General features: G+C 40.8%; 1 protein-coding gene across 3 annotated transcripts; it reads left to right on the top strand.

Moving 5' to 3' along the window:
• The first annotated feature begins 58,687 nt into the window (after positions 1–58,687).
• rbm33a (RNA binding motif protein 33a) lies at positions 58,688–214,279 on the top strand. 3 transcript variants are annotated; one of them, XM_060825133.1, is made up of 19 exons: positions 58,688–58,891; positions 62,506–62,584; positions 88,243–88,291; positions 89,311–89,381; positions 104,995–105,340; positions 109,137–109,277; positions 117,995–118,163; positions 123,724–123,908; positions 125,963–126,233; positions 129,991–130,049; positions 135,827–135,950; positions 136,190–136,509; positions 138,048–138,218; positions 147,164–147,490; positions 162,276–162,905; positions 172,355–172,564; positions 181,933–182,121; positions 205,291–205,379; positions 209,635–214,279. In XM_060825133.1, exons 1-19 carry the CDS (start codon positions 58,873–58,875, stop codon positions 209,684–209,686), a joined length of 3,501 nt encoding a protein of 1,166 aa, XP_060681116.1. In that variant the 5' UTR covers positions 58,688–58,872; the 3' UTR covers positions 209,687–214,279. The 3 variants fall into 3 exon arrangements, with proteins under 3 accessions (XP_060681116.1, XP_060681115.1, XP_060681117.1); XM_060825132.1 differs by having other exon boundaries at positions 109,113–109,277; XM_060825134.1 differs by lacking the exon at positions 172,355–172,564 and having other exon boundaries at positions 109,113–109,277.
• The last annotated feature ends 45,764 nt before the right edge of the window (positions 214,280–260,043 follow it).

The following is a 260,043-nucleotide window of genomic DNA, read 5'->3' as shown; positions in this document are numbered from 1 at the left end:
CCAAGACTGTTTGTGACATCTTACTTTCCCCGAAAGAAACAGTAAATTTGATGCGTTTATTTCAGGGCAGTGGGGAACATCAGGCATGGCTTTCTCTTCCAAGAGTCAACATTGGGACCACGTTTCCCCCAATTACATTTATTAATGGGGGCGGCACGGTAATACAGTAGTTAGTGCTGCTGCCTTAGCGCCATGGTTAAGGATTAGCTATGGTAACTGCGGAGTTAGGGTGATGGTTGGGTCTGGGTGGGATACTTTTTGGAGGATCGGTGCAGACTCGATGGACCGAATGGCATGTATCTGCATTGATTTGTGAGTAATCATCAGATCCTGGTAGGCAGGACACCATTCCATAATGATACCAGACCTGAACTATCAGAAAGATTTTAGATGATAAGAAATTGGAATAGGAGAGCCTAGTGCATCATTTTATAGGTTCATGGCTGATCTGATATTCTTAACGCCCACTTCCCTGCATTTCTCACACCCTCCTATATCCCATGATTCCTCTAATGCTCAACAATCTATCTATCTCAGCTTTAAATATCCATAAGGACTCAGCCTGCCCAGTACTTGCAACCCCCGAGAAAAGAAATTCCTCTTTACCTCAGTCTTAGATTGGCATCCCTTTATTCTGTATAGTTTCAAAGGGATATAGACAAGTTGGCAGGCTGAGTGAAAGGGTAGAAGATGAATTTCAATGCAGAAAAATGTAAAGTGATTTTCAAAAGAAGAACATAGATGGTATGAAATAAAGGATACAATTCTGAACTCAATTGCTTCTCATATGAAAAGCTCTTCAACATTGGGATCATTCTTCTACCATTCTCTTGAACCCCTCCAATGTCAGCATATCTTCCTTTTGAAACAAGCCCTAAAACTGCTCTCAATATTCCAAATGCGGACTGACTTATACAGCCTCAGCAGTACATCTTTGTTCTTATGTTTTATCTGTCTTGAAATTATTACTAACATTGCATTTGTCTTTCTAACTGCCAAGTGAACCCTGCATGTTCATCTTAAAAGAATCATAAGAGGTGCAGCATGGTGACTTCGTGCTTAGCATTGCTGCCTCACAGCATCAGGGACCCAGGTTCAGATCCTCAGGTGAAGCTTGTGTGGAGTTTGCACATTCTCCCTGTGTCTGCGTGGGCTTCCTTTGGGTGCTCCGGTTTCCTCTCACAATCCGAAGATGTGCAGGTGGATTGACCATGTGAAATCGCCCATAGTAACCTGGGATGTGCAGGCTAGGTGGATTAGCGGTGGTAGTTGTAGGATAGGGGGGTCGGTCTGGGTGGGATGCTCTTTAGTAGTCGGTATGGACTTGATAGGCTGAATAGATTGCTTCCACATTGTGAGGCTTTGATGATTTAGAATCTTGAATTAGGATTCCCAAGTCCCCTTGTGCTTCAAATTTCCAAAGTCTTGCCCCATTTAGAAAATAGTCGTTGCATCTATTCTCTCTACTAAAATGTTTAACCTCACATTTTGCCATTGTATTCCATCTGCCACTTCTGAGCTCACCTCCCTGTTCCAAACCTGATATAGGTGGACTTTCCAGGATGTGCACGTTCCTAGATTCTGGCCTATGAGTTCTCTTACTCAGTTTAGGTCTAGTGGGACCCTTTTGCTATCTAAAGTCTGCATATTGGCAGCAACTACAATGGCTTGCCGGCCTGGATCATGAAAAATATTTTAACCATTTGGCCAAGGCTTGACTTTGATTTCGGGTTTTGCAGTAAGCTGGTGTTCCTCTGTTCATGATATTGTCATGAGTGCTCCAGATCATCAAGCTCACTCGACCTAGTGAGGGTCCCACTTCCATTGGGATACTCTGTAACTTAAACACTCCAAATCCTGCATTTTCTGATGATAAAGCCAGTTGCAGTGCCTGTTTGCCATCCAGTTTGACTTCAATCAATAGGTGCTTTTGTATGGTTCCATCATTAATCCACATACCAAACAGTTTCTCAGCATCTCTTTGAAGATGAAACCAAAGTCACATGCCTGTGTCAGTCGTCTTAACCTTGCCAAAAATCCTAAAACAGATTCCTCTGGTTCTCAAATTGCCAGATAAAACCAAAAGCATCTCAAAATTAGAGTCATAATATTCCTTAATTAAATTTGTCAACTCTCGAAAGGTTTTAGTATCTGGTGCCACAGGTAAAGTTAGCCTCCTAATAACCGAAAATGTTCTAGGTCTACAGGCTGTCAGGAGAATTACTCAGTGCTTTTCATCCACTTTAATGTCATTTGTTAAGGAAAAATAATGCATTCTCTCCACATGCAGACCAAGCCTTCGACAGCAGGATTGAACAAGTCATTCTTCACAAATAGTGGCATGATTTAGGGTGTAGGTTTGCTTGCTGAGCTGTAGGTTTGAATCCAGACTTTTCATTACCTGGCTAGGTAACATCATCAGTGGCGACCTCCAAGTGAAACGAAACTGTTGTCTCCTTTGGTTTGTGGTGATGTCATTTCCTGTTCGTTTTCTGAGGGGTTAATAGATGGCATCTAGATCTATGTGTTTGTTTATGGCGTTGTGATTGGAGTGCCTCTAGGAATTCTCTGGCATGTCTTTGCTTAGCCTGTCCCAGCATAGATGTGTTGTCCCAGTCGAAATGGTGTTTTTTTTTCATCCGAGTGTAGGGCTACGAGGGAGAGAGGGTCGTGTCTTTTTGTGGCTAGCTGGTGTTCATGTATCCTGGTGGCTAAATTTCTTCATGTTTGTCCTACGTAGTGTTTGTGGCACTCCAACCACAATGCCATAAATAAACACATAGATCTCGATGCCATCTATCAACCCCTCAGAAAATGAACAGGAAATGACATCACCACAAACCCCAGGAACCCCATCCAGGAGAAAGATATAAATAGAAAGCAGGAGACAACAGCTTCGCTTCACTTGAAGGTCGCCACTGATGATGTTACCGAGCCAGGTAATGAAACGTCTGGATATCAAACCTACAGCTGAAAATGTGTTGCTGGTCAAAGCACAGCAGGCCAGGCAGCATCTCAGGAATAGAGAATTCAACGTTTCGAGCATAAGCCCTTCATCAGGAATGAGAGAGAGTAGCCAGGCAGGCTAAGATAAAAGGTAGGGAGGAGGGACTTGGGGGAGGGGCGATGGAGGTGGGATAGGTGGAAGGAGGTCAAGGTGAGGGTGATAGGCCGGAGTGGGGTGGGGGCGGAGAGGTCAGGAAGAAGATTGCAGGTTAGGAGGGCGGTGCTGAGTTGAGGGAACCGACTGAGACAAGGTGGGGGGAGGGGAAATGAGGAAACTGGAGAAATCTGAATTCATACCTTGTGGTTGGAGGGTTCCCAGGCGGAAGATGAGGCGCTCCTCCTCCAGCCGTCGTGTTGTTATGTTCTGCCGGTGGAGGAGTCCAAGGACCTGCATGTCCTCGGTGGAGTGGGAGGGAGAGTTAAAGTGTTGAGCCACGGGGTGGTTGGGTTGGTTGGTCCAGGCGTCCCTGAGGTGTTCTCTGAAGCGTTCCGCAAGTAAGCGGCATGTCTCACCAATATAGAGGAGGCCACATCGGGTGCAGCGGATGCAATAGATGATGTGTGTGGAGGTACAGGTGAACTTGTGGCGGATATGGAAGGATCCCTTGGGGCCTTGGAGGGAAGTGAGTGTGGAGGTGTGGGCGCAAGTTTTACATTTCCTGCGGTTGCAGGGGAAGGTGCCGGGGGTGGAGGTTGGGTTGGTGGGGGGTGTGGATCTGACGAGGGAGTCACGAAGGGAGTGGTCCTTGCGGAACGCTGATAGGGGAGGGGAGGGAAATATATCCTTGGTGGTGGGGCCAAACCTACAGCTCAGCGAGCAAACCTACACACTAAACCTCAACCCAAGCTACAAACCTTCACAAACCTTGCAAAAATGGCATGATGCCAGAAATTATCTCAACTCAACAATGACTGTTGCAAGGAAATTTCTTCAGGAGCATACTTTTCTCTTATTGCCACTGAGATAACTCCCCAGAGCCCAGTATCCCATCACCAAGTCACCTTTTATTTAAACATGGAGAGTCCTTAACACTGATCCAGCTCCCTCAAAGCCAGCTCTCAGAATGAACAGAATCTTTGACACTCTGTTTTTGTCTGTTAGCCAGGGCTCCCTGATTAGATCAGATGAACAGCTTCAACCAAGGAATTCATATTCTATTAAGTCCACCTGGCTCGCTACAATCACTACAGATACCAAATTGATGTTCTACTGAATTACATGAAAACAATGTTCTAATTTCTATTTGTAGTTGCGTTTTTTTCTGTCTCTATGTTCTCATCTAATTTTACATATCCCACTAGTTACCATCCTACTTCATTCCTGAGCCCCAGAGAAATGTTATTGTCTGATTAAATTTTCTCGTAACATCTTTTTGAAAAAATCAAACATCGTTGATTTACATCTATTTATCTGAAAATATTAAAAATATATGTGATCTCAGGCAAGAACACATTTTGTTCTTAAGAAGGATCACTGGACCTAAAACATTAAGGTTAGATTAGATTACTTACAGTGTGGAAACAGTTCACACCGACTCTCCGAAGAGCAAGCCGCCCAGACCCATCCCCCTACATTTACCCCTTCACCTAACACTATGGGCAATTTAGCATGGCCAATTCACCTAACCTGTACATTTTTGGACTGTGGGAGAAAACCGGAACACCCAAAGGAAACCCACGCAGACACAGGAGAATGTGCAAATTCCACACAGACAGTTGCCTGAGGCAGGAATTGAACCCGGGTCTCTGGCGCAGTGAGGCAGCAGAGCTAACCCTGATTTCTCTCCACAGATGCTGCAGGACCTGCTGAGTTTGCCAGTAATTTCTGTTTTTATTCAACACATTTTGTTTATTCTTTATCTGAGATGACATTCTTTTCTCAGAAGTAATTTAATAACTTGGAATTTTTCCTCACATCATAAAATGTTCCCAATTTTAAGGGATCACTTAAGGATCAAGGGACAAATAATCAAAATAAGGAACAGTCCTTTTAAAATAAAGGACAGTTGGTAACACTGACATTAACTCTGCCTCACCCTCATGAATACTGCAGCACCTGAGTATTTACAGAATTTTTTTTTATTTATTATTATTCATAAGGTTAAGTGTTATTTTTGAATAAGACATAACCACAGTGCAGGAAGTGATCCACCTATCATATCCGTAATTCAAATAGGGCCATTTCTTTGCCTTCTCCAATAAAGCTGCACATTCTTTGTTTTCAGGTAACTGTCGTTTGAAAGCCTCAGCTGAACCTCTGCCACCAGTCTCTCAAGCAGTGTATTCCAGATCCAAACCACTTTCTGCATTGGTGTTTCTTTTCTGAACTAATTGAAATCCACATTCTTTCACTTTTAATGCTTTCACAAATAGGAATGCTTTCCCAGATCATCTCTGCCCAGTGCCCTCGTTGTTTTGAATACTTTAATTAAATTCCCTCTCAGTCTTCTTTCTTTCAGGAAAATAGTCCTAACTTTGCCAATCTGTCTTCATACCTGGAGTTCCTGATCTCTGGAACCATTCTCATTAATCTTTTCTGTCTCTTCTCTCATGCCTTCATTCCACCCCTTAGGTTTTGCCAAGATCTTGACGAGACTAACCTATACCAGGGAATCTTTACAGATGAAGAACACAACTTTGGTTCTGGTCTTTTATAAGAAGCAATTGGTTCAGTTACCAATGATTGCAGTAAAAGGCTCAGGCCCAAGCTTGATGGGATGAAATAGATTGAGATTCATCGAGAATGGTTCAACATTTTTAGATCAGAAAATGGCTGCCTGAGTGAAGTCCTAATTGAGTACCCTGATGTTTTTCAGGAAGGTCGAGGGCATATCAAAGGAACCTAGTCCACCCTGTATGTTGACCAGGAAGCGATTCCACACTTCTGCAAAGCCCACGCAGTCCCATCTATCTTACGGGCAAAAGTACAAGCAGAAACCAGAAGGCTGGAAAGTGAAGGAATCACCTTAGGGAATGTCGCTGAACAAAGAGACCTTGGAGTGCAGGTTCATTGTTCCTTGAAAGTTGAGTTACAGGTAGATAAGATTGTGAAGAAAGCATTTAGTATGCTTTCCTTTATTGGTCAGAGCATTGAGGAAAAGAGTTGGGAGGTCATATTGTGGCTGTACAGGATATTGGTTAGGCCACTTTTGGAATATTGTGTGCGGTTCTGGTCTCCTTCCTATCGGAAACATGTTGTGAAACTTGAAAGGGTTCAGAAAAGATTTACAAGGATATTGCCAGGGTTGAAGGACGTGAGCTATAGGGAGAGATTGAATAGACTGGGGCTGTTTTCCCTGGAGTGTCAGAGGCTGAGGGGTGACCTTATAGAGGTTTATAAAATCATGAGGGGCATGGATAGGATAAACAGACAAGGTCTTTTCCCAAGGGTGGGAGAGTCCAAAATTGGAGGGCATAGGTTTAAAGTGAGAGGGGAAAGATATGAAAGGGACCCAAGGGGCAACCTTTTCACACAGAGGATGGTGCTTGAATGGAATGAGCTGCCAGAGGAAGTGGTGGAGGCTGGTACAATTACAGCATTTAAAAGGCATCTGGATGGGTGTATGAATAGGAAGAGTTTAGAAGGATATGGACCAAATGTTGGCAAATGGGACTAGGTTAGGTTAGCATAACTGGTCGGCATGGATGAGTTGAACTTAAGAGTCTGTTTCGTGCTATACATCTCTGTGACTCTATGACTCATACCAGTCAATTTGCAGAATGGGCAGCACCAGTTGTACCAATTGTGAAGCCTGATGGTTGGGTTCACCTTTCTGGGGATTTTCAACAAACGATACGCCAGTTTTCATTACTGGGTAAATACCCAATCCCTTGCATAAAAGACACATATGCAAAGCTGGCAGGGATCTGTCCTTCACGAAGCTGGACATGAGCCATGCAAATTTGCAGTTGTGGTTAGATCAGGATTCCCAAGGGCTTGTACCAATGTACAAGCATGCCATTTGGGGCTATTGTCAGCATTCCAACCAGAACTATCAACAAACACATTGTACGGTTTTTCAGCGGACGTTGGGGAGAACGTTATATAAGGTTTCAAAAATTAAGATGTTGGCAAGAAGATATGTCTAGTGGCTAGAATTGGACGCAGACAAAACCGTGTTCATGAGGCAGTGCCCAGAGTGCCAACAAGGACAAAACATTAATACCAGCAGATTCTCTGCATTTGTAGGGATGTCCAGGTGAACGCTGGACCCGGTCATACATGGACCATGAATGTTCTTTCATAGACTCAATGTTCTTAGTCATTGTGGATGCCCATTCAAAGCAGCTGAATGTGCATAGAGGTCATTTGTCAAATATGAGGATAACAATTGCACAGAAAAACTGTGCACATCTTTAGCAATACAAGGATTCCCAGAAGTGTTGGTCACAGATAATAGACCATCGCTTACCAGCAGAAAATTTGAGTATTTCCTAAAGTCAAATGGTATTCGACATGTAAGGATAACTCTACATTGCTGAGCTGGAAGGTTCATTTTCAGACATTTCGTCATCATGCCAGGTAACATCTTCAATGAGCCTCCGGCTGAAGCACTGCTTGTGTTTCTTGCTTCCTATTTATATATTTGGGTTTGCATGGGTTGGTGATGCCATTTCTTGTGGTGATGCCATTTCCTGTGGTGATGCCATTTCCTATGGTGATGTCATTTCCTGTTCTTTTTCTCAAGGAGTGGTATATGCTGTCCAAGTCAATGTGTTTGTTGATAGTTCTGGTTGGAATGCTATGCTTCTTGGAATTCTCGTGCATGTCTCTGTTTCAGATATCTCGTGTATGACATCACTCACCCAAGGAAACCCAAACATATAAATGGAAAGCAGGAAACATAAGCACTACTTCGTCCAGAAGCTCACTGAAGATGTTGCCTAATTTAGTGACGAAACATCTGAAAATGAACCTTCCAGCTCAGCAAGCCTCAATCTGGGCTACAAATCTTCTCAAAACTTGCTCACAACTCTAGATCTTCCATCATCCAATGGCCTATCAGAAGGAACAGCACAAACTTTGAAGGTTGGTGTAAAGAAACAGCCTACAGCTTCACTAGATACCAAACTGTCCAAGTTCCTATTTGATTGCAGGACTACCCCTCATGCTACTACAGTGATAGCTCCAGCAGAGTTGTTAATGGAGATTAAATCTGATCTTTCCATACATTAGGGGGAGGGTGAAACGGCATCAAGAATGCCAACGCTAGACACAAGACTCCACTAAGCGAGAGAGACTGTTTACTTAAGGGGATGAGATTTGGTGTAAGAACCATGGGAATGGCCCTGCATGGGTAAGAAGCATGGTCAATGCAAGGTCAGGTCCAGTGACATGTAAAGCTCGAGTAGGTGCAATGGTCCTGAACAAATCTGGAACAATGTGCCCAGCCCTTCAACAAGCTTTCTGATTGTTCTGACTGTGGGTTCTCCCTCTCGATCAAACATTGGAGATACATCGGAATCTGACATTGACACGGCAGTTCAGGTACATAATTCATTGACGTTTGCATCATGTATGGATAAGGTGGTTGAGAAGGCATACAGCATGCTTGCCTTCATTGCTCAGACCTTTGAGTATAGGAGTTGGGATGATATGTTGAGGTTGTTGTGAGGACATTGGTGAGACCTCTTCTGGAGTATTGTGTCCAGTTCTGGTCTCCTTATTAGAGGAAGGATATTATTAATATGATTAGGGTTTGGAAGAAATTTATCGGGATATTGCTGGGAAAGGAGGGCCTGAGTTGCAAGGAGAAGCTGAATAGGTGGCATGTTTTTCATTGGAGTATAGGAGGTTAAGATGTTCATAAAATAATGAGGAGTATAGATAAGGTGAAAGGCAGGTACCTTTTCCCTAGGTTGGTGGTTTTCAAGACTGGGGGCATACTTTTAAGGTAAGAGGAGAAAGATTTAAAAAATACATGAAGGGCAACTTTTTTACACAGAGAGTGGTTTGTTTAGGAATGAACTTCCAGAGGAAGCGATGAATGTGGGTACAGTTACAATATTTAAAAGACATTCAAAGTTTGGGAGAAGATTTGAAGCTCGGGTGCTCATTGTTGTGGTTCTGTTCGCTGAGCTGGGAATTTGTGTTGCAGACATTTCGTCTCCTGTCTAGGTGACATCCTCAGTGCTTGGGAGCCTCCTGTGAAGCACTTCTGTGATGTTTCCTCTGGCATTTATAGTGATTTGTACCTGCCACTTCCCGTTGTCAGTTCCAGCTGTCTGCTGCAGTGGCACACCAACTAGCCACCAAACGACATGACCAGCTAGCCTTAGTAGCCACACACTCAGATGGCAGGCAACATGAGTTCGACTGGGACAACACTATTATTATAGGATGTGCCAAACAGAGAACAGCCAGGGAATTCCTTGCACATCGACCTGGACCCAATATACCGGTCACTACAGAGGACAGCTGGAACTGACAACCGGAAGGAGCAGGTACAAATCATTATAAATGCCGGAGGAAACATCACAGAGGCGCTTCACAGGAGGTTCCCAAGCACTGAGGATGTCACCAAGACAGGGGACGAAACATCTGCAACACAAATTCCCAGCTTGGCGAACAGAAACACAACATTTAAAAGACATTCTGATAACTACATGAATAAGAAATGTGTGGAAGGATATTGGTGAAGCGCAGGCAGGTGGGACTTGTTTAGTTTGGGATTATGATTGGCATGGACCGATTGAACAGAAGGCCCTTTTTCCATGCTGCATGACTGTATAAACATGTGAACCACACGAAAGCTGCAAACTGGCAAACAGTGCAGGACCAAAATATGTCTGGCTCCTTGACAGCCATTCAGACTGTTCCAAAACTAATGGGTTATCCCATTCTGTCAAACATTGAAGATACTTCAGAATCTGAGATGGGCACATCATCTGTCACTGCCTTGACACCTTTGCCACTTGAAGAAGAGAAGGAATTTCTCCCGAGATATGTTGGGCGGTAGAGACAAGCTTCTGTGCGTTACATGCCCCCCAGTGTCAGAGGCAGAGTTGGAGGAACTTGACCTGATGCTAAAATGCCCCACGAGGAGCTACAAAGAAAAGAATGGGCTTATGTCCTGAGACACAGAGTGGGAGGGATGTAGTAGTCATAACAAGGTTTGCCAGGTGGACCTTATAAAATGTGAATTCCCTGATTGGAGCTGCTAATCTGGTCCAAACAAGAAGCCCTGGCTGTCAGGTATCCAGTTAACTGAGATTGTTGACTTGTTTACTGACCTGGTAAGTTTGTTCACAGACTTTTCATCACCATTCTAGGAAACATAATCAGTGCACCTCCAGTGAAGCAATGGTGTTCTGTCCTGCTTGCTATTTGTGTCTAGATCTGCTGGAGTTGGTTTTGTCACAGACGCAAAGAAAAAAATGAGTGGTGTTGCATTACTGGTTAAAGAGGATATAAATACTGTATTGAGGAAAGATATTAGCTCAGACAATGTTGAATCTGTGCGGGTAGAATTGAAAAATACTGAAGGGAAAAAATAATAATAGGGTGGTGTGTACACTACGAGACTGTAGTGGTGATGTTGAGAAAGACATGAAACAGGAAATCAAAGATTCATGCACTAAAGGAACATCTATATTTATTGGTAACTTTAATTTGCAAATAGATTGGGAACATCAAATTAGTCGCAATAACATTGAGAAGGAATTCCTAGACAGTATATAGGGATGGTTTTCTGGACCAATATATTGAGGAACCAACTCGAGAACAGATTGTCTTATACTGGGTCTGGTGATTTGGAGATGCCGATGTTGGACTGGGGTGTACAATGTTTAAAAATCACACAACACCAGGTTATTGTTCAACAGGTTTAATTGGAAGCACTAGCTTTCAGAATGCAGCTCCTTCGTCAGGTGGTTGTGGTGTACACAATTGTAAGAGACAGAATTTCTAGCAAAAGTTTACAGTGTGATGTAACTGAAATTATACATTGAAAAATACCTTGATTGTTTGTTGAGTCTCTCATCTGTTTGAATACCATGATAGTTTCACTTCTTTCATATGAAAATCACAAAACTTTTCTTTAAAAGTTACATTCTCAGGTTAACTGTAACAATTGATGTTAGTCAGATAATGTTGGAGTGTTGGCCCCCTGTGTTGTCTGTCTGTGTCATAATGTTTAGACTGATTCTAATCTAAAAAGTGAGTTAACGGAATTTTACGTGAATTCATGCAGTTTTTGAGCAAAGTACAATGTAACTCTGCAAGTACAAATTCACCCCACAAATGTATATGTATATGTATGCAGGATTCGGTTTAGTGATTAGTGTTCCTGTTTCTTGCATTGAGGATCCTGGAGACTTGCCCACTTGCTACCCCACTATAGGTGTAAATCATGGCCATTAAAAATTAATACCTTAAGCTCATATTGAATTAAACAGAAATCCTTCAATCAGTAGATATTTAGTCATAGAGATGTATAGCATGGAAACAGACTGTTCAGTCCAACTTGTCCATGCCGATCAAATAACCCAAATTAATGTAGTCCCATTTGCCAGCACTTGGCCCATAGCCCTCTAAACTCTTCTTATTCATTTTCCCATTCAGATGCTTTTTAAATGTTGCAGTTGTACAAGCTTCCACCACTTCCTCTGGCAACTCATTCCATACTTGCACCACCCTTTGCGTGAAAATGTTGCTGTTAGGTCCCTTTTACATCTTCCCCCTCTCACCTTAAATCTATGCCCTCTAGTTCTGGACTCCCCTAACCCAGGGAAAAGACTTTGTCTATTTATCCTATCCATCCCCCACATGATTTTATAACCTCTATAACGTCACCCCTCACCCTCCAACGCTCCAGGAAGAACAGCCCTAGGCTATTCAGCCTCTCCCTTTTGCTCAAATCCTCCAACTCTGGCAACATCCTTGTAAATCATTTCTGAACCCTTTCAAGTTTCACAACATCCAACGATAGGAGGGAGACCAGAATTGCACCCAACATTCCAGCAGTGGCCTAACCAATGTTCTGTACAACTGCAACATGACCTCCCAACTCTTGTACTCAACACTCTGGCCAATAAAGGAAAGCATATTAAATGCATTAGTAATTGTAATACCTAATGTGCATCAGCTCAGTAGGTGGAAAAATTGAAATGTATGAAAGTTAGAAGTTGAAGCTCTAACGAAACAGAAGAGACAATTGTTATTGTAAAAGGAATTGTGTGAATTAAGTAGTTAGAGTTTTAAAAAATTAATTAGGTAAACTTTATAATACATAACATGGATGTAACACATCCAATGGGGGTCGATGGTGATCCCATAAGTGGTTAGTAGAATGAAAGGAAAATGACGATCCTAAGATAGATATCTTTGTATCAAGAGTGGGGAGAATTTGGCCAGGGGCTGCTCACACATAAAAACAGCAGCTTGTAAACTGAAGTTACCCAAGCCCCAGTCATTGGCTTGAGCTGGCTTCAGCTATGAGGACTGACATAAGGTGTAAATCCTTACTTGGTGTAAGAGCAATGAGGAAATGTTACCAGTATCCTTGGGCTGGAGCTAATAATGAAAAGACACAGACTCAGCAGATGAACCAGCACCAAAGAAGAATAAGACACTCTAGTTCAGGTAGTTAAGGAAAAAGGATAAAATGAAGGATTTTGGGTATGCCAGCAATGAAAACTGTGGAGATCAACATTTGCATGGAGATAACACCAAGGACTTAAGGAATCACCTGGCCAGCGTGAGCTCCTGTTCTCGGGTATTAGCTTTTAAATTCTTTGACTGTTCAGGGAAGGCCAAAAACATAATGAGTGTGCACACATATTTTAGCCTTGTATGAGTGGCATCCCTCCTGTTAACTTTTTCTTAACCAGTGTGAATTGTATGTCTGTTTTAATTAAACTAGTAAAGTTGGTGGTTAGTTGATACAGATTTGACTCTTTTCCTCTTTATGCCAAGCCAATCGTTGTTGTCATAAAATCATCGAGATGCACAGCACGGAAACAGACCATTCAGTCCAACTCATCCATGCCGACCAGATATCCCAACCCAATCTAGTTCCACCTGCCAGCACCTAGCCCATATTCCTCCAATCCCTTCCTGTTCATATACCCATCCAGATGTCTTTTAAATGTTGCAATTGTACTAGCCTCCACCACTCCCTCTGGAAGCTCATTCCATACACATACAACCCTCTACATGAAAATGGGACTTTGTCTATTTATCCTATCCATGCCCCTCATGATTTGTAAACCTCCAATCACTTCCTTAGCTTCCCACAGAGTTCTCGGGTACACCTGATCAGGTCTTGGGGATTTATCCACTTTTATGCACTTCAAGACATCCAGCACTTCCTCCTCTGTAATGTGGACATTTTTTAAGATGTCATCTATTTCCCTACATTCTATAGCTTACATGTCCTTTTCCACAGTAAGTATTGATGCAAAATACTTATTTAGTATCTGCCCCATCTCCTGCGGCTCCACGCAAAGGCTTCCTTGCTGATCTTGAGGGGTCCTATTCTCTCCCTAGTTTCCCTTTTGTCCTTAATATATTTGTAAAAACCGTTTGAATTCTCCTTGACTCTTTTTCCAAAGCTGTCTCATGTCCCCTTTTTGCCCTCCTGATTTCCCTCTTAAGTATGTTCCTATTGCCTTTATACTCTTCAAAGGATTCACTCGACCTATCTTGTCTATACCTGACATACGCTTCCTTCTTTTTCTTAATTGTTGAGAGCTGTTACCTTGCAACATTTTGCTTCTGTCTTCACAAAGGAGGGTACGAATAATGTACCAGAAATGATGGGGGTATACAGAGTTTAGTGAGGGGGAGGGACTGAAACAAATCTGTGTTTGTAGAGAAATGGTGTTGGAGGAATTGATGGGATTGTAGGCCAAGAAATGCCTAAGCCCTGATAATCTACATCCCACAGTAGTGAAGGAAATGGTCCTAGAAATAGTGGATGCACTGATGGTCAAGTTCCAAGATTCTTTAGACTCTGAAACAGTTCCCACAGATTGGCGGGTAGTTAATGGAACTCCACTATTTGAAAAAGAAGGTAGACAGAAAACAGGGCATCATACTTCATCAGTAAGACTGATGTCAGTAATGTGGAAGTTGCAAGAGTCTATTATCAAGGATTTTATAACACAGCACTTAGAAAATAGTGGGAGAATCAGAAACAGCTAGTACGGTATTAGAAAGGAGAAATCAGGCTTGACAAAATCTCAAGGAGTTCTTTGAAAATGTAACTAATGGAGTTGATTGGGGGAGCCAATAAATGTGGTTTATTTGGATGTTCAGTCTCAAATTAATGTGAAAAATGAAAGCACATGGGATTGGAGGTAGTGTATTAAGATGGATAGAAAATTGGTTAGGAGACAGGAAATGTAGATGAAGAATAAATGGGTTTTTATTTTGAATGACAGGCATAGACTAACAGGGCATCACAATGATTGTTACTGGTGTTAACTCTTAATTCAGGACATCACATGTTTCAGATCAAAGATACACACTTTATTTCGGAACAGCAGGTGAGAGGTCCTGGGTGACACCAAAGGAATCTTGGAATCTTCTTGTGGTGGCACCCCTCGACAGACCTCAACATTACATGCAAGCAGTACATCTTATATCCCGTTTAGCAGTGACTAATACAAAGTTCTTAACGTCACATGGCTGATTGCTATTATATTGTTAAAACAGGTATTTCTGAATCTTACAATGACTAGTGATTGCTACCCTCCTGTGACCAATACCGAATTGTTCACATGAGTCTGTTACTCTATTACTCAGAATCTTGTGTTAATAGGTAAGGAGGTAGATGATAGGATCCAGCATTGTACTCATTATTGGTCTTCATTTGGCCTTGTTAATAGGTAAGATATGATAATAGACCTTTGTAATCATTATAAACACAGAAAAAGGAAACACACACCGGATCATCAACGCCATACTCACAGGAATCAGATTCACTAGAGAGGAAGATAAGGACAACCAACTCCCATTCCTAGACGTGATGGTACAGAGAACAGCAAATGGAGAATTCACCACAAAGCTATACAGGAAAGTCACACAGACAGACCAAGTCCTGAACTACGAAAGCAACCACCCCAACACACACAAAAGAAGTTGCATCAAGACACTGTTCAAAAGGGCCACATTCATTGCAGCACACCAGAACTGCAAAAAGAGGAAGAACACCTCTACAATGTATTCGCCAAAAATGGATACCCGCACAATTTCATCAACAGATAATGGAATGAGGACATGCCACAACCCAAAGGACTAGCCACGTTACCATACATCAAGAACATTTCTGAACTGACATCCAGACTACTACGACCACTAGGACTCATAACAGCACACAAACCAACAGCCACTCTCAGACAACAACTCACCAGGACAAAGGACCCAATACCCAGCATGAGCAAAACCAACGTAGTGTACAAAATCCCATGCAAGGATTGCACAAAATACCACATAGGACAAACAGGAAGACAGCTAACAATCCGTATCCATGAACACCAATTAGCCACGAAACGACACGACCAGCTATCCTGAGTAGCCACACACGCAGATGACAAGCAACATGAGTTCAACTGGGACAACACTACTATTATAGGACAAGCCAAACAGAGAAGCATTCCTAGAGGCATGGCACTCATCCACAGATTCTATCAATAAACGCATCGACCTGACCCAGTATACCGGCCACTGCAGCGGACAGCTAGAACGGACAACCGGAAGCAGCAGAGACAAACCACTATAAATGCCAAAGGAAACATCACAGAAACGCTTCACAGGAGGCTCCCAAGCACTGAGGATGTCACCTAGACAGGGGATGAAACATCTGCAACACAAATTCCCAGCTCGGCAAACAGGACCACAACACTGAGATATTGACAATTTGAGCAGAGAAAGTCTATTTAAGCTCCTGGAGCAAACTTGCTGTATGCAATCTCCCTCTGTGACAATATGATGGGAATGATCAACTACGCCAAGGGAAAATGACAACTCTTTGAGATCAGTAATGATATCAGGCAAAGTTGTGTTCTGCGACCAACAAGTCTTTTGCACATTCTTCTCTTTGGTACTATCACAGTGGATGTCAACCAAATTACCAGAACTGATGAAAACTGTTCATTGATGCCCTTTCAAGATTGAGGGGTGAAGAATGGGCAGCTCATGGGTCCACCCCCTTTCCTGGTGTAATGTTCCCAAAGAGAAGCTGCATATGCTGCTGCTCTTTCAGGTTAAACTGCTTGCCATATAATTACAATTCAAACATGTCCAAAGCCAGCTGGTTTCAATGAGCTTGTATATAGTCTCTTGTATTCAACCTGCACAGTTCCATCATACTGCCTTGGATGCCCTTCCTAGTCAATATTATAATCCTCTTCCTCAGCATTAGAAGATTGCTTTGATTCTCCATTTCTCTGCAACCAGTTCATCCCCTGTTTTACAGCTGCAGTTGTGAAGAGCACAGCCTGCCTCAGTAAGTTGGTAAATCCTTTCTGAGCTACACTTCAAAGCTCTGGAGGAGTGGTCCAGACATGAAAGCCTCAACTTCAGGAGACCTATGGTCTATGGCCTCAATGGAAGCGTGGGCAGCTCCTTCATTTGGCGCCAGCCTTGAGTATTTCGTAAATGATACGGGGAACATGTTTGAAGAGGTAACCCTTGTCTCCCAGCTACCATCTCTATGGCCAGAGGACTTTAGAAAAAGCGGGAAACTGTGAGTTCTCTCCAATGTATGCATTTTGGTAGATCTTAGGATATTTGGGCACAGATCTCCATATTGATTGTCACAGATACGTTGCATGACACCAGGTGTTAGTCCAACAAGTTTGTTTGAAATCAAAAGCTTTTGGAACGTTGCTCCTTTGTCAGGTGAAGTCAAGTCCCACAATGCCAGATTATAGTTCAACATAGTTATTTTAACCTGTTATATTTCACCTGATGAAGGAGCAGTGTTCCAAAAGCTTGTGACTTCAAATAAACCTGTTGGATGATAAGCTGGTTTCATGTGACTTTGTTCACCCCAGTCACTGGCACCTTCACATCACAGGTAAATTTAACATAGATGCAGGAGAAGCTTATGCTGTTTATATGCTCTGCAGCTTGGTGCAATATGGGTTCAGTCTATAGCACCCTGCTATCATTGGTGAAGCCATTGATATTGGAGAATACCAGTGCCTGGGCTGCTTGACACTCCTCACAACAGGAAGGGGTTATAAGTAGTGTACTTTGGAGAAAATGATATCAATTACATCCCAGGTACTTTTGTGATCTGAGGTTTGGGAAATTCCACTCAAGTCCTTCGTTAGAGACTCATAGAGTTATGCAGCAGGGAAACAGATCCTCCGGTCCAACTTGTTCATGCTGACCAGGTTTCCCAAACGAAATTAGTCTCATTTGTCTGAATTTGGCCCATATCCCTCTAAGTATTTCCTATTCATGGACCTGTCTTAATGTCTTTCAAATGTTGTAACTATACCTGTATCTACCACTTCCTCTGGCAGTTCATTCTGCAAACAAACCACTTTGTGTGTGAAAAAGTTGTCCCTCAGATCCCTTTTAAACTTTCTCCTCTCACTTTAAAATTATACCCTTGAGTTTTAACCTCTCTGAACCTAGGGAAAAGACCTTTGCTGGATTAGTGGTGCTGGAAGAGCACAGCAGTTCAGGCAGCATTCGAGGAGCAGTAAAATCCCTCTGCTCCAATCCCGACCTCACCATCAAGCCAGCAGATAAAGGGAGCGTAGTGGTAGCCTGGCGCACTGACCTCTACACTGCTGAAGCCAAACGCCAACTCGAGGACACCTCTTCCTACCGTCCCCTCGACCATGACCCCACCCCCCATCACCAAACCATCATCTCCCAGACCATACAGAACATCATCACCTCAGGAGATCACCCATCCACAGCTTCCAACCTCATAGTCCAGGAACCCCGCACTGCCCGGTACTAGCTCTTCCCAGGATCCATTAGCCTGACCACCCTGGCCGACCCATTGTCTCAGCATGCTCTTGCCCCACTGAACTCATTTCTACCCACCCCGACACTGTCCTATACCCCCTAGTCCAGGAACTCCCAACATACGTTCGAGACACCACCCACGCCCTCCACCTCCTACAAGACTTCCGTTTCCCCGGTCCCCAACGCCTCATCTTCACCATGGATATCCAATCCTTCTACACCTCCATCCGCCATGATCAGGGCCTCCAAGCCTTCCATTTCTTCCTCTCCCAACGTCCCCAACAGTACCCTTCCACCGACACTCTCATTCGTTTGGCCGAACTGGTTCTCACCCTTAATAGTTTCTCCTTCAAATCCTCCCACTTCTTCCAGACCAAAGGGGTAGCCATGGGCACCCGTATGGGCCCCAGCTATGCCTGTCTCTTTGTTGGCTGCGTAGAACAGCTGATCTTCCGTAATTATACCAGCACCACTCCCCACCTCTTCCTCCACTACATTGATGACTGCATTGGCGCCACCTCGTGCTCCTGCGAGGAAGTTGAGCAATTCATCAACTTCACCAACACATTCCACCCTGACCTTAAAATTACTTGGACCATCTCCGACACCTCCCTCCCCTTCCTGGACCTCTCCATCTCCATTAATGACGGCCGACTTGACACTGCCATTTTTTACAAACTCACCGACTCCCACAGCTACCTGGATTACACCTCTTCCCACCCTACCTCCTGCAAAAATGCCATCCTGTATTCCCAATTCCTCCACCTCCGCCGTATCTGCTCCCAGGAGGACCAGTTCCATCACAGAACACACCAGATGGCCTCCTTCTTTAGAGACCACAATTTCCCTTCCCACATGGTTAAAGATGCCCTCCAATGCATCTCGTCCACATCCCGCACCCACGCCCTCAGACTCCACCCCTCCAACCGTAACAAGGACAGAACACTCTTGGTGCTCACCTTCCACCCTACCAACCTTCGTATAAACCAAATCATCTGCTGACATTTCCGCCACCTCTAAACAGACCCCACCACCAGGGATATATTTCCCTCCCCACCCCTTTTCCCCTTCCGCAAAGACCGTTCCCTCCGTGACTACCTGGTCAGGTCCACGCCCCACTACAACCCACCCTCCCATCCTGGCCGCTTCCCCTGCCACCGCAGGAATTGCAAAACCTGCGCCCACACCTCCTCCCTCACCTCTATCCAAGGCCCTAAAGGAGCCTTCCACATCCATCAAAGTTTAACCTGCACATCCACCAATATTATTTATTGTATTAATTGCTTCCGATGCGGTCTCCTCTACATTGGGGAGACTGGACGCCTCCTAGCAGAACACTTTGGGGAACATCTCCAGGACACCCGCAGCAATCAACCACACGCCCTGTGGCCCAACATTTTAACTCCACCTCCCACTCAGCTGAGGACATGGAAGTCCTGGGCCTCCTTCACTGCCGCTCCCTCACCACCGGACGCCTGGAGGAAGAATGCCTCATCTTCCGCCTCGGAGCACTTCAACCCCAGGGCATCAATGTGGACTTCAACGGTTTCGTCATTTCTCCTTTGCCCACCTCACCCCAGATCCAAACTTCCAGCTCAGCACTATCCCCATGACTTGTCCTACCTGCCTATCTTCTTTTCTACCTATCCACTCCACCCTCCCCCACCGACCTATCACCTTCATCCCCTCCCCCCACTCACCTATTGTACTCTATGTTACTTTCTCCCCACTCCCACCCTCCTCTCACTTATCTCTCTACTCTTCAGGCTCTCTGTCTGTAACGTCGATTTTACTGCTCCTCGGATGCTGCCTGAATTGCTGTGCTCTTCCAGCATCACTATTCCAGAATCTGGTTTTCAGCATCTGCAGTCATTGTTTTCACCTAAAAGACCTTTGCTATTCACCTTATCTGTACCCCTCATGATTTTATAACCCTCAAGCGCCTATGCTCCAGTGAAAGCAAACCAAGCCTATCCAACATTTCCTTCCAGCTGAAATCCTCCAGTCCTGGTAACATCCTGGTAAATTTCTTCTGCACCTTTCCAATTTAATAATATCTGCCCTATAGCAGGGTGAGCAAGACTTACATAGTATGCCAAAAATGGCCTCACCAATGTCCTGTACAACTGCAAAATGATGTCTCAACTCCTACACTTTCTGGTCTGAACAATGAAGGCAAGTGTGCCAAATGCATTCTTAATCACTCTGTCAATCTGTGATGCAACTTTCAATGAACCATATATCCCGACTCCTTGTGTTTCTCCGTTTGATAACACTGCCCAGGGCCCTAACATTAACTGTATAAGTCCTGCCCTTGTTCATCTTACCAAAATGCAACACCTCACAAATGAGCAGCTCACATAAAGATTCAAAACTCATGTAACCTTGATTGCCACCAGGATGGCATGGCCAGCCTGTACTTTTGAGTACAAGTCCTACTTCAGCACATGAAGTGCTGATGGCCTGGGGCATTCTTATTCTGCACTGCCCCAGTGTTTCTAACAGCATTAGAAAGTGACAATTACGTGTTTTTTGTTGTTTTCCTCTACTTCCTTGAGGGACCTTCACCTGCTGCTTCTCCATTGTGAAGACTGAGCAGCAGCCACTGGAAGTCACTGCTTTTGCTTGACAAGCTGACCAGTTTGTAATTGCTGTTGAAAATGTGTTGCTGGTTAAAGCACAGCAGGTTAGACAGCATCCAAAGAATAGGAAATTCGACGTTTCGGGCATAAGCCCTTCATCTGGAATGAGGAGAGTGTGCCAAGCAGGCTAAGATAAAAGGTAGGGAGGAGGGACTTGGGGGAGGGGCGATGGAGATGTGATAGGTGGAAGGAGGTCAAGGTGAGGGTGATAGGCCGGAGTGGGGTGGGGGCGAAGAGGTCAGGAAGAAGATTGCAGGTTAGGAGGGCGGTGCTGAGTTGAGGGAACCGACTGAGACAAGGTGGGGGGAGGGGAAATGAGGAAACTGGAGAAATCTGAGTTCATCCCTTGTGGTTGGGTTCCCAGGCGGAAGATGAGGCGCTCCTCCTCCAGCCGTCGTGTTGTTATGTTCTGCCGGTGGAGGAGTCCAAGGACCTGCATGTCCTCGGTGGAGTGGGAGGGAGAGTTAAAGTGTTGAGCCACAGGGTGGTTGGGTTGGTTGGTCCGGGCGTCCCTGAGGTGTTCTCTGAAGCGTTCCGCAAGTAAGCGGCCCGTCTCCCCAATGTAGAGGAGGCCACATCGGGTGCAGTGGATGCAATAGATGATGTGTGTGGAGGTACAGGTGAACTTGTGGCGGATATGGAAGGATCCCTTGGGGCCTTGGAGGGAAGTGAGGGAGGAGGTGTGGGCGCAAGTTTTACATTTTCTGCGGTTGCAGGGGAAGGTGCCGGGAGTGGAGGTTGGGTTGGTGGGGGGTGTGGACCTGATGAGGGAGTCACGAAGGGAGTGGTCTTTGCGGAACGCTGATAAGGGAGGGGAGGGAAATATATCCCTGGTGGTGGGGTCCGTTTGGAGGTGGCGGAAATGACGGCGGATGATACGTTGTATACGGAGGTTGGTGGGGTGGTGGGTGAGAGCGAGTGGGGTTCTGTCTTGGTGGTGGTTGGAGGAGTAGGGCTCAAGGGCGGAGGAGCGGGAAGTGGAGGAGATGCGGTGGAGGGCATCGTCGATCACGTTTGGGGGGAATCTGCGGTCCTTGAAGAAGGAGGCCATCTGGGCTGTGCGGTGTTGGAACTGGTCCTCCTGGGAGCAGATGCGGCAGAGACGAAGGAATTGGGAATATGGGATGGAGTTTTTACAGGGGGCAGGGTGGGAGGAGGTGTAGTCCAGATAGCTGTGGGAGTCAGTCGGTTTATAGTAGATGTCTGTGTTGAGTCGGTCGCCTGAGATAGAAATGGAAAGGTCTAGGAAGGGGAGGGAGGAGTCTGAGACAGTCTACTATAAACCGACTGACTCCCACAGCTATCTGGACTACACCTCCTCCCACCCTGCCCCCTGTAAAAACTCCATCCCATATTCCCAATTCCTTCGTCTCCGCCGCATCTGCTCCCAGGAGGACCAGTTCCAAAACCACACAGCCCAGATGGCCTCCTTCTTCAAGGACCGCAGATTCCCCCTAAATGTGATCGACGATGCCCTCCACCGCATCTCCTCCACTTCCCGCTCCTCCGCCCTTGAGCCCCACTCCTCCAACCACCACCAAGACAGAACCCCACTGGTTCTCACCTACCACCCCACCAACCTCCGTATACAACGTATCATCCGCCGTCATTTCCGCCACCTCCAAACGGACCCCACCACCAGGGATATATTTCCCTCCCCTCCCCTATCAGCGTTCCGCAAAGACCACTCCCTTCGTGACTCCCTCGTCAGGTCCACACCCCCCACCAACCCAACCTCCACTCCCGGCACCTTCCCCTGCAACCGCAGGAAATGTAAAACTTGCGCCCACACCTCCTCCCTCACTTCCCTCCAAGGCCCCAAGGGATCCTTCCTTATCCGCCACAAGTTCACCTGTACCTCCACACACATCATCTATTGCATCCACTGCACCCGATGTGGCCTCCTCTACATTGGGGAGACGGGCCGCTTACTTGCGGAACGCTTCAGAGAACACCTCAGGGACGCCCGGACCAACCAACCCAACCACCCCGTGGCTCAACACTTTAACTCTCCCTCCCACTCCACCGAGGACATGCAGGTCCTTGGACTCCTCCACCGGCAGAACATAACAACATGACGGCTGGAGGAGGAGCGCCTCATCTTCCGCCTGGGAACCCTCCAACCACAAGGGATGAACTCAGATTTCTCCACTTTCCTCATTTCCCCTCCCCCCACCTTGTCTCAGTCGGTTCCCTCAACTCAGCACCGCCCTCCTAACCTGCAATCTTCTTCCTGACCTCTTCGCCCCCACCCCACTCTGGCCTATCACCCTCACCTTGACCTCCTTCCACCTATCACACCTCCATCGCCCCTCCCCAAAGTCCCTCCTCCCTACCTTTTATCTTAGCCTGCTTGGCACACTCTCCTCATTCCTGATGAAGGGCTTATGCCCGAAACGTCGAATTTCCTATTCCTTGGATGCTGCCTAACCTGCTGTGCTTTAACCAGCAACACATTTTCAACTGTGATCTCCAGCATCTGCAGACCTCATTTTTTACCCGACAGTTTGTAATTGCTGTCTCCTATGCTGTCTTTGGTTTGAAACAAGGCAACAAAGACTCTAACAACAACGATATTCTTTGTAGATGAATGAGAGAGTCAAAAAGAGAACAGAATTTCAATAACAGTATTTCTGGGCACTCATATCAATCATATTGAAGCATCACATTTTGCCCTCATATAGTGTGCCATGGATGCCAGTATCATTTCTCAATAAGAAGCTCTGAGGTATGTGACCTTTTTTTTCTAATTGACTTGTGATATGTAGGCATTCCTGGCCAGGCCAGCATTCATTGCCTAGCTCTAGTTTCCCTTGAGAAGGTGATGGTGAGCTGTATTTTTATACTGCTGCAGTCCATGTGCAGCATTTGGGAGGGAATTCCAGGACTTTGAACCAGAGACACTGAAGGAGCAGTGATATATTTCCAAGTCAGGATAGTGAGTGGCTTGGAAGAAGACTTGCAAGTGGCAGTGTTCCAATGTGTCTGCTCCCCTTGTCCTTCCAGGTGATAGTGGTCATGGATTTGGAAGGTGCTGTCTCAGGACCTTTGGCAAATTTCTGCAGTGCATCTTGGATAGTACATGTTGCTACTTACGTGCACTAGTGTTGGACTGAATGAGTATTTGTGGATGTGATGCAAATCCATCAGCCTGCTTTGGCCTGTATGGTGTCAAGCCTCTTGAGTGTTGTTGAACTGTATCTATCCAGGCAAATGCTGAGTATTCCATTACATTCCTGACTTGTGCCTTGTAGATGGTGGTCAGGCTCTGGGGAGTCAAGACCCCTTGCTTTTGATCTGTGCTTATGGCCACTGTATTTGTATGGCAAGTCCAGTTCAGTTTCTGGTCATGGTAAACTGTTCCCACTCCCCCCCAGCATGTTGCAAGTTAGGGATTCAGTGATAGTCGTGCCATTAAATGTCAAGGGGCGTTGGGTAGATTGTCTGCTATTGGAGTTGATCATTGCCTGGCATTTGTATGGTGCAGCTGTTAATTGCCACATTTTAGCTCAAGCCCAGATATTGTTCAGGATTTGTTGCAGTTGGACAGGACTGCTTCAGAACCTGAGGAGCTGTGAATGGCACTGAACATTGTGCAGTCATCAATAAACATCCCCACTTCTGACCTTATCATGGAAGGAAGGTCATTGATGAATCAGCTGAAGATGCTTGGGCCCAGGACACCACCCTGAGAAACACCTGTAGAAATGTCTTAGAGCTGAGATGACACCAGTTTTATTCAGGTCTTTGAAGCCATACTCAGTCAAATGCATCCTTGATATCAAGGATTGTCACTCTCATAGACATGTGTTGCAGAACCAACAGGAGAAATGAAATTCTGGCATCAAGCCATCTTGATAGTGTAAACCCCTTCAAAAAGAAACCCACAACTGATCATACAGTTCAGTGTACTGATGGGCTAGCTCAAAATGTTGTCTTCCAGTTTCAGGTAATGCTGAAACGTAAATGCTGAATGTTGGTGATACTTTTAAGTTGGTGTCCAAACAGAATTGCTTATCTGACATGACAAGGACATAATGAGTGCAAACAATTAAATGGCCATGATTGCTTGAGGCCATAATTTGTAATGTTCATTCTTTGAAAAATGATGATCTACCAACGAAGTGCAACACGATGCCAGAAGAGCTGCATTATTGATCAGTAAATGTGTGATTCATGTAATTGCCCATGATAGGGACTTTGAAGTGAAACTTTCTAAGATTTGATCACAGAATGCAACTGTCATTGACTAGGCCAGCATTTATTGCCCATCCCTAATGCTGTAGATAAAGTGGTGTTGAGCTGCCTTTTTGAACCACTTAAACTGCTGCTACCAAGTAACTACTCTGACTTTCATATTGGGAACTGGCACTATCCAGTTTTGAGTTGCAGCATCATATAACACAGAAACAGTTCCTTCAGTTCTTTGCTCAACTAAGAAGATGAAATTTGAGACCTGTGCAGAAATTAGACAAATTGGGCTAACAACAAGATGCAAAAATGATGGAAATAATGTAGTCGTCGCTCATTATCAAGATTCCCACTTCATCACTTAAATCTCAAGAAGAAATCAGATGCCCTTTTCTCACCATTGATGGGAGACAGTAGCCTTGAGATAATGTCACTAAACTAGTCAATGCAAGCTAATGTTTTGGGGATGTACATTTGAATCTCTCCAAGGCAAGCAGTACACTTTGAATTCAATATGTCTGAAATTACAAATTAGCCTAATGGTGACCTCTGTTAACTATTGTAAAAATCCATCTGGTTCACTGATATCCTTAGGAAGGAAACTGCTCTGGAGCTGAGATGACACCAGTTTTACTCAGGTCTTTGAAGCCATACTCAGTCAAATGCATCCTTGTGACTCCAGACCCATAGCAATGTGGTCGACTTTTGATTGCCTTTTGAAATAGTCTAGCAAGACACTAAATTCAAGGGTAATTATGACAATTGTGGGCTGACATTATCAGAGATACCCGCATTCCAAGAGTAAATGAAAGAAATCTGAATGTCTCATTTTCGCTATATTTTCCAACTTTCTTGTCATTGGCCGCATCACTCAAGGGAGTAGAAATTTGTACCATTTATCATCATTGCATCACTGCTGCTTGGTCAAAGCAAACTCCCTCTGATAAAAAAGCATACATTAAATTACCTGCTACATTGGGTCCTAAGCAGATGCGCTGCAAAAATACAGGAAACTGCAACCTACCTGCTCCACAGGGTCCAAGGAAGGATCACTTAACTGGTCAAACGTAAGAAACTGCGAGGAAGTGAGGTATGCGTGCCAGCCTGCTAGTAAGACTGAGACTATGTGGTTTCAAGACCCCCCTTCCTAGCTTACTCCCAGCAAACCTACAACCTCTGGAGAACAAGATGGATGAACTCAGATCATGACTCAGCTTCTAGCGTGAACTGCAGGACTACTGCGCACTCTGCTTCACAGAAACCTGGCTCAACCCATTCAGTCCAGACTACGCATTTAAAGCTGTGGTTTCTCTATCCATCATATGGACCACGCAGAGCCCTCGGGTACGACAAAGGATGGAGGGGTTTGCATTTTAATCAACAACTTGTGGTGCATGGACATTGCAACCCTGGGCAGCCATTGCTCCCCAAGCCTCAAATTCCTCACCATCAAATGCTGTCCCTTCTATCTATCGTGGGAATTTACCGCTGCTATACTAATGGTGTGTACATACTGCCATTCGTATAGCAGCGGTATGTACAAGCAAAGGTTGAGGAAGCTCTGGATGTGTTGTACTCCACCACTAACACCCTGGAGACGGAACACCCCAAGACTCTGTTTATTGTAACTGGCAACTTCAATCAACCAAATCTAAGAGAGGTTTTGCCCAAGTACCCCCAGAACATTACCTGCCTCACCTGGGGCCTGAACATTTCAGATCACTGCTACACCACTGTGAAAGCTGCCGACTGCTCCATCCCCCGCCCTCATTTCAGGAACTCTGACCACAATGCCGTGTTTCTGCTCCAGCTTACAGGCAAAAGCTCAAGCAGGAGACCCCCTCGTGGATACAGGTCCAGTGCTGGTCAGAGAAGGCAGAGGATCAATTCCAGTGCTGCTTGGAATCGGCTGATAGGGCCGTGTTCAAACAGTCCACAGGTACCTTGGACAAGTATGCCACCACCGTCACAGACTTTATCAGCAAGTGTGTGGAGGACTGCATACCGAGGAAGTCAATCCGGGTGTTCCCCAAAAGGAAACCCTGGATGAATCAGGACATACAGAACCTGCTAAAAACCAGGCATGAGGCCTTCAGATGAGGAGACACACTCAAATATAAGGAATCCAAGTATGACCTTTGCTTTGGTATGACCTTTGGTATGCTTTCTTTCATTGGTCAGAGTATTGAGTACAGGAGTTGGGAGGTCATGTTGTGGCTGTATTGGTTAGGCCACTGTTGGAATATTGCATGCAATTCTGGTCTCCTTCCTATCAGAAAGATGTTGTGAAACTTGAAAGGATTCAGAAAAGTTTTACAAGGATGTTGCCAGGGTTGGGGGAGTTGAGCTATAGGGAGAGGCTGAACAGGCTGTTTTCCCTGGAGCGTCGGAGGCTGAGGCATGACCTTATAGAGGTTTACAAAATATGAGGAGCATGGATAGGCTAAACAGGCAAAGTCTTTTCCCTGGGGTCGGGGAATCCAGAACTGGAGGGCATAGGTTTAGGGTTAGAGGGGAAAGATATAAAAGAGGCCAAAGGGACAACTTTTTTCATACAGAGGGTGGTATGGGTATGGACTGGGCTGCCAGAGGAAGTGGTGGAGGCTGGTACAATTGCAATATTTAAGAGGCATTTGGATGGGTATATGATTAGGAAGGGTTTGGAGGGATATGGGCAGGTGTGACTCGATTGTGTTGGGATATCTGGTTGGTATGGACAGGTTGGACTAGATTGGGTTGGGATATCTGGTTGGTATGGACAGGTTGGACCGAAGGGTCTGTTTCTATGCTGTACGTCTCTATGACTCTATGACTCAGAGCCATTAAGATAGCCAAGGAGCAATACCGATCCAAACTTGAGACCCAGACAGACACCCGGCGACTATGGCAAGGACTGAATGACGTCACAGGCTCTAAAAAGAGACAGTGCAAGATAACAGAAAATGACACATCCTCCCAGATTGTCTCAATGACTAATATGCTCACTTTTGGCAGAGAGGTTCCACCTATTCTGACAAACTGATCCCAACAGTCACTGCATCAGAGGTCAGGTCAGTTTTCCTTCATGTGAATATAAGGAAGGTGAAGGGACCAGACGGTGTACCAGACCGTGCACTCAAAGCATGCGCAGAACAACTGGCAGAGGTCTTCTTGGACATCTTCAACCTCTCCCTGCAGCAGACTACTGTCCCTGCCTGTTTCAAGAGGGCCAACATCATCCCTGTGCCTAACAAGGCTCATGCAGCATGTCTAAATGACTACCGCCCAGTGGCCCTAACTTCGGTGGTCATGAAGTGCTTTGAAAGGCTGGTCATGGCATTAATCAACTCCAGCCTCCCTACTACTCTTCACCCACACCAATTTGCCTGTCAGACCAACAAATCCACATCAGATGCCATATCACTTGTCCTTCACTCCTCCCTAAAGCATCTTAATACCAAGAACTTCTATGTAAAAATCCTACTCATTGACTACAGTTCAACCTTCAACACTATTATCCCCTCGAGACTGATTACTAAACTTAATGATCTCAGACTAAGCCCCACTCTCTGCAACTGGACCCTTAGGTTCCTGAGCCACGGACTACAATCAGTGAAGATTGGGGACATATTTCATCCTCACTAACACTGGAGCCACCCCAGAGGTGCATACTCAGCTCCCTACTGTACTCATTGTATACCCATGTCTGCACCGTCAAATACTAGACTAATGTCATTTACAAGTTCACTGATGACACCACCATAGTTGGTTGAATCTCAGATATCGATGAAACAGACTATAGACAGGAGGTGGAAGACCTGGAAAAATGGTGCACTGAGAACAACCCAGCTCTCAATGCCAGCAAAACCAAGGAACTCATTACTGACTTTCAGCGGGATGTTACTCATGCCCCCCTACACATTAACAGTACAGAGATGGAACGAGTGGAGAGTATCGAGTTTCTGGGAGTGGTCATCCACAACCAGCTTTTTTGGGCTGTTCATGTGGATGCACTGCTTACAAAGGCCCAACAACATCTCTTCTTCCTCAGACAGCTGAGGAAATTGGCATGATGGTGAATACCCTTGTCAACTTTTATAGGTGCGCCATTGAGAGCATTCTGTCTGAATGTATCACTACTTGGTTTGGCAACTGTACTATTCAAGATCGGAGAATGGTGAATGCAGCCCGGACAATCACAAAGACCAACCTCCCATCTATAGAATCCACCTCCCAGGCCCGCTGTCAAGGAAAGGCCATTAGCATTGTCAAAGATCCATCCCACACTGGCAATGTTTTTCTACCATCGAGGAGAAGGTACAGAAGTCTGAAAATGCGCACCAGCCGACTTCGAAACAGTTTCTACCCTACTGTTGTTAGAATACTGAATGGACTCACAAATTCTTAACATTCACCAGTACCTGTGTTTTTGTGTTTGCTGCTGTTTACCTATTATTTACTGATCAATGCTACTTAACTCTGTAATCTTCCTGTGTTGCTCGCAAGACAAAGCTTTTCACTGTGCCTTGATACAGTGACAATAAATTTGATTCAATTCAATTCATTCAAAATTGTGGAACTCCCTTCCAAGTTGTGGTTGTACTTTTACCACATGGACTAGCTGTTCAAGAAGGCAGCTTACCACCTCATTCTCAAGGACAATGAGTGAAGGACAGTAAATTGTTGCCAAGGATGGCCATATCCCATTAAAAAACAAAAGAAAATTACAACTCAGTCTCATCACAGGGCTAAATGTCCCCTTTTTTGCAGCTAGACCAATTTGGCTCCACTCATCCAAGGGACAAGAAGGCCAATCATTTCATTGCCACAGAATCATAATGACATCAAAAAAGATCATTCAGTCAATCAAGTCCATGCTGGCACTCTAAAGAACACTCTATTCTGTCCCAGTTCCCCATTGCATCCATTTGGCCTTGCAAGTTTATTTCTCACAGATATCCATCCAATTTCCTTTTGAGATTTCCAGGTTGTTACCATTCCATGCCTAACAAACATTCTTCCTCACATCTTGCTCTGCATTTCTTGCATAAAACCCCGAATGTCTTCCTGAAAAGTCAGTGGAAGCAGAGTCTTGGAATATTTTTAAGGCAGAGATAGATAGATTATTGATATGCAAATTATGAAAGATTATTGTGGGAAGATCCTATCCCATTGAAGATTATTGTGGGAAGATGGGAAATCCCATCCCATTGAATTTACAGTTCTTGTAATTTATAAATTCTGCTTTGGATTGTTCCCCACTCTTCTCCATCACTATTAGAAACCTTATGATACAATGATTTCTTTTATCCAAGTGTAGTCCAACAGTGCTCCATCAAAACCAGCTGAATGAGCGAGCATCCTGGATCCTATTAAGCTATATGACTTACTACTGTACTCAACAGTGTATTTATGCCCACTGAAGAAATTTGGTAAATAAATGCATCAATGTTTTCTAAATCATAGCAATCTATTGTTGCTTTCAGTGTTTCATTGAAAAATACATAAAAGTTAATTTGTTTCTGGCTAAAGTAATGTAAAATTTGATAATGTGCATGCTAGATTATACATGCAACTGAAAAAATATTATTTGACACTTAGCGGATTATAGTCCTTGATAAACATTTTTAAGTGGATTATCACTCCTGCTTGTGCCCAGTCACCCATAATAATTCATGATATTTTTGTTGAAGTCATTCATAAACAGTTCATCTGTTCAAACACACAACAAGGATAGTGACTGAACTATTAAGAGCTGTTCATGAACTTTTCTAAGCAAATATCAAAGTTAATTAAATCATGAATATTAGTTCAGCAAGCTGTAACTGGAACATTGCAAGATAATTATAAAACTTACATTAAGCTATTGCAAATTTTAACTTTGCTATCAGTGCTTAGTGTCACCGTATAATTTTTGTAAGATGGTACTCTTATAGCGTCATAGAGATATACAGCATGGAAACAGACCCTTTGGTGCAACTCGACCATGTTGACCGGATATTCTACATGAATCTAGTCCCATTTAACAGCATTTGGCCTACATCCCTCTAAATCCTTCCTATTCATATACCAATCTAGATACCTTTTAAATGTTGTAATTATACCAGTCTCTACCACTTCTTCTGACAGCTCATTCCATACAAGCACCTCTCGCTGTGTGAAAAAAGTTACCCCTTAGGTCCCTTTTAAATCTTTCCTCTCTCACCCTAAACCTATGCCCTCCAGTTTTGGATTGCCTGAACCCAGGGGAAAAAAAACTTGTTTATTTACTCTATCCATTCTCCTCATGATTTTATAAACCTCTCTAATGTCACCTCTCAGCCTCCAATGCTTCAGGGAAAATAGCCCCAGTCTACTCAGCCTCTCCTACAGCTCAAACCCTCCAACTATGACAACATCCTTGTAAATCTTTTCTGAACCCTTTCAAATTTCACAACATCCTTCCGATATGAGAGAGATCAGAATTGTTCACAATATTCCCAAAATGGTCTAACTAATGTCCTGCAACATGACCTCACAGCTGCTCTCCTCAATACTCTGACCAATAAAGGAAAGCATACCAAATGCCTGTTTCACTAACCTATCTACAACTCCACTTTCAAGGAACTATGAACCTGCACTCCAAAGTCTCTTTGTTCAGCAACACTCCCCAGGACCTTATCATTAAATGTATAAATCCTACCCTGATTTGCCTTTCCAAAATGCAGCACCTCACATTTATGTAAATTAAACTCCATCTGCCACTCCTCAGGCCATTGGGTGATCTGATCAAGATTCTGTTGTATTTTGAGGTAACCTTTTTCAATGTCCACAACACCTCCAATTTTGGTGTCATCTGCAAACTTACTAACCATACTTCCTATGTTCACATCCAAATAATTTACATAAACGACACAAAAAAATGGACCCAGCACCAATCCTATGGCACACCACTGTGATTCACTCTTGCTTTGGCTGCATGCATTTTAAAAAACTAAGTGTTTTGCATCAAGGCATCTTAGACAGCACTTTCACCTGAATGTTCCCCTCCAAGTCACTGACCACTCTGACTCACTGACTGGAAATATATTGTTGATCTTTCAGTGTTGCTGTCAAAATCCTGAAATTTACCTCTGCCTCAATGGCATTGTAGGGCTAACTATGGCAAATGGACTGCAGCAGTTCAAGAATCTTCTCAAAAGAAGAGGTTTAAGCAATACGTGCTGGCCCAGCCAGTGATGTCTATATTCCATGAATGAATGATAGAGAAAAGCAGCAAGTGTGCAGGACTACAATAGCTGAAAGAATATTTGATACTCACCTGAAGCTTGTAACAGAAAACAAAATCAAAATTCACTCAATTGAAGAATATAACTGAGTCTCTTTGCAGGTTCAAGAGAGGGCTTTCATCTTTCCAAAAAGAAACTTTCACAGGATTCTGAGGCAAAAGAACAAGAAAAGAATTGGTTCTATCTGTGAAGACATGCCTGTGAAGTACATAACACTTTAATTGCAAGAAGGTATTAAAGATTTGAGGTCAGCAATGGACCTTTTCTTGAGTTCAATATCAACTGACCTTTGCCATAGTAAGCCACTATGATTTCCATGAATAGGAGTTTGCCTGTATTGTTCAATATGCAACCATATCACAACTCAATAATCAAATTGTAACTTGCAAACTTAAATGTATTATATATTTTCCATACTTATTTTTGAGTTTCTTCTTTTATCTTGAATGTGAACAGCTCAATGTTCCTGTGACAAGACCAATTACAAACCAACAAATTTGTTTATTTTAGGGGTAAATATGAATGATCAGAATGCAGTTTTCAATTAATCTCATTTTACTGCATGATGTTCTTCACCATGTCAAAAATAACAAAGCACAACACTAACTCCAGCAGTCGATTAATTCACTTTGCAGATGAGAAAATCACTGAGACTATCTTTTACTATAAAAAAGAGTGCTTTATCCCTCTCTAACTGTTGATGCAATTACATTTCTGAAACAATGGTGATTTCAGCTAACCGTAAAGTCAAAGAATTGACTGACAATTCTCTCTGGTCTTAAGCAGTATAACAGAGTTGCATTCCTAAAGGGTATTTTACGACATCAGACTTTCCAAGGTGCTTTTGCAAGCAATGAATTACTTTTGAAGTATAGTCACTGATTTAATGTTGAAAATGTTAATTGCTAATCAAACCTGCTACTGCTGTCCTTAGCAGGAGTGCTCTGGCAGATACCCAAGCCCTCTGGGCTTCTATAAATGAAACCACAGAGGTCGTAACCATGCTCACTGGTTGTGCTCTCCTCTGAGAGAGTTCTGGTTTCAAGACTCACTCTAGTGACTTGATTACAAAATCTGGTTTGACAGGCCAATGTACTTCTAAGGGAGGTGGATGTCTTTCAAATTGAATATTTAACCAAAGCCTCATCTTTCCTCTCAGGTTGGCTTAAAAAGCTTCACGGCACGAGTTAACAATGGAGAGCTAGAGAGTACTCCTCTGTCCAAATATTTACCATCAACTAAAATAGATTATGTGGATTATTAATATATTGCAGTGTATAGGACTTTACATGTGCACAAATCAACTTCTGAGTTTGCTGTTTTCTCCATTACACTTCAAAAATACTTAAAAAGCATTTACTGAGAAGTATTTTGTGATATTCTGAAGTCAGGAAACATGCTATATAAATGCCAGTCTGTGTTTCTGTACTGCACAGAAGGAGAACGATTCAACCATTATGTTTGCCCTGCATTTTTGCTGCAGCAATCCTAAACTACAACAGAAATAAATCGAGGTAATCATTTGTAATGTGGCTTGAAAGTACTGCAGCAATTTAAAATAGCTTAACTGAGACAAGCCAGAATGTCTTGCAAATTCTGACCAACCTGACCATTCATACTCATAAAAGCAAGAAGTCTGAGGGTTCAGTGCTGTAGCGTTGACAGGTGTCCTAAGGAAGAATGTGCATGGTTATGAGATAAAAAGAGGAGAGTGACACTATGCAAATTGGGCCTATAGAGAGCAGACACAGATACAATGGGCCAACAGGTCTCCCTCTGTGCTTCACTCTCTCTTCATCATACTCTACTTTTCCCTATTGGATATATTTGTTAATTTTTCCTTTAAAAGATGCATGCTTTCCAATGCAAACTCCGTGCAGCAAAGTACTTTATTCCCCAATGACCCTCTGTGGGCAAAATATTTCTCCGAACCACACCTTCTTTGTATCGCTCATTCATGAACCCAATATCAAAGACCAAACAGTTTACCCTATTTATTCTATCAAATCCATCATAATTTAGAAAATAGAAATTCTATTATAGTTCCTCAGGTGTTCTGCTGTTACTTATTCTTATAACCGCCATCAGCCTGATGAATTTATACAGTGCATGCTTTACCTCCTATATTCTTTCCATAGTAAGGCATAAAAATGACAATATGCTAACTCTGGCCTGATTGAATGATAGTTGAAATAGATCGTGAATACTTTACTTTTATATTTGAATGATAAATGCAAACCTTCCAGATTCAAGGAAAAATTGCACTGATTTTGCTTGCTTAATAGAAACTATTTCCAGTATGTTATTTACATGTTGTATGCACATTGAATTGTTTTATAGCAAGGTAACCATTTGCTTCACTATTTTTAGAAATTATTTATTCAAAAGATAAGGGTAACACTGGATAAGCCAGCATATATTGCATATCCCTAACCGCCACAACCAAACTGCTTATGTAGGCCAAACCAGGTAAGGAGGGCAGTTTCCTTCCCTAAAGAGCTTTAGTGAACCAGATGGGTTTTTCCCAACAGTCATCACCTATTTTAATTCCCTGTCCCACTCCCTTTCCAACACAACCATCCTCAGCCTCCTCCATTGCCACAGTGAATCAGACCGCAAATTGGAGGAACAACACTGTGGGCGACACGGTGGCACAGTGGTTAGCACTGCTGCCTCACAGCGCCAGAGACCCGGATTCAATTCCCCGCCTCAGGCAACTCTCTGTGTGGAGTTTGCACATTCTTCCCGTGTCTGCGTGGGTTTCCTCCGGGTGCTCCGGTTTCCTCCCGCAATCCAAAAATGTGCAGGTTAGGTGAATTGGCCATGCTAAAATTGCCCATAGTGTTAGGTGTGGGGGAATGGGTCTGGGTAGGTTGCAGGTCGGTGTGGACTTGTTGGGCTGAAGGGTCTGTTTCCACACTGTAAGTGATCTAAAAAAAAAGCCTCATCTTCTGCCTGGGCAGCCTACAGCCCAGGCGACTCAACAGTGAATTGTCTAATTTCAAATACCCTCCCTTTCCAGCCCCTCCCCCTTCCCTCCATTCCTTCCTTCTAACTACCAACCAGATTCATTCTTCCCATTGACTGACCAGGTCATACCCACTACCTGTGTTCACCTATCACTACTCATCACTCCACCCTCCTCCCCACTCCTTTATCTGCAGCTCCCCTTACCCCCATCCCCAGTCCTGAAGAAGGGTTACATCTGAAACGTTGACTTCTTCACCTCCTGATGCTGTCTGGCTTGCTGTACTTTTCCAGCCTCCTGCTTGTTTACTTTGGATTCCAGCATCTGCAGTTTTTTTTGTCTCTAATTAAGTTAGCAAAATTAAAGCAGAGGAGTTAAATAGACAATGGTAGCATGGGTCCTAAAAGTCAGAAAGCAAAGCTGCTGATGAATGGCTGTTTTTTAAAACTGGAGAGAATTATTAATTGGTGTTCTCCAGCAGTCACTATTTATTTACAATGTAGACCAGTACAGAAACAAGGACACTATTATTTTTGATATATACCAATGACCCAACGAAAAACATGATACAAGGTAAAATATTAAATTTGAAACTGATACAAAACTTGGAAATGTGATGAATAACCAGGAGGAACGGAACAGATTTCAGAATGGCATTAACTACTGAAATGGGTAGATACATAGAATCACAAGATGGATGCCATTCAGCCCACCATGTCAGTTCTAGCTCTCCAAAGGAGCTTAGACTTGGATTTAACCCCTCCATTAATCAATATATTTTGAATTGCTGATCAAGTTTCGCTTTGTAGGACATTGTGCTCTGAAGTGGGAAAAGAGGCAATATGATTTTAATGGTACAATTCAGCCCCCTACTGTACTCCCTGTACACCTCCAACCATGTAGTCAAATTTCAAATGAATGCCATCTACAAGTTTGCTAACGACACCTCTGTGGTAGGTCGGATATCTAATCAGGGCTGAAAATATATTGCTGGAAAAGCGCAGCAGGTCAGGCAGCATCCAAGGAGCAGGAGTATCGATATTTTGGGCATGAGCCCTTCTTCAGGAATGAGGAAATGTGCCAAGCATGCTAAGATAACAGGTAGGGAGGAGGGACTTGGGGGAGGGGCGTTGGAAATGCGATAGGTGGAAGGAGGTTAAGGTGAAGGTGATAGGCTGGAGTGGGGGTGGGGTCAAAGAGGTCAGGAAAAAGATTGCAGGTTAGGAAGGTGGTGCTGAGTTTGAGGGTTGGGACTGAGACAAGGTGGGGGGGTGAGGGGAAATGAGGAAATGGAGAAGTCTGAGTTCATCCCTTGTGGTTGGAGGGTTCCTAATCACAACAGAAAGGAGATAGAGGGCTTGGTGTCATGGTTCAATGAGAACAACTTCTCTCTTAACGTAGGCAAAACTGAAAAAATGATCATTGACTTCAGAAAGAAAGGAGGAGAATGTGCCTCCAAATACATCAATGAAGCTGAGGTTGAAAGGGTGGAGAATGTCAAGTTCCTGGGAGTGATGATAACCGACAACATGTCCCGGACTTCCCATGTAGATGCATCAGTCAAGAAGGCACAATAATGCCTCTTCTTTCTCAGAAGGCTCAGGAAATTTTCATAAGTAGGTGAATTTTCCATGAGAATATATTTACTGATAAAAATCTGGACCCAGTGTTTGTTAGTTTCGAATTTACCATAATCAAGTTCTGAGTGAATAGACTCCTTGGAGCTGAGGAGTCTGAGGGGAGACACGACTGAGCTGTATAAAATTATTGAGGGGCATAGGTAGGACAGATAGGAAGAAACTTTTCCTATTGATAGAGGTATCAATGACTGGGGGCCTGGATTTAAGGTAAGGGACAGGGGGTTTGGAGGAGATGCGAGGAGAATGTGATGGGAATCTGGAACTCACGAGCTCTAAGGGTAATAGAGACAAAACTCCTCTTAACATTTAAGAAATATTTGGATTACAGTTGTGGTGATAAGGCATACAAGGCAATTGGCCAAATGCTAGGAAATGGGACTAGCATAGTTTGGTGCTTTTTTTCCCCTGGGCTCGATGGGACAAAAAGCCTTTTTCTGGGCTGCAGACCCCTATGACTATGGTTATACTGTCCTACTAAAATTCCTTTTAAGATTGCTGAAAAGAGTTAAAAACAACAACAACAAGCATTTAAACAGCTGTTTTAATACAGTAAAATATCTTAATATACCTGATATAAAGAGGATAGTTGCACGGTGAAAAGGTTAGTCATCTGGTAATCCAGTAATTAGTAAACCTGGAATAAGAGGTAAGATGATCATGCAATCCCATTTGGTTCATTAATATTCATGGTGGCATGGGGAAAATCTACCATTCTTACCTGGTCAGAACAGCCCCAAATTGGTAGGCCACAGCAGTGAGGAGAAACTTGATTTGATTGGTTTCAAGATGGCTGCTATGCAGGCCGCTCCACAATATAATCCCTTTGAAATCCTCACTTCTGCTCAGTAAATTCCCATGATTCAAATAGTGGGTAAATATTAATCTAAACTTCACTTTATGTCAGTTTAAACTGCTTTATCAGATGGTTTTGGTAAACATCTTGAAATGACTTAGCAATGAATTTATTCTCCCATCGGACTTCAAATTTCTCAATTTCATTGGACATCTGGGCCATGTTTCTGTACTGGACTACATTGTAAATAAATCAGGAATGAAGGAGGAAATGCTTAAGTCATTTTAGACCAGTGACATTACTCAATGTAAGGTTATTTGGTTACCAACTGGAATACTCTTCATTAGAATCTTACGTTCTCTGAGGAAACTTGGAAGTCTAACCGTGTTCTGATGAAGGGTCACAGGACCCAAAACAATGACTCTGCTTTTTCTCTTTACAGATGCTGTTGGACCTGCTGAGTTTCTCCAGTAATTTTTGTTTTTGTTTCAGATTTCAAGCATCTGCAGTTCTTTGTTTAATCTTAGGATTTTTTGGGGGGCTGGGGGTTGTTTTGGAGTGGAGTCATTTCCCAGAGGTCAGTGTTAGGACCTTTCCTTTTCCCGCTGTATATTACTTATATAAACCTTGGTAGAGAGGCCATAGTTTCAAAATTTGCCAATGATGCAAAACTTGGAAGTATTGAGAACTGTGGGGAGGACAGTGTACAACTTTAAAGCTGTAAGACAGGCTAGATAGATAGCAATGAATTTCAATTCAGATATATACAAAAGTGTTTCATTTTGGTAGTCAGAATATGGAGAGACAAGGTAAAGTAAGGGGAGTTCAGGAATTAAGTGACTTGTGTAAAATGCTTAAGTCATTGAAGGTGGCAGGATAGCTTGAGAACATGGTTAACAAAGCATACAGTATCCGAGGCCAGAGGGCTCTTATGATGAGTAATATTATGCTTACCTCTGAACTAGAAGGTCTAGATGCAAGTCCCACCTTTCCAGAGTGTCTGAAGTTAATTAAAAATATTGATTGTATCCTGGGCTTTAACAATGGAACCAAGTGTAAGGAATATATATCGGACATTTCAACAGAAGTTGTTGGAATAGCTCAGCAGTCTGGCAGCATCTGTGAAGAGAAATCAGAGTTAACGTTTCGGGTCTACTGACCCTTCCTCATAGACAGGATGAATAGACAGGTCTTTTTCCCAGGGCAGTGGAGTCCAGAACTAGAGGGCATAAGTTTAAGATGAGAGGGAAATATTTAAAAGGGACCTAAGGAGTAACCTTTTCACACAGACGTTGGTGCATGTTTGGAATGAGCTGCCAAAGGAAGTGGTGGAGGCTGGTCCAATTGCAACACTTAAAAGGCATCTGGATGGGTATATGAACAGGAAGGGTTTGGAGGGTATGTGGACCAGCTGCTGGCAAATGGGATTAGTTTAATTTAGGATATCTAGAAAGCATAGTTGAGTTGGACCGACGGGTCTGTTTCCATGCTGGGTACAGTTGTAGGATTCTACGACTCCGCAACAGTACTGTGCCCACTCTGGACACATACTTTAGGAAGGAAATGAAGGCATTAGAAAGGGTGCAGGAAAGATTCACAAAACAATGGATCCAGGATGATGTGATGACCAAGGGACATTGCTCTCATCCCACTACTCCATGAGTCACAACATAAAATAAAAATATCTTTTCCAGTTACCCTGATGACTTGAAAAATATCTTATATATGTCAAGTCGTCAACTAATTTCTTAGTAAACACAATTTTGTGTTAAATATTAAGACAAAATGCTATCAATAAAAATGTGACAATGAATTGACAAATACAGTGAGTGTTATAGTAATATAACCAATTTTCCCTCTAAATGTCAAAATACACACACACAAACACATTTGGATGAAAGAAAGAAAATGATTTCCCTGCAGAAATGTTCTGTCTGAGAGGTAAAAAAACTCTTTCCCTGATGGGTTGACTTGTGAGTGCCAAATGTATAATGGATAAAAGGACAATCTATTGCTCTGATATTTTGGCACTTGTGGTCATCATGGTTTTTTTTATACATTAACAATGTAGATGAAGGAACTGAGGACATTCTGGCTAAGTTTGCAGTTGATACAAAGATATGTAGAGGGACAGTAAAAATGAGAGCTGCAGATGCTGGAGATCAGAGTCGAAAAGTGTGGCAATGGAAAAACACAGCAGGTCAGGCAGCATCCGAGGAACAGGAGAGTTGACATTTTGGGCATTAGTCCTTCATCAGGAACATGGGGTGGGTGGAGGGGTGGGAAGAAGGCTGAGACATAAATTGGAGGATGGAGGTGTGGCTGGGGGGAAGGTAGCTGGGAAGGAGATAAACAGAAGAAGGTGGGGGGTGATTTTGATAGGTTAGTGGAGAGGATGGAGCAGATATACTCACCCTCCCCACCAACCTATCACAATAGCCCTCACCATCATCTGCCTATCGCCTTCCCAGCTACTTTCCCAGCAGCCCCACCCCACCCCCTGTTTATCTCTCAGCCCCATCTCCCTTCACATTCTTGATGAAGGGCTTATGCCAGAAACATCAACTTCCCTGCTCCTCGGGATGCTGCCTGATCTGCTGTGTTTTTTCTAGCACCACATGTTTCAATTAGGTAGAGGGACAGGTAGCGATGAGGAGGCTGGGAGGCTGCAGAAGGATTTGGAGAGACTAGGAGATTGGGCAATGTAGTGGCAGAGGGAGTACAATGTGGGAAAGTGCGAGGTCATGCACTTTGATAGGAAGAATAGAGGGATGGACCATTTTCTAAATGGGAGAAAATTTAAAAGTCTGAAATGTAAAGAGACTTGGGAGTTCTAGTTCAGGATTATCCCATGGTAAGCTTGCAGGTTGAGTTATTTTGAGAGGATTTGAATATATAAGCAGGGGTGTACTTCTGAGGCTCTATAAGGCTCTGGTCAAACCACATGTGGGGTATTGTGAGCAGTTTTGGACCCCATATCACAGGAAGGATGTACTGGCCTGGGAGCATGTTCAGTGGAGGTTTACGAGAACGTTGGAGGACTTTGGGTCTATACTTGATGGAGTTTAGAAGAATGAGAGGGGTATCCAATTGAAAATACAGAATACTAACTGACCTGGACAGAGTAGATTTTGGGATGATGTTTCCATTGGTAGGAGAGACTAAGACCTGAGGGCACAAACTTAGAGTAAAACGAAGACCTTTTAGAATGGAGATAGGGAGAATCTTTAGCCAGAGAGTGGTGAATCTGTGAAATTCATTGCCACAGAAACCTGTGGAGGGTAAGTTGTTGAATATATTTAAGACTGAAATAGATAGTTTCTTGGGTATCAAGGGGATCAAGGGTTATGGGGAGAAAGCAGAAGAATGGGGTTGAGGAACTTATCGGCCATGATTGAATGGTATACAAGACTCGATGGGCTGAATGGCCTAATTTCTGCTGGTGTGTCTTATGGTCTTTGAAGTCTTGCAGACACGGCCTGCACAAGAATTACAGGAGTGGTTCTTTCAATCACTCTTTCAAAATAATCATTTCACATTAAACTGATGGAGAGGGCTTTCTTTTCAGAAAGAAAGACTAATTGGCAAGTTATTCAGAGCCAGCTTTTCTCTAATTCAGCTTGTTCTTAGCAGGCTTTCCTCCAACTCATTCAAATAATTCTCCAAATATCTCTCCAAGTCATTCCTCCAACTCAGCAACATAAGACAAGAGCTTTACCAAGCTAATCACTCTTCTAGACATCTCCAGCATTGTCTACAGTAAAGCAAATAGTTATGACTGGTCATGTGATTTCTAGGGCACCCAACTTTTTAAAACAATCCAACAACATCTTTGAAAGATGAGAAACTGTTCCGACTCTTAAAAGCATCAAGCCATGAGGGTATAGATTTCATGTAGCAAGTCATTCAGAAATGGAATGCACTGTCTGCAAGCCTTGTTGATGTAGGATGAAGGAACAACAATATATTCCCAAGTCAGGATGGTGATTGGCCTGTAGAGGAACTTGCAGATGTATCTAATGGCTTTGTCCTTACAGACTGAAGTGGATGTGTGCTTGGAAAATAGCAGGACTAGACACAATAAATGTAGAAAAGATGTTCCTGATCACTGGGGAGTCCAAAACAGGGGGTCACAGTTTAAGGACACAGGGTAGGCTATTTACTACTGAGATGAGGAGAAATTTCTTCACCCAGAAAGAAATGAGCCTATGTATTTCTCTGCCACAGAAAGTGGTTGAGACAAAAATTATCAATGCTTTCAAGAAAGAGTTAGATATAGTTCTTATGGCTAAAGGGTCCAAAGGTATGGGGAGAAAGTGGGAACAAGATATCGATTTAGATGATCAGCCATCATCATATTAAATGGTGGAGTAGGCTTCAAGAGCTGAAGGCTTACTCCTGCTCTTAGTTTCTATGGTCCTATGTTTATTGAAAGTGTCCTCTAAAGAGCCTTGGTGAATTTCTGCAGTGCATCTTATAGATGACACATACTGCTTTTCCTGTGCATGAATAATGGTGGGAGTGAATATTTATGATGTGGTGCCAGTCAAGTGGGATACTTTGTCCTGGATAGTGTCAAGCTTCTTGAGTGAGGTTGGAGCTGTACTCCTCCAGCTAATTGGGAGGCATTCTATCACTCAAGATCACACAAGATGCGCACTAATAACTCATCAAGGCTCCCCCAACACCACTTTGCAAACCCATGATCCCTAATACTTAGACACACAAGGGCAACAGGTACATAATAATGGCACCTCTTGCAAGTCCCCCTCCAATCTACATGCCACCCTGACTTAGAATAATATCACTGTTTCTTCAGTCACGGTACAAATCCTAACAAGACGTGGCCTTCAGCAGTTCAAGAAGGCAACGAGGGCAATTTGAGATGGACAAGAAATACTGGCCTAACTTTGTTGCCTATAACCTAACCCGTGAATGAATTTTTAGAAATCACCTTGAGATCTTTTTGTGTTCTCTGTATTTACAAACTGGAATGTTAAGATAATTCTCAATAGTTGAAACACCAAAATATTAACATAATTAAGCACTATTTGTAATTTCACATAATCCTTTTGTATGTTTACACAAATAGTACAATTGAACACCAAGCTCAATTCCCTGACAATGTCCCACCTTGAGGGTGAAATATACTTAGAGATCTCTAATGGTTCACCACATTTTGTTATTAAAGTGGCTCAACCCGTATTAGAGATTCATCTCTGCAGTTGTCAGGTCAGGCTTTTCTGATGACACGATAGGATTATTACACAGCTAATATCAATATAAACAGTGAAGACAATATTCTGAGCTAAGTGTGCTTTCTCATACTAAAAAGTTTCCCACCACTTTGTTCACCTAAATCTTCAATTACCTTCATTCTGAATCGGTTATTTTGCATCATTTTAATCAACTGAGTTGGATATTCATTTTATTATCAGATTAAAGCTCAACACCAAAAATATTTTATAATATTCAAATTGTGTGACAGCTTTAAGGGCTTAGTTGATGCAAAAATAGATCCTTAATTGTATAATGTTATAGCCCTTATGACCTTGCTCTAACATTCAAACAACAGATCATGGATGAAATTAAATGATTCACCAGCTCTCTCTTTAACCAGTATCCTTCTTATAGATTGACTTGCTCTGCACTATTTCTCCTTCATCATCATTTATCCTAATCTCAATTCTATATCCTGCTGACTGTTTACAGTACTTAATCTCTACATTCTTTTTCAAGGTTGGTTTCGTTATGGAGTCTATGTCCATGCCCTATGATTTAAAATAGTGTCTTACTCTCCTGCCTATGTTGCCTATTTGATGTTGTGTCGATATCAAGTGACAGAACATTCAGTGCAAATTTACCATGCATTCAATATTCATGTTATTTATTTCACACAGAACAAACCTCATTTGCACACACACACTGGTTTCTCAATATCATGCCAAATATGTAGTCCAATGCAAGCCAGTCATTAATGATCAGATGATTTTATCGGTTAGCTGTGAGGACAGTGTTTCTTTGGCTAGGGTGATGTTTATTGATGTGAATAGGGCCATCACGTTAAAGAAAACCATGACCTCGTTGTCCTCTACCTTGGTGTCTTTGACGATGTTAAAGAATTCCTGGGTGGAGTGGATGGAGTAGCTTGAGTCTTCTACTGGGTGTTCCCTGGCCAAAGAAACACTGGCCTCACTGCTAGATGAACCAGTGACACAAACACCTGACAGCACCAACTCCATCAGCAAAGACAGCTTCCTCAACTAGTGGACCTGTGCCTCACAACCCACTTCACCTTCAACGACAAGACCTACAAACAAATCAATGGGACGCCTATGGGATCACCAATATCAGGACTCTTAGCGGGAGCAGTCATGCAAAGGTTAGAACAAACAGCCCTTCCCATGGTCCAGCCCAAGCTTTGGGTCTGCTATGTGGATGACACCTTTGTCATCATGAAACGCAACAAATTAGAAGAAACTCACAAACACATAAACAACATCCTTAGCAGTACAAAGTTCACCAAAAAGGAAAACTCCCCTTTTCAGACAACACAGTAGAATGCAAGGCCAATGGAGAGCTGCAGACCAGTGTTTACAGGAAAGCCACATGCACTGACCAGATACTCAAGTACAGGAGCAATCATCCCAACACCCACAAATAGAGCTGCATCACATCATTATATAAATGAGTCACAACACACTGTAGAACCCAGGAACTAAGAAACATCAAGAAAAACACCTGTACAATGTATTCAGGAACAACAGGTACCCAATAAGTGCGGTCAGCCGATTCCTAATCAACAGACCAAAGCAAGAAGACACAACACGCCTAGAAACTGTAGCCACCCTGCCATACATTAAAACATCTCAGAGATGACGACCAGGCTACTCTGGCCCCAAGGCATCATGGTAGCCCACAGACCTAACACCACACTGAAACAGCTCCTGATGAATTTAAAGGACCCTGTACCAACAACCAGCAGAACGAAATATCCTGCAAGGACTGCAACAAACATTACATTAGACAGATGGGCAAGAAACTAGCCAACAGGATACATGAGCACCAATTACCCACCAAAAGACATGACAAACTATCACCAGTATCTGCACAGACGAAGAGGGACATCAGTTCGACTGGGAAGATACATCCATCCTGTGACAGGCTCAACAAAGACATGCACGGGAATTCCTAGAGGCCTGGCATTCAAACCGTAACTCCATCAGCAAACATATCGACTTGGACCCCATTTACCAACCTCTCAGAAAAAGAACCAGAAGTGATATCACCCATCACAGCAGACCAAGACAAATAAATAGTAACCAGGACAGAACTCCAGCGCTTCATCAGAGGCTCACCAATGATGTTGCCGAGCATGGCGATGAAATGTTTGAGAAGAAATCTTCCAGCTCAGCCAGCAATATGAAGTTTGATAATATTATGATCATTCTTTTCCAAAGGATCCTTGACTATAAGTTAGCTTATTAACCCTGCTTCATTATATAATACAAGATCTTAAACAATGTGTTCCTCAGTTGATTGTCAACAACATATTGCCTCATAAGACTGGCCATTTTCGTTTGTCTAGTCTACATGTAGCTTGACATTTCCTATGATTATTTGATTATCCTTGCTATATGCACATCAAATCATACACATTCTTTTCTTTGATTACTGTTTGGCAAGGGGTTAGTTAGTTCATCTGGCTGGACTGGCTAGTGATGTCAACAGTATGGGCTCAGTTCTCACACTGGCTCAGGTTGTCTTTTCAACCTTTCCCTTCATCTGAGAGTAAACCTCCACTGGCTGTCCTTGTCTGATGAGGAAGAAGTATCACAGAGATGTATAGCACGGAAACTGACCTTTGGTCCATGCCGTGCAGATATCCTAAATTAATTAGTCTCATTTGCCAGCATTTGGCCCATATTCCTCCAAACCCTTCCCATTCATATAACTATCCAGATGCCTTTTAAATGTTGTAATTGTATCAGCCTGTCACTTCCTCTGGCAGCTCATTCCATGCACACACCAGTCTCTGCATGAAAAAAAATTGCCTCTTAGGTCCCTTTTACATCTTTCCCTTCTTGCCTTAAACTTATTTTTGGTCTCTAATTTTGGACTCCCCTACCCTGGGAAAAAGACAATGGCTATTCATCCTATCCATGCCTCTCATGATTTTGTAAACCTCTATAATGTCACTCCTCAGCCTCTGATGTTCCAGGGAAAATAGCTCCAGCCTGTGCAGCCTCTCCCTATAGCTCAAACCCTCCAACTCCAGCAATATCTTTGTAAATCTTTTCTGAAACCTTTCAAGTTTCTCAACATCATTCCTCTGTAAGGCAGACCAGAATTGAACACAGTATTCCAAATGTAGACTAACCAATGTCCTGTACAGCTGCAAGATGACATCCCAACTCCTATACTCAATGCACTGACTAATAAAGGCAGGTTGTGTAAATGAACAGAGAGATCTCAGTGTCCTGGTGCATAAATCCCTGGAAGTTGCCACCCAGGTTGATAGGGTTGTTAAGAAGGCATATGGTGTATTGACATTTATTGGGAGGGGGATTGAGTTTAGGAGGCATGAGGTCATGCTTCAGCTGTACAAGACACTGGTAAGGCTACACCTGGAGAATTGCATGCAGTTCTGGTCACCACATTATACGAAGAATGTGGAAGCTTTAGAAAGGGCTCAGAGGAGATTTACTCGGATGTTGCCTGGTATGGAAGGAAGGTCTTAACGGGGAAAGGCTGAGGAACTGAGGCTGTTTGCTTTGGAGAGAAGAAGGCTGAGAGGTGACTTAATGGAGATGTATAAAATAACCAGAGGGTTAGATAGGGTGGACAGTGAGAGCCTTTTTCCTCAGATGGTGAAGGCTAACATGAGAGGACATAGCATTAAAATTGAGGGGTGATAGACTTAGGACAGATATTAGGGATAGTTTCTTCACTCAGAGAGTAGTAAGGGCATGGAACAGCCTGCCTGCAACAGTAATAGACTCGCCAATGTTAAGGGCATTTAAATGGGCATTGGACATACATATGGATAATAATGGAACAATATAGGTTAGATGGGCATCAGATTATTTTCACAGGTCGACACAACATCGAGTGCTGAAGGGCCTGTAAGTTTCTATGTTCCAAATGCCTTATTTACCACCCTGTCTACCTGTGACTCCGCTTTCAAGGAACTGTGAACCTGCAAGGTCTCAGTGCAGTCACACTTCCCAGGACCTTATCATTAAGTGTGCAAGTCCTGCTCTGATTTGCCTTATCAAAATGTAACACTTCACATTTATCCAATCTGGCAGAACTGTGGCGACTTTACCTTTTTACACTTTGGGAGCCACTTCAATTACATACTCACCAAAACCATCCTTACTTCCCTTCAGCGGCCAGGTACCTGACATGTCAGAAACCTGGTGGGCCACAGTTAAACATGTAAAATAGGTCAGTTCAGAGATTTCTAGCTTCTTTAAAATACTCATATTATCAACCTGTCTCTTGGGCATGGGTTGACTGACACTTCCAAACCCAGGAAGCGAGTGAAGTGGTGTTTGGGTTCGGCTTTGAGATTTAAAAAAAACTTTAAACTCTGACCTGATCCAAGTCCAATAGTTTTTGGATGATAAATCCAGTTCAACATGTAATACCTATACAAATGCAAAATAGTGTCATATGTATTGATGAATTAAATACCATTCATATTCCAGTGAAGCTGAACCAAATGAGGTGAATTACTGACAACTGGTGTAGTCATCCATGACATGAGGATCATACTGAAAATATCAAAATTGATAGGTTCAGAGGGAGTCAGTTGATGTTGCTTAGAAACTATTCCTCAAGATGCATCAATAGGATCATATTTCAGCAGCCATTTGGGATTGGGGAAATGAAGTCTGATCTGGATTGAAGAGGCCTCAGATCCTGATGGAAAAATTGCCTTGCTTCTCCTGTCTGTTGCTCATGAATGAATTATTTTTCGCTATTATATTAATAAAACAAACATGTTATTTGCTATCATCATTTGAACACAAGGCATCCACAGTAGATTATTGTAGTTAAAGAACAAAGAAAATTACAGCACCGGAACAGGCCCTTTGGCCCTCCAAGCCTGCACTGATCTAGATACTCTATCTAAAATGCTGCCTATTTTTTAAGGATCTGTATCCCTCTGCTTCCTGCACATTCATGTATCTGTCCAGATACATCTTAAAAGACACTATTGTTTCTGCCTCTACCACCTCTGCTGGCAGCGTGTTCCAGGCTGTTACCACCCTCTGCGTAAAGAACTTTCCATGCATATCTCCCCTAAACCTTTCCCCTCTCACTTTGAACTCATGACCTCTAATAGTTCTGAGTTCTGCACTCTGGGAAAAAGTTTCTTGTTATTCATTCTGCCTATACCTCTCATGATTTTGTAGACCTCAATCAGGTGCCCCTCAACCTCCATCTTTCTAATGAAAATAATCCTAATCTATACAACCTCTCTTCGTAGCTAGTGCCCTCCATACCAGGCAGCATCCTGGTGAACCTCTTCTGCACCCTCTCCAAAGCATCCACATTCTTTTGGTAATGTGGCGATCAGAGCTGTACGCAGTATTCCAAATTAAGACAGCTGTGGAGGAAAACTGATGCCACCAACTCCCTGACTGCTGCTCAATGAGAAAAAGTAAATTACATTTTATAATGAAGGCTTCATATTTAATTATTTGAGAACTTGAGTTTGGAAGAATTGGAAGAATACTTATTTCAAGTTCTGTGGAGACCTGATTTTTTTTTTAAAGATGTCAATGAAAGGACATTAAAACTTCCTTTTAGCAAGGCATCATTTTGTAGTCACAAATCTTATAATCATTGCTTCCTCTGTGAAGACAGATGCAAAGTCCTTAATTTAACTTTTCTGCCATTTCGCCACTTCCTATTATGTGTTCCCATTCCTGCCATTGCCTATTGTTTCCTTTTTACATATCTATGGAAACTTTTCCATCCGTTTTTATGTTTCTTACATTCATATTCCTTCTTCTATATAAGTATTTTAGTCCTCCTTTGCTGAATTCTAAAGTTATCCCAAACTTCAGGTATAATGATTGTAAGGACATCAGCCAGGTCGATCTCATAGAAAATGGGTTCTCTGGTTAGGGCTGTTAACCAATCAGGGAGCCCTGGCTGACAGATAAGAACAGGAGTGTTGTGGGCCAGTGGCACAATGGATAACGCGTCTGACTACGGATCAGAAGATTCTAGGGGATTTGAGGTTTGTCCTCATCTCCCTGTAAACTGTTTGAACGGTAGGGTTTGGAGCCTAGCTTTGCTGCTCCTCTCCCTTGTAAAATTGCTGTCTCTTGTATGCAGCTGTAAATGTAACTGTTTGTTGTAAACTGTTTTTGTAATTTGTTTAATAAAATAAAAAAAAAGAACAGGAGTGTTGATTTAGTCCCTGCCCTCCCCTTCACTGTTTGATCACACAGCATTGCCCTTTGATGTGAAGGGCACTGCTTGTCACTGGCCACCCGGGTGTTTTCCTATCTTCCTGGTGGTGGAAATTGAATAAAGATTTGTGCACTTTGTGTGTCTCACTGTGTCTCACACCTACACACACACACCATGGGTGCTAGGGAAAAGTAAGCACTACCGCAGTTAGGTGGTAGTGTGGGGGTTTTTATATATATAAAAAAGAACAAGAGTGTTCTTATCTGTCAATATGAGAGCCAGCTCTGAGGGAGGTAGGATCAGTGTCAAAGACTTTCCACAGGTAAATAAAGGGTGACTTGGTGATGGGATAATGGCCTCTGTGGAATTATTTCATCAGGCTTTTGGCAACTTTATTAGCCTTCTCCTTATAACTAGTGGATTGGATAAATGGGAACCAGTGAATGTGGTGTATTTTGATTTTAAGAAGAATTTTGATAAGGTGAGAAGTAAAAGATTGGTTGGTAGAATTAAAGGAATGCAGGTGATAAATTGGCAGGGTTTGAAAATTGATTGACAAACAGGAAACAGAGTGAGAATAAATGGATCTCGTTACCATTAGCAAGTTGTGACATGAGGTACTGCAATGATTGGTGCTTCTACCCTCACTACTAATAGTGTATTTAAGTGATCTGGATGACCAAATGCAATATTTGAAAGTTTGCAAATTGGACTCAGTTGTGGGAAGGATGCAAGGAGGCTTCAGGTTAATTTAGACAAGTTGTGTTAGTGGGCAAACATGCCAAAAGCAGTACAATTAGACTAAATGTTAGTTTACACACTCTGATGTGAAAAACAGAAAGGCAGAGTGTTATTTAAATGGATATATATTGGGAAATGTGGATGTACAAAAAGAATCTGGGTGCCTTCTGTACCAGTCAATGAAAGTAAACAGAACAGCACAGCGAACAATTAGAAAGGCAAATTGTACATTGACCTACATTGCAAGAGGATTTGAATTCAAAAGTAGGGATATCTTACTAAAGTTATATTGGGTCTTGGTGAGATTATACCTAGAATACTGTGTGCAGTTTTGGGTTTTCTGCATAAAAAAGGATACACCTACCATAAAGTGAATGAATGAAGGTTTACTAGGCTGATACTGAGAGTGGAAGGACTGTCCTTTGAAGAAAGATTTGTTCAAGTGGGCCTATATTCACTGGAGTTTAGAAGAATAAGAGGGGATCTGATTGCAACATATAAAATTCTGGAAGATTCATGGCCATTTGAGGAAATTAATAATAGCATCAAACAGAGAAAAAGCATATAATTCAGCAAAGATAAGTGGTAGAATTGTTATGGTGCAAAGGAGGCTGTTTGCCTCATCGTACCTGTACTGGCTTTCTGAGCATTTTAACTTATTGCCAATCTCTGCCTTTTCCCCATAACCTTGCACATTACTTCTATATAAATAATCATCTAATGCCCTAATGAGTATCTCTACTGAGTCTTCTTCCACTACCCTAGATCCAAAGATTGTGACTAGATTAGCTGAAGATACAAAGAAAGGCAGGAAAATAAGTTCTCCAGATGACACAAGGAGTCTGCTTAGGGATATGGACAGATTAAATGAGTGGAATAAGGGATTCAAACTCCACCATGTCAATTGGTGAAATTAAAATTCAGTTCATAAAATTCTGGAATTTGAAACTAGGTAATGGTGACCATTATTGTCAATTGTTACAAACAAAAATCTATCTGGTTCACCAATACCTTTATGGAATGAAATCTGCCCCCCTTAGCTGGTCCATCCTACTTGTGACTTGGAATGCTCAGCAATGCGGTTAACTCCTAACTGCCCTCTGAATTAGCCTAGCAAGCCACTCAGATCAAAAGCAATTTAGGGATGTGCAATGAATTCTGCACTTGCTAGCAATGTCCACATCCCAAAAACTGAATAAAGAAAATACAGTATGCTTGTCTCTTAAAGCACAAAATGCCTGAAACTAATTCCTGAGTTGGCCAGACACCAGTTTCATCTCTGTGCCAAAGTTCTTCACATAAAGACTTAATGAGCCTGGAAAGCAGCTTTTGGAGTCAAGAATAGCAATGTTACTGGCAGATTTCACACCATTCTGCATACATTTTACACTTTTAGGTTGGCAAGAATTGAAGGTTTGGTTCCAATAAATACAAGAATATTGTTGAAATTTAAAACATAGTAGATCAGCAGTGATCAGTGCACTTGTAAACTTTCTGCTGATTTGGACAATGAGATAGAGCAATGTCTCTGGATTATATCAAACTGAGTGAAAAGAATCAGGGGTTTCTGCATGCCTGCCCCATGGACTTCATTAATATGCTGAAATGCTTGTTCATTTAGCAGCGGTGCCCTGGAGTACTGAGAACGTGCTTACCAAAATCTCCTACAAAATGGTTATGACTCCAATCTTCCATTGTCAGGCATTTCACCCTGGTGGCACTTGACCCTTCATGTCAATCCTTCAGTGTGAAGTAGTCTTAACCAAACATGCACCAAAGAGATCTGTTCTTTTAGTCTGTGAAGCTTTACCTGGTTAAACACACATGAAACTGATCTTTATGGTCACAAAGCCTTACTGATTCTTCAGACTTAGTTCTGCTTAGTAACACCTTCGCTTACTGGATTAGGCAAGAGGTGTCCCTAGTGAAAGAATCCATGTTGCAACTTAGAAATGGATACGTATTCCAAAATTATTTGACTTGAAGATTCATGGTGATGTTCAGCAGGTTCTGCATGTCCAAGTTGCCCCCCATCCCAAAAAGAAGCTAATGACCTGCAGGAGAAATCATCACAATTGGTCATTTGAATAACTAAAATGAGGAATGAATTCATTGCTTGGTTAGCAGTTAATATTAGTAGCTCCCCATCATCTATAAGATAAGCAGTATAACTCATCATACACTTTGTGGAGTTATCACTATGCCAGTGCATAGATACACACTATTATGCAAGCCCATTTCATACTATCAGTATTTTGGAACCCTGATCACAGGTCATCATTTGCTGACAATAGATGCAAATCTAATCCTTAGACCTCATTACTGGTGCTCAGCTTTTTGTATTGTACTCATGTTCATTGTTAATTAAAACAGCACCATTCTCTTCAGTGTTATTATTAGCAGGAACCTAGCCAATGGAAAATATTCACAATATCGGGCATATTAGCTCTTAAGATTAGCTGGAGTGGCTTTCATATGAAATCTCATTGTCAAGGTTTTTACTTTCTCCCAAAATACGTTTATTCATTAAATGAGTACATGCACATTACAAAATTTAAATTTGTGCATTTGGCGTGATGAACTGGAACTCACTATCTGAAATGCAACCTCACATAAACTATAACTTGTATGAACAAGAGTGGAAAAGTTGGATCTGGCTGGATGACTACTTGTCAGGGTATGCACAAACTTGAAGTTTCTATGATTTCTTTATTTAAAGTTACATTTACATTTCATGTCAATCATTTTCAGACACATACAGCTCAAGTTCTTGCCACTTGTGGAATAAATGCTATGGAGTGAGAGGAGCCTGTCAGTTAACATTGACGATAGTTTGGCTGATTAGCCAGAAGGAATCATAAATGTTTAAAAAATGCAAATGTCTTAGGACCCCTTACAGATCATGTGGCCATCCATGTGTGGATCCACCATACATGGGTGATATATTAACCTAAACTTTTGTGTCAGTATGCACTATGAAGGAAGACAGGGAAGCTCAGGAACTTGGGAAACAGTGATGTCTTGAAAAGAGTTCATACTACAGAAGAAGGTGTTGGATGTTTTAAAACACATACAAGTAGATAAAATTATGGGACCTGATCAGATGTTTCCAGGAAATTTGTGGAAACCTAGGGAAGAGATTGCTCGGCCCCTTGCTGAAATATTTGTATTATCGATGGCCCTGGGTGAAGTGCCGTAAAACTGGAGGTTGGCTAATGTGGTACCATTGTTTAAGAAACGCTGGAAGGAAAAGCCAGGAACAATAGACTGGTGAGCCTTACATCAGTGATGGGTAAATTGTTGGAGAGGATTCAGAGTTGACAGGATTCACACGTACTTGGAAAGGCAAGGACTGATTAGGGACAATCAGAATGGCTTTGTCCATGGGAAATCATGTCTCATTAATTTGATTGAGTTTTTTGAAGAGGTGGCAAAGAACATTGATCAAGGCAGAGTGGTGGATGTTGTCTCTGTGGTCTTCAGCAAAGTGTTCAATAAGGTTCCACATGATAGGCTGGTTAGTAAGATGAGATCACATGGGATCCAGGTGAAGCTAGCCAATTGGATACAAAATTGACTTGAAGGTAGGACACAGAGGATGGTGGTGGACGGTTGCCACAAGGATCCATGCTGGGTCCACTGTTCATCAATTGTACAAATGATCTGGATATGAATATAGGAGGTATGGGTAGTAAGTTTGCAGATGACATTAAAATAGGTGGTGTAGTGGGTAGTGGAAGATTATCTCAGAGTACAACTGGCCCTTGATCAGATGGGCCAATGGGCCGAGGAGTAGCAGATGGAGTTTAATTTAGATAAATGTGAGGTGTTGCATTTTGGTAAGACAAACCAGGCAGGATTTATACACTTAATAGTAGGTTTCTAGGAAGGGTTGCCGAACAAGGAGATAGAGGGGTGTGGCTGCATAGTTCCTTGTAGGCAGAGTGGTGAGGAAAGCATTTGGCACGCTTGCCTTCATTGGTCATAGCACAGAGTATAGGAGTTGGCATGTCACGTTGCAGTTTACAAGACATTGGTGAGGCCACCTTTGGAATACTCATACCATTCTGATTTCCCTTCTATAGGAAGGGTGTTGTTAAACTTGAGACAGTGTAATAAAAAATTACAAGGGTGCTGCTGGGATTGGAGGGTTATAGCTATAAGGAGAGGGTGAATAGGCTGAGGTTTTTTTTCCTGGAACAGCAGAGGCTGAGGCTGACATGACAGTGGTTTATAAAAACTTGAGGGGCATGATGGGGTGAATAGGCCAGGTCGTTTTTGTAGAGTGGGGGGAGTCCAAAACTGGAGGATGTAGGTTTAAGGTGAGAGGAAAAAGATTTGAAAAGGATCTGAAGGGTTACTGAGAGATATGGGTCAAATTCTGGCAAATGAGGCTAAAAGATCAGTTTAGGACATCTAGTCAGCACTGAAGAGTTGAACTGAAGGGTCTCTTTCTGTGCTGTATGACTATATGTTATGTGTATGTTATAAAAATTAAACTTCAACTGCACACCTCTTAACTGCTGGGAATAACTTTGATATAGTACAAGCTTGAACTTTTAGGCTGTATTCATTTGCAAAATGAAGTGAATGGCATTGTAGGGTGGAATACTACAAGAAGGGAAAAAAAGGACGGAAATTGAGAGGACATTGAAAAGATGCAATGAACAAAGAATGCTTAATAGGTAACAAATTTCCCCTTGTAATCTTGTAATTAATCAACTCCTTCATTCTGACACAGTTATATTTTATTTGAAATGTGAGTGCTGTGTTAAAAAGAAATTATTAAAAATTTGCTATGACCAATGAGAGAGGGTTACAAAGGGAAGAACCAGCCACCCTACTTTACTTGGTCATTTCAAAATATTTAGCTTCTGTTTCCCTTATATTGGTGTCAATCATTTAAAAAGGGATCAACTGTACATCTGCGATACGGACATCAGTTTGCCTGTTGAATGTTTTTTTACTGGGGGTGGACCTCCTGCGTTTTAAGGTCAAACTGCACCCATTTACCCCAATGAACTTTCTGTCCCACTTTCTTACTTGTTTGCCTTAACAAGTTCTAGCTCTTGTTTTTTTCTTTATTTTCTCTTGTGTTATTTTTCATTCATAAGATGTGGGCATCACTGGTTAGTTGTGGTTCTGTTCGCCGAGCTGGGAATTTGTGTTGCAGATGTTTTGTCTCCTTTCTAAGTGACATCCTCAAGAGTTTCACAGGAGGCTCCCAAGCACTGAGGATGTCACCTAGACAGGGGATGGTATGTCTGCAACACAAATTCCCAGCTCGGCGAACAGAACCACAACAACGAGCACCCGAGCTACAAATCTTCTCACAAACTTTGATCACTGGTTAGGCCACCATTTATTACCCATTCCTAATTGTCCAGACAGCTATTTTAGATTCAACTATATTGTTGTGGGTTTGGAGCCACCATGTATGCCAGACCAGGTAAGGACAGCAGTTTCCTTTCCAAAAGGGTCCTGATGAGTTTGCCCCACAATTGGCAGCAGTTCCACAGTCATCAGTAAAATGTTAATTCAAATTTCTGTTGTTTTCAAATTCCACAGTAGGATTTGAACTTGGGACCCCAGAACATTACCTGGTTTCTTGAATTAATAGTCAAGCAAGGATACCACTACAGTGTCCTGACCTATTAAAACTCTTTTGCCTCCCATATCGCCAACAGTTTTAATAGTAATCAGCCAAAGTTTTCAAAAAAGAATGCATAATGTTGGTGAGAGTGATGGAATGGAGCATAAAGGCATTCCATTATGACTTGAAAAAGTTGAGGGAGAATGAAAATTTGCGTAAGGATCAGAATCACATTTCTGTGAATTGGATCTGATGAGATAGAATCCTGTGTGGAATGAGATAGGTTGTAGATGGAGAAGCATTCAGTTTTGGTCCGTTTCTTGTGTTGTAACTTGAGGAAATGATAGTTTGGGATAGTCTTAAAATCAACTTTATTTTCCAAAAATGGATCAATTGGAAAACATTATATTTGCTTGGAATGAATGAAAATGCATCATTTAATATAAAAAAACTTTTGTTCTCAGGTATCATATCACCAGACTACCCTAGAACTGTACCAATAATTAATACTCTTTCCTCTTTCAGCTTTTCATATAGACAATAGACAATGGGTGCAGGAGTAGGCCATTCTGCCCTTTGAATCTACACCACCATTCAATATGATCATTGCTGATCATCCTTAATTAGTATCCTGTTCCTGCCTTATCTCCATAACCCTTGATTCCACAATCCTTGAGAGCTCTATCCAACTCTTTCTTAAATGAATCCAGAGACTGGGCCTCCACTGCCCTCTGGGGCAGAGCATTCCATACAGCCACCACTCCCTGGGTGAAAAAGTTTCTCCTCATCTCTGTCCTAAATGGTCTACCCCGTATTTTTAAGCTGTGTCCTCTGGTTCGACACTCACCCATCAGCGGAAACATGTTTCCTGTCTCCAGGGTGTCCAATGCTTTAATAATCTTATATGTCTCAATCATATCCCCTCTCAGTCTTCTAAACTCAAGGGTATACAAGCCCAGTCGCTCCAGTCTTTCAGTGTAAGGTAATCCCGCCATTCCAGGAATTGACCTCATGAACCTATGCTGCACTCCCTCAATAGCCAGAATGTCTTTCCTCAAATTTGGAGCCCAGAACTGCACACAGTGCTCCAGGTGTGGTCTCACCAGGGCCCTGTACAGCTGCAGAAGAACCTCTTTGCTTCTATACTCAATCCCTCTTGTTATGAAGGCCAGCATGCCATTAGCCTTCTTCACTACCTGCTGTACCTGCATGCTTATCTTCATTGACTACAAGAATACCCAGATCTCTCTGTATTGCCCCTTTACCTAAATTTAGGTAGTAATCTGCCTTCCTGTTCTTGCCACCAAAGTGGATAACCATACATTTATCTACATTAAACTGCATCTGACCACTCACCTAACTTGTCCAGGTCACCCTGTAATCTCCTAACATCCTCATCACATTTCACCCTGCCACCCACCTTAGTATCATCAGCAAATTTGCTAATGTTATTACTAATACCATCTTCTATATCATTAAAGGCACGGTGGCACAGTGGTTAGCACTACTGTCTCACGGCACCTGAGACCCGGGTTCAATTCCCGACTCAGGCGACTGACTGTGTGGAGTTTGCACGTTCTCCCCGTGTCTGCGTGGGTTTCCTCTGGGTGCTCTGGTTTCCTCCCACAGTCCAAAGATGTGTGGGTCAGGTGAATTGGCTATGCTAAATTGCCCGTAGTGTTAGGTAAGGGGTAAATGTAGGCGTATGGGTGGGTTGTGCTTCAGTGGGTTGGTATGGACTTGTTGGGCCAAAGGGCCTGTTTCCACACTGTAAGTAATCTAATCTAACATATATTGTAAAAAGCTGCAGTCCCAGTACTGATCCCTGCGGTACCCTATTGGTCACTGCCTGCCACTCCGAAATGGAGCTGTTTATCACTACTCTTTGTTCCCTATCAGCCAACCAGCTTTCAATCCAAGTTAGTACTTTGCCTCCAATACCATGCACCCTAATTTTGCTCACTAACCTCCTATGTGGGACTTTATCAAAAGCTTTCTGAAAGTCCAGAATAATAATCCTTTTCCCCCTTGAAATGAAGAAATAATTATAATACACACAGCCTGTTTAGAGTTCATATAGCCTAGATTCACCAACACAGTTCAGACATTTTCCTGAAGGTCTCATCCTTGTCTCTAGTTTCTTAACCTGTCAACAATCTGTTACCTCCCCTACCTGCAATAATTTTGTAACTTGCAAAAGTTTTCAAAGAAAATGTAAAAGCACAGGTTTTTAAGTGTTTCTTTGATTTTTCCTAAGGGAGGATTACACAGCAGTTTTAATTTTTGGATATACCAGTATAATCCTGGAGGGTATTAAACTGAGATTTTGCTGTTATTCCGTGGTGAAATTCCATGGAGCCCTTTGCCTCCATTCTGGTTTGGAGGACTCTGAGGATGGCTGATAAAGTCCAATGTGCAATCTAATAGTGGAGTGAAATAAGACACACTTATTGGTATAATATTTCTACCAATTATAAAAGCATAGCTTCAGCATCTGTTGCCTACCCCATTGGAGCCCATTCTTAGGAAGCACTAAGTGCCAAATATATTCTCAAAATCAGATTTCTAACAGAAGGGCAGATGGTTGTGCCTCAAAACTGTAAATGTGTTGAAAAATCTGTGCTGACGAACATGGGGGTGGCACAGTGGTTTGCTCTGCTACCTCATAATGCTAGGGTCTTGGGTTTGATCCCAGCCTTGCATGTTTATGTGGAGTTTGTATATTCTCCTCTTGTCTGTGTGGGTTTATGCCAGATACTCCAGTTTCCTCTCACAGTTCAAAATTGTGTGGTTAGGTGGATTGGCCATGGTAAATTCCCCCTTAGTGTCAGGGATGTGCAAACCTGGTGGATGAGCCATTCTAAATATGCAGATAGGGCGGGGGCTGGGTCTGGGTGAGATGGTCGATGGACCGAATGGCTTATCACCGCACTGTGGGGATTCGATGATGAAGGTACGTGAAAGTTATCCCGTGAGTTTATATACTTACGCATTTTTAACAGTGAAACCAAATATATTTATGCTATTTTTCAAAATGTTCTCGGGTGTTGTGTAATCCGATAGACTTTACAGGGTGAACAAAAGAAAAACGAGTGTGCATTCTGGAGGCCTGGCATAATAAAAGGAGTTAGGGAAAAAAAACTGCAAGAACTCGACGGCTACCTCTATGGCTTTAACTCTGGCAGCATCTGTGAACATCAACCTGTTGGGACTATAACCTGGTGTTGTGTAATTTTTAACAGCATCTGTACAGAAAGGTGTCGATTCAACATTTCGGGTCGAGTACCACTTTTTCTAGAAACTCTTCACGCTGTAACATTGTTTAAGCGGGCGTCTTCACGAGACCTCAACCACTAAGCAAATCCCCTGTCCATTTCTGCTGCTGTCCATGAATTTATTTCGACTTTCCATTGCGCGGTGGTGGGTGCCTGACAGTACGCATGCGTTGTTGCGGAGGAGTCCTCCAGCAGACCGTGATGCTTCACGGGGATGGTGTTGTTCCGCCATGTTGTGAGCGATCCACTTACTCTCTCGAGACGAAGGGAGAGGGAGAGAAAAAACGGAACATTTCACTTGGGTTTCTATGTTTTTGTTGCCCTCCCCCCTTTCATCTCGTCTCTCGGACAAGTGAAGCGAAGTGAATCCACATTAATGCAACTCTGACTTAGTAGAACCGCTACACCATGGCCTGCAACGCGCAAGGTAATTTCCCAATGACGGGTTCCGGCACTGAAAACAAGGCGCTGAATTATAAACAGTTGCGTTGGGCTGTTCGTGCTGCCGAGGCCCCAACCCCAGCTAGGGAGAATGGAGAGGGACCTGACCTGGGTCCGTCATTGTCCTGGTGCAGAGTAAGCCCAGGATGGTTTGTCTGGTTCGGTGTAGTTCAGGTGTGAATACGATATATCCCCACCAGCCGCTCACACAAGAAGGGTGGCCTGTGGTTTGGCCTCAATGGCCCAAACCTCCATTGCTGGACCGATGCTTTTCTTCTCCTCCCCAATGTATAACCATGACCAAATATTTGTGTTGGGGTGGGGATTGGCGTGTTAGAAGAGGATAAACCCATTGATTATTTTTAAAAAACTAGGTATTTTTGATTAATCGTTTTTTTAAAAAAAAAATCGGCCTTACTGTATTCTCGCATTGAGAGACAGATGCTGCCTAACCTGCTGTGCTTTGACCAGCAACACATTTGCAGTTGAGAGACAGGTAGAAAAGACTTGATCAATATACACAATTGAAAATCATTATGCTAACCGTTCTGTATCAAAAGCATGGGCATTTTGCTTGATATTCTATTTATTGCTGCTACTTGATTAACCTGACTCTTTTCTCGAACTTTTATTTTCTCAGTGATGGTATTGGCTGGTCCAGTTTTTATAATACTAGATGTTTATAAGACACAGCAGATTGTTTATTTCCAATATCTACTGTCTTTATTTCATTTTTTTTGTGCTGCTGACTGGTCATCTGGAGCACAACTTTAATATTTAGGCCCAAAATTGATGTGTCTGTGGCCACAGCTTGACACAGACAAATATAGATAATTATAGAATGATTTAGTCTTCAAATTTCAGTAGTGTGTGTGTATTATGTTAGTACTATAGATAGTCTTTACATTTTTAACAATTAAGTTCTTATTATTGGATCCAAGTTCCTCCATTTTGTTAATTTTAGTCTGTTTGAAGCAATGAGCCATGGTGTAAAATTTTATATTTCATGGTGAGCAGCACGAATAAATGATAAGGTGAAGAAATGTTCTGTGGAATGCGTGAGTTGAATATTCTTTGATCTAAGTTGTCAGTAAATACTAACAGATCCATACATATGTTATGAACACTTTATGGTAAATCATAAAATGTTTTAACAAGATAATTGTTTAATTAAAAATTTTGGTTTAATCTGTTGCAAACCCTCCTTCCAATCCATCCCAATGAGGAATTGGTGTAGGAAAATTTGAATGAAAGTAAACCGTTAGTCCTACATTTCTGTGAGAGTTTGAAAAATGAACAAAAATAATGTAAAAGCACTGCTGTTTGGTTTCAATTTGAGGGGGGGATTTTATTTCAGTTAATGTCTAGGATGTTAGAAATTAGAAGCAGAAATTAGGCCATGTAGCCCATTGAGTCTGCTCAGCCATTAAAATATGTTTGGTAAGTTTCTCAACCCCGTTCTCCTGCTTTCTTCCCGTAACGCTTGATCCTCAAGAACCTATATATCACAGTCTTAAATATACTCAATGACCTGCCCTCCACAGCCTTCTGTGGCAATGAATTCCATAGATTCATCACACTCTGGCTGAAGAAGTTTCTCCTTATCTCCATTCTAAAAGGTCTCCCCTTTACTGTCACGCTATGCTCTCTGGCTCTAGTCTCTCCTGCAAATAGAAACGGCTCCCAACATCTCTGTCCAGACCATTCAGTGTTCTGCATGTTTCAATTAGATTACCCTCATCTTCTAAACTCTTTTGAATGTAGACCCAAAATCCTCAAATGCTCCTTGTATGCTAAACTTTTCATTCCTGGGACCATTCTCATGAACGTCCTCTGAACACGCTCTAGGGCCAGTGCATCTTTCCTGAGCAATGGGGCCCAAAACTGCATGATACTCCAAATGTGGTCTGACCAAATATTCTCCAACTTTAACTGAAAAAAAACTTAGGACCTCACAACTGAACAGAATTCACAGAACTATAGTTGTCTGGTGCATCATATCCATAGTTTTCTAACTTTTGTGGTTACCCTTCATTATAAAAGTTTGATGTTAATGGTGATCCATTTGAGCATTGTCTGTCGGTCAACTGATTTATTTTACTCCTTAACTGTAATCTTCCTATTTTTTCTTTCACTCCTCTTCACGTTCATTGCATTATATGAAAGACAAAAATTTAAGCATTAAAAGTAGTTATCTGGTATTGTATGTAAACTGTCCTGGGACATACTTTGTCCAGTAAAGAAAAGCTGTTATATGTAAAATATTGATATGGTGGGGGAAAATAAAGCAGATAATAAACAGCAAGTCGAGCATGTATGACGTAAGTTTGTTAGTTATTCATTGTGGACTGATAGTCAAAGAAAGACTATACTTCATTCATTTATCTAGTTTTAAACGCTGCTTCACTTATTAAAAAAAGTTATACTCTGAATTTTTGGTTTCAGGATATTTGGAATTAGTGCCCTGGAGTCAGGTTCATACTGGATTCCGAATGTAAATTGCAACTTAGAACATTGTTAATGTTTTAAAATAGTTGCTGTCTACGTTTACACAGTTAAAAATCACATGCCACCAGGTCATAGTCCAACAGGTTTATTTGGAAGTGCTAGTTTTTGGAGCACTGCTCCTTCATCAGGTAGCTGTCTTTATATGGTGCACAACAAGTGCATCAGAGTTGGTGATAGTTTTTTTTAATCTATTTGCATTTCTAAAAAAAATGCATGGTTTTGTGCCTTGCACCCATTTTGTATTGCTTTCATTTAAGGTTAACACATATCATAAAATAGTCACAACAACAGTCAAAGCTTTTTGGCCTGTTGCTTTTGTGCTATTTCTCTGCAAAAGGATTTCATCTTGTCCCTTCCCCTGCATTGTCCCTGTAACCATGCACACTTTTCTGTTCAAGTAATAATACTCTCTTGAAAGCCACAGCTCATTGCAATGTTGAGTGTTTCTACTTGGGTTGCTGTTTGATGGTTCTCAATTACAAGATACTTGAACGTGATTTATCCTGAACAGATCAGTTCTTTCCTTAATTCGCCTGTTGTACAATTTTTCTAACTTTTTGGCATCTTTAACACAGGTTATCGAGATTTGCCCACAGTCTGATTAATTATTATAATGCTAGTACCACACAACATGATGATGTTCTTCCTTGCAACATGGGATTTTTTCCAACATACTTGCTTGAGGCTCATAAAATCTACATTAGTAAATGAATACAGATGCATACACATTCATCATGAATTGGTTTGACTTGTCACATTCCATTACACTTTCAATTTTAGATATTACATTTAGTGGATTTCAGTCAGAATAATTGCGGGTGTAAACAGTAAAAATGAGACCTACTGTTGTTCAGCTGATATTTGTACAGCGTATGCATCTGTGCTTTCTTCACCAGTGATCGATATTATTATCGATGATTGATTATATTTGCAAGTAATATTCCAACGCTGGTAATTTCCTATCTCGACTACAAAAAGTAACCTAAAAGTAACATAACTAAGTTCAAAACTTAACAATATATTGTGTGGATTAAGCTGGTGTTTCTAAAGAATGGCTTGTGTTGGTTAACTAAATCTTTCTTGCTTTTGTAGAAGATGAATTTGACCAACTTGATAAGCCTGGTGCTGAGAGATCTCGGAGAAGACGAGCAACCAATGAAGAGTGGGACAGGTGGCTCTGGAATTTTACTTTGTCATTTTCAAAATTCTCAATTGCTTTCCTTTTAAACAAATATTATCAAGTACTTCAGATGATCAACTTGTCTAAACAAAAATACCATAAAGAACATTTTGTTTAATTGAAAGCTAAGATCTATTTTCAAAGAAAATGCCCAAGTCAATTGCTTTGCATTATGCTTATTCTAAATCTATTGAGAAATTCACTGCCTTTTCCGATTTCTATGCATTTGAGTTTTAGTCTGTTGGGATTGACTGGCAACAGATCCCCAGATCTGTGGGATCATTCTCATGGAGCAGTGGTTGCAGATAAAGCACTGTTTTTGGCAGTAATTGATATGAGGACAGAGGAATTTTTAGGCATTACTTGCTTTCGTTTACATAAGCTGTTTAAGTATTGTGATTACTTATTTGAATGCCCATGTGAATCAACTCTCAGGCCCCTCCTCATGGTAAAGATCTTGTTGGACTAGCGCCACAGAGTCTCAGTGATGTACAACATGAAAACAGACCCTTCAGTCCAACTCATCCATGCTGACCGGATATCCTAACTTAATTTAGTCCCACTTGGCCCATAGCCCACCAACCCCTTCCTATTCATATACCTAACGAGAAGCATTTTAAATGCTGTAATTGTATCAGCCTCCACCACTTCCTTGATCAGCTCATTCTATACACACGTCACCTCTGCATGAAAAAGTTGCCCTTTGGGTCCCTTTTATATAATTTTCTCCTCTTTCCCCCCAGAACCTATGCCCTCTATTTCTGGATTTGAGCTCTAGGGAGAGGCTGGGGCTGTTTTCCCAGAGTTTGAGGCTGAGGGTTGACATTAAAGGTTTACAAAATCATGAGGGGCATGGGTAGGGTAAATAGATAAAGTCTTTTCCCTGGGGTGGTGGAGACCAGAGCTAGAACTATATAGGTTTCAGGTGAGAGGGCAAAGATACAAAAGGGACGTAAGGGGTAATTTTTTCAAGCAGAGGGTGGTGCTTGTATGGAATGAGCTGCCAGAGGAAGTGGTGGAGGCTGGCGCAATTACAACATTTAAAAGACTAATGGCATGCTGGACATAAATTTATCATTATATCATTTCTACAATTTTCAAGACACTGTGCCACCATGCTGCCCACCAGCACGGTGGCACAGTGGTTAGCACTGTTGCCTCACAGTGCCAGAGACCCGGGTTCAATTCCCGACTCAGGCGACTGACTGTGTGGAGTTTGCACATTCTCCCTGGGTCTGCGTGGGTTTCCTCCGGGTGCTCCGGTTTCCTCCCACAGTCCAAAGATGTGCAGGTCAGGTGAATTGGCCATGCTAAATTGCCCGTAGTGTTAGGTAAAAGGGGTGAATGTAGGGGAATGGGTGGGTTGCGCTTCGGCGGGGCGGTGTGGACTTGTTGGGTCGAAGGGCCTGTTTCCACACAGATTAGGTAATCTAATCTAAACTGTTTTTAGAAATTCTGTTGTTTTTAATTAACACACTGCTGCTTTGTGCATACGCATCCATATTTCAGCTACTTTGATTTCTGTGCATATATGGAAGCCATTGATCTTGTCGGCTGCTGTAGAGTATACTTTGCCAGGAATCTTATACAGACTTTGTCTCAGAATTCAGGCATAGCAGTCAGACCTCTGCAAAATTGAAAAGTGAGCTAACCTTACAATATTCTTAGTTAATATATAACTTGGTTATGAAGTTCTTCTAAAAAGGTTTATGATCTTTCTCTTTGTGTGGTCAAGACAAAAATGAAATGCAAAAACAGCTTGCAGCTACCATTTTTTGCTAATATATTGAAGTTTACACTAAAAGTGAAAAGCTTCATGTATAGCTTTTAAATGAGCACAGGAAAGCATTTTACAAAACAAATGTAAAAGTTGTCCAAGAACTATTCCCATGCTTTAAGGCCTTGAAGGGATAATTACAAAGTGTTTGAGAATAGTGCACAGCAGGATCCTTAGCTCTTATATTGAACTTTTCAGGAGGTGAGAATGGAGTGAAGTAGTAATTACATCAATATATCAGAAAACAAATTTGAAAAACTATGCAATACAAAAAATGCATCAGGTTTATACTTCCACAATGTTTATGAAGGTATGATGGTCATTAGCTGTGTTGCTCTTTCTGTTTTCAGTTGTCTGAAATAATTCTGCAAGCTAGAAGAAAAAAATTGATAGAGTGACCTTAGCATGTCAATGTGTTACATGCAGTGAAACAATTTTAGATGTGTAGCCATTGATGGAATTGTAACAGCAGTTCAATAAGGTGGTTGACCACTACCTTTCCACTGATAGATACAGGCTATAAATGCTCACATTGCCAGAAATGCCAATGCCTCATGATAAAATAGATAAACCTTTTTTTTTGCTCGTGAAGTTTGTGCCCCATGGAACATGTTGAAACTCTACAGTTTGTGCATTTTGCTTATTGCTATGGATGTGCCTGCCTGCCTTGTTGAGTTATGCAAGTGTTATTAGGTCACAACAAACTTCAGTGTAAAGGTAAGCATTGGTGAAAAGGTCCGTGGTTTCAAAACTTGTCATCTTGCAGTTATCAAGTCTGTGAAACAAGAAAATAAGCTTTAAAAGGTTTAGACTTGGTTGGTATGGAGATGTAAGGGGGCTTATTAACTGTCAAATTCAAAGGAGGCATGTTAACTCAGGTTAGAGCGTTACCATGGAGATGCAGTAGCAATGGGTATTTTCATTGGCCTTCCTTCACTGAAATAAAAGCATTGTGTGGGCATGTTTTTTCTGTTGGAAGGGAAGCTTGTCTCAATTTGAGCAAAGGTGAAGTAAACCATCTCTCTTTATTAATTCACAGGATGTGAGCTAGCATTAATTGCTCATCCCTAGTTGCCTTTGGAAGGTGATGGGGAGCTACCTTCTTGAGGCATTGCAGTCCATTTGCTGTAGGTGTTCCCACAATGCTGTTAGGGAGGGAATTACAGGAGAAGGTTACCTCCGATCACAACGGGATCTTGAACAGATGGGCTAATGGGCTGAGAAGTGGCAGATGGAGTTTAATTTAGAGAAATGTGAGGTGCTGCATTTTTGGAAAGCAAATCTTAGCAGGACTCATACTTAATGGTAAGGTTCGATGGAGTATTGCTGAACAAAGACCTTGGAGTCCAGGTTCATAGCTCCTTGAAAGTGGAGTCGCAGGTAGATAGGATAGTGAAGAAGGCGTTTGGTATGCTTTCCTTTATCAGTCAGAGTATTGAGGACAGGAGTTGGGAGGTCATGTTGCGGCTGTACAGGACATTGGTTAGGCCACTGTTGGAATACTGCGTGCAGTTCTGATCTTCTTCCTACCGGAAAGATGTTGTGAAACTTGAAAAGTGTTCAGAAAAGATTTATAAGGATGTTGCCAGGGTTGGAGGATTTGAGCTATAGGGAGAGGTTGAATAGGCTAGGGCTGTTTTCCCTGCAGCATTGGAGGCTGAGGGGTGACCTTATAGGGGTTTACAAAATTGAGGGGGCATGGATAGGGTAAAAAGATCAAGTTTTTTCACTGGGTTGGGGGAGTCCAGTGCTGAGGGCAGAGATTTAGGGTAAGAGGGGAAAGACATGAGACCTAAGGGGCAACTTTTTCACGCAGTAGGTGGTACGTGTATAGAATGAGCTGCCAGAGGACGTGGTGGAGGCTAGTACAATGGCAACATTTAAAGGCATCTGGATCAGTATATGAAGAGGAAGGCTTTGGAGGGATATGGGCCAGGTGCTAGCAGGTGGGACTAGATTGAGTTGGGATATCTGGTTGGCATGGTTGAGGTGGGGATGTTCCTATGTATCTGTTGCTCTTCTAGATGGAAGTGGACATGGGTTTGAAAGGTGATGGCAGATGTTGTATAATCTGGATATATGTTGTTTTCACTTTGGTCACAAAAATAAGAGGGCACATTATTGTTTGGATGTAATTTGAGCGGGACATGCTCAGTGAGGTCTGGATGTTCTCGTGCACCAGTCGTTGAAAGTAAGTTGCAGTAGGCAGTAAAGAAGGCAAACTGCAGGTTGGCTTTTGTAGCTGCAAGATTCAAATATGGGAACAAGGATGGTCTCGTTATCTGAGCAAGGGTGTTTTTGTTATCACAGGAGTGCAGTGAAGTTGATTCCTGGGCTGGCATGGCTGACAACTGAGGAGAGTTTGAATTGGCTAGGATTGGATTTATCGGAGTTTAGAAGAATGAGTGGGGATCTTCTAGAGATGTATAAAATTCTAACAGGGCTAGACTGGTTAGATACAAGAAGGATATTGGCATTATTGGGGGAGTTCAGAACCAGGGATTGTACTTTAGTGAGAAGGAAAATCTGTCAGGACTCCGATGAGACATTTCTGCAAGCAGAGTGTGGTAAGCCTTTGGAATTCACTACAACAGAAAGTGATTCAGGCCTAAGCATTGTGGGGTTTCAAGGAGGAGGTAGATTTAGTCTTGTGGCTAAAGGGATCAAAGGACAATGAGAGGAATATGGGATTAAGATCTCAATCAATCATGAGACTGGTGAGAGGGAAAAATTTAAAAGGGACCTAAGGGGCAACATTTTCACACAGAGGGTGGGGCTTGTATGGAATGAGGAAGTGTTTCGAGGCTGGTACAATTACAACATTTAAAAGACACCTGGTTGGATGTATGAATAGGAAGGGTTTAGAGGAATATGAGCCAAGTGCTGGCCAATGGGACTAGATTAAGTTTGGATATCTGGTCAGCAGGGATGAATTGGATGGAAAGGTCTGTTTCTGTGTTGTACATGTCTATGATTCTGTGATCATAATGAATGGTAGAGCTGACTTGCGAGGTTGAATGGCTGACTTCTACTTCTATCTTCTGTTTTTGTATGCTGGCTATGGATCATTGGTGTATTTCTGCAGTGCATCTTGTAGGTGGTGCACACTGCTGCTGAACATCAGTGATGGAGCGATTGTGTTTATGGATGTGGTGCCAATCAAATGGATGCCTTTGTCCTAGATGTTGTCATGCTTCTTGAGTGTTGTTGGAACCGCACTTGTCCAGACAGATGGATCATTCAGTTCCATTGTGCCCCGATCTCTGCCTTATAAATGTTAGGTAGGCTTTGGGGAGTCAAGAAGCGGTTAACTCACTGCAAGATCCATTTGACCTGCTCCTGTAGTGTCTGGGCAACGGTAACACCAGGATGATAGTGGAAGTTCACTGGTGATGATTAGCTTCTCCCTTATGGGATACATTTTTATTTTTGTGCCTTTTAAAACGGAAATAAACTTCTGTTTGGCGTTTACAGGGATGGCTACATGTTGGAAAGTGAGGACTTGAAATATGTTGTGAACTCTAGCTGTGGGTTCCAGCAATATGCAGGTGAACTGGTGTCTTTGGGTTGTTTATAAATGAAGCTCGTTGGTTCTCCTGCATGCCTGCCAACAATAAGACGATTAGTTGTCAGGTGGCTGAACAGTGTGGGCTGTGAACAAAGCAGAGAAGCTAGTGGAAGCTAATAGATGTGCTGCAGCCAGAAACGCACAGTTCTCTTCGATAAGATATTTTAAATCGGAAGAAAACAAGTTTCTTTCCTTCAGCACGATCTGCAAGTTGTGACTTAGAATGGATAAGTCAGAGACTTTTCATGAAAATCAGCCACCTGTACCTCTTGCAAACAAGTTAAAGCATTTGGGAAAAGGAAGATTAAGGAGAAACACTTGGATCAGTAAGAACCAACCAATTCCATCTTGGGAACAAAGACTATGGAACTGTTTTACCAGTTTTCCTTCCTTCGTTGTGTTCTGTTTTTTTCTGTTTGCCTCTGATTTGACTTATTTGTTTTGATTTATTACTGTCCCATTTACTGAGGTACAGTACAAGGTGTTGTCCTTTTAACTTTACAGGCAGTGAAAGTGAGAATTTATGAAGGATTTTAAGTTTTAAATTTGTAGAGTTTAGAGATAATTATCTGTAATAAATAATGATTAAGTATTAACTGCAGACACCTAGTCCATGCTCTCTCGCAACCTAGATCTCAAAAATAGTTTGGGGAATTTGGCATGCTTCTCATAAAAGCATCAACTTTTGTTTGTTCTGGAACAGCGTGGCTTGATTTTCAGCACACTACTCCAGTGGCACTTGTTGGAGGTAGTCATTGCCAGGTAGTTGGGTAGCATGAATGATATTTTCCACTTGTTAGTTCAGTCCTGCATATGGTCCAGGTCTTGTTGCATTTGGGCGTAGATTATTTTTGTATACATATATTCATGGGACTGGCCAGGCATGTACTGTATATCCCTAATTGCCCAGAGGGCGTAGAGTCACAGAGGCATAGAGATGTAAAGCACGGAAACAGACCCTTCATTCCATGCATGTACCACCCTCTGCGTGAAAAAGTTGCCCCTTAGGTCTCTCTTATATCTTTCCCCCCCTCACCCTAAACCTCTGCCCTCTAGTTCTGCACTCCCCTACCCCAGGGAAGAAACTTGGTCTATTTACCCTATCCATGCCTCTCATAATTTTGTAAACCTCTATTAAGTCACCTCTCAGCCTTCGACGCTCCAGTTAAGGGTTAACCGCATTGCAGTGGGTGTGGAGTCACATGTCGGCCAGTCTAGGAAAGGATGGCAGATTTCCTTCCCTAAACGACATTATGGAACAAGATGGATTTTTCTGACTATTGACGTTTGTTTTTTGGTCATCATTAGACCCCTTAACCCCTGATTTTTATTTTTGAATTGAAATAGTCTGCGGTTATCTGAGGAGTCACAGATAGTGCTGAAATTTGTGTAGTCATTTGCAAATATTCCCACGTCTGACCTTTATGATGGAGGGAAGTCTCTGATGAAGCAGCTGAAAATGGTTGGGCCAGGGACTCCGCTCTGAGGAACTCCTGTAGCGGTATCCTGAAACTGAGATGACTTAATTCCAGGGACCATAAACCATGTTTCTGTGTGTCACATATGACACAATCAAGAGGTTTTCCCTTGATTCCTATTGACTACAATTTTGCTCAAGCTCCTTTATCCTAGACTCGGTCAAATAATGTCAAGGGCTGTGAATTTCACCCTACTTCTAGAATTCAGTTTTTCTGACAATGTTTAAACTAAGGCTATGGTGAGATCAGGAGCAGAGTGGTCCTGCTAAAATTCAACCTAAAATTTAGCAACCAGGTTATTGCTGAGAAAGTGCTGCTTGATAGTACTGTTCATGTCTTTACTGATGATTAAGAGTAGTATGATTCGGTGTCACTTGTCTCTGTTGGATTTATCTCGCCTTTTGAACATACCTGGGAAATTTTCTGTTTTGTCAGGTAAATGCCAGTGTTCTCGCTGTTCTGGAACGGGGCTCAGTAACTTCTGGAGCGCAAGTTTCAGTACTACTGCAGAAACAATGTTGGGACCCATAGCCTCTGTCGTGTTCATTGTTTCTAGCTATTTCTTGATATCAAGCAGAATGAATCTAATTGACTGAAGACTGACAAATGTGATGTTAGGAATATCTGGAGGAGGATGCCAAGATGGATCATTCACTTGGCACTTCTGGCTGAAGCTTATGCAAGAGAAGGCTGAAGCACTTGCAATGATGTTCTGGGCTTCCCTGTTGTTGAAGATGGCGATGTTAATGGAGCATTTTCCTCCAGTGATTTCTATAATTGTCCATCACCATTCGTGTCAAGATAGGGGCAGCCGTTGAATGCAAACCACTTTGGTAGTGAATTCTGCAGGGTCAAGAAGAAATTTCTCCTCATCTCAGTCCTAGGCATACTTTTTTTTGAAAAGTATCTACTTGAAGCTACAAAACAGATCTACCTGTGCACCAAACAGCATAAATAGGTGATAGAGCCAAGTCTTGCGTTTGTGCGGAACCTTTCACAGATTGGCTCCAAATTTTTTTGTGCTATGAAGTATTTCTGAAATGTAGTCACTCCAAAGTAGAAAATATAGTCACTTTGCTTTCAGAAGCTGTTAATTAGTGATTATCACATTGCTGCTTTATGATATTGATTGAAGGACAAATACGTACCCGGGATACCAGAGAACCTGTTCTGAGGAAGGGTCGCCAGACCCAAAATGTTAACTCTGATTTCTCTTCACAGATGCTGCCGGACCTGCTGACCTTATCCAGCATATTCTGTTTTCATACCAGAGAACTCCTCTGTGCTTCTAATATTATGCTAAATTTTCATGCCTAACCAAAACGTTGGCATCGAAGAGTGCAGCAATCTTTCAGTATCACGTTGAAGTGTCAGACTTGATTTTGCACTGAATTTTGAGAGGCATATGCACCCACAATCTTTTGACTCGAGGCAAGAGTGTTTTAATTAACATATAGCTAGGCTTCTATGGAATGCTTTTAAAGCAATACATTAACACTACAGTTCTGAAATTAAAAATAGAAAATGCTATAATTACAGGAAAATAAAGCAGGATCTATAAAGAGAAACTGTAATAGGTATAGTCGAAAGCAGCGCCTGAACACAGTAAGTAGCATCTTGAAGAGTAAGTGAAAGGGGCAAACAGATGCGGTTATCATCATTTATAAGAGCAAGAATAAAGAGCACCTGGAGACACTCAGAATTACCTAGAACAGAGCAGAAGCAAAAATAAATGTGTAATTGAATTAAATAATTAAACAGTTAATTGATACACGTTAAGGATGGCAGGAAAGGTGATGTGTCACAGCTGCAGCATGTGGAGGAGCTTACCAGTTTGATCTAGGCCAAGCATATGCTTGAAGTTGGCTCTGAAATTGAGCTGATCTACATATGTTGTGATGCACCAGTGAATTGGCAAGTTTCCTGTATTTTTGTACTAGGATGCAGTCACAACTCTAAGGATAGGGTCTTCTATTTTGGTCATTGCTCAAGGACTGGAAGTGTGATTGTGTGTGAAGTGAGCAAGGTGATCCAGAGGACAGCATTGCAGGAGTATTAGCCTTTGAAACTGTTCGGAAGCTTTGAGGTCCTTTCACATTGCTTTGATGAGAGCGAGGGCAATGGCAGTCTAGTACAAGAAGGCACTCGGGTGTTGGGAGAGTAAAAAAAAATGCAGTGTTAGTCGGGGGCAATTATCTTCAGAGGTATTGCTATCATTCTACTGTCCGGGGGCAGTCTTGCTTGTCTGGTACTAGAGTTCGGATGTGGTCAGGGTTGGAGAGGAGCTTGCAGTGGGAGAAGTAGGATCTAGTCATCATGGTCGATGTAGGTACTAGTGACATTACGCCTATATAAGGAGCCATGTGACAATTAAAGAACCAGGAACTCAGCTGATAATTTGTTATTACCTGTGTCACATGCAAATTGGAATAAGGCATATCAATTGAGAGAGATTACGGTGTCCCAAAGACTTGGATGGAAAATTTGGATTTTGGTCTATGGGGCACAGTACTGGGGAAAAAGATTTGTACCAATGGGACCGCCTCTACTTAAACCATACTGGGACTGGTGCTCTTGCCAGCTGCATAACTAGGCAAAAAAATGACATTTCAAACTAAATAGTGGAAGCTGCGGATTGCATCTGGGGAGCTGGGATAAATCGAAGTGTCAAGACAAGGCAGAGGAGAATGGCATTAATATGGGAAATTATGGGGACATGCGACAAGAAGGCGTAGAGATTATAAACCTTGGAGTAAACCAACATAATGGCTTGTGCTTGCTAAAAGAATTTTAAAAAGCAAAGATTTTGAATACATGTAGCATTTAGAGCAAAACATGAACTGCGTGAGAAAATGGAAGTAAATAAATATGATCTAAAATCATTACAGGGTAATGGTTGTAGGTCAGCATGGATTTGTACTGGAAATATGGAAGATAATAGACTGCTTAAGAATTGTAGGAAGCTAGGACAAGGTAGACAGGTAACCAGAGAGGCCAGACTTAAGTTCAGGACACCAGGATGTGGGAAGGTTATGGTTAAAAATGAGAAATTATAAAAGCAATGAGTCACTTGTGGAAGTGGTGTACAGGTTCTTTCACATTTGGGTAGAGCATATTGGAAGATATAGTGGAAACATGTAGGAAAATTGTAGCCCTAATCGTGGCAGAAGCTTGACACTGTTCAGGACAAAGCAGACTGCTTGCTTGGCATTACATCCAAGAACATCCACACTTTCCATCACAGATATTCAATAGCAGCAGTATATACTATATACAAGATATACTACAGAAATTCACCGAAGATGTTCAGACAGCATCTTTCAAATCCGTGACCACTTTCATCTCGAAAGACAAGAACAGCAGATAAATAGGAACCCCACCACCTGTGAGCTCCCCCCCCCAAGCCACTCACCATCCTGAAATATAGTGCTACTCCTTCGCTGTCACAAAGTCAAAATCCTGGAATTCCCTCCCGAATGGCATTATGGGTCAACCCACAGCAGATGGACTGCAGTAGTTTAAGATGATAACTCACCATTGCGCTCTCAAGGGCAGCTAGGGATGGGCAATAAGTGCTGGCCAGCCAGTGTGGACCACTTCACAGGAATTAGTAAATATTTTAATCTACGTATAGATCGAACAAGTCAGCTGTCCAAAGGCAACCTGTTTGAGTTCATAGAATGTTTTAGCAGTAGTTTCTTGGAAGTGCATGTTCTGGAATAATCCATCCTTGGGCTGGAAGAATAAACAGAAATAATATTTTGGGGGAGGTGGTGGCACTGGGTAAATGTTCTCAGATGACTGGTTCAAATCCTACCACAGCAGATGATGAAATTTGCAATCAATTAATCTGCAGTGAAGAGCATGAGCATGGGTGACTATACATCCCTACTGATTTGTTGTATAAACCCATCTAGTTTATTAAGGTCCTTTCGGGAAGGAAATCTACCATCCTTACCTGGTCTTGTTTACGCACAACTCTGGACCCACAGCAATTAGAATTAGGTTTCATTGTCACATGTACTCATGTACAGGAGTACAGTGAAGAGTTTATAATGTCGTCATTCATAATACCATTTTAGGTACAAACTATCTAGGTAGACACTTAGATTTAAGAAGTAGATAAATAAAGAAATAAGTTTAACACTTCATCTTCGTATAAAGTTGTAAATAAGAAATAAAGTTAAAAATTCCAAGTTACACTCCTCCTTTAGACGTACGCTTGTAATTTAGAGTGTAGGTTTGCTTGCTGAGCTGGAGGCTTGATATCCAGATGTTTCATTACCTGGCTAGGTAACATCATCAGTGGCGACCTCCAAGTGAAGCGTAGCTGTTGTCTCCTGCTTTCTATTTATAGGTTCCTGAGGTTTGTGGTGATGTCATTTCCTGTTTGTTTTCTTAGGGGTTGATAGATGGTATCTAGATATGTGTTTGTTTATGGCATTATGGTTGGAGTGCCTCTAGGAATTCTCTGGCATGTCTTTGCTTAGCCTGTCCCAGGATAGATGTGTTGTCCCAGTCGCAATGGTGTTTATCTGTGTGTAGGGCTACGAGGGAGAGAGGGTCGTGTCTTTTTGTGGCTAGCTGGTGTTCGTGTATCCTAGTGGCTAATTTTCTTCCTGTTTGTCCTACGTAGTGTTTGTGGCAGTCCTTGCATGGAACTTTGTAGATGACGTTGGTTTTTCTCTCTCTGTCTCTGTCTCTGTCTGTCTCTCTCCCCCTCTCTCTCCCCCTCTCTCTCTCTCTCTCTCCCCCTCTCTCTCTCTCTCTCTCTCTCCCCCTCTTCGTCTCTGTCCATCCTCATCCTCCTCTCGTGCCACACCCACAACAAGAATAATCTTTTTCATGCTTAAAAATCACACAACACCAGGTTATAGTCCAACAGGTTTAATAGGAAGCACACTAGCTTTTGGAGCGACGCTCCTTCATCAGGTGATAGTGGAGGGCTCGATCTGCTTTAAGATGATTCAGGATCTTTTGAACTGCAGTCAGTACCCTTTGATCATGTAAATAAGCCCAACCTCTCCAGTCCGTCTTTATATGACAGTGTGCTGATTCCAAGTATTGATCTGGCCAACCTCCTCTGAAATGCCTCCAAATACTTTTATGTCCTTGTATAAGGAGACTATACTGCATGCAGTATTCAAGATATGAACTCACCAACATCCTGATCACTGAAGCATGAACCCCTTACTTTTATAATCAGCCTTTTTTTAAAAAAGGGATCACGTTCTATTTACCTCCTGAATAACTTTGCATCTACACTCATGTCACTGTTACAACATACCTTCCTCCCCATCTTTGTCAGCGGCAAATTTAGCCATCATATCTTTGATCGTGGAACAAAGTTATTGATAGAAATAGTAAAAAGTTGTATGCCTGCCACCGAGACACATGAGATGCCACTCATCCCAGGTGGACAACCTGAAAAAGTCTCGTTTATGCATTTTTAAAAAAAACCAGCCAATTTTCTAATATTAATATGTTAGCCTCTCTACCCCGAGTCCCTACTTTGTGCAATAATCTTTACTGTGGCACCTTAAAAAGTAGAAATCCAAATCTTTTCAAATTAATGAAAACAGATTGCTGCAAGAACTCAGCAGGTCTGGCAGTATCTCTGGAGAGGAAGCAGAGTTAACATTTCAGGTCCAGTGACCCTTCAGAACTTAAAGAAGGGCAACTGTATGGTGGGCATGAAAGCTGTGCCTACCGAAGTGAACTGAGATAATTGTCAGGATTAAAGCTCAGTAGAGAAGCAGTGGGGGATATTTAAAGGGATATTTTATATTATTCTGTTCCTACAGTTTACATCAGTGGACTTTTATCCACAGCGCGTTTTACTCTTTCAGCAAACACCAAAAATTAGTTAAGCAGTTTCCTCTTTCATTGAACCATACTCTTGATCATTTCTAAATGCCTAGCTATAACTCCTTAATGAGTGATTTTGACACCACCTCCATGATAGATTCAAGCTAACTGGCCCATGGTTTCATGTTTTCTGCCTTCCTTCTTGAATTTACAGCTTTCCAGTTTGATGTAACCTTTTCAGAATCTAATGAATTCTACAAAATTAACACTAGTGCATCTACATCTTTTTGGCCACTTCTTTTAAGATTCTACAATGATGTCATCAAGCAGGATTTGGAGACTTAATATCCTGCACCTCTATCAGTTTGTTTCGTGCTACTACCCTGGTAATTATAATTTGGCCAAATTCCTCTCTTCCTTCAATCCTTTGACTTAGTGGTATTGTTGGGGTGTTTTTTTGTCTTTTTAGTTACCTATGAGAATTCTTTATTTCCCTGTTTACATTTCTGGCTAGGCTTCTCTTGTGCTTTAATTTATTTGTCCTGGTTAATCTTGTAATCATTCTCTGCTATTATTCTAACAGGTCATTTAGTACAGCCTTCATTTAGCAAATATATGCTTTTCCTTAACTGTTTCAATTAATGATAAATATTGGGGCTGTCTTGAAATTTTTTTTTATTGTAGGGAATGTACTTATTAGGAGTATTCTAAAATATCCCTTTAAATTTCCACCACTGGTTCCCTACTAATCTATCTTCTAGCCCAAGATCCCAATTCATTTCAGCGAGTTCATGCTCCACCCACTCAGTTGCACTGACTTAAATGACAAAGGCTAGTCTTAGACCCATTCTTTATCCTGTCAGATTAGATGTAAAATTCAGTCCATACTCTGATAGCTGCAATTGTAGTACTTTTCCTCTGAAATCATTATTCCTGTAACCTGCTCGAGTCTGGCTCAGAAACTATCCCTAACAATATTCAGCCAACTACCTCTGCATGAGATTAATCCCGAGCAAGTACATTTGCACAGATGGTTTCATTTCTCTGGTGTTTCTTATGAATGCCAGCAGCAGCCATCTCTAACAGCAATTGACCATTTGTATGCTGTCTAGATAAAAGATTAATAAATGATTAATTGATGGTAGATTTTTCATGAAATCTGCAATTACCTAAGGTGTATAATATGCAGATTTTTGTGTCCTATAATCAGAGTTTGTCATTTAGCTTCTCAATATGCCAGATCATATTTCACCCAGTGTCATCTGTGAAATGCAAATAGTTTGGAGAGCACACACCTACAGCCAGCTTAATCAACCCATGTTTAACGCTGCAGAGGTGGAATGGACAGCAGGAGCATTAATCTTCAAATCAACGCTTTCTCAAGATATAATTTGACCTTTATATCATAGACGTACATTTTCCCCAGTGTGTTGCTTTTTGCATGAAAGTCTAACTTATTAATTCATGGAATTTGTGTTGCTGACAAGGCTAGCTTTCTCCATCCTTGATTTTTCTTGAAAATAGTGGCGAGCCATTTTCTTGAACCTTTGCAACCAATGCCACAGCATGGTTTGATAGACCAGCAGGAGGCTGAAAGAACACAGCAAGCCAGGTAGTATCAGGAGGTGGAGAAGTCAATGCCTCGGATACAAGGGTAAAAACCAGGACTGCAGATGCGAGAAACTAGAGTCCAGGTTAGAGTGGTGCTGGAAAAGCACAGCAGGTCAGGCAGCATCCGAGGAACGGGAAAATCGACATTTCGGGCAAAAGCCCTTCTTTAGGAATAGAGGCAGAGAGCCTGCAGGGTGAAGAGATAAATGGGGTGGGGAGAAAGTAGCATAGAGTACAATAGGTGAATGGGGGTGGGATGGAGGTGATAGGTCAGAGAGGAGGTCCTCCCCCCCCCCCCCCCCCCCCCCCAACCCCCAATTTATCTCTCCACCCTGCAGGCTTCTTGCTTCTATTCCTGATGAAGGGCTTTTGTCTGAAATGTCGATTTTTTTTTTTCCTGCTCCTCGGATGCTGCCTGACCTGCTGTGCTTTTCCAGCATCACTCTAATCTAGCCTCAGATATAATCCTCCTTCACCTGAAATGTTGACTTCTCCACCTCCTGATGCTGCTTGGCTTGCTATGTTCTTCCAGCTTCCTGCTTGTCTACCTTGGATTCCAGCGTCTGCAGTTTTTTTTGTCTCCAGTGGAGTGGTTTGGGTCAGATACAGTGAAGGAAATGGAAGAAACTACGCGAACCCAGGAAATTCCCAGATCAAAACAAGATACCATGGATCTTGGAAATGTGAGAGAAAAGCAGGAAGTACATCTGTGGAGCGAGAAACAATGTTAATTTTTTCAGAGCAGCATGTCTCCTTTTCAGAATTCTTCTTCAGTTCTGACGAAGTCATTAAAATTATAGAGATGTACAGCATAGAAACAGACCCTTCGGTCCAACTTATCTATCCCAACCTATTCTACTCCCATTTGCCAGTGCTTGCATGCAATTTTCCAACAGTGGCCTAACCAATGTCCTGTTCAGCCGCTACATGACCTCCCGGCTCCTGTACTCTGACCGATAAAGGAAAGCATACCAAACGCTGCCTTCACTATCCTATTTACCTGCGATTCCACTTTGAAGGAGCTATGAACCTGCGCTCCAGCTTGCTTTGTTCAGCAACACTCCATAGGACCTTACCATTAAGTGTACAAGTCCTGCTAAGATTTGCTTTCCCAAAATGCAGCACCTCGCATTTATCTGAATTAAACTCCATCTGCCACTTCTCAGCTTATTGGCCCATCTGGTCCAGATCCTGTTGTAATCTGAGGTAACCTCTTTGCTGTCCACTGCACCTCCAATTTTGGTGTCATCTGCAAACTTACTAACTGTACCTCTTATGCTCGCATCCAAATCATTTATGTAAATGACACAAAATAGAGGGCCCAGCACTGATCCTTGTGGCACTCCACTGGTCACAGGCCTCCAGTCTGAACAACAACCCTCCACCACCACCCTCTGTCTTCTACCTTTGCACCAGTTCTGTATCTAAATGACTAGTTCTCCCTGTATTCCGTGAGATCTCACCTTGCTAACCAGTCTCCCATGGGGAACCTTGTCGAACATCTTACTGAAGTCCATATAAATCACATCTACTGCTCTGGCCTCATCAATCTTCTTTGTCACTTCTTCAAAAAACTCAATCAAGTTTGTGAGATGTGATTTCCCACGCATAAAGCCATGTTGACTGTTCCTAATCAGTCCTTGCCTTTCCAAATACATGTACATCCTGTCACGTAGGATTCCCTCCAACAACTTGCCCACCACTGAGGTCAGGCTCACCAGTCTATAGTTTCCCTGGCTTGTCCTTACCACCCTTCTTAAACAGTGGCACCCTGTTTTGCCAACCTCCAATCTTCCGACACCTCACCTGTGACTATTGATGATGCAAATATCTCAGCAAGAGGCCCAGCAATCACTTCTCTAGCTTCCCATAGAGTTCTCGGGTACACCTGATCAGGTCTTGGGATTTATCCACCTTTACCCATTTCAAGACATTCAGCACTTCCTTCTCTGTAAACTGGAAATTTTGCAAGATGTCACCATCTATTTCCCTACAGTCTATATCTTCCATATCCTTTTCCACAGTAAATACTGATGCAAAATATTCATTTAGCATCTCCCCCATTTTCCACACAAAGGCCGCCTTGCTGATCTTTGGGGGGCCATATTCTCTCCCTAGTTACCCTTTTGTCCTTAATATATTTGTAAAAACTCTTTGGATTCTCCTTAATTCTATTTGCCAACGCTATCTCATGTCCCCTTTTTGCCCTCCTGATTTCCCTCTTAAGTATACTCCTACTGCCTTTATGCTCTTCTAAGGATTCACTCAATCTGTCCTGTCTATACTTATGCTTTCTTCTTTTTCTTAACCAAACCCTCAATTTCTTTTGTCATCCAGTATTCTCTATACCTACCAGCTTTCCCTTTCACCCTGACAGGAATATACTTTCTCTGGAGTCTTGTTATCTCATTTCTGAAGGCTTCCCATTTTCCAGCCGTCCCTTCACCTGTGAACATCTGCCTCCAATCAGCTTTCGAAAGTTCTAGACTAATACCGTCAAAATTGGCCTTTCTCCAATTTAGAACTTCAACTTTTAGATCTGGTCTATCCTTTTCCATCACGATTTTAAGATGAAAATAATTATGGTTGCTGGCCCCAAAGTGCGCCCCCACTGATACCTCAGTCACCTGCCCTGCCTTATTTCCCAAGAGTAGGTCAGGTTTTGCACCTTCTCTCGTAGTTATGTCCACATACTGAATCAGAAAATTGTCTTGTATGCACTTAAGAAATTCCTCTCCATCTAAACCTTTAACACTACGCAGTCCCAGTCGATGCTTGGAAAGTTAAAATCCCCTACCATAACTATCCTATTGTTCTTATAGATAGCTGAGATCTCCTCACAAGTTTTTTCGATTTCCCTCTGACTATTAGAGGGTCTATAATACAGTCTCAATAAGGTGATCATCCCTTTGTTATTTCTCAGTTCCACCTAAATAACTTCCCTGGATGTATTTCTGGAAATATCCTCCCTCAGCACAGCTGCAGTTCTATCCCTTATCAAAAATGCCACTCCCCTTTCTCTCTTTCCTCCCTTTCTAACCTTCCTGTAGTATTTGTATCCTGGAACATTAAGCTGCCAGTTCTGCCCATCCCTGAGCCATGTTTCTTTAACTGCTATGATATCCCAGTCCCATGTTCCTCACCATGCCCTGAGTTCATCTGCTTTCCCTGTTGGGCCCTTTGCATTGAAATAAATGCAGTTTAATTTATTAGTCCTACCTTGTTCCTTCCTGCCCTGACAGTTTGTTTGTTTGTTTGTATGTTTGATTCACTTCTGTTCTCAACTGTACCAGTCTCAGACTGATCGCTTTCCTCATTATCTCCCTGGATCCCACCCTCTCCCCCCCCACCTTACTAGTTTAAATCCTCCCAAACAATTCTAGCAAATTTCCCTGCCAGTATATTAGTCCCCTTCCAATTTAGATGCAATCCGTCCTCCTTGTTGCAGGTCACTTCTACCCCAAAAGAGATTCCAATGATCCAAAAATGTGAATCCTTCTCCCGTACACCAGTTTCTCAGCCATGCATTCATCTGCTCTATCCTCCTATTCCTGCCCACACTAGCTCGTAGCAATCCAGATATTATTACCCATGAGGACCTCCTCTTTAAATTTCTGCCTAACTTTCTGTAATCTCCCTTCAGAATCTCAACCTTTGGAACCAATGATATTGGAAGGAAAAGTGGGCAATGACCTCTTGCTGGCCCCTCTCCCCGGTGAGAACATTCTGCATCGTCTCTGAGACATCCTTGATCCTGGCACCAGGGAAACAACACACCATTCTGCTTTTTCTCTGCTGGCCACAGAAATATCTGTCTGTACCTTGGACTCCGAATCCCCTAACACAATTGATCTCTTGGAAGCCGACATACCCCTTGTTGCATTAGAGCCAGTCTCAATACCAGAAACTTGGCTGTTCATGCTACGTTCCCCTGAGAATCCATCACCCCCTACATTTTTCAAATCCGCATACCTGTTTGAAATAGGTATATCCACAAGACTCCTGCCCTAGGTACCGACCTCTCTTACCCTTCCTGGAGTTAACTCATCTGTGTAACTGTATCTTAAGACTTTTCCCCCCTCTTCCTATAACTGCCATCCGTCACATACTGTTGCAAATTCCTCATTGCTTCTATCTGTCTCTCCAACCGATCCACTCGAACTGATAAGATTCGCATCCAACAGCATTTATGGCAGTTGTGAAACTTGAAAGGGTTTAGAAAAGATTTACAAGGATGTTGCCAGGGTTGGAGGATTTGAGCTATAGGGAGATGCTGAACAGGCTGGGGCTGTTTTCCCTGGAGTGTCGGAGGCTGAGGGGTGACCTTATGGAGGTTTAGAAAATTATGAGAGACATGGATAGGATAAATAGACCAAGTCTTTTCCCTGGCGTTGGAGAGTACAGAACGAGCGGGCATAGGTGTAGGGTGAGAGGAGAAAGATATTAATAGTGTATGGAATGAGCTGCCAGAGGATGTGGTGGAGGCTGGTACAATTGCAACATTTAAGAGGCATCTGGATGGGTATATGAATAGGAAGGGTTTGGAGGGATATGGGCCGGGTGTTGGCAGGTGGGACTAGATTGGGTTGGGATATCTGGTTGGCATGGACAGGTTGGACTGAAGGGTCTGTTTCCATGCTGTACATCTCTATGACTCTAAGTGCTCGTGTTTATGGAACTTCATGCTAACACAAGTCAGTAATTTCAGTTGAAGCCATAATTGCACAAAATGATTTGGAGTGTTATCGGGGACCAACATGAATTTAAATGTGAGATGTCAACCTTGGTTCAATGGAAGTCCTCTTCTGATTCAGGTCATGAGTTCATTCTCAGCGCTAAAACATATTCATGTTGATGCAGGAGATCAAGCTTGTTGCCCATTTTTTGTACATAAACTTAAGGCTGAAATGAGTTCTTTTCATGAAAACAGGTTCTATAATCAGAGTTAACTAAAAAAAATTGAAAATCCTTTTTCTAGTGTGGAAAAGAATCTCCCCCTCCCTCCCCGCCGTAACAGCAGTTCAGCTGGATAGCTGGAATGTTGGAGTGGAGAAAGAATTCTCACTGGAAAGATTTCCACTAATCGGAGGGTAGGGGGAGTAAATTACCTTCGAGAAGCATATTGGGAGTGATTGAATCCTGACTTTGGATGATTTCCATCATAACTTTGTAAAGTCTAAATGGTTGCAAGTTTTGTGCTTGGAAAGCTCTTTGGCTCAATTACTTGAATTCTCAATAAACTAGATATAAGCTATATTCGAAATAAAGTCCAGCAGGAAGTTCAGTCCAACCACTGAGCAGCAAAAAAAACAATGCAAATAAAGAAATGAGAGAAATGCTTTTTTTAAACCCCACTTCAATATTTCTCTCCATTTCTCCCCCTCAGATATGGATTTTGTTTAGAGGTGGAACTCCATTGGTGCCTGTAACCCTCTGGTGCCTCATACAAGAGCCATTTTATTTACTTCCATTTAACATGAATGTCAATACAATACTTAACCATGGAAGATAGCATAAATGAATCTATTTTTATCCTCAACCTAATTCCTAGACATAACTATTTTCCAGCAAGAATTAATGGAATGTTTTATGGTAATTTTCATCACTGGCTCAGAGGGCTAAAGGCTAATTATAGCAACTGGGGCTTTGGCTGACATGAGGTAACACAGCACTGACTGGAACTTAGTCAAGCCAACACCTTTATCCACTGTGTCACTGAGGAATTCTAATTGCCTTTCTTAACTGAGATATTTGGGCAAAAGATTTCTGCAGCTTTCTACTCATTCATTTTGCTTTTATATATAAAAGAGGAAGATGCAATTTGAAAGGCAAATTAACAGTACTGTACATCAAGACCATTTGAGAAAAACGGTGCATTGAGTACTGAATAGTTGTTACTGGTGTAGGGTGTAAACATAGACAGTGTAGGGAAACAGACATTTTGGAAAAAATAAAATTTCATAAAATATTGTGAAATATATTGAATGTTACAGGAATTGCTGATTCAGTCATGTGAGGAATGTTCCCACAGCAGTTTCCTAGACTGGCAAACACGACAATGAAAGCCACTTTCTCTGTCAAGGACATGTCTCCAGCACAAACACGTTGAAACAAGGCATTGCTAATCCTGAAAGGTAGGGGTGGGTAGGAGATGACCTCATGATCCATATGTAAGTCAACTGTCTGAAGGCCAAACAGGATACTCTAACAAGAAAGAGACACAAGATGATTTAATAGATTTCTGACAGATATCCAAAAATAGATTAGTTTGAATATTCACTCCTTGCCAATCGACAATTGAGTATACGATTAATGTAAGATTCCATGCATTTAAGGTATAAGCAGACTGAAGAGGAAACAGATATTGCGTGTCCTTGTTAGGTATGTCCCTGTCAGGCAGGGAGGAAGTGGTAAGGTAAGGGTACCGTGGTTTACTACAAAAATTGCATCTCTTGTTCAGCAGAAGGAGGAGGCTTATGCATTGATGAGGCAAGATGGTTCAGATGAGGCGATAGAGAGTTACAGATCAGCTAGGTAGGATTTAAAGAGTTAAAAAGAGCAAAGAGCGGCCACAAACAGGCTTCAGCAAATGGAATAAAGGAGAACCTTTAAAACTTTCTGTAGTTATGTGAGAAATAAAAGGATGACTAAGGTAGGAATAGGGCCAGTCAAAGACAGGAGTGGAAAGTTGAGTGTGGACCCTGTGGAGATTGGAGAGGTGTAAAACGAACATTTCTCAACAGTTTTCACTCGGGAAAAGGAGAATATTGTAGAGAAGAATGAGGTATGCGATATTAGACTAGAAAGGATTGAGGTTAGTCATGAACAGGTGCTATCAATTCTATAAGGAGTGAAAGTAGACTAGTTCCCTGAGCCGATGGAACTTATCGGAGGATTCTCTGGGAAGCTAGGGAGGAGATAGCAGAGCCTTTGGTTTTGATATTTGAGTCGTCATTGTTTACAGGTTTAGAGGACTGCAGGATTGCAAATGTGTGCTTGCTCAAGAAGGGCAAGAGAGATGACCCAGGTCCTTCTGTTGTCGGAAAGGTTTTGGAAAGGATTATAAGAGATAAGATTTATAATACTCTAACAAGCAACAATTTGATTTCAGTTCGTCAACATGGTTTTGTCAAGGGCAGATTGTGTCTCTCAAACTTTAGAGTTTTCTGAGATGGTGATCAAGCATGTAGATGAGGGTAGGGCAGTTGATGTGGTATACATGGACTTCAGTAAAGCCTTTGATGAGGTTCCACATGGTAGGCTTTTGGAGAAAATGCAGAGGCATGGGATTGAGGATGAATTAGCAGTTTGGAATAGAAACTGGTTTTCTGTAAGAAGGCTGGTGGAAAATATTCCGCCTGGAGTTGGGTTACTAGTGATGTGGCACAAGTATCTGTTTTGGGACCACTGCTGTTTGTCACTTTTATAAATGACGCTGGTATAGCTGGATGGTTGAGTAAGTTTGCAGATGACACTAAAGTCGGTGGAGTAGTGGACAGTTTGGAAGATTGTTACAGGTTGCAGCAGAACTTGGATAAGCTGCAGAATTGGGCTGAGGGGTGGCAAATGGAGTTCAATGTAGCTGAATGTGAGGTGATTCACTTGGGAAGAATAACAGGAAGGCAGAGTAGTGGGTCAATGCAAAGATTCTTGTACAGAGGGATCTTGGAGTCCATATACATAGATCCCTGAAAGCTGCCACCCAGGTTGATAGTGCTGTTCGGAAGTGTTCGGTTTCATTGAAAGAGGGATTGAGTTCCGGAGCCGCAATATGCTGCAACAATACAAAATGCTAGTGCAGCCACACTTGAAATATTGTGTACAGTTCTGGTCGCCATATTTCGGGAAGAATGTGAAAGTATTGGAAAGGTGCAGAGGAGATTTACTGGGATGTTGCTTGGTCTGGAGGGAAGGTCTTATGAGGAACGGCTGAGTCTCTTGGGTCTGTTCTCATTGGAAAGAAGACGGCTAAGGGGGGATTTGATAGAGATATACAAGATGATCAGAGGATTAGAGTAGACAGTGGAAGTCTTTTTCTTAGGATAATGATATTTGCTTGTACGAGGGGGCATAATGACAAATTGAGGGGTGATATATTTAAGACAAATGTCAGAGGCAGGTTCTTTATTCAGTGGTGAGGGCGTGGAATAACCTACCTGCTAATGTGGTCAACTCAGCCATATTAGGGAGATTTAAACAGTCCTTGGATAAGCACATTGATGATGATGGGATGGTGTTGGGGAACAAGCTGAGTTCACAGGTCGGCGCAACATCGAGGGCTTGAAGGACCTTTTCTGTGCTGTATTGTTCGATGTTCCATGAAACCTCTATTTTTGACAGGAGAGAGCTTCTCTATGTGCAACAATGTTAGTTTCAACTTTTGTTAGGACATGGCTTTGGATAGAGGAAGGCTTTTCAAAATTATCCCTGCATCAATCACCAACAATTTGAATAACTCGAAGACTAACTGAATAAAACAGAAAAGGCTGCTGCCTGAAGCCCTGGAGCTCAACTTGAAGACAGTGAAGTATTCTGAGGAGATGGCCACAATCAATCATCCTGCTCAGAATTCATTGATTCCCCCCACCTTTTCTCGTCCACTCTGCATGATAGGAATTGAAGTAAATTAAAACACTATGTCTTTCCTGCTTACTTAGCTTGTGTATCATTCCTAAACCTTGCTTGTTAATAAACTGGCTTAAAATCACTTATGGATTATCCACTGATTATCTGGGAATATCTGTAATTTCCAAAACTTAAGTCTTGGAAGACTGAGGAGAATGAACAATTCTATAATTTTCAGTTCGAAAGTAAAACCAAGCTTCAAGGAAGAGTCATATTGTACTCAGACCCTTACCTCTGCTTCTGTCTTCACAGATGCTGCCAGAGCTGTTGGGTTTCTGCAGCACTGTTTTTATATCAGGTCTCCAATATCCACTGTGCTCTTTCTTGAAGTAGAGTAGGAGTTCCATGACACAGAATTGTACTCTGGTTACAGAACAGAAGGAAGCTGTTCAGCCTATTATGGCCAGGCCTGCTCTTCAGGGCAATTCAGTTAGTCTCAAAGCCCTGCCCATTTCCCATAATTGCAAAGCTTCTCCCTTGTTCTCTTTGGAATGCCACAATTGAATTTCTCTCCTCCACACTCAGACAGTAGAATCCAAGTCATATCGGCTTGCCACATGAAAATATTTTTCCTTGATGCTGCTGTTGTGTTTTTTTTTTGCCTTTGACCTCAGATCAGTGTCCTTTGACTCTTGACCCTTTTGCCAGTGGAAGCACTTTCTCCCTAACTAGTCTGTCTATGATTTGTGATTTTAAACACTTGTATCACCTTTGTGTCTTCTGTCATGAACAAGGCTAGATGCTCCAGTCTATCAATGTATTTGAAGCTCGTCATCTCTGGGGCTATTCTTACATGTCTTTTCTGTAACCTCAGAGAATTTCACATTATTCCTAAGATTTACTGCTTAAAATTGTGTGATACAAATGTTGAGACTGGGCCAGTGTTTTTTAAAAATTGTTTACAACTTCCTTGCTTATTTTAACTCTACCTGTGATCATAAAAACTGGTCACAGGCCTCCAGTATGAATAACAACCCTCTAGCACCACCCTCTGTCTTCCATCTTTGAGCCAGTTCTGTATTCAAATGGCTAGTTTTCCCTGTATTCCATAAGATCTAACCTTGCTAACCAGTCTCCCATGGGAAACCTTGTTGAATTCCTTACTAAAGTCCATATAGATGACATCTACTGCTCTGCCCTCATTAATCCTCTTTGTTACTTCTTCAAAAAACTCAATCAAGTTTGTGAGACATGATTTCCCACGCACAAAGCCATGTTGACCATCCCTAAATCAGTCCTTGCCTTTCCAAATACATATACATCCTGTCACGTAAGATTCCCTCCAACAACTTGCCCACCAGTGATGTCAGGCTCATAGAGATTTACAGACACTTCGGTCCATCTTGTCCATGCCCTCTAGACACCCTAAATTAATCTAGTCCTGTTTGCCAGCACTTGGTCCATATCCCCCTCAATCCTTCCTATTCATGTACCCATTCAGATTTCTTTCAAATGTTGTTATAATTGTGCCAGTGTCCACCACTCCCCCTTGCAGCTCATTCCATATACGCACCACCTTTTGTGTGAAAAAGTTGCCCTTTAAGTACCTTCTAAATCTTTTCTCTCTCACCCTAGACATACGCCCTCTAGTTTTAGACTCTCTCTCTCCTCCCCACTCCCCCAATCCTGGGAAAATACCTTGTCTATTCACCCTATCCATACCCCTCATGATTTTATAAGCCTCTATGAGGTCACCCCTCAGCCTGTGACACTCCAGGGAAAAAAAGCCCCAGCCTATTCAGCTTCTCCCTATAGCTTAAACCCTCCAACCCTAGTGACATCTTGTAAATATTTTCTGAGTCCTTTCAATTTCACAACATCCTTCCTTCCTATGGAAGGGAGCTCACAATTGCACACTGTTCCAAAAATGGCCTATCCATTGTCCTGTACAGCTGCAATATAATCTCCTAACTCCTATACTCAATGCTTTGGACAATAAAGGAAAGTATACTAAACACCTTTTTCCACTATCCTACCTACCTGCGATTCCACTTCCAAGGAGCTATGAACCTGCACTCCAAGGTTTCTGTGTTCAGCAAAACTCCCAAGGACCTTACCATTAAGTGTACAAGCCCGGCTAAGATTTGCTTTCCTAAAATACAGCACCTCATATTTATATGAATTAAATTCCATCTGCCATTTCTCAGTCCACTATCACAGGCCTCCAGTCTGCTTGTCTAATCAGATTCATAATTCCCAAACATTTATCTCAGTTTTTCTAATAATCCCTCCCTTCCGACCTCTCTCGCTTCCCCTCCCCATCTCATGTGCTCTCCCTCTCTGTGTCTCACCTCTTCCTCCTCCTGCCTCCTATTGCCCCCCCACCCGTCAGCCTCTCTCAATTGATATTTGGCTAATTGGTGTCTAATTCTGTTTTTAAGTAGTGGGGTTACATTTGCACTCATTACATTCAGAATAGTCCTCAAGTTAATTTTTGTCTGCAAAAAAGCTTTTCATCATGGGTAGATAAATTGCACTTGTGTAATGTCTTTGTGCTATTAGACAAGTTAGCTGATCATGTAAGCTTGCTTGAAAGTGTGATTTAATACACCAGAATTAAGTGGTTTTCTTTTTGAAATAATTTCTTTCTGCCAAATGATTTGGTTTGGAATATTAGTCACTTAATAAATAATGCCTTGTTAATGTATCCGTAACAGAACCATTTCCATCCAGGTAGCAAAATAGAAATCGGCAGTATTTAGTTTTTGTATATTGTTTGAAATGTTTATCATGTGAGCAAACAATTAAATGTATATATTAAATTATTGTGTCTTTCTAACAGTGATCTTGAAGATGACTTGCTTAGTGATGACTGGGGTTTGAGCAAAAAGGTAGGGTGAATCGAAAACCATTCTGTACAGGTTGTTCTACTATAATGCATGTTTTGTTAATGCGAATTCGATATAATATGATTGCCAAATTGGGGACATTGTTTCTATAGCGCACGTTTAAAACATGCATTGGAGGTAACACGATTGAACTTTTTAAGCTCTGTTTTTAATGCACGATATTTCTATTATGTCAGGTTGCACAAGACTGTAACCATCATGATATAGAGAAACAACCTATAGTGGATTTTGACAGATCATGAATTAGAATTCTTAGTTCTGTCCATTTTGTACCTTTCTTACATGCTTGATTGCAAAACTAGCAATAGATTTAATATTTGGGCCACTAGTTTTTTTAAAAATATTGGATTGATGAGCAAACTTAGCGCATCTTTTAGTAAATGCACAGAATGGCAGCATAAATATAAATTTGTTAAATTCAACTTTGAAATGAGTAATACATAATACATGAATTTTGTTCTAAAGTGAACAGTGCTGGAGGTAATCTCATGCCACAGATTATGATACAGTTTCTATGTTACTTAATACAGTAATAAAACACCCTTTGTTCAAAACCCAGTTTTTGGTTGTCATCCATACCGATCATCAGACTTCCCCAACTGAATTGAAATCGAGTTGCTCTTGAATTTGTTGCAGATATGAAGAGGTGATTTATGCTGTTTATGAGCCAAATTATATTTCCTGGTTTTGAAACCACGGTGCAGAAAAATCAGTGCTGTTGTGTACAATACAGAAATTTACTAATTGCTCTTTTCCGGTTTGTTTGATGATTTTCTTTGCATCAGTCCTCCAAGTTGCTGTTTTACTGTGTGCAATCATGAATTGCTTAATCAGAAACAGTTTTTGAAATAGCTGAAACCTGATGGCTGAGAGTTGAAAATTGTGTTCTAGTGAATGAAAAGTTAAGTTGTAAGTTCCAGATGAGGTCATTCGGAATTATTTAACATGATGTTGCTATCTCAGTTAACTGCATTTGATATTTGTCATTCTTCCCACACCAGAATCAGTCTGATCAATCTGATGAAGAGCTGGATGATAACCTTCTACAGAGTGATGATGAAGGAAATGAAAGGTATAGTAGATTCTGCCATGTCTTTAGTGTTCCTGGTGTTTAAACTAGTACGCTTCAAAAATAAATGGTGTGTAAGCTTGAACCTTAGATAAAAATGATAGTCATGGCTCAGTCAGCAATATTGTGCACTGATGTAATTTTGTTTGTTTAAATTAAATTTAAATATGTTGAGCAACAGAGTTTGGTCTGTTTGACCAGGTGTTAAACATAAGATAGAATGTATTGCTAGTTCCTTCCACTTCTGTAAGTTCAGCTACCTTTTGTCTGCCAATATGATTAAAAAAGTATTTGCGATTGTTTCAGGAATACTGGTTCACTATCTTATACTTCAATAATCTATGCATTTTCTACCACTTCCTCCTTATTACTTTTCATTGATAATGTCGACCCCCTCATAGCTCCAGAAGTGTTATGTAGCAATGTTTCGTTCATCTACAATTGTCACCTAAATGGTCAAAAAATAGCACTCTGAAGTCTAAAAAATTAGTATTTTAATACTGTATATGTTGCAGTCTTACTTAACTGGGGTTCATTAGATAATTACTAATTACTTCTCTGAGAGAAGTACAAGTGCTACCAACCACAAGTGTGGACCTTATGCAGCTGATCGAGCACCAAAGATAAGTGTACCAGATTACTTCAGGGATGGGCTTGGAAGAACAAAGTTTGCACAATCTTTTGCGTTAGCACAGTTACACCTGATAACTTTACCTACGATGTTGTCAGATGTGCAGGATGAATATGGAAGTCAGTGTAAGGAAATCTTTAGTTGACTCTGAACTGAGACAAATCAGAATTTTTTTTCTCAATCTGAGATACTGTTGAGGAATAGAAGATTTGAAAATCTACATTCATAAATAAGAGAAACTAGGGCATTTGACTGTTAAGCTTTGTCCCAAGTTGTGAGTTATATATATCCTTGTTCAGACCTTGTCTGGAGTTCTGTGCTGATGTTTTGTGCAGTTACTGTGGTGTTGCCATGTTACCATAGATTTTGGATTTGAAAAACACAGGTGAAAAATGGAGGCTGAGGATTGAGGCCAATTGCTAGTGAACATATAGCACAAAACATTAATTTTACTAGGTGAAAAGTTGGTCACCTTATTGGTGGAGACCGGTCTTGGCATTGAAAGTATGGAATTGTTTCATAGGCCAAGCCAACTTTGGCAGTTTGTAATAGCATAAGATGATAGTCAGCACAGAAATAAACCCTTCTGTCCAACATGTCCATGCCGAGCAGATAACCTAAATTAATCTAATCCCATTTGCCAGCATTTGGCTCATATCCCTCCAAACCCTCCTTATTCATATACCCATCCAGATACCTTTTAAAAGTAATAATTGCACCAGTCTCGCCCCTTCCTCTTGCAGTTCATTCCATACATATACCATCCTCTGCATGAAAAAGTTGCCCCTTAGGTCCCTTCTAAATCATTTCCCTCTCACCTTAAACCTATGTCCTCTAGTTTTGGACTTAGTTCCCTGGGGAAAAGATCTTGATTATTCATTCTATCCATGCCCCAAAGATAAGACGGCCAAACAGTATCGCCACAAACACGTGTTTCAAATGAAATATGCACGTGTGAGAAAAAAGGACTAGATTTTATTAACTTAGTTTGTATTCCCTTGAGTTTTGATAGTAATGGATGATCTAGTTCAAGTATTTGAATGAACTGATGGATTTAACAGAATGGTGCAGTGAAACCTTTTTTTCAGTGAATGAATCCAGAACCGGAGAAATATTGATCAACATTTGATTTGGGTTATTTAGAAGTGAAATCAGTAAGTACTTGGACTTCAGAGGGTAGTGGAAGGCTATTAATCAATTGAAATTTTCAACAGTGATCTAGGTGAATTTTTTTTTGCTGGCCTTGAATCTCAGAAGATATGCAATCAGATTAGGTAAATGCATTGACATGGAGATAAGCTATTAAAGCATTGAATAGTGGAATAGGCTCAAGGGGCTGAATGGTCTCATTCTTCCATGTGATCTGCTCCTTGTGAGTCTGGAACTCCATTAACCATAATGCTTACATTGACTCTTGCTCCTTTTAAACACTCCCTCATCCTGTGAACTATTCTTTTGAAGGATAAGCAGTTAACCAATGAAATTTTTCAAGTACTGCAAATGTGATCCAGTTTCTCTCGTAATATTTTTGCTCAATGAAATATAAGTATTACATCCTCATCAAAATTTGCAGAAAACAATTTGTTTTCTCAATCCGACCTTCGATGATTAGAATAAACTGAAATGATTCGTTTTGTCTTGCGTAAGCAATAAATAATACAGTAATATTTGAGTCCACTGTCAAAATCATTGAAAGAATGCAGCACACTGTATGAAAGTCAATATCTTGAGGATTAATTACGTTGCGACCCATTTATTGTTTTGTAATACCTGTTAATGATCAGCACCACTCCTTGAAATGCAATTACTAAGCTAACGACAATAAATGTACTCAGACATTTGCTGAATTAAATGTGTTCAGTAATGTAAAAGACACTGGAAAATTAAGAATTGGACACAGGGGAATGTGCTCATAATTATGCTCCCTCTGGTGAGCTGTGCTTTACCTGAAGCAAGTTACCTTTAATCATCTGCATGGATATCTTTGATCTCAAATTCCGTAAATAAAGTATTTAGTTGCTTGTATGCTGCCATTACCTGTTCATTATAACTTTTTTCATATGCATTGATTTTATTCACATAATGTAAAAATGTCTAAAATTCATACTGTCCACATGCTTCAGGGCACTTAAAGTAACCTTATAATTAATCTTCAAAGTGAATCTTTGCTGATAGGTGAGAATAACGACACAAATTAGCCATGTAACTTTACTGCTGGCCAGATGGTTTTTAAATTATGTTACAAATTAATTAGATCCTTCTTTGGAAATTGTAAGTGCTGCAGATCAACTTCCATTGGACTGATAACAACACCCACACCACCTGTCTTTGCCGTTAGATGAAATTGTGATTTCAACAATGTAAGTACCTTAAAATTTGCTTGATGAAGTGTTACGTAAAAACTTCAACAGTGATAATTCACAGATCCATCACAGTGACGTGCATTAATGGCATGCCTTCAGGTTGATTACTAGTGTTGTATTACTTGTGTGAATCATGGCTGCTTCATTGGAAATGATTTGAAGATGGCCTGAAGGCTTTCTTAGCTGCTGAGAAACTACTGATTGTCTTTGTTCAACTTCCTCTCAGTATTGTAAGATGGAACCCATGTTTATTAAGAGGAGAATTTGATATCATTGCTGGCTGTATAATGTTTGGATTCCTTCTAAATTTCTCTATGTGGCACCTCTTGGATGCTCTTCAAAGTTTTTACCCATGTTCACACTGAGATATTCTTCACTTCCTTCTACTGAAAGCTTTATATTTTGGTAACTTTGAAAAAAGGACAAGCAGGTGCATTCTTAACATTATTGCCTTTTTAATTTGTCATTTTTTTTAAGCCGCCAAGTCAGTTTTTGTTGGAAACCATCTGATTTCAACACTGCTACCACTGCCCTGATGAGTGGAAGATGAGAGTGAAAGTTTCAAATTTGAGCAACTCCTTTCCCAGACACCTCAGTATTTAAGGTGATGATTTAGCCATTGGTTTGAATCAGGCTTCTAAGTAGGCTGTCGTGAAAGTCCAGATGTCTTCAGTGCCATGACTTGGTTTAAACCTCAGTGCAGGAGTGTTGTGCCAATTGCTGCTGAGCAATAGCAGCTGGACAGAAGATACCCAGGCTGAAACTGATTGTGTGGGCCAGAGGGAGCAGGAATGATCTTAAATGTTGCACACAATGATCATCCACATAGTGTGAATCCCAGAGTCTTCCTCTCATCATATCCCTGTGAATATGTTGTCACCGTTTGTTGAAATTTAAAATTAAATTTGGTTAATTTGTATGTGTTGTCCAGGTTATTCTCTGTTGTTCCCTTTGGTAGAATTTCAGTTAGTTTCGTACAATTTTCTATCCCTTTTTTTAAACATAGTCTTTTCTGGTAGTGTTTAATAATCAAGCTCATTTTGGATTCCTTCTGTAGATCATTTAAGTTTCCTTCAAGAAATAGCTTTGTATTTGATCCTTGAATAAAGTGGAAGTTAAACATCAGTTCTATTACATAACTGCTAAGGGTTATTTTTTTCATGGAGGAAAACGAAAGATGCATGGTGTTGGGACAGATCCTCTGTCCCCGTGTTCGTTTGGAGGAGAGAGACACCGGGTCTGATTAAAAGTATAAACAGGTTTAATGAGAGAGAATCGTACACAGTACAGTGAGGTGTCTAGCTCACTGGAGAAGGCGTTCTGACTATTTTTTAATTTGTCTATCCTTTTGTTCTCTCACATTCCAGAGTTACATCCTTATTTGGTAAAATGCAGAATTTTCGTATGTCATTGGTTCTCACCTGATAACGTTCTATTACCTCAGTTTGAGCTACGTGCATCTAGACATGGCTCCAATATCCTGTTATCTCTCACCCTCCCTGGGGCCTCTTCAGGCTATGCCATCAGCTTTTCAGTCTGTTCTTAGTGTAACATAATGGCTCACTGTTGTCTAGTGAAGCTAACAAGTTCCAGACTTGCTAATACTACCTTACGTGAGCACTACCTAACAATAAAGTTTCTTACACTACCTAACCTTAATAATGGATCCCAACACTGGGTATTGTGATGTATAGATAGAACTGCTATTTTCTTGATTAGGTGGCATCATAACTACTTGAGCATATTATATTTGATCCTCCAAAGCATGCAATTTTGAGTAACGCACACAACAATACAGTACGAAAACAGGCCCTTCGGCCCTGCGCTGACACATTTTTGCTCTTTCATACTAAAACTGTTTTCACTTGAAGGATCTATATCAGTCTATTCCCTTGCAACTCCTATATTTGTCCAGATACTACTTGAATGCTGCTTTTGTGTCTGCTTCCACCAGTACGTCTGGCAGTCCATTCCAGGCACTCACCATGCTTTGTGTGAAAATCTTAACTCGCACATTTCTGTTAAAACCTCCCCCCACCCCCTGCACCCTGACCTTGTCCCTCACCCCAGGAAAAGGCCTCATACCTTCCACTCTCCATGCCATTTACAAACTTTTATCAGGTTGCCCCTCAATGTCCTGTGTTCTGTTCTTCATTGCTAAAATTCCCCATACCAGGCAACATCCTGGAAAACCTTTTCTGTACCCTCTCCAAAGGATCCACATCCTCCTTGTAGTATGTGATCAGAACTGCTCGCAACATTCCAAGTGTGGCCTAACTGAAGTTCTATAAGGCTGCAGCATAACTTGCCTATCCTTATTCTCAATGCTCCTTCCAATGAAGGCAAGCTACAGGCCTTTTTTCCACTGCCTTGTCTACCTGTGCTGCCTGCTTCAGTGATCTATAGACCTGCACACCCAGCTCCTTCTAAATATCAATAGACCTAAAGGTTCTGCCATTCAGTGTATAATTTCCACCTGTATTTGACCTTCAAAAATGCATTCCCTCACATTTGTCTGGATTAAACTCCATGTGCTATTTTTCTGCCCATAACTTTAACTGTAATGCAGGATGAGATGTGCCTTTATATCTTGGATTGCTTTGAAAGGCAGATTTTTCAGTGTCTGAAGGAGTGTTATTTTCACCCAATTTTGATTTATCGTAAAGAATTAGGCAGATTTGTTTTGACTTGATGCTTACTATATCGATGTTCTAAATGGGAAAGAAACAGCATTGCTTACTTTTAACTTTTTTGATAAGTACACAATTTCAAAATTTACTACTTTCCCTGACCTCACCAGAATCGAAATGGAAGCAGGCCATTTGACCTATTGAGTCCACACTAATGCTATGAAGAGTATCCCACCCAGACCCAACCCCCTACCCTATCCCTGTAATCCTGCATTTTCCCATGGCTAATCCATCTAGCTTGCACAGTATGGGCAGTTTAGCATGGTCATTCTTCCTAAGCTGCACATTAGATTAGATTAAGTGTGGAAACAGGCCCTTCAGCCCAACAAGTCCACACCAACCTGCCGAAATGCAACCCACCCAGACCCATTCCCCTATGTTTACCCCTTCACCTAACACTGGGGGCAATTTAGAATGACCAATTCACCTAACCTGCACATTTTTGGATTGTGGGAGGAAACCCACGCAGACATGGGGAGAATGTACAAACTCCATACACAGTCACCTGAGCCCAGGTTTCTGATACTGAGGCAGCAGCGCTACCCTCTAAGCCACTGTGCTGCAACAGTGCTCAAATATTATGCAAATATTGTTGGAGTTTATTTTCTGTCTTTTGGGGTCAAGAAAGTATTGCATGTCTCAAGGAATATTCTTTGTGGTATTGGATGTACCTTGGACTTTTTCTTTTAACCTTTTCAGTTCACAACTTGCTTTTGTACACACAGCCAAATAACACACACTTTGTTTAGGGAGTGATGAAGATGCAAAAATGTATTTAGTCTTAATTTTGGTTTACATATTTTCATATTCTGAAACACAGTGGAGTATAGATAAACCATTAAGATCCTTAATAAATATTCACTCAGCACTTCTGTCTCTGTGTAATTTGTAAGTAAATCTCAGCACTGTCAATCTTACTGTGCCATCTGCTTTGTGTAATAATGTTACGCTCTAAACCTTGTTGATGCAGTTGTTCCACATCAGGGACAAGGAAATTTCAGATTTGCAGATCGGTTTAGTATTAGACTAAATGTTTATTTTGTTAAGATCAGATTATTGTTTTGGGCCTGATCCGTGGTAAATGCCATGCGGCATTCAGGGTCCTTTATTGTGGTGAACAGCATGCAAAATTTAGCTATTACGTATTTGTCATGTGTGTTGTCAGGATGATGGAATTGTTAACAAAAACATTTCTCTGGAAATTCCTGCCACACTCTCTTTTGTCTTGTATTGACTGGCTAAACACAACCAAATTTAGGTCGCAGTTTAGGATCTCATCGGACAGGGTTGACAACTCTTTTCAAAAAAATAGTGGGTTCTCATTTGTTGAAATCCAGTGGGTGCTAATGAAGACCCGATTACCTCTTTAGCTTGTTCATTAATAAGCCCAAGACTTTACCTAAGTATTTTATGTATATTTATATGTATATGAAACACTGGATTTGGAAGCTTTAATTTGGGCTTTTATTAGGGCTTTTATTAATATTGAAATTTTTCAGTTTTAAAGTGCACAGTGTGCTCAATTTAAATTATTATTTTAGGCTCTTCAGAACTTTTGAACAGTTGCTTTATTTCTACACTTTGTAGAAGATTTGTATGTTTGTCTGAAATAGGAGCTATTATTGTGACTTTCGGATTGCTTTTCTTTGGGTTCTTTTTGTAATTATTTATAGCATTTGGCAGGAAAGTTACTTTACATTATAGATAGATATTTTGACATTGCACAATTCTAAAATAAATCTGGAAGTGATGGTGACCTTTACTCTTCAGTCGTTGCAGACCAGCAGTTAAGAAAAAAAACCTGAGCTGCGCAGCCAATTGAATAGAATGCATTTCTGAAGCTGTTATGCTGGTGCTACATGGCGCTCTAGGATGCGTGATTTCTAATGTACTGTTCAGTTCTCGATGTTGAAAAAGCAGGAAAGTTATCAAAGACCTGGAGAATGTAGAAAACAGCACAAGTATTGATAATTTTAGGCTAAAAGGCCATGGGTGGATCAGTTAAAAACAAGTTCTGAGCTCAAGTTCATGAAATATTTGCTGCAGAATGATTTAATATTTGGTCGTTTTCCATGGTAATAGAAGTTAGAAGATGATTATTTAAACGTTTGAGTTGCTGTAATAGAAGAGCTGAAGGCTTGCATCAATTAAAACTAAAACAATTTAGCAATGCTGGGAATTTTGAACATCTTTTGAGGCTACTCAAATGTAAAAGATGATTTTGGTGTTTCAAGTTTAACTTAAATAGCCTGCGGTAACAAACAAAAACATCTACACATGTATGTCTGTGATGTACTGCACATATGATCTGTTGAGCACTAAATAGCAAGTCGCACATTGATAAAACATCTGAGAGCAAAGCAGAAGCCAGCGGTGAAGATATTGCTTGATTACATTTGACGTTCACTGACCTTTGCAAATGCTGAACATCAATCCCTTCTAGCAAAATCTAATTTGTTTCAGAAACATCAGTAATATAAAAAGAGGCATGGGGATAAGGAAAATATTAAAGTAAATATCAGTGGTATGCATTTGCCAATTACCGATTTTGGACTTCACAAAAATTCAGCAGAACCATTACTTGACCAATTATATGTTTGCCATTTTTAACTTTGAGAGGAAGTGAAGCTCATTTGAAGTTAGCAATTTGGTGGACGATGTTTTTCTCGTTTTTTAACATTCCTTTCCTCTAATTAATGGTCATTTCTATTCCCTTCTTTGTAAAGTTGCAGATCGCAGCCATTGTGCAGTGGTTGATTGACAATATTTAGGCTGTTTTTAACTATTGAGATCTTTTAATGGTGTTCAACTATTCTATACTGGAAGATAGCAGTTTTAGATTAAAGGAACTTTTGTGAAAACTTGCTATAACCATTATCTATTTTTTATTGTGATAGGAGGCAGAATTAAACTTGTTTAGAATTTGCTGTAATGTAAAAATATATGAAAAAGTGGGAAATAAAATATAACTACCTTCTATATTATCAGTATTTACTACCATTTTAGTTTTTATTTCTCCAAACATGGTGCTTCTTGGGCATTTGGAGACCATTTGCACACACTTTGTGCACACACATGGGATTAATTGACTGTCTTGTTGGGACCAGATGGGAGAGTGTGACTTGCTGTTTAATCTTTAACATGCAAAGAATGAGCTGAACTGTTGAATGTTTTGCCTTTCACTTCCATAGTTTTCATCCAAGACTACCTGGAAGAAGGCCCATCTATAAAATTCTAACTGGTTAATTTCTGTTGATTATTTTTGTTAAAAAAGTTCATACTGACTACCGCTTGTGGCACAAAGGCCTTTAGGAGTCACCACATTGCTCTGGGTCTGAAGTGTCTCATATGCTAGACCTGGTAAGATTGACAGCTGTCTTTCCCTCAAGGACGTTAGTGAACTGGTTTGGGTTTTTAAAACTATTGATAGTCATTAGACCAGTTTTTATTCCAGATTTTTAAAAGTTGAATTTATATTTTGCCATCTGCTATGGTGGGATTTGAACCCATGTTCCCAGAGCATTGGCCTGGGTTTCTGGATTGGTTGAGTCTCCTGAGACCCCTGAGAGGTTCACATTGTGTGTATGTGGGAAGTTCTGCACATGCTCACTTTGTGAAACACCCTGCCAGTTTAAAACATGGCTCACAAATAAATGAATGCATGAGATGGAATTACATATCTGGCAGGGGTACTGAGCATGTGCATTTTGGGGACGTCAACAAATATTTTCTCGTGGATTACTAACCCAGCACTGTTACCACCATGCCACAACCATTTGATAGTTGTCCTGTTTCTACTTACTGTTTTCTAAAACTTTTTCCTTCTAAATCCCTGCAACCATCAAAGAGTGATTCGAAGGGAGAAGTTTTGGAGAACCATTAGCCAAATCAGAAGATAATGCTAACCAACTCTCAAACTCTTCCACCCAGATTGAGCATGGCAAAGAAAAAGGGAGGAATTAAGGTACCTTCCCTATAACTAAAAGCAATATTAGACAAACTAATGGGGCTAAAGACAGAAATATCTTGTATCCTAGGATCTTAAAAGAGGTAAACACAGATTGGTGGATGTATTGTCATTTCCCAAAAATCATTAGATTCTGGAGAGGTAACAACAGATTGGAAAATTGCTTACACAACACACTTATTCATGAAAGGGCAGAGGCATAAGTGGGTAAATGTAGGTCATTGAGTCTGACATCTGTTTTTGGAAAAGTATTGGCATCAATCATTAAGAAAATTAATTGCAGAAAATTTGAAAAATCAGTACCTAATCAAGTAGAGTCAGCATGGTTTCATGAAATGCAATTTATTAGAATTTCTCGAAAGTCTCCACCAACATGGGTGCAGGGAAATCAGTAGACATTCAGTATTTAGACTTCCAGAAGGCGTTTGGCAAGGTGCTTTGAAAAATGTTAAGCCTTACAATAAAGAGCACAAAGTATTGGAGGTAGCGTGGATAGAGATTTGGCCAATGGGCTGGAAATGGAGTAGGGGAAAGTAATTATTTTTCAGGTTGGTAACTCTTGACCAGTGGGGTTGCGTGGGGATCAGTGTTGGAACCATGACACTATACGATACGTGCTAATAATTTAGAGGAAATAAGTGAATACAGTGTAGCCAAATTTGCAGACAACACAATATGGGGAAAGGCAGATTGCAAGAGGGATATAAACAGTTTATGGAGAGATATTGATAGGCAGCTTTGGGCAAAAAGTTGGCAAATTGAGTGTAATTTGTGAAAATTTGAAGGTCATTTTGAAAGAGAGAACAAAAGAACAGAATATTATTTAAATGGAGGAAAACTGCAGAAAGCTGCAACGCAAAGGGATTCGGAGTACTTGTGCATAGAAAACAAACTATTATGTTGGTACAGCAGGTAATCACGCAGGCTATTGGGGTGTTGGTGCTTATTTCAAGGGATTGGACTATAAGAGTAGGGAAGTTTTACTGTAACTGTACAAAGTGCTGATGAGACCACATCTGGAGTACAGAGTGTAGTTTTGGTGCTCTTATTTAAGAAAAGGTATCATTTCATTAAAGGCAAGTTCACTAGGATGATCCCTGGTAAGGAGGATTGTCTTATAAGCAAATGCTAAACGGTGAGGACTTTATTCATTGCAATTTAAAAGTCTGGAAGTGATCTTATTGAAACACACAGGTTTATTTCGGGGCTTAGCCGGGTAAAATGTTGAGAAGTAGGTTCCCCTCATGGGAGTGTCAATCAGAGGGCATAGTCTCAGAATAAAGGAACACCAATTTAAGACTGAGATTAGGAGGAATTTATTCTGAGAGTTGTGTATCTTTGAAACTCCTTGCTACAGTGAGCTGTGGGGCAAGTCTTGTATATATTTAAGGCTGAGAATAAATAGATTCCTAGTGAGTCTGGGAATCCAGGGTAATGGGAAAACAACAGGAAAGTGGACATGAGGAATTTAGGATCAGTCGTGATTCTCTTGAATGGTGGAGCAGGCTTGGTGGACCAAACAGCATATTCCTGTTGCTATTTCTTATGGGTTTACAGTTTAATTGCTATTTTGCAGCCAGTGACTTCCAAACGCTTTACAATACTACACAGCTTGAATATTGATGAAAACAACTGGGCACTCTTCAATATCAAAAGTGATGGCTTTGGGGGCGTCCTTGATTTTGTATGATATACAGTGAAAAACAATTTGATCATAGCCATCATGTGGAATAATGATTTTTATCATTCACCCCATTTCCTTGAACCAAATGGCTTGAGTCCCATTTATGAAGTTACCTAGTCAACCCCTCATTACTCTGGATGGGTAAAAAATGCTGATAAGTTTTAACAATTTGTTTTAAGCTCCTACAATAAGAGTGATAGTCACCGTAACTGGACTCAAGTCAGAAAGACGTTCTGCATGTCTTTAAAAAAAATGATATGGTATATAAATTTCAGTGCCTGTGTGATGTCAAATGTATAAAATGAGAATCCCAAAGACTGTTGTTTCAAGTAATATATCTATTTTGTTATTTTCAACAGTCAGAATACTAACACTGTCTAACCTGTCACTTTTGCAAAATTTGCAACACAGCTCTAACATTACATGTTATTGCTAGAAATTCCTGAGTGAAGAATTGTAAATTAAGATTTTCAGTTGGACTTGCAGTATGGTACATTTCAGTGCTGTAGGTGACTTCATACATTGGGCTTTGACTAATCAGTCAGCCTGCCTGATTTAAAATCTAGAACCTGGTAGTTAACTGCCTGTTATTATTAGCTGGTTAATGAGACCTGTACCAATTGGAGTCCACTTGCCAACCGTGCAATACTGTTTTCATAAAGTGTAAATGTTGGCTTCCCCCCCTAAATTCATATTCTTGTGAAATATCTTGAGTGCAAATCTAAAAGCTTTGACTAAATGAGTGTTCTGTTTGAGGAGAACTTAAAATACCTGAGTTACCCTCCTAAAATAGGTGAGTTGTGAGTATGGCACTGGAAAAGCACAGCGGGTCAGGTAGCATCCAAAGAGCAGGAGAATCTACGTTTCGAACATAAGCCCTTCAGGAATGAGACTTGTCGACTTGGGAGCTGAGAGATAAATGGGATGGGGTAGGGTTGGGGGGTGGCAGGGAGAGGAAGTTAGTTGAGTATGAGATAGGTGGTAGGTGGGACAGGAGGGTGGAGCAGATAGATGGGAAAGGTGATGGACAGGTCAAGAGGGCGGTGCCGGATTAGAGGCTTGGGACTGGGATAATGTGGGGGGAGGAGAAATGAGGAAACTGGTGAAATCCCCACTGATTATGTAGCTGCAGTGTCCCAAGGAGGAATATGATACCTGCACCAACCCACCCCATCACTCCTTGCCTGAACACTTCAACTCCTTCCACTCTGCCAAGGACATCAGGTCCAGGGCTGCCATCATTGCCAAACCCTTACCACCCGACACCTGGAGGAAGAATGCCTCATATTCCTCCTCCAACTCGGCACCACTCTCTTGACCTGTTCGTTGACTTTGCCATCTATCTGCTCCACCCTCCTCTCCCACCTTTTGCCTTATCCCCCACCTTCATCTCCCTATCGCATTCTCAGCTATCTTCTCGTCAACCTCATACCCTCCCATTTATCTCTCCGCTCCCCGGCCCACAAGCCTCATTCCTGATGAAGGGCCTATGCCTGAAACGGTGATTCTCCTGTTCGAATGCTGCCTGACCTGCAGTGCTTTTCCAGCGCCATACTCTCGAATCTGATCTCCAGTATTCGCAGTACTCACCTTTCTCCTAAAATAGGTGTGCCAATCAGGTCCCTGGTCTCAAATTAGGTTGAAAAGCCAGCCCATACAGGTAATGTGCATTCTGTTCAGTTTTTGCAGATTTATAGTGGCCATTCCATAGTTCCTCATAGGGTCAGTTACATTACGTGATGGTAATATTGTGCAGTCAGAACGACGAGTTTACAAAGGCTTTTGCATTATGGAAGTGTCAATTATAATGGAACATGTCAACTTGAAATATGCAAAAATTTAATAACAAAACAAGTTGCAGTTTTAATCTTTCATTCCTTGCTAATGATCACACTAAATAGACTATATCTACAACAATGAAATTGACGTTTCGAGCAAAAGCCCTTCATCAGGAATAAAGGCAGTGAACCTAAGCGTGGAGAGATAAGCTAGGGGAGGGTGGGGGTGGGGATAGGGATAGAGTAGCATAGAGTACAATGGGTGAGTGGGGGAGGGGATGAAGGTGATAGGTCAGGGAAGAGAAGGTGGAGTGGATAAGTAGAAAAGGAGCTAGGCAGGTCTGAGCTCAGCATTGTCCCCATGACTTGTCTGGACTTGTCCGACCTGCCTAGCTCCTTTTCCACCTATCCACTCCACCCTCTCCTCGCTGACTTATCACCTTCATCCCCTCCCCCACTCACCCATTGTACTCTAATCTACTCTCTCCCCACCCCCACCCTCTCCTAGCTTATCTCTCCACGCTTCAGGCTCATTGCCTTTATTCCTGATGAAGGGCTTTTGCCCGAAACGTCGATTTCGCTGCTCGTTGGATGCTGCCTGAACTGCTGTGCTCTTCCAGCACCACTGCTCCAGAATCTGGTTTCCAGCATCTGCAGTCATTGTTTTTAACCTGCTTATATCTACAACAATCCGATCTTTTTGTGATGCAGATATTCACTTAAAACAATTGTAGATGTTTGAAAGCGAATTAATTCATATGCAAGGTTGCTATAAATAACTCTCCACATAAGGTACATGCCAGATAGTTTTATTTAAAAACCTCTGGACCATTTGTGTGTTAATTGGGATAATGTTGGTTTTCAGTTGAAGATAGTTGGTGTTTACCTGAGGTAGTAATTCTCCATGCTGAAAATGTGTTGCTGGTTAAAGCACAGCAGGTTAGGCAGCATCCAAGGAACAGGAAATTCGACGTTTTGGGCATAAGCCCTTCATCAGGATTCCTGATGAAGGGCTTATGCCCAAAACGTCGAATTTCCTGTTCATTGGATGCTGCCTAACCTGCTGTGCTTTAACCAGCAACACATTTTCAGCTGTGATCTCCAGCATCTGCAGACCTCATTTTTTACCCCTAGTATTTCTCCATGGTTACATTGAGAAAATGTAGTAAGCTGGACTGTGGATTTCAATAGATTTAAAGTTTTGCTCAGAAATATCACATGGAGAGAAGCTTTGGTAACTGCAGTTGGGTTTGAAAGTCAGCACGAGATCAGCATTGAAAACTCAACCGAGCCCCCCCCCAAAAGCTTAGTGGTCACCCCCATCATTCCATTGAGTGATTAGCCTCAATCCTTCGTTGTGTCCGCACACACACTTTCAATCTTCAACCCTTCAAGATAGATCTTGGCTTGCTTTATTGACCAGCGGGGTAGAATACAGAGCCTTTACAATACTTTGCTGACAGATCCACTCCAGTATAACACAATTGAGTGAATTCGTTTTTGCATTGTTCTTCAACTGATCATTAGTTTTTAAGATTCACCTTCACCGTAAAATTTCAACAAGTGGCGTTTCTGCTTTAAGTCCTATAATAGTGACATTTATCTCTCTCAGTCATGCTATGATGCACTGTTGTCCAGTCTTTGCGAAACCTCCACTTTGTTCGCTATTGATAATGAATTGCGTCTCCATCTTGTACCATCCATAGCCATATTTAATGGCCTTTCTGACAGTTTTATTTTACTAAATAAACATATCTTTGCACTGGAAAACCCCAAAATCCCAAGATAAGGCCTGTATGTGGGACTGTCGGTGGTGTTGCAGACCAACTGCATTCAATGGATTTTATATCAGAGCAAGCCGCAGCACTTGGCTGAAATAGCATACGTGATAGCAAGTGACCCAGTCACTGACCCTCTTGGATTTTCTGGGGCAATTAATGTATTATTTCTGGGTTTCAACAGAGTTTGGGTAAAATTTCTTAGAGGAATGAACATTGAAGTCCTACTTGAAAGGAAAACGGCCAGTGGATACTTTTGACCAGTTCTGGACTGTATTTTGAGATACAGATTTCCGGTGCAAGTTGACTTGAGGGTGCGTTCAAAAGCAATCTTTTGAGTTTGAAGGTTATTTCAGTCTTTAGACATGTTGTTAAAGGAAACCTGACCTATATGAAGGATCTTAATTTGTAGTAATGGTTTTGAGCCATTATTGTAATGTATGAAGATGCCCGCAAATTAATGTTAATGATTAAAGATAAAAATTAATTGAATCATGTGACTTTGGTACATTTCCAAAATTTGCTTTGTGATAAAATTTGTATGTTGCTCAAGCATCATTGCAGATTAAAACAAAGGAGGTCCAAATAGAGTTGGATAGCATTTTGATGGTTATAGATAAAATTGGTCACCTATCTCCCATGTTGAGTGTAATGCTGAGGAATAAATTTTAAATCGCTAATACTTCTGCATTTTAAAGTATGTAATGTCTTTATTTTCCTTTTAGTTACCAAGATGTGTCTATTGACATGAATGCCTCAGCATCTTTTGTGGGTACATCTTTAGAATTGTCCAAGAGTATCGGTGATAAATCAAGTGAAGAGGTATTCCATTATGCAGACAATGATATAGATGATGAAAATGCCACTCTTGAAGTTGCAGAAGATGCACAAGAAGAAATGGAGGGCTACGTACATGACGAATACGCTGATGAGGAAGAAGGTGTAGAGTATGAAGATGGTACACAGCTTGGAGACGACCAAATCGATTATCCAGCAGAACAGGGGGAAGAAATGTACAATGATGAAGTGTTAGACCTTGAAATCAATGACCCTCTAGATGATGAATTTCAAGTAAGCCCTTTTCTGTTGTATCATTTCAGATAACACTTCATCAGGATCCAGGCTGATTTTAAAACTATTTCTGTCCCAGGGGATGTGTGAAAATTAGACCTATTATCACTTGCTGTCAGTTTCTTTATCTCCTGTCTGACAAAGTTTATGTTGACAGCTTGTTTGGAGGTAGGCAATACTCTTCTGACAGGCTTAGAGACTGTTTGGCATTATGACCTTGAGGGTTGTATCTTTGTGAAAAAGCCTGCATTGTCTGATGCAGATACACTGCCAATTGTCAAGCACAGTTAAGGTGAAAGGTTTTTTATCAGCAGATTGGATGGGATCTGATTGAGCCCTGTAAAGGTGCATAGATTACTGACCTCTTCAGAATGTTAATTCTCAGAAATGATTGATGTTCTCTGCATCCTTTCTTTCAATACATTGCAGCTTTAAACTGAATAAAGAGATTAACTCTTAGCTTTTGAGATGATCTCCTAGTGTAGAAGCATTTATCATCATTAACTGGTAAAAACCACAAGTCCGTGCATTTTCAATGGGAACAGAAAGTGTTATAAATCTCTCATAACAAGGAAAATTATTTTTGGAAAAATGATTAAAGCTGACATTTGACCAAAAATTTAAATTATTTCAAGTAACATAATTTCAAAGCATTTTGTATACCTTGTGAGAAGTGATTTCAGAATCTTCTAAAATTGGTTTCAGTGAATTATGAGGGGGAAAAAAATCCAGTTTAATTAAGCTTTGAAGCATTTTAAATTTTATTTCTATTCCATCCCAAATATCTCGCTGTTCTGTTATGATTGATCAGAATAATTTACCTTGCTGTTGTGGATGCTTAATTCTGTTTCTGCGAAGAGGTGCTCTTAGCAATGCAAGAAAATACTCTTTACGGTGTCTTTTTTTTAAGGCCTGAAAATTTATTCTATTGGGGTCAGCGTGAATATCTGTCGAACTGATTTGAATTTGAGTCTCCAGACTATTAACATTATGACCTCCAGTGAATCTTTTGGCTGTAAAAATGATGATGGAAAATAGATGTTTGCTGATGTCATAAGGAGCGTCTTTTTAATTGGTTAAAATGTATAATTGGGCTATGCTAACAGAACTTTAAATATGCCTTGAGCACATCTAAGATACAGACCATCTTGGACATGTTGCATGCAAATAAGTGGAAAGATTAAAGATGTCAATTTTTCATCATTCTTGCCTTGACGACAGAAGAATTTAAACATGATGTTTGGTGCATATGTTTTCATGGATACTTTTAAGAATTGAGAAAATCCCCTCAGATTTTCCTCTGAGAAATATTTTTGTAAACCAGGCAAATTCTGTCTGTCTTTAACAAGTTAAGTGCAGATAATACATTGTAAAAGCATTACATTTTATTCATTTGCAATGGTGCTAAAATAGAGTTTAGAACTTTATAACCTAGGAACAGGTAGGGCATTGAGTGCTTTGAATCTGTTGTGCTACTTTAAAAGTTTTTCACCATGGGCAGCTTGGCTAGGCAAGCACTTATTACCCATCCCAATTGCCTTTTAAAGACTGTGCTACATTATTGCCTTCGACTACTACCATCCTGTGATGTAGGAAACTGCAGTGGCATTAGGCAAGGAGTTCTAGGATTTTGACCCAGTGACAGTGAAGACATGGCAATAGTTTTAAAAGCCAGCATAGAGTGTGGCTTGGAGGTGGTGGTGTTCTTTTGTGCCCGCTGTCCTGGTCCTTCGATGTGGTGAAGATTTTAGATTGGAAGGCTCTATCAAAAGCGCATTAGTGAAATGCTCGAGTTTGTTTCGTGGACACTGCTGTCACTGAGCCTTGGTGGAGGGAGTGAATGTGGAAAGGTGGTGGATGGAGTACCAATTCAGCAGGCTTCTTTTCACTTACGGTGCTGAGCCACGTCTTCTGTACCGACGTGCTAGGCTGCTCCCATCATTGAGAATGGAGATAACTGGATCTTCCTCCTGCTCCAGTTGTTTAATTGTCCACTATTCATCAACAGATGTAGCAGGACTGAAGAATGTAAATCTGTTCCTGCGATTGTGGGTTTGTTTAGCTGTGTTAGAGAGTGATGCTTTTGCTGTTTGGCTTGCAAAGTCATTCTGCATTGACGCTTCGAGTTGATTTTAGTTTTAGGTACACCTGTTGCCCGTCCTGACCTACATTTCTAAACACGTTATTGAACTATGGCTTGGTATGAAGTGTAGGGCATATGCCTCACTGAGGTTACAGATTGGAACAGTGTGCAATTTGTTTATTGCATGTTACAGATTACATTGCAATGTGATTCTGCTTCTGCTGATGGACCACATCCTCCCTCAGATGTCTAGTTTTGAATTGCTAGAACTGTTCAAATTTATCCCATTTAGGATGCTAGTAGTTAAAGTTTTGTGGAATGTAAAGATGGGGCTTCATGTCCACAATGATTCTGCAGTTGTTATTTTATTAATATTGTCATGAGCATATGCATCTGGGAAAGGTAAATTGTTGAGGGTGAGTTCTGGTGTGTTTTTCTCTTTTCTTCCATTCTGTTGCAGACAGTGTCTTGCAACTAAGTCATAGGAACAGGAGTGGACCATTCAGCCCTGCCAGCTTGTTCCACCTTGAGTGAGATCATGGTTACTCTGTGGTCTAGCTTCATAGTTTTTGGCCCATATCCCTTTAGGACTTAGCCAGCTAGCTGTATAGTTCTTATCCTGAGCCTTTTTTTTTCTTTTTTGGGATGAGGATGTCACTGACAAGGCCAGCATTTGTTGCCGCCTACCTAATTTTCCATGAATTGGGCAGCTTGCTAGGCCATTTGAAAAATCAGTGCAGAATCACATTACTGTGGATGTGGAATCACATGTTGGTCAGGCCAGGCAAGGACAGCAGTATTCTATCTGAAAAGGCATTAGCGTGCCAGATAGGATTTAACTTCATTAATAGTTTCCTGGTTAGGATAATTAATAGCACCTTTTTATCTTCCAGAATTTATTTATTAAATTTGTTTAATCAGCTGTTGTTATAGAACTTCAACCTGTGTCATTAGCCTTAGCCTCAGGATTCTTGTTCAATGACATTGCTGTGAAGTCACTGTCTCTCCCTATTCTTGGTGCTGTATATGGAAGTTATGTTCATGCCACTGTTCATAATTTCTCCAGTTGGAAAAACTGCTCATCCAGTCAGAAACTGCAGTCAGTTTTGCTTCATCGTGGTAGTTCTGTTTTCGTGCAATCCTATGTTATAAAAAAATTGTATAATAGCAGCACCATTTAAACTAATATATCTGGAATTGCATTATTACCAGTACCCATAATCCCCAGTTCATCAATCTTGTTACAGTGCATTCGTGTTAATGAAACGAGTTATAGCAGATTGACCTGTACTTTCCAACTACTTCTCATGCAGTATAACTCGTTATTCCCTTTGAGATTTGGTAGTCTTGCGATTTTGTTCTGATGAGTCTAAGAAACAAGGTTCAACAGCTTATTTTCTTAAGACTATGCATGAAACAATATGAAATGAAAGGTTGAATTAAACTGAACTAGCCATGGCTTGGGTATGTAAGTCTGTAAAACCAACTGTTTCCAAACTGTAAGTTGAATATAACCAGGTCAGTAAAGGTGTTTAAGAAACATTCTGTTACTTCTGTAATAAATAGAGCTATCAATTCATTATGTGGGAACTAGATCACTTCACAATGATGCTGAGTAGTGTCTGAAGTAGAAAAGAAAAAAAAGAATTTGCACTTTCTAATATCTTGAATTACACAATTTTCTGCAAGGGTACGCTTTTTCTTCACAATCAGGATGAAGACTACACCCAGTTTTATGCCACAGACCAAGATATGCCAGAAGACCTGCAAACTCAGGACAATGAAGTGTATGAGGAAGCAACAGCTGCAGATACACAGGAGCAAGTTGTTGAAGTTGCGCAAGAACCTGAAGAGGTAAAAGCATCAAAAATGTAAAGTGTTTTTGACTCGAGTAAATAATGGATGAATCAGCCCAGGCTCCTTTTGATGCATTTGGATTGTGAAATTAGCAGTAGTCTGAGAATCTACTATATATGGGGAATAAATAGACAACTTATAAAATACCTTTTCCTAATGATGTCATGAAGACGTTTCCTTATTAATAAAAAGATCTAGACTATAAGATCAAGTGTCCAAGATACTTCTCAGAAATGTTATCAAGCAATATCTTGCAACATGCCATATATCAGACTATCAGAAAAGATGACTAATGAAATCAGTATGTGCTTTAAAAGGTTTCTTAAAGGAGGGTCTGAGGATTATAGGAGGAGGAGGTCCGGATCTCAAGACCTAGGTATGCATTCCAACTGAAAGCATGGTCATTAGTTGTGTTCTGATTAAGATCGGCAATATCTAAGAAAGCAGGCATGGAGGAAACTGATCTTGGTGGTTAAATGACTGGAAACCGGTTACAGTGATAAGACAGCAAGGATGCAAAGTGATTTGAAACAACAGTGAGAACTGAGACCTTGCTGATGATGATAGATGTCAATATGGGTGATGAATGAATAGGACTTTTGGTTGAGTTCAAGTTTATGGGGGGTTAAAAACTTGTTCAGAAAAGCTTATCAACAGTCAAGTATGGACGTTACAATAGTACAGATAAGATTTTCAACAGCCGCAGAGTGTAGGCAGAATTGGGTGATATCACGTGGAACTGAAAGTTAAATTGCAAATTACTGTTTAAGCCATAAAACACAGAACTCAAGATAGAACATAACTGAAGTCCAACATGTTATCATGATTTTTTTGTTGGGAAATAATGTCTCACTAACTTGAGTGTTTTAAAGGAATAACAAAGAGGATTGATGAGGGCAATGCGGCGGACATGATCTACACTGACTTCAGTAAGGTATTTGACAAGGTTCCACATGGTAGACTGATTAGCAAGGTTAGATCACGTGGAGTGCGGGGAGAACTAGCTATTTGGATATAGAACTGACTCAAAGGTAGAAGACAGTGGTGATAGAGAGTTGATTTTCAGACTGGAAGCCTGTGACTCATTGTGTGCCACACAGATCGGTGCTGGGTCCGCTGCTTTTTGTTATTTATATAAAATGATTTGGATGTGAACATAGGTGGTATAGTTAGTAAGTTTGTAGATGATACCAAAATTGGAGGTGTGGTGGACAGCGAAGAACGTACTTCAGAGTACAATGGGATCTTGATTAGTAGGGTCAATGGGCTGTGGGGTGGTAGATGGAGTTACATTTATCTAAATTAAAGATGCTGCATTTTGGAAAGGCAAATCAGGGCAGGCCTTCTACATTTAATGGTAAGGTCCTGGGGTGGGCTGCTGAACAGAGAGACCTTGGAGTGCAGGTTCATAGATCATTGAAAGTGGAGTTGCAGGTAGCTAGGATAGTGAAAAACACATTTGGTATGCTTTATTGGTCAGCGTATTGAGTATAGGAGTTAGGAGGTTATATTGTGGCTGTGCAGGATATTGGTTAGGCCACTTTTGGAATATTATGTGCAGTTCTGGTCTTCACCCTGCTATCGGAAAGATGTTGTGAAACTTGAAAGGATTCAGAAAAGATTTACAAGAATGTTCCCAGGGTTGGATCTGTAGGAAGAGGCTGAATAGACCAGGGCTATTTTCCTCGGAGCATCGGAAGCCAAAGAATGACTTTGCAGCAACTTATAAAATCATGAGGAACGTGGATAAGGTAAGTAGTGTTACGACCCTGGGTAAACCCCTCTGCTAATTTAAACCAGCCACACAAAAAAGATTCACCCCATGCTATAATTATTAAAATTCAAGAAGCAAAGAACAATCCCAAACGTCACTATTTCAAGGAAACATTAACAATTTTTTTCTTTACGTCCAACAGAAAATATTAAAACTAACAACTGTTTACAACTTATTTCTCTTTAACCTATCTTTTACCTCCCACTCTACAATACTAGTCTGATTTTAAAAAAACTGATTAAAATTTACCAAAAAAAAGTCACGTTTCATAACCAATCAACTTTTGTCAAGTTTTCTTTGTAGATTTTCCTGTGTAGACTCTGTCTAGGTCAGTTTCGATGTTCTACTGTGCAAACTCCTTCCACAGACACGTACCTTTCAGAGAGCTCTTGAGCTAGCAGCCTACATTTATTGGTCATCTGGCAGTTCTCCCCCAACTGTTCAAAATGTCCAGTATTATATCCCAAAACATTGGATCGTTTCATTGGTTTCAATGTTATCAAAGTACTAAATTCAAATTTGATTGGATTTTGCTATCTTGGAGCATAATTTAAATTTAAAATGAGTTTGAATTTGTTTTTGTTTCATGGCAACCCAGATGTTGCTATTTGTTTCAACCCAAGTATTACATTGTTACCTTGTTCAGGACACTCTGTGCTTTCAGTCCTTTTCAACTAGCTAGCTTTTCAACTCTCTCAAAGATACAATACACTTCTATATCTTCATAACAATAGGCAAGGTCTTTTCGCTGGGCTGGGGGAGTCCAAAATTAAAAGGGCAAAGGTTTAGGATGAGAGGGGAAAGATTTAAAAAGACCCCAAGGGGCAACTTTTCCATGCAAAGGGTGGTGTGTGTATAGAATGAACTGCACAAGGAAAGGGGGAGACTGGTGCAATTACAACTAGATGGGTACATTAGTAGGAAGGGCTGAATGGGATTTGGTGGAAGTGGTACTGCAGATGCTGGAGATTAGAATCTAGATTAGAGTGGTGCTGGAAAAGCACAGCTGGTCAAGCAGCATCAGAGGAGCAGGAAAATCGATGTTTCTGGAAAAATTCCTTCAGGATGAAGGGATTTTGCCAGAAACATCGATTTTCCTGCTCCTTGGATGCTGCTTGAGAGGGATATGGGCCAAGTGCTGGTGAATGGGACTAGATTAAGATATCTGGTTGGCATGGATAAGTTGGACTGAAGGGTCTGTTTGTGTGTTGCACATCTCTATGATTCTATCTGAGGTATTCCTGAAATATTTAATGCTTTACTTTTCCCGTAAGTAATACAATTCTCCTTTTTGGGGATGGGCAATAAATCTCATCCTTGCCAGCAACATGCACATCCCATGAAAGAACAAAAAAAAGTTAACAAAATGGAAGCTTGGCATTTGCGCTTAGCCTGATTACAGGTTCCGAATAGTGAATTTTACTTTTGTTAATTTATGTGATGTGGGTGTCGCAGACTGAACCAGCATTTATTGACCATCTGTAATTGTTCTTGAACTACATTTTCAGCTGTTGCTCTCTTAGATTGAAATAAACGCTGTTATATAGGCAAGGTCACTATGCTCCAATGTAGCTTTGTTACCTGTATGATGAACCTCCAATGCTGCTACTTCTGTCAGTGATTCTTATTTACTCTTTTTATCCTATTTTTGCTTGATTCTTTAGTTTTTTAAATGGTCTTTCTGCTTAAAACATTTTTTAAAGCAAGTTGAAGATCCTCCAACTGGCTCACTTTTAAGTTGAACCTAAATTTTTAAGGACTTTCTAATTGAAAATCCCAAATAGGAAGATCCATCCTTACTTTGTAATAAATCCTCAGCGCTTAGTTTTAAGCGTACCTATCTTAAGCTCACCATTAACTTTGTCTTGAAATAAATGAATGCATAGTTGAGCCTGTTGTGTGTTTTAAGGCAGGGGGTTGAAGTTCTCTGTCCAACCAGTCATTTTTGACATTTTTAAACATGATGTTTTTCACAGTGACTATAAATTCAGTTTGATGGAGAGAAAATAAAATGATTGGTTTAAGATTGTTTTGGGTCACAGTCCCTTAAGCATTAAGCACCCTTTAAGTAGCTTGCTTCAAACTTTGAAGCTTTCACTTGACGTGTTAATCCAGCTGCAAGGGAATAAAATCTGTGCAGTAGTCTATGAAGCCTACAATTCAATGTTGTAATTTTGTTTCAATATTCATCTGAGAGCCGTTTCTTAAGCATATTTTTCAATTCCTCCTTTATGGAGCTTTAGATATCTGTGTCAAATTGGTATTTGCACAGCATCCTGCTCATGTGATTTTTGTGTTCTCGTGTTGTTTAGTGTATCTCGATAAAGAGAAACATTAGATGAATTGTCTACTGCTGATCATAATTCCTGTTACGTCTGCAGTACCATTGAACTAGATCAGTTAGTCAGTCATTCTCCTGGACTGTCCCCGCATTGGTATTTTTATTATTTAGAAATCTGCCAAGTTCTTAATATACTTAATGACTGACCCTCTGCAACATTCTAGGTTAGAGATTTCCAAAGATTCACCACCGTTTTGAGTTAAGAAATTCCTTCATATCCTGTATAGTTTACCTCTTATCCAAGGTTCTATAACCCAAGAAGCAAATAGCATAGGAAGCATCCAGATCAATGTTTGTATCGTCATGGGATGATTACAACATATACAACATTGCCAATGGGTACAATTTGTCTCTGTAGTCCTTTTGGACACCTCATAGTGTCAAACAATTGTATCAAATCTCCTCTCAAGCTTCTCTTTTTTAAAAAAAAAGATCTTTGCTTCTCAAACTTTTTCATTGAATCAGGATTGATCTCCTGGTTTGGTGATTGTGAAGCTACAGTCGCAAAGGACCATGGCATCTTTCTTCATTAGGTAGAGAGAGACATAATTGATTATTTGTTGTTTGAGGGTAACCACTCCATCAGCATGGGGCAATATGAGGAAGCTTCATGAACTACCACAGGGATTGAACCATCTGCTGCATGGGCAGTATTGGTGCAGTATGTTTATGGTGTGCCATGAGGTTACTTAAGTGGTTCAATACAGTTCTGTTGCTGATGCCCACAGGACTTCATGTGTGCACAGTTTTGCATTGCCAGAACTAGGTGTAGTGGACAGTGAAGAACATTACTTCAGAATGCAATGGGATCTTGATCAGATGGGCTGGAGAATGGCAGATGGAGTTTAATTTAGATAAATGTGATGTGTTGCATTTTTGGAAAGGCAAATCAGGGTAGGACTTGTGCTTAATGATAAGGCCCTGCAGAGTGTTGCTGAGCAAAGAGACCTTGGAGTGCAGGTTCATAGTTCCTTGAAAGTGGAGTTGCAATTAGATAGGATAGTGAAGAAGGTGTTGGTATGCTTTCTTTTTTTAGTCAGAGCATCGAGTATAGGAGTTGGGAGGTCATGTTGCGGCTGTACAGGGCATTGAGGAAGAAGTGAGGACTGCAGAGGCTGGAAACCAGAGTTTAGATCAGAGTGGTGCTGGAAAAGCAGAAGGTCAGGCAGTATCTGAGGAGCAGGTAAATCGACATTTCAGGCAAAAGCCCTCTAATCCTGATGAAGGACTTTTGCCCGAAACGTCGATTTTCCTGCTCCTTGGATGCTGCCTGACCTGCTGTGCTTTTCCAGCACCATTCTGATCTGTACACGGCATTGGTAAGGCCACTTTGGAATACCGCATTTATTTTTGGTCTCCTTCCTGTAGGAAGGGTGTTGTGAAAATTGAAAGGGTTCAGAAAAAATTTGCAAGCATGTTGCCATAGTTGGCGGGTTTGAGCTGGAGGGGCAGGCTGCATGGAGTGCGACTATTTTCCCTACAGCGATGGAGGCTGAAGGGTTGACCTTGTAGAGGTTTATAAAATCATGAAGGGGAGTGGATAGGACGAATATCCTAGATCTCTTTGCCCAGAGTAGGGGAGTCTAAAATCAGAGGGCATATGTTTAAGGTGAGAGGGAAAGATTTAAAAGAGCTTGAAGAAGCAGCTTTTTTTTTTAACAAAGAGTGGTACGTATTTGGAATGAGCTGCCAGAGGAAATAGTGGAAGCTGATACAATTACATTAGAAGACACCTAGATGGGTATATGAATAGAAAGGGTTTAGAGGGATATGGGCCAAATGCTGGCAAATGGGGCTAGATTAATTTAGGATATCAGGTCAACGTGGATGAGCTGAACTGAAGCATTTGTTTCCATGCTGTATAGAGTCCTGGAGGTGTACAGCATTGAAACAGATTCTTTGGTTCAACATGTCCATGCCGAGTAGATAGCCCAACCTAATTTGGTCCCATTTGCCAGCACCCAGCCCATATCCCTCCCTTTCCTATGCATATAACCATCCAGTTGCTTTTTAAATGTTGCAATTGACCAGCTTCCACTCTGACTCTAATTAAAGTCTTTCGCATTTAGCACGATGGTAGTGCCACAACACTGTATCCTCAATATGAAGACAGGACTTGGTCTTTACAGTAACTACATGAGGCTATTCCTATCAGTACTGTCATGAACTGATATACCTGTGGTGGTTAATGAGGACTAGGGCAAATAGATTGTTTTCCTTCTGGTTTCCTCACCATCTGCTGCTGACCCAGTCTAGCAACTGTACTTGTTATGATAAAGTTGATGGTGCTTTTGAGTGATTCTTGGCAATGAACATGCCCACCTTGAGTCATTCTGTGCCCTTGCCACCCTCACTGCTTCCTTCAAGTGCTGATCAACATGGAGAAGTACTGATGCATCAGCTGAGGGGGGTAGTACATGCACTGAGCAGAGTTGACCTGACTGCATGAGGCTTTAAGCTCCAGTGTCAATGTTAAGGAATCCCAGGGCAACTCCTTTTACATGCCATACTGTTACTATGATGGACATCATCTGGGTTTGGCTTGTTGGTCTATTCTTGGAGCAATTGTTTGAAATCTTTGCCCCTTTTGTAAAACCTTCACAAAATTCCTAAAGTGTAGTGCCCAGAATTCACTAGAAGGCCACACTAGTATTTTATCAAGCTTCATCAGCTTTCAATGAACTCTTCTACCACTTTTGCTGATTTAGGATGAAGCTGGTTCAAGATTGATTTATGAAGCTTGGAATCCAGTATGCCATTTTGATCACTTTCTCAATCTACCATATCACCTTCAAACTGTTAAAGCAAACCCTCAGACTTCTCTAGTCCTGCACCCTGTTTTGAATTGTGCTCTGTCCTTTGCATTGCTTCTCCATTTTATTTCCTACCACAATACACTAATTCGATCCTCAGTTTTAAATTTCAACTGCTACATGTCTTCCCATGCTACCAGCCTTCTGTGACTTTTGAATTCAATTGCTATCCTCCTTGAAGTTCACGGTACCCCTTTGTTTTATGTTATCTGTAATTCAAATTTCATGAGTTATTATATGATTTATTATGAAGAGAGACACTTGTCTGATCATGATGAGTTTGTAGCATATCTAAACTTGCGCAGACTAGAATTCCCAACAGTGGAAAGCTTTGGAAACAGTAAATTCAGAACCACTTGGTCACAAAGCTAATTTGGCAGGGTTTGAGTAGTGATGACTGGAGAATGGGAAGGAGTTACGCAGCTGGAGGGCCCAATACTCTGTGCAGTGCTGGGAGCAGCTGCAGCAAAATGGCATTTTGTACTGTGCTGAGTGGAAATGGCACAAACTAGCAAGCCGATTATTCATAAATAGATGGTACTTGATTATAGTTGAGTCTTTGCGCAACTGTTTTGCTGATTTGGGATGAAGGGCTAGGCACAATTTAAAACTGTTTATTGTCACAAACATCCATAGGCAATTGCCAAATTTTAAAAAAAAATCCAAGCCAGTATAATAATTATACCAGTACAGCTGCTCATGTGAACTCCTGGTTTCATGAAAGTTTGTAAGTCAATAGCTATGTGCTGAAATAAGATTTTAAAATACATGGAGAGACTTGTGCAAAATTATTAATCTATCAACCATGTCATGACTCATCTTGCAGACTTATGTTTGCACTTAATATGCATGGTTTATGTTGTTTAACCATGGCACATTCAGTGAAATACTGTGATGCATTGAAACTAGACTGCAGTTGACAGTTGGTAAACTCTAGTATTTCATGTTCTCGATAATGCTTAATTTTGTTCATGTTACTTGCCAGATATGAGTAGAGCAAGGAAACAGTGAGGATTTTTATGCTAGTTGGTATCTTTAATGATTGGTTTATTCATTTATAGAATCATTTACTGCATTCATTAGTTCACATTTGCTTGCTTGGATTATTGATGAATCTTGGTTAATATAATAACAGCAAGTTGAAGCTGAAAGATTTGGCATTAACAAACACGAACCTTATTAAATTCGCAGTCAGTTTTCTTGTGTGGAATTAATCCAAAATTGGATCAAGGATTGATTGACTCTACTTCGATAAATCCATAAGCCATGAAAAAAAAATTGTTAATGCCCTATTTATTCTCTCCTTTATCAGATTAGCCAGTCCTAAACCATTACAACTTCTTATAGCACAAATGCTTTGGCTACCTATTCTGTTGCTGTCAGCTTAATTTATTTAGGTAGTATTTTAACTTTTAGACTTATCACTGTCTTGAACTGATTTCTCTCTTCAGATTTGTGTCTTCTCATGGATGTCCATTCCAAAATCTGACTAATTTATGTACCATTGCAAGCTGCAGTGCAGTTAGTTTGTGATTTGTCCACTTTACACAACAAATTTTTATGCAAAACTACTATCTGCGAACAATTTAAAGTCAATTTAACATTGGCAGTTAACGTATTAAAGTATCATTGTTAGGTCAGTGGAAGCACTTAATTGAGTTGCAAGGTGTTATTTCATGTCTTATTCCAGAAACTGGATAAATATTGATCTTTCAGTACAAAATAGAGAGATGAATACTGCGGTCCTTTTCGTCATTGGTGAAATGCGACATTTTTATATGTTTAGGTCGTGAAACAAATACAGGAAATAGAAGAAAGAAAGGAAGTCTCTGATGATGAAGACGAAGATGATGAAGAGTCTGGAAGAATGCGTTTCAAAACTGAACGGAAAGAAGGAACTGTTATTAGGTTAACAGATGCAGCTAGAAAGAGGCGAAACATTCCAGACACATTGGGTAAGTGATCTGTTGTAAATAAAATTTTGCTTTTGAAATTTTTCTTCCTAATCATTTCAGTGAGACAAAAATGATGTCACCATTGATTTGACCCTTTCCCCATATTGTAAGTCAACTTCTGTTCATAGACAGCTTCATAGAAAGAGACAGCATTCATGTATCTTTGTTAGTCATTAAATATTATTTCATCTAATATTTGTCAGAATGATCAAAAACAGAAATTGCAGGAAAAACTCAGCAGTTCTGGCAACATCCTTCAGTTCTGAGCAGTGGTCACTGGAACTGAAATGTTAACTGTTTTCTCTCCACAGACGTTTTTCAAGCAATCTCTGTTTCTGATTTCTAGCATCTGCTGTTATTTGTTTTTTTAATCAGCATGATGTTTAATTAATAGCATGTTACAGCTAAGCTTGATTTTGTTCTGCATGTTTCTAATGTATGCAAATAACGAGGTGCTGGAAATAGTCTGTAGATCAGGCAGCATCTGTGGAAAAAAACAGTTCATGTTTCAGGTTGCTGATCCTTCATCAGAACTGAGAGTAGCTAGAAATGTAATTGGTTACACAGGTCATTGTCCTGAAGCACTTGTGCACTCTCTGTTCTGCTGCTTTATGTGCACTCTGTCCTCTAAGATTCTTTATAACCTGAATATTTGCCACTTTTTTCTTTTATTTTAAAATTTCAACATCTTAGTTATGTATAAATGAATAGCTGTGAGAGTCCAGCAAGTAAATTAGCCATTGTAGTAAATACGTCCACACCAGGCTGATTAACGCAACGAGCACTCCAATGATTGTTCCAAGGTGCTGAGCCATCAAAGCAGAATTTGAGAAAGTCAGACAAATGTTTAATTAGACATGCTCTCTCCACTGGGCCTTTAAAGGAGGGGAGCATTTAATAGATGAGGATCATGTGTCTGAAGACACAACTACAGTTGAGTTTTGTAAACAGAGGTTGGGAAGTTACACAAGATGCAGTGAGGGAATGAAGAATTTTGGGTTAATTCTAAGATTGGGGGAGATTGCAGAAATAGGACAAGGCTATTAAGGTAATGTTGTGGTTCTGTTCGCCGAGCTAGGAGTTTTTGTTGCAAACGTTTCATCCCCTTTCTAGGTGACATCCTCAGTGCTTGCAATTTGAGAAATTGAGGTTCTGGAATTATTTGCTTATCCAGTAAGAATGACTATCTAAAGTATAACACAACAAGTTGTGTTTCCTGAACCACACTACTGTGGAAACCTGCTCTGAGATACTGGAGTATGGTTTATGCGGGAATTCACCATTCTTCTAGTAGTAGCTTGTAAGAAAAAGCTTAAATGGTTCGTTTTTAGAGTTTGTTGAGATTAGCGCAAAACAACCTGAAGAAGTTCTATCAAAATTTTAGATATTGGAATCTTTCCTCAAAATATCTGCAAAGGATATTGATAGAGAAGGCCATTAAAATCATTCCAGCTATACCACTTTCACTTAGTATTTTTGCTGACAATATCCCCTGGTGCTAAATAAATGTTTTCCTATTGTGATTCCTGGGACCTAAGAAATACAAAAGACTAGTTCTCTTTGTCAGTCTCTACATTTCTACATTTATCAATGTTTCTTGATATTTGCATGGTTGGAGAATTTCGGAATCTGGAGCCTGGTCAGCTGAAAGTAAGGAATCATTTAGTAGGGAAAATGGAGTTTGGGATGCCAACGAAACTTAAATTAGCAAAGTTGGGAGATATTGAAGGTTTGTGATGCTTCCAAGACCACTGAGAAAGGGTTGGTTGAACTGTGGGAGGAGGCTTATTTATTGCCTCAGTTGGAGGTCTGGAGATTGGTAACCCAAAGAAAGAATTGGAGTACAAAATGTAGGCTGACATTTGTTTAGAACGATGTTGAGGAACTTGAGATCTGTAAATAAACTCATAACTGGGGAGAGAGATATTTATTTAGTTCACCCCTGTCTAGGTTATTTGAGCATTTGGCTCAGTTGTCCTAACTAAAGACAACTTTCAGTATTAATTAATTTATAGGGGACAGTATGCTTGACTTCTGTCCTGTAGCTTCTTAATTTGAAGTCTGCGTATTGTCATCCTGTGTTTATGGTTTAATAATTACTTTTCCTCTTTCATGACAAGTAGCTTTATTTATCTTGGTAAAATTGAATTGCAGTTCATTGATTATCTTCAAGACAATGATCATGACTTATTTGCTTTTTATGTCAGAAATTGCCATCTAAGAGTTTGGATAGAGTTCTCAAGTTTAGTGGAATCAAGGGTTATGGAGATAAGGCAGGAACAGGATACTGATTGAGGATGATCAGCCATGATCATAATGAATGGTGGTACAGGCTTGAAAGGCAGAGTGGCCTACTCCTGCACCTATTGTCTGTTATGTTGTCACCTTCACCCAAAGCAAGTACTTACCATCACATTCATTCTTGCAATTTTCTCATTTCCTCCTCTCCTTTTCCCTCTTTTGTAAAAGCATTAACTCCTTCATAGAGAGCAGTTTCTTGAGTACCAGATGTCTCTGAGTCCAAGTAGCTTTCCTTCGTGTATAAACCTTATCATTGAGTTCAGTAGTATTTGTATAGAGGGTGCGAGATTAAAACTGGAGTCATCCTTTCTCATGTATAGTGTCACGATTCCTGGGATAAGTTCACTGACTTGACAGGAAAAGAGTTGATGGTTTTATTTCGTAATTATAATTGGGAATGTTGAAAAGAATAAGGGCATATCCAAGACCGAAAAGCTCGATAATTGAAATATCTCTTAAGAATATTACTTTTTGCAGAGAATGATAAATGTATTTAATTTTGTAGCATGGGATCTGTGATGTAACATGACTTTGGTTTAAAAAAAACTGAATTTTTAATACTCTAAATTTGAAAGTTGTGTGTTCCATTTCCTTGGAAATCTCAGTAGAAATCATAAGGGGAGTTCATGGACTTGGTCATACTAGTATAAAGGAACAGACAAATGGGATAAATCAGGTGTAGACAGATGATTAGTACAATTATTTGGGGAACTGTTTTGAATTCCCAGCTTGAGAGATTATTTGTGCCATTGTAGTTTTATGTCACTGAAGCAGTGCAATTTCTGTGCCTACAAATGTTCTCACACTCATTGCATTGTTATATTGTGAATGGCAACTAGAAAATTGGTTTTGTTTCTCCTCCTCACATGAAGAACTTAAGATGGGGAATAAAACATCCTTTCTGTCAGGAAGAGCAGAAAAAAAAATGTTCTCCTGTTCTCCATGAACGAAAAAATCTGTAGTTTGAGGTAACAAGTGATACAATGCTTTACTTGAATTTCACAAGCTGGAACATTATTTATTTCAAATATTTGTTGCTGTATCAAAGGATTTTAAATAATTTTCATAGTTATATTCCATAAACAGCAATGAAAATTGCATTTTCTTTTAAATTAACATGCTTTAAAATGACAGCAATTTTGAAAATTTGAGATTTTTTCTAAAGAATGATAAATGAACAGGTTATAAAGCAAAAGAAATCGATAAACAGCAACAAAGAGCAGAGCACTGCAGCCACTCTCAACTGGAATCTTGAAGTAGTTGAAAAAGCACTTAAAGGACAATTGACATTGCAGTTCACGTTGCAAATGTAATCTCCACTTTGTCAGATTTTGCTGACCTAATGTGACAGCTTATTTCTATTGGATGGAAGCATTCTTGCCAGCTGATTAGAGTTGTCATGTGAAACCATTTTATTATTGGCTATACTGAAATTAATCTCGACATCTAAGAATGCATGAATAACATCTATAATTGCTGATTCACTCTATCGCCAAAATATGAGAAATGGTCTGTGCCTATTCAAAATCAAGCCCTTTTTGAATGTTATTGTAGACAAAGTTGAGTGATATGAAAAATGTCTCATTCAAAGTTGGTCCTTTAATTGCGTTGTTTGAATTGATTTTTGCTTTAATGAAAACATGGCTAAAATCTAGAAAGTTCTACGTTGTTGAAGAGTTGGGTTTGCTTCCATTGTAATTGTGAGAGAGTTCAGAATGTGATCGTTGGCAAAATATGAAGAACTAACTAGATGTTAACCTTTGCTGAGAAAAAGCAGTTTTGATTCATGATTTTTAGTGCTATCGTGAGGGAATTTTAAACTTTGGTGGTTTTAAAAATTCTGTAGCATCGTTTGAAAAGAACTAAATGTTTCTCTGCTATCCTAGCCAATGATTTATCCTTGAGTCAATATCAAAGAAACAGATTGTCTAGTTATTCATTTCACTGCTGTTTGCAAATTTTCCAAATTAACTGGCTTGTTTTCTATATTGCAGCATTTTTTTTTGGAATGTGCCACAGTTGTGAAATGCAAGCATATGATTGTTTCTACGTCGCTGATCTTCAGTGTTCTTTACTTGCTCAATACTATATCTGTTTCCCATATCTTGTAGAATGTAAAGCACAAAATGTGTTGAACTTCAATATGGGGTTGTGCATTTCTGCAAACAAATTTAAGTGAACATTCTAGCATTACGGTTTCCTTGAAATCCTACATTTCAGGGAAGGTCCTATCAGTATTTCCAGATGGGTTTCCCACAATTAGCAGTGGTTTCATGGTCGTCATTAGACTCTTAATCCCATTTTTAAAAAAATTCAAATCCCATGGCAGGATTCAAGCCCAGGCCCCCAGAACATAGCCTGTGTCTCTGGACTAACAGTGCAGTGATAATTTCATGTGGCCATCACCTCTCCTTGTAAAGTAATGTTGCCATTGCCATGATCTGTCATTAGAGGTGACTGATAGTGGTTTAACCTAAGGACCACCATGCCTCAGGCAAGGGGAGAGATTGGGAAGGAGGCCCATTCACGGTAACCTCAGCCAATGCAGGAATTGAATCCATGCTGTTGGCTTCATTATATTGCAAACTAACTGTCCAGCCAACTGAGCTAATCAAATCTCCTCCGATGTTTCTGCAGTGTGCTAGACTATGTTTATGCAACAGATAGTAGCACTTAGGTAAAATAAGTACCTGTCAATTTATCTTGGTGTTTGTGGGATATTGGAATGGACATACTGGTTGCCACACTTGCATGTGCTACAGCAGTAATTGTCCTGTTGAAGTTCTTAGTTGGCTAATCACTTAAAGCCTCTGTGCTTGCTAGGTCATTTCAGAGGACGCTTAAGTCAATGCAGATAGTGTTTTGTCACATTTGCACACATTCTAAATCTTCTATTGAATGTGAGGATCTTTACTTGATCCTACATTGAAACAACACTTGTTAATAGATGTTTGCTGTATGCAGTCTAATATGTGTGCATATGCAATCATTAAAAAAAGTGAAAAAAGCGTTCTGCCCATCAAGTCCTCTTAAATGTTTTTTCCCCAAAATCCATTTTATTGAAACCTCCTTTCTTGCTTATTTCTTTCCTTTAAAGCAGTCATGTATTTCTGAATCTAGTTTTCTTTGTGTTCTCAGGACTTTCACTTCAGTTAATAGGTGATGTTATAATTTTTAAGTAGAAAATCACTGCCATTGGTTTAGATGCTTTGGAATATAATTGAATAAAATTGTTACCATGTAATATTTATTATTTTAGAACTTTCTGATGAGGCTAAAGCAGCATTGCGTGAGTTTGAGGAGACTGAACGCCAACGAAAACAGGGAAAAAGAGGTCGAAGGGGAGGGCCTTCAGCTAATTTTCCTTTTTGTGATCCAAGGAGAGAGAGTGGTAGGAGGAGAGATCAACGGCCACCCTTGATGCAAGTGCCTCCATCATTGCAGGTAACTATATCTCCTTGTACTTGATCTTCAATAGAAACTCTTTTTGTTAATTTAGTGGATTAAGCAAATGAAGTGAGACAGTGATTACATCCAGTGAGCAAGTTTTTTTTTGTCTGCCTTCATTGCCTGTTCAACCATGATTTCTGTATCTATGGAAATTGTAATAACTTGTACATTTTTCATTAATTACCTGTGCTGCTTATTTGTTAGTATTGACATGTAGAAATCAGAGTGCAATAAAAAAGTTCAAAATAGTCAGAAAGAAAATCTGCGCCTGGGTGTTTTCTATAATTGTGCAAGTGAAAAACTCTTTTTAAACCTCATCATTTAATTGACACATGGTTTCATACTTCCAAGACGTTGTAGCAATCCAGCTAAAAGGATTGAAAGACTAATTATTTATTGATTTAACTTCTGAGTGGAGAATTTTGCCAGTGATCAAAAATAAGCATTAACTACAATTGCTGTTACTTTGTATTGTTTTGTTATGCCCATTTCTGAAAATCAACTCCATATACATTTGTTCAGCATCATTGTACACTTGAACGTTGTACCTCGGCTTCACTGCAAAGAATGTGATTGTTGAATTTCATTTGCGATTTGAAAGGCATGCATGGCCTAGCCACCAGACTGTTCCCAGGGCATCAAGGATTAGATTGAGGGGCGATTACATTTGCTAAATTTGCAATCCCTGGCATTTGGGGAGTTAAGGGCATTTTGAGAAGAGGTTTATGAGGTAGATGGGGTGAAGTCAGTCAATCCATTTATGAGGAACATTGAGAAACACTTCAAAACAAAGAGTGGTAGCATTGAGGAACTTTGTTGCAATAGCTTTCAAATGTTTGCTCAAATGGTTCTTAATCTAAAACAGATACAGTTTTGCTAGACAGTAATAGAAATATAAAAGATGATTTGATGTCCAAGATGGATGAATGGATTTGAGGTACAGATCATTCGTGATCTCCTTGAGCAAGCTCAAGGGGATGACTGAACCACTGTATTATATTTGAAGTTGGAAATATTGATGTACTGAAGTTTTATACCTGTTTTAAGTGTATATGATTCATTGTATTAGAATTTCTCCTGTTGCGAAGAGAGCAGCATAGTGAGCATGGGAAGATGATCAGAAAAGAGATGGATCATTTTAAATGTACCAAATTTACAGTAAAGATAAATGCTATACAGACTAGCAAGGTCCCAAGTTTTGACTGACTGGTCAGCATTACAGTTTTGATTGCTATCCAGCAGCCATTACTGGATGTATGTGTGTGAAATGTTGATGAGTATCCCGGATGCTCTCTTCTGTTATGCATCTGGAGAGTATTGTTCAAATAATGAGGCAGCATTTTATTGAGGCATCAGAGGCAAAGTGTTATGTTACTAATACATTGAATATTTTGTATCATGCAGGATCCCAGAAATAGCAATGAAGTGAATGATCAGTTTTCAATAGTATGAAATAAGCATAAAGAATGTTGTACTCTATATAATGTTGCAGGCTGAACTGAATCACTGGAACAAACAAATGAGTTTTGCTTTAACATCTCAATCATAGAATGACAGCTGTGACAATGTAGTTCCAGCTCCATACTGCACTGCTTTTGAAATAGTTTATTTATTCAAGTCCTGGAATAATGCATATTCTTGCAATCTTCCATTTGGAAGAAAGAATGATATAAACTGAACCAAGCTAAGACTTGTTTGCATTGCAAATAACAGTATTCAAATTGCCAGTTGCACTCGATAATAGCAACTGCAGGATTTAAAATGTCTCATTGCTTATGAGTGATATGTTTAATAAATTTTCATGTAAAGTCTAAGAGATATAAGCTAGGCAGTATTACAGGGATAAATCTAGTCTCTATTCACACATTTTGTGGTATTAGGAGGTCATCAGAAATTGTTGAAGTTGATGCTGTGCTAATTTTTGCTATTTTAATTGCAATAAATGCACTCGCAGGATACACTAAAAAATCAAGTGTATTGAAGAAAAATGCCTGTCTTTTGGCTTTTTAGCTGGCAGAAAAATTCAAATGAACTATTGATTTTCCTAGAGTCCTCGTACTACAATGAATTCTTCAGAGCATCAATCTGGCAGAGGCACTTTACAACAGCGACGGCAGCCACCGCCTCTTCTGGTACCCCAACGACATCCTTCCACATCTGAAATGCCCAGTGGCCCTCCACAGCAACCAGAACAGCAGGAACAGCAGAACTCAGAAACTGCTTCTGTTGGTGTGAATTCAACAGTAATTCCAACACAACAACCAAAGAACATTCATATAAATCCTCATTTCCGAGGTCCAGTGGTTACACCTGTGCAAGGTTAGAATTGGAAAATTTTACCTGAATTCAGTGTGTTTTCTCCTCCTTCTGTCCAGAAGACAGTAACTTATTCAGTGGTGCACTTATGAATAAAAGGATTCTCAGCAATACTTTACCAAAGTAAACATTCTTGCTTAAACTTACACGTAAAATTCTTTGTAAATGCGGATAGAATTTCATCCTGCTTCTGTCTTCAGCTGATGTACATTAATCTTTCCAGCACAGGTTACTTGATGTCAGGCACTGAACATTTAACTGGTCTTTCCTTTCAACAGACTAGAACACTTAGCCAGTTTGTCATGATACTGACCGTTATTAAGTCTGAGATTAGCCAACCTATCAAAGATCAGAGATGGAATTTAGCAGACTGGTTGACAAATGTAGACTCTGATAATGGGCATGTAAACTATTTTAGAGTTGTTTTATTGAAATGCTTTAGGAATATTTAGGAATAAGAACTTCTGGTTTAAAAAGCAAGTTAATTTACGGATGACTTATTCTGCACCTGTCCATAACATTGAACATTTCCATCTTAATTGCACTTCATGTGAAAAGCTTACAGTGAAAATATTTGATAGTGAATTGAAGTAAAATTCAAATCTTTTTGCCTTTTTTATGAATTTTATATGGAGTCTATATTAACCTAAATTTTAAAATTTTGAGTAAATAGGTGTTTGAGAGGTTTGTTTCCAACAAAGAATTTTCACTGCGACTTGAATTTTCAATTTGATTTCTATTCTATTAATTTGTAACTGAACTCATTCACTCTAAAAGTGGTGCAGTCAAATAGCTTTGTCACCTTTTGTACCCTAAGATTTGACTGATTCCAATACAATTTTATATTTGTTATTCTAATCCATTTTGAAGCATTACTTTTCCCTGCTAATTCTTAACAGGCAGGATGTTGGCTGAAGTAATTTGTGTGTTTTTTGGAACTAATTCATAACTTAAAAGCAAATCATTTCAACTGAATGCAAGTAATTTATGAAAAATATTCTAAAGCTTTTATAATAAAAGGCAGAAATCCTTTACGTGTAACTTAATATTTTGATCCAGTTTCAACTGCACCCATTTGCATCAGTAATCTGCTGAACCAATGCCATCAATTGATTCCCAGTTACGCTACTTCAGCCTTTCTCTTCAATGGAAGGGATGATGTCAAAATGAGTAGCACCATCATTTTGCAGCGCTATTTTAAAGATATTACTTGGAATTTTTTTACTTTCAACATTAAGATTCTAATTGCACATTTATTATGATTCAGTGAATATTGATGCAGCGGTTTACTTTAATCTGTTTAACTTGATTTCTTGTAAAGCTGGTTGTTTGCCTTGAAGTCAGTGCAAGATCATCTCTCTGGTTTTGTAAGCATGGAACCTTAATGTAGCAATATTATGGGAATATCTACACTATACACTGCAGTGGTTTAGGAAGGTAGCTCACCACCACCTTTTCGAGGCCAGATAGAGTGGGGCAATTGTCAATGCCGCAACATGAATAAATTTTTTAAAATGCAATAAGTAATCTCATTTGCGAAAAGCCTTCTTGAAGTGCTTTGTATTTGATAACATATGTTTATTTATGGAAGACAGTTAATTTGTATATTGAATGCTATGAAATTATAGTTAAAATAAGTTTATTTCAGTCCTACTGGTATATCAGTTTAAAAATGTAAACTCCATCTCCTTTCTGTAGTTTTCAATTGAACTTTAAAACTTCAGAAGTGAATTACTGGGAGCGGCTGTTAAGGAATTAATTTTGGATGGATGACTCTAAAGTGCTTCCAGCACTCCCTGTTAGGCTGTTCAGCTCCCATACACTTGCTTAGGACCTACTTCATATTTGTGTGCCTTCAGTGTTATTCTGTAAACTTCTTCGAATGTTGGTCAGAAATGAATGTTAATGTTATGCGTCAATCTAAATTCAAAAACTGTTGTTTCCTTCTTGATGCTTTAACTTTAATCTGTTTTGTGATTCACATCAGTTCTTTGCTGCATCTGTGATGTCATCTTTTGGTCAATTTACGTATCACCGTTCTTTTTGTTTCAATACTTTCAAGTTGTTGCATTAGAAGTTGTAAAATCACTGCTAATTTTATGCTTAAAAATGAAGTGTTTTCCTGGTGGTTTGGGGATATGCACCTGATTAGAAAGTTGGTGATAGGATGGGACAAAGTAAACGGGATTTATTGGACACCGAAAATGAGAAGTGAAACAAGTAGTAAGATGAATTACTTCTCAAGATGAAATCTTGACAGCACTGGAACTTCTATTTCCTTGTTTTACAATGGAATTCTTCTTTTACCTGTATTGATATTAGTGGTGCTTGATACGCAGTCACCGATTTGCAATTTTCTGGTGGTTTGATGAGTTTAAGAAGCAGTAATTTAGATATGATGCACTCTTTAATTAGATAAAGTAATTATACAGTGTAATAATTGGGGATGGTTCATTGATAACAGGACAAACAGGCTGTTGGCATGGAATGTCTTGATCTCATTAACGTAGTGGGGGCAACATTTTCCTCTGTAGCCAAGTTGTTCGGGACCTTTTTCTTTGGTCTTCCTCATTTCCTTCTGATTTGTCTTACGTCTGCCTGCTGAAGACTGCTGCCTACAAGGTCTACTTGGTGCAAATTCTCTGGGAGAAACTCCCCTCTGTCCTCAGTCTACTCTGGTCTAGGTCCCTACGCAAATTCTCCAGCATGGTTTTGACCTATTCCCGACACAGTTGTTCAGGCGTGGAATCTAGCTTCATAACCCTTGGCCCTGACATGGCTTTTCCAGTGCTAATGTGGCTTCTGCCGCTTATTTGACCCCAGCACGATTATTCCAGTATGGAATTGGCCAACCCGCTATAAGCCTACGTTGATCTTCCTGTCCAAGCCAGGCAGTAACTGTTATATGATGTTTACAGGGACAGGTTATTTTCTGTGTTAATCAATTGTCTGAACCCTTTTGGCCAAGGGCCATGGGACAGGCACTCATGATGTTAGATACTGATTGTCTGCCTTCAGCTGAGGATTAGTTTCCTATTCTTTCTCAGAACAAAACCTTATTTTCGGAAACAGCACCCTGATAACAGGGTGTTTTCGCTGCTGGATAAATTGTTGACGCTAGTTCAATGGCCATTGTGTCCACTGTTTTATTCGTAATTTCCCTTTGTTTTCACGTGGGAATTTTGAAACATTGACTACTACTGTAATAGCTTTTAAATGAAATCTCCTGCTACTCTGTACATGCTAGAAAAAAATCAGTTTTTAAGCATCCACAATATTTAACATCTATACTTTCCAAATATACTAACTTTGTTAATTCATAGTATTATTTGTGGTGATGAATGTGACTTCAACCTTGTTACATTAGAAACCTTGCAAATTTGTTAAATACAATCAAATGCTGATGTCAAAATACTTAAGTGCCAATTGATTTTTTTAATCAGTTTGTGATGGGATCAAATGGTGTTTAATTGGAAGTTTACATATGTCAAAAGCTGTTTGGGCAATATTAACTGTTAGAGGTGCAGGTCCAATTGATTTTATTTGTTTTAGAAACTTGATCGATATTCATGCTTGTGCGTAAACTGTTTTGCTGTTTTAAAATGCAGAGGAAGAGCTGACAATTTGCTTTGTCTTAAAAAATGGGAACTTTTTTTGTTATGTTGAATTTATTGCAGCAAGTATGCCTGAATTCTTTGTACAATCAGAACTCAAAGGTAACGATTGGTGTTTTTCTTTCCTCTCCTCATTGTAATTGCAGTGCCCTTGATGCCTACGCCAAACCAGCCGAGGCCTGCTGTGGGCCCCCAGAGATTCCTAGTGAGTAGCAGCTGCTTCCTTTTGTATTGCAATATTGATTGTATGTACCCCTGTAAAGTAGTATTAACATAGTAATTAAATACCAGCGATGCTAAATAAAGTTTTGAGAATCTGTAAACATCTTTCGTTGTCTGCACAGCTGGAAATGTTTGATATGAGCTTTATTCTGTGATAGATCTGGTGACTTGACTGTGAGCTCTACAAATGGGAAGATGACAGGATATGTAACGGGACTTCATATGCTTTCAAGAACAAAATCCATTAAAATTGACAGACTTTTGCTTTATGAATGTAATGTCTTATTTTTCAAGTACAAGAGAGATATTCCCACCGTTCCATTTGGAAGTATTAGTCAAGGTCAGAGGCCTTGATTAAATCCCATGTATTAAATTATTTCCTGACATTTTCATTGTTTAAATCTAAATGGTTTGCACTTGCTTTTCTTTTAGGTTTGAGCATATGGACTTGAGTTTTTTTTTATTGTGTATCTAAATCCATACTATTTTGTAACATAAATCTGGAGCACTTTGAAGGAATTGCAGTGTTTAAGCATTCAGATTTGGCGAATATTCAAAGAGTTAATGCTACTACTCTGTAAATTTCCTTCTCCTGGCTTGAACCTAAAAATTAATTTCTTTCTATGTATCCTGAATAACTGCCAAATAGCAGCAAACAAGAGCATAAAGTTGCATAATTTTCAGGCAAGATTAAAATGGATACAAAGGTAAAAACAGATCAACTGAAAGAGAATCCGTGGTATGCTGTAGTTAATGTTCAGAACCATGGAGAGTTGCATTGTAGTCTACAGGGTACAAGACATCAGGTGTTGGTGATTGACACTTCCTGGGTAGAGCTTCTCATATCAGTTTATGCAAATTGAGTACGAACAAGGTTGCTGAAGCAAATTATATTTCATTTAGGTTATGGACCTTGCTAAACTGAAGCAGGGCTCTGTTCTGTGTATAAGATATCCGTCTGAGCTTTTTGTGTTTTCAAGCCATGTTTTGGAAAGCGAAGTAATTATAACCTTTATAGGTGGTAAAGGAATGATGGGCATTTTCTCTCATCAGATCTTGGGCGGAGGAGAGCAGATGCAGTGTTAGATACCACCAGCTGTCAAATACTGTCAGACTAGCATATACAGTGCACAATTTAAAATGCAGGTGACATAATACCAAGCAACTTCCATTTGCCACCAGGCATCTGATTAATCATGATTAGCATACATTATCATACTATCAAATTTAATCATATCCATGAGTTTCCATCTGCAGAGCTCAATGTAGCTGTACAGAATATGGTTTAGATTTGAGAGTTTGTATATCTGCATGTGCATTATATGTTGATTTCAAGATTAGAAAATATAAAATTTGTGTGTGAATAAAATTCTCTCTCTACCCAAGATTTAAATATTTTATGTATAGTAACTAGTGTTCATAGAATTTTTGTAGCATTGCAACCTCTGATAAGTTTGGGGAAAAAAATGCTGATTTAAATAGGCATTCCTGTGATTGAGTGATGAGGAATTTACTTTTTCTCATTGAGTCCACTACCTTCACAGGATTGTTAAAATTTATAGCTTAAATTTTTTCTTCATTTACCTTCATTTTGCTGCTGCTTCTGTAGCTCCACAAAGAACAGTTCATGCTGAAGTGTCAGAGCATCAGGCTAAAAATGAATTGACACTAAAACCTCAAATATCATATTGAAATCATAAATGCTAATATACAATCAGGCAAAGGGTCTAAAATTATGAGAGATCTGTAAGAATAAAGATGGGGAAATTGTTCCCATTAATAGAAACAGCAAGAACTAGAGGATGCAGATTTAGGATGATCAGACTCCGTTGCAGCTTTCAAAAGGAATTTGAACAATTATCTGGAGAAAAAAAATTGCATGCTGCAGAGGAAGAGCAGGTGAATGGAACTTGCTGAGTTGCCTTTGCAGTGAGCCAGCGTGCACAGGATGCAATGATTGATTCTTTCAATGCTGTAAATGTTATATAATTCCATGAAAAATTCAAAGTGGAATTTTTCGTGCTTGACAAGCAATGCTGCTTGTAGAGTTTCTGTCATGCATTGCCCTCCAAATGTTTGTTGTTATAAAATATTTCCAAGTGTAACTCTGAATTTCAACAGTGCACACTAATAATCTTAACAGCAATGGAACACTAATTTTGGGACAAAATGAAGTGTTTATTGCAATCCACATCCTACTGTTAGTCTATTTGACTGCGGTAAAGGTTTAGTGATGCATGTTAACGTTTATTAACAACATTTGTTGAAACCCTGGGTAGAGAGAATTTTTTTTGCCTTTTTTTATGAGTAGTGATCCAGATAGCTAGGAGGCATTTCTGATCAAAGGTTGCACGCAACTTGCTGATCATTATCAAAGAGGCTATAATATACAATTATTGTTATGAGTTACGAAGGAATTGATGGTCCACGATTCTTGATTATTAGCAAGCAAGTTGAGATAATTTGACTTGCAGGCTCTGTAGTTGACAGGCATTCTGGTGCCATTGAGATTTATACTGGAGCATTGGTCACTAGTATGATGTAACATGATTTATTACCTGAAGAAGATGGTGGTGAGCTGACACCTGAAAACTGTAGTACTTGGGGTGTAGAGGCACCTACAGTGCAGTTTGGAAGGGAGTCTCGGGCGTTTGACCCAGAAACTGTGAAGGAATGGTGATACAGTTCCAATTCAGAATAGTGTGTAACTTAGAGTGAAACTTGAAGATGGTGGTATTCCCATACATCTGAAGCCTTGGTACCCTACTCATATAGAATTACAGTGAGCAAGATTGCTTAGAGATCAGGAGCACGAGAGCAGTATAATGTGAATTTTTAAAAAAAATCAGTCTTGTTCAAACATTGTTTATAAAATTTACCAAAAATGGAGATAACATTTGACTAATATGCATGCATCTTTCAGCCAACAAAATAAATTAGAAATGAAAAATAAATGACCTCTTGGATATTTTTATGTTTCTGTCACTGAAGCTTAAGATAACAACCAGAATATTAATATTCAGTCCTGTATTTTATGCAATATACATATTGAAAACAATCTACCCTTCCTGGTATTTTTTACAAGACAGCACATAAGATGGGCATTCGATCTATTGTGTCTGTGCAGCCTCTTGGCAATAGATAATCCAGTTGTTCAGATCCTCTTCTATTCCATAGCCTTGTAAATATTTCCCTTTCACATACATGCCCAATTGCCTGTTGAAAGTCACTATTGAATTAGCTGCTAGCACCCAGTGCACTCCAGATCACAACTCAATGCATTAAAATAAAATCTTTTTTACAATTTTGGTTCTCTTCCTAGTATTCTTAAATTTGAATCATTTGCACATTTACTTTAGCAAAAACATCAAAAGTTTGTACATCTATATTTAAACTTTCTCTTGCCTTCTCCGCTATAAGGTGGGAAAAAAAGTTTTGGCTCCTTCACAATAAAATTCTCATTGCTGGTACCATTCAAATAAATCTTGGCCTACTCCCTACCTAGGTCTTGACTACTTCGCGAAAATGTAGCACCAGAGTTGGATACAGTACACCGTCTAACATTCAGTAATTTATGAAGATTTTGTTTATTCTTTTATGTAAAACGAGGGAGTTCACATATTTCATTAACACACTCATCAACTTGTTCTATCAGTTTCAAATATTTCTATGCATTAACCTTCAGTCCTCAGTTTCTGCATCTCCCTTGAAATTTTCCATTTAACTTGTCTTTCCACACTCTTTCTTCCAAAGAGGATTACTTCTGTACATTAAGTTGTCTTGTGTCTGCCCACTTCATTTATTTTCTCTTGAAAAATCTGCTACTCACCTTCTTGCAAGAGTTGATCAACCTCAGTAAACCTGTCATTATTAGCAAGCGTAGAATAAAGTTTAATTTTTATTTTAGAACTTCGTCTTGCGTATTGAATTCACTATTTGCATTCTCTGCAATTGTTTAGAAGAGGGCAGCTTAAAAATCTTCAAACTTCCCTGGAAATGCAGCTTAGTGAATGTAGAGCTTCAAATGGTAATTAAGACTCATGTTCCATATTCCCATTTTTATTTATATCTTTTAGCATTTGCAAAGTGTGTGCAAATGGATTATTAAAATGAAGATTCACACTGAGATGTTAGATGTGGCGTGAAATATTTACAATAGTTGCTTCCCCAACTCTCTTTGCTCTCCTTAATTCATCTTAAAGCTAGACAAGTTTGGATAGAAAATTATCCTAGTGTGAAAGTTATTTAAATTGTAGGTTAAATCTTAAAATTTCAGGTTTACAACTGTTCTAATGAACTGTCATGTGTTGAGCCTCAGTAGGCTTTGCAGTGATTGTAAATGAAGTGTAGTTAACATTAGCATTTAGAAAACACTTTTTTGGCAAATGTGGACATTAAATAAAGATCTAAAATATTTATGCATTTCTAAAATATGATGTGGCTGTACTTAAGAACAAAAATACATATGCCTGAAGGGTATGTCTGGGTTAATAACCACTTCGGTGTATGTAGCCTCTGTGAATGTAAAGAGAGAGGCGTACAGGTTTATTCATGACATCTTTTTTTCCTCGCAAGCGCTTGATACTGTCACTTCTGGTCTGGAAGATAAGGGGATCTATATCCTGTAACTGAAGATCCTTCACCGTGTATTGTAATAGTAATGCAGGCTGTATAGCAGTCATTTAATTTACTTAGGTTTGTCTTTTTTTCAGCAGTCAGTGACAGCCAGTTGAATTAACTTATGCTCACCCACAATATCAGATTTATTTTCACGTATAACTATTTTACATTTTAAGTAGGATTAATAATAAATGCCTGCTTTGAAGATGGACAGTATTAATTTGTTGAACAATTCATAAGATTTCAACAATGTTGTTAAGGTATTTAATTAAAGGTTTTTGTGACTATAGCTGAAGCTATTGAGAGAACTGATAAGTGGCACAATAGCTATTTGATCTTCTTGGTTAGCTGTTCCTCCTTTTCAATAGTTGATTAACTTTTTGTTGAGCACCTTATGTGAAGTTTTAGCTGTTTTATCATTGTAAGCAAGTGCCATCATTCCATATGAAAAGATGGATTACCATTGATAACATCATATAATTAGCCAAGGTAGAAAAAGCAAAAGCACAGTTTATGTAAGGATCATGTGCCAAGGAAGTTAATTTCTTAACTGGGAAGAGTCCATGAGAGTACAAAATGAGAAAGCTAAGTGCCGTCTTATTCTGCAAAAGGATTAGAACAGCCTTATCTTGCTTATTTTCTTTGAGTGGGTGATAAAAAGTGTGTTTCTGTACTATGTGAATGCAATATATTATGAGACTTTTCACTACATATAATAAACTGATGACACAGGTTTGCTTCTGGAGAAGAGACTGAACCAAATAAATTGATGGACAAAATGAATAATTAAACATTCTCTGTATTGTTTACCTACTGGATTTTGTTGTCCTACACTTAGTTGTGATCTATTAACTTCTAATGTATTTAATAAGGAAAACAGATTAATAAGCAATTGAGACTAGGGAAATTTGGTATTTCAGATTGGCAAAATCTGATTGCACTGAATCCGTTAGGAATCAAAAATCAAGTCTAATGATACATGATGCTCATATAGTGGTGTGTGCAAATAATATTGAGGAGGAATTTGACTGATTAAATGCTAGGTTTCCTGATTCATCTAAGAAAATGATTGACAAAGATTCAGATCCAGGAGAATATATTCAGTACAATCTTCTGACTAATAAATCATTTTGTTATCAGAGCCCTCCAGAATTTCAACCACCTATTCCAGTCCCTGCTAATTTTAATCAGCCACCCAGACTTCCTCTTCAGGAACCATGGAGAGGACCACACCCTCAAGAGAGAGAACCTTTCTTCATTGGTGGTAAGAAACCATGGAATTTTTTTAATGCAAAAGATATCAATTTAAAAGTGGTTGTGGAAAATATATGCTTCGAATAATGTAAGTTACAAACGATGCTAAAAGTTTCAAGACTTGGAGGTTCAACTTAAGCATTTTGCAATACCTAAAGATTTTTTTAGTGAAACAGTTAGTTTGTAATGTGCAAAGAAATATTAATACAACGTAGTTCAAATCACATTAATGCATGTTTGAATTCACAGAGCCAAGGTTCCAAGGGCAACATGTGTTTGAACAAGGAAGTCCTCCACCCCCACTTATGAATAACCATGCTATGTCTTTGCAACCTCCCATGGTGTACAGCCATCCAGGCTCAGGTTTCAACCAACAGGGACAGCATCACATGTTTCCAAGGGAGGCTCCAATAAGAACGAGTCTTCAACCACAGGGTCATATGGGAATGTCTCCCTTTAACCAACCTGGTCCATTGAATCCCAGACCATTTATTCCTCCAAGACAGCAATTTCCACAAGGTCCTGGACAGCCATTTCCACCCTCACCCCATATTCAACAAAATCTGCAGGTAAATGAAAAGCTTGCTCAGTCCATGAATAACTAGAATAATGAGAACTTAATCTTAGCTGCAATAGCTGTGGTTAGGAGTATTGTAAGCACTTGTGAAAGATTTATAGTTGCCTCAGAAGATTAAGTTATGTACTTATGCAGTAGGTTTGTATATAAGATGATTCTTCAGTATATAATTTACTACTGAACCAACCAAGTGTTTTCTTTTCTGTGCCAAAATACACATCTTACTCGGTGATAGGTGTTCCAATAAATGACAATATGGCCCCTTGATTGTGTACTTGAAAATGTAATCTCTGTCTTGGATTTGTATTGAATATGGGATTAATAGTTGGTATAAAAATGCCCAGAGTGTACAATTGAAGATAGGGGCGCCCTCTGCTGCCTGAATGTTAAGTAAGTAGGTCTCCACTGACACTGAAGCCTCTTTGAATTTTAAAAGTTGAATTATCCAATATTTTGAATTAAGCACTATAAATAATGCAAAAAAAATGAAATAGTTTGTCATTTTCAGTGAAAAGACTTCATTGAAATCTGAAATCATGCAAAAGCCTTTTTTGAACAAACTAGAAATGTTAGTGGGCGGCACAGTGGTTAGCACTGCTTCCTCACAGCGCCAGAGACCTGGGTTCAATTCCTGCCTCAGGCGACTGACTGTGTGGAGTTTGCACGTTCTCCCCCTGTCTGCGTGGGTTTCCTCCGGTTACTCCGGTTTCCTCCCAGAGATGTGCGGGTCAGGTGAATTGGCCATGCTAAATTGCCCATAGTGTTAAAAAAGTCATAAGCTAAAAATTAAATAATATTTTAGTCAATTGAATGTCATCAGCAGTAACATAGAATTTGTAAATTTGGTGAGGACCTATATATTGGGTAACTGTTGTAGATGAGATTTTTGAAAATGTGGATATGTTAGTTACCAACCATTGCAGCAGTAATGGTTCACAGTGTCACCAGATGAAATTTACCCATTCAGATACAGTTTCAACTAACCTTGAGTCATGATATTAAGCATTCTACATTTGTAACTGTAAATCATGCAACAACTTGGTAAGCAAGATTAAATTTAAAAATAAACTAATAGCTCACAATTGGTGTTGAATAAGTACTTGGTGAGGGAAGGAAAAAAGTGGAAGAAACATGGAGAATTATGATTGGGCTTCTAATGAAATTAAGACAAGAAAGTGGTTATTCAGCAAAAGTAATTGAAGGGGTCGTAATTACAGGAAAAAATAAGTTAACATGTTACAAGAGTAATGTTTGCATTAATTTTGTTACATCTTTGAGCAATATGCTCTCTGATTTATTCTTGGTTGTGTATAATGCATTTGTTGTATTTAACAGTGCATTCAGCATTGCTGTGCGGCTGGTCATGTCCGTATCTGAATACAACCTTTTGTTTTCCCTAACCAGTTGCATTGCAGATTGTTGCACTTTCAGTAGGTCACTGAAGTTCTTTGAGTGTGTATTTCTTGCACAGCATAGATTATTATTTCATGTTATTGGAATCTTAACCTCTTCATTATTTTGTTCTTTCAGCCACCCTTGCAGCTTCAACCACTGCCCCAACACCAGCATAACTGTTCCCCTCAACCAATCATTCCTAATGCACCGCACCAGTTTAGGCCGCACTTGCAGATTCTTCCTACATCTGTAAATGACAAACGACTGCAGCGTCCGCAGCGGCAAAATATTATGAAGCCTCGGCATGTGAGCATCTTTTCAATTTTAAAATTCTCACATCATAAAGTGGCAAAACTTATTTTTAAATATTGTTTTGTTGGCACTTCTCTTGTTTTTGCTTTTATAATCTCCTTCAGTTCTTGGAATTTTAGCAAATGGTGCATTCTTTGGTGTCTGACATTATGCTCAGGGTAACTACCAAAGAGAAATTTGACTGGCTTGATTTAACTGTAGGTCACCAACAGCACCCCATTTGTTTTTTTGTAAATTAATTTACTCTTAATGAAGTAACTTATCTACATGAATTTACTTCACTAGTTCTGTTGATAGTTTATGAGGAGGGAAGTGATGTTGGTGGTATCTTCCTGAAAATCCTGACTTTATCATTGTTTCATGTGGAGCTTCTACTTCTTGAATTGATGTTCAATGTAGTGCATCCAGACGTAGACTGTAACATTATTACCATGTAAGCAGTAGCCTTCTGCACAATCTGTCAGCTATTGGTTGAGGCCATTGTTCTATAGTTAGCCACAAATTACAAAAAAACAACATTTCTGGTTATTTGCCAGTCAATTAAGCTTCCTGGCCTGAACCTTTTTTAGGGCTTTTAAGGTTGCGTGAGATATGAAGAGCTGTGGAATGTCATGTAGTAAAGGACATAATAAAAATCAATATAGGCTTATTGAGACATTGTAAATTTCAAAAATGAGCACTCAGTTTAATCAGCTAATCCTTTTTCATTATATTGTTCAGCCGTTGCATTGAGCTGCATCATCTTTGTTTTTAACTGACTGATACTCATGAACCCTACTTTGCAATTTAAGGGTCTGAATAGCCTGTTCCTATTTATTATGTTCTTGTATTCAATTCAAAAATCTTCCCTTATTTCACATCGCTCATATTCATGATTATGTAATCTTGCATGAATTCCCCATTTCTTTGAAGCTTTTGCCATTAAAAAATACTGTATTTTGCCAAGAGCAACCTGCAATAATTCTATGAGCAATTTTGGAAACTTTATATGGCTGCCTTGAATGCTCCTTTTTTTTTTTAAAGCAATGGCGCAATGGTTAGCGCCACTGTCTTGGGCGACTGACTGTGTGGCATTTGCATGTTCTCCCTGTGTCTGTGTGGGTTTCCTTCAGGTTTTCTGGTTTCCCCCCGTAATCCAAAGATGTGCAGGTCAGGTGTATTGGCCAAAGTGTTAGGGTAGGGGAAAGGGTCTGTTTGGGTTACTCTTTGGAGGGTCGGTGTGGACATGTTGGGCCCAAGGACCTGTTTCCATATTGTAGGGAATCTAATCATCAAATCTGACTTCAATATTTGTGTGTTAGTTGAGCTCACTGCATTCTTTCTTCATGATCAAATACAAAGTCTTCTAAGTAATGAACGCCACTGTGGAATGTAAGTAAGGTCAAGCTCAAATCTTACTATGTCTTTATGTTCTGTGCCTCTCCTAATGCTTAACTTACTGCTTCTGTTATTGCAACTACACTCTAAAATGGTTTAACTTGTTTTTTACAGTCGCACCCCATGTCTTTCTGTTGAATAAATTATTTCATTCACTTCAATATTTTTCCCACTTTAGTAGCTTCCAGCTGTAGTCTTTTCTTTTAGCATTTATCTGTATTTCCCAAGTTGCGGCTTTTTTTGATATTTTGGATGTGATTCCTTTATTACTCTTTTTAGATAAATATTTTTTGGAAAGCTTTTTAAAATTTTTTACAAAACATATATGTATCAAGAAAAAAAAAATTCTTACTAAACAACCCATGATTCTACTGTTACAACCCTATCTACTTAACTAAAACTAAACTACAGACATATTGAAGTCTTGTTGTTAAGTTTGTGAATGAAGCTTTTAATAAGTTCGAGGCTCAAATTTTCCATTGCGTGTAAAAAAAATTTGGCTGACTTTCAATTTTAGCAAAGTCACACTCACTATCTGTTTATTTGTATGTTTCAACCAATAAATATTGAGTCATTGACTTTGCTGTAGAATAAAGCCTACAGTTTACAACTTGTGCAACGAATAGGCTTTTGCTTTGTCTTAAAGTGAACAGCCAAAAGAATCTCCGTCAACCACTCTATTGCGTATTGTCATAATGTATGTTTCAGGTAGTTCTGTTAGGGAATTCCTCAAATATTCTTTTAAGAAAATATATTATGGCTCAATATGTAAAGCTGTAAATATGTAAAGTTTGTGAGATACATCTAATTCTTGCACCTTTTTTGTTTCTTTTCAACTTAAAGTCTTCCCTCGAGTTCTGTTAAAATTCACAGCAGGACATAATGAATTAGTTAATCAGATTGGCGATGTGTTGAAATTATCTGCAAATTACAGGCATTAGATAATTTGATTTTTTTAAAGCAACTTACACTTAATATGCTCATTGAATTTAAATTGTCTATTGTTTTACTTAAAGATATAGCTCAGAATCAGTAAAATAAAAAATGGTAAAAATTGGAATCTGAAGCAAACTTATCAACTTCTGTAAAGCAAGATGGTGTATCAATAGTATAACTCTTCATAGTTCGTGTTTTTCTGGATACAGACGGAATTAAATCAACACTTTTTTTTGTTCTCTTCAATTTTGTCGCATATCCAATTGGAAATGTTATTTATACTTTTGGATTTTGTGATGCTGCGCCAAGTGCTGAACTCTCCAATTTTTGTATTATGTAGTTCCTCCATTAAGAATGCATGGACACCACATTCCAGATCACTGTTCATGTCATTTTGACCAGTCAGCAAAGTGAACTTGTGCAAATCACATAATCAGTTAATCCTGTTTTCATGGAATGAAAGATGAGAATAATTTTTGGCCCTGTCTAACAAGTTTCAAACAGATCATTACTGGAAGGAGAAGGGAAATGGCCCCAGTGCTCCCCCTCAACTTGGACATTTTCTTGCACAGCAAGTACATGTTCTATAGTTTTAAAGAAACAAGCTCTTTGGTTGGCAATGATGAATTGGACCAGATGTTCTAAACTGATATTGTCCTTTTGCCAACATTTGGCCATATCCCTCTAAACCCTCCTTATTCAGTACCCATCCAGGTGCCTTTTAAATGTCATTATTGTACCTGCCTCCACTGCTTCCCCAGGCAGTTTGTTCCAGACATGAACCACCCTTTGTGTGAAACAGTTGCTACTCAGATCCCTTTTAAATCTTTCCCTTCTCATCTTAGTTTTGGACTCTCCTATCCTGGGAAAATGAGCTTGGCTATTCACCCTATCCATCCTCCTCATGATTCTTATAAACCTCCAAAAGGTCACCCTTCAGCCTCCGATGCTCCAGGGAAAAAAGCCCTAGCCTATTCAGCCTCTCCCTATACCTCAAATTCTCCATTCTTGGCAACATCCTTGCAAATCTTTTCTGAACTCTTTCAAGTTTAACAAATCTTTGCTGTAGCAGGAATTAAACACAATATTCTAAAAGTGACCTTGCCAATGTCTTGTAAAGACATATTAGATCCCACCTCCTATACTCACTGCGCTAACCAATGAAGGCAGCGTGCCAAACCGCCATCTTAACCACCTGATGCAAACTTCAAAGAATTATGTATCGTGAACCCCAGCTTTTGTTAGCACAGTTCTACAGCACTACCCAAGGTTATACTTTTAGTTTTGTTAGTCCTGTCATTGTTTGTTTTACCAAAATGCAATACCTTGCAATAATCCAAATTAAACTCCATCTGCTGCTCTTCGGCCCATTGATCCAGTTAATCAAGATTTCTTTGTAATCTGAGCACTGTCTTTGCTTGCCCACAATACCACCTATTTTGGTGTCACCTGCAAACTTACCAAAGGTGTGCCTTCTATATTCTCCTCCAAATTGTTTCCATTTTTCTTCAGTATTCGCACTGGAAAAAGACAATGTTGTGGAGGACAAGACTAAGATACAGGTTACTAGACGAGATGGGATTGAGGGTCATGAGGAGGTGTTAGCAATTCTGGAAAGTGTGAAAATAGTTCAGAGTCCTGGGCCAGATGGGATTTATCCTAGGATTCTCTGGGAAGCGAGGGAGGATATTGCAGAGCCTTTGGCTTTGATCTTTGTCGTTGTTATCTCCAGGAATAGTGCCAGAAGTCAGGAGGATAGCAATGTTCGCCCCTCATTCAAGAAGTGGAGTAGAGACAACTCTGGTAATTATAGACTGGTGAATGTACTGCTGTAGGTAAAGTGTTGGAAGAGGCTATAAGAGAAGGATTTATGATCATCTAAAGAGGAATAAATTGTTTCAGGATAATCAACCCAGTTTTCTGAAGGGTAGGTTGTGTCTCACAAACCTTATTGAGTTCTTTGAGAAGGTGACTAGACAGGTGGATGATGATGCATATGGATTTCAGTAAGGCATTTGATAAGGTTCAGAGCTTAAAAATGTGTTGCTGGAAAAGCGCAGCAGGTCAGGCAGCATCAAAGGAGCAGGAGAATCGACGTTTCGGGCATAAGCCCTTCTTTAGGAATGATAAGGTTCCCCATGCACAAAATACAGTGGCATGGGATTGAGGGTGATTTAGCAGGTTGGATCAGAAATTGGCTAGCTGAAAGAATACAGAAGATGGTGGTTGATAGAAAATGGTCATCCTGGAGTTCAGTTGCTAGTGGTGTACCACAAGGATCTGTTTTGGGGCCACTGTTGTTTGTCATTTATAAAAATGACCTAGATGAGGGTGTCTAAAGATGGGTTATAAATTTGCGGATGACGCTAAGCTCAGGAGTTGTGGATAGTGCTGAAGGATGTTGCAGATTACAGAGGGTCATAGATATGCTGCAGAGATGGGCTGAGAGGTGACAAATGGAGTTTAATTCGGGAAAGTTTTGAGGTGATTCAGTTGGAAGGAGCAACAGGAATGAAGAGTAAGGTTATTAGTAGTGTAGATGACTAGAGAGATCCCTGAAAGTTGCCACTCAAATTGGTAGGATTGGTAAGAAGGCATATGGTTGTTAGGTTTTATTGATAGAGGGATTAAGTTTTGGAGCCACGAGGTCATGCTGCAGCTGTTCAAAACTGTGGTGCGGCCGCAATTGGAGGATTGTGTACAGGTTTGGTCACTGCATTAGTGGAAGGATGTGGAAGCTTTGGAATGGGAACAGAGGAGATCTACTAGGATGTTGCCTGGTGTGGAAGGATGGTCTAATGAGGAAAGGCTGAGGGACTTAAGACTGTTTTCATTAGAAGAAGGTTGAGAGGTGACTTTATTGAGACATATAAGATAATCAGAGGGTTAAATAGAGTGGACACTGAGGGCCATTTTCCTTGGATGGTGATGGCTAGCACGAGGGGACATAGCTTTATATTGAACAGTGATAGATACAGGAGAGATGTCAGAGGTAGATTCTTTAACAGAGTGGTAGGGGCGTGGAATGCACTGCCTGCAACAATAGTAGACTTGACAACTTTTAGGGCATGTTTATCCAATGACCATTTACATGTGGATTAAAATGGGATAGTGTAAGACAGATAGGCTTCAGATTGGTTTCACAGTTTGTTGCAACATCGACGGCCGAAGGGCCTGTACTGTGCTGTAATGTTCTATGAATGCCAAACAAAAGTGGACCCAGCACTTTTTCCTGTGGAATGCCATTTGTAATAGGCCTTCAGTCCAAGAAACAACATTCTACCATTCTCTGCCTCCTGCCATTAACCCAATTTTGTATCCAATTGGCAAGCTAACCCTGAATCCCAGGTGATCTATCTTCACTAATTAGTCTACCATGCAGAACCTTGTCAAAGACTTTACTAAATTGGAAGTAAGCAATGCCCTGCCCTCTTCAGTCTTCTCGGTTACTTCCTCAGAAAACTCAGTCAAGTCTGTGAGACATGATTTCCCTGTCTCAAAATCTTGCTGGCAATCCCTGATCATTCCTTGCCTTTCCAAATGCATATAAATCGTATCTTTCAGAATCATCTTCAAGAATTTACCCACCACCAAATTCAGACTCTGAGGCCTGTTGTTCCCAGGCTATCCTTGCGTCCCTTCTTGAACAAAACACAACCAGACTATTACAATAACTAGGAAAGTTGGAATGTTAAAATATAATATGTGGAAATATGTAGTTCTTCATTTTGGAAGAGACAAGGAAAGAACAATATTATTTAAATTTGGAAAATCTTCAGAAAGCTACACTTGGGGGTTATGTATGCATTAAACACAGAAAGCTAGCACACCAGTGCAGCAGGTTGCCAGGAATGTTAATGGAATGTTGATCCTTATTGCAGTAGAAGAGTAGGGCAGTCTGACTGCAACTGTACAAGGTGCTGGTGAGGTGACATCTAAGTACTGAGAGTAATTTGGTTCCCTCTATTTAAGGAAGGGTGTCAATATATTGGAGACAGTTCAGAGAAGATTCACTGGGATAATCCTAGGTATGGATGGATTGCCTTATGAAGAAAAGCTACACAGGTTGGGACTCTACTTGTTGAAGATTGGAAGAATGAGAAGTGATCTCATTGAAACATTTTGGATTCTTAAGGGGCTTAACATGGTCAATACTGAGGGCATAGTTACGCTCATGAGAGAGTCCACAGCCAGAAGGTAGTCTCAGAATTAAAGGATGCCAATTTATGACTGAAATGAGGATTTTGGTTTTTGAGACGTTTGAATGTCCTTAGAACTTTGTACTACTGACTGCGGTGGGGGCAGAGTCATGGTATAAACTTACATAAATTCCCCAACTGATAAAGAATCTAGGGTTACGGGGAAGGAGCAGGAAATTAGGTGTGAGGAGTGTTAACTTTCCAGAAGTTAACTGACTTGTGTGGAAAATGTGCCTTTGTATATTTGTAGTAATCTCCTGAGCCCTGAAAATTTTACTTTTACAAGTGTGGACCCCATTACTTCAAATGTTTTTTCTTATTTGAGAGAGCGAAATGAAATTCCTTAATCTTTTTTGTTTTTAATTCTTGTTGAATTGACTGTCTAAATTTAGACATTGTGATTGAGGTCTGGTCCTGGTGTTGACTGATGTGAGATTGCAAGGCAAGAGCAAATGTCTGTCAGGAAAAACCCTTCATCCCTGGAACCAGTCTAATAAATTTCATGCCTACTCTCATTGGGATCCTCCTAAAGCATTATACCATGCATGTGCACATTATTCCAGTTGTGAGGAAGACAGAACCTCATTAAAAATTCAGAAAAACTTCCACGCTTTTGTACACTGCCTCAGTTTATGAAACCAAGCTCTCTATGCTTTCTTCATTATTCGTCCAATATCTTTCATGTCGTGTTTCAAACCCTAGATCCTGTAGTTGTCTTAGATGTGTGCCAGTTAGTTTGTACTGCATCCTCTATACTTTCAGTTTTACATTCCATCTTGCTTCCCCTTGTGTTGGTCTATCAATGTCTTCTTGCAGTCAACCTCTCTGTTTATCCCACACCCAAGTTTGGAATAAGCAAACTGGGGATTTTAGTTTGTATTCCAATATCTAAGTCATTTTTCACAAATCAAAGAAAAGGTGTTCCAAGCACTTAGCCTTGGGGAACACCACTGTCTGACATCTTCCAGTCTGTCACTTTAATTTCACAGGCTGCACTTTAGAAATGAATATAATATGATGTCAATGTTTTTGGTGCAGCCTCTCTCTTTCCACAAGAAATGATTGTGTGTAATTTGTAATTGCCATGACTGAAAATAAAAGTTGTTTTTGATAGGACTTTGATAGCTGGTCATTGAATGATGGGCACTTTGAAATTATACCAAATTTTGTGTCCTTCCTATACCATTTTTGTACATTTCATGATAGGAAGGGTTCTACTTTGTACTAACCATTCTGATCAAACTCTTGCAAACCCTTTCTAATGTCTGCACCATTGGCTTAGTACAGGTCTTTCTTTTTCCCTCTTTTTGCTTCTGTGAAGCGTTAAGGATGTTTTCTATGTTAAAGGCAAATTCAAGTTGCTGTAACAAACTGGTTGTGTTTTCTGGTTAATTTGTCGTGATTTCATCATGTCACATCACATCAATGCATGTTTTAGCAGACTCTGCTATTGAATTCATTATCTACCATATCTTTTATGTTAAGTCTTCGTGTGCCCCGTGGATGACCTTATAACTTGAAATTCTTAATCTAATTCCTAACCCTAAACTACAAATAAATTGCAATTCTCTAAACCTAATTACCTCTCCAGGTGTTCTCAATGCCCGCGGAAACAACCCATTTAAATTATTTTCTATTAACACCAACAATCTGTGTGGAAATGGCACTATCCTTAAAAGGAAAGTTGTGAAATTATTTGTTCTAAAATCTCTCTTATTAACTTATTTTCACGAAGTCATGTTTATGTTCAAATTACTGTCTTTGCTTTCTATAATTTGTTTGAAGCATAAAATTAAATTGCCTCCAGTTCACAAATCACTTTTTTGGCATGAGTTTACATTCCTGTCCCTTTAGTTTCTTTCTAATTTTCTCCTCTTGCAAAAAAGGCTTGAAATCTGTCTTGGAATGCAGAGTCACAAATACACATTTTCATTTGAGAGTTTAATCAGTATGTAAAATCGATTTTAACCCGCCCTTCATTGCTCCCTCAGTAGTCGGTTGGAGCAGTGTGTGGGAGGGGTGAAAATTGGGTCAATTGACTTAAGAGCCCTAAATTACTTTATCCTGCTGATGACCATTTTTCTGTTTCCTCATTCTGAATTGTGGAAATGTAAGTTTCAACCTTACTGAGATTAGTTACTTCAATATTGAGACAGGGATCGAGCATGGGATCTCCTTTTCTGAATCTTCGCTGCTGCTCTTTATGATAGATTTATGCTCTAGTCTCCAATGCTACTGCTGCACTGCCAAATTATTAAATTAGCTGCATGAAAACATTTTTGAAAACTTGCTGTTTAACAAGTTTTCATTCACAAATTCAAATTGCTTAGTCTTTGTTTAATTATGGAACGTTTTAAAAGCTTTATTCTTCAACAGATGTATCAGCTTCCAATGGAATTACAAATTATTTTGTTTTTTTATCTGCAGAATATACCTGGAATTCAAAACATGAATAAGCTACCAAATCAATTTCAGACATCTGTTCAACGCAATAGCAATCTTCGTGAATTGCCTATTGCGCCTCATAACAGTAGTGTAAGACATCATCGCCCTTTGTCAGCTCCCGCTGCTCAAACGACATCCGTTTCCGGGACGAAACCCACAGCCTCAATTGTAACCTCTTCACGTGTGAAACAGACTGTTCAAAGTGCACCTACTCTTCAAGGTTCCCCAGGGGTGAGGGTGCCGCAGAAGAACTTGCAGCAAAAAATCAAGAAACAAAAGCCGATGTCACAGGATTCTACAGTAATAGAGGTCAGAATTTTCTCAAACACATTTGTCAACTAATTCTTTGAAACTCTGCAAAAGTTATTTGAAAATAATTAGTGGATTCAAGCAGAGTGACTGATATCCGATTCTCAAGTTTATTCATGTGAAATGTACAACAGTTGGCATTAAGAATTGCATGAACTTGTATTAATGGTTTATCTTTTAAACTGACTTTTTCACTAATGTTTTGTATTATCAGTTTTGGATGAAATTGTTGGTACAGTTTAAGTGCGCGAAACATATTTTGCATTTCTGTCATGATAGAGTATGCCTAGTTGTCTACAAGCCTCTGTCTATATTTATGCAAAATCACCCTGAGTTTCAATGTGAGAGAGCCACCATTCAAATTTTTTTCATGTCTGCTTAATTTAGTGGAGGATGAGTAAAGAAATTTATGATGATTTTTGACCATATTAGATTAATTGTTTGCTCATTACCTTCACGACATGACAGCTCTTCAGAATTTGCTTTGTATTCAGCTTGTATCACTTGTGAAATTGAGTCCATTGTAACCAAATAGAGATTTTACTGGCTAGCAATCATTTATTTCTTTTGTAGTTAAAGATTCAGGTGTTAAAGTGTGGGATTTGTTTTATGGCCATATAAGCAGCTTGTTAATTTGAGCAACCATACGATAGTGCGGTTTGACCGACAGCCTTGGGGCCTCATGCAGTCACCCATTTCGAACAAAGTGACCCATTTCTAACAGGGAGTGTACCTTAGAAATTGTGAATTGTTGCGCTATCATACCATGAAATCTGAATGGCTTGATTATTTTGGAAACTTCAGCTGACAAAATATCACTTGCGTGATCGTGCTGAAAAGGGAGACGTGTTGCTGAAGCTTTTTCATCAGGACAAATGCAAAATCTCAATGTTCCCAACAGTTTAGACTGTGGAAAATGAATGCTAACTGGGTAAAAATTCAACTCTGATTCAGTAATGTCACAGGAAGAGGAGTTAGGAGTGTAAGTACTTGGACTCCTGGATAATTGAACAAATGCACAAGACATGCTCATGATTTTAGAGTTAATAGAGACTGTCTGCCTGTGTCAAGTGTGAATGAGTCTAAGGATTATTTTAGATTGGTTGTTAGCTTAGCTGTTAGTGGATTCAGGATCTACATTCCCTGTAATTTTCTACTGCCTGGTACTGCAAGGTCCTTGCATAACAGGCTTCCAAAATTGGACATTCCCCCTTGCAGCTTAGGGGAAAAGTCAGTTAAGATTGATCAGTAAGTGCGGGCCAGTTGTGGAATCACATTGAGGAGTGGATGCTTCATTTCAGATTTTACTTTGAATTTGGAGCAGGAAAAGCTATTGGACCCCTTGAGCCTGTTCTGCCCCCCACTAAGACAATGGCGGGTCAAAGGAGCATGATAGTTTTTTGAAGGGGTTGCACCTTAAATTTTGGTTCAACTTCAGCCCCACAGTCCTGGTCTACAGTCCAAACAGTGGGTCATGGAGGGGGCTGTCTGCCCCTCTTTCACATTTGCATCCATGCTCTGATGTTTTTGGAGCGTGCAGTGCTCACCAGCACAGTATAAGGTGTCTAGAGACTGGTGGGCATCATGCAGCACCAATATTGTTTGAATTTTGTAAATCTCTGTGTAAAAGCTTCTATTCAATTGTTAAGTTGTGTTATTTGATACGGTGCCCCAGCAATATTGATTTTAACTATTTTTTGACTTCCCTATTGAAAGAGTTGAGGGATGTTTACTCTGCGACTAACCCCATGCTGCCCCTGTCCTGGGAATCTTTGATGGCAACGGTGTTCAATAAGCTTTACTTTCAGTTTGCTTTCATATTAAAACCGTAATGGAGCTTTACTCGGTACCAAACCCTGTTTTGCATTGGTCCTGAGAGTATTTATTTGATGGGGACAGTGTCAATGGAGCTTCGTTTTCAGTTTAAAAGTGTAGAGGGCCCGTTGCTTCCTCTGTGATAACAATTTCGTAATCAGAGTTATCTTACCACTCAGTAAGATGCTCATCCATAATTGCCATTCTATTGAGTGGCTTGCTAGACCATTTCAGAGATAAGTTAACAGTCCACCATATTGCTATAGGTCTGGAATCACATGAAGGTCAGACCAGATGATGATAGCCGATGTCCTTCCCTAAAAGTCATTTGTGAACCAGTCTTTTTTAAAAATAATGATTGACAATGGTGAACTACATGGTCCCCATTGCATTTATTTATTTTATTAAATTCAAATTTCACCAGTGCCATTTGGGCCCATCTGAGGACCCATGTCCTCACATCATTAGCCTGGATCTCTGTACCACTAATCCAGTTATGTAACCACCACTCCCATTATCTGGTTGTTAGCATATTACTGTTTGTGGAAGCTCTTCTGTGTGTGGTTTGGCAGCTGCATCCCTTAAATTATAACCATGGCCAAATTTTAAAAATGCATCATTAGTTGTAAAGTGCCTTAAGATATTCTGTGATTGTGAAATGTGTTGTAGAATTTTTTGTACAATCACTTCTATGTCTCTATCAACAAGTTTATTTCCAGATATTGATCATGCTTTACGTAAATAACTTGCTGATATCAGTCCTGGATTTTACTTTGGCTAGGTTCATTATGTCCATCTTGAACTAATTTCGCAATTTCCTTTTTAGTATGTTTATTGCATATGGCATTGTCGCTAAAACAATCAATTCTTGGTGTTAAGAGCCTTGTGCTGCCTCCTTCAATCACAATAGTTAATCTGGTAAAGGTATTTCCACAGTGCTGTCAATGAGGAAATATAAAGATTTGGCCCCGACCAATTTAGAAATGTTAACATATCCAAGTCTGACACTTAGAAAACCAACCCTGTCTCATTTTAAGGATTAATTAGTTGCAGCAGGCGATTGAACCATAGAGAAGCCCAAAGTAGTCTTTCATTATCTGAGGCCAGCCCAGTTTGGATTCCATTAGGAAGCTCTTGACCTCATTACAGATTTTGTTCAAATATGAACAAAACTGCTGAATTCCAGAGGTAAGGTGAAAGTTACAACCCTTGGCATCAAGGCTGCATTTGACTGAGTGCGGTATCAAGGAGCCGTCGCAAAACTGGAATCAGTGGGAATTAGGGAAAGCTGTCCGCAGGTTACAGTCGTACCTGGCAAATAGCAAGGTGGTTGTGGTTATTGAAGACAATCATCTCAGCCCCAAGGCATCTCTGAAGGAGATCCTCAAGGAAGTGTCCTAGGCCCAACCATCTTCAGCTGTTTCGTCAGTAACTTTCCCTCCATCATAAGGTCAGAAGTGTGAATTTTCGCCAGTGATTGCCCAACATCCAGCACCACTAGCGGCGACTCAGATACTGTAGAAGCCCATGTTCAAACGTGTAGGTCCTGGATAATATCCAGTCTTGAGCTGACAAGTGGCAAGTAACATTTGCAGAACACAAATGCCAGGCTGTGACTATCTTCGTCGCCATCACTGAATCCCAACTATCAACATCCTGTGAGGTTACCATTGGCCAGAAACTTAACTGGACTTGCTATATAAATACATTAGCTACAAGAACAGGCCAGAATCGAGAAATACTGCAAAGTGTAATTCACAAACTGACTCCCTAAAGCCTGTCCCCACCGTTTACAAGGCACAAGTAAGACGTGTGATGGAATACTCCTCAGTTGCCAATCCAGCAGCACTCAAGAAGCTTTATGTCATTCAGGACAAAGCAGCTTGCTTAATTGGCTCCACATCCACAAGTGATTATTCAATCTACATCAACACTTGGTGCACACTTTTGCTATTATCTACAAGATGTACTACAGAAATTCACCAAAGATCCATTGACGGTGATGGTCACACTCCACAAATGAATTTTGAAAAATAAAATCAAAAAATATACCCCCTCAGACTGCACATAAACAACTTGAACTTTCCTCCCCATCAGTGTCATGGTGAGCTTCCTGCATTGGTCTTTTCTCTATCCTCAAGTCAAAAGTGATGAAATGCATGCCTCTCCTTTGCACTTAGGGCTGATGATTAGAATTTTACCCAATTTCTGAAGTTTATACATGGTCAGAATATTGTTGGAGGCCAAAGCCAAAAGGAGGATGCTTTCATGGCAAACTACAATGAAAAATAATCCAGAGGTAACACAGTCCTTTTCAATGTAGAGATTTGATAAAGACTGGCTAATCTCTTGCCAGCACATCTCCAGCCACCAACCCTTTTTTTCTTTAACAGTATTCTCTGTCTTTACTGGTTTCAAATCCCACAACTCCCTTACAGTAGGGCTTACCTACACCAGATTTACAGCAGTGGTTCAAACAGGGAATAAAGGGATACAGACCATGTGCAGGCAGGTGAGATTAGTTGAGAATGGCAGCATGGTTGGCACAGACATGGTGTGCTGAAGGGTCTGTTCCTGGTTGTACTGTTGTGTAAATTCTATGTAAGAAGGTAGCTCACTACCATCTTGTTAGGGGAAGCTTGGAATGGGCAATAAGTGCTGGCTCACCCAGTGATGCCTGCATTCTGTTGAGGAATTTTTTAAAATTGGTCAGCTATTGGGGATATTTAGTGTCCACTCAGTCTTTGCTAGGGTTACTTGGCTGGTTAGCTGCTTTGTGATGCTGAGTGATGCCTACAGTACTTGTTCAATTCCTGTACCAGCTGAGGTCATGATAAAGGTCCTGCCTTACGTATGTTGGTCCTCAAGTTGACTGCCACGAGTTATCTGTCTAATGAGAGAGTCACCCTATGGTCCTCTGAGACTTTGGTGACTTTATTGTTACCTTATGGTAACAATATAGATAATGAAAATTGTTCTCTCAGTAATAGTATGCAAAAATGCTCTGTAGATTTCTGAGTTAATGTTATGTGGAGAGATTGTGCAGCTATCTGGTATGTGGGCAGATATCACTTCTGTTTCACTCAACTATAAGAAGGAAGTAGTGATATAGGTAATGAGAATGATCCAGCAGAAATGGAGAGAACGTCATGGAGAATGATTGACTTAGCGTATTAGCTTCCACTAATTTAGTAAAAGTTCATGTCATGTCCTTGCTCACTCTTGAAAAATTACAAAATCACAAAACATAATATACTAAATAAAACAATTTCATTCAAGCAATAAATTTTAAGATGCGTTGAGGCATTCAGTATTTTTTTGTTGAAACATTTTGCATACTGCATTTGGCAGGTATTTTAAATCAGTGCTTGGCTGTTTTAATTGACTGTGTTGTATAGGACCTAAAGACAAAGTCTGATCTCTATTCCAAGGCAATCAATTCTCAGATTCCTGCTCTCAGTGGAAGAGCTCCACAGGGGGATCCTTCAATAAAGGTCGTGTTTAATTGCTGATTGCTAAAGAATTGAGCACCTTGCCACTTGCAACTTCGGGATCAATTCCAGAAAGGGAGTGTTAATTTATCTATAAAATGGCTGGTGGAGAAACATGTTCAGGAAATTACTTTGCATAAAAATGCTTTTGGCTCTTCCCCAAACTCTATAAATAAGCACTCTGTTATAATTTATTTCAGTAGAGAGGCAAGTTCCAGCTTTCTGAAATGACAGAAGACTTTATTTGGTGCATCTTCTTCATTGTGGAGTGCTTTGTCTACAAGCAGTGTAAGTTGCCCTCTGTTCCACAGGAATTGGCATCTCTGCTGAAATGTGGAATTTGGCAATCAGACATAGTTTTGATCTGTGTTGCCTGTAGTTTTCTAACTGCAAATATCTACAAAATTCAATTCTTCTGGCCTATTCATGTATCACCTTGCCTTTTTTTCTCCAGCTCCAGCCAATTTAAGGAAATTGCTTTGATTGTCCACCGAGTAAATATATCATATAGTGTAATTCAGTTCCAGTGATTGATCAATAAGTGATAATGAAATGATGAGCTCACTCCTAAATAATAGGAGCAGAATATCCATTGGTCAACCTGTGATGCCACTTCTCTCGGTGGGTTGAAGAATTTCCCTCAAGCAAGATACTAGCTGACATTCTAATCTAAACATGAACTTAATGCCGAAGAATGCGCATTTGAAAATTGCGCAGGCAGACATCTAAGAACCCCGATCTCAACATGTCACATTTTTGATAGCGGATACTTGTTCACTTCAGGCATCTCCCAGTTTTGTCTTCAAGTCTCTGTGTTACCTTTTGGTTGAAGTTCAGATGGTTATGCTGTTTGGGAATATATTGGAATTATTTGAATACATTAGACAAATTGGTCTAACTTTACTGTTTTTGACAATTTCAAAAACTGTGCCCAGCAATTGGCATGTGGAAGTGACATCATCTAAAGGGTAGTACCAGCACTTATGAAATAATCATGCAGGCATTGTCTTTGTGCTTATTTTTTGTTCAAACCAGCCTTCCCTACCCCAGTCAAAGACGTTCTTTTAATAAAAGTGAAATTCACTGTACTTCCCAGTATTATGGAGTATGTTGGACAGTACATTGTGTTGAAATCCACAAATCAGAAAGATGTTGACAGATATGTCTTGCTTCTCTCAATTCTCATCTTGGAATTGAAAGTGGAGCAGTGGTGAGAATTTTGGCTACCTAGCCCACGTTTTCCATGAAAGACACTGTAAAATGTCAGGTTGGTGTATTCAGTGCTAATTTTGTTTTAATGGTATGAGACAGTTACAACAAAACTACTTTTTTAAACTCTGCAATTTCATTTTTCAGAGAATGTGAAGACTCAATACTTATATTACAAATGTGTGTTATTAAATTTTTAAAACATTGTCTATCTCTCCATAGGTCCTTCTGTTTGTCCCAAACAGTTGGTCTGCTGCTTGTATGTGATTGAAATTTAAGTTATAGCTCCTGCTTTTCACTTCCTGTGATAAACTTTGCATGTCTCTGAGGATTATTCAGTTTGATGAAGGAGCATTGCTGTTTCTTGCTATGCTATCAGGTAACCTTTAAAGGCTGCCACACTCTGTGAATCACTGGCTAAGTGAAAGTCTGCATTCAAAAGCCTGCAGAACTTTGGCACCTGTCAATTGTGCTACTGACCACAGCATCACTTGACTAAGTCCCAGTACTGCTCAGGGCATATCACTTCACAACTAATTAAGTTCCATTAAAGCCCCAACAATAAAATAATAATTTAATTAAGTTGACTTTTCCTTCAAGACTGTGACTAAAAATTCTATATAAAGGATACACATTCACAATTTAACTAAATTGTAATTGAGTAATATGCACAGGTTGTTGATTTTAAAATTGACAAATTTATCAACAAAACTTAGTCATAGGTGTACAGCATGGAAATAGACCCTTTGGTCCAACCCGTCCATGCTGACCAAGTATTCTAAATTCATCTAGTCCCATTAGCCAGCATTTGGCCGATATTCCTCTGCATCCTTCCTATTCACATACCCATCCAGATGCCTTTTAATTGTTATTGTTCCAGCCTCCACCACTTCCTCTGGCAGCTCATTCCATTCATGCATCACTCTTTACCTGAAAATGTTGCCCCTTAGGTTCCTTTTATATCATCTTCCTCTCTCCTTAAATCTCTGCCCTCTAGTTTTTGACTCCCCCAACCCAGCGAAAAGACTTTGCCTAGTTGTCCTATGCATGCCTCATGATTTTATAAACTTGTAAGGTCATTCCTCAGCCTCCAACACTCCAGGGAAAATAGCTTCAGCCTATTCAGCCTCTCACTACAGCTGTAATCCTTTGACCCTGGCAGCATCCTTGTACATCTTTTCTGAACCCTTTCAAGTTTCACAACATTCTTCCTTTAGGAGAATTGCACAGACTACAATATGATCTTGATCAGATGGGCCAGTGTGTCAAGGATTGACTGTTGGAATTTAATTTAGATAAATGTGGAGTGCTGCATTTTGGAAAGGCAAATCAGAACAGGACTTACACATGTAGTGGTAAGGTCCTGGGAGGTGTTGCTGAACAAAGAGTTTGGAGTGCAGGTTCATAGTCCCTTGAAAGTGGAGTCACAGATAGATAAGATAGTGAAGAAGGCTTTTGATATACTTTCCTTTATTGGTCAGTGTGTTGAGTACAGGAGTTGGGAGGTCACATTGCGGCTGTACAGGGCATTAGTTCAGCCAGTTTCTGCCTTTGTCTTTTCCAGTGTCTAGGTCGATGCCAGATAATCTGAATCATTTCATTTCTTCCTTTTGAGACTTCATAGTGATTGGTAAGGCTGAATGACTCACTAGGCAATTTCAGAGAGCAGTTGAGAGTCACATTGCTCTGTGTCTGGAGTCACATGTATGATAGAACAAGTGAGAATGGCAGACTTCCTCCAATTTCCTTCCTTTTAAGCTATTAGTTTATCCAACAATTAGCAGATGGGTTTTTCCAACAATTGGCAATGATTTCATGGTCATCCATAGATTCTTAATACCATTTTGGTTTAGAATTTCTGGTATTTTGCATATTTTCCCTACTTAATACAAATGGCAGGTGTTCATTTTAGCTTACTATTTCTTCAGCTTGGCTTCTTTGTTTCCAGTAACATCTTTGATGTTCCACATTTCCAATAAATAGTTTCTTTCACTAAGCTTCATTAACGTGTGAAAGTCAGAATCTGAATACCTCGTTAATGCTCCAGTACTAGTTTAACACAGTGAATGAAGTTGGGGACTTGGGGCAGTGCAATTAATGAATTATGCCAAAGAAAAAAAGCAAGAACTGCAGATGATAGAAAAATGAAATAAAAACTGAAAAAGCTGGAGGAATTCAGCACGTCTGACAGCATTTTTGGAGAGAAAGCAGAGCTGATGATTTGGGTCACTGAATGCTTTCCCTCCACAGATGCTGCCAGACCTGCTGAACTCTCCAGATATTTCCTCCTTTGTTAATGAGCACTTCCATTTGAGAGCCAAAAAGCTGGCATAAGAAGTTTCCAGGTCCTGAAAAAGATTACACAAGAAACATTACTAATTTTTTTAAGGTTATTTTGAGTTCCAGTAGTGATATTCTTTTGATCCTAAAATCAATTCTTGAGCCTTCCTTGATGAGAGCACACTCCATTTTCGTGACCACAATCAAATTGTGAACCCATAAGACTGTCACTTGACCTCTCCTTTCCAAGTTGATCTTGCACCAAAAAATTTAAATTGGGCTTAGGATTCTGAATGATTTTTCACAGGTGTCAAACACAAACAATGGTGTTATGAAGAGTGACTTGTGTGCAAACTACAGTTCTGTTCAAACTATTTACAGTAACCATAAGGTTCAAAATAAACTTGCTAACTGGTAATAGATATTTTCTTTTACTCACTTTTGCAATCTGCCATTTGCTTAGCTCTCACTTTAAGGAAGCAAGATAGAAGAAATCTACATGGAGATTATTATGCAGAATTTGGATGCTGGCCAGGAATTTCCAAGCCAGGAAAAAGAAATACAGTAATGCTATGTTTTTTCTTTGTGTATTAATAGTTTTCCCTTGACCTAAAAAAAAAGTGCCCCAGCTTTAATTTTTGAATTTTATAAGATTAGTAAATGCTGAAAAATTAGAACACTAAGATGGGGGAAGAAAAGGTAAAGTGTTATAATACCTGCTAACTAAAGCACAACAGTGCTGTCCTTCACCTGCCCTCCACAAACCAGTATGAATTCAAAAACATTGAGAGGAAGATATTTACATTTCTGAAATTCCTGTGGAGTCCTGGCTTTTCATTTTTCTCCTGTAATAGTTCTGTCCTAACTATAAAGAATATAAATGCAATTGAGGGAACCTTATTGGGGGCACCAAGAGTTTTAAAATGAACCAATTGGGGAACAGGACAAAAGTAAGGAAATGGGAAAAAAAAACTGAGGATTCTGGAAACACACAGTAGTTAGTCATCACTGGTAGCAAATAGTAAAATTATATCTCTGGCTGTTAATGTTGTGTCCTCCATATGATTGCGTTGGTTTCTATCTTACTCAGAAGCATCAAGAACACACATCTTTTAGAGAAGCTCTGTTCAGTCAGCTAGATTTGAGCATCTTAACAATACCATGAAATCAGTAGATCACTAAGGTTTAACTGTGACTAAAAAGAGGACCTGCTGAGTTCATTTGTGTTCAAAATTTTGATTCAGCTGCACAATTGAAGCTGAGGTACCTTACCTTTAATGACTGCTGTCGTTAGTCCATGTGTTTTGGGCCCACTCTTTTCAGCAGTTTTACAGCCATTTAAACAATTGAAAAACTACTTAAACTGATAGTATGAAGCTGCCAAATAAATAATCAGTGAGTGGGTCTCCTATTGATTTCCATCAGATAATCCAAAGGTCCCAACATTACTGATACCAACTTCAACTAAATTCACTTCACAGTTGGAGACACAGGATACTGCACAGACTATGGGATCTGACAGCATTGTGGTATTGTCCTGAAGACTAGTCCTGCGCAGCTTGTGATGCCTTTAGCCAAGCTGTTTTTATACGGCTGCGACTCTTGCATCAGCGTGATGATGTGGAATATTTCCTGGATATCTCCTCAAGACAAAAAGCAGGACAAATTCAATCTGACCAATTACTGCTCCATCAGTCTATTCTCAGTGATCAGTAAAGTGACGAGGGGATCGTCAACGGTGTATTCAAGAAGCAATAACCTGCATACTGATGCTCCATTTGAATTTTTCCAGGCTGACTCTGAAGCCCTAGCAAAACAAAATCACTGGGAATCGCATTAAAAAATGCCACTTGTTGGAGTCCAATCTGTCCCAAAGATAAGTGGTTCATGCTGTTGGAAGTCAATTATCCCAAGTCCCCAGACATTATTAAAGGAGTTCCTTGGGTCTTTGGGTAGCCTCCTTGGCCCAATCATCATCACCTGCTTCATCAATGACCAATCTTTCATCACAAGTTCAGAGCGGGGTTTTGGTTTTCCTGATCGCATAGTGATGAATACCATTCGCAACTCCTCAGATACTGATACATGCATATCCAAATGCAACAAGACTTGGACCATGTTAAGGCTTGGGTTGATGTTGCAAATGACATTGCATGGTAATTGCTTATGTGTGCAATGACCACCTCCCACAGAAGTGAAACCATCCATCTTCACTTGACGCTCAATGGCCATGCTATTACTGAATTCCCCACCATCATCATTCTTGGGGTGGTACTATTGACCAGAAATTGAACTGCACTAGCCATCTAAGCACATTTTTTGCAAGAGCAGTTCAAAGACTGGTCCTGGTTCTGTGGCGAGTAACTCACCTGATATACTTCAAATCCTGTAAGCCATCTATAAACCACCCATCAAGAGTATGATGGATCGCTGTCCATTTGCCTGGATGAGATAGCTCTCTCAATACTCAACACTATTTTTTTGGATAAAGGATATTTTTTGGAGTTTGGGTCTGTTCTGATCTATTAGGACCCTTTGGAAAACAACTTGGTTTAACCTGATCAGGCCCGTCACTTCAGATTGCCTGCCATGTCAACACATAACTATGCTCCAGGGCTAAAATCTCTGTCTCTGTCTTGCTGCAATGCTCCAGCAAAGCTCAACACAAGATGGAAGAACAACACTTCATTTTCCATTTGGGATCTTTGCAGCCTTCTGGGCTCAATATTGAGTTGAATAATTTTATGGCTTAGCACCTCGTCCCATGACCTTACCCCAACCCCATACACTAGGTCTTGTCATCATGTGGGCTACTACCACAAACCCACCCATTGTCATCTCCTAATGGTCCCTGTTAGTCGCAGTTCATTCTCCCAGGCTTTCCTTTATTTGCCCAACAGTTTTGCCTTTTCTCTGGGCTCCATCTTTTTTTTTAAACTCCTTACCCCTCCCTCAGCCTTTTCACACATATATCAATCTTTTCCTACCTACAATCAGTTCTGAAGAATCATCACTGGACCAGAAATATTAACTCTTTCTACCTACAGATGCTGCTGAGTTTTTCCAGCAATTTCTGGTTTTCTTTAATACGTGCAGACATGTTGAGTTCGACCTTTTGAGAAAAGTAACTTGATCCGTTTGGGCCAGGCAAAGTTTTTCCAAAGGGCCCAAAGTCAGCATGTCTACGGGACTAGTTAAGTCTGCTTCAGTCTTCGGGTATACAGAGAAGGGATATCTGATCTGTGCAAAATATTTCTTCAAATTCTCTTCTATTTCAAAGTGCAGTTTTCTGATTGTTAATTTCCATCCTTTCTTACACCCATCCTCTGAGACCATAATTTACTTCAGATACTTTATTTTTAAATAAACAAATGTTTTGATTTTATATTTCATGATGGTTTATTCAAAAATTTATTTGGTACCCCTTTTCTTCTATCATTGTCAGTTGAAGGTTTAAAACATTTACCCATAACCTTGGCCTATCACCTAATCTGCACAACCTAATGCCTTGTCTTTCAATTTGGTGCCATCTTTTATTTTCCTTAGTTTGCTATGGATGATTCTTCCTTCTCAATTCTTTTTATTCGGACGTGGGATGAGGGTGTCAGCTAGAATGTATTGCTCATACTTAATTGCCCAGAGGGCAGTTAAGTGTGAATCACATTCCTTTGAAGTCTGGTGTCACATGTCGACCAGATCAGGTAAGGATGACAACTTCCAACCCTAAAGGATGTTCGTGACCTAGATGGGTTTTTCTGGAAATTGGCAGTAGCTTCATTGCATCATTCGACTCCTGCAGATTTTTATTGAATTCAAATTCATTCATCTGCTAGGTGGGGCTTGAACCCGTGTCCCCAGAACATCATTTATGTCACTGGATTAATAGTCCAGCAATAATATCCATGAGGCTGTTGCCTCCTCTTATGTTGAGAAAGATGGACAATTCTTTCTCATTACTACTTCTCTAAATATTATCTTGATAAATATCAACTGACCTGACTTAAATTGATTTTAGTCAGCTTTATTCAACTTTGTTGTCCTACCTCTGTGCAGGGATTACTTTTGTTTTCGCAATTTCAGTCCCAAGTTTCTTGCCTTCAGACAATTTAGCATACAATGATCAGTCTTCCCGAAAGAATCATTTGTTGTGAGGTTAATAATTAATTCTATCTCACTATTCATCTCCCATGTCTAAAATAGTCTTTTCCACAGTTATTATTTCAAGAAAGTATCCTGCATACATTCTTTAAACTCAGTCCCCTGACTACCTTTGCCAATTGGGACTGTCCAATCTGTAGGAAGATTAAGACCACTCCGGATTATTGCAGCACTTCCTTGCGAGCTTTAATTACAATTTGATTTATGTTTTCTTCTACCTTGTAGCTACTGTTGGGTATCTGAGGACTAGTCCCACCTGTAACCTATGTTTTTCCTGATGTCCTTACTTATTTACAACCAAACATGCCTACATCTTTACCTTGCAAACCAGGTTCATTTTCACCACAATACTCATCTCCTCTTTCATTAGCAGGGACAATCTGTCCTTTCTTTCCAGTTTTTCTGAACGGTCAGGTCAATGTTCAGATTCCAGACCAGATTATATAGAACATTGCAGTGCAGGCCCTTCGATCCTCGATGTTGCGCTGACCTGTGAAACCAATCTGAAGCCTGTCTAACCCACACTGTTCCATTTTCATCCATATGTCTATCTAATGACTATTTAAATTACCATCCAATTACCTTGCAACCATGTCTTTGTGATGGCAATCGAATCACATCCGTTAATTTATGTTAATGTCATCAATCTCTTTCCAAATGCTTTATTTTAAAATCACCCGTGGGTTTGGGCATTCCTGACAAGACCAGCAATCATTGTTCATTCCAAATCGTCCAGAGCACAGTTGAGTCATGTGGATTTCTCTGGGTCTGGCTTCACATGTAGGCCAGACGAGGAATGACAGCAGATCTTCTTACCTAAAGGATATTCATGAACTAAACAGATTTTTACAACAATTGACAATTGTTACATGGCAGGTATTGGATTGCAAGCTAGCCAGTTCTATATGCTTGATCAAATTCTGCTTTTCCCTTGCCAATGCTTAATATGTAAAAAAATTATAAGAAAGACATACTCTTATAGTAATTATTTTACAACCATAGTTCAGTTGGTAAACTGGTTTCCAAGTTTTTGTTAAAATAACATAAATGTCAAAGATAGTAAGTCATTAATTTTTCAAAGGATATTTACATTCTTTGTATTTTGTGTGTCTTCATGTTGAATTATGAAATTTACAGTACAAAAGACTATTTAGTTCCACAGCACCGAAACATTAATTGGAACAAGAGACTTTGTTATTCTCCTGTCCTTTCCCTGTTTTCTTTAATGTTTTTCTCTTTTGAATGAAATGGAAGAATATATGCACATGAATTTTTCGTGTGCTTTTCTTGCAAGTTGTTCTGCTATAACGTGTTTCATCAGTGCAAATTGGCTATAATGCGATTGACGAAGTGTGGCCATAGTTTAGATAACGTGAACTTTCTACTGAATGGATGTAGCGATTTTCTATAGTTCAAGATTCTAGAGGAACACAACTGTCCCGTTATAGCAGAACGACCTGTACTTGAATTACAAAAGACTGTACTTTATGGCTACTTTGAAAGCAGCAGTTACTGTGAGTATTTGTTCGACTTTTAATTATCATCTTCGGACTAATTGCGTTCTGTCGCAGTTTTTCTGCAGGGAGAGAATGAACTTTTTAAAAATTTCCCAGCATCTTCCATTGTTCAGCATGAGCTAACTTAAAGGAGTATGGATTAGCTTCACTGCCTTGCTGCACCACTGCATTCCATCTCTCAAAGTTCTGGCTGTGACATTGTCTTAATGTGCAGTTTGACTCTCAACAATTTGTTTTGTATTTTCTGCACTTAAGTAGGCAGTTTCAAAATAGTTTAATTTTGTGTGTCTGAATTTATGAATGTTTTTTCATTAGCCTACAGATGAAGATGAGGAAACACGAGTGTATCGTTTGAAAATTGAAGAGCAGAAAAAACTCAGAGAAGAAATTCTGAAACAGAAGGAACTCCGACGTCAGCAGCAAGCCGGTGCCCGAAAGAAAGAATTGCTTGAACGTCTTGCACAACAACAGCAGCAGCAGCCGCCTGCTGCACAGCAACTATCACAACCAATAAATACTTCACAGGCTCCCCAGAACATTAACACATCCACACTACAAGCTGTAAGCCTAGTACAGCCAAACATAAAAAACAGACTATTCACAAAGAAACAAGTCACAGGAACAGGAACACAACAGCAATTTATTAAAACTCATCAAACTGGAAATGTTATACAGGTTCAAGCAGAAATGAAAAAGAACATCAACCAAATCAAACCGATCAGACCTGCACCTTTAAATCCACTTCAGTTTCCAAAAGTTGTTCAGTCTAAACCTATTAACTTACCAGGATCTAGCATGCAATGTGGAAAGGTGATTGTCCCTTCAGTCAAGACTCCAGAATTAAAACCTGGTGTGAAACGGACTGTAATGCAAAGGATGAACAGTGGAGGAGGGGATGGACCTCACATTAATCCCAAGATAAGAGTCCTCAAGCTTCCAACTATGGTAAGACCCAGGTTTCTTTGTACATGTGCATTGTGCAATTGCTAGAAAGAAAACCAATTTTGTTTTAACTTTGACAGTGATTATCTCGGTTTATGCAAGTCATATTGCAGGTGCGAATATGAATTTTTGGTTTTGTATGTTTTGTTCCAGCTTTGGTTTATAATTTACTCATCTTCATTTCAAGGTGTAAATAATTTGCAAAAGCAGTTTGGTTTTAGGAGCTTGAAAAAAATCCTGTTGCATCAGAAAAAAAGTTGTAGCATGATTTATAGAAATCTTGTCTTTCATTGTTCCTTTAGTGTCATTGAATGTGGCCTTTTAGTGCTGAGTATACACAAATATCTTTTTTGCCAGAGGTTCAGACACTTTTGTTGTGCATTCACAAGTGTTTAGGAAGTTAAAATCTGATATAGCCTCACAGTGCATCTTTTTGTCATTTACTTGTTATGTTTAGTACAAGTTAATGTTGCAAATTAGGACTATTCTTTGAAAATAAATCAACATTTTTGACTTGATAGTGAGTCACCTTTAAATCTGATTTTTGTTTTGCCAGACGGTGTTGCTTGTAGAAGTGCAAAATAATCTATATGTGACCTCCAGTAAAATCTCCTGTAGGTAATGCCCATGTGTGCTAATTAAACTTTTGACTGATATTAATAGTACTTCAAATAATTCAGGTTTTATACCTTAAGGTGAAAGAAGAATGTTAAATCTGCTTATTTTCCCATAACTGTCACTGGGATTTGAACAGAAATTTGAATTTTCTTTTATTTGCAACTGGTTTAAAAAAAAGCACTGTGTCACTGTTAATAGATTCTTGTCTTGCAAAGTCTGCCAGCAACTGGATTGGTGGCTGTACCTTTGACAGGCAGTGTATCCTTTTTATAAAGGGAATCCTTGCGAAGCTGCCCGGGAAGCTGCACTGCTGTCGTTCTGTGTACTCTGACAATGTTATCTTTTCTCTCAGTACAGAGTATCAAATGTCTGTCAGGAATACAGAAATTAATTTCATGTCACCTGACGTGCAATTAATCTTCAGAGGTTTTCATAATACCTGTACAGAAAGAGTTGCCAGTTTGCCGGATTTGGATTTCGTGGCTTAGTTGTAGATAAGGGAAATTAATTTTTCATCAGTGTTAGTACAGGCGAGCAGGACCACAAAGACTGCTGCAAATGGATGGGGAATTTGCCATGTGTTGTCACTCCAGCATAATGGTACTTAACATTTGATAGGTGTAATCAGGAGAGGTGGAATTCTATAAAAGGGGGATTAATCAATTTGCACTGTTGAATGTGGTTGGTGTTATCACCACTTGCTTAGGTTTGAGAATAGAAATAAGATTTGATCTGTCAGATTTTGAAGGTCTTTTGGAAAAGATTTTTTCCGGACAGAACTGATGGATTTAATAAAAATACATTAGTGTGCTGGCAGATGTATGCAGTTCACGGAAACCATATATTTTCTGAATTTAACCAGGATTATTTTTTTTCTGAAAGAGGTGCAAAAGCATTTATCATCTGGAAACATTTTTTGTTATTTAGAAAATAATTATTTTCTGACTTATAAAACTGTAAAGACATCTGCAACACTGAAAATGTGAAAAATACATAGCTAGTTGGCCAATCCAGTCTGTTTACTTTCCATACAAAGAACTGACCCCAATCACAGTGAGTTGGTCTTGTTTCCCTATTATGTTTAACCCATTTTCTTCAAACAGCTATCCACTCGAAAGTTGACAGTTTGTGATTTAACTACTAGCACTGGATGGGAAAGCCACAGACTTGCAATACTCTATTAAGTTTCTCCTATCTTCCCAATTTGCATTTGGTCTTGACGACTCAATTGTTGTAAATATTGTCCCGTCTTTCCAGCTTGCCCCATCCATTCTTGATTTTGCACATTTAGTTTGATTTCAAAATGTTTTATTCAATCCTGGTTAAGAAAATCTAACACTATTATTCTGTAGTTGTTAAATTGATTGTTCTTTCCTCCTGCAATGCAAGTAATCAATGATATTGTAAGATTATCTTGTAGTGTTATGTTAGTTATCTACCTCTGAGCCAGATTGTTTGAGTTCAAGTTCCACCTGCCACTGAGGTGTGCCATAACAGAGATGTGCCATAACATACTGACAGGTTGATTAAAAAATAATATCCATAAGACATCAGAGCAGAAATAGGCCATTTTGCCTATCAAGCCTGCTCTGCCATTCGATCATGGCTGATATGTGATCTCCTGTACATTGGGGAGACTGGATGCCTCGCAAACTGCTTCAGGGAACATCTCCAGGAGACCCACACCAATCAACCCCACCGCCCCGTGGCCCAACACTTCAACTCCCCCTCCCACTCTGCCGAGGACATGCAGGTCCTGGGCTGCTTCCACCGCCGCTCCCTCACCACCCGACGCCTGGAGGAAGAACGTGTCATCTTCCACCTCTGAACACTTCAACCCCAGGACGTCAATGTGAACTTCACCAGTTTCCTCATTTTCTTTCTTTCTCTCTCTCTCTCTCTCTCTCTCTCTCTCTCTCTCTCTTTTTTCCCCCCCCCCCCCACCTTACCCCAGTTCCAACCTTCCAGCTCTGCACTTCCTCATGACCTGTCCTACCTGCCAATTTCCCTTCCCACCTATCCGCTCCACCCCCAATCTGACCCATCAGCTCCACCCCCACCCCGATTCACCTAGTTGTACACTGTGCTTTCCCAGCACCACTCTGATCTAAACTCTGGTATGTTTCTCAACCCCATTCTCCTGCCTTCTCCTTTAACTCTTGATCTCCCCAATAATCAAAAACCTATCTCTCGCAGTCTTAAATACATGCAGTGAATTGGCTTCCACAGTCCATTTGTGGCTACGAGTTTCAGTTTTGCCACCCTCTGGCTGAAAGCATTGCTCCTCATCTCGCTTCTAAAGGTCTGTCCCATCACTTAGAAGGACCCTTGGGTCCTTCATAGAATCACTACAGTGTGGACACAGGCCATTCAGTCCAACAAGTCCACACCAACCCTCTGAAGAGCATCCCACCCAGACCCATTCCCCTACATTTCCCCTTACTAATTCACCTAACCTACACATCCCTGAAGACTGTGAGAATTTAGTATGTCCAGTTCACCTAACCTGCACATCTTTGGACCGTGGGAGGAAACTGGAGCACCCGGAGGGAACCCATATCGACACTGAGAGTATGCAAACTCCACACAGTTGCCTGAGGCTGAAATTGAACCAGAGTTCCTGACGCTGTGAGGCAGCAGTACTAGCCACTGAGCCACCATGCTGCCCCTAATCTGTCCTACCAGTGGAAACATCTTCATGTCTGCTCTATCCAGATCTCTCAGAATTCTTATTCAAACTTTCAGTGAGTTTAATTTGTCCAAAACTCTTGCTGTACATTGTCCACAACAAGCATATTCTGTCAATGAGAGCTAAAAGAGCATTGTCTCACATGGCAAATTGGTATAAAAATTAAAATCACATGGAATTTGGAGTGGACTGGCTAGATGAATACAAAACTGGCTTGGTAATTCTGACCGAGGGTGGCACTGGAAGGGTGTTTTTTAGAATGGAGACCGGTAACTAGTGGTGTTCCACAGGGATCAGACTTGCGTCCTCTGTTGTTTGTAGTATATATAAATGATCTGGAGGAAAATGTGAGTGGTCTGATTAGTAAGTTTGCAGATGACTCGAAGATTGGTGGATTTGCTGATAGTTCTGACAGTTGTGCAAAGATACTACAGGCTCATCACGCTAACCCACAAACCAACCAATACACTGAAACAACTCTTGATGAATCGAAAGGACCCTATACCAACAATCAACAGAATGAACGTCATATGCAAAGTACCCTGCAAGGACTGCAACAAACATTATATTGGACAGATGGGCAGGAAACTAGGCATCAGGATCCATGAGCAACAACAAGCCACCAAAAGACATGACCAACTATCACAAGTCTCCTTATACACAGACAACAAGGGACACCAGTTCAACTGGTACGATACATCCATCCTGGGACAGGCGAAACAAAGACATGCACTGAATTCCTAGAGGTCTTGCAATCAAACTGGAACTCCATAAATAAACACATTGGTTTGGACCCCATTTGCCAGTCTCTCAGAAAAAGCACTGGAAGTGATATCACCCACCACAACACATAAACAGTACACCAACGCTTCAACGAAAACTCGCTGAAGATGTTGCCTAACATGGTGACTAAACGTTTAAGAACAAATCTACCAGCTCAGTGAGCAATGTTGAAACCTGAACCACAACTTGAGCTACAAATCTTCACAAAGATGGAACAGGATATACATTGACAACATGGGCACCGAAATGGCAAATGGAGTTCAATCCAGACAGATACAAGGTGATGTGTTTTGGAGGATTGAATTCTATTGTAATGGCAGAACCCTTAGGAACATTAATATACAGGCAGATCTGGGCATGCAGGTCTACAGTTCCCTAAAAGTGGCAATACATGTGGCCAAGGTGATTAGGAAGACATATGTTAAAAATCACACAACACCAGGTTATAGTCCAACAGGTTTAATTGGAAGCACACTAACTTTCAGAGCGACGCTCCTTCATCAGGTGATAGTGGAGGACTTGTCTCTCTCACTCTCTCACTCTCTCACTCTCTCACTCTCTCACTCTCTCACTCTCTCACTCTCTCTCTCAAACCCCACCCCAGACAGACAGGCAAAGATCCACATGCACACATATATTTTGTGGGGTGAATTTGTACTTGCAGAGTTACATTGCACTTTGCTCAAAAACTGCATACATTCATGTAGAACTCTGAGCTCAAAAACTGCATGAATTTATGTAAAACTCTGTTATCTCACTTTTGAGATTAGAATCAATCTAAACATTCTGTCATAGACAGAGAACACAGGGGGCTAACACCTTCAACATATTGTCTAGCTATCACCGTTGTTAACAGCTAACCCGAGAATGCAACTTTAAAAAAAAAGGTTGTGATTTACACATGAAGGAAGTGAAACTATCACTGTATTCTAACAAATGAAAGGCTTAACAGACAATCAATTTTTCAATGTATAATTTCAGTTACATCACACTGCAAATTTTTGCTATAAATTCTGTTACGATCAAGCCCTCCACTGTCACCTGATGAAGGAGCGTCGCTCCAAAAGCTCGTGTGCTTCCAATTAAACCTGTTGGACTACAACCTGGTGTTGTGATTTTTAACTTTGTACACCCCAGTCCAATACTGGCATCTCCAAATCAGGAAGACATATGACATGCTTGCCTTTATAGGCTAGGACATGGAGTACACAAGAATTGGTGAATCATGTTGTAGCTGTACAAAACCCTTGTTGGTCACATTTGGAGTATTTTGTGCAGTTTTGTTTGCCAAAGTACCAGAAGGACATGGAAGCTTTGGAGAGAATGCAGACAAGATTTAACAGGATGTTGCCTGGTCTCAAGGGCATTGTTTGTCAGGGAAAGTTAAAAAGATTAAGATTATTTTCAATGGAAAGATGGTGTTTGAGAGGGGACTTGAAAAAATTGTAAGAGGCATAGATATGGTGGATAGTCAGAGGCTTTTTCCCAGGGTGGAAGTTTCAATTACAAGGGTGCACAGGTTCAAGGTGAAAGCGGGAATGTTTAGAGGAGATGTAGGAGGGAGATGTTTTATACAGAGAATGGTAGGAGCCTGGAACACACTACCAGCAAAGGTGGTAGAAGGTGGCAAATTGGCAACATTTAAGAGGTATCTGGATGGTGACATGGGTGGGGAGGGAATGGAGGGATACAGGCCGAATAACTGCTGAAGGTTTATTTTTTAGTTAGGGCATGATGATTGGCACAGGCATGGGGGGAGTGCTGAAGGGCCTGCTCCTTCTCTTTTGTTCCACTCTTGTTAACCTGCTTCAGGACACCTGAAGATTTGCATCAGATATTCATTGTTCAGTGTTTTAGGTTAAGGAAGATGCTCAGAAAATGCATAAGATGATAAAAGTCTTCTTCTGTAGTAGTGGTGCTGAATCTAAAAACCATGGACCGCGCATGGCTCACCAAAGTATTTCATGTGGCCTGAGATCTGATTTATTGGTAACTCGGACAAATTTCCGGCTCATTCATACAGCCAGAATTTCAAATACAGATGACTGAAAGTGAAAGATTTTGCAAGGAACTCCTCCTCAGATCCAAGGTCTTTTTTTTTCTCCCATATATGCTACTGCAGGCTTGCTAGTGAGTGTATAAACAAATGTGTGAGAACCAGTCAGGTTTAGAGAAGCCGTGAGCAGCCCAAAGCCTGGAGCCTTGGCTGAGAGTCTGCGGGCTTCTTCTGGGATTAGGAGGCTCTTAGGAACTCTTGTTTAAGTGAGAGGGATGAAGATGATGACAGTCACACCATGGTTAGAAGGCAACGAAAGATCAATGGCCACGGGGGCAGTCTGAGAGTTGAATGGTGATGGGGATCTGCAAGTATGGCTGTGACAGTGAGGGGCAGGGGTGGAAATAATGGTCAGGCTGCTGGGTTGCTGCCATTAATTTTCCTTTCTTTTATTTTTTAAAATTAAGTCACCATTTATCTAATTGGATTTCCGTCACTCCAGAAAAAAAGTTACTTGGCCACTTTAACGTGAATGCAAAATATTTGTTGGCAGATTAATTGTCATAGAGTCATAGAGATGTACAGTATGGAAACAGACCCTTCAGTCCAAGTCGTCATGCTGACCAGATATCCTAACTTAATCTATTCCCATTTTTCAGCACTTGGCCCATTTCCCTCCAAACCCTTCCTATTCATATGCCCATCCAGGTGCATTTTAAATGTTGTCATTGTACCAGCCTTCACCACTCCCTCTGGCAGCTAATTCCATACACGCACCAGCTTCTGCGTGAAAAAGTTGCCTCTTAGGTCCCTTTTTTAAATTTTCCCCCCTCTCGCCCTAAAACTATGCCCCCTCGTTCTGGACTCCCCCAACCGAGGGAAAATACCTTGTCTATTTATCCCCTTTGTTTAGTTGACATTTTTGAGGTGCAAAGCCCCATGGATTATTTTGAATTTCAAGGGGCAGAGTAAGGGAGGGTGGAAGAGGTAAGAGAAACTGGGAAAGGCGAAAAGTAAAAGAGAAAATTCCAGGCTGAAATGAGACTCACTTCCGACCCACATGCACATGTGAATTCCACTGAGGCCAGCTCTGAGTGTTCCTCACCAGTGGCAACTCCAAGTTCAGCGTTAGCTAAGGCTAACACCTAAGCTTGACCCCAGTCACCTGTCCCTTCTCTGGTGACTTTTTTTTTCGTTAGCTCTGCATGTTAGCTAAAAAGGTGAAGATTGGCTTATTATTAAGCTTGGCTGCTTGGCACATTTTATTGGTCATTTCTACTAATTGCCCATTTGAATCATTAATTTATTGCTTTTGAATTTTATGCATCAATTTCCTATTTATTATTGTGGCATCCCTCACCTTCTTAAACTTTTTTGTCTCACGAGGAAGACAGAAATTGAAATGTGCCTCTACCCAATGTGAGAAGGTTGGCCGCCACTCCTCTACTGGAATAGAGATGAGCGTAATGGATGGAGAATGAGTAATGTTTTTAAAAAAAAATCTTTTGTTTCCTACCGAATCAGAATCTGAGGTATTGCTAATCCCAGGTGCTGTTTGTGAGGAGCTCATATTGGAAATGTCAAACTAATATTTCAAGTATTTGGCTCTCATTTTGTCTGAAAGGTTTACAGAAAAAGCAGAGAAGCTTCCAAGTCTTCACTGAATCAAAGAATATCGCCTTAATATTGTTGCACAAATTGCATGCTGTTCCAGATGCACTGATGTGATTAAGTCCAGCTGCTGAAGTGGAAATGCTAAGCTGAACCTCAAGCTTTTGTTGTTGTCTGAGAACTTGACGTTAAAAGTTTAATTAAGATTTTGAAACATTTAACAATCAGTTGGTAAACTTATTCATGTTACTTTTAAAATGTGATTTTTTTTCATTTGAACATTAAAAATTTCAAATACTGAAGGAGAAAGAGCCGCTTATTTTAGATAGCATTTTTTGATTCACACTGGGCAATTACAGGTACACAATCCTTTATCCGAAATCTTTGGGGACAGTTGTTTGCTCGGAATTCGGAATTTTTCAGATTTTGGAATAAGTGACATTCTCAGTGAAATAAAAACAAATTCCCAACAGCAGACGCACATGTGAATAGTACAAGCGCTGAGACACAATTGACGCCTGCCAGTGCTGGGCCACACTGTCACGTCACATCTGGGTGACGTGGTTTAAGTGGATGTGGAATTGGGTCACCTGTTCACATGCCGAAATAACGCTCCACACTCCATGAAAAAGATTTCAGAGCTTTTTGAATTTTGGGTAAGGGATTGTGTCCCGCTACTTATGCACGGTATTCTAGTAATAAAATATTTGTGATTTTCCTATCATAAAGTTGCCATTATAAATGTTAAAAAAGGAATCCACATAGACATTAAGCATTTGCAATGTGCAAGACTCTATGTGAGATATGCAGATAACTTTCACTGGTGCAGAGCAATGATAATTGCAAAGTCTGCATGTTATACCATTTGATAGGATTGAACAATATGCTTTATAAGCAGGTATGATTTAAGTAATGGGAATTGCTGATAGAAGAATAATTTAAATATGTTCTTTCACAATTGACAGTACTTACCCACTTTTGCAATTAGCGAGAATGAGATCATGAGACAGTTTCAAGGTTGATGGCAGCTCTCACATACTTTTCCAAACTTATCATATTGTTTCAGATGATTCTGAACTGTTCAAAGAGTGAGGGTAGTTGTCACCTGTTATTCATTGATAACAGTACAGGCAGGGACAGCCATAACACACAAAGTGGTGCAGAAATTCAGCGAGTCTGGAAGCATCTGTGGAAAGAGGAGCAGAGTTGACATTTTGAATCCAGTATGACTTCTTCAGAACTGCAGAAACTTGGGAGTTCTAATATTTATATTGGTGCTGCAATATACATTACCTTATACTCACTAGACTTTGTGAGACCTGACCTTTATTCACAAAATATGGTTTAGCTATTGTTAATTACACACGAGCAGTTAAGTTCTATGGTACCACTGATTTTCAGAGGAGTGACAAGAGATTTAAGCATGATTTTGCATTCTGGATAGGGATTACCAGATGATGCCTTTAAATAGTACCATTGAAAATTAATGAGTGGGTTTTTTCTACACTTTAAATACCCACAGTAATGGCTCTAACGGAATAAAATATTTATTTCCATCATTACAAGGAAAACCATCTTTTGCTTTTGTCCTACAAAATGCAAGTAAATTAACCATTTTTATGGGGATGAAGTGGATTCGTCTGTAGTTTATTTTTCCAGTTTCTGCAAGGTCATACTGCATTTAGCACATGGTGAGTGGTAAAAGGTTTTGTGTTGAGTGAAGACACTGAGCAGCATGATGCTGTGTTCTTACAGCAGGGGAGCGAGAACACAGGCTTTTCTCATCCTGAGGTCCAGTCTCAACAGCGGCAACACCAGCAGCATCTTCAGAAACAACAGCCTGTTCGAAAGGTCACATTGACAAAAGGAGCGCAACAGCCACAGCAGCGTCCACAGCAGCAGCGGCAACAATCTGTACCACAATTATTAGGAATGACGAAGAATTCAGCCAATCAACAGAACAGGGTAAGCACATCTACTTTCAAATACTGGAAGTTCGGTTGCCTTGTACTGCAAAACTAAAAGAGGCAGTCAGCCCGTATGTAATAACGGATTAATTGTTTTAAATTCATTAACCCTTCGTTGTATTGAATGCATACATTTCGATAACTGGATCTAAAATTTTGCCTCTAAAGAGGAAACAGAGTCTGGGATGGATCCTCTTTTTCTCTTTGGACAGTCCTGGTCTCCTCACTCCCAAAGGTGTTTCCCTATGTTATGTGGAAAGAAATAATTTTGACAGGTTTTGCAGTGTTTTCATAAAACTGTCAAGTTTCTTACCTGTCATTCCAATGACATTATCATCTGGCACTGTCTCAATCAGCAGTTAATGCTGCTACTTCAAGCTTTCTGAAGCTCACTTGCAGAGCAGGGTGTTGTCCCTTTTCCACACAACAGATGGCAGGTGGTTGAGGAAGGAATGCCCAAATACATAATTTGGAACTTTGCTCTACATTTCCTCGGCTTTGAGGAAGTCAAATGTAGACCAATTGACTGCTTTGCAGAACACCTCTGTTCAGTTCTTTAAACATGATTTGAGCTGCTTGAAGTTTTAATTCTCTACCCTGCTTCCAGTCTGGCCTTTCTGTCCATGGCCTCCTACACTATTCCGATGAAGCTCATCACAAGCTGAAGGAACGAAACTTCATTTTGGCACAACAATCTATTGCCTTCTGGATTCATTGTCAAGTTCAGCAACTTCTGCCTCCATCTTTCTCTAAGTTTTCATTTTGTTTATTTTTTTGGTCATGGTTCATTCGGGGAGCATTGGTCAGGAGGTGAGTTTCTTGCCTCTGACCTGGTCTTGTAGCCACAGTGTTTGTATGACCAGTACAGTTCAGGTTTTGGTCAACATCCTAGAGTGTTCACAGTCTGGGGAGTTCAGTGGTGATTTCATTGAATGTCATGGGCCAGTGGTTAAATTCTCTGTTGGAGATGGTCATTTACTGGCACATCTACAGCACAGATATTACTTGCCACTTGTCAGTCCAGGTCTGGATGTTGTACAATTCTTTTTACGTTTGGGCATGAACTGCTTTCAATCTGAGGAGTCATAAATGGTGCTGAACATTGTGCAGCCATAAGCAGAAATTCCACAGTTCTTCGCTTACAATATTGTCATTGAAATTGCTGAAGATGATCGGGCCAAGAACACTAACCTGAGGAATGCCAGAGATAGCTTGGAACTGAGATGACTTATCTGCATGGCACTACCATCTTCCTTTGTGTTTTTTTTTGCCCTGATTCATATTAATTCCAGTTCTGCCAAAGTTCCTGCTGCCATTATTGGTCAAGTGTAGCCTTGATGTCAAGAGTAGTCACTCTCATCTTACCTCTGGAGTTCATCTTCATGTTTGAACCAAGACTGTAATGAGGTCAAAAGCTGAGTGGCCCTGATGGAACCCTGAGTGTCGTAGTTAAAAATCATACAACACCAGGTTATAGTCCAGCAGGTTTATTTGGAAGCAGTAGCTTTCAGAGCTCTGCTCCTTCATGAGATGGTTGTGACCACCTCATGAAGGAGTGGCACTCTAAAAGCTAGTGCTTCCAAAAAAAATCTGTTGGATTATAACCTGTTGTTGTGATTTTTAACTTTGTCCACTCCAGGTCATGAGTGTCACAGGGCAGGTTATTGCTAAACAACTGCTGCCTAATAGTACTGTTGATAACACCTTCCATCACATTATTGATGATTGAGAATAGATTGAAAGGGCGCTAATTTGCCAGTTGGATTTCTCCTGCTTTTTCTGTACAAGGTATACCAGTGTAATTGTCCACATTGTCAGGTAGATGCCAGTGTTGTTGCTGTTCCACGGTTTATTACTTTGCATCATGAATCCTTTCAGTTAATTTCTGAAACATGCTTCTAGGGTTTAAAAAAAACAATGTGGCTGGACATTGCAACTGCCATGCCATACTGGAAGAAACACTTTGCTGCTTCAGCTGGAGGTTAGAACGTATTAATACACCAACTCAACTCCCACCTGTTACACCCTCTTGTCAGTCCTATCCTCAAGCCTGCCTTGGAACCCGAAGAATTCTGCCCTGTTTCAGAGAAGTATTTGGCTGTTTGCGAAACACCTTTGATGTTGTACAATTGAGAAGGATACTTTATAATTGCACACTGTTTTGTGTTGGTTAGTTATAAACAAACTAGACAAAGTTAGGTTATCAGTTATCGGTGAATCAGTTGGATTTTTAACATTCCAGCAGCTTTCATGATTTTATGGTGTTTTGCAAATTATCAGATTAACTGAATTCACTGTCAAAATTTTTCGTAGCAAATTTGTGTTCCTTGTCCAGTCCCATGATCCTGCAGTCTTCATTAACATAGTTCAATTTGCATCAGAAGTTGATAAGAATGTTAGAGCACGAACTCTTGAAGCATGAGAAGGCAATTCAGTCCCTCAAGCCTGCTTCGCTATTCGGTACAATCAGTGCTGATACCATCTTGCCTCAACTCCACATCCCTGCTGGTTCTTTGAAACCCTTCAACCTTTTTACTAATTTAAAAATCTGCCGCCTCCTCAGATTTATTCAGTGTTTCATTATCCACGGCACTCAGGGATAGTGAGTGCCGCAGCTTCATGACCCTTTGGGAGAAGTAATTTCTCCTCATCTCTGTTTTAAATCTGGCACTTGCTTAACCTAAAACCTTTTGTTCTAGCTTTATCCACAGAGAAATGTCCCCTCTTCATCTACTTTGTAAATCCCTTTTGTTATCGTCTATACCTCCAATAGATCTCCTCACATTATTCTCATCTCGAGTATCGGCCCAGACTGCTCAGTCTCACTTGATAAGACGAGCCCTTCATTTCTGGAATTAATCTAGCGAACCTTCTCCGAACCACAGTTTATGTTCTTGGGGCAAGTCAAAAGCAGTGCCATTTTGAGTCATGGAAGCAATTAAGGAGAATCTTGGATTGATCCTGTCATTAAACTGGAATTTCAGACCAATAAAACTTAGTTTCACAGACATCTATAAATTGTGATAAGGACATAATTAGGCACAGAAGTAGCCTCCCCCTCCAGTCAAAAAGATTGTGGCTGATCTGCCACAGACCTCAACTCCACTTACATGTCAGCTACTTGTAGCCCTCACTCCTTGATGTTTGAAAAGTCGATGAGCACCTCTTTTTGATTTCGCTTCCATAATTCCCTTGGATAGATAATTCTAAATATTCACTGCCCTCCAAGAGAAGAAATTTCTGTATATATCGGATTCAAATGAGCGTTCCCATGCTGTATCAATGTATCCTTGTTCAAGTTTCCCTACTAGGTGGAATTAACCTCTCGACATATCCTGTTATGCGCCCTCAGTATGTTTCAATAAGATCAACCCTCATTCTTCTAAACTCGAATGAATACATATCAAAACTGTTTGAGTTCTCCATGAGTGATCACTTCATCCCAGGAATCATCCCAGTAAATTTCTTTTGAACTATCTTCAATGCCAGAGCATCCTTTCTTAAATATGGGAATCAAAACTATACTAGGTACATTTGTAACAACACTTCCTTGTTTTTAAGCTCCAACGCCTAGCAATAAAGACCCAAATTCCATTTTTTATCTTAGTTGCAGTTAATGATTTTCTTTAATAATTTCTGAGTTACATTTTGTGTTTCATGTACAAGAACATCCAGATCCTGTCTTCCTATTCTTTTTCTGGAGTCTCTCTCCATGTAACTAATAGTCTGTTTTCTGATTCTTCCCAGAAAAGTGGAACCTCTTGAATTCCTATACTAAACTCCATGCCAAGTTTTTGTCCACTCTTTCAATCTTTCTATATTCCTTATGCGGTCACAACAACCCCTTGCACATATTTGAACTGAATTCGCATCTTCAGTTTACATGTGTTTCAAGTGGCTATTATGGCTGTTGAATATTGTTCAAGATTTCAGAAATCTGATTTGATTTGCCGACTGAAGTTAGTAATGAATTTGTCGACATTTGTGTCAACGTTCTACCAGTTGTGACAGATTACCACATCCAGGTAACCTTGCTTATAAATGATTTTTCATGATATGATTCATTTTAGTACACCTGCCTTAAGCTTGTGAATGAGAAAACTCTATAGACTAGTTTGTAGCTTCAGTTTAATTTGAAAATTGGACTTGTCAATTTAACTGTCTTTATCTTTCTTTGAAGCCTGGATAGTTAACGTTTCAATGTTGCAGGATTGATTTTAACCAAATGCCTTCTGTCAAACTTGTGTTAAAGAGTTCTAGATTTTCCTCAGATCTGAGTCCAGTAGACCTCTTTACCTCTTTACCTCTGAGCATACAAATGACATCCAGTGTTATCCCGAGAAAGCATTGGTTGGCCTCTTTGAAATGACTCTCCCATGGCAGGTTTTGGTAGCAAATTCCAAGAAATATGATACTGTGATTACAAAAAAACATGTCTTTATGTCCAAGTTGGAATAATATGTAACTTGATTGTGCTGCTCCTTTTCTCAGGAATGTTGTTCCTCATGATTTTTTAAAAACCGTCCCCACATGTATGAAATCCCATGCTTTTGGAAACAATTTGAATTGTGTGGACTTAATTCCCTCAAGCGTTAGGTTAGTAAGTTACCCAGGTATAGGCATTTTCTACATAATTTATGAATAAGAACAAGAAATTAACCTCTTGGCAGCAACACAGGTATCGTACTACATACTATATCTCTGCCCAGCTGACTCTGAAAAGTCCTTCATAACGTGAATGTAAAGCTCTGAATGTTAAACAAATTATCTACCATACTAATTAAGCAACAGGCTTGTAGATTTATACTTGACAGAATACGTCAAATTGTATCCCTTTGCATCATCGTAAATAGATTTACTCCGTCCCAGTGACTGGAGCTATCCACTAGAGAAAAGGGACAAGAATACACTGAACAAGAATATACTGGGAATTCTCAATATTATCCATGGACCTTATTGGTGGTATAGTTACTAAGTTTGCAGATGACATCAAAATTGGAAATATAGTGGACAGTGAAGAAGGTTACCTCTGAGTACAACGGGACATTGATCAGGTGCAATGAGCCAAGAATGGTGATGGAATTTAATTGAGATAAATATGAGGTGCTGCTTTTGGAAAGGCTAATTGGCAGGATTTATACACTTAATGATAAGCTCCTGGGGAGTGTTGCTGGACAAGGTGACTTTGGAGTGCAAGTTCATAGTTCCTTGCAAGTGGAGTCGCAGGTAGATAAGATAGTGAAGAAGGCATTTGGTATGTTTTCCTTGATTTGGTCAGTGCATTGAATTGGAAGTTCATGTTACAGCTGTGCAGGACATTGGTTAGGCCATTTTAGGAATACCGCTTGCAATTCTGGTCTCCCTCCTATCGGAAGGATGTTGTGAACCTTGAAAAGGTTCAACAAAGATTTACAAGGATGTTGCCAGAATTGAAGGATTTGAGCTATAGTGAGAAGATGAATAGCCTGGGGCTATTTTCCCTGGAGTGTTGGAGGCTGAGACATTAGAGGTTTATAAAATCATGAGAAGCATGGATAGGATGAATAGCCAAGATATTTTCCCTGGGGTGGGGGAGTTCAAAAAAAAAGAGGGCATATATTTAAGGTGAGACAGGAAAGATCTAAAAGGGACTGAAGGAGCAACCTTTTCATACAGAGGGTGGTGCATGTATGGAATGAGCTGCCATTGGACATGGTGGAGGCTGGTTAAATTACAACATTTAAAAGGTGTCTGGATGGGTATACAAATAGGAAGGGTTTAGAAGGATATGGGCCAAATGCTGGCAAATGGCACGAGATTAATCAAGGATATCTGGGCGGTATAAACAAGCTGGAACAAAGGGTCTGTTTCTATGCTGTACAGCTCTGACACTGACTTGTGAAGCCTCATGGATTCAGGTCAAACAAGGTGAAGTTAATAGTGTTCCCTTCCACTCTTCTGTTCAGTCAATACTCACTCATATTGAATTAGCTGACATCTGAAGGGCATATCTAGTGCTCTGCATCAGTTGGTGAAGTGACATGGGGAAAATAGCTCAGTGTGCTTCTGCACCTGATACAGAATTGTCTGTCCACCATAGAACATAGAACAGAGAAAAATACAGCACAGTACAGGCCCTTTGGCCCTTGATGTTGCGCCGACCTAAGCCCACCTAACCTACACTAGCCCACTGTCCTCCATATGCCTATCCAATGCCCGTTTAAATGCCCATAAAGAGGGAGCGTCCACCAGTGCTACTGACAGGGCATTCCATGAACTCACGACTCGCTAAGTAAAGAATCTACCCCTAACATCTGTCTTATACCTACCACCCCTTAATTTAAAGCTATGCCCTCTCATAATAGCTGACTCCATACATGGAAAAAGGTTCTCATTGTCAACCCTATCTAAACCCCTGATCATCTTGTGCACCTCTATCAAGTCACCCCTAAACCTCCTTTTCTCCAATTAAAACAGCGCCATGTGCCTCAGCCTTTCCTCATACGATCTTCCTACCGTACCAGGCAACATCCTGGTAAACCTCCTCTGCACCCGTTCTAGTGCCTCCACATCCTTCCTATAGTATGGCGACCAAAACTGCACACAATACTCCAGATGCGGCAGCACCAGAGTCTTATACAACTGCAACATGACCTCAGGACTCCGGAACTCAATTCCTCTACCAATAAAAACCGGTACGCCATGTGCCTCCTTCACAGCACTATTTACCTAGGTGGTAACTTTCAGAGATCTGTGTACATGGACATTAAGATCCCTCCGCTCATCCACACTACCAGGTATCCGACCATGAGCCCATCTTCTTGTTACACTTACCAAAGTGAATCACTTCACACTTACCTACATTGAACTCCATTTGCCACCTTTCTGCCCAGCTCTGCAACTTATCTATATCCCGCTGTAACCTGCCACATCCTTCCTCACTGTCAACAACTCCACCGACTTTCGTATCATCTGCAAACTTGCTCACCCAACCTTCTAGCCCCTCCTCCAGGTCATTTATAAAAATGACAAACAGCAATGGTCCCAAAACAGATCCTTGTGCAATACCGCTGGTAACTGCACTCCAAGATGAACCTTTACCATCAACTACTACCCTCTGTCTTCTTCCAGCCAGCCAATTCCTAATCCAAACCTCTAACGCACCCTCAGTGCCATACCTCTGTATTTTTTGCAGTAGCCTACCATGGGAAATCTTATCAAATGCCTTACTAAAATCCATATAGACCACATCTACTGCTTTACCCTCGTCCACCTCCTTAGTCAACTTCTCAAAGAATTCAATAAGGTTTGTGAGGCATGACCTGCCCTTCACAAAACCATGCTGACTATCCTTGATCACATTATTCCTATCCAGATGTTCATAAATCCTATCCCTTAGAATTCTCTCTAAGACTTTGCCCACAACAGAAGTGAGACTCACCGGCCTATAGTTACTAGGGTTATCCCTACTCCCTTTCTTGAACAAGGGAACCACATTTGCTATCCTCCAGTCATCTGGCACTATTCCTGTAGACAACGAGGACATAAAAATCAAGGCCAATGGCTCTGCAATCTCCTCCCTTGCTTCCCAGAGAATCCTAGGATAAAATGCCATCAGGCCCAGGGGACTTATCTATTTTCACCCTTTCCAGAATTTCCAACACCCCTTCCCTACATATCTCAAAGCCATCCATTCTAATTAATTGTGACTCAATATTCACATCGGCAACAATGTCCTGTTCCTGAGTGAATACTGACAAAAAGTATTCATTCAGTGTCTCTCCAATCTCTTCAGCCTCCACACACAACTTCCCGCTACTATCCTTGACTGGACCTATTCCTACCCTAGTCATTCTTTTATTCTTGAGTTTTGATATTTCCTGTGAAGAGTAAATTTCAGTTCCACTGCAGGGAAACCCTCCATCATGTCATGTAGCATGGTAGTTATGGCACATGGAATAAGCTTTGGACAGGTCTTGCAGTCCGGCGCTACACTGTGCTGTTGGCAATCAGAATCAATATAAATTCTTCATGAAAAACTGCAAGACCAGTTCAGGTTCATTGAGTGCCAGGAAGAATTCTGGGGCCACCTTACAATGGAAGTACAAAATTAGTACAACCACTACACATTTTAAAAACAAACTACACATACCCTCGATAATATTCAGACTTGAGCTGGCATGAGGTAGTTAACATTTATGCTAAATAAATGTCAGGTCATAACTATTCCTGGGATTGCACCTATTTATTTACAATTTCATTTGCACTTCAATCATGTGAGATCTAGTGTTCTTCAGTTTGATAGTGTTAACATTTCTTATTCTTTCTAAATAAGTTAGTTTTGTGGTTTCTTAGCTGACATGAGGATTGTTTAGAACATGCCCCATGTTTTAACATCTCCGGAAAATGCAGTTACTACTGTTGCATCTTTTATTTAATAATTCTCATTCAGAGAGACTACTTAATGATTTGTGGAAATTTATTTTTCTTCAAACTGAATGGAGGTTTTTTTAAATTCTCTGATGGAATGTGGGCATTATGGCAAGGCCAGCATTTGTTATTCATTCCCAATTGTTCCATAAACTGTAGAAAGGGCATTTAAGAGTCAACTGTATTGATATTGGTCTGGAGTCCCATGTAGACTGGACCAAGCAATTTTCTTACCAAGAGGATGTCAGTGAACTAGATGGTTAATGTTGGATTATGGTCAGTATTACTGAGACTAGCTTTTAATTTCAGATTTTATTACTTGTATTTATATTCCATCAGCTACCATGGTGTGAATTGAACCAATATCCCCACAACATTAACCTTGGCCTGTGAATTACTATTCCAGTTACATTACCAATATACAGAATCTCATCAAATTTTAACTAGGAAAGTTGAAATTGCACTTTACGTAACAACCCAACGAACAACAGATAAAGGTTTATCTTCTAATCGATATTCACCCTTTAAGTGTTTAGTAAGTTAGTACCAGCATGACTTACGCCTTCAAAAATTTGAAATGTTCCCAGATAATCAGTCGTGCTTTTTTCTTAGTTGCCATAGATATAATTCCAACATATAATCAGTGATGCACTGTTTTGCTTAAATAGCCCTGTTGTCATTTCTTTGATAGAAACATATAAATTCTTCTTCATGTCTATGGATTAGGGCTTAGCTATTTAAATATTGCTGCCAGTTGACAGTACTCAAGTTCTGTTGATTTATAATGTTGGGGCTAATAGATATTAAATATTGGGCAAATCAGCTTTAAAAATATAAACTTAAGTAGCTTCACATAGTAAAGGTTGCTGTGAAGCATTTTATGACCCACTGTAGTTTGAACCACAAGCTGACACCCCAAGGACAAAATAAATTGGCTGAATGTTGTGCTCTCTACAGGTCATTATGCAGGGGCGCGGCACAGCATTACCAGGCCAGATGGGCCGAGGACGCATGATGCAACATAAACAGAATCTGCGAGTGGTGGAATGCAGACCTCAACCATGTGTGGTGTCAATTGAAGGGCTTTCTTCTTCAACTACTGATTTCCAGTTGAAAAACCTGCTGATGTCAGTTGGACCTATTCAGGTAGGTGACCCCTTGCATGCATTTTTTAGCACACAAATTATTGTACGGCCTTTTAAAAATCAATTGCAATTTAAGCTGCTCTTTTTGGCCTTGAATTTAAAGCTCCTTTCAAGTGTACAAGATTTTTATTATAATTGGTAAATTTTACCTCCTTGAATTAAATGGTAATGAGCAATTGTAGCTTCTCTACTGGATTTCATAATATGCAAGATATGAATTAGCATACAGCTTTTTACATTGATTGCAGTTTTTTCTAATGCACAGATGGCAGTGGCTTGTCCTAGCATGTCACCCACATTGACAGAGGTGTCTGATTTGGATGTGGATCGCTGTGCATCACCAAAATTCTACTCTATTTCCCTTAATTCTTTGCATTATCTTTCTCCTTTGTTCCAGTCTTTGCCCTTGGTTAGCTTTTAAGCTCAACAGGCTACTTGGTTACTTCTGTAATATTGTCTTAATGTATACAGTTTCAGCTATACCCAATAAAGCTTTTATTTTGTAAGCTGCACTTGGAAGTAAATGTACCATATTTTTGAAAAACATATCGCACAGTTTGTGATGCACAATGAAGCAAACTGTTTTTAATTGTCATTGATATGCCGCTTGCGCTCATTTCCAATAAGTTGAGCACCAGTGCTAAGCGGCTTTACAATGCACTAATTCTATCACATTTTGGTGGTTCACTGTCACTATCTGAAGGACAATTGGAGTGGGCAATGAATACCGGTCTTGTCAGCGTTGCTGACATGGCATGAATAAGAGAAGAAAAAGAATAAATCTGAAACAATGGCCTGACCTACTGTTTACAGTGATAGAGCTGTACAGCACAGAAACAGAACCTTCGGTCTAACTCGTCCATGCTGACCAGATATCCCAACCTAACCTCGCCCCACCTGCCAGCTCCTGGCCCATATCCCTGCAAACCTTTTCTATTCATATACCATCCAAATGCCTCTTAAATTTTGCAATTGTACCAATCTCCACCGCTTCCTCTGGTAGCTCATTCCATACGCATACCACCCTCTGCATGAAAAGGTTACCCCATAAGTTTTTTATATCTTTCCCCTCTCACCCTAAACCTATGCCCTCTAGTTCTGGACTCCTCCACCCCAGGGAAGAGACTTTGTCTATTTATCCTATCCATGCCCCTCATAATTTTGTAAACCTCTATAAGGTCACCCCTCGATGCTCCACAGAATACAGCCCCAGTCTATTCAATGTCTCCCTATACCTCAAATCCTCCAACCCTGGCAACATCCTTGAAAATATTTCCTGAATCCTTTCAGGTTTCACAACGTACTTACGATAAGGGGACCAGAGTTGCACGCAATATTCCAAAACTGACCCAACCAATGTCCTATACAGCCGCAATATGAACTCCCAACCCCTGTACTGAATACTCTGACCGATAAAGGAAAGCATATCAAATGCTGCCTTCACTATCCTATCTATCTGTGACTCTATTTTAAAGGAGCTATTAACCTGCACTCTAAGATCTCTGTTCAGCAACACTCCCTAGGACCTTACCATTAAGTGTATAAGTCCTCCTAAGGTTTGCTTTCCCTTTGTAATCTGAGATAACCTTATTTGCTGTCTACTACACCTCCAATTTTGGTGTCATCTGCAAACTTGATAACTATACCTCTTATGCTCACATCCAAATCATTTATATCATTTTATATAATCATTTCTTAAGCTCTTATCAGAATCCCATGAGTCGGTCAGTTTGATCCCCATTTTGACAAGCCTTTAAATGAGTCCATGATGTCCTAATGGGTTAACGTTTGGTGTTTGTTTTGGTTTTGAATGCATTTTCTCCCAGAGAATGTGCAAAAATATTATAGTATATTGAAATATAAAAAAATTAGAATAGTCTGTTGAAAATATCTTAACAGCCTTGTCCTCGAAAAACCTTGGTAAGGATGATGTGTGGAACAAAATTGAACCTATAGGCAACCTTTATTCTACTTAATTTTTGAATAGTATATGGAACATTGACAGAAATGACCAACAAAACCAGGTGCAATTGAGTCTGATGCTAAATGGGTGTACAACAGGGACCCAGTAGATTTCAAAAGGCATTTGGTAAGCTGCTGCACAAAAGGTTGCTGCATAAGATAAAGAAGCAAGGTAGAAGGACAATGTATTAGCATGGAGAGGATTGGTTAACTAACAAGAAGCAAAGAGGGGGACTAAATGAGTGCTATTCAGGTTGACATCAGTGACTAGTGATGTGCCTCAATGATCAGTGTTGGACTGCAATTATTCACAAATTACATAGATGATTTGGAGTTGGGGACTATGTTAGTGTCTCAAGGTTTGTAGATGACATTAAGATGAGCGGTAGAGCAAAGTGTGCAGAGGACTGTGAAACTTTGCGAAGAGACAAAGTTTAAGTGAGTGGGCAAAAGTGTGGCACATGGAATACAATGTTAATAAGCGTGATGTCATCCATTTCAGTAGCTATAACAGTAAAAAGAACTATTGCTTGAATGGTACGAAATTGCAGCACGTTGCTGTGCAGAGGGACCCAGGTGTCCTTGTGCATGAATCACAGAAGGCTGGTCTGCAGGTACAACACGTAATTAAGAAGGCAAATGCAATTCATAGAACAATACAGCGCAGAACAGGCCCTTCGGCCTTCAATGTTGCGCTACTGCAAACTAATCTTAGCCCATCGCCCTATACTATCTCATCATCATCCATGTGCTTATCCAAGGATTATAAAATGTCCCTACTGTGGCTGAGTTAACTCCATTGGCAGGCAGAGCATTCTACGCCCTTACTACTCTCCTGAGTAAAGAACCTTCCTCTGACATCTGTCTTAAATCTATTTTTATTGCTAAAGGGATTGAGTTTAAAAGCGAGAGAGGTTTAATTGTAGCTGTATAGGATGCTGGTGAGGTCACACCTAGAGTACTGCGTGCAGTTTTGGTCTCCTTACTTGAAGAAAAATGTCCTGGCTCTAGAAAGGGTGCAGAGGAGGTTCACTAAGTTGATTCAGAGTTGAGGGGGTTGGCTTATGAGGGCAACTGAGATTATATTCATTGGAATTTAGAAGAATGAGGGCCGCCCTCATAAAAGCACTCAAAATTCTGAAGGGAATAGGTCATCTAGAAGTAGAGAGGATGTTTCCACTGGCGGATGAAACTAGGACAAGAGGACATAGCCTCAAAATTAGGGGGAGCAGATTTAGGAATTGAGAAGGAACTTCTTCACCCAGAGGATTGTGAATCTATGCAATTCTGTGCCCAGTGAAGTGGTTGAGGCTTCCTCAGTAAATGTTTTTAAAGCTAAGATAGGTAATTTTTTGAACAATGAAGGAATTAAGGGTTATGGTGAGAGGATGGATGTGTGGAGCTGGAGCCACAAAAAGATCAGCCATGATCTTATTGAATGGTGGAGCAGGCTTGAAGGGCCAGATGGCCGACTGCTGCTCCTAGTTCTTATGTTCGTAGATAAAAAGGATCAAAAATGTTGGAAAACTGATATCTTCTGGATAAAGCAAGCTTCAGAAATCCTGACTTAGTATCTATTAACTATGTTCAAAGTTGTCAGTTCTGGGCAAGAACCTGGAGAGAGAGCTTTACTGGCAGAATAACCAGTTTGTGATTTCATGGAGGAATTATCTGGACCGTTGAGACTGGAACTTTGTGCACCAACAAGAAGTGTTCCTGGCTTAAACATGAAGATTTGGCTTTCAGTTCAGCATTGGGCCTGCTACCTTCCAACAATAATCTGCCTTCAGTAATATCCACAAGCTGTTCTCGAGCGATAATGTTACATTAGGGGCCTACTTGCTTTGGGGCCCCCCTTCTGACAAATGGTCCATTTTTCTGGATTTGCAGTCATCCTAATTATTATATAATAGCCATACAACATAGAAACAGTTCCTTCGACCCACCATGTCCGTGTCAACCAACAAATACCAAACTACATTAGTTCTATTTACCTGGACTTGGTCCGTAGCCCACTATGTCCTACGTTTAAGTACTCATCCAGATCCTCACCTTAAACTTTTACCTTTCTCTTTTGGAAAGAGATTTTTATCATCTGTTCTGTCCATGCTTTTCATAAGTTTGTGTATATCAATAAGATCCTTTCAGGTTCTTCTGTTCCAAGACACAAGCTCAGTCTCTCCTCATAACTGAGAAATTTTTCATCCATGACAACATTCTGCACACTCTCTTGTGCACTCAAATCCTTTCAATAGTGTAGCAACCAAACCTGTGCACAGTATTTCATATCTGGCCGAACCAATGTTTTATAATGTTGAACTAGTATTCTTGCTCCTATGTTCTCGGCCCCAGCTGATGAAGGCCAATTTGTCTTTTGCCTTTACCACTACTCTTTTTCCCTGTGCTAACAACTTCCATAATCCCTAAGAGCCCCCCATTTATTGTTCTAAACTTCCCTTATTAGACCTCCCAAAATGCATCAATTCACATTTATTGGGATTAAATTCCATCTGCCACTGCCCTGCCCAGTTTACCATTTGATCAGTATCAGTCTGTTGCCTCTCACCATCCTCCACTCTATCAACACCACCACCAACTTTTGTGTCATTTATGACTTACTAATTATACCTTTTACTCCCAAGTTGTTAATGTACATGGCAAGTAATAAGGGTACCAGCACCAAACCCTGTAATACAAGGCTGGTCACAGGCTTCCAATTACAAAAGCAACCCACCACCATCACCCTTTGCCTCCTATTTGTAAACCAATTTTGGATTCAGTTTGCCAAGTTGCCTTGGATCCCTTGGGTCTGACCTTTTAGACCAGCCATCCATATGGGACCTTGTCAAAGACCTTACTGAAGTCCGTGTAAAACACATCAACTACAATACTCTTGTCAATGTATTTCGTCACCATTTCAAAAATCTCAATTAAAGTAGACAGGCTGTTCCTCCAGCAAATCTGTGCTGATTTTTTTCATGATCAACCCCTGCCTTTCCAAGTATTGATTTAATTCTGTCCTTCAGAACATTTTCCTATGAACTGGCTTATTCCTGCTGCCCTTCTTGAGCAAAGGAACTGTATTAGCTATTGTCCAGTCATCTGGCATTTCGCCTCCAGCCAGTGGAGTATTAAATATCTCTGCCTGGCCTCCAGCAATCTCCTGTTTTGCATCTCATAGCAGCCTGGAATACATCAGGCCTTCAGGCTTTATGCACCTATATGCCTGCTAAAACATCTAATGCCTTTTCTTAATATTAATGTGTTCTACAACTTCATTATCCCAACTGATACATGGAATTCAACAAGACTGGACGGGGTAGATGCACAAAAGATGTTCCTCATGGTGCATGAGTCCAGAATCAGGGGTCATTATATGCGATAAGCTATTGAGGACTAAGATGAGAAATCTTTTCAATCAGACAATGATGAACCTGTGAAATCCATGACCACAGAAGTAGTCAAGTCTAAAGTATTGAATGATTTCAGGAAAGAGATGAATGTCACAAGTGGAGTTAACTGTATTCAAGGATACCCAAGGGAGGAAGGTGTGAACAGGCTGTTGAATTGGATGATCAGACATGATCATAATGAATGGCAGAGCAGGCTCTAAAGTCTAAACATTAAACTCATGTTGTTTTCTTGTTTCTTTCTAGACTGTAACACTGATAGCGTTTATATTCCAGGTTTTGTTGATGTAGAATTTGCCATGGTCAGATTTGAGCCCATATCCAAAGAACATGAGGTTGTGTTTCTCTATTACTGATTGCCACTAAGCTATCACCAACCTCCAGATAATCGAGAACTAGGGGTCACTGTTTCAAAAACTAGGATCTCCTATTTAAAAAAAAAACTATTGGGTGTGTTCAGAGCCTTTGAAACTGTTTTGCTGAAAAAGTGTGGAAGCAGCACCCTTGAATATTTTGAAGGCATAATTTGGATCCCTGTTAAGTAAAGGAGTGAAAGATTAGCGGGGTAGGAGAGAATGCAGATTTGTGGTTAGTCAGATCAACCTATTCCTCCTCCTCCACGTCAGTATGTTCAAAGGCTGGAAAAGTTACAGTAAGTAATTCCCTTCCTTAAAGCACATTTATCATCCACGAGGCACAAATCGCGAAAACTTCCCACTTAGAATAGAATATCCTTTATTGTCACATAGAATCCAGCACGGACATAGAGCAGTATCATAACAAGTTTTACAACGTTGTCTCTTACGATGCCATCTTAGGTACAAGTACCTAGGTTCAAATCTTAGATACAAAAAGAGGTATAAACAAGAAAAGTAGCTGCTTTATTTTACAGAAATAAGACATAGTTAAAAGGATAGTCATTACAGTCATAGAGTTAAACAGCTCAGAAACAGACCCTTCGGTCCACCTTGTCCGGGCTGACCAGATACCCTATATAAATCTAATCCCATTTGCCAGCATTTGGCCCATATCCTTCTAAATTCTTCATATTCATATACCCATCCAGATGCCTTTTTAAATGTTGTAATTGTACCAGCCTCCACCACTTCCTCTGGCAGCTCATTCCGGGCACACACGCTTTGAGGTAATTAGAGAGATCTTTTAAAGATCAGCAAGGCTGCCTATATGTGGAATTGCAGGAGACTGTGGAGATACTAATTGTGTATTTGCATCGCTGTTTACTGTGGAGAAGGATATGGAAGATGGAGGTTGTGGGGAAATAAATAGCGACATCTTGAAAAATGTCCATATTACAGCGAAGGAGATGCTGGATGTCTTCAAACATAAAGGTGGATAAATGACCACAACCTGATCAGGTGTGCCCTAAAACTCTCCGGGAAGCTAGAGAAGTGATGCAGGGCCCCTTGCTGAGATATTTGTATCATTGATAGCCACAGGTGAGGTACCAGAAGACTGGAGGTTGGCTAATGTATCACTATTTAAGAAAGATAATAAGGAAAAGCCAGGGAACTTTCGATCAGTGAGCCTGACGTTGGTGGTGAGCAAGTTGCTGGAGGGAATCCTGAGGGACAGGATTTACATGTATTTGAAAAGGCAAGGACTGATTTGGGATAGTCATTGCTTTGTGCATGGAAAAGCACCTGAGTTGAGGTTTTTGAAGAAGTAATGAAGAGGATTGATGAGGGCAGAGTGGTGGATGTGATCGCTATTGACTTGAGTAAGGTGTTCAACAAGGATCCTCGTGGAAGACTGGTTAGCAAGGTTAGATCATGTGAAGTAGGGGGAGAACTAGCTATTTGAATTCCGAACTGGCTCGAAAGTACAAGACAGGGTGATGGTGGAGGGTTGCTTCTCAGACTGGAGGTCTGTGACCAGTGGTATGCCACAAGGACCAGTGCTGGGTCTAGTGCTTTGTCATTTATATAAATGATTTGGATGTGTGCTTAAGAGGAACAGTTAATAGGTTTGCAGATGACACCCAAATTGGAGATGTAGTGGACAGTGAAGAATGTTACCTCGGTACAATGGGATCTTGATCAGATGGGCCAATGGGATGAGGAATGGTAGATGGAATTTAATTTAATTTAGGTAAATGCAAGGTGTTGCATCTTGGAAAGGCATACCAGAGCAGGATTTACACACTTAATGATAATGACCTGGGGAGTGTTGCTGAACAAAGAGACATTGAAATGCAAGTTCATAGTTCCTTGAAATTGGAGTTGCAGATAGATAGGATAGTTAAAAAAGCATTGCCTTTATTGGTCAGAGCATTAAGTATAGGAGTTGGGAGGTCATGTTGCAGCTGTACAGGACATTGGTTAGGCCAATTTTGGAATACTGCATGTAATTCTGGTCTCCTTGCTATAGGAAGGATGTTGTGGAACTTGAAAACGTTCAGAAAAGATTGACAGGGATGTTGCCAGGTTTTTTTGGTTAGGGGGGTTTGAGATATAGGGAGCGGCTGAATAGGTTGGGGCTATTTTCCCTGGAGTGTCAGAGGCTGACAGGTGACTTCATGGAGGTATATAAAATCGTGAAAGATAGGGGAAACAGCCAAGATTTATTTCCCCTGGGTAGGGAGAGTCTGAAACTAGAGGGCGTAGACTAAAGGTGGGAGGAGAAAGACTTTAAAGTGACCTAAGGGGCAATGTTTTTCATGTAGAGGGTGGTGCTTGTCATATCAGCAAATTACACATAAACATTACATTGCAGTAGCTGAGTGAAGGGTCTTCCACATGTAGTCAGACTACACATGGCAGACCCCAGACGAACAACCATCCCCACTCCACTCCAAGCCTCCAGTCAGCTCTGCACCTCCTCTCAACTGTTCCAATGTAAGTTTTTTTCAGGGGCTCGATTTCTCTTGCTGGTCGCCACTTCGGGGCTGCTTCCCACCACTGGCCGCAGCCGGCAGTGACTCAATCCCCCTTGTTGGTCTTCGCCCAGGACTGCTTCCCCACGGCTCTTGCCTGAATGAGTTCAGTTCCAACAACACTCAAGCTCAACACCATTCAGAACAAAGCAGTCTCTTGACATCCCATCTACCATCTTCAGCCATCAATCTTCGACCACCGTGGCAAAATGTCAGCAGTATCGCCGTTCCACGAGATGCATTGCAACAGCTCACCATGCTTCCTTAGATATTTCCCTTCAAACCATTGATGTTTGCCATCGGAAAGAATAAGGGCAATGGTTTTATGAGACGACCGCTAGTCCAGATTCACCTCCAAGCCGTGCACCATCTTAGTTATAAGAGTTGTACAGCACAGAAAAAGACCCTTCCATCCAATTCATCTATGCCGACCAGATATCCTAAATTAATCTAGTCCCATTTGGCAGCATTTAGCCCATATCCCAATGAATCCATCGTATTCATGCACCCATCCAGGTGCCTTTTAAATATTGTAATTGTACCAGCCTCCACCATTCCGCTGGCAGCTCAGTCCATACACACACCACCCTCCGTGAGAAAACATTGCCCCTTAGGTCCCTTTTAAATCTTTCCCCTTTCACCTTAAACCTACTCCCTCTAGTTTTGGACTACCTTACCCTGGGGAAAAAGACTTTGACAATTAATTTTATCCATGCCCATCATGATTTTATAAACCTTTTATAAGGTCTCCCCTCAATTACTGACTCTCCAGGTAAAATAGCCCCAGCCTATTCAGCCTTTCCTTATAGGTCAAACTTTCTAAGCCAGGCAATATCCTTGTAAATCATTTCTGCTTCCTTTCAAGTTGATGATGCAAGTGGGTTCAGTCTGTAGCACCCTGCTATCAATGGAGAAGCTAATAGTGTTGAAGAATTCCATTGCCTGGGCCACTTCACTCTCCTCGCCACAGAGAAAGGTTTTCAGCAGTGTACTTTGGAGAAAATGGCATCAGTTACATCCCAGATGCTTTTGTGGTCTTAAGTTTGGTGAATGCTACTCAATTCCCCAGTTATAGAGTCAGAGTTATTCTGCAGGGAAACAGATCATTCATACAGCACAGAAACAGGTCAAACTTATTCATACTGGCTAGGTTTCCCGAAACAAACTAGACCCATTGTCCTATGTCGCTTGAAACGTCACCTATTCATGTACCTGTCCAAAAGTCTTTCAGATGTTGTAATTGTAGCTGCATCTACCACTTCCTCTGGAAGGTCATTCCACATATGAACCACCTTCTGTGTGAAAATGTTGTCTCACTCGCGCCATCTAAATCTTTCTCCCCTCACCTTAAAATTACACCCTAGAGTTGTACCTCACTTACCCTGAGGAAAAGACCATTGCTATTCACCTTATCTATGCCCCTAATGATTTTATGAACCTTTAAGGTCACTCCTCAACCTCCTATGCTCCAGAGAAAAAAGACCCAGCCTATCCCCGTGGCTCAAAATCTCCAATCCTGTTGACACCCTTGTAAATTTTTTCTGCACCCTCTCAAATTTAACAACTGACTTAGAACTACGTTAGTATTAATTCAGAGCTGTTGGGTCAAAATTCTGGAATCCCTCCACAGCAGCACTAAAAGTTTACCTAACCACTCTTAAGTGCAGAATTTCATGACAGCATGTCACCACCACCACCTGAAAGATAATGACAGATGGTGATAAATGTTAGCCTATCATCTGGCAAAATAATAATCAAGAATATTTACTGAGAATGTTTGCTTGCAAAAGATGTACTTGCCAAATCCATCCTGCTCTCTATCCGGAGGATTGTTGTGTGTGACTTCACTTTAACCATTACGTTTCCTACTGGAACTGCTTGTTGCTTGGGCTGATTTTTTTGATGACTCCTTTTGTTTTGCCAAGCGGCTTATACCTATATCCATGAGTTTGAGTTTAAGATAGACTGGTTGATGAGAGCGCAGAGTCAAAAATTGTCGAGCATCTTCATAACACAATTTATTACATATTAAAGTTAAATACTATAGTACATGGTATTCAGAGGTAACCACACTCTGACCTTCATATGGCATTATTGAAAGTCTATATCATAAACTCTTGAATAAAAGCAAAGTGCTGAGAATGTCGGAAATCAAAAACACAATGCAGGAGAAACTCAGGTCTGGCAGCATCTGTGGAGAGAAGTGAAATTGTCATTTTGAGTTTAGTATGACCCCTCTTCAGAACTGATCTCTGCTACCTAGTGCTAGATCTTCTCCTCCTACTACTTATCTGCTTGTGTGTCAGACATTCAGATGGCTTGACTTCAGGCTTCTGCTGTGTTTATCTCTTTCCATCTTAACTCTAACACTGTTTATGCTCAGAGTGGAGCAGCTCCATGACATCATCCAGGGTTGCTGTGGAGTCTTAAAGACCTTACATAACACTGACCTTGAGTGTTTATTCCAATTGGTCAAATTAAGCAGCAATCTTTCTATATAACATTTACAGTAGTTCCAAAGTACTAAAGCAGTTCTTTTTGCACCCATGTTGCACTTTATCATTGTGTGCACTTCCTTAATTAATTCTTACTAGTTACCTGCAAAAATGTGCATGTTGCACTTTATCTTAGCAAACATGGATGCAAAAGTACATTTTTAAGCTGTACTGAAGTTGTGGTCAATACCGCTGTCTGTGACTCATTTTTATTTCCAAATGCATCTTGCCACATCTGAACTCTCAGTTGGTATCAGTAACTCTTGGCCTTAATTATTGGACAACACTGATGCAAAGAATGATATTCATCATACAGTGCAGTTTCACCTAGGAAGTTGTTTTGGGTTGGAAATTAGAGTTATGAGGAGAAAAGTGATCGTGGGACTAATTCCAATGTTTTAGAAAAGACCAAGATGATTTAATAGATGTTTCTGAAACTATGAAATGATTTAATGGGGTAAGTTGGGACAGTCTCTTTCCTCTGGTGCATTAGTGATAAGGGGTCATCAATTTAAATTGTCACAATGAGGAGAGATTTCTTTAGAGGGTTTTCAGAACATAGCATGGATCGCCACAGGGTGCAGTTGAAATAGAGTCCAGGGAAAATTTGATAGATATTTGTAGCAGATCATGATACAGGGCTGTGGGCAGAATTTGGAAAGAGGGATTTGTTTTGGATTGCTCTCACTTGGCCAAATAGTCTTGTTCTATGCTTAGACTTGTATGGATCCATGATATTCTCTGAATGTGTTCTATTCGTAATTTGAAGTTCTTTGTTTCCCAGTGATTTGATTTTTTTTTTGAAGTATTAAATTATTTGTTCCTGTATTTAATTTGTTTTTCTGAATAATTTAATTTTCATGCAATAAAGGATAAAACCACTTCACTTTTATATTTTTTCTCCTTGTTACTCCGTTTCTATTTTCATTTCTATCCTCCTATCTTCAATGTGACCCTAATTGTGTTAATATGTGCAAGAACAGCATTACTTGGGTTTCTGCCAAGAACACCAATTTCCAGTTAGGTAGGTCTTAGTGTGTAACTTCATCAGAGGAAGCTGATTGCAGAATTTTAGAGTGAATAATTTACCTTTTAATTTATGTTTGTAACAGAGAATGCTTCTAGGTTTATGTCTCCAGTTACTTCTCAAAAAAAGATTCCCTTGACTACACACACACACAATGATCAATTATGTTTTTTAATTGCACAAACTTGAAGGGGAAGCTTTTGTCACAAAGCCAACATTTAATAACTGCTGTCAAATGGTATTGCATTTCTAAACTTTTCGATAACTTGCAGATTTTGCATCAACAGTTGTGCATGGCTTCCTCATTAACACATGCTGTACGATTTGACTTTTACATAAAACACTTTTTGTACGGCTTTCAACTGCTGCCTTAAGAAGTCCAGCTCATTCTTCATGATCCTGTTTGATTGATGAAAGGAAACACAATTGTTTTAATCTGTTAACTGCCTGTGCCGTAGCATAATTTCAAGATATGTGTGAAGCATGTTAAAAAGGTTGTGCAAGTGTTTCTTTCAAATGTGGACAGGCAAGATTTTTGATATTGATTCAAGGAGAAGCTGTGCAGTCCTGTTTAATTTGTTAAAGTGCCAAGAGTCGATTGCCTGTAATGCATAAAAGCAATGTTTGCCCATGCTGTATGGGAGCTGTATTGTTGATCTATTTCCTGAAGTGTTTTCTATCATCTTAGTAGTGGATTTATCCTGTTACTTTTCTGTTTGTCCAAGTTATTAATTCTGTTTTGTAGCAACCACTTTTGCTTTGAATTTTATCTTCCCATGTAAGTTGAGAGGGGTCCAGGGAGCACAGGTGACATAAAGATTGTGAGAAAGGATGTGAGCCAGAGGGAATTTGCAGAAATGAGATGAAGTCTTGGAGACATTTGAAAATTTTAAATTTACTTGGTTAGGGAACAGGCAGCTATTGTGACGTAGGAATGTGCATGAGTGACATTAGGCAGTGAAGTTGCATATGTAATTTAGCAAGTGGAAGTTAAACGCATTGGCGTTAATAGTGAAGATCGGTTCTGCACTGCACAGAATGGTGCGGTTTTGGAATCATCTGAGATGTGTATAGTGTCCAGGGAAAGCAGTGAAATTTGAAATTCGAGGGGACAAAGTTGATCGTGAGTGCTGACACAAAATCTTTTTTAATTTCCCACTTGATGTCCAATGGCTTGACAATGCAGAGATTATCATGGTGTAGCTGAGGGCTTTGACATGTTTATATGAAAACTGGCACTCCATGTGGTAGTGGTAATATTGAAGGCAATACGCAGATGAGAAAATGGCCAGTGTAGGTCTTTGATCAACTTTGTAGGTGATGTTGCTACAATGGAAATCAGGGAAATAGAAATTTGCTCTGTTTCATGAGCTGAAAAACTCAAAATTCCTTCTGCTAAATAGGAAAATTAAGACTGTTCTACTGGCTAAGTGTCAATTCCAGAAAAATCCAGTCTCTGCTGTTACACTTGATTCTTCAGTAACCCTAAAACTTCACTTCTCCGCTGCTCTCCTTTCTGATCTTCCACATTAAACCTCAACTTAAACGGCAACTTGTGTTTCAATCACATTAAACTTCGTCCTTCCAATCCAAGCTCCGTTGCTGTCATTAATTCAAGCATGTGGATTCTTGGTTACCCTTAATTCTAAATTTCTCCATGGCTTTACTTGCTCCTACTTACGAAATTACCTCCTGTCTTGTAGCAATGAATTTATGCTTCATTTCTCTGAGCAATGATTTTTTTTTCACCATGGCTCCCACTTCTCCACCATTAACCACCACCTTGTTCAGCATTGTTTCTGTACATTGAAGTCTCTGTTCCCTCCATCCTGCCCTGCTTATGGAAGGCTTGAAATCTTGCAACTTCTCCAGTCTGGCCTCCTTTTACTTTGCCTGTGTGCACCATATTCCTTTCTTCCTCATTGCAGATTGCTACGAGGCATCTTCTGCTCTCAATGCATGCCATCTTCAGTATAATTTGTTAAGTCTAGAAAGTAAGGTGGTTAATAAATACCCTTTGGACTTTAAAAATATCTCTTCCTGACAATGTAACCAGTTCAGATAAATCGAATTTCTTTGATTTTTCTGGGAACAGATAGTGCATGTTGGGTAATGGAGAAGCATCTAGATTAGATTAGATTACTTCCAGTGTGGAAACAGGCCCTTCCGCCCAACAAGTCCACACCGACCCGCCGAAGCGCAACCCACCCATACCCCTACATATACCCCTTACCTAACACTACGGGCAATTTAGCATGGGCAATTTAGCATGGCCAATTCACCTGACCCGCACATCTTTGGACTGTGGGAGGAAACCGGAGCACCCGGAGGAAACCCACGCAGACATGGGGAGAATGTGCAAACTCCACACAGTCAGCCACCTGAGGCGGGAATTGAACCCAGGTCCCTGGCGCTGTGAGGCAGCAGTGCTAACCACTGTGCCACCGTGCCGCCCCTTAAAATCTGTTGATTTTAAATACTGAGTATTTTCAGCATTGTGAATTCCATGTACTGTTTGATTGCAAATTATGTATTTTTTGTGTGGTTTCATGTATGATACAGTGAAAAGTATTGTTTTGTGTGCTAACCAGGAAATCAAACCTTGCATAAGTACATTAGGGTAATAGAACAGAATCTAGAATGTAGTGTTACAGCTCCAGAGAAGGTGAAGAGAAAAAGTAGCAATCACAAAATATCCTTAATATTCTTGCTGTAAAATGAGAAGTTGTATGGTGAAATTATATGTTGCTCGTGCAATTTTTGAAAAAACAATTTTAACTTTGAAGTTCAACTGTCAGCAAAAGCTATCACACATGTATTCTATGATTTGTTTGCCATGTCTCAAATAGTATAATGCTGATTTTACAACCTACAAGAAGATGTTCTCTGATATGCCTTTAGGTTTACTGTCAAGATGTCTCTTACAGAAAAGCCTCCAGATCATTCTGCTAACTAACTCAAAAGTAACTGTGTTCGATTGAAATAAAATTCTAAAATGCTAATGGCAGCAGAAGAGAGCTGTCGATGTTTTATCCCCATTCTGATAATTTAATGAATGCTCAGTGTCAAACTTAAGGCCTGTACTAATTACCGAGCACTAAATGAAATGATGCGTGGGTGGTTAGGATCCTGTAAATTGCATGAAAGTACCCCCTATTCATAAAACAGCATAAAATATGTAAATAAGGTAATTGAATAACTTTTAGCTTAAAGTGAGTAGTATGAGTCGTCTTTTGTTGGAAGTCCATGAATGAGCTCTCTGATGGCTTCTTGAGTGTATACAGTGGGTTACTGAGCCACAGGAACTAAGATCATCAAACCTAACTTTGCATAAGCGCCAATATCCCTCCTTTTCCGTGACGAGGAAGAGAAAGTTGACTGTCTTGACTAAATCTTTCAGTTATTTTTAAAGACTAAACATAGTGATTGGCTGTTTCTGTAGATGTTTTCCTCAGCAACTTGTTCGGGCATTGGTGCGCACCTGTGGAACAGGTGGGTTGAACCAGGGAACTAATAGCCCAGCAGCAGGGACACCACCATTGCACCACTAGCGACCCTATTGATCGCTTCAGTATGATAGTGCATTACCCATCAGTTGCATCTAATGTTATGATGCAATGCTTCCCTTTGTCAAAATTATCTATTATCCTATCCCCACCTTCCTGGCATATTGGTTACTTGTCCATTGCACTATATGGGTGGCTCAGTGATTAGCACTGCTGCCTCACAGCACCAGGGTCCCAGGTTCAATTCCTGCCTCGGGCAACTGTCTGTGTGCAATGTGCACGCTCCCCCTCCCCATGTCTACGTGGATTTCCTCCCACAGTCCAAAGATTTGCAAGTTAGGTGAATTGGCCATTCTAAATTGTCTGTAGCATTAGTTAGATTAATCGGGTAAATGTAGAGGATTGGGTCTGGGTGGGTTACTCTTTGGATGGTCAGTGTGGACTTCCTTGGGCCGAAGGGCCTGATTCCACACTGTAGGGAATCTAATCGTACCATATGTTTTAAGGATATTGGTGTAGCTTTGGATGAGCAAAAGCTATCCTTTGAGAATAAACTACCTTGTTTGCAGAAATGCAAACAAATTCCTCCAACATAAGTGCAGCATTGATTTTATTGACACTGCTCTTCTCTGTAACATAGCAGAAAGTGAGACTGCAGATGCTGGAGATCAGAGTTGAGAGTGTGGTGCTGGAAAAGCAAGAAAATCGACATTTCAGGTAAAAGTCCTTCATCAGTAATGAGGGTGGTGAGCCACGAGGGTGGAGAGATAAATGGGAGGAATACACCACCTCATGCTCCAACAAGGAGGTTGAACAGTTCATCAACTTCAACACATTCCACCCGTCCTTAAGTTCACCTGAACCATCTCCCTCCCCTTCCTGGACCTTTCCATATCCATCAACGGTGACCATCTCAACACTGGCATCTTCTACAAACCCACTGACTCTCACAGCTACCTGGATTACATCTTCTCCCACCCTGCCTCCTGTAAAAATGCTATCCCTTATTCCCTATTCCTCTGCCTCCGTGGCACCTGCTCCAGGAGGACCAGTTCCACCACAGAACACACCAGATGGCTGCCTCCTTCCAAGACTGCAATTTCCCCTCCCATGTGTTTGATGATGCCCTCCAGCGCATCTCATTCACTTCCTGCACCCCTGCCCTTGAACCCCACCCCTCCAACCACAAAAAGGACAGAACGCCCGCCCCCCCCACCCCCATCTTCAACTTCTACCCGACTAATCGTATCATCCTCTGTCATTTCCGCCACCTACAAATGGATCCCACCAGCAGAGGTGTATTTCTCTCCTCACCCCTATCTACATTCCGTAAAGACCATTCCCTCCACAGCACTCTTGTCAGGTCCCTCTTGCCCCCCATCAACACACCCGCCCCTCCTGGCAATTTCCAGTGCCACCAAAGGAATTGCAAAACCTGTGCCCACACCTCCCCCCAGACCTCTATCCAAGGCCTTAAAGGAGCCTTCCACATCATTCAAAGCTTTACCTGCATTTCCACATGTCATTTACTGTATCCGTTGCTCCTGATGTGATCTCATGGGCGTTGGGGAGATAGGACGCCTACTTGTAGAATGCTTCAGAGAACATCTCCGGGACACCTGCACCAACCAACCCCACTGCCCCGTTGCCATACACTTCAACTCCCCCTCTGCCATGGACGTGCAGGTCCCAGGTCTCCTCCATCGCCACTCTGTAATTACCCAAAACCTGGCGGAAGAACACCTCATCTTCTGCCTTAGGATCAATGTGGATTTCAGTAGTGCCTCACCACCCCCTCCACCTTATCCCACTTCCAATCTTCCAACTTGGCACTGCTCTCATGACCTGTCCTACCTGTCCATCCCATCTATCTGCTCCACCATCCCCTCTGACCTATCACCATTATCCCCAACTTCATCTACCTATTGCACTCTCAGCTAACTTACCCCAGCCCCATCCCCTCCCATTTATCTCTCCGCCCCCTTGGCTCACAAGCCACATTCCTAATTAAGGGCTTTTGCCCGAAACGTTGATTTTCCTACTCCTTGGATGCTGCCTGACCAGCTGTGCTTTTCCAGCATCATACTCTCGATTCTTCTTTGTAACATGTCTACCATGTGACACAGGTACTAACCTGGATGTTATTACATTTTTTATGTGCTATTTAAATTCTCTTCAGGACTGGAAATGTGCTTCAATTTGCTGTAAGTTACAGTATGGATCATAATTCTTCACTCTGAAACTCCCGCCTTCCAAAGGCTTTAATACCTACTTCAGTCAACTCTGGCATCAGGGAGGAGGAACCATATCATTTGTAATTCCTGTCATGCCTACAGAAATGCTATCTATCCCATTGCAAGAAATCCTCATCTCTGACTATTTTGGTATTATTTTACCAATTTCTTGGTATTTGGGTTTCTTCCTTGCTCCATTGTCCTATGATGTTGTTCAGCTCTCTGTTGAGCTGCTGAATATTGTTTTGACATTAAATCTCTCATGTCCCCTGACCTCTGAATTCCATCTCCTGCTGTCCGACAGATAGGATCTACTTCTCTTTCTATATAGTCTCTTTGATTGAGTTGTCTAGTTCTGCTTTTGGGTTATCACACTGTGGAACGTATGATCTATAAACTGTTTTCTCTGTTGTGGAATATGCCAGTGGATGCAGAATCCGATGCAATTTTCAATTAATGTGTAAATATGAGGCACCAGAAAGGTAAAACTATAATACCTCACATAAAGCACCTGCTGAAGACCATTAGGGTTTCCTTGACTTCCTTGTTATTTTAACATAGAAGTCGCTAACTGCAGTTAAGCTGAATTCTCCCACTAGCACCAAACCCTACTTACTCATTTCGCAAGCGTTAATTATAGATTAGTGCATCAATTATCTCAGTCACTTTGGGAGACATAGTGATGTATAGCACAGAAACAGACCTTTCGATCCAACTCGGCCATGTCGACCAGATATCCCAACCCAATCTAATCCCATCTGCCAGCACCCGGCCTATGTCCCTGCAAACCCTTCCTATTCATATACCCATCCAGATGCCTTTTAAGTGTTGCAATTGTACCAACTTCCACCACTTCCTCTGGCAGCTCATTCCATACACGTGCCACCTTGCATGATAAAGTTGCCCTTTAGGTCTCTTTTTTATTTTTCCCCTTTCACCCTCAACCTATGCTGTCTAGTTCTGGACTTCCCGACCCCAGGGAAAAGATTTTGTCTATTTATCTTATCCCCTCATGATTTTATTAACCTCTGTAAGGTCACCCCTCAGCCTCCGATGATCCAGGAAAACAGCCCCAGCCTATTCAACGTCTTCCTATTGCTCAAATCCTCCAAGCCGGGCAACATCCTTGTAAATCTTTTCTGAACCCTTTCAAGTTTCACAACGTCTTTCCGATAGGAAGGACACTAGAATTGCATGCAATATTCCAAAAGTGGCCTGACCAATGTTCGGTACAACCACAGCATGCCCCCCCCCGCCCCAACTCCTCTACTCAGTGCTCTGACCAACAAAGGAAAGCATACCAAACGCCGCCTTCACTATTTGATTGACCTGTGATTCTACTTTCAAGGAGCTATGAACCTGTACTCAAGGTCTCTTTTTCAGCAACACTCCCTAGGAACTTACTATTTAGTGTATAAGTCCTCACTTTCATAACCAATAAATTCTGTATTAATTCAGCAAATAAACTTTTATGAGCCAAATAAACTTTAAAGGAGTCTTGATATCGAAAAGCTAAAGTAAATAAAATCCATTCTTATTATGGTCATCGGAACTACTGTATAAAGGGACATAGTACTTTGAGAACACCCATCAGCCAGAGGATGTACCGAAAAGGATTTGAAGAAATGCCAGCAATCTCAAGCCCAAGAAACAATTCTACCTCATGGGAATTCCTGTCAAATATTCAAGATGCGGTTCCAGGATTGGGCTCATCAGCTACATAAGGACCTCAGTTTTCAGCATGGTAGTTCAGTAGTTAACACAGCTGCCTCACCGTGGCAGGGAGTCTGGTTTGTTTCCAGCCTCGGGTGTCTATTTTTGTGGAGTTTGCACATTCTTCCTGTGCCTGCATGGGTTTCCTCAGAGGGCTTCAGTTTCCTCCCACAGTCCAAAGTTGTGCAGGTTAGGTGGATTGGCCATGCTAAGTCGTCCATATGTCCAAGGATGTTTAGGTTCAGTGCTTTAGCCATGGGAAATGCAGAGTTATGGAGATAGGGTAGTGGGTTAGATGAGGGTGGGATGCTCTTTGGAGGGTTGGTGTCGACGCGATGGGCCAAATGGCCTGCTTCCACACTAGGAATTCTGTGATTCCTCCAAATCACTTATTCCTGACTTTAAACTAATGTCCACTTGTTTTCAACATGTCTGTCATGGGCAAAAATGATTCTCACGATCTACTGTGCCAATGCTTTTGTGTATACCTCAATCAGATACAACTCCAGCTCCAAGGAAAACAAACCCAGCCTATCCAGTCTCTTCTCATAAATCTGATTTTTCACCACAGGCAGCATATTTTCTTTTCTGAATCTTTTCTGCACCCTCTCCAGTGCAGACGTGCTCTTCTGAAAGTGTGGCGACCAGAACTGCACACAGTATTCTATCTGTGGCCAAACTACTTTCATAAAGTTATAACAAGATTTCCTATGTCTTGTGCTCTGGCAAATGAATGCAAGCATCCCTTATGCTACCTTCATTATCCAGTCTACCCACATTGACATTTTGAGGGATCTGTGGACTAGTACAGCAAGGTCCATTTGTTCCTCAGTACTCACTAACAACCTGTCATTTACTTGTTTATATCTTTGCCTTATTAGATCTCCCAAAATGCATCGCATCACACATATCGTGATTCAGTTTCATCTGCTTTTGCTTTGTCCAATTTTCCAGCTGATCAGTAGCAGATGTAGTCTAAGACTATCCTCCCCATTACCAAAATACCAATTTTCGTGCCATCACCTGAACACACGTCCTGCATTCATGGTCACCATAGACAGTGGAAGTGACCCTAATTCCCCACATATTGCAGGAGACAAGCCCTTCATCCCCAAGGTCATTCTTGTAAACTTCCTCTGGGCTCCCTTCAATATGAGCACGTCCTTTCTTAGATGTGGAACACAAAACTGCTGGCAGTGCCCCAAATGGAGTCTGACCAGAGCCTTATACAACCTCTGGGACATTATCTTTAACATATGATTCCATCAGAATAGCTGTGTCAGGCTCTGTGAATTTTGGCACAAATTCTTAGAAATTAGTGAGCAGGACTTTGTTGAGTTGACAGGACTGAGTTTGTCATGGTTAAATAGATGTTTTACATTTTTTTTATTTGCATTTGGAGCAAATGGACTGGATGAGTTGACCTTTAATGTAGATGCTGGTGCAGTTATTAACAACCAGTACTCCTTTGTACATAGCACAACTGTGTGTTCAAGTTTAATAGAACTTATCTGATCTGGTCAAGAAAAAGGAGGAGGTGTATGTCAAGTATAGATGGCTGGGATCAATTGAATCCCTAGAGGAGTATGAGAGCAGTATAACTATACTTCAGGGAAATCAGGAGGGCAGAAAGAAGACTCTGGATTCTCCTTAAACTGGTTTGCCAAAGAGATTCTACAAATATGTCAAGGGTAAAAAGAAAGTAATAGTGGAGAGAATAGGGCCCCATAAAGACCAACCAGTGTGTGTGTGTGTGTGTGTGTGTGTGTGTGTGTGTGTGTGTGTGTGTAACCCATGATGTGGAGGTGCCCATGTTGGATTGGGTTGGACAAAGTCAAGTCACACACCAGGTTATAATGTAACAAGTTTATTGGAAATTACAAACATTGAGATCTCTGCTCCTTTGTCTGGTAAAGTCACGTGACAAAGGAACAGAGCTCCAAATGCTTGTGATCTCAAATAAACCTATTAGGCTATAACCGTGACATATGACTTCTGATTATGTGGAACCGCAGGAGATAGATGAGATACTAAACGAGTATTTCGCATCAATATTTACTGTGGAGAAGCATATGGAAAGTAGACAACTTGCAGAAATAAATAGTGATATCTTGAAAAGTGTACATATTACAGAGCAAGTGATGCTGGATGTCTTAAAATGCATAGAGGTGGATGAATCTCTGGGACCTGATCAGGTGTTTCCCAGAATATTGAAAGAAGCTCAGGAAGTGATTGCTGGGCCCCTTGCTGAGATATTTGTATCATCAATAGTCACAGGTGAGCTGCTGAAAGACTGGAGGTTGGCTAATGCAGTGCCATTGTTTATGAAATGTGGTAAAGAAAAGGCAGGGACTATAGACCAGTAAACCTGATTCTGAGGGACAGGATTTACATACATTTGGAAGGGTAAGGACTGATTAGGGATAGTCAACATGGTTTTGTGCATGAGAATTCATATAATTTTATTGAGTATTTTGAAGATGTGACAAAGAAGACTGATGAGCGCAGAGCTGTGGGCGTTGTCGATATGAACTTCAGCAAGGTGTTCGACAAGGTTCAGCTTAGACTTGTTTGCATGACTAGATCACATGGAATCCAGGGAGAGCTACCCATTTGGATACAAAATTGTCTTGAAGGTAGGAAACTGTTTGTGGTGATGGAAAGCTGCTTTTTGGACTTGGAGGCCTGTGACCAGCGGTGTGCCACACTGATCAGTGCTGGGTCCACTGCTTTTTGTCATTTATGTAAATGATTTGGATGTGAATGTAGGAGGTATGGTGAGTAAGTTTGCAGATGACACCAAAGTTGGAGGCATAGTGGACAGTGAAGAGGGTTATCTCAGAACAACAGGGTCTTGATCAGATGGGCCTATGGGCAGAGGAGTGCCAGATGAAGTTTAATTTCGATAAATACGAGATGTTGCATTTTGATAAGGTAAATCAGGATAGAACTCATATACATAATGGTAGTGTCCTGGGGAGTGTTGCCAAACACAGACCTTGGAGTACAGGTTCATTGTTCCTTGAAAGTAGAATCACAGGTAGACAAAGCAGTGAAGAAAGCATTTAGTATTCTTGCCTTTATTGGTCAGTTCACTGAGTATAAAAATTTTGAGATGTCATGTTATGTCTGTTCAAGACATTGGTTAGACCACTATCAGAATACTGCTTTCAATTCTGGTCTTCCTGTTAAAGGAAGGATGTGGTTAAAATTTAGAAAGGCTTTAGAAAAGAGTTACAAGGGTGTTGCTGGGGTTGGAGGGTTTGAGATATAGGGAGAGCCTGAATGTTTGGGCTATTTTCTCTGGTCTGTCAAAGGCTTGGGGTGACCTTCTGGAGGTTTATAAAGTCATGAGGGGTATGGATAGGGTGAATAGCCAAGGTCTTTTTCCCCAGAGTAGGGGAGTCCAAAACTACAGGGAGTAGGTTAAGGTAGGAGGGGAAATATTTAAAAGGCCTAAATGTCAGCTATTTTATGTGGTGCATATATGAAATGCGCTGCCAAAGGAATTGGTGGAGGCTGGTACAATTGCAACAATTCAAAGGCACCTTGAATGGGTTCATGACTAGGAAGGGTTTAGAGGGACATGGGCCAAATGCTGGCAAACAGGACTAGATGAATTTAGGCTATCTGGTCAACATGGACGAATTGGACCAAAGGCTCTATTTCCGTGCTGAGCATCTCTGATTCTGTCTCTATTGTCCTGAAGTCCTTTATCTTCGAAGTGAATATGAATTGTCATATTATAGAATTAAATATGGATTCAGTACAGAAGATAATGCTTGTGCTCTTTGGTTCAGCTGTCCAATTAGCAATTCTGCAAACATTTATACAATTTCCTTTCGAAAATTACTACTGAACCTGCTTCCACCACCCATTTTCCAAAAACACCCTACATCTTCCTGATGCCTTTATAAAATGTTTTTGCAGGACTTCAAGATGATGCGAGAGCAACGAAAGGCCATTGCAAAATTCAGGGAGCCTGCACATGCTTCAGCGTTTCAGCAGAAATTCCACAGGTAAATATTTTTTTTTAACTTAGGGAAAATTTCACAAGATGCATACAATAAAATTCAATGAAGTTTAGCAATCAAAATTGTAACTCAAGTGAAGCAGATTTTCTATTTATATAAAATGTGTACATTTGGATGTAATGTTTCTCCATCCTCAGTTCCTCTTTTTATATTAAAAAAGCAAAGAATTGCGCACACTGGAGATCTGAAATAAAAGTGCTGGAGAAACTTAACAGATCTGGCAGCATCTGCGGAGAGTGAAACAAAGTTGACATTTAAGTCCAATATTTTCTTAATTGAATGAAACATTACCTGTGTCTGTCTCTCTTGCTCTAGTATTTTCTCTTATTGCTCAATTCTTTTGTTCTCTTTCTGGGTGTTGAGGCTTAACAGACTCTCAATTCTAAGCACTGTACTATTTTGATGCCTGACATGAAAATCAACACAGGAGTGAGGATTTCAACTTCCTCTCCCTGAGCCAGTCCCCTACCACTTTGCATTGTTATGCCTTTACCCTAAATTGTGCGAACACTTCATTAAATGTAGTAACCAGGACCTACACTGAGAGCACTCAGAACCAATTTTATTGTCTGAATTGCCCCTGTTGCTTCGTGTACAAATTGTCCAAGAACAAGTGGAGGCTCCAAATGCTGGTTACAAGATACTCTGGTTTCCCTTAAGCTCATCTTTATTCACAATTTATACGCAGTTTCTATGGATGATTTGCAGTTGGGGACCGCATGTAGTGTGTCAGTTTACAGATGGTAATGAGTGGCAGAGTAAAGTGTGCAGAGGAACTGTGAAACTTTGCAGAGGAACATAGATAGTTTGATTGTATTCCATCTGCCAGACCTTTGCCCAATGTTAGTAAATGTGGAGTCATCCATTTTGGTAGGAGTAACAGTGAAAAGGATTATTACTTGAATGGTAAAAAGTTGCAGCATGCAGCAATGCAGACGAACCTGGGTGTCCTTGCACATGAATCACACAGGGTTGATTTGCAGATGCAACAAGTAATTAGGAAGGCAAATGGAATTTTATCCTTAATTACGAAAGGGGTTGATTTTAATAGCGAACGAGGTTATGTTGCAGCTGTACAGATTGCTGGTGAGACCTACCTGGAGTAGTTTTGGGTCTCCTTATTTGAGAAAGGATGTACTGGCACTGGAAGGGCTGCAGAGGAGGTTCACTAGGTTGATTCTGGAGTTGGGGTGGGAGGGTTGGCTTATGAGGAGAGACTGAGTAGCCTGGAATTACATTCCTTGGAATTTAGAAAAATGAGACAGGTTCTTATAGAAACATATAAAATTATGATGGGAACAGATAAGATAGAAGTAGAAATGATGTTTCCAGTAGCACGTGAAACTAGGACAAGAGGGAATAGCCTCAAGATTAGAGGGAGCAGATTTAGGACTGAATTGAGAAGGAACTTCTTTACCCAGAGGATTGTGAATTCGATGGAATTCCCTGCCCAGTGAAGTAGTTGATGCTACTTCAATAAATGTTATTAAAGCGAAGATCAGGTTTTTTTAAAATAATAAAGGAATTAAGCGATATGGTGGGAGAGTGGGTAACTGGAGGTAAGTCCATGAAAAGATCAGCCATGATCTTATTGAATGGTGGAGCAGGCTCGAAGGGCCAGATGGCCTATTCCTGCTCCTTGTTATGTTTATGTGCCTCCACAGCTTGCCATTCCTTTGGCTTTCGAATAGTTTCTTTGTGTCTTTCCTAGTTAACCAGTGGTGTGCAAATGCATTGCACCTGTTAAAATTCTGCAGGTTCCAGGAGTGATCTCTCGGCAAGAAACCTGGCGTTGGGCTTTTGCCATGAGTTGACATGAGCACTAGTTGGAAACTTTTATCTGTTTCAAACCTGAAGTTTTCAACATGCTTATAGCTAGCTTTGGAAAGTGGAGCTCGCCTAGACCTCTGCCAGCACTCATTCTACGCAACATTGCACTCACTCGTCCCCTAAGTCATTTTTAAAACCTAACTGCTCATTTATTGGAAAATTTTCCATGGCTTTGCTACATTGTTTTGACATTTCCCACTTCTTCACGTCTTAAAACATCATCAGACTCATATCAGCGAAAAATGAGACAGTAGTGTGCCATTTAGAATACAATCAGGCAGGGCCTAGATGATTTTGTGAATGGAAAATCATGTTTGAAAAATTTATCAGAATCTTTTGAAGGGGTTGATAAAGGGATACCAATTGCTGTGCATTTGGATTGATGCGGTGCCACGTGGGTGGTTACTGGTCGTAGTAAGAGCTTATGTGTTATAATGAGATTTTGACAGATGGAGAATAATATGAGAAATTCTGAGTTTGTCTCATTTCAGCAGGAAGAATAGAAAATCAGAATAGTATTTAAATAGAGAGGGGCTATAGAATACCCAGCAACAGATATTTGTATGTTCTTGTACATCATAAAAATTAACATATAGGGGAAAAAGCAAGTCTTTTGAAAAACAAATGGAATATTGGCCTTTATTACAAGTTGAATAGAGTATGACTAGGAAAGTCTTACTACAACTGTACAGGGTATTAGTAAGACCACACTAAGAATACTATAGAGTTATAGAGATGTACTGCATGGAAACAGACCCTTCGGTCCAACTCGTCCATGCTGACCAGATATACCAACCTAATCTAGTTCTATTTGCTGGCATCCGGTCCATATTCCACTAAACACTTCCCAGTCATATACCCATCCAGATGCCTTTTAAATGTTGCAATTGTACTTGCCTTCAACACTTCCTCTGGCAGCTCATTCCATACACACACCACCCATTGCGTGAAAAAGTTGCCCGTCAGGTCTCTTTTATATTTTTTTTCCCTCTCACCCTATTACATACAATTTTGGTTCCTTTATGCAAGGAGGTATTTTCTTGCATTAAAAGCAGTTCAATTTCTGAGGTAAAGGGATTGTTTAGTAATGAAAATTTGAACAGGTAGAAATTTAGATTAATTGGGGGAAAGAATCATGGGTGTTGAAAATCAGAAATAAAATCAAAAGTTGCTGGACAAATGTAGCTGGTTTGGCAGCATCATTGGAGAGAAAGCAGAATTAACATTTTGGGTTCTGGTGATCCTCCTTCAGAAGCTTACAGGAGTTCTGAACAAGGGTCACTGGACCCAAAGTGTTAATTCTGCTTTCTCTCCATAGATGCTGCCAGAGCTGCTGAGTTTTTCCAGCAATTTCTGTTTCTCTTACTTTAATTGGAGTTGGAACCATGCGAGATTCCTGCAGACTGATGCTGAAAGGATCTTTAATCAATAACTAGAGAGAGTTTACAGTAAAACATCTCGCATTTAAGACTGAGATGAGGAATATCTTCTTTTGAAGGTTGTTAATCTTGTCTCCCCAGTAAGCAGTGGAGCTAGGGCATTGAATTTAGAATTGGATTTTTGCTCTGTAAGTGAGTTGAGGGTTAAGTCTACAATCAGATTAGCCATGATGTAATTGATTGGCTTAGCAGGCTTGGTGGAGGGAGCTGACTGGCAGACTCCTGCTTCTGTTTCTTGTCATCCTAAAACCTTTTTTTTATAAGCGAGTTATGGGTCTCACTGGCTAGATCAGCATTTATTGCCCATTCCTAATTGCCCCCTGGCAATCGGAATCAATCATATTGCTGTGGATCTGGAGTCGCATGTCAGCCAGACCAGGTAGGGATGGCACATTTCCTATAAGATACCAGTGAGTCAGGGTTTTTATAACAATCAGCAGTGACTACGTGCCACTGGGCTAGCTTTTTAATCTAGTTCTTTTATTCAGTTTCAATTTCACCATCCAACCTGGTGGGATTCAAACCCAAATATCTAGAATATTAGACAGTAATTTAAGATTACCAGCCCCATGGCATATCACTGCCTCCAATTTACATCCCAAAAATGCTTCCTTGGTAATGAAATCCTGATGCCACATCCTGCGACATTCTGAATCAAATTTATTGTATTGTTTTAGTTATTACTGCTAGACTTCCATTCCATCATTTGTGCAGAGCTATCAGTCATCATTCTCCTTGCACCATGTCTTCCTAACTCCTTGTGTCATCTTGACCTTCAGCAATTAATATGAAACCTCTCTTTTTAATGGTATTTGGTCTTCTCTTATAAACATAGCTATTTTGTTCAGTATTTGACATGCCTGTTCATGAATTACCTTGGAATACATAACTAAAACAATTTTACATGCTTCTTTTTCTAATCCTTGATCTTTGGAATGTTTCACATTACTTTTCCCTTGCACATTTCACAGGCACATGATAGATCTGTCTCATATCAATGTGGCACTGATCATGGACGAGTGATTATTCTTGGAATGAAAACAAAGCCTCGCTCTCATGCAGAAGTTCAGATCAAGTCAAATGAAGAAACAAAATGGCTGAGCTAGCATACAGTGATCAATTTCTAACCAGTGTGTATGCTATTAAATTGGTGAAACCAAAGGAGTTGGCCCAGGTCCAGTGTGGGATGAAGGATGTGATGCTTCTGAAGAAGACTGTGTTTGTACTCTTGTTTCCACATGTTTATTGTTTGTTGTCACCAAATGGAACAAAGTCTTTTGCAAAAACACCTCTGTGGATTCAAAATACCACAAAAAAAATGACTTAACTGTGAACAGTGACTGAAGTAGGCACTGTAGAAGTAGAATGGCTGCTTATCAAGCGTAATAGAGAACTTTTAATGGTGAATAACATTAGATAATGGTTGCTGCAGAATTCTTTCCTTGCAGGTTTATAGTTAAGTGCTCAATGTGTACCCCTTAAAATAATTTTGTACCTATAGTCTGACTAGCTTCAAAATAGCCCATCATTTTGCCCTACTAAAGTAAGAATTAGCTGAAAGGAACTCAGATTTGCATTGGGAAGTGCATGTTAACGACGGTTTCAAGTGTAAGTTATTTCGTTGTTTTAAATCTCTTGGAAGATGCTTAACTACAAGACTAGAAAGCAACTTGAAGACAGTGTTTTGGTGAAGGCGCTTGCCTGTTTATTGTAGGTTGGAGTATGAAAAAAAATGAAAGTAACACTTTCTGTTGTATCAGTAAGATGCACATTATTAATTTCACTGAAAAGCATCATTTGAAGGCAAAATTACTTGCACATTCAGACTACAAAAGCACATTCAGATTCCTTTTGTTCAGCAACCAATAGAACATCAAATTATTTAAAGAGTGAAATATAAAGAATCTCAACCAGTTTCCAGGCCAAATGATCTTTAAGTGTGAACCTTTATGTTAAATATTCCAAATACCTGATGATCATCTGGAATACAGCTATTTATGTCATTTGAAATAGTAAACAAAAGTGAGAGTTAGTTTGGAGCTACAGGTTGAAGATAGTCAGATTCAGCCATTATGTGAACACTGCCAGAGCAGTAACAGAATGAAAATCCTATTACTTTGTCACATGTTAATATGTAGCTGGTTTGTTCCACACTATAGAACATGAGACTGAACAAAGAACTACTTCTGGGCTTTGTGCAGGTATTTTGAATGTTTCGTTCATGGTTGTAACATAAGGTATTCATCGTTATGATATTGTACACTTCTCAATGTGAAACGTTTTGAATTAAACTGGGCTAAGTTCGAACAGGCATGGCGAAACATTAAACTCCAGAATCACGTTTTCATTCGCCTGTCTGTTGGTTGGTGACTTTTTTAACTATAAAACTTGCTGAATTTCAGCCATCCATACAAACAAATGTTTCACTGCCAGAGGCAGTGACTGCTGACTTGCTCAGTTTCACGTCTTGGACTTGCTGGTGGAATTGTTCAAACACCAGACTGCCAAAGCAGATGGGCCTCTGCTTCTTGCCGATGATAATGAAAACGGAAAGACCTTCAGAAATGCAGTTGTTTTGCAAGGCATCTTTTGGCTAGGGCTCTTGTGGAGTGGGGACAGGAGAAGAGATAACGATTTTAGGTTTTTTAACAAGTATGTGCTACATAGCAAAGTCTATGTCTGTCTGTATTTCAGAGCACATTTTATGGTGTAATTTTGTACAAAAAAGGGATACTCGTCTTCCCCTTGAAAGATTGAGAGTTAATAATTTGAATTGTTGTCTTGCTAGTTATATCACCTGCATCTCGAATGTCCTGAAGGATATTGTGGGATTAAGTCAGTTTTTGTTGACCCCATCAGCCTTTAGTGTTTAGCTCAAGTACAGCTGTGGAAACTGTCATGGAGGGGTTGATAGTCAAAGACTGAAATACGACTTATGTAGAAGGATACATGGATGTTTGTAAGATTGTAACACATCCTTTGAAAGAGTTTGCCCTGTGTTGCCCCATTTAATAAAACAGTCTAATAATTATTGAAGCATAATGTGCTTCAGATTTGTTGAAACTTTCCCAGCTTTTTCAGATGTCGCAGCTCATTGAGGATTTGTAATTGCTTTCATAAAATAGATCAGTAATAGATCTGCATATTCTGTTAATGCTCATTTATGGCTGTGAAATGCAGTTTCTTGTACTGTACGCAAAGGAGGATTAGCACTGATGATCCACAAAGGAGAATATACAGAGTAGGACATTTCTGACAATGAAAGGCAGAAGTTGCAGGACTAGGAGTAAATTGAGTTTATGTGCAAGTTTCTTTTTCATATTGGATGCTGAATCCTGAGTGGGCACAAGGATTGAAAGTATCATGCAGATTTTCATTTTAGTTTTATCAGGCTTGCTACAGACACTCATTTGAAGTAGAATTTTGCCTGGGCATAATGGAGCTTTCTGTGCCAATTCTCACAAGATGAGGGACACTTTGATTGTATCATGGTCACATTTAGATTGAAATGCATTACAAATGGTAAGGATTATTGGCCATTATTTTGTTTTCTCATTTACTTGAGTTTGTGTGTGATGTCATGCACATAAAATTCATGTCAGACATTTTAGTTCTCTTTGTTGATATTTGTCATCATCAATTGAGAAACCTAAATGGGTTACTACTCCTGCATATTCCCAGTAACACAATGTGCAGCTCGTATTTTATATATATTTATATATACATATCTGTCTTCTATTATTGAAACAGCAGCTTACATTGCTGAAGTCTTTTGAGAGAGAAGTATTTACCAGTTTATATTAATAAGCTTTAATGGCAGTGGCCATGTTGACTCTTGAGAGATGAGGTGGGGTAGGACATGTCACATTAAAAATGTGTTTGGTAAAACTTTTGTGTATCGGGGAAGATGTGCTGCAACCATCATCTGAGTTTTTCACTGCACATTAGTGGGTTTCATGTAAAATGCAAAGAAACATTTGTATGGCAGCATGTAAGTAGAGCAAAATGCTTTCAAGTCATCAGTGGTGTTCATCTACTTTTTAGAAGTTGTGCATTAGCTAATAATTTCTGAAGTTGCTTGTGTTTTTTCCATGTATCTTAGTTCAAAATTTGTTGGATGCAATGACTATTGACCTGAAACAAGACATCCTGTGTATTAATACATTTTATAAAGATCACAGTTCTTCCATATGTACTTTCTCCTGTTTATTTACATGGGTCTTCTTACTCAGGGGTGACACTTTGCAAATTCCTCTGTGTGTATGTGGAGCCAAATTTTTTTCGTCCCTCATGCAGTAAAGTCATTGTGAGAGTAGTAGGATGCACTGGCGTTTTAAAAAAAAAATCTGTAATCTGTGTTATAGTTGAGCTTTAATTAGAATGTTCTGAAGGTTCTCGGCATTTTTGTGTCCATTATGTAGCTTCTAAATTTGTTGCCCTATACGTTGTAGGAAGTAAACTTGTAATAGTCAATGAGGATTGTTGAACCCACCTTGACAGTTTGAAGGGGCATGCTTCTAAGTGGATTGCAGTGTACACAATTATCCTTTTTTTTATGCCATCTACATACAGTATTCTAAAATTAGTTGTTGCCTTGAGGTGCTCGGATAGCCTACATTTTTTGAATGTGGAAGCAGTAAGTCAACGCAACATGACAAATGACTTTTATGGTGTGTTTTAGGGAAACATTGAGTCATGCTAATTCTTTGACAGGACTGTGGTTTCATGTTCTAAACCATGTCAGCTGAGCTCTCATGCCAGTTTTAAAAAGTAGAATACAGCTCCTCCTCAGTCAAAGTAACCATGACTTGATGGTTCATAACGCATCATCTCAACCAATTTTCAGTACATCTGCTGACCACAGTTTAAAATGTTTGGCACTTTGAGGACTGCAATCTCTACGCTAGAGTTTGTTGGAGAAATTTTAAAATGCTGTATGTAATTAATGTGGTAACAGCTCTGAGCAAAGCTTCCTCCAATCTCCTATTTCCCCCCAAAAAAGTGTCTGTTCCCAAAGTACTCTTTCTTTAACACTAGTTACAAATAGTTGCAGGTGAACTGGAAGGAAAATTGTCTCCTTTACTCTTAGATTATTTGTTTTAAAACACATTCAATTTGTGTTTAATAGACTTGTGACTGGACATATTTAGTTGTAATTTTGGAGCAATCATAACTGAAATCTTTAAAAGCCTGCAGTTAAAACACTAGCTTGTTTATAACAGAAGATTCTCACTAACCCTCGACACTACTTGTCATGCTGCCCTCTCTAACTCCATTACACTCAAGCCTGCACATAACTTGTAAGTCTAGGGAATAAGCTTGTTTGGCACTTGGATTCAAATAGATGTAAATATTTTAAAGTGCTTTATAGATGAGATGAAATATCCTGTAGATAAGTGTCAGTTTCGTGGAAATATAAATTAATGAAGCTGGCACTGTCCTGATTGAAGAGTTAAAATGTAAAACTGTAAGGGAACAAGACTAGCCATTTTCTCCCTTTTAGTTTAAAACCCTGTAATGTCTTTTAGTCTTAAGCTGTGGCTTAACATTAGAATTATGTGATATTCAAAGACCTGAACTATACTCTATTAGTTTAGTATTGCATTATATGGTGCTGCATTTGCACTTGTGATGTTCCTTTAGTGTAGCATTGTTCAAGTTTGTCTCGCTTTATTTTTGTGATGTTGCTTTATTTGCTTTTAATTTGGCTTCACTTACTCACTTAACAGATTTTACTTATTTATTTATATTGTGTTATTTCCTGCACTTCTAGAATAGAAATTACTATTAACCTTTCTATATGAGAGAAGGATTAAGAATTGATTGATCCATGGCTCAAAGGTTTGATATTTGTTGAGCTATTAAACAGCCCAGTGTTCAACTTGTATTTAACACTACACAGCAAGTCAAATGCTTTTGAATTCATCAGCCCTCCTTTTATACCTATAACCTCAATGCTACAGAAATAACCAATTTTTTTTCCACAATCATTTTTATTTTTTCTATAATTTCAGTGCAATATTTATATCTGGCATTTTAATACCATTTTTATCTTTTTATTCTTTAAATAGCTGAGTTCATAATTGTTTTTGTGCAGAGCTGCTGCTTATGAGATAGGGTGCTCTTTCCCTAAAGATGAAAAAAATGCACATTTACTCAAAATCGGCGATTGATGAGACTGTGCACATCTTTCATTTGTTTCACTTTTAAATTGGTTACTGTTTCATTAGATAATATCCAGTGGGTAATTAAATATTAAGCATTGCTGCAGTTCTATGTGGTTAAGATCTCAATCCAAAGGATTTTGTGTAAGACCTACATTTTAATTGCCGACTAGGTTGGTGCTGAAAATTGTGACCATCATATTGCAAGTGTTTGTGAACAAACTGATTCTCATTGAATCTTGGTGTAGCTTTTATTAGAGCTCTGTATAGAACACAGTTGGGAAGGATCAGTGTGTTGTAACATCAGCTTGTATGCTGTTTTGTCTTTGTATCTCTTGGCCCAGGCTTTCCACAAAAAAACATATTGCCAATGACAGCCTCTGTGTCTAAACTTATGAAAGCTGAAGTTTTCCTCCATTGCGTAATGGTGATAATTGACTGCTTGTAGGGCTAGTGTTACATAGACAAACAAGATTTTCATTCGATTTCTGAATCCCAGACTGAGGATTTTGCATGTTAAAGTTTGAGTACTGTATATGTAAATTGTAATACTTTACTTTACACTGGAAGACTATAGCTTTAAAACCTTCAACTTACTGTGGCAAGATGCTGAATTGAAAGTTCCTTTCCTATAGGTCAGGATAATGCTTTTTTTTTAAAAAAGATTGTATTTGGCGCATCTTTAGTTTTAAGTTATGGTTAAAATTATAGTACTGTATTACAGAATGTATTTGCTATCTGGCATTCTTGAGTAAATTATCAATGTTATCCAACTAGGGATAAAAAAAACTTCATTTTAACAATGTTTTATCAGAGACTTTTTTTAATCTGTCACTTTGTGCACAGAGTTGGATCCTTTCTGCTGAGCAGAGTGTGACGTATATCGTATATCAATATTTGATTTCTTAGATTATCTTAGTTTGATAGCTAGGCAGATCAGTCAGAAAATAATAGCATTGTCTGTTCCTTTTTAATTGTAGTTTCACAAAATATTGCTGATGGTCTTGCTTAATGGTTTTCCATAACAATAAATAGTGTACCAATATCGCAGTTGATGGTTACAATGGGTGATGTAAGTTGTGTAGTTGTAAAGATCTGTCCTTATTTTGATATTGATTGTGTTTTATTAGTTGGTCACAAAGTATGTGTAGCATGAAAATGAAGCTCATCGATCTAAAGTAACTGTGTTTTCAAATAACTTCTGTTCCACCCAGCAACCCAAATGACTAGAACAGTTACATAAGTTACACATTCCCTTCATCCATGTTTTCTTTCCTCCTCCTGAACATTTTAGGAAATACTGCTTGCTCCAAAACTGCTATTTTAAGCCACATGATTTCCCTGGTATCGTATCTCCAAGCCTGGGCTGAGGGTTAGCAGGGAAATGGATATTGTCTATATGAATGTTTTAAGTGTGCAATGTTGCTCACAATTGTGTTCTTTTTGTAGGAAACAAGAAATATGAGCTGGTGTTGGAGGTGAAGTTTCTAACATATTATCTCTTTCCCACCCCCCTTCCCTTCACAGATGCAGCATTCTGAGCAGATTGTATTTATCTGGACAATAATTTTTGCCTGAAATAACTTTTTTTAAATCCATAGGGAATTAATTTTTTTTAATAATTATTTCTTAACTACTATGGAGATCTATTTGGTACTTAGTGATATGGTATGCTTAGCATTTTCAATTCTTCCTGCAATGTAGTGTGCGTACATTTTGGAAAATGCTTTCATGCTTGTCTTCACACATTGACAAAAACTGTATTTGTATGTGTGTTTTCTGATTTGCAGTTTAGGCTTTCATTTGACACTGACCTCTTCCATTCTATTTCGCTGTTAGGGAGGGCGTTTCACAGTTGCTCATATAATAGCGAGCACTGTTTTAAATTTGTTTTTGCAGTCCATTGTAATTACTTTAATATAATGAGGTAGCTTCACATCTTGCTGCATGTGACATGAGTGACATCACATTCCATGTTTAATGGCTGAGGAAAGTTGCTATGTTAGTCTAGAGGAAACTTTGAACTTTTATGCTTGAAAATTTGAAGATAATTCACGAAATAATAGCTGAAGAACATGGGCACCATCTAAGTAGCTCTATTTTAAGTAGTTGTCGAGAATCCACTGAGTGGTTTGTGATTTGGTAATACCTCATTTTTCTGTGATATACTAATTAATTAACTAATTGCATTTTGTTACAGGTAATTCATGGAGGCTCTGACCTATAGCCGTGCTTGTCAAATGTATATTGAGATTTTCCTGATGTATGTCACTAACTTGCTGTTTTTCTTACAGTTTAAGCGCACAGGAGGAATATAGAGGGATTGCCTATCACTTGAGTTGCCCACTGTTTTCGGTGGTAGAAACGATTAACAGTTTAGCAATTCGACACATGAAAACTGAGCACAGTTAACTTAAAAGGGTTGTTGTATTCAAAGTTACATCTATCACTGAAGTTGATCCTTCCTAACCTGAGTTTACAGTTGGGGTTTAAGTAGATGTTCTTAGGAGATATAAAACGTTAAACTTAGTATTACTATGACACTGTGACATAACGTTGGAATACTTGATGTAAGAGTTTTTAATTTCTGGTGAATGGATTTAGAGTTGTCCAAATGTAGTACTGTATTACATTTTATAAATGCTTAAATATTCTGTTCAAATTTTCAATTTTTTTGATTTTGAATCATTTGTGGAGTCAATCAGATTTTTGTTTTTACTGTTTTGTCTGTTAAAATTTGACATTTTATATTCAAATGAATTGTATTTGTACTGCTGAACTGAATAGAATGGTTTGATAATAAAAACATCTTAAAATGAACTTCATATCTTTTGTCTTTATCATTAACAACTTGGTTCATACCATACATGAGACACCTTTTCCTTATTTCCCACTTGAAAATTGAATAATTTATTACCAGTGATAAATAGTAAACACAGATTTGTCGTGTTGATTCCAGTTGAGGCCTGTCTTTTCCGTAGCACCATCCCGGTATTCCCTAGTGTCAATCTAAATGATCCGATTGCGCAATTTTGAAGAGTGGGGTTGGGGGGGGGGGGGCGCGTTATTCTCGTCTTACTACCATTTACCCCTCAGTTTACAAATTATCACAGTACTGTTTGTTGGAATTTAATTTGCAAATTTCCTACATTAACAATAACTATGCTTCAAAAGTAATTCCTTTGTGGGATCCTGAAATAATGAAAAGTACCATGCAAGTGCAATGCTTTATTTCAGTTTTTACAGTGGAAATCTCTTAAAAGAATGACTCTTTTTGCCAAGTAGTAATTTTTCTTGATAATTTGTTTTTAATTTAAATCCTGGGACCCTTGCAAGTGATGTCTGACAGACATGTAGGGCTGGATGGATGAAAAGGAATATCAGTAACACATGAGGGGAGCTGCATCAGGGTTTGGGGCAGAAGACTAAATATTCACCCTCTTGACGTAATTGAGTCCAAATGAATCACTTGACACCAAGATGCACTTTGTTATGAAAGGGTTTTATTGTTTCACACCAGTGAGAAAACCTCTGAGAGTATAGAAGCTTATCCACTGAACAAAGAGAAACTTGTTATACGTTTGCTCTTAACTCATAAGATACAGGAACAGACTTGGGGAATTCAGCCTATCAATTCTGCTCCACCATTTGATTATGGCTGATACGTTTCTCACCCCCATTCTCCAATCTTCTCCATGTAACCCTTGATCCCCTTATGAATCAAAAGCCTAGTGTCTTCAGGCCCTAGTCTCTCCTAGTGGAAAGATAATCTCCATGTCCATTCTATCCAGCCCTTCTGTATTCTATAAACCTCAGTGAGAACCTCCCCCACCCACCATTCCAATCCTTCTGAATGCATTGGGCACAGACCCAGAGCCCTCAACTACTGTCCATATGCCAAATATTGTCCATCCTGGGATCATTCTTGTGAACGTCCTCTGGAACCCATCCAATACTATTGCATCCATCCTTAGACATGGGGCCCAAAACTGCTTAATATTTCCCAACGTAGTCTGACCAGACCCTCAGCAGTACACCCCTATTCTTGTATTCTAGCCGCCTTCAAATAAATGCCCTGAATTGAAGAGAGTCACGTTCACTTGTCACCTTGTGCTAGCTTCTACTTATGCAGCAACTAATCACCCCTCTTGATCCACAACCTTTTTAGATCTTTGTGCTCCTCCAATTCTGGACTTTTGATCCTCCCTAATTTTAATCACTCCAGCATCGATGAACATATTTTCAGCTTCCAAAGACCTAATCTTTGGGATTACCTCCTTCCTTCAAAACCTACCTCTTTGACCAAGCTTTTTGTTATCTTTCCTAATGTCTCTTTATGTAGTTTCATGCTGTGAAAAGACTCAAAGCATTGTACTCCATTGAATATGCGAGATAAAAATATCCTGGGCTGTTCCACATGGAAGATGGAACAGTCCATCTTCTGCAGCTACACTGGCAGAACAGTCCATCTTCCACAGCTATACCGGCACCACCCCCAACCTTTTCCTCCGCTATATCGATGACTGTATTGGCGCTACCTCGTGCTCCCACGAGGAGGTTGAACAGTTCATCCACTTTACTAACACCTTCCACCCCGACCTCAAATTTACCTGGACCGTCTCAGACTCCTCCCTCCCCTTCATAGACCCCTCCATTTCTATCTCGGGTGACCGACTCAACATGGACATTTACTATAAACCGACTGACTCCCACAGCTACCTAGACTACACCTCCTCCCACCCTGCCCCCTGTAAAAACGCCATCCCATATTCCCAATTCCTTCGCCTCCGTCGCATCTGCTCCCAGGAAGACCAATTCCAATACCGTACAACCCAGGTGGCTTCCTTCTTCAAAGACCACAATTTCCCCTCAGACGCGGTTGACGATGCTCTCCACCGCATCTCCTCCACTTCCCGCTCCTCCGCCCTTGAACCCTGCCCCTCCAATCGCCACCAGGACAGAACCCCACTGGTCTTCACCAACCACCCACCAACCTCCAATACATCGTATTATCCTTCGTCATTTCCGCCACCTCCAAACAGACCCCACCACCAAGGATATATTTCCCTTCCCTCCCCTATCAGTGTTCCGGAAAGACCACTCCCTCCACGACGCCCTCATCAGGTCCACACCCCCCACCAACCCAACCTCCACTCACGGTACCTTCCCCTGCAACTGCAAGAAATGCAAAACTTGCGCCCACACCTCCCCCCTCACTTCCCTCCAAGGCCCCAAGGGACCCTTCCATATCCATCACAAATTCACCTGTACCTCCACACATCATTTACTACATCCGCTGCACCCGATGTGGCCTCCTATACATTGGGGAGACAGGTTGCCTACTTGCTGAATGTTTCAGAGAACACCTCTGGGACACCCGCACCAACCGCCCCATGGCAGAACACTTTAACTCCGCCAAGGACATGCAGGTCCTTGGCCGCCTCCATCGCCAGACCATGGCAACACGATGCCTGGAGGAAGAGCACCTCATCTTCCGCCTAGGAACCCTCCAAACACAAGGGATGAATGCAGATTTCTCCAGCTTCCTCATTTCCCCTCCCCCCACCTTATCTCAGTCCCAACCCTTGGACTCAGCACCGTCTTCTTGTCCTGCAATCATCTTCCCGACCTCTCCGCCCCCACCCCCTCTCCGGCCTATCACCCTCACCTTGACCACCTTCCACCTATCGCATTCCCAATGCCCCTCCCCCAGTCCTTCGTCCCTACCTTTTATCTTAGCCTGCTTGGCACACCTTTCTCATTCCTGAAGAAGGGCATATGCCCGAAACATTGATTCTCCTGCTCCTTGGATGATGCCTAACTGAGTGTAATACATGCAAGTTTGCTGATGACGCTAAATTGAGTGGAAAAACACACTGTAGCGAGGTGGAAGGTCTGCAAAGAGATTTAGGTAGGGGGTTAAGCCAGTGGGCAAGGGTATGGCAGATGGAGTAACTGGTTGGGAAATATGAGGTTATCCACCTTGGAAATAAAAATAGTAGGTCAGAGTATTATTTAAATGGTGAAAGATTGCAGCATGTTGTTTTGCAGAAGGATTTAGGAGTGCTCATACATGAATCACTAAGCACTGATTTGCACATGCAGCGGGTAATCAGAAGGCAAACGGAATATTGGCTTTCATTGCTAGAGGGATTAAATTTCAGAACAGGGAGGTTCTGCTACAATTGTACAGAGGTGTTGGTGAGGTCGAGCCTGGACTATTGTGCGCAGTCCTGGTCTCCTCACTTACAGAAGGATATACTGGCTTTGGAGGTGGTGCAGAGGAGGTTCACCAGTTTGATTCTGTAGATGAGGGGGTTACCCTATGAGGAGAGGTTGAGCCGCCTGGGACTGTACTCACTAGAATTTAGAAGAATGAGAGGGAATCTTCTAGAAACATCGAAAACTATGAAAGGGGTAGGTAAGGTACGGTGGGTGGCACGGTCGCACAGTGGTTAGCACTGCTGCCTCACAGCGCCAGAGACCTGGGTTCAATTCCCGCCTCAGGTGACTGACAGTGTGGAGTTTGCACGTTCTCCCCGTATCTGCGTGGGTTTCCTCCAGGTGCTCCGGTTTCCTCCCACAGTCCAAAAATGTGCAGCTTAGGTGAATTGGCCATGCTAAATTGCCCATAGTGTTAGGTGAATGGGTAAATGTAGGGGAATGGTTGTGCTTCGGCGGGTCGGTGTGGACTTGTTGGGCTGAAGGGCCTGTTTCCACACTGTAAATAACCTAATCTCAAAAAAAATAAGGAAGAGGTAGGCAAGTTTTTCTGCTGTTGGGTGAGATTAGGACGAGGGGACATGGTCTCAAGATTAGGGAGAGTAGATTTGGGACAGAGATGAGGAGGAACTGCTTTTCCCAGAGAGTAGTGAATCTATGGAATTCTCTGTCCATGGAAGCATAGTGTCAACTTCATTAAATACATTCAAGGCACAGTGGATGGGTTTTTTTGCATGGGAGAGGAATTAAGGCTAATGGGAATAATGAAGATAGGAGGAGCTGAAACGATGGAAAGATCAGCCATGATCTTAATGAATGACCTATTCCTGCTTCTATTACCATGAAACCTATGAAAGTGATTAGCAAAGGCTTCAACAGAAACATGAGGAACAATCTTGCTTTTATGCAGTGAGTGGGTACGATCTGAAATGTACTGTTTTACAATGTGGCGGGGAGAATCAATTATGGCTTTCAAAAGGGAATTGGAAGATAACTTGAAGGGGAAAAGTCACAGTGGTGCAGTAAAAGAACTGAACTGCAGACACATACTTGATGGGCAAGATGTTCTCCTGTGCTGTAATCGTTCTGGCAATCTGTGATTTGTCATTAGTGATGGGCATCACCCAGTTATCAGGCTCACCAATATAGACTAGGAAAACATAAACCAGTAAAGCAAACAAAAAATCATTGTTCACCGTGACAACAGGAAAGAATAGTTCACTAGATATAAAGTTGCTGACATTCTGTTCCACCTGGGAAAATATTATAACAACAATTTGCATTTATATTGCACAGAAAATCACAGTTGTTCTACAGAAGCATATTCAGAAAAACACTGGAGCCTGAGGCAAACCTTACAGGGTGTAAAGGAAATGAAAAAGCAAAGGGATTTCTGGAGGGAATTCCTCAGAGTGGAGCCTGAATAAACAATCTCTTTGTTTTTAGTTTTTTTACCATTTGGAAAATATTCTGGTTTCTGTGTCTTGGATCCAAAGTGGATGACCTCACACTTCCCACATTGAGCTAGCTCCATCTGTTATAGTTCTGTCAAATTGCTCCATCTGTTTGTAAGTTGCTTACTGTGTTTCTTAACTTAATGGAATCTGTAAACTTGACTATTTAGCTCTGTATCTATCATTTGTATATATAGTGAAAAGGTAATGTTCCCAGCAGAGATTCATGGGGACTCCTACTTGTCATATTTTTCTACTTGGAGTATGTTCCCTTTATCCTTACTAACTCGCTGATTTTCTAGCTAATTACTAAACCATGTCACTGCCCTTTCACTATTATTACACTATTAGTTTTGTTAATTCCAAATCCTGACTCGTGCTGCATGGCTTGTCCAGTTTAGTTTTTGTCAATGGTAACCACCAGAATCTTGACGGTCGGGTATTTAATGATGGTATCAGCATTGACTGTCAAGGTTAGATTCTGTCAGTGGAGATGGTCATTGCCTGGCACTTATATAGCATGATTGTTACTTGCCACTAGTCAGCCCAGGCCTGGGTATTGCCTGGATCTTGCTGCATTTGCTCCAATGATTGCTGCAGTATCTGAGGAACCATGATGAGTGCTGGACATCCCCACTCTGGCCTTATGATGGAGGGAAGGTCGTTGATGAAAGAACCATAGATGTTGGATCTAAGACACTATCCTGGGGAAACCTTCAGTGATGTCTCTGGCAATGACAGCTATCTAGCTTTCAGCCTGGTATGAACTCCCCTAGCAGGGAGATTTCACCCTAGCTCCCTTTGACTCCAATTCTCCTGAGGCTGATCTCTGCACATTCATTCATATGCTGCCTTGATGTCAAGGGTAGCGACTCCACATTATCTCTGGAGTTTGTCACTTCTGTCCAAGTTTGAACTAAAGCTGTAATTGGCTGGGTTGGATTTCCCCTACTTTAGGAATACTGTACCTGGATAACTTTCCACATGCTGAATTTACATCAGCGTTGTAGCTGTGGAGGGATCGAATGGCTCAGGGTGAAACTAGTTCTGAAGCACATGTCTCCCATGCCTTTGGTTGAATGTTGCCAGGGCCCATAGCCTTTTTCTCTATTCAGTGCTTTCAGTTGATTCTATATATCACATGGAATGCATTCAGTTGGTTGAAGACTGGCATCTGAGGACCTATGGAGGAGGTCATGTCCAAAGGTCGATACGAATGCTTCAGCCTTATTTTTACACTGAAGTGCTGGGCTCCTCCATCAATGAGATCATTGGTACAGGCTCCTCCACCAATGAGTTGTTTAATTACCCCTCACCATTCACTACTGGATGTGGTAGGACTGCAGAGCTTAGATCTGATCCATTGGCTGTAGGATTGCTTAGTTCTGTCAGTTGCTTGCTGCCTCTGCTTTTTGGCATGCAAGCAGTCTGGGAGAAAGTGAGGACTGCTGGAGATCAGAGTTGAAAAGAGTGGCGCTGGAAAGGCACAGCAGGCCAGGCAGCATCCGAGGAGCAGGAAAATCAACGGTTCAGGCAGAAGCCCTTCATCAGGAATGCTGCCTTTTATCTATAACAGATTAACATCTCATATTGAGGAATGTCTGGTACTGCTTCGGCATGCTCTTCTGCACGGTTTATTGAACAATGATTGGCTGCCTGGTTTGATGGTGAAATGTGTGAAATGCCACTCTATGAAGTTGCAGATTGTGATTGAGTACCATTCTGTAGCTACTGATGGTCCACAGCACCTCATGGATGTTCACTTTTGAGCTACGGCACCTGTTGAAAATCTGTTCTATTTGCAAGTTGATAGTGCCACACCACACAATAGAGGGTATACTTAATGCGAAGATGGGACTTCCATAAGGACTCTGCGGTGGTCACTCTTATCGACAGTGTCATGGACAGATGCATCTGGGGCAGGCAGGTTGCTGAGGATAAGGGAAAAGTAAAATATTTTCCTCTTGCTCATTCCTGCACCACCTGCCACAGTTTGGCAGCAATGTCATTTAGGATGCAACCAGTAAGACCATCAGACATTGGAGCAGAAGTTAGGCCATTCAGCCCATCGAATCTATTCCGCCATTCAATCATGGCTGATATGTTTCTCCAGCTTTCTCCCCATAACTCTTGATCCCCTTGACAATCAATAACCTATTTATCTCCATCTTAACTATACTCAATTTCCTGACCTCCACAGCCTTCTGTGGTAATGTATTCCATAGATTCAACACTCTCTGGCTGAAGAGGTTTCCCTTTATCTCAATTCTAAAAGATCTTCCCTTTACTCTAAGGCTGTGCCCTTGGCTCCTAGTCTGTCTTCCCAATGAAACCATCTTCCCAACATTTACTCTGTCCAAGCCATTCAGTATTCTGTAGGTTTCAAGTAGATCTCCTCTCATCCTTCTCAACCCCATCAAGTACAGACCCAGAGTCCTCAAATGTTCCTCATATGTTAAGCTTTTCATTCCTTGGACTATTATTGTGAACCTCCTCTGAACACGTTCCAGGGCCAGTATATATTTCGTATGATATGGTGCCCAAAATAGTGCACAATACTCCAAATGTGATCTGGTCAGAGCCTTAGAAGTACATCCCTGCTTTTATATTCGAGTCATTTCAAAACAAATGCCTTTATTGCATTGACTTCTGAACTACTGACTCAACCTGCAAGGTCACCTTGACAGAATCCAGGATCAGAACTCCCAAGTCTCTTTGTACTCCAGACTTCTGAATTTTCTCCCCATTTAGAACATTGTCCATGCCTCTATTTGTCCGACCAAAGTGCATGACCTCAAGCTTTCCCATATTGTACTCCCTCTGCCACTTCTTTGCCAACTCGCCTAACCTGTCCAAATCCTTCTGTGGTCTCCCTGCCTCCTCAATACTATCTGTCCCTCTACATATCTTTGCATTGTCTGCAAGCATAATCAGAATGCTCTCAGTTTCTTCATCTAGATTGTTAATGTATAAAGTGAAAAGTTGTGGTGCCAACACTAACTCTTGCAAAACACCACTTGTCATTGACTACTATCCTCAGAAGGACCCTTTTATCCACACTCTCTACTTTCTGCCAGATATCCAAGCCTCTATCCATGCTAGCACATTGCCTCTTACACCATGGGCCCTTATCTTACTCAATAGCCTCCTGTGTGGGATCGTGTCAAAGGCCTTCTTGAAGTCCAGGTTGATAACATTCATTGGCTCTCCTTGTCTATCATGCCCGTTACTTCCTCAAAGTATTTAGCAGATTTGTCAGGCCTGACGTCCCTTGATGAAACCATGCTGACTTTGCCCTATTTTACCATACACTTCTGAGTATTCAGAAATCTCAACCTTCACAATGGATTCCAGCATATCACCCACAACCGAGGTTAGGCTAATCAGTCTGTAATTTTCCGTCTTTTGCCTTACTCCCTTATAGTGGCTCAGTGGTTAGCACTGCTGCCTCACAGCGCCAGAGACCCGGGTTCAATTCCAGCCTCGGACGACTGTGTGGAGTTTGCACATTCTCCCTGTGTCTGCGTGGGTTTCCTCTGGGTGTTCCGGTTTGCTTCTACAGTCCAAACATGTGCAGGTCAGGTAAATTGGCCATGCTAAATTACCCATAGTGTTAGGTGCATTAGTCAGCAGGAAATGGGTCTGGGTGGGTTACTCTTCGGAGGGTCGGTGTGGACTTGTTGGGCTGAAGGGCTTGTTTCAGGAGTGACACATTAGCGATTTTCCAGTTCTCTGGGACCCTCCCTGACCCTAGCAATTCCTGAAAGATCACCATTAATGCCTCCACTATCTCTTCAGTTATTTCCCTTAGAACTCTGGGGTGTAGTCCATCTGGTCCAGGTGATTTATCCACCCTCGGGCCATTCAGTTTTCCTGGCACCTTCTCCTTGGTGATGGCTGCCATAATCAGCTCTGCCATCTCACTCTCTTGAATCTTTGGGATAATACTTGTGTCTTCCACCAGGAAGACTGACACGAAGTAATTATTCAGTTCCTCAGCCATTTCCTTGTTTCCCACTGCTATCTCTCCAGTGTCAGTATCTAACAGTCCAATGTCCACTTTTGCCTCTCTTTTTCCCTTTATATATCTAAAAAAAACTCTGTCAGTAGTGTTGCAGCTGAGTTTTTTTTTTGGTGATGAACACTGAAGGGCCTCTACCTAAAGCACTTTCTGTGGCTTTGTTGCCTTTTAGTGGTTCTTCCAGTTGTTGTTCAACATTGGATAGACCGGATCTAAAAGTTCAAGTACTAAATTGGAGGGAAACCAATTGTTATGGTATTAGGCAAGAACTTTCCAAAGTTGTTTGGGGGGTGGCGGGAGTGTGTGGGGGGGGGGAGCGGAGGTGGCGCAGATGTTTGCAGGTAAAGGAACAGCTGGAAAATGGGAAGCCTTCAAAAATAAGGAGATGAGAGTTCAGAGACAGTATGTTCCAGTTAGGGTGAAGGGAAATAGCTGGTAGATGTAGGGAATGCTGGACAACCAGGGAAATGGAGGTTTTGGTTAATAAGAAGGAAGCATACATCAGGTTTAGACAGCAGAGACTAAATGAATCCCTAGAAGAGTATAAAGGGAGTAAGAGTTTACTTAAGAGAGAAAGCAGGAGGGTAACAAGGGGACATAAGATAGCTTTGGCAAATAGGTCTTTAATATGTTAAGGAAAAAGCAGTAAGTAGGGAGAGAATAGGGTCCCTTCAGGCGGCACGGTGGCACAGTGCTGCCTCCCAGCGCCAGAGACCCGCGTTCAATTCCTGCCTCAAGCGACTGTCTGTGTGGAGTTTGCATGTTCTCCCTGTGTCCGGGTGGGTTTCCTCCGGGTGTTCCGGTTTCCTCCCATTGTCCAAGCATGTGCAGGTTAGGTAAATGTGCCACGCTAAATTGCCCGTAGTGTTAGGTGCAGAGGTAAATGTAGGGGAATGGGTCTGGGTGGATTGCGCTTCAGCGGGTCGGTGTGGACTTGTTGGGCCAAAGGGCCTGTATCCACACTGTTAGTAACCTAAACCTAAAAAAGATCAGCAAGTGTGGAACTGTAGGAGATTGGGAAGATTTTAAACGAGTACAGGTATTTTGCATCAAAAAGAGAAATTGCTGGGAAAGTTCAGCAGGTCCAGCAGAATCTGTGGAGAGAAATCAGAGTTAACATTTTGTGCCGAGTGACCCTTCCTCAGAACCTTCCTCAGTGTTTTTTGCATCATTGTTTACTGTGGAAAAGGATATGGAAGATAAAGAACGTGGGGAAATAAAGAGCAATGTCTTGAAAAATGTCCAAATTACCGAGGAGGAGGTGTTGGATGTCTTAGAACGCATAAAGGTAGATAAAGGACCTGATCAGGTATTCCCGAGAACTCTGTGGGAGAGCTAGGGAAGTGATTGCTGGACTCCTTGCTGAGATATTTGTATCATCGATAGTCGCAGATAAGGTGACAGAAGACTGGAGCCTGGCTAATGTGGTGCCACTGTTTAAGAAAGGTGGTAAGGACAAGCCAGGGAACTACAGACCAGTGAGCCTGATGTCAGTGGTGGGCAAGTAGTTAGTGAAAATCTTGAGAGACGGGATTTACATATATTTGGAAAGGAAAGGACTGATTAACAATAGTCAGCATGGCTTTGTGCATGGGCAGTTGTATCTCAAAAACTTGATAGAGTTTTTTGAAGAAGTAATGAACAGGATTGATGAGGGCAGAGTGGTGAGCATGATCTAAATGGACTTCAGTAAGGCGTTAGACAAAGTTCCTCTGCAGGCCTGCGCTATAGAAAGTTGTGCTATGGAAAACCGCTGTAGAAAATCATGTTGTAGAAGATCGCTCACAGAAAGCAGCCACATCTGTTCAGTAGAAGGTTTGCGTTATCCAAGCAGTGTCCACAGTTTTTCAATCATGTTATAGCCAATCCATGTTGACGAAAATTATTCCCTTCCTATCCATGTAATTGTCTAGCTGCTTCTTGAATGTTGGCATTGTGCCTGCTTTCACCATCGCCTCTGACAGTGTGTTCCAGGCACTCATCACCCTTTGTGTGAAAACCGTGCCTCGTTCATCTCCCCCCTGCATCTTGAGTCTTTGTCTCCCAATAATTGACCCCTCCACCCTGGGAAAAAACCTCAGGCTTTCCTCTCTTCCCATGCCATTTACAATCATATAAACTTTTATCAAGTTGCCCCTCAACTTCCTGTGGTCCAATGAAAACTAACCCTTTCTTCAGAGCTAAACATCCCCCATACCAGGCAACATCCTGGTAAATCTTTTCTGTACCCTCTCCAAAGCATTCACATTCATCTGGTAGTGTGGTGACCAGAACTGTATTCAATATTCCAAGTGTAGCCTGACTAAAGATCTATAAAGCTGCAGCATATTCCGTCTATCCTTATTGTCAATGCCGCTTCCAATGAAGGCAAGCATGCTATAGGCCTTTTCTCACTACCTCATCTACCTGTGCTGTTACCTTCAATGATCTGTGGATCTACACAACCAGATCCCTCTGCATATTAATACTCCTAATGGTTCTGCCATTTACTTTATAATTTACACCTGTACTTCACCTTTCAACGTGCATCGCCTCGCATTTGTCTGGATTAAACTCCACCTGCCATTTTTCTGCCCATGCCTCCAATTAACCCATATCCTGCTGTATCCTCTGACAATCTTCCTCACTATTAGTAGCACCATCAATCTATGTATCGAGCGCAAACGTATGATTTAGACCAGCTACATTTTCCTTCAAGTCATTTATATAGACCACAAACAGCAGAGGTCCAGTACTGATCCCTGCGGAACACCACTAGTCATACTCACCCACCCATCACTGCATGTCAACTGATCCTCTATGTTAGCAGTGGAATGGAGATAGACATTGCCTGGCATTTGTCTGGCATAAATATTGCTTGCCACTTGTCAGCCCAAACCTGGATATTGTCCAGATCTTGTTGTATTTGAACCTGGATTACTTTTGTACCTGAGGACTTGCAAATGAAATTGAACATTGTGCAATCATTGGTCAACATCCCCATTTCTGAACTTATGACAGACAGGAAAGTGAGAGGAGGAGTAAATGGGTGGTGGCAGGCAATAATCGGTGTCATGCTAAAGAGATCAGTACTTGGGTCCCAGCTACTCCCAATACAAACAAATAACGTGGATAAGGGAACTAAATGCAACATTTCTAAGTTTGCTAATGACACCAAACTGGGCAGGATTGTGAATTATGAAGAGGATGCAAAGAGGCTTCAGGTGATTTAGACAAGTTGGGTGAGTGGGCATACACATGGCTGTTGGAAAATTGGATTAAAATTGATAGATGCTTGATGACTGATACAATAGTTCTCTTTCCATGCTGTGATTCGATAATAAATGACAAACATGTGGCGGACACAGTACAATGTGGTTGAATATGAAGTCATACACTTTGATGTGAAGGTGATATATTGGGAAATGTGGATGTACAAAAGGATCTGGGTGTCCTGTACATCAGTTAATGGAAGTAGACAGGAAGATGCAGCACACGATTAAAAACACAAATGATACATTGGCCTTCGTTGCAAGAGGATTTGAGTTCAAATGTTTTATTGCAGTTTTACAGGACCTTGGTGAGACCATATGTGAAAAACTGCTTGTGGTTTTGGTCTCCATACCTGAGAGGGAGTGAAGCGGAGGTTCAGAAAGCTGATACTGGGATGGCAGGACTGACAATGGGAAGGGATGAATTTGACCAGGCTCAGAGTTTAGAAGGTTGAGAGAGGATCTGATTAAAATGTGTATGCACTGGGAGTGTTTTATCCTGGTTTGGGAGTCTAGAATCAGAGGTCCCAGTATCAGAACACGGCATAGGCTATTTAAGACTGAATTGAAGGAAAACATGCTCACTCAAAGGGTAGCGAACCTATGGAATTCTTGACTACTGATAACTGTCAAGCCAAATCACTGAACAGAATTTTGGAAGAGATGGATAATTGCTTAGATTTTAAAGACATCGAGATATATGAAGAAACTGCCAAAAAAGCATTGAGATAGAGGATCACTCATGACCATATTAAATGAGCTATTCCTGCTCCTGGTTTTTATAATTCCAACAGCATTGCAGTTCTTACGACAATGCAATCTGGGCAATTAATTCATAGATGCAACAAACTCAATGAATTGGCAAAAATAGTGGCAGATGGGGCCCTGCCAAATGGACCAGACTGGTCAAAAGTACTGTAAGAGTTAATCTCTTTCAATGTCAACTAGAGAGTTAGCCATTTCATTCAATCTTTAGCTCAGAGAGCTGTGGATGCTAAATTGAAAATTATATCCAAGATTGAAATTAATAGATTTTAGAATACTAAGAGAATTAAAGGATTATGGAGATAGAGTGGTAAAGTGGTAGTGATATAAAAATGTCAGCCATAATTCCAAGCGTGATTAATGGAACTAATAGCTCACTCATGTTCTTATTTCTTAGAGTGAAATGTGTTCTTCAAAATTTATATGCACATCTCTTGTGCACGATGACCTCCTGCTCAACATTTTTAGCAACTATTGGCCCAATATAAATTTGTGTGTTCTTCCTGTGTTGTTATTCATAGAACATAGAACCTTACAGCGCAGTACAGGCCCTTAGACCCTCGATGTTGCGCTGACCTGTGGAACCAATCTGAAGCCTATCTATCCTACACTATTCCGTTTTCATCCATACGTTTATCCAATGACCATTTAAATGGCCTTAAAGTTGGCGACTGAAAATGTGTTGCTGGTTAAAGCACAGCAGGTCAGGCAGCATCCAAGGAATAGGAAATTCGACGTTTCGGGCATAAGCCCTTCATCAGGAATGAGGAGAGTGTGCCAAGCAGGCTAAGATAAAAGGTAGGGGGGAGGGGCGGTAGAGATGTGATAGGTGGAAGAAGGTCAAGGTGAGTGTGATAGGCCGGAGTGGGGTGGGGGCGGAGAGGTCAGGAAGATGATTGCAGGTTAGGAGGGCGGAGGATGAGGCGCTTCTCCTCCAGCCGTCGTGTTGTTATGTTCTGCCGGTGGAGGAGTCCAAGGACCTGCATGTCCTCGGTGGAGTGGGAGGGAGAGTTAAAGTGTTGAGCCACGGGGTGGTTGGGTTGGTTGGTCTGGGCATCCCAGAGGTGTTCTCTGAAGCGTTCCGCAAGTAAGCGGCCTGTCTCCCCAATATAGAGGAGGCCACATCGGGTGCAGCGGATGCAATAGATGATGTGTGTGGAGGTACAGGTGAACTTGTGGCGGATATGGAAGGATCTCTTGGGGCCTTGGAGGGAAGTGAGGGAGGAGGTGTGGGCGCAAGTTTTACATTTCCTGCAGTTGCAGGGGAAGGTGCCGGGAGTGGAGGTTGGGTTGGTGGGGGGTGTGGTCCTGACGAGGGAGTCACGAAGGGAGTGGTCTTTGCGGAATGCTGATAGGGGAGGGGAGGGAAATATATCCCTGGTGGTGGGGTCCGTTTGGAGGTGGCGGAAATGACGGCGGATGATACGTTGTATACGGAGGTTGGTGGGGTGGTAGGTGAGAACCAGTGGGGTTCTGTCTTGGTGGCGGTTGGAGGAGCGGGGCTCAAGGGCGGAGGAGGGGGAAGTGGAGGAGATGCGGTGGAGGGCATCGTCGATCACGTTTGGGGGGAATCTGCGGTCCTTGAAGAAGGAGGCCATCTGGGCTGTGCGGTGTTGGAACTGGTCCTCCTGGGAGCAGATGCGGCAGAGACGAAGGAATTGGGAATATGGGATGGAGTTTTTACAGGGGACAGGGTGGGAGGAGGTGTAGTCCAGGTAGCTGTGGGAGTCAGTCGGTTTATAATAGATGTCTGTGTTGAGTCGGTCGCCCGAGATAGAAATGGAAAGGTCTAGGAAGGGGAGGGAGGAGTCTGAGACAGTCCAGGTGAATTTCAGGTCGGGATGGAAGGTGTTAGTAAAGTTGATGAACTGTTCAACCTCCTCGTGGGAGCACGAGGCAGTGCCGATACAGTCATCGATGTAGCGGAGGAAAAGGTGGGGGGTGGTGCCAGTGTAGCTGCGGAAGATGGACTGTTCCACATATCCTACGAAGAGACAGGCATAGCTGGGGCCCATGCGGGTGCTCATGGCAACTCCTTTAGTTTGGAGGAAGTGGGAGGATTGAAAAGAGAAGTTATTCAGGGTGAGGACCAGTTCAGTCAGTCGAAGGAGGGTGTCAGTGGAAGGGTACTGGTTGGTGCGACGGGAAAGGAAGAAGCGGAGGGCTTTGAGTCCTTCGTGATGGGGGATGGAGGTGTACAGGGACTGGATGTCCATCGTGAAAATAAGACGTTGGGGACCGGGGAAGCGAAAATCCTGGAGGAGGTGGAGGGCGTGGGTGGTGTCCCGAACGAAGGTGGGGAGTTCTTGGACTAAAGGGGACAGAACCGTGTCGAGGTATGTGGAGATGAGTTCGGTGGGGCAGGAGCAGGCTGAGACAATGGGTCGGCCGGGGCAGTCAGGTTTGTGGAGACAATGGGTCGGCCGGGGCAGTCAGGTTTGAGACATCTACTATAAACCGACTGACTCCCACTCCATCCCATATTCCCAATTCCTTCGTCTCCACCGCATCTGCTCCCAGGAGGACCAGTTCCAACACCGCACAGCCCAGATGGCCTCCTTCTTCAAGGACCGCAGATTCCCCCCAAACGTGATCGACGATGCCCTCCACCGCATCTCCTCCACTTCCCGCTCCTCCGCCCTTGAGCCCCGCTCCTCCAACCGCCACCAAGACAGAACCCCACTGGTTCTCACCTACCACCCCACCAACCTGCGCATACAACGTATTATCCGCCGCCATTTCCGCCACCTCCAAACGGACCCCACCACCAAGGATATATTTCCCTCCCCTCCCCTATCAGCGTTCCGCAAAGACCACTCCCTTCGTGACTCCCTCGTCAGGTCCACACCCCCCACCAACCCAACCTCCACTCCCGGCACCTTCCCCTGCAACTGCAGGAAATGTAAAACTTGCGCCCACACCTCCTCCCTCACTTCCCTCCAAGGCCCCAAGGGATCCTTCCATATCCGCCACAAGTTCACCTGCACCTCCACACACATCATCTATTGCATCCGCTGCACCCGATGTGGCCTCCTCTATATTGGGGAGACAGGCCGCTTACTTGCGGAACGCTTCAGAGAACACCTCTGGGATGCCCAGACCAACCAACCCAACCACCCCGTGGCTCAACACTTTAACTCTCCCTCCCACTCCACCGAGGACATGCAGGTCCTTGGACTCCTCCACAGGCAGAACATAACAACACGACGGCTGGAGGAGGAGCGCCTCATCTTCCTCCTGGGAACCCTCCAACCACAAGGAATGAACTCAGATTTCTCCAGTTTCCTCATTTCCCCTCCCCCCCACCTTGTCTCAGTCGGTTCCCTCAACTCAGCACCGCCCTCCTAACCTGCAATCCTCTTCCTAACCTCTCCGCCCCCACCCCACTCCGGCCTATCACCCTCACCTTGACCTTCTTCCACCTATCACATCTCCACCGCCCCTCCCCCAAGTCCCTCCTCCCTACCTTTTATCTTAGCCTGCTTGGCACACTCTCCTCATTCCTGATGAAGGGCTTATGCCCGAAACGTCGAATTTCCTATTCCTTGGATGCTTCCTAACCTGCTGTGCTTTAACCAGCAACACATTTTCAGCTGTGATCTCCAGCATCTGCAGATCTCATTTTTTACCCGAAGATACTTAAAGTTGGCGAGTCCACTACTGTTGCAGGGAGTGTGTTCCATGCCCTTACTACACTCTGAGTAAGGAAACTACCTCTGACATCTGTCCTATATCTATCACCCCTCATTTTAAAGCTATGTCCCCTTCTGCTAGCCATCACCATTGGAGAAAAAAGGCTCTCGCTGTCCACCCTCTGATTATCTTATATGTCTCAATTAATTCCTGCCACAATCACCGCCTCAGAAATTTCCAACTCAGTAATAAAGGTTTGAAAAAAAATGTTTAAAATCCCAGCATTGTCACTGTCATAATAAATGATAGCAGTCATCCAAAAATAGTCTTCAGTGAATTTTAATGCTTTTGCTAAATATGTCATGGTAATATATTAGCTAACTAATATGAAGACCTCACCTGTTCAGCTTGGTAAAGTGTAATGTATAGAGAGACACAGGGAACAGTGCTCTCTGAACAGTCTACAATCTGAATAATCTTACAATTTAAAATCTAGATGAATGACTTTGACAGCAGGAGAAAGCCAACTTCACTGACAACACAATAATAGGAGAGAAACCCCTGAGGATAATCCCACAGTGGAACAAGCTGCCAAAGGAAACAATCATACTCACAGCCTTATCACTCGAAATCTTCAAGATCCATCTTTGGATTTTTTTTCCCATTTGGAAGGGCTCATTACCAGGATTACCATCTCAGCAGGTCATGTTCAGTTCGCTAATGCTACCCACATAAATGTTGATAGGTGCACATGTTAATCTGATAATCCTACACAGCTACAGCATAAACTGAAACATATACAGTCGTGAGGTTGGGAGAGGGGAGGGATGTTGAGAGGGATATGGACAAATTCAGTGAGTGGGTGAAAAGTTTGGCAGAAGCAGGGTAATCAATGGAAATGTACGATTGCCATTTTAGTAGAAAGGAGAAATGAAATATCATCTAAACAGAATGACTGTCGAAAGTTGTGGTAATTGGGGATCTGAATGTCCTTGAACATGAATCACACTACATTAGCACGCAAGTACACACAGTTATTAGTTAGGAAATGCAATGTTAGCCTTTATTGTAAGGGAGATGGAGTATACAAGTAGGGATGTCTTGTTATAATTGTACAGTGCATTGGTGAGCTCATATTATTTCTGTGTAAACTTTCAGTCGCCTTATTTATGGAGGGGTATAATTGCATTAGTGACATTACAAAAAGGATCAATGCTTTAATTCCTGATTGATGTGTTTGTCTTAGGAGGAACGGTTGAGCAGGTGCAACCTATAGTCATTGGAGGTGATAAGAATTAGAGATGATCTTGTTATATTAACTTTTGAGTGAGTGCTGACAGGGTAGATGTTCATTTTTTTCTCTTTTGGATGGTGTAATCTGGAATGATGGGTGATGGTTTCTAAAGAGTTGTTCTCTCATTTATGACGTAGAATAGAATGATTTTGTTCTTTTTTATCTTTGAATATGTTCGAGGCTGAGTTGAAGAGAGTTTAATCTCAGGAGAAATCAAGGATTCTGGCATGAGGACGGAGTTTAGATGGTGATTAGATCAGCCATGAGTCTATTATATTAAGTCCAAAGTCACACAACACCAGATGATAATCCAATGGATTTATTTAAAATCACAAGCTTTTGGAACGCTGTTCCTTTGTCAGGTGGAGTGGAGAGAAGCACACAGACACAGAATATAGAAGCAGAGAGATAACGGCAGGTAATTAAGAGCGTCAAACGATAACTACAAATGGTGTGAGTGGTGTGCCGACAGGATGAATAACAAGTCTCTGCAGGTGATCAAAAATGTCAGACAGTGTGAGTAAAGTGTCAACAGCTGAATAACAAGTGAAGGGATGACCTATGCTCTGATTAATTGAGACAGTGAGATAATTACAAATAATCAAAAATAAGATGGTGCTAGTGACAAACCAAATGGCTGGAATAACATTATAAGTATAATAGTCACATGCTGAGGGTCTAAACAAATCAAAAACTGTGCAAGGATAGAGTGATAATAACACGTTTTAAGGTGATTAATGTAAAAACAGGACAGTAAGGAAGGTTTTACAAGTACAGAACAGTATACTGGGGTTATATGTAGCACCGCATGAAGCCAAGATCGTGGTTGAGGCTGTCTTCATGGGGATGGAACTTGGCTACCAGTTTCTTCATGACAATTCTGCATTGTTGAGGATCTCAAAGGAGAACACTTACCTGAAGATCGAAGGGTGATTGTCCTTGACCACTGACATGTTCCCCAAATGGGAAGGAACACTCTCACTTGGCGATTGTTGCTACGTTGATAACTTGTTATGACTGCTCCACCTTAATTAGTTTGTACAGTTTTGGATTATTTGTTACTTTGGTTAGACACTCGTCATGTGACTCTTTCACCGATCATGCCATTTTGTCTCTAACACCATCTTATTTTTGATTATTTGTAATTATCTCTCTGCCTTAATTAATTGGATCATAGGTTATCCCCTTCGCTTGCCGTGCAGCTGTTGACACTTTACTGACACCATCTGACACTTTTGATCACCTGTAAAGATTTGTTATTTAAACTGTCGACATTCCACTCACACCATTGTACTTATATTTTGACTCTCTTAATTAACTGGAATTATCTTGCCATTATCTCTCTGCCCATACAACCTGTGCCTGTGCGCTTCCCTCCACTACATCTAATGAAGGATTAGCATTATGAAAACTTGTGATTTCAAATAAATTTGTTGGACTATAATCTGGTGTCATGTAACTTCTGACTTTGTCTATCCCATTCCAACACCTGCACCTCCACGCCATCTACTGAATGGTGCAGCCGACTCAAGGGATTGAACCTCCTGCCATTACTATGCATCCTTTGCTGAACCTTTTCCTGGACTTGGATGAATTATCTTATCCCATTGTTAAGCATTTTTGAATTGTGATGATGTAGTCTGAGCACTGCGCAGTGTGACTTATCTCATGGGTTTGATTTGTACAATTGAATTCCCAGAACAGGAATTGGGACATCGTGTTGAGGTTGTGCAGGACATTGGTGAGACCACTTCTGGAATACCGTGTCCAGTTCTGGTCACCCTTGTAAAGGAAGGGTATTATTAATCTGGAGAGGGTTCAGAAAAGATTCACCTGCAAGTCACTGGGAATGGAAGGTTTGAGTTATAAAAGTAGGCTGGATAGGCTGTTTTTCATTTCACTGGAGCACAGAAGGCTGAGGGGTGACCTTATAGAGGTTTATAAAATCATGAAGGGGATAGATAAGGTGAACGGCAGGTGTCTTTTCCCAGGGATAGGGGATTTCAAGACTAGAGGGCATATTTTTAAGTTGAGAGAAGAAAGATTTAAGAAAGACATGAGGGGCAACTTCTGTACACAGAGAGTGATTCGTTTGTGGAATGAGCTTCCAGAGAAAATGATGTTTATAGAACATTTAGATAAGTACGTGAATAAGATATGTTTAGAGGTATATGGGCCAGGAGTGCAGGTAAGTGGGACTAGTTTAGCTTGGGATGATGGTCAGCATGGATTGTTTAGACTGATGGGTCTGTTTCTGTGCTGTATCATTCTAGAACCTTCAACTAATTTTCAAACAATATGAGCACATTGAGGCAAACTGGGGTCAGGTGTTGCCTAATAACTTGCCAATGACGTCCTTTTGTCATTTTTTCTGAACCCTTTCCAGATTAATAATATCCTTATTATATCAGGGTGACCAGAACTGCCACGGTACTCCAGATGAGGTCTATCAATGTCCTGTGCAATCTAAGTATGATGTCCCAACTCCTGTTCTGGTAATTCAGTTGTACAAATCAAACTCATGAGATGAGTCACGCTGCACAGTGCTCAGCCTACCCAAACTTTCCAATGATGCACTTTGGGACATTTTACTGCTTTAAAGGTGCTGTACCTAAGTAAATTGTTGTTGTGGTCTTTTTTTAAGAAACATCATAGTGTTTTGCGAGTTCTGATTGTTATTGATTGTGTGTTTGAACTTTTGTGTTCGACAAGTTTCAGAAAGTGTAATAAGCTGCAAGGAAACAGGAGGCGAACAGAAAGGGAGGCAGAGGGTCCAGGGACTTTATGTGCAGGACAAGGTTTATTTCCAATCATTTATTGGATGTAAGCATCGTGGACTGGTCCAGCATTTATTGCCCATCCCTTGTTGTTCTTGTGAAAGTGGTGATGAGCTGCATTCTTGAACCGCTGCAGTTCCATGTGCTGTAGGCTGACCCAGAATGCCCTTCAGGAGGGAATTTCAGGATTTTGACCTAACAACGCTGAATAACAACAAAAGAACTAGGAGCAGGAGTAGGCCATCTGGCCCATCGAGCCTGCTCCGCCATTCATTAAGATCATGGCTGATCTTTTTGTGGTCACAGCTCTACTTAGCTCCCTCTCACCATGACTCATAATTCCTTTACTTTTCAAAACATTATCTATTCTTTTAAAAAATATACAATTTATTGAAAGTAAAGGAAAATATTTTTTTTGCATATTCTAACAAATGCAAAACCAAACAATTCAAACCAATGTAAAAAAACCACTAATTACATAGATAGATAAATCATAACTAACTAAAACAAAAGGACAATAATAATAATGATAACACAGCTCAATGAAACAAAGCAATAGCCCTCGACCATTGACAGCATAAATTTGTATATATTCATATGTTCGTAGTTCCTCCTCTCTGGATACCAAATTCATTAAGCAGAAATGCTATGGCTTTATAAAGGCTATTATTAGTATGGCAGACAGATCTGTACCCAGATCAGCCAAAAAAGGCTGCAACATCTTATAAAAATTCTCAGTTTTAGGGTGCACCAGACTCGTAAGAAAGACTAAGAGGATGTGTTCCAGCCGGACAACGCTGCGATATTTTCAGACATCCATCCTAACAAAATGTTCTTTCTTGCACAAAAAGTGAGGATACGGAAAAGCCTTCTTGTGTGTGTGCATCTAATGGAAGTGAATTAATAAGGCCACGCAGAAGAGATACCGGGTTCCTTTCCAATTCCATCCCCAAGACCGTCTCTATTTCCTGTACCACAGTGCTCCAGTATGCCTGCAGTCTGTCGCAGGACCAGAGACAATGAGTGAAGGTGCCCATACTCACTTTGCTCCCTCTTTAAATTTTGTCACGTGGTCTGAAACCAAGTGGACCCTCTGGAGAATCCTCAATTGCAAGGCATGGGTTCTGTTACAAATTGAGATCCTTCTTGCATTTTCTCCCATACTTCAGAAGAAGTCTCAACATTCGACTCCCTCTCCTATGCCCTACAGAGCCGTTTGGACTCGTCTGAGGGACCTTCTCCAAATGGGTGATAAACAATGCTAACAGAAAGTGTGCCCTCCACACCCTCTTCTCCATGTCAGACTAAAGGATCAGTTAGAAGTGTGGTCTCTTTTTGTAGGAAATTTCTAATTTGAGAGAAAACGGAAGAGGTCCCTACTGGACAACGCATATTTCCGAGCGACCTGGTCAAAGGACATCAATAAATGAATAAATCATTCTGGCAAGACACATCCCTAGTTGCCCATAGTTGAAACCCCGAGTCCATCATCCTAGGCTGAAAACCTGGCTTACCCACCAAGGGTGTAAAAAATGATGTTTTGGCAATATTGCCCTCACTCTGATGCATTGCACTCCATGCCATGACAGTATTAATAACTACTGGGCTATGGCAATATTCCTTAGCTGTCCTCATTTTGTCCAAGAACAGCAGGCTAGTAAGGGACATCTTGCCTGAGATGCCTCGATGTCCAGCCACAGTGAGTGAGGCCCCTCCCCCACTGCCTGGGCCCAGTCCCTAACGTAAGATAACAATGAGCTTAACTGATAGCTTTTGATATCTGGGAGGCCCATTCTAAGGTCGCTGCAGTTTAGTCAATTTAATTAGGGGCCGCTTGCGAAACCAGATAAAAGAACTAAACCAGCTGTTCAGTCTACTAAGTACTTGCTTAGTGAAAAGCAGAGGAAGCACTCGCACAGGATACAGCAGACAGGGCAGAATGTTTATTTTAATGAGGGCTATCCAACCTAACCAAGAGATTGGAAGCACCTCCCATTTACAATGGCCCTGTTTGATTCTGTTGAATAAATGGGCAAAATTGGCTTTAAAAAGCCAATCAAAGATAAGAATAATAAATATACCTAAGTAGGGACAGCCCTCCTGTGACCAGCTAAAGGGAAATCGAGATTCACCCTCAGGATCAGGCATTGTCAGAAGACCACCTATGGGCATAGCCTCTAACTTCACAAAGTTGATCTTATAACCCGGGAAGGCACCAAACAGATCAATGCATTGTATCAGACACAGCACTGACACCACTGGGTTTGATGAAAAAAAAAGGACGTCATCGCATACAATGCAATCTTATGTGATTTTGACTTTGTCCACACTGCGGAAGTGGATGTATTGGGATCTCTACGTATTGCCTCCACCAGCGGTTCGATCACCGATGTAAAAGGCAACGGTGATAAGGGTCAGCCCTGTCGACTGCACTTACGAATATTGAAGTTGCTTGACTGCACGCCATTGGTGAGGACTGTGGCCAAAGGGTCACTGTACAAAACCTCTACCCATCTGATAAAGGCCTCGCCCAAACCGCTTTAAAGTATAAAAAAGATATTGGCCGACTCTACCTGGTTAAATGCCTTTTCCGCATCTCAAGAGATCACTAATCCCTGTACTGATCATTGTTGACATAAGTGGGTCATATAAGCAACCTCCTGACATTATTCGACGATCTTTTATAAACCCTGTCTGGTCCTCCTTAATGATGGAGGGCAGTACAGTTTCTAGCCTTAGTGCCAAAGTCTTAGATAGAATTTTGAAATCGACAATCAGGAGTGAAATGGGCCTATAGGAAGCACAGTCCTCCAGGGCCTTCCCGTATTTAAGGATGAGAGAGATGTTCGCCTCTCTTTGAGATGGTGAGAGGAGGCCAAACACACTGAGCATCAGTCCTGACGATATATTTATAAATCCCTGATAGAACTCACTGGGGAGTCTGTCAGGACCAGGTGCCTTTCCATTCTGGAGTTGCCTCACAGCCTCCTGCACCTCTTGCTCTGACAATGGTGCATTAAGGAGAGACTCTTGCTTAGGGACCAATCCTGGAAGGTCCAAATTCTTAAAAAAAAGACTCCATCCTAACCTGCCCATCTTCACAACTTTCAGACCGATATAATTCAGAATAAAGTTTCTGAATTACTGTCTTAATTCTTTTAGAATCATTGGTTAGATTTCCAATATCATCCCTAATCGAGGTAATGGCTTGGGGAGCACTCCTTTTCCTGGCAAGGTATGCTAGGCACTTACCTGGCTGATCCCGGTGCTCAAACAGCCTTTGGTTTGCAAATGTAAGCTCCTCCTTGGCTGTCCATGTGAGCATGGAGTTCGGTGTAGACCGAAGAACTGTGAACCTCTGCACTTTAGCCTGTGAGGGCCTGTACATTAACAGGGAGGAGGGGAACGGGTTACTCTTCGGAGGGTCGGTTTGGACTTGTTGGGCCGAAGGGCCTGTTTCCACACTGTAGGGAATCTAATCTAATCTACTTTCAGACGCATCTCGAGAAAGTGTTGCTGCTGTTTAGAACATAGAACATAGAACATAGTACAGCACAGAACAGGCCCTTCAGCCCACGATGTTGTGCCTGTTTCTTACCTAATAGGAAATAACTTACCTAGGAAACAAATAACGTAGGTTTAAACAGTTTCTCAGAAAATGGATGGATTATTGCCTGAGCCTGAATTACTGTCTGGAAAAGCCCTAAATTCAGAAGAAAAGAATTCAGTAAACTTGCTATCCTCGAGGATGAAGAGGTCCAGTTGCCAATGTCTCAAACCTACCATCGTATCTTTACTCTTGAATATTAAATACACTGGGGCATGATCGGAAATTGTGGTATTGCCAATTATACCTGACACCACCGAGCCTGGGTATGCTGCAAGGGTCAAAAAAGGATAAATCCTGGTATGGCATTTATGCAGATTCAAGAAGAGCATGAAATCCCTACCAGTACGGTGAAGCCTCCAAACAGCTACCAAACCCACTTCAGCACAAATCCCAGAATTGCTTAAATCGCAAAGAAGATATCGGAGGGTCTTTGGGCAACCTGTCCACTGCAGGATCTATTAGACATTTGATACCCCCCCTACAATAATATACTGAGATGCAAGGTTAACCAGTCTAGAAAGTGTATCTGTCAAGACTTAAGGGGGTGGGCAAGGGGACAGTAAATATTGAAGAGCCCGTATTCTTCCCCATGTATCAGAGCTTTAAGGATTAAAACTCCCCGTGTGTGTCTTTAATACACTCTAACAAGTTAAGTTGGAGATTCTTTCTAACTAGAATGGCCACCCCTCTCTTCCACATATTGAAAGATGAGAAATAAATCCGGTCATACCCAATCAGAGGCTGAAAAAATAAGAACCAGAAACGGAATGACAGAGAAACGGAGTGCCTGAAACACAGAGCCAGAGAAACTAAAATCCAATGGGAGCTTCCTGTGCAGGTTGTGGGTGGCACGGTGGCTCAGTGGTTAGCACTGCTGCTTCACAGCGCCAGGGACCCGGGTTCAATTCCCGCCTCAGGCAACTGTCTGTGTGGAGTTTGCACATTCTCTCCCTGCTTGCGTGGGCTTCCTCCAGGTGCACCACATGAACACATACAGCACCATTTAGAGTCCAGAGAGAGAGAACTCAAACTACAGATCACTGAGCTTCAATACAAGGATATCCAAGAAACCCCAAAACTACACAACCTGAAATAACTACAGCCAACAAATCTGCAAAACTTACAAAAACTATATATACCAAAAACAAAACAAAACAAAAAAATCGCTAAAGGCACTGATTAGAGAAATTCACCACCCATTCCGAGGGGGCATCGCCACGTTCCATAACCCTACGAACCATCCCAACTGCCTTCTCAACTCTGACCAACTAGGATCGTGCCACATACACTGGCAGCCCGGTCGGGAAAAAAAACAAAAACAGGATTAGTACTGTAAACAAGTAAGTTAAAAATAAATATGTCACCCAGCCTTCGTATAACATAGCTTAGAGATTAAAGGTACATAATTCAGCCTGAGCACAATTTAACGCAAGTTATTACCAACAGTAAGGAGACTCTTTAAAGGAGAACAAAACCGAACAGTTCCGTCCTCTCTGCCTATTCGGTTGTCCGAATTAAGTCAGCGTGTCCACAAAGTCCCTCGCTTTCTCTGGTGAGTCGAATAAATGTACCGATCCATTATGACTGATCCGAAACACCGCTGGATATCTTAGAGAATACTGGATCCCAAGTTCCCTCAATCTCTTCATGAGGCCATCGTAGGACTTCCTTTCCTGGATCATCGCTGCCGAGAAGTCTTCAAAGAACGTGACTCTGGAGCCCCCACACAGCAACGCCCTCGGATCTCTCCCCTGGGCTCTGGAAGCTTCCGTGACTCTCTGCTTGTCATTATAATGATGAAACCGTACCAGGACAGGGTGGGGGCACTGGTCCATAACTGGCTTTCGTGCTGTAATCCGGTTGGTTCTCTCAATCTTTATCCTTCCCTTTCCAGCCTCTAAACGAAGGAATTCCGGGAACCATTTCGCAAAGAACTCCACCGGTTGCTTACCTTCCCTCCCCTCTGGGATGCCAACAATGCGCAGGTTCCTTCTTCTGCCCCTATTTTCGAGATCATCACCAGATCCAACAAACCATGGACCTGTGATTCTAGGGCTTCAATCCGGCTCTTTGGAGGAGTCAGCCTCTGCCTCTACCCAGCAGTCTGGCGCTCGAGCTCATCGGTCCTTGTTCCCAGGCCTTGCAGCGTAGCAGATACAGGAGCCAGTTTCTCCTTGATTTATTTTTGTGGATCTGCCTCCCCAGGACCTCGCGAGATTTGGCCAGCTCCTGAACTAGGCTCTGGTAAGTAAGCGAGCCCGATGCTCCAGTGGGCTGGGCTGTAGTCCCAGCCTCGGGCGAGCTTCCCCCTTTCTTCGGTATTCTCCTGCAGTAAAAACAAAGATAAAATAATTTTTTTTCAGGTTCTCTCACTCTTATTCTGTGTTTTTACTCACAGTAACGTGGATGGGCCTTGTTCCAGCTCTGTCCTGTCAATGTTGGGGCACGGAGCCCAGCAAATGCAATCCTGGCAGGACTCTGCCACCTTGGATGCCCAAAATTAGCTATCCGAGCTTTAAAAACATTTACCATTTCACTAGGCAGGGAATTCATCCTCTGGGTGAAGACGCTCCTTCTCAATTAGTCCTAAATCTGCCCCCACCCCCTAATTTTGAGTCTATGCCCTCCTGTCCTAGTTTCAACCGCCAGTGGAAACATCCTCTCTACTTTTGTCTTATCTATTTATTTCATAATTTTGTATCTTTCTATAAGATCACCCCTCATTCTTCTAAATTCCCATGAATATAATTCCAATCTACTCAGTCTCTCCTCATAAGTCAACCCCCTCAACTCTGGAATCAACCTAGCGAACCTCCTCTACACCCCCTCCAGTGCCAGTACATCCTTTCTAAGTAAGGAAACCAAAACTACACACAGTACTTAAGGCGTAGCCTCACCAGCACTCTATATAGCTGCAACATAATCTCCCTGCTTTTAAACTCAATCCCTTAAGCAAAACATTTAGATAAAATTCCATTTGCCTTCTTCATTACCTGTTGTACCTGCGGACCAGCCTTCTGTGAGTCATGTACAAGGACACCCAAGTCCCTCTGTACAACAATGTGCTGTAATTTCTTACCATTCAAGTGATAGTCGTTTTTACTGTTATACCTACTGAAATGGATGACATCACGTTTATTAACATTGTAATCCATCTGCCAGACCTTTGCCTACTTACTTAAATTTATCTATGTCGCTTTGCAAAGTTTCACAGTCCTCTGCACACTTTGATCTACTACTCATCTTAGTGTCACCAGCAAACTTTGACATACTTCATGTGGTCCCCAACTCCAAATCATCCATGTAAATTGTGAATAATTGCAGTCCTAACACTGATCCCTGAGGCACACCACTAGTCAGATGCCAACCAGTTCCTCCTTCCTAGTCTTGCCTCTGTTGTTTGTCCCAATGTGGACCACACAATTGGCTCCTCCCTCTCCTGCTGCAATATTCTTTCAAGCTGGTCAGAGATGTCCTATGCCTCGGCACCAGGCAGGCAACACACAATGTGGGACTCCCGATCTGGCTTGCAAATGATGCTGTCTGTCCCCCTAAATATAGACTCTCTTATAACTTGTGGTTTTACACACCCCTTCTTGATTGGCCTTTTGCACCATGGTGCCTTGGTCAGCTGGGTCATCCTCCCTATAGCACTTTTGCTCATCCACACAGGGAGCAAGTACCTCATACTTTTAAGGTCAAGAGCTGTGGCTTCTCTGTTCCTGAACTCAAGATCCCCCTACCTGCCTAAACAATGGTATATTTCCAAGTCAGGATGGTGAGTGGCTTGGAGGGGCACTTGCAGTTGTTAGCATTTTCATGTATCTGCTGCCCTTGTCCTTCTAGATGAAAGTGGTCTTGGGTTTGGAAGGTGCTGTCTGAGGATCTTTGGTGAATTTCTTCAGCGTGTCTTGTAGCCTAGAACTAGAGGGAATAGGTTTAAGGAGAGGGGGGGATAGATATAAAAGAGACCTAAAGAGTAACTTTTTCACACAAAAGGTGGTATGTGAGTGGAATGAGCTGCCAGAGGAGGTGGTGGAGGCTGGTACAATTGCAATATTTAAAAGGCATTTAGATGGGTATATGAATAGGAAGGGTTTGGAGGGATATGGGCCGGATGCTGGCAGACGGGACTAGATTGGGTTGGGATATCTAGTTGGCATGGACGGGTTGGACCGTAGGGTCTGTTTCTGTGCTGTACATCTCTATGACTCTATGCTGCTACTGCAGGTGCAGAAAGTAGTCAAGAAAGCGATTAGGGTGTTCTGCTTTATTTAGGGGGTCACCTATTTAAGACAGAGGTAAGGACTTTTTTTCCCTCTCAGAGTGTTGTCAGTCTCTGGAATTTCCTTCCTTATAAGACAATGAATGTAGAGTCTTTAATTATTTTTAATGCAGGGATACATTCTTGATTACCCAGGGAATGGAAGGTTATCGGGATATGTAGGATTGTGGAGCTGAGATTAAAATCAGGTCAGCCATGATCTTATTGACTATAGAATAGCTTGAAGGGTTGAGCAGTCTACTCTTGTTCCATAACCTGTGTATTTGTACATTAGGATTTGGTGAGTGAAGCAGCAGGGAGTGTGGATACAGAATTGAAGGACAGTTCTGAGGTAAAAGAGGAAACTGTAATGTGTTAGTGTGGCACTGAAGGGGATTCTAGTCTATGATGTGTATGAGAAAAAGTGAAAATGTCACAGAAGGGGGGTATGTAGAGGTAATGTTACTGGATTGGTAACCCAGAGTACTCTAGACCAATGCTCTGAAGACAATGGTTCAAATCCCACCATGGCAGATGATGGTGCGGTTTGAATTCAATTTTTAAAAAAATTCTGTAATGAAAAGTTAGCTTAATGGTAACATAAGAAATAGGAGCAGGAGAGGATTATCTGGCCCTTCAAGCCAGCTCCGTTATCCAATATAGTCACGGCTGACTCAGCTGCACTTACCCTCCCACTCACCATAATCGATAATTCCTTCACTGTTCAAAATCTATCTTTGCCTTAAAAACATTGAATGAGGTAGCCTCAACTGCTTCACTGGGCAGGGAATTCCACAGATTCACAACCCTTTGGGTGAACAAGTTCCTCCTCAACTCAGTCCTAAATCTGCTCCCCTTCATTTTCAGGCTGTGCCTTATGATGTAGTTTCTCCCACCAGTGGAAACATCTTCCCTGCTTCTGTCCTGTCAATTCCCGTCATAATTTTGCATGTTTCTAAAAGATCCCCCCTCATTCTTCTAAATTCCAATGAGTAAAGTCCCAGTCTATTCAGTCTCTCCTCTTAAGTCAACCCTCTCAACTCCAGAAGCAACCCTGTGAACCTCCTCTGTGCCAGTACATCCTTTCTAAGTAAGGAAACCAAAACTGTACATAGTACTCCAGGTATGACCTCACCAGCACCCTATACAGCTGCAGCATAACCTCGCTATTTTTATGCTTCAACTTTAGCAATGAAGGACAATATTCTACTGATGGAATGTCCATTTGCTGGTAAAAACCAATCTGGTGCACTGATGTCCTCTGTAGAAGGAAATCTGTCAACCTTACCCAGATAAGTGACTCCAGATCCACAACAACGTGGTAAACATTTAATTGCTCTCTGGGCAACTGGAATAGGCAGTAAATGCTGGTCCAGCCAATGATACCTGCCTCCCATGAGCCTATTGAAAATAAAAGCTGCCAAGGCTAAACTCTCTCCACAAAATCTATTGGATGGTTCCTCTCCAAACCATTATGCCCTTCATCAACTCTCCAAGAAGACGAGAATAAGCAAAAACAAAAGAGAGCAGGAAATTCACAAAAAGCATAGCTTAATTAAGACAAACAACTGCAGTCTCAGCTATGAGGAGAGACTGGATAGGTTGGCTTGGAGCAGAGGAGGTTGATGGAGGTTCTGACAAAGGCGCAGACAGAGTAGTCATGATTTGGAGATGCTGGTGTTGGACTGGAGTGTATAAAGTTAAAAATCACACAACACCAGGCTATAGTCCAACAGGTTTATTTGGAAGCACTAGCTTTCAGAGCGCTGCTGTGTCGTCAGGTAGCTGTGGAGAAATCTCCACAGCCACCTGATGAAGGAGCAGCGCTCTGAAAGCTAGTGCTTCCAAATAAACCTGGCAGACAGAGTAGATCATGAGAATCTCTTCCCCATGGCAAACATGTCTGAGACCAGAGAGCATAAGTTGAAGGTGAGGAAGAAATGGTTTAGAGGAGACCGGTGAAACATTTTTTCCAACTACAGAGTGTTGGAAATATGGAATGTGCTACCTGAGGGGAGACAGGTACTCTCACAACATTTAAGAAACATCGGGATGAGCACTTAAAATGTCACGGAAAACAGGCTGTGGACTACATTCAGGTGGATGGCAAATGTATAGTTCAGTGTTTGCTGGTCAGCATAGGCTTAGTGGGTCGAAGGATGGCAGTGCCTCAAGGGATCCATTAATATGATCTAGATTGAAACCCTGTGGCTGCTGACATTGTCAGAAATCTCAGGATATGTTTAAAATGCTTCACCTCCATGGTGGTTTTCACAATGAGTTTAACAGGGTATTGCCTCCCACCTGCTTCCCTGATTGGCAAAGGGAGTCTGGGATGGGGAAGTTGCCAGTCTGATACACCCCCGCAGCGAATAGAGTTCCCTTTGAAACACTGAAAGGAGCCAGAAACATGAGAAACAATAAGTCAGTTTAGTGGCACGGTGGCCTGGTCTTTAGGGACACAGATTCGATTCCACCCTTGGGTGACTGAATGGAGTTTGCATGTTCTCCCCGTGGCTGCGTGGGTTTCCTCTCACAGTCCAACGATGTGCAAGTCAGGTGGATTGGCTGTGCTAAATTGCCCATTGTGTTCAGTAGGTTAGGTGCAGTACATTAGGCCATGGAAAATACAGAATTAAAGGGGAGGGAGATGGGTCTGGGTGGGATGCCCTTCAAAGGATTAGTTTGGACCCATTGTGCCAAATGGGATTCAATGGCTCATTGCCTTGTTCTACCATTCAGTGAGATTATGATCAAACATATCACACAATTCTCAAAGCTCTTCACTTCACGTTCAAAGTGCTTTGGCAGGTCTTAAAGGAAAGAAAACCCAAACTGCTCATAATGAAGAACTAAAATAGACAGCGGGTTGTACAATTTTTTATTTCCCCTCTCTCATAGATAGACTTCTGCAACTCCGCAAATGTTTTCCCCTGAGGATGATGCACTTGTTAAAGGAACATGATTCGATGACAAATCAGCCAGAAATCTAGCTTCACTGAACAGGTGATGGGTTAGTCAAGACAACCAGTTTACTAGAATAAACCTGGTTGGAGACTGTGCATTTAATGTTGGTAAAATGGCTCTACGCCCTTAAAATGGATGCAGGCTGAGTTGGTATGTTTTAACACTAGCAGAAATAGGGAAACAAAGCTGACTCAAATTTTCAAAGATTTTGCCCATATTGTCTTTGGTTGGACATCCTTGAAGCTCGTGTGTATTCTCTCCAAAATGTTTCCTGATACAACTTAGCACTCTTCAACGTTCCTTTGTCCAATGAATTGAACATGATCCATGGAGGATTACGTACAGACTTGGGCGAGGGAGAGTCACGTGGTTCAGAATGAAAATCTCTCACCACATCATGTTGCAGTCAGCTTCCCCAGGGACTGCCTGACACGCCACAGCTATAACTGTGAGGAATATAACCACATCCACGGAATGGAGGGGAAGGATCACTGTTAAGTAGACCTTGAGCATTAATGTGCGTTAACATCACTGCCATTTGTTGGCACTTTAATGACTCTCTTCCATGTCTTGCTGCCCTCCACGTTTTTCAGCTATTTTGAATACTGCAGGTGAGCACTGCCCCACAGTGGCAGTTTGAAGTATCGTATCATCTCTTTCCCATTCATCACGTCAGTTGCTAAAATGATGATTATTTCTTAACCCACTGTCATTCAGTCAGCTTTAATTGCCCTCCCCAATGGATAGTCTGAATGTCAATTTTTATTTATTGCCGGTTAGAGCTAAAATGTTCCCTCAGTAATATACATAAATCTGAGTTATAATTATAAAATATTTAGAATGTCTGGATTTCTATAATGTGGAGGAGCTGGTGCTGGACTGCAGTGGACTAAGTTAAAAAAAAAATCACACAATACCAGGTTATAGTCCAACAGGTTTATTTGGAAGTACTAGCATTCAGAGCTCTGATCCTTCATCAGGTGGCTGTGGAGCAGGACCATACGACACAGAATTTATAACAAATATGACAGTGTCATGCAACTGAAATGATATATTGAACAAACCTAGATTGTTAGGTCTTTCATCTTTTAGAAGGGGTTGCAGGTTTAGGTTCATTAATATGTAAATCCCAGAACTTCTTTTAAGCCACAGTCTTGAGATAACAATGTTTCATAAAAAAAAGTGATATCTCATTCAGACAATGCATTAAAGGTGTGAGATTACAGTCTGTCTCTATCCTAGTCTTGAGTCAGACTGGTTCTTTTTCCAAAGTGGAACATGGATGACATGGATTGACAGCCTGCAGACATTTTTTGAACAAAATATAATCCTACAAATTCTACAGTTGCTGAATTAATGCCAAACATACATGAAAATCGATGCTGTAAATCAGAAACAAAAACAGAAATTGATGGAAAAGCATATCAGGTCTGGCAGTGTCTGTGGAGAGTGTCTGAGTCAGAGTTAATGTTTCGAGTTGGGTCACCCTTTCTCAGGGCTAATGGGAGCTGGGAACATGTTGGTTTATACAAGTGTGCAACAATTTAATTCAATTTTTTGAAAGGTAACAACTAACAAAAGTGCTCTACAGCAGGTTCGCGGATATCAGTCACAGAATGTTCACATATAGGGAGTGGATTTATCAAGTATTGGGTCAAGGAGATGGTCACCACCTAATTCTTAGCTATATATAGTGGAAACATAATATCCCTATCACGTGGAAACAGGCCATTCGGCCCAACAAGTCCACACTGACCTTCCAAAGAGTATCCCACCCAGACCTATTTCCCTACCCTATTACTCCACATTTCCCCTGACTAATGCACCTAACCTACACATCCCTGAACACTACGGGCAATTTAACACAACCTAACCTGCACATCTTTTGGACTGTCATCAATTTAGTCCAGATTATCTATTCAAACATTGTCTTTAATGTTTACAAACCTCCAGCTAGCGACATCTACATTCCAGCTTTCTTGGGTAGCTATTTTATATTTGAAAAGTCACCTCGCACCCGGATACAAACGAGAGGTTCTCAGTCAGTGCCTTTCAGTGGACAGATGCACTGTCACTATGGTACCTGAGTGCAGGAATCTGGAACAACACTATACAGTTGGTTGTTGGTGGCCTCTTCTTTCAAACTGCTTCCTTAACCCAGTTTTCACTATGAATCTGACTGGTCAGTTTCCTGTCTATCACTATTTTTTCTTATAAGCATTGACTTTGTACAGTCCAGTTTATCAGTGCCTGTCAAAGGCTGAACTCTGATGCAGGGCAATGGAAAATGTTTCACCTCCTAAAACAAAACTTCGCAGTTAATTAACCTTTACTTGAATGTGTTGAAGTTGTTGATAATTTTTGGAAACCCTATGCGCATTTCCTGTTTAGGTGATAATAATGAAAAAAAACTCAGTGATTTGTTCTATGCACGAATTCTTCAAGACAGGAATTCTGTTCGCTTTGGAAATAAACTAAACATTGGCTGTGTGTGTTGTGGACAGTCTCTTGATTGAGTAAAGCCTGCCACATTGTGGCTCTCCATGGCATTACAAGCTGAATTCTTGAATTTACTGTCACGTGTACTGAGGCACTGTGAAAAGCTTTGTCTTGTGAGCAATACAGACAGATCACAGAGTTAAGTAGCATAGATAAGTAAATAATAGGTAAACAGCAGCAAAAACAAAAACCCAGATACAGGCGAATGTTAAGAGTTTATGAGCCCATTCAGTATTCTAACAACAGTAGGGTAGAAACTGTTATGAAGCTGACTGGTGCGTGTGTTCAGGCTTCTGTACCTTCTCCCTGATGGTAGAGGCTGTAGAAAAACATTGCCAGGATGGGATGGATCTTTGATAATGCTGGCGGCCTTTCCTTGACAGCGGGCCTGGTAGATGGATTCTATAGATGGGAGGTTGGCCTTTGTGATTGTCCAGGCAGAGTTCACCACTCTCTGTAACCATCTCCGATCTGGAATGGTACAGTTGCCATATCAGACAGTGATACATCCAGACAGAATGCTCTCGATGGTGCATCTATAAAAGTTGGCAAGGGTATTCACCGTCATGCCAAATTTCCTCAGCTGCTTGAGGAAGAAGAGATGTCGCTTGGGCCTTTGTAACCAATGCATCCACATGAAGAGTCCATGAAAGCTTGTTGTGGATGACCACTCCCAGGAGCTTGACACTCTCCACTCATTACACCTCTGTGCTGTTAATTGTCAGGGGGGGTATGAGTAACATCCTGCTGAAAGTCAGTAATGAGTTCCTTGGTTTTGCCGGCATTGAGAGCGAGGTTGTTCTCGGTGCACCATTTTACCAGGTCTTCCACTTCCCGTCTGTCACCATCTGAGATTCGATCGACTATGGTGATGGCATAAATGAGAATGAGAGGGCACAAATATAAGATAATTTTCAAAAGTAGTAAATGTGGTGTAAGGAAATCTTCTTCACACAGCGAGTGGTTAAGGTCTGGAATGCACTGCCTGGCAGTGTGATGGAAACAGGTTCAACCGACGCATTCAAGAGGGAATTAGATGATTATTAACATCGAAACAATATTCAGCATTATTGAGAAAAGGCAGAAGAATGGTGTAATGATCACTCAGAGAGACGGTGCAGACATAATGGGCTGAATGGCCTCTTTCTGTGCTACAACAATGAATTGCAACACGTGGCATCCCTGAACTGGTCATTTCAGAGAATAGGCCACCACTCACCAATGAGTCTGTCAGTTAATTTGCAGCCATTTCTGCATTTGATCACATCACAACTCTCCAAGGCGTCCCTCATTAAATGGGGAAAGTGCAAGTGGTGTCAGGAAAGTGAAGGAAAAGATTGTCATCTCTACCACCCTGTTAAGTGATAGATCATTCAGGGTAACAATTTGGCAAGAGTAAAGGTAAATGTGTCAGCGATAATTACAGAATGCCCAAAGGTTCCTGGTATCTTTCCTTCATCGAGTCATAGAGTCCTACAGCACAGAGACAGGCCCTTCAGCCCAAACTGGTCAACACCGACCAAAGTGTCTATCCCACGCTAACCCCATTTTCCTGCACTTAGCCCATATTATTCTGAATCCTTCCTATCCATGTATTTGTCCAGATGCCTTCCATGAATTGTAACCGGGGTGATGTTTAAACAAAATCCATCAATAAGGGTTGATATGACATCACAATCAAGTGAAAGGAGAGCCAAAACTTTCTGAAAAGGTGAAGATAATTCAGGTGGAGTGTTTGGCATGACAGCTATAATTACAACACAAAAAAAAGATCCTCAATTGAATAATTGAGCACAGTCAGCTCATACTGAGGCAGAGGCTGAAGGAGTTGTAGAGTACTATTATCCTAAAAACTGTTGAGGAAGTGGAGACCACCTCATAGGTCCACATGTGAAGAACAGTTGGTTCTACATCAGATAGTGGAGCCCCCAGCTATCATAGGGAAATGTCCTGGAAACAAAAAGTGCCAGAAATCACAATGGGTTGCATTCATGGGGAGAGAGCAAGTTAATGTTTCGAGTCGAGATGACTCTTCATCAGAGCTGACGTGAAGTGTGGAGGGGGCAGCCTTTATGTAATGGGTGGGTGATGGAGTGCTGGAAAATGCCCTATCCACGCCCTTTCTCTCCCAGTACACCACCCCCCCACAAATGCTGCCCTCTCCACACTTCATGTCACCTCTGATGAAGAATCATCGAGAAACGTTAACTCGCTCCCTCTCCATAGATGCAGCCTGACCTGCTGTGATCTCCAGCACCTTGTGTTTTCAGTACAGATTCCAGCATCTGCAGTAATTTGCTGCTATATCGCAGGGAAATGTTATGAATGGCACGTGAAATTTTCCATGGCTGGGAAATGTAGGAGTTCGAGGAGAAAGTGAGGACTGCAGATGCTGGAGATCAGAGCTGAAAATGTGTTGCTGGAAAAGCGCAGCAGGTCAGGCAGCATCCAAGGAGCAGGAAATTAGATGTTTCGGGCATAAGCCCTTCATCAGGAATGTAGGAGTTCGACAAACTCAGGCATCCATAAAGAGGTATTTTACTTGATCAAAAATTGTAATAAAATGTGGGGCAGTTTTGTCAAAAAATGTCATACTTGTCAAGTTGGAGGTAAGCCTCAACACGTGGTTAAACCAGCACCCCCTGATTTCTACACCTACTTTTGAGGAAGTATTCAGTTGTGTTCCAGTGACTTGTGTAAGACCATTACCATAAATGAAAGTCAGAAATGAATATATCCTTACTGTTATGGATATGAATACTTGATTTCCAAAGGCCGGTCCCATAAGAACAATCAGAGCTAAACCGCTAATGGAAAAATGTAATATGTCAAAACCTTTTCACGATATCATCAGTAGGTTGCGAAGTAAACAAGTGAAGTTGACTGTATCCCATCTGTAGGCTCAAGGTATACTGAGAGGTATCACCAAACCCAAAACCACAATCAAACCCAATTATTCTGAGTGTCCTGTTTGAACCAGAGATTCTTTAAATGAATTACTGGTGTCAGCCTATTCAAATTAGTGTATACCTGTAACACGAGAGGACCATTAACATGATTAGCGATAATTGTTAATTAGAAAAACGATTCTTTACTGTTGGAGTATGTGTCCACATTTCTCAAAAGGCTAACAGGAACACATTGAGTAGCAGAGGAACATCTGAGAACTTCCAAATAAAAATGGAAGAGTGGATAGATAAACCTACTGAATTGTTCCCTGCAGAAATCATTAATGAAAATATCTCAGCATTTTGCATGAATTCTTCTATCAATCCTTGCACTTTCAAGAATTTCATTAGTTCAGAAGTTAAAGTGATTGTCAAACGCTTTCAGTACCTCTTCAATGTATATGTTGACTCTGTTATCTCTTTGCGAACTGTGAATTCATTGGCTGTCTTCCCAATGTGGATAGACATGTTTTACATAACTTGTTCAGCTTATTAAAAAATCACACAACACCAGTACGTAGTCCAATAGATTTAATTGGAAGCACTGCTCTGAAAGCTAGTGCTTCCAATTAAACCAGTTGGACTATAATCTGGTGTTGTGTGATTTTTAATTTTGTATACCCTGCTCCAAATCATGTTCATCTCATGAGTTAGTGTTTGATTTGAAAAGTATTTCGTATCTCAGAAATTGTTTTATCCAAGATTTCCCAATGTTGTGCTATGTTTAACCCATCTCTGTATTCCCATCTTTAGCAGTAATAGCAGTTCTGATGCTTTTTGCTACCACGCTGGAGAGTTCTCAATGTTAGTTTCTTCTGGAAAAATTTGCTAGTTTTGTCTTCAGAATGTTCTTTGGTGATGTTAGGAATAGAAAACATTTACACAACTCCAGCAAAGTCACAGATTTCCTTTGTTTTAACAGTATGAAACAAATCGCTTTTGCCAAAATGCATAATGTCAATGCAGTCTTCCCTGCGGTTGGGTTCTGCCAAGAATCTGGGAAGTCAAATGGAATCTTCTGCTGGTTGGTTGGCTGTCCCTGGATGAATCGTTCATTTGGAACCAGATGAACTTCTTCAGCGACCACAAGGATGTTGAGGTCAAGACAAGCTCAAAAGTAACAAGTATTGATTTTTCAATTCTCTTACACTCGTTAGGTTGCAAAGTTACTCACGAGGGTTATCCTAACTGAAGTATGTAGTCTCATCTCCGTCGGCTGTAACTTCTGATTCTTCAGCCAAGGTATTTGATCTGATAGCCCACATCAAGTTTAAAATCATGATTTCCTTTGACATGAACAATTTCTCTTAGGGATATCGTTGGTATCTTTTAGTGGAGATTTGATTACATTAACATCTTTGTATTGGTAAGCATTTGCTTTATCCTTGCTCTGAAACTGCAGACTACTTCTACACATCTGGAAAGGACATAGTTTTACTTGTCTCATATAGTTATAGAATCATAGAACCCTTACAGTGTAGAAACAAGCCTCTCAGCCCAACAAATGCACATCGACCCTCCAACAGTAACCCATCCAGGTCCGTTCCCCTACCCTAGCGCTCTACATTTTCCCCTGACTAATGCACCTAATATACACATCCCTGAACACTATGGGCAATTTAGCTTGGCCAATTCACCTAACCTATACATCTTTGGACTGTGGGAGGAAACTGGATCACCCAAAGGAAACCACGGGTAGAATGTCCAAACTTCACACAGACAGTCGTCTGAGGCTGGAATCAAACCTGGGTCCCTGGTGTTGTGAGGCTGCAGTGCTAACCGCTGAGCCATAGTGCTGCCCAAAACTGCTTGTTGTCTGAGGGGAATTTTTTTTTCTGCAGAGTAGAAAATAGCTCTTAGTGTATGCTGTCTGGCCTGCTGCTTGTGCTGACCTGTTACATGAGTTATAGAGTACTTTATAAAATGGATAGGTTCTATTGCCCTCCTGTGGGAAGACTTTTCTTATCATCTCTGATTTGTCTTTTTGGTTTCTGCATTTTGCATAATTTGAATGAATTTCTCCAAAGTTAAAACTTTTCTGGATTGTAATAAGTCTGTCAAAAGCTCATCAATAATTCCAACACCAATTCTGGTTCTTGTGAACTCTGATTTTAATGTTCCATAGTGAGAATTTTTCATTCATCCGTCAATGTCATTAATTAATCACTTTTAAATTCATCTGGATGTTGATCCTTTCTGTTAAATTTTGCACTTTCATGAATTTTGCATCTTCTCAGATTAGAGTAATTATTTCAAACTGTAAAGACTCCTTTTAATTGTATCTATGCCTTCTTTTATACTTTGATAATTTATAACATCATCAACTATAGGCTTAGATCAATAGAATAACATATTTATTTGTCCAATTTAAGAGCAAATAATTAATTTTGAAGCAGTTCTGTAGCTTAAGAATAGTTTTCTCCAAGATGTCCAATCCTACACAATGTTTGATGCATCTCTGATGTTAAATATTTGTTGTAGTGTTATTATTTCTACTGTAATTCTTTCTTAATGTCATTATTTATTCTTATTACATTAAAGCTTGTTACAATTTTGTGGTATCTCAATGTTGCTTTAAATCTCTTGTTTTAAAATCCCTTCAAGATTTAGAAATGCTGTATTTTTTGCCCTTACATGCCTTGAGGCACTATGTAACAATATGCATTATTTTCTTTTAATAAAATTTTGAGTTCTGTTAAATAGCAATATTCTCTCTCTATACTGCTTGTGGTGGCAATAAATGCAGTGGCTTCGTGCCTCCTGAAGGCTTCTGCAGTATATATCGAGTTTTCTAGCTTCTTCAAGAACAAAGCAAACTTCTTCCTATCTTTCCTGGCCAAATGAACAATGCATTTTCCAGTCCCACATTTTTCAAGTAAATGTCTATGGTTGTGATGTTAATAAGTCTTTCTGCTAGACCTGCAGTTTGAATTATGGATCTTCTGATATTTTTGCACTCTTAAAATTCTTCTATTGTCTCCTGCCAGACTCTGTCTTTTAATTTCTTTAAATTGCCTTTTCATTAACCTAAATCTGCTCTGTCATATTCTTGATGCTGTAGCCTTGATATAAATTAATTTAATGGCCCTTGATTTCACTAATGCCTCATGGTACAAGGTTATGATGGCAATGATGCTTGCAGTTAATGAGAAGTGCTCCTTTTTATCTCTATCCTTCCCAGCCTGTTTTTTTTTGCACTGCTAATTTAAAATTTCTCTCCGTTTTCTGCAGGAATCTTGACTTGTATTCCTGGAGTTTGAAAATGGTGACATCCTAGCCAAACTTTGAGTCATGTCTGACCCAACAGATCCTTAGGAATAAGGATGTCTCTAAACATGTCAATCATGTTGTTAAAGGTGGGATTGAGAAACCAGAAATTATTGTACACATTGGTAGGAATGACATTTTTAGGGAAAAGATTAAAGCAGTGCAGAGTAGATTTAAAAGGTTTGGTCAGAGATTAAAGAAATAAAACCTTAAAAATAACAATCTCTGGTTTACTCCCAATGCCAAACACAACCAAGGGATGGAACAAAAGGATAAAGGAGATAAATAAGTGGCTGAAGAGATGGTGTATTGTTCAGGAATTCAGGTTTTTGGACAATTAGAATGTTTTGGAATAGAAAAGAGAAGTAACAAAGAGGATTGATGAGGGCAGAGCAGTAGGTGTCCAGTAAGGCGTTCAACAAGGTTCCCCATGGTAGACTGATTATCAAGGTTAGATATCATGGAATACGGGGAGAGCTAGCCATTTAGATACAGAACTGGTTCAAAGGTAGAAGACAGAGGGTGGTGGTGGAGGGTTTTGTTTCCAGAATGGAGGCCTGTGACCAGTGGAGTGCCACAAGGATCGGTGCTGGGTCCTCTACTTTTTGTCATTTGCATAAATGATTTGGATGTGAGCATAAGAGGTACAGTTAGTAAGTTTGCAGATGACACCAAAATTGGAAGTGTAGTGGACAGCGAAGAGGGTTACCTCAGATTATAACATGATCTTGACCAGATGTGCCAATGGGCTGAGAGGTGGCAGATGGACTTTAATTCATATAAATGCAAGGTGCTGCATTTTGGGAAAGCAAATTTTAGCAGGACTTATACACTTAATGGTAAGGTTCTAGGGAGTGTTGATGAACAAAGAGACTTTGGAGTGCGGGTTCATAGCTCCTTGAAAGTGAGTCGCAGGGAGATAGGATAGTGAAGAAGGTGTTTGGTATGCTTTTCTTTATTGGTCAGAGTATTGAATACAGGAGTTGGGAGGTCATGTTGTGGCTGTACAGGACATTGATTAAACCACTGTTGGAATATTGTGTACAATTCTGGTCTCCTTCCTATCGGAAAGGTGTTGTGAAACTTGAAAGGGTTCAGAAACGATTTACAAAGATATTGCCAGGATTGGAGGATTTGAGCTATCGGGAGAGGCTGAACAGGCTGGGGCTGTTTTCCCTGGAGCATTGGAGGCTGAGGGGTAGCCTTATAGAGGTTTACAAAATAATGAGGGGCATGGATAGGGTAAGTAGGCAAAGTCTTTTTCCTGGGGTTGGGGAGTCCAGAACAAGTGGACCTAGGTTTAGGGTGAGAGGGGAAAGGTATAATGAGACCAGTGGGGCAGCTTTTTAACGCCGAGGGTGGTACATGTATGGAATGACATGCCAGAGGAAGTGTTGGAGGCTGGTACAATTGCAACATTTAAGGGGCATCTGGATGAGTATAAGAATAGGAAGGGATTAGAGGGATATGAGCCGGGTGCTGGCAGGTGGGACTAGATTGGTTTGGGATATCTGGTCAGCATGGATGGGTTGGACCAAAGAGCTTGTTTCCTTGCTGTGCATCTCTATGACTCTATGACCTGTTCAAAAAGGATGGGTTTAACCTGAGCTGAAAAAGGACTACTACTTTAGCAAGGAGATTTGCTTGTTCCATTAAAGGATACTTTATACTAATAGCGAGAGGGAGTGGAGGAATTTCAGGTAGCTGTGTAAGTAGAAAGATTGATGTGGGGTGGTTCTGAATGTGAGGGAGAGCATGTCAATACGAAAAGAAAGACGATACTCAAAGTATACAGTAACTCTGAAGAACTAAATTGCATTTATTTCAATGCAAGGAGTCTTACAGGTAAGGCTGTTGAACTCAGGGCATATATAAGAACATGGAATTGGCACATCATTACTATTCCAGAAACTTGGCTGAGAGATGGACAAGACTGTCAGCTCAATGTTCCCGGTTTTCAATACTGTAGGAAGGATAGGAAAGGAGGCAAGATAACGGTTGGGGTGGGGGTGGGGAGGTGGAGGTGATTGAACAGGCAGGGTGTTTTTGATTAAGGAATACATTGTTGCTGTAACTACAGAAGATATTTTTGAAAATTAGAAATTAGAAATAAGAATGGAAAGATCATCTTAACGGGATTATAGTATCAGACTCCAATGTTTAAGAGGGAAATTGAGAAATAAATATGTAGGAAGATTGCAGATATATGTAAACATAATAAGGTTGTAATAATAGGGGATTTTA

Source organism: Hemiscyllium ocellatum, chromosome 5 (genome assembly GCF_020745735.1).
Source record: "Hemiscyllium ocellatum isolate sHemOce1 chromosome 5, sHemOce1.pat.X.cur, whole genome shotgun sequence".
Taxonomy (NCBI): domain Eukaryota; kingdom Metazoa; phylum Chordata; class Chondrichthyes; order Orectolobiformes; family Hemiscylliidae; genus Hemiscyllium; species Hemiscyllium ocellatum.
This window is presented reverse-complemented; position numbering and strand designations above follow the sequence as displayed.

Coding starts and splice junctions, on each gene's coding strand:
- rbm33a (XM_060825132.1), top strand. Junction 136,510..138,047: donor ATATTCAACAAAATCTGCAG/GTAAATGAAAAG, acceptor TTGTTCTTTCAG/CCACCCTTGCAGCTTCAACC. Junction 147,491..162,275: donor AGGATTCTACAGTAATAGAG/GTCAGAATTTTC, acceptor TTTTTTCATTAG/CCTACAGATGAAGATGAGGA.